The sequence below is a fragment of the Pelophylax lessonae genome (genome assembly GCF_965119305.1).
Source record: "Pelophylax lessonae genome assembly, chromosome: 5".
Classification (NCBI taxonomy): Eukaryota; Metazoa; Chordata; class Amphibia; order Anura; family Ranidae; genus Pelophylax; species Pelophylax lessonae.
This window is the reverse complement of record NC_138772.1, coordinates 288190800-288461464: the sequence shown is the minus strand read 5'-3', so window position 1 is coordinate 288461464 and position 270665 is coordinate 288190800. Positions and strand designations below refer to the sequence as shown.

General features: G+C 42.1%; 1 protein-coding gene across 1 annotated transcript; it reads right to left on the bottom strand.

The window, feature by feature from the left end:
• Positions 1-46900: 46900 nt before the first annotated feature.
• On the bottom strand, positions 46901-265546 carry ANKH (ANKH inorganic pyrophosphate transport regulator). The gene is made up of 12 exons (XM_082258414.1): positions 265383-265546; positions 137602-137818; positions 129169-129287; positions 123286-123369; positions 114739-114909; positions 111067-111201; positions 103766-103858; positions 93548-93643; positions 77061-77190; positions 72792-72915; positions 56261-56360; positions 46901-47727 (listed from the first exon to the last, which is right to left on the bottom strand). Exons 1-12 carry the CDS (start codon positions 265476-265478, stop codon positions 47614-47616), a joined length of 1479 nt encoding a protein of 492 aa, XP_082114540.1. The 5' UTR covers positions 265479-265546; the 3' UTR covers positions 46901-47613.
• Positions 265547-270665: the final 5119 nt, after the last annotated feature.

The window sequence follows — 270665 nt, the reverse complement described above, 5'->3', positions numbered from 1 at the left end:
TTACCCATATATGAAAATTGTAGCTGATCCCGCATAGCTGATGAATTGGAAGCTAATCAAATCATAGGATAGAATTCTCTGTGTATAGGAGTATCAATCAAATATCTTGTGATAGTTGAATTACATAATGGGCTTTATTTATACCACTCAGGCTCATCGCCTGTACACAACAGATTGGCAACACCAGGAGTGACATTCTGCCATTCTTAAGCTGGGCATAGACCGTTTTTTGTTCATTCAACGGGCTAAAAGAAACAAAAAAAAAAAAACATGTTCCTACATCAACACCAGCAAAGTGGATGAAAGACTCTAACCCCTGCAAGGACATTGTATTCCCTGAGTGGCTCCCTCTGCTGTCAGAGTACACTGATCAGCGCCTGCAGCCGCTGATTGACAAAACCAGCATTGTAACTAGAGCTATGTGGGAGATTGGTGGTGTTCTGACTACATAACCCTATCTAACCCCACCGCCTTCAGCCCCTCTTCCCATGCAGGTTTCATTCCCGGGAAACCGTCTTGCCAAGACTTCCAAGAGCAAGCCACCACCTTGTGTGTAGGACAAAGGGCAGTTTAGAGATGTAGTTCTAGGGTGCACCTGCATCAGTAGAAACATAAAACTAAAAGAAGAAAATTCTGGCAAGTGCTCTTGAGGGGAGATTTGGGGTTAAATTTGAATAAAATTGGGACATACAAATGGTGGGTTAGATCAGTGTTTTTCAACCTTCTTTCAGTGAAAGAGCAGATAGAGGACTTTGGTAAAATGAGGATTGTATATAATATAGGGGTACCATCATCCAAGTAATGATTGCAAAAGGTATGAGAGGGAGTCAACTCCCCTAATAGTCTCCACAGGGAAAAAGGGGGTGGACTATCTCAGGTACCAAGGACACGTTACATGACATAAAATTAGTTTTTATTTGTGCAAAAATATAAAAACAAAGTATCCAGATACATTGGGAACCTCTATTTCTATCACCCGAAAAATCCTGAAATATGTCATATATACATATATGTTACACTAATACTTGGTATACTCCAAGATAAATACAGGGGATATAGTGAGTCCTCAGTGAACAAAGTTCCTGGACATGTTTCGTGGAATCCTAAGGCTTCTTCAGGAGGAAGCAAAAATGAATCAAGTCTGAAACAAATATTTATGTTATTAAAGAGACACAACAATATGGCATAATAAACAAAAATTGAGGGGGGGAGGTGCTGATGCTTAACAATGTGAACCTATGAGCGAACCAAGACAGTGGTGCAGCCAACGTTCCCCTACGGCAGACATGGGGACATATATTGGGTTGATGCTGGGTAGCACAAGGATATATATGTATAGTAAAAATGGGCTCATAACCATAGGAAAAAGCAGAAGAGGAGGGGGGAAGAGAAGGGAAGAGTAAAGAACAAGGAGAGAGAGACAGTCAGTGATGATTTGGGAAGCCATGTCATCTGCTGGTAATGGTCCACTGTGTTTTATCAAGTCCAAAGGCAGCACAACCCTCTACCAGGAATCTCTAGAGCACTTCATGCTTCCCTCTGCTGACCAGCTTTATGGCACCTGCCCACACTGCCAAAAGTGGTTTATTAACCTTCCTAGCAGTATTCCCGAGTGTGACTCGGGGTAAGATTTTAGAGCCAAAAGCGGTAACCCCGAGTCACACTCGGGGTAGCGCTAGGAAGATCGCTGCATGCTGGAAGAGGTTTTACTTACCTTTTCTCCGGGATCCAGCGAAGAATGCAGGCGGTGTGCGGCAGTGGAGCTTCCTCCCGATCGTCTGCGAGCCCCGGCTTCCGGCGACGTGACGTCCGCCGGGGGCTGGAACCGGTGGCAAATTTGAATGTAAAACACACTGATACCGTTCAAAATAAAAAAAAAATCACATTACATTGCCCCCCAGTGCCCTTTCCTGCAGTTTTACTGTACTTTATGTAAATATGTGTGTGTATATATATATATATATATATATATATATATATATATATATGTGTGTATATATATATATATATATATATACACACACACATATATATATATATATATATACATATATATATATATATATATACATAATTCTTGTGAATGAGCAGCCCAAACCAACTGTATATATATATATGTATATATATAATAAATGTATACAGTTGGTTTGGGCTGCTCATTCGCAAGAATTACATGCAAAATAATGGTACCGCTTTCAGCACCTAAAATCCAAAAGAATCATACCGCCAGGGAGGTTAATCATGGTATCACTGTGTTTGATTGGCCAGCAAACTCGCCTGACCTAAACCTCATAGAGAATCTGTGGGGTATTGTCAAGAGGAAGATGATAGACACCAGACCCAACAATGCAGATGAGCTGAAGGCTGCTATCAAAGCAACCTGAGCTTCCATAACACCTCAGCAGTGCTACAGGCTGATCATCTCCATGCCATGCCGCATTGATGCAGTAATTCATGCAAAAGGAGCCCCAACCAAGTATTGAGTGCATACTTTACTGCCCATAGACATACTTTACAGTAAGCCCACATTTCTGTGATGCTTCAAATGCCCCCTATAGGTCATCAGTTTAGTGTTACGGAGGAGGACTTATGCTAGAATTTTTGCTCTCACTCCAGCGTGCACAGCAATATGTAACGTGTATTGCAATAAATGTTTTCACAGGCCCCCTAGGCATGCCTTTATGTTCATACATGCGTATATGTGGAGGTGGGGGGGGGCCTCAAAATTTTTTGGGGAAGATTTTATGTGCTTGGTTGTAATATTTTTTTTTTTTTTATACTTAACTTTTTTTTTTTCCATCACATAGGGGACAAAAGACCCCTATGCAATGATTTTTAGGTGATAGGTTGTCTTTATTGAAACATTTATGGTCTCTGTGCTCCACTGAATGTTTTGCAATGCAGATCGATCTATGCTACCCGGGAAAAGTGACAGGTAACTCAGAAGTGGACGTTGCTTTCCAGGACACAGCAAAAAGGGGAGAGGAGGAGACGTGTGTCTGCTCTTCTCCCTCCTCTCTTCCTACTGGCACCCACCATGCTAGTCCCAGGCTCGAAAATGGGCAAGCGGAGCCCTGAATACATGGCAGGGGTGCACGCACTTGAGGGGACATGGATACCATAGGTGTGCATGAGCAATTTGGCGGCAGCTGCGTGAATTCTTTCAACTTGACAGGCAGGAGTCTTACACAATCCCAGTGCCTGCAGCCACCTGATTGTGTGTGAAGCCCCCCGCTGTCAGGTCTGTATGAAGTACGGACCTGGCAGCAAAATAGTTGAGAGCTGCACCGTGGGTGTAAAACACACAAAAGGGTGCCGGCATGATTTTAAAATTTGTGCAGCACAAAAACACATGGTACTTCAGTACCATGCATTTTAGCAGGCACACACAAACGTGCATGTGCTTGTGTGCATGGGGGGTCAATAAGAATTAATGGCACCTACGCGTGTTTGCAAAAGGCAGCACATTTTTTGTGCGGTATGGGAAAATGCGTGATTTTGCACCTGTTACCGCACTGCACGTGGTGCGAACAAGCCCTAAAATGTACTCTGTATACCCCCCTCCCCCTTGGTACAAATCCCCCCATCTCACCTCATAGCACTATCACCCAAATTCACTCCCCCTCCAAGCACAAACTCCCCCCATATCCCTCCCGCCTAGCAAGACCCCCCAAATCCCCCCTCCTAGCATAACCCCCCCAAAAAAACCATCCTAGCATAACCCCCCCATCTGCTCTCAAATCCCCCACCTAGCACTGCCCCCCCCCCACTCCTGTGTACAGAGGAGGCAGAAAGCTCAACCTGTATCTCCCTTCTTCGCTGCTCCTATCTGTACTCCTGCTGGCAAGTACTTAGCAACCACCAATGACATCATTGGTTGGTGGGACACAGTCGAGTGGCCAGCTCCGCTTTCTGTTTTGCCGGTAAGAGTACAGAGAGGAGCAGGGAGAGGTATGGGCTGAGCTCTTTGACTCCTCGGGATACAAGGGTTAATAGTAGGGATAGAGGCCGATATATATGATATAGGCCGATATATCGGTGGCCGATATGCACTTTCCCCGATATATCGGTATCGGCCCCGGAACTGGCCGATATTGCCAATATTTTTGTGATGTCATTCTGCCTTCTTAGGCCGCCTCCCTCGCCTTGGACAGCCTCGTCTGGAGTCGGGACTAGTCTCGCGGGAGTGTATCACAGCCATACACCCACCCACAGCAGCCCGATGCCAGCCAGCCACCCACATCCACAGGCCCTGTACCAGCCAACCACAGGCACTGTACCAGCCAGCCAGCCACCAACAGGCCCTTTACCAGCCACCCACAAGCCCTGTAGCAGCCACTACAGGCACTATACCAGCCAGCACAGGAGCTAACAGAGGATCGCTCAGATAAGGCTGTTGGTGCTGCATCCCTGAGGAATCCTTACAGCACCCCAGGGTGCTGCGACACTCAGGTTGAGAACCGCTGAGTTAGATGTTAGGGGGTTAGCTGCAGTGATGGGGTAAGTGTAAAAGAAAAAATAACAGAAATATAGAGGCTGCCATTGCTTAAATCCATACTACTATTCCAATTGCCTCTGGCCTTAGTACTTTCGGAACAAGTCTATGAACTTCCATTCCCAGAATCATCTCAAACTGATCTCAAACTTAAATACAAGTGGAATGCACCTGAAAGTGTCCATTGGCACAAGCTCAAAGTCTGCCAATGCAGGCAAAAGATTTGCATTTTCATCTGCATGTGTGTAATTATAAAGTATACAAGTGCATACCTCCCCACGAAGGGATGCAGCCTAAGTATCAATGTGCTGCGCATGTCCATTGCTTACGATGTTTTGTGCAGAGCTATCAGGAAAAAATAAGTGGCAGATCGTGTGGCTCAACCTGCCTACCCAAGTCTACTCCTACTTTCCAATTGTCACTTCATCTGCCCTACTACGTTAAGCATTTCAGAGTCCAGCAGTAGTCCCTATATAACATTTTTAATTCCTAATCATACATCACAGGAGTTAATTCTTAGACTATTGGATTATGTTCCACCTCCAGATGATTGGACACTGGCAAATAGCAAAGCTTTACTCAGTCCTACGAAATCCCTCTCAGTCCCAGCATTGCACTCATTTTCCCCTGAGTCTTTCTTCTAAGATTCACAATTGTTTACAAATGTGTTGGGTTGCTGATTATTGGTGCTCTAGAGCAGAGGCAGTTATCCAGATCAGGCTGCTATGGTGCTATACAGGTCCAGGATTGTGGTCTTCCCAGTCCCTAAAGACCCTGCAGGGTAGTCTGACCAGGATTTGGCAAAGATTGAGCAGCGTGCAGCTCTGCTACATGATATGGAAGTTGCCCTTTATGTGGGGGATCCCTAGTGTTGGCTCCCAGCATTAAGGCTAAGGGGAGGCTTTAGGTGCAATCAGCAAATTTCTCCACCACGGCAGAAGCTGCAGGTGTCAGTTGGTGCTGCTAGAGGGTGCCATTGCTTTTCCACACATTACTAGCCAGTCTCTCTTAGGTGCTGGGTGCATGTGCACGCTGCCCAGCCTGGAGCACAGGAAGGCTGGTGGTTCAGTGTGCAGACACAGCCCCCCTCTGCTGTTGGTGCAAGCAAACTGTGCATGTGTGAATGTCACTTTAGGTTTCAGCCCAAGTAGGTGCCAACCAAGTAGGACATACCAGCAGCAGCTCCACTGTTTTAAGCACAGGTCACAATGTGATCAGGAAACCCAGGCCACCAGATGGTGGGATACAAGAAGTCCAACCCTCTTCTTTTGGATTCAGTATTGTGCCCTTAGTGGCCACAGCAGGCAGAATGTCAAAAAATGGTCTAAGTTATACTGCAAGAGCTGTCTTGTCAGTTTTTTCTCCCATCCTTTCAAAGGGTAGAAGAAAAGAAGGGAAGTCTGAGCAAGTGGACTCCCTCCAAAGTTAGATGAATCCTCTGAGGAGGACACTCCAGCCTCAAATGTTTCCCAAACTCAAAAGAATAACAGTGTGTTTCCTCATGATGGTGGTCTGTAAAAATCTGAATGTCACTACTGGAGCACTTATGGCCTAGAAAGACAGGGCTGGGGTCTTGGAACGCACCCAAGCCAGACAAGTATGTTCTGTTGCATCCTCGCACTGAAGAGGATCTGTACAAAGATTCATCTAGGGCCCATCCATACAAAGGTGTTTGTGCCACCTAAGTGATTTGTGCAACTATACACTGCAGCAATTATGAAGGACAGCTTCCACAAAAGTTGGTCCTGGCTGTGGTCCCTGCAGTGGCTTATCTAAGTAAGACCCTTAAAGTGCCAGTGGATGATGTACCATTGTTTAAGTACGCTGTGGACAAGAAAATGTAAGTCTTATTTAAAGGCATTTTACCTGGCAAGAGTGGCCAGGCAACCTGTCATTGCATCTATGAGGGTTTTTCAGGTGTTGCTTGTTTAGGCAAAGTCCATGGGGCTATTAAAACGTAACTATGAGTGCGCATGCGCGCGGCGCCGGAAAGAGTCATGTACTGACGGCGCTCCGCACGACCCACCGGCTTCAGAGCATAAATTCAGCCTTTCTAACATCGGCAGCCGCTCGGCAGTGACACCAACCCGTGGGGGAGAGGAGGATGAACAGGAGGGCCACAGGAACAGGAAAGAAAAAGCACCATACGCCGGCAGCAGCGGCCGGCAAACCGGGCCGGTCTCCCTGTCCATCTTGACAGCCGGCCAAGATGGCTGCGACCCGCGGCTCAGCAGCACGAGGCGGCCCTCCATTGGCTTCACCCCATCTAGCCTCACCGCTCCTGGAGACAGCCACATCACCGTCCCCTGGAGTGGGATACCTCTCGCTGGCACAGGCGCACATGGAGGAGGTGAGAGACCCATTCTCCTCACAGTCGCAGGGAACCAGCTCCCAATCCCCGCTGGCTGCATCCCACCATCTCGCCCCTTCTCAGGCCTCATTCGATGGGGACATGGAGGGGGCCTCCTCACCGGCCTCTTCCCTGGACAGACACATGGCAGACATTGCCGAACTTGCATTGAGCCAGAGCAGCTCCACGGCCCCCCCCCTCCCCCCCAAGCTACATACTCTGGGGACTCGGTCGTCATCGCCCGTTTCTCAGCTCTATTGGAACAAGAGCTGACTAAAGCATGTGCCACCATTACAGCGGGCCTCAGGGGGGACCTCCAGGAGATAGGGGGGTGCCTGGACACCATAGAATCCAAGATGGATGGCACTGTACACAGGGTCAACCAAAATCACAAGCTAATTGTTTCTTTACAAGACCAGCTTGACACTGCTAACTCCAGGATTTAAGATCTGGAAAATCGGTCCCGCAGATACAACTTCCGCATAAGGGGGCTCCCCGAGACAGTGACTGACCTAGAACCGGCTGTCCACACGCTCATGTCCTCTCTTATCCCGGACATCTCTCTGCATCATTTGGAACTGGACCGCTTTCACCGAGCGTTAACAGCCCCACGCTCCGATGGTTTGCCAAGGGATATCATAGTAAAGCCTCACTTCTACCGGATCAAGGAGAAGGTTATGGCGGCAGCCCGCTTTCGCAATGATATCACTCTGTTTGATCACCCCATCCAGCTGTTTGCGGATGTCTCCCAGACCACCATTCAGAAGAGACGTTCGTTCAAACCTTTACTGACACACCTGATCAACCGACAGATCAAATACCGTTGGTCCTACCCATTCAAATTATCTTTTACTTTTAAGGGCAAATCCCATTCTTTTACAACATTCCAGGAAGGAGAAGATGTTCTGCTGGCCTAGGCATCATATCCAGAGACCCCCCACCAGCCAGGTCCCCTCCGGGATCCCAGGGGGAAGCACCTAGGCCATTGTCGCCCTTGTGGTCACAGCCTTCCAGGAGGGGGCCACCAAATCTTACCCCCCGCCATGAACTACACTTTGTCTGCTTTATGGGTGTTGCGCCTAAGCCCCTTTTTTTCCTTTTGTTTTCTCCTGTTTTGGAGGGCCCCTGCCCTAATCCACCCAGTGATCTGAGATTGGTCGGCCGACCTGATCAACTGGGGCCCACTTTTTGCTGTAGACCTCTGAGTCCCAACCTTTGTGGATTTCGTCTGAACAAACGGACATGGACGGTAATGGGACGGTAAATGGGGGTGGGGGGAGGGAAGCTTGGTCGCTCCTGGCCACCGTTGTGGTCTCTGGCGGCTGACCTCGTCTTTGAGCTCCAGCTCTTATCCACCTACTGATAGTTTTTAGCGATTGTTAGTTGCTCTTGTTTATTTGTCTTGGGGGGATAGACACCGTCTACCCCCGTCCATTGCTCTAGCCTTTTTGGGATAAAAAGAAGAGACGTATTTTTCTATCCTTTAATTTTTTTTTTGTTCACTTTTGTGTGTAGCCTCCCCGTAACGGGGTGCTGGACTTCCGCCTGCTCCTTTCTTCCTCCGTGGGTCACATCCCTTTTGTTTGGTGGCTGGCCGGAGGGGAAGGACCATCTGGGGTCCACTGAACTCTGTGTTGGGCCTGATTCGGGCCCTGGGGAGAAGGTTCCAACTTGTTTTTGAAATTGCTTTCTTTTACTTTTTGTTGTTGCTGCCGACAAACGTCGTATCTTCTCATTTCTTTTTTCAGCCTGGATTGAAGCCATTTGTGGGTTGGTCCCGCATGCCACTTACTGCGTCCTTGCCCCTGTCCTCGGATGGTGGGCAACCTCGCACTATCCTACGGGGAGCTGGACCCCACAACCAGCATAAACTGTGTATTACATGTTTTTTAAGAGCGGATCCGCTGCCCTCCCCTCCTCACCCCCAGCGGGTGGTGGGAGGGAGGGCCGGGGATCGTTTTTTCTTCCCTTCTCATGTTTTTTTTCTCCTCTTGCTCTCTGACTTTTCTCTTCTCTCCCCCTTTCTACTAGCGGTGTGTCGGCGTCCTGGTCCAGTCCCCACCTGCCTCGTTGCCAGACCATCTCTAGAGCCGAGTAAACCCGGGGAAACGACTCTCCAGAATATCAGGCGAGTACAACCTACCGAGCCACGATGACACGTCCGTCCGCGAGTAACTTTAAAATTCTCACACACAATGTCCAGGGCCTTAACGCTCCTGTTAAGCGGACAAAAGCCTTCAGTCACTACCACAAGCAGGGTATTGATGTTGTCCTCTTACAAGAGACCCACTTCACCCGCACATCCGCACCTAAACACCTTAGCGCCAAATATCCCACCTGTTACATGTCCAATAGCACTGACAAGAAACGGGGGGTGGCGATTTGCATAGCTAAGAAAGTACCATTTACACCTAAGACGGTAATTAGAGATAAAGAGGGGCGCTACATTATGGTTCACGGTACAATCAACGAACATGAAGTGACTTTTGTCTCTTACTATGCCCCTAACATAGGCCAAATACCCTTCTTCACTGAAATGCTAAATGTGATTATGCCTCATGCATCGGGTCATGTGGTGTTCGGGGGCGACAGCAATGTCCCCTTGGACCAAGTCATGGACAAATCTAACTCTTTACATGCGTCCCTAAAACACGCTCCACGGCAGGGCATCCGGCTGGCCCGTCTGCTGCACTCTGCAGGATTGGTGGATGTGTGGAGAAACGAACACCCGACGATGCGCGACTTTACACACTACTCCCACGCCCATAAAACTTATGCCCGTATCGATCACCTTTTTGAAATGTCGGCAATCCTTCCCTTTGTACTAAAAGCACAGATAATCCCTACCCCGTGGTCGGACCACTCTCCAATGGTGATGACGGTCTCTGACCTGTGGACTAAGCCTTAACCGTCCTCCTGGAGGCTCAACGCCTCCCTGCTTAACGACCCTTCAGTTTCCCAGGAAGTGTCGGACTGTTTGCGCCAATTCTTTGCGGAAAACCCTGTCACGGACACCTCCCCCGCGATAGTCTGGGCGACGATCAGGGGTAAACTAATCCAAATAGCCGCTCGGAAAAAGCGAGAACGGGATGGGGAAATATTACAACAGGAAGGGGTCTTACGTGACCTCTTGAGAGAACAGAAGAGGGCTCCAGAGATAGATATTAGGCACAGAATTGATGCGGCCCGAGTGGCCCTCAATTTCAGCCTGACCACTAAGGTGGAGAGGTCTCTCCGCTGGACGGGTAACCGTTACTATACTTTGGGAGACAAACCCCACACGCTGCTGGCCCGTAAGTTAACTCCAAGGCCTTATTCACCGGCACTTCCTAAACTGAGACTCCGGTCTGGTCTTCGGACACAGAACCCTCAATTAGTGGTAAACGAGTTTTACCACTTTTACTCCAAACTCTACTCACAGCCGCCGCCCCTCCGTCAGCCCCTTTTTGACGATTTTTTTCGAGATATCCCTCTGCCTCGGCTATCCTCCCCCCATGTGCACCTCATGGACAGGGAATTTTCGGACTTAGAGGTACTGGCCGCTATTAAAACCATCCACCCTACTAAAGCGCCTGGCCCCGATGGGTTCTCCGGGCACTATTACAGGAAATTTAGTGAAACCCTAGCCCCTCATCTTTGTTCCTATTTTAACTCTGTTAGGAGGGGTGAGGCTATCCCCAGATATGAAAACAATGCGTTCATTCATGTCATTCCTAAACCGGGCAAGGATCACGGAGACTGCCTTAACTATAGACCGATATCACTCATTAATGTAGACCTCAAAGTAATGGCTAAGGTACTGGCGACCAGGTTGAATTCCTTCCTGGTAGACTACATTCACCCGGATCAATCGGGTTTTGTTCCCGGTAGGCAGGCCCCGGACCAAACCAGGCGCGCACTCAACATTATCTCGGCCCTTCAATCTAACTGGGATGGTATGGGGGATAGGAAAGGCATGCTGTTATCGTTAGATTTACACAAGGCATTCGATTCCCTATCATGGGAATATCTAATGCGGACTCTGGAACATTTTGGCTTTGGGCACCACTTTCTTACCCTTATTCGCACGCTGTATGATAACCCTATAGCGAGGCTGTCTATCAAGGGCTATGGTTCTGACTTCCTAACAATACGCAGGGGCACGCATCAAGGCTGCCCCTTGTCGCCGCTTCTCTTCATTCTGGCCTTGGAGCCGTTGGCCTCTAAGATCCGCCTTAACCCGAATATTCGGGGTATACCGTGTGGGGGCATGGAACACTAGTGTGCCCTCTTCGCGGATAATATCTTAATGTTCGTCTCGAGCCCATTACTATCTCTCCCTAACTTGCTTAAGGTCCTGACAGAGTTTGCATCCCTCTCTGGCCTGCGGGTCAACCCCTCCAAGTCCCAGGCTTTGAATCTGACGTTAGATGCGCCAACACAGTCGGCCATCAAGGCCAATTTCACCTTCGCATGGCAGGAACGGTCGCTACCATATCTGGGGATACATCTTACATCATCCATTGCCACTTTATACACGCACAATTACCCATCTATATACAAACAACTTCGGGAGGACCTCACTCGCTGGTCGGTCAGCCCTCTATCGTGGTTCGGTAGGTTGAATACAGTCAAAATGAACATCTTGCCTAGACTGCTATATTTGTTCTGCACTCTACCTGTGATGCTGCACATGTCGGACCTCAGGGACTTTCAGGGGACACTTATCCGCTTTATATGGGGGGACAAGAGGCCCAGGGTAAATAGACGTACTCTCTTCACCCCGAGGCTTAGGGGTGGACTGGGGGTCCCTGATTTGGTGAAATACTATCACGCGGCTCAACTTGCTCACCTAATTCGCTTCCATTCCCAAACTCCTCACCCCATTTGGATGCGATTGGAATCGGCCCACCTGTCATTTCCGATACATCACGCACTATGTTTGAGGGCCAAGGATAGACCGGGGGTGCTCTGCCCCACTCTGTTCTTCTCCCTGGGCATATGGGATAGACTTTCGAAAAGACACAGTTTTAAATCCCCCCACACGCCTCTGGCTCCTCTGTTGGGCAACCCCTCGTTTCCCCCGGGCCTGTGCCCCTCGGCTTTCGAGTGGTGGACAAACAAAGGCCTCCTTCAACTGGCAGATCTCTGTGATCACCGTGGATTGCTCACCAGGGACCAGCTGGAGGAAAAATACTCCCTCCCGAGCGGTGAATGTTACCGATACACCCAAATTTCTCATTATGTAACCTCCCTAAAAAACAAGATCGACATCACTACCTCCACGCAAATGGAATTTTTATGTCGCATGGTGGATAAGCAAAAGAGTTACATATCCTCGATCTATAACATGTTGCATGATGACGAAACTAAACTACCGTACCTGCTCCTCTGGGAGGAAGATCTAAATGATGATTTAGACCGAGCTGAATGGAATACCCTAGCACAATCTAACTCCAAATCCATCCTCAACACCTCTTTGATAGAGGCCAACTACAAGGTGTTCCTTCGCTGGTACATGGTCCCGGTCAGATTGGCGGCGGCAGTTCGTACTGAGTCCCCCGACTGTTTTCGGGGATGCAGACAAGCGGGCACGGTATTCCACACTTGGTGGACTTGCCCGAAAGTAAGACGCTTCTGGATCCGCACATACAATTTGATCTACTCATTGACGCAAGTCAATTTAGTTAAATCCCCCCAACAAGCCTTATTGGGTGGGCGGATCGAGGGGGAGTCTAAACCCGCTAAGTGCCTTATAGCTTTTATATTTACAGCGGCTAAAATTGCGATAGCCCGCTCCTGGCGCTCGCCGGTTATACCGCTGGAGCTGCTCAAAGCCAAGCTGACGTGGATCATGATAAATGAACGGATGGTGGCGCTGCTTAACGATAAAATGCGCCAGTTTGATAAGACGTGGGACCCTTGGCTCAGATATTTGGCAGGCCCCCATTAAGGGGAAGTGCTATTGGCCCACACGGGAGCTGGGGTGAGCGAGGTGACCTGCTGGGGGTGGACGGACCTGGGCGCGGACGCCCCCCTACCCTCTTGACCCACCGCTACTTCTACCCTTTCTATTTTTGTTTTGCTCCCCCCTTTTTTTTTCCTCTCTTTCTTTCTTTTCCTTCTCTTCTCTCTCCCTGCTTCTTCGTTCTTACTCATTACAGTGCACTGCCGGAAAGCCGGTGCCACCCCTCAGTTTAGGGAGGGGTGCCAGGGCCGGGGGTCTGGGGCCTCCTCCCTCCTTGGGCGCAGCGTGTTCCCTTGTGGGGCGCCGGAGGGGGGGCTCGGGCCCCTGGCCAACCTGGCGGCCGATTCAGGCTGCCATTCTTAGCATTACTATGTTTCTGTTGCATTTTTTCTTTGTTTTTACACCGGCTATATCTGTATCAGTTGTGCCTTGATTTATATTATGGGATGTTATGCTATCCTTGAGATATATGTTTGAGCCTTATGGGCGTAAATTGCACTGTTGTACACTTTGTTTATTTTTTGCAAAACTTTAATAAAAATATTGGAAATTAAAACGTAACTATGGTCAACAAGTACAATCAAATATTAATTTCCAAATCGTATATATCAAATATTTCTAGAATACCCCTATTACTCTGAACAATATTAAAGTGGTAGTACATTTTTTTTTTTTTTTTTTTTTACTTATACCTACAGGTAATTCTATAATAAGGCTTACCTGTAGGTACAGTGAATATCTCCTAAACTTGCACTGTTTGGGAGATATTCACTCTGCATGCGTACCTGTGCCGTCCCTTCAGAGATCTGTGCTGCAGCTATGAGCACTTGAACATGAAAGGAAGACCGGGTGAAAATTGAAGCCCTGTCAGTGGTGACAACAAGCCGCTAGAGAGCTTTGTTCTAAGGCAGGGGTGTCCAAACTACGGCCTTCCAGCTGTTGCGGAACTACATGTCCCATGAGGCATTGTAAATCTCTGACATTCACAGACATAACTAGGCATTGTGGGAATTGTAGTTCCTGAACAACTGGAGGGCCATAGTTTGGACACCCCTGTTCTAAGGTAAGCATTTCATAATGTGATAATATGAGATACATACTAGCACATTATGACATTGTCTTGCAGAGTTAAAAAAAAAGAAAAAGTGCGGTTTAATACTGCTTCAAAGTTTGTAAAGATCCTTTATGAGGATCGCTACACATTGAGTTCCTTGAATTCTGTGAAACATATGCTCTGTTGAAAACAAGTGATGTGTCAGAGTTCACAGAGCCTGCCTTCTGATTTACAGAGGTGATGTGAAGAGGAGTATCAGGAGGTGGAGTTAGTACATGAATCACTGCTTGCAGACAGGAAGGTGCCATGGGATATGTAGTCCTTAGAAATTAAAGGTAAACAGCAGAGGAGAAGCTTCAAAGCATGCAGGGAATCCAGGACATTGTGGAAAGGGATGACTAGCTGATGGGCAACACTCCCACCATTAAAGTCGATTTTTTAAGTAAGCTTATATTGGATTGTCAAAAAATACTAATGCTTGTATTGCTTTTACAATGTTGATGTTATAAAGTGAAAGTAAATGTTGTGACCATAAATTTCTTTACGTCCAGTTCCTCAGCTAGACAGAACTTGAAGCTCAATCCTGAAGTGTTTCTCTTCTCTGTGGGTGGGTTGAGAGATTTTCTCTGACAACTCTGTTGCCTAGGACTTAGGCCAGTTTCCATGAGGTTAGGGTTGTGGCTGAAACTCTGATCAACAGAGCTCCCCTGCAGGAAACAGCTAGGAACAGCTTTGGAAGGCGCACTCTCTAACCTTTTTGAAGCATCAGAAGCCTTCAGAGCAGAAGTAATCAGAGCTTGGGGGCTAAGCATAATACTTCCTTTTGCAAGAAAGTTTGGAGCACCAATAACGCTCAGACAGATAACAAAATTTCCAAATGAAGGGTTCCCCTACTTCTCAGGAAGAAGTGGAGTACAATCCTGCAAAATGTAAATAATAACATTTAACCTATGCAGAAATAATGTATCTGACATCATTTTATAGATTACAAAACACGTGTACTGTAAATAAATGGAGGTATGCTCCCGCCATTACATCTGCTCTAATAAGTGCAACAAGGTAAAAACAACAAGAGTTATACTGTATATCATTAGTCTCAGGATGGTAACCGGGCATCTGGGAGAAACCAAAAATTGAAGGACCTGGTGGAATCACTCGTTGATTTGAAGGATAAGAAAAGGATTTATTATCTATGTCTATTAAAATGTAGCTATTGGCCTTATAGTTTGTTTTATTAAGAATAACAATTACATTTGTAAATCTGGTATTGCTCAAAGAATGTAACTCAGAGAGTAAGACATGTCCAAGTGAGAGTATCTAAATATAAAGTGATGGTACAACACTAAATAAGACTGCGTCTATGTACAGTATGTCCATGTAGTTTCTTGTGGAAAAATTTACCAAAAAGCACACCAGATAAGCAAGTCTTGAAAGATAAGTTTAAAGCCTAACTCCAGGTTTTAGTGAACTTTATTTGCAACATATGCCCAAAAAACATAATCATTGTACACAGTGCATTTGTAGCATATCCAGTCTCTCTGCCCTCTTTCTTGACCCCCCCACCAGTGTACTGTAATTTTCAGCTGTGATTAATCAGAGCCAGCATTACAGTATACTCAGAGAAGAAGTTGACAGCTCTAGCTGTCAAAAAAGCAGTCTGAATCAGTGAGTAAACAATACTGCTCCAGACACAAGTGGGGTGCGCCTGGTGGCCTGAGATATCCCTGATGTCTGAGTTTCAACACGTTGGGGTTAATTTACTAAAACTGAAGAGTGTAAAAGCAGGTGCAGCTCTGCATAGAAACCAATCAGATTATAACTTTAGGTTGTTTAATTAAGCTTTGACAAAAAACCTAGAAGCTAAATGGTTTATATGCTGCACCAGATTTGGCACTCTCCAGTCTTAGTAAATCAACCCCATAGTGTCCAGGGGCTACAAGCTGAAGTTTCTCATCTTTCCTCCTCCACACCTGATCCCATCAAAGGTACATACTGTATCCGACAATAAAAGCTGTCCTGATTTGCTGTACTTGATCTCTGGGGGTCATTGCCCCTGAGCCAGAACCAGAAAGGTTTCACAGTTTCTTTTCCAACGTATTCCTGGTGTCCAAGCCAAAAAGTGATGTGTGGCCCATTCTGGACCCGAAGTACTTAAACAAGTTTATGTTCAAAAGTTCTGTATGAAATCTGTATAGTCAATGATTGCTTCCCTCCATATGATGGCTTTATGGCCTTGATGAACATCAAGGGTGCTGTTCCAATTTTTCCATCTCATCTGCACTATCTTGCAGTGAGGAAACAACATTTTCAGTTTGTGAATCTGCCTTTTGAGATTGTCAAAGCACCACAAGTATTCACAAAAGTGCTTGCCTACATGTTGCTTCTTCTGCAGGTTTGGGGGATGCCTATTCTGGGGTATCTGGAAAATCTGCAGGAGCAATTGATGAACAGCCTCAACTCCAAAGTTCAACTAATGGTGCAAGTCCTACAGGACTTCAACTAGGTTCTCAATCCCAAAAAGCTAACCCTGGAGTCGTTGCACTGCCTGGAGCATCTGGGCCCTAGCACAAGTTTCCCTTGTCTGGGAAAAACTTTGGACCATCTAAAACAAGGTATGTGAGTTACTTTTTCTGGCACGCCCCTCTATCCATTTTGCATGAGGGTGCGGGGGATGAAGATAGCCTCGTTTCAGGCAGTCCCGTATGCTCAGTTTCATTCGAGATTGTTGCTAAACAACATCTTGATAGCATGGCACAAAAATAATTCTTGGATCACTAAATGTATCTATGCACCAAAACCGGTTAACTTTGGATTGGTGGCTATCCAGCCTGCAACTGGAGCTGGGGAAAGGTGTTAAGGATGGACACCAGCCTTTCAGGCTAGGAAGGAGTTCTAGATTAATTGTTAAAAAAAGGATAAGTCCCCAAAAGGTAACCAATATTGCTGTCAGCAGAGACACTCAATAAATATTTACTATATATCTGCTAACCACACATTGTTTCCATCTTGGGGCCTCATTCTTTAGCATTGTTCACTGGATCTGATCAAAGCCTAGCGCAGGCAAGAATCTACAGAAAACCCCAAAGAGCATTGCGTTTAACTGCCAACATTCTGCTTGACCCTAGTATGTATATCCAGCAACCTTATGATTGTTAGTATACGCTTACTACATTTTTTGCTATACTTTCCATTTACATACAAATGAATACTATTCTTAGAAGGATCTCTCTCCTGGCTTTTTATTCCTCTTTTTCTCCTGGTCTCTGCTCAGCTGGAGCACGATTGACTCATTTATGTTCACCGTCAGTTCAGGTAACGTGGCCGTCAGATGCCAATCAGTGTCCTGGAGTTCAGAGCAATTCAGCTTGCCCTTCAGCACCACCCCCTTCCTCATGGATTGCTAGTCAGGATCCAATCTAACAACACCCCGGTGGTTCATTCAAACTTGGGCAGAACTACATGTTCCGGCCTTGTCCATGGTACACATTCCTGATGTGGAAAAATGGCAAATGACCTTCTTAGGCTGACAACTGGATCCCTTCAAGTGGTTCCTCCTCTCTGAAGGACCAAAGGATTGAAATACTTCTAAGGCCACCATTTGACCCTGTTTGGGACAATTCTCTCCCTGTTCTTTTATGCAAGGATGTTTTTCTTGTGGCTGTCACCGCACGATAGGCCACTTCATCACATCGGTGGCATCAGAGCAGTGCAGTGCAGTCCAGTTCAGTGTTTCTTTTCCCCAGCAGAGGAAAGTAAGAGTGTGTCAATAGCGAGGTGCAATGCACCTTTTTTAAAAGCGACCACAAACCAGTCTCTGTACAGGTCTAAGAAAAGTCAATGGGCATCTTTTGTGGAATTAATTTAACACTGCAGTGGAGATTGCAATGGTAAATCAATGGCTTGAGCACGATATGGCCATATGGTGGGACTAAATCCCCATTTTTATTTATGGATTGTCTCCATATTTAATAGTCATTCCTTTGCATGTGTGTGCTATTCTTTTTTAATATACATGTTGCTTGGTCCATAGCTGCACTGGCTTTAGATATACATGTTCAGGGTTTGCTCCCCCATTTTTTTTCTTGTTTATTATGTATTCGGTCTGACCAGACTTCTGAGGTTGAGCATCCCACCCCCCACACACACCTGTACTCTATCAGCGTCCACTATCAAGTAGATAGGAGGAGTCATTTGTAGTGCATTAGCACATCTATACCAGCAAGGAGTGTTGTCTCCAAGGGTTAGAGAGGCTGGACTCACCCCTTTTCTATGGATAGTGTAGGACCCACTGATAATGGGGTACTTTGACGCAGTGGTGGGCTCGAGCACGATATGGCCATATGGTGGGACTAAATCCCCATTTTTATTTATGGATTGTCTCCATATTTAATAGTCATTTCTTTTGCATGTGTGCGCTATTCTTTTTTAATATAAATGGTAAATCAATCTTATTATCATTCAAGGTATCATAGACCTGCGATCCTCATCAGTTTGTACATTTGATGACAGAGTCTTATCCTCCTCCATTTTCTTTATTCAGATCTTTGGCCTAGGGAATTAATATCTTTTTTTACACATTTTTCCCAATGAAGGTAAGCATAGCTAGTTGATGCTTGGAAGTGTGCAGTCACTTTGGCTCTGCTGTTTGTCTTGCCACCACTATAAATTAGAAAAATGTCATCACATCGGAGAAATACATATTAAAGCAGAACTAAACTCAACGATTTAACTGTTTCCCAAAATCGTTATTTTTAAGGTATGCCGTGAATGAAACTGTCACAGTTGCTTGTATTCTCAACCTAACTTTCAAGCCATTAAATGACTGGTGTCATAGCTGATTACATGAGCAACACCATGATAACTGCAGATCAAACAGAGGCTAAGATGGCAGCTTTTTTAGTTGTAATAGGAGGGTTTAGTTCCAATTTAGGTTAGCTACTTTTGTAGGTACTATAAGTTAACATGACCCATATGTACCATTAAACAAAATTCATTTTATCAACAATAAAAAAAAAGTGGCTTAGGCTGTCAATTGCTCAACAGCCTTTGAATTTGCATTACAGTACAAACTAAGGAAGAAGCTTGGAACCTTTGAGGTGCTACTTAGACAAAAATATTTGTTTAAAATAAACATATCTTTTATTAATATATACTGTATATTTCTCAATATTTGATTTTAAAAAAATAGTCTTCTACCAAACACACATATAGTCAATTTGTATGATCATTGTGACAGTTCAAAACCTGCCACTATAGAAATGGATATAGGAATGACACAGAATTTGCACTAATGCAGAGTGCGGTGTGTTTATTGTAATCGGAGAAAACACTGTATTCAGGTTTCTCCAGGTTTTGTAAACCTGAATCAGGACCTGGAGCTTAAAGGCTCCAAAATGTCTTGGGTGGGATGAAGCCTTTAATCCTGCGACCAGGTCTTATTGGAATCCTGCATGAGTGCGCAGGTGTGAATGCTCATTATAAAGCCTGGAACATGCTATTTGTTTTTTTCCTGTTCAAGCCAGCTCCAGTCAGAGCCGCTGTACAAACGATCTGACAGTACAACGAGCCCCCCTAACAGAACACTCCGATCAGTGCTCTCAGCCCTGAGAGCACTGATTGGGAACCGGTCAAGTACTGATTTTCCAGCATGCTTGTCCAACAGAAGCTGATTTACACATGCGCTGAATGTCGGTCGTTTTGTTTTAACCACATATACGGGGCTTAAGCAAGGCTTGATGATAGCTCAAGACTCCCATTCTGAGACAGAGCCTTTGTGTTGAGATAGGTGTGTGCTCAAGCCAGTAGAGACGATACAATTGGGAGATGGGACACCATGTTTTAGAGATTTCTTACCAGCTGGACTGGGAGAGTAAAGATGGCTAATCAAATCTGCGGGACTGGGAGAGCTGAGGCAACTAGTGAGTTCAGGGGACTGGAGGGAGCCTGTAAGTCTTTGAAAAAACAAGGGGAGCCTAGGGTTCTAGGTTCTATAGGCCAGGAGTGGGCCTGTGTAGCATGGTGCTGTAATTACAGCTAAGTGAGCCTGACGAGCTCGTAGTCAGGGAGACCAGAGACGAGAGTAGCGGTGCTGCAGAAGAGAGCCAGGTGGCTTAGTATTTTCTGTTGACTGTTTCATTGTTGGAAAATTCCTGTGTGGGACTTTTTGTTTGAACTTTGCAGTAAAAGCGGGCAAGAAAGTCTTGAACCACATTTTGGATTGGCAGGACTTATTAAAAAAGCATCTATCACTGAGCATACCCCCATTATCACATTATATAACATATATATTACAACAAGTCAAAATAGCTTCCATCTGCATGGTACCCCTTCAAACCCTACATATATCAATGCTAAATTTCTTTGCAGGATTGTAGATAATAATATTTTTATGCACAAGTGGTACTCTTGGTGTGAGTACAATTCTTCACAACAGCTTTCTACAGCCGGATTAATCAGGAAGAAGTGGAGTACAATCCTACAAGAGTAAAATATTAACATTTAACATTTGAAATAATGTATCTGACATAGTTTTATAGATTACAAAACACTTACATGCAGGGCTTTTTTTTCCTCAGAGAATAGGTGCAGGAACTCCCCCCTTCTGAGTCACTTCTTGTCTCCGCCCCCCTACCCACCTCTGAGCAACATCCCTTGGTTCCACCCCCAACCCACCTCCTTAGTACTGCCCCTTTTATAGACTACAGACTAGAGTGGAGACTACAGAGCCAAGTATAACTTTTTGGTGATAAGTAATTTGTATGCAATTTGATAATAAGAAAAGAAGTACAGTAGATTCCCAGCAGCAATAGACCCCCCAGAAACAATGACCCCCACAACAGTAAACCCCAGTAGCAACAACAGATTTCCCAGCATCAGCCCAGCATCAATAGACTCTCCAGTAGCCAGCAACAATAGACCACTCCCTTAACCATCCCAGCAACAATTGACCCTCCCAGCAACATAAGCCCAACCAACAACAATACAAAAGGAAAAAAATGCTGCGCTAGCCAAAAAAAACAAAAATGAAAAGAAGCAATCTATATATGATAAATAGATAAGCTCAACAAACAAGGCAGCCGGCACAACAGAAACCTAATCTGAGAATGCAAAACAAAATAAAGTGCAGCGCCTATAAAACACACATTTGAAGTGATGCAGGCAGCAACTCATTGCATTTAGGCATCTAGACGTGGTGAAGACGACTTGCTGAAATTCAAACTGAGCATCAGAATGGGGAAGAAAGGGGATTTAAGAGACTTTGAACGTGACATGGTTGTTGGTGCCAGATGGGCTGGTCAGAGTATTTCAAAAACTGCTGATCTACTGGGATTTTAATGCACAACCATCTCTAGGGTTTACAGTGAATGGCCTGAAAAAGACACAATATCCAGTGAGCGGCAGTTGTGTGGATGAAAATGCCTTGTTGATGTCAGAGGTTAATGGGCAGACTAGTTTGAGATGATAGAAAGGCAACAGTAACTCAAATAACCACTCGTTACAACCAAGGTATGCAGAATACCATTCCTATTCTTAAGTGCCAAATTATGTACTTTGAGCCCCCAAGGTTTAAATATAGATATGGTCATCAACTGTTTTATATCCAATACCTGATGAGATATTTTTTGGATCTATTATTAAGGTCCTATGCATAGTAGTATATGGTATGTCCTATGTATTGTTACCAATTTCATGATTAACATAGGGGTATATATTAATTTATATATTTTTTATTAATTTGTATTAGATATATAGTTATGGTATCTGTACTTGGTAGATATCATCACATTCCCAGGTATATGAGTTCAATAAAAATCTTTTTAAATATATTTTAACAATTATTTTAGTTTATGCACTGATCGCAATTAGGTCCTGATTGTTCATACTTTTTTACTTTCTAACACTAGCAATTTTATTAATGACCACTAGATGCCCCTGCAATGATAATTATTTATAGTGGTAGTTTTTAACTCTCATTAATTTTTACTATATTACTTCTTACTTTTTAAAAAAAGATTTTTTATATATTTGCATTTAGTTCTTTTAAATAAAGATGTAATAGCACACGTGCATTTCTAGAGCAGGACCATTGAGACTGCCCAAGTGAAACTCATTATCACCGCCGTTACGAAATCTACTTGTCTCCGTGTATAATGGTAAATAATATGGGCGGGACAGGTAGGCGGGGTAAAGGGCTATAAGAGAGATATCGTGCGGCGTGACTTCCAATCTCTGAAGACGTCACTATTGATGACAAAACGCGCAAGATTGGAACACACGTGGTGACGTCACTAGACGTGGTCTGAACGCATGCCGCAACTCGTTGCGTTCCGTCTCTAGCTTTTGGCTCCCGTCATACAAGCGGGGAACCACATGGAATATACCAGTGTTTGGAACTTTTTTTTATTGCACCTGCAATCTAGCCATTTTTGACCTGGGATCGGGCAATAAACTACATACGGAATTGACTATAAGTTTGGTCTCCTTTTTTGTTGTTGCATAGCAAACAAGCTATTGATTCACTGAACAAGGAAGCAGCAGGATGGTTTTCTCGGGGAACGCCTCACCTTGGTCATAGTGACCACACAAGCTTTTTTGATCCCTTTGCTATAAAGCAAGTAAGATCAACTACATCTGGTGAGTTGGCAATCCACCTACCTACCTCACTGACACCTGGGGTGTTTTTCATCTATTATTTCTTCACCCACTGTGAGGGAATTTGGCAGACGGCCTATTTATTTCTCATCTTCTGAATCTTACAGAGCACCTTTTATGTTTATGCACTTTATATAACTAATACGTACTATACTGAGCACTTTATATTTATATGTGTATATACACTTTATATAATTTGTATGGATTTTTTGGATTTTCATCTTTGCACTAATATTGATTCACTTGTATAAATGTGTACTGGTTATAAGTTTTTTAAATATATATCAATTGATCTTATTTTATTTTATTAGTGTTGCAAGCGCTGTGGGAAGTGTGCAATAGGCATGCTAATTTTATTACTTATGCAGAATACCACCCTATAGGACCGTGTGAATTTGGTGCTGGGTTGCTAAGGTATGTGCCACACAGCAAATCAGCAATGCACTGTGCTACTATATGTATAGATATACTCTAAGAATGCTTATTTTCTTGTAAAGGATTACTGTATTGTGTTCATGTACCCTGATGAAGCTATATCTGGGCGAAACAGGTTGACACATGAAGACTCTATGCACAATTGGAAAAACCAAGCAAGAGTTTAACTATTGCTTTCTTGCTTTCCATGTACAGTTGATACATTTAGCACCATGATAACTGTTTTTAGGGAATCTCTTTGTTTTTAATACAATGTACAATAACATTTATGATTTTATACAAGATGTTTTAGCCTATATAATCCAACCTTTTCTAGTTTATTTTTTATCTATACAATAGGGATGTTGGCCTAGAGTGTCACATTATTAATCTATATGTAAGCAGAATACCATCTCTGAATGCACAACACATTGAACCTTGATCAGATGGGCTACAGCAGCAGAAGACCACACTGGGTGCCACTCCTATCAGCTAAGAGCAAGCAACTGAGGCTACAATTCGCACAGGCTCACCAAAATTGGACAAATGAAGATTGGAAAAACATTGCCTGGTCTGATGAGTCTCGATTTCAACTGCAGCATTCTGATGATAGGGTCAGAATTTGGCGTAAACAACATAAAAGTATGGATCCATCCTGTCTTGTATCAACAGTTCAGGATAGTGGTGGTGGTGTAATGGTGTGGGGGATATTTTCTTGGCACACTTTGGGCCCCTTAGTACCAATTGAGCATCATTTAAATGGCACGGCCTTCCTGAGTATTGTTGCTGACCATTTCCATCCCTTTATGACTACAGTGTACCCATCTTCTGATGGCTCCTTCCAGCAGGATAATGCACCATGTCACAAAGCTCAGATTATCTCACCACTGGTTTCTTGAACATGACAATAAGTTTACTATACTCCAATGGCCTCTAAAGTCACCAGCTCTTAATCTAATAGAGCACCTTTGGGAGATTCACATCATGGATGTGCAGCCAACAAATCTGCAGCAACTGCGTGATGCTATCGATGCAATATGGACCAAAATCTCTGAGTAATATTTTCAACACCTTGTTGAATCTTTGCCACAAAGAAATAATGTAGTTCTGAAGCCAAAAGTGGGTCCAACTTGGTACTAACAAGGTGTACCTAATAAAGTGGCCAGTGAGTGTATATCTTTTGTTGTTTTTACTGAACCATATTGCATTGATTGGAGCACAGTGGAGCGTACACCCATTTACAGTATCTCACAAATGTGAGTACACCCCTCACATTTTTGTAAATATTTTATTATATCTTTTCATGTGACTACATTGTAGCAAAGTGTCATTTCTTCAGTGTTAAGTAGTGAGCGTACAGCTTGTCAAATTGTGTAAATTTGCTTTCCCCTCAAAATAACTCAACAAACAGCCATTAATGTCTAAACCGCTGGCAACAAAAATTAGCACACCCCTAAGTGAAAATGTCCAAATTGGGCCCAATTAGCTATTTTCCCTCCCCGATGTCATGTGAGTTGTTAGTGCTACAGTCCCAGGTGTGAATGGGGAGCAGATGTGTTAAATTTGGTGTTATCACTCTCACTCTCTCATACTGGTCACTGGAAGTTCAACATGGCACCTCATGGCAAAGAACTCTCTGAGGATCTGAAAAAAAGAATTGTTGCTCTACATAAAGATGGTCTAGGCCAGTGATTCCCAAACTACGGCCCTGCAGTTGTTCAGGAACTACAATTCCCATCATGCCTAGTCATGTATGTGAATGTCAGAGTTTTACAATGCCTCATGGGATGTGTAGTTCTGCAACAGCTGCAGGGCCGTAGTTTGGGAACCCTTGGTCTAAGCTATAAGATGATTACCAATGCCTTAAAACTGAGCTGCAGCACGGTGGCCAAGACCATACAGTGGTTTAACAGGACAGGTTCCACTCAGAACAGGCTTCACCATGGTCGACCAAAGATGTTGAGTGCACGTGCTCAGCGTCATATCCAGAGGTTGTCTTTGGGAAACAGACGTATGAGTGCTGCCAGCATTGTTACAGAGGTTTAAGCGGTGGGGGGTCAGCCTGTCAGTGCTCAGACCATACGCTGCACACTGCATCAAATTAGTCTGCATGGCTGTTGTCCCAGAAGGAAGCCTCTTCTATAGATGATGCACAAGAAATCCCACAAACAGTTTGCTGAAGACAAGCAGACTAAGGACATGGATTACTGGAACCATGTCCTGTGGTCTGATGAGACCAAGATAAACTTATTTGGTTCAGATGGTGTCAAGCATCTGTGGCGGCAACCAGGAGTACAAAGACAAGTGTGTCTTGCCTACTGTAAAGCATGGTGGTGGGAGTGTCATGGTCTGGGGCTGCATGAGTGCTTCCAGCACTGGGGAGCTACAGTTCATTGAGGGAACCATGAATGCCAACATGTACTGTGACATACTGAAGCAGAGCATAATCCCCTCCCTTCGGAGACTGGGCCGCAGGGCAGAATTCCAACATGATAACGACCCCAAACACACCTCCAAGACAACCACTGCCTTGCTAAAGAAGCTGAGGGTAAAGGGGATGGACTGCCCAAGCATGTCTCCAGACCTAAACCCTATTAAGCATCTATGGGGCATCCTCAAACGGAAGGTGGAGGAACGTAACATCCACCAGCTCCGTGATGTCGTCATGGAGGAGTGGAAGAGGACTCCTGTGGCAACCTGTGAAGCTCTGCTGAACTCCATGCCCAAGAGGGTTAAGGCAGTGCTGGAAAATAATGGTGGCCACACAAAATATTGACACGGCAGGATAATGCGCTCGATTGAGCGGCGATTGGTGATGTGACGTGTCACTCTGACACACCGCATCTCTGATCTCGGTAAAGAGCCTACTGACGTAGGCTTTTTACTATGTGACCAGCAGTGTCCAATCTGCGGCTCTCCTGACAGGGGGGGGGTCTGCACTGGTAATTTAGAGCATTGATTACCAGTGCTGACCCTTGGGGGGGGTGCCACTAGAATCACCAGGGATGCCCACCCATGACCCCAGGGATGCCAACATGGCCACCAGGGCTCAGGGAGCCCGCCAGTGCCCTCCCCATCAGTGCTGCCCACCAGTGCCCATCATTGCCATCTATCAGTGCCGCCCACCAGTGCCAATTATTGCCCACCGGTGCCGCCTATCAGTGCCCCTCAGTGCCACCTATCAGTGCCCATCAGTGCTGCCTATCAGTGCCCATCAGCGCCACCTATCAGTGCCCATCAATGCCACCTATCCATGCCCAGCAGTGCCGCCTATCAGTGCCAACCAATGCTGCATATCAGTGCTACCTATCACTGACACATATCAGTGCCCATCAGTGCTGCCTATCAGTGCCGCATATTAGTGCCAGCCCATCAGTGCCACCCCATTAGTGCCTCCTCATCAGTGCCTGTCAGTGCAGCCTCATCAGTGCTCATCAGTGCAGGAAAAAACGTATCTATTTACAAAATTGTATAACCTAAACAAAAAAACATTTTTTTTTTTTTCAAACTTTTCGGTATTATTTTATTTGTTTAGCAAAAAAGAAAAACCTTGCGGTGATCAAATACCACCAAAAGAAAGCTCTATTTGTAGGAAAAAAAATGACATAAATTTGGTTTAGGTACCATATTGCATGACCACGCAATTGTCATTCAAAATGCAACAGCGCTAAAAGCTGAAAATTGGCCTGGGTAGGAAGGGGGTGAAAGTGCCCTGTATTGAAGTGATTAATGGCAAATTTACACTGTTAGGCAAATTTACACTGTTAGGATCCTTTCACGGGAAATGGACTGCCTGTCTTTTTCCCGGAAGGGGCGTGGTTACCGTATGTCGCGGAGCATCCCAGCGAGGCGGCTGTTGAAGCGAGGCTATGCCGTCTCAGGCGGGGAAGAGCTATGCTACCCGATCCTCCCGCTCCACACGATCAACACGGTCCTCTCGGTCTGCGCACTCTGCTCATCCCAGCGGCACCCCGGCGGTGAAGAAGCAGGGGAAACAGTCACCGCCAAGACCATTACCAACGGGGTCAATAAGAAAGTACCTGGCAGCGGCACCGGAGGCTTCGGGTAAGCACAACTGCCTGTACAAAACAGTGTGTGAGGACACAGTAACAGAGGAAGCTGTGTGTGATCTTGATAATAGTGGGTCCCCCTCTGCACACTCAAGCCTGCATACAAGCGCTAGCATGTCTCCAATTACTTCAAGATCTGGCCCAGAGTTTATGGGAGAGTCAGGTGGGGACACAGGATCACCCAGCAATGTAGAAGTACCAGCTTTTATGAGAGAGTTTAAAAAGGAAATTGCTGGGATGTTCTTCAATATGGAGAAATCAATAAAAAAGGAACTAGGCGCAGTAAGATCGGATCTAACACATATGCTGCATAGGATGGAAGAATCAGAGAAAAGGCATGACGCTCAGGAGGAGGCTATTAGAGATCTACAACACTCCGTGGTGGAGCTGGCCACAATGCACAGAGCCACTATATTTAAAATGGAGGATATCGAAAACAGGAACCCCCGTAATAATTTGCGGTTAAGGGGGGTTCCAGAAAGTGTAAAAGAGGAGGATCTCCTAAGCACAATCCAAAATATCTTGAATAATATTTTGGGGAAACCAGCGGAGGAACCCCTAAGGTTTGACCGGGTCCATAGGATACCCCGCCCGCGTAACCTACCGACAGACTTGGCGAGAGATTTAATATGTCGTATGCATTATTTTGAGGACAAGAATAATATTATGTTGAGATTACGCAATGCTAAGCCAATAGATTTAAATGGAGCCTATATTAATATTTTCCCAGACCTGTCTAAGGGAACATTAGATCGCAGAAGGGCCCTAAAACCCTTATTGGAGGAGCTGAAGGAAAAGGGGGCCACTTATAAATGGGGTTTCCCGGCACGCTTAATTGCGACTAAGGATGGTAAAACACAATCGTTGCGATACCCCAAAGAGTTACAAGCCTTTTGTCAGTCCCTCCAACTAAATTCTATACAGCTACCAGAGTGGAAGGAAGGTTTACCATCTTTTCAGGTTAAAAAAGACATGTCTTGGAAGAAGGCCTCATCAAAGAAAACCTAGTAGGATAAGCAGGATAAGAAGAAGGAAGGATATGCTGTAGCTTTCTTTATTTCCCCCTCCCTACCCCTAATCTTTTTTTTTTTTTTTTTCTGGGGCATGGTGTTTTTTTTTTTCCTTTGTTGCAGAGCTTTTTGAGCTGAAGGAACTGAAAGAAAAGAAAAGGGGTCAGCTAAATTATCCCTTTGTCAATGGAGAAGGGAAGGGAAAAAAGATCAGGACTCCAGAGTACAATTTTTTATTTTTTTTTTTATTTCTTCCCTTTTTTTTTTTTTTGGAGTGGGGCTTGTGGTTTTTCACTCCCTAGGTCCCTTTTTTTTTTTTTCGTTCACCCCCCCCTTTTTTTTTTTAAAGGGATGGCATGCTATAAAAGTCTGTCCTCTCCCACTATGGCGGGTATGCCAGGTGTGCCATAGGTTACATGGGAATTGCCCATTAGGGATAATGACAATAGGCTCAATGAGTTATGAAACTAGCTTATTTATCCATGTGGGGGCCCCTTTTTTTTTTCTCTCAGCAGTTTTCTAGCCCCCCACCTTGATGGGGTTCCCACTTTTTTTTTTTTATTCTCTCAAATTGCTTTAAAGATTGGGTAGTTGATGAGAAAAAATTATGTACAAGATATGTGCAAGATAGTTTTGATGTTTGAAATGAATGGCACAGATGGCACATGCAGCGCATATGAGAGGGGACAGGCGAGATAGTTGGGTGATAAGGGCCAATGCCTCTAGGGTATCTTGCTTGCTCCAGCATGTTCTGGGGCACCACGCCCTGGCCCAGGTGGGGGAGGGTGTCCCGCGATGCCCGCCGCAGGGGCCCACAAGGATTTAGGGGGACTAGTGGTGGCCTTGCGGGCCGCAATCCCCTACTGGGACCAAGGCATGCACATTGGTGCATGGAGGGGAAGAAGGAAGGATGGGTATGTGTGTTGGGTGTTTTTTTTTTTTTTTTTGGCTGTGTATGGGTTTTTGGTATGTTCCCCTGGCGGGGGGTATTCTATATATATTAAAGTTGGGCATCATTTAATGAAGATATGGCCACTTTGAAATTATTGTCATATAATGGTAGGGGATTAAATGTCCCTACTAAACGCCATATGGTTATGAGGGAGCTAAAGAAGCTAGGATGTTCTGTGGCATGCCTGCAGGAAACACATCTCACTCACCAAACCCCGGTTCGCCTGCACTCCCCTTTTTACCCAAAATGGTACTATGGGTTATCAGATAATAATAAGGCCAAAGGAGTGGCTATAGGCTTCGGTAGAGATGTCGCCTTTCAATTAGATGAAATGATAGCAGATGATTCAGGGAGATACTTATTTTTGAGAGGGTCCATTGGTAATTCCATATGTACTTTCGCAAATATCTACTGCCCAAACACACAGCAAATTTAATTTATGTCTAAGACTCTCACTAAATTGTCAATTTTTGCAAAGGGAGTGATTGTGTTGGTAGGGGACTTTAATGTCTCTCTGGATCCTTTGCTAGATACATCACTAGGACGGTCTAGTGTGTCGATTAAAAAATTGACATTTATTAGGAAAAAATTATATGAGCTACAACTAATAGATGTATGGCGTATTATGAACCCTAAAACACGCGATTACTCGTATTTTTCAAAAACACATAATCTTTATTCTAGAATTTACGTAATATTTATTAATCATCATTTTTTGCCATTGGTAAAAGAAGCCTCTATAGGCCAACTCTCAATCTCAGACCACGCACCAGTTCAGATTAAGCTTTTATTTCCATCTTTATCGAAAAAATCATACCAATGGCGACTAAACGATGCGCTGTTGGCAAACCCGGCGGATGTTACTTCTCTTTCACTGGCTTTAAAGCAATATTTTGTTGAAAACTCAAATAAGGGTATTTCCCCCTCTGTACTTTGGGAAGCCCATAAGGCCAAAATTAGGGGGGTTTTGATAGAACTTGGGGCTAGGAGGAAGAAGGAAAGAGGTCAGCAAAAGGAACATCTTATGTTTGAAATCAAGACACTTGAGACTAAGTATAAACTTTCCCTATAGGTTCAACATCAGGAGCAATTGGAAAGAAAAAGGGAGGAGCTTCGTGCCCTCCTAGATCTTGATATTAAGAGGCAGGCACAGAAAATAGCTCGTTTGATTTATGAATGGGGGGATAAGCCTGGAAGGCAACTGGCACGCTACTTACAAGCAAGAAATTCGGCCTCCTCTATATCTAAGATTAAAACATCAATGGGAACTATGGTTCATTCTACCCCGGAGATTGCCAGGGTTTTCCAGGAATATTACGAGGATCTTTACCATGTATAAGGGGGGGTTGTCCCATTTGTCGAAGGAAGCTAAGGGGGACAGGATCAACACATATCTTAAACAGGCTAAATTACCGACTATTCCGCCTGAGTCTCTGCTATCTCTGGAGGAGGATTTGACAGAGATAGAATTCAAAGCAGCTTTAGAATCCATGGAGGGAGGGAAGGTGCCAGGTCCAGACGGTCTATCAGTAAACTATTATAAGACATTTTCTGCCCAAATCCTATCACATCTAACCGTATATGCAAATTCAACATCAAATGGGAGCAAATTACGTGTAGAGACATTAGAGGCACAAATTACGGTCCTGCCAAAGCCAGAGAAAGATCCGTCCCGTAGTTCTAGTTATCGCCCTATCTCTCTGCTGAATGTAGATGTAAAGCTGATGGCGAAGGTCTTAGCTTCACGCCTCCTGCCCTTGATACCCCGATGGGTGGCCTCGGATCAATCTGGCTTTGTGCAGGGTCGTGAGGCCCGGGATAATGTACTGAGATCTATATCCCTGATTCATTATGTAAGACTAAAGTCCCAGCCCACCCTCCTGCTTTCCACGTTTGCTGAGAAGGCGTTTGACAGGGTGGACTGGGACTTTTTAAAAGCAAATCTTCAACATTTTGGGCTAGGGCCCAAGATGATGGAGCGGATATTTTCTCTTTACACCTCCCCAACAGCTAGGGTTAAAATAAATGGTGTCCTGAGTGATAATATTGTTTTGCATAATGGGACTAGGCAGGGGTGTCCCCTCTCACCTATATTGTTTGTAGTTTCTTTAGAACCTTTTTTAGCCACAGTAAGAAATAATATAGATATTAAAGGGATACAGATAGGTGAATATATACATAAATATGCAGCCTATGCAGATGATATTCTTTTTTTTTCTACAAAAAAGTTTTTTTCTTTGCCTAATTTGATCTCTGCATTAAATTAATATGAATAAATCGGAAATAATGAATATCAATCTGCCCCCCTCAGAGATAGCCATAATTAAACCTGCGTTCCCTTTTAGATGGCAAACACAGAGTCTGAGATATTTGGGGATACAGCTTACGCCCAAACTTTCTAAGCTTTTTCGATATAACTACATACCACTAATGAACGGGATCAAGGATCTCCTTCGTCGGTGGGCTACTACCTCACATTCATGGGTGGGGAAGATTAAAGTGATAAAGATGGCAATATTACCTTGAATATTTTTTTTTTTTTTCAGATGGTGCCACTGGGTGTCCCTTCTAATTTTTTTTTTGTTTTACAAGGGCTGCTATCTAAATATATTTGGAAAGGGAAACCCCCCAGGGTCGCGGGGACGACCTTGTACCATACTAAAACAAGAGGAGGCCTGGCCTTACCCCAAATTAAGTTATATTACTATGCAGGAGCTTTATCAAGAATACTAGATTTAGTACAGGGGAATAAGGGAAAACTGTGGGTACAGGTTGAGCCAGAATTAAGTGGGGTAGATATCTCTAGATCCCCGTGGATACCAAATAAATATAGATCCTTTGCCCCTTTGGTTTCATCAATTACTATATCGATGTTATCTATATGGGACTCAATTCATAAGAAACTCAAATGGGTTTTCAATTCTCCACTTATGCCATTATTCGGACATGAGTTGTTTTTGTCGGGCCTTACAGACTCTGGGTTTAAACATTGGTCTTTGGAAGAAGACCATCGTATTGGCCATGTCTATAGGGACGACCATTACCATCTAGGATGGATGTGTGGAGATATGGCCAGCTGGCGAGTTTCTTGAACGCACTCCCCAAACCCATACGGAATGAAACAGATTTCAAACCAGTGGAAGAAATGTTTCAGACTCAACAGCCACTAAAACACGCAATTTCAGTTTTCTATAATATTTTATTAAAATTGTTTTATCCCGTGAAGCCGAATTATTTGGCTAAATGGGAAAAGGATTTGGGGAGTGGACTAACGGAGTGTCAGAGGGTGAGAATCCTCCAGGTGGCCATGTCATCATCACAATCCACTAAAATAGCTGAAGTTAATTATAAACTTTTGTCGAGATGGCACTACACCCCAGCAAAAATACACGCAATGTACCCCACGCGTTCAGCTTTGTGCTGGAGGAAATGTGGACAGGTGGCAACACATGCCCATATTTGGTGGACTTGCCCGGCTATACAAGTGTATTGGGATAAAATACTATTCATTATAAATAAGATAACAAGCTCTGACCTAACACGAGACCCATGGAGAGTTCTTTTTCACTGCACTATGGAACCCCTGAGGGCCTATACACGCTCTATTGTACCACATTTATTAAATGCAGCGAAGGCAGTAATACCTACAAGATGAGGAGAAGTAGACCCTCCTACTCTTAAGGAGTGGTGCTCTAAAGTGGATACTATAGCACTCGTGGAGGACCTTACTTACATTTCAAAAGGACAGATAGATAAAGGAAACAAAATATGGGATGTATGGAATAAATTTAAGGCAGAGGGCAACTTGAATGGTGGTGACAGGGAACACATATTGCTGGAAGGGTACGAGACATGATGATATGATGTGTGGAAACAAAACAAGTAGAAAGTAGAAACTGAAAACTGATAAGTAATACTTTGGGTTAATAACACCCCGCCAGGTGGGGTTTTTTTTTTTTTTTTTGGGTGTTAGGTATTATTTATATGTGGTGTGGGGTGCGCTAAACAACAAATAAATAATGAATATATAACATATATCTATGTGTGAACCAAATCAACAAAAGTAAATATATATAACATATATCAATCTGTGAAGCCAATTAATAATGCAAATCAATTGGTGCATAAACATAAAAGTTCATAAGTGTCCATAAATATTTTGCAGGTGAGTAGAATTGTATTCTATCCGAATAATACGTGTATCCACCACCGAGTGAAATTCATCCTTACCAAACGGAAATAAATAAGGTGCAACTATATTTTCTTGTGCTGAAAAAATATCCAATCTCCTTGTGAACAAACACCACGTGTAAATCACCAAGAATTAGCCTCTTACCAGATGGTAATAGGTATGCACTTGTTCAGTGAAACCACCGCCTTGCTTCCTCTTTAAAATCCTGAAGTGGGATGTAGAACCGCTCTACCTTTCTTTCTCCACTAGATGGCAACGAGTACCAGCAAGAAACACAGCCTCATCCTTCTTTACAAGCTCACAAAACCACCGTGTATTAAAGGAAAAAAAGGGCTAATAGTGTATTACCCTTGAGATTTATTCAAAAAACAGTTGATAATGCACTTACAATTAGATGTCTTGTATTCAGCATAAACATAGGCATACGAATTACTGCAAAGGCTTGCGGCCGGCTGCAGCACGGACCGCAAGTTGTGTGTGACGTGTGCGCCTTCTTATCTGACCGGTTTCTTCCCATAGGACTTCTACTGAGACAGTGAGCTTGTAAAGAAGGATGAGGCTGTGTTTCTTGCTGGTACTCGTTGCCATCTAGTGGAGAAAGAAAGGTAGAGCGGTTCTACATCCCACTTCAGGATTTTAAAGAGGAAGCAAGGCGGTGGTTTCACTGAACAAGTGCATACCTATTACCATCTGGTAAGAGGCTAATTCTTGGTGATTTACACGTGGTGTTTGTTCACAAGGAGATTGGATATTTTTTCAGCACAAGAAAATATAGTTGCACCTTATTTATTTCCGTTTGGTAAGGATGAATTTCACTCGGTGGTGGATACACGTATTATTCGGATAGAATACAATTCTACTCACCTGCAAAATATTTATGGACACTTATGAACTTTTATGTTTATGCACCAATTGATTTGCATTATTAATTGGCTTCACAGATTGATATATGTTATATATATTTACTTTTGTTGATTTGGTTCACACATAGATATATGTTATATATTCATTATTTATTTGTTGTTTAGCGCACCCCACACCACATATACATTTATCTATATTCAAAAGCACTGAATACCGGGAGCAGCTTCAACACACTATCAGCGCACCCATCCCCCCTTACAACATGTTAGGTATTATTTGTTATGTTGAGTTTGATGTGTACTTGTTTTTGTGATGTGTATATACTGAAAAATTAATAAAAAGTTATTAAACAAAAAAAGTTAGGATCCTTTCACACGAGCGATCCAATCAGATCACCTGTCAGTTTTTTAGGCGGATCTGATTGGATTCCCAATGCATTAATATGGGGCAGCAGATGTCAGCGGTGACATGTCCGCTGACACCTGCTGCCATCCGCATCCGTTCCTGTCCATGAAACCCGGACGGATGGACTACTTATCAATATACCCACACCCCATCAAGCGGACTACTTATCATTGTACCCACACCCTACCAAGCGAACTACTTATCAATGTACCCACACCCCACCAAGCATACTACTTATCATTGTACCCACACCCCACCAAGCATACTACTTATCATTGTACCTACACCCCACCAAGCATACTACTTATCATTGTACCCACACCCCCCCAAGCATACTACTTATCATTGTATCCACACCCCACCAAGCATACTACTTATCATTGTACCCACACCCTACCAAGCTTACTACTTATCATTGTACCCACACCCCACCAAGCATACTACTTATCATTGTACCCACACCCCACCAAGCATACTACTTATCATTGTACCCACACCCCACCAAGCGGACTACTTATCATTGTACCCACACCCCACCAAGCATACTACTTATCATTGTACCCACACCCTACCAAGCTTACTACTTATCATTGTACCCACACCCCACCAAGCATACTACTTATCATTGTACCCACACCCCACCATAGAAACATAGAATGTGTCGGCAGATAAGAACCATTTGGCCCATCTAGTCTGCCCAATATATCTGAATCCTATGAATAGTCCCTGGCCCTATCTTGTATGAAGGATAGCCTTATGCCTATCCCATGCATGCTTAAACTCCTTCACTGTATTTGCAGCTACCACTTCTGCAGGAAGGTTATTCCATGCATCCACTACTCTCTCAGTAAAGTAATACTTCCTCATATTACTTTTAAACCTTTGCCCCTCTAATTTAAAACTGTGTCCTCTTGTGGTAGTTTTTCTTCTTTTAAATATGCTCTCCTCCTTTACCGAGTTGATTCCCTTTATGTATTTAAAAGTTTCTATCATATCCCCTCTGTCTCTTCTTTCTTCCAAGCTATACATGTTAAGGTCCTTTAACCTTTCCTGGTAAGTTTTTTCCTGCAATCCATGTACTAGTTTAGTAGCTCTTCTCTAAACTCTCTCTAGAGTATCTATATCCTTCTGGAGATATGGCCTCCAGTACTGCGCACAATACTCCAAGTGAGGTCTCACCAGTGTTCTGTACAGCGGCATAAGCACTTCTCTCTTTCTACTGCTTATACCTCTCCCTATACATCCAAGCATTCTGCTGGCATTTCGTGCTGCTCTATTACATTGTCTTCCCACCTTTAAGTCTTCTGAAATAATTACTCCTAAATGCCTTTCCTCAGATACTGAGGTCAGGACTGTGTCAAATATTCTATATTCTGCCCTTGGGTTTTTACGCCCCAGGTGCATTATCTTGCACTTATCCACATTAAATTTCAGTTGCCAGAGTTCTGACCATTCTTCTAGTTTTCCTAAATCCTTTTCCATTTGGCGTTTCCCTCCAGGAACATCAACCCTGTTACATATCTTTGTGTCATCAGCAAAAAGACAAACCTTACCATCGAGGCTTTTTGCAATATCACTTATGAAGATATTAAACAAAATTGGTCCCAGTACAGATCCCTGAGGTACCCCACTGGTAACATGACCTTGTTCTGAATGTTCTCCATTGACTACAACCCTTTGTTGTCTGTCACTCAGCCACTGCCTAATCCACTCAACAATATGGGAGTCCATGCTCAATGACTGCAGTTTTTTGATAAGTCTTCTATGTGGGACAGTGTCAAAAGCCTTACTAAAATCTAGATATGCAATGTCTACTGCACCTCCACCGTCTATTATTTTAGTCACCCAGTCAAAAAAATCTATAAGATTTGTTTGACATGATCTCCCTGAAGTAAACCCATGTTGTTTTTCATCTTGCAATCCATGGGATTTAAGATGTTCCACAATCCTATCCTTTAATAGGGTTTCCATTAATTTGCCTACTATTGATGTCAGACTCACTGGTCTATAGTTGCTCGATTCCTCCCTACTACCTTGCTTGTGAATGGGCACGACATTTGCCAATTTCCAATCTTCCGGGACGACTCCTGTTACTAATGATTGGTTAAATAAATCTGTTAATGGTTTTGCCAGCTCACCACTAAGCTCTTTTAATAATTTTGGATGTATCTCATCAGGACCCTGTGACTTATTTGTCTTAACTTTAGACAGCAATCTTAGAACGTCTTCCTCTGTAAAGACACATGCATCAACTGATTCATTAGTCATCCTTTCGAGTGGAGGTCCTTCTCCTTCTTTTTCTTCTGTAAAAACTGAACAGAAGTATTCATTAAGGCAGTCGGCTAGCCCTTTATTCTCTTCTACATACCTTCCGTCCTTTGTTTTTAATTTAGTTATTCCTTGTTTTAATTTCCTTTTTTCATTTATATATCTGAAGAATGTCTTATCCCCCTTTTTCATAGACTGAGCTAGTTTTTCTTCTGCCTGCGCTTTAGAAGTTCTTATAACTTGCTTGGCCTCTTTCTGCCTAATCTTGTAGATTTCCTTATCTTCATTGCTCTGGGTTTTTTTATAATTACAAAATGCTAGCTTTTTATTTTTAATGATTTGGGCCACTTCTGCTGAGTACCACAGTGGTCTCTTCCTTTTTTTGCTTTTACTGACAAGTCTAATGCAATTTTCTGTTGCCTTCAATAATGCACCTTTTAAGTAGTCCCATTTCTCCTGGACTCCATGTAATCCGTTCCAGTCTGATAAGGACTCCTTTATGACTAATTTCATTTTTGAAAAGTCTGTTTTTCTAAAATCTAAAACTTTTGTTTTTGTGTGGTGTGACTCTTTCACAGTTCTTATATTAAACCACACTGACTGGTGATCACTAGATCCCAAGGTTTCGCCTACAATGACATCATATACCGAATCCCCATTTGTGAATACCAAATCCAAAATGGCCTCCCTCCGGGTTGGCTCCTCAACCACTTGTTGCAGAGACAACCCCAGTAGGGAATTTAGAATATCTGTACTCCTGGTAGAACTTGCTTTTTTGGTTTTCCAGTTTATATCTGGAAGATTGAAATCTCCCATAATGATAACTTCTCCTTTCATTGTCATTTTAGCTATTTCTTCAACTAGTAGATCTAGTTCTTTAACTTGACCAGGTGGTCTATTTATCACACCTACACGAGTTACTGCATGATTAGCAAACTGCAACGTAACCCAAACTGACTCTATGTTGGCCTCACCAACTTGTATTAGGTTAGATTTAATGCTATCTTTCACATACAGGGCCACTCCTCCTCCTTTCTTGCCTTCTCTGTCTCTTCTGTATAAAGAGTACCCTGGTATGGTTATGTCCCAGTCATTTCTTTCATTAAACCATGTCTCCGTAACAGCCACTAAATCTACATTCTCAGATGCCATTATTGACCCAAGTTCATTGATTTTTTTACCTAAACTGCGAGCATTTGTAGACAGGACTCTGAGCTTATCATTTCTTAACCTCTGTGCTTCTGACCTGTTCTGGCATTGTTTCGGGGGGCAATTGGACTCTTGTATTTCCACTCTTTTGCCCCCCTTCCTAGTTTAAATACTCTTTCGCAAATTCTTGGAGTTGTTCACTAAGTACATTTGTTCCTTTGAAAGAAAGATGCAAACCATCTTTTTTGTACAGTTCCTTTCTATTCCAAGTAGAGCTATCATGAGAAACAAAGCCAAATCCTTGCTCTTGACACCATTTACTAAGCCATACTACTAAGCATACTACTTATCATTGTACCCACACCCCACCAAGCGGACTACTTATCATTGTACCCACACCCCACCAAGCATACTACTTATCATTGTACCCACACCCTACCAAGCTTACTACTTATCATTGTACCCACACCCCACCAAGCATACTACTTATCATTGTACCCACACCCCACCAAGCATACTACTTATCATTGTACCCACACCCCACCAAGCGGACTACTTATCATCAGTAAAAATAGAGTCATCTATGATCCTGCAAAAAAATACAATATTGATATATGTGGATGGAAGACATTTTGTCTTATTGTAATATATATGTCACATTTTCATACAAATCAATTGCACGTGTGTGTTAAATAGAATTTTTTTTGGTTTTGTGAACGTTTTTTATAATAAATATTGAGAATTTATATATTAATAAAATATTTTTTTTTTTTTTTAAGCAAAGGTGTTCATGACTCTAAGTAGCGCCTGAGAAGTCCCAAATGTTTTAAATATAAATTCAGGTTTTTGTTACCTAAAGTTGACCCTTCCCCTCTTTCACTAAAAATCAAACAACATGCAGCTCTGCGTGTTAATATGAAATGATCTTACATTCATTAGTTAAACCACTTTTTATGCTTTTACTTACAATTACTGTTTTTTCACGTCCTGTTTGATTGAGACACTGGTGACGTAACCCTAGCCTTAGAGCTTTATCCTAGGTCGCTCCTGTCACAGGTCCAAGGAGGCAGACCCAGAGTTCCAGAAAGTAAAGGGAGATGGATTCATCTGCCCTTAGTAAAAATTGCCACCATAATTTGTGAGGAAAAGAAAAATAAGGTGTGCAAAGAATAAAAAGCCTGCAATTTTCTATAAGTATCTGAAGATTGCCATTACTTAACAAATCCCTTGGTTGCAATTTTTCTCATGAAAGTGAAGTTCCTCTTTAAGTTAAGGTAACCACTTGACCTCCGGAAAATTTACCCCCCTTCATGACCAGGCCATTTTTTTGGGATACGGCACTGCATTAGTTTAACTGACAATTGCGCGGTCATGCGACACTACTGTACATAAATCAAATTTATTTCCTTTTTTTCCCACAAATAGAGCTTTCTTTTTGCAGTTGTTTATTTTTTTTGCAATAGGAAAAAAAAAACAATATCTTTTACTTTTTGCTATAAAACATATCCAAAAAAAAATGTTAAAAATCTAATTTCTTCATGCATTTAGCCCAATATGTATTGTGTTACATATTTTTGGTAAAACTAATCCCAATAAGCGCATATTGATTGGTTTGCGCAAAAGTTATAGCGTCTACAAACTAAGGGATATAAACTGGAAATTTTATTTATTTATTTTTTCTTCTAGTAATGGCAACGATCATCGACTTAGAATGTCCGCTGCAATATTGCTGTCCTGCTATAACACTAACTGACATTTTGTAGGAACCAGTGACACTGATAGTGATCAGTGCTAAAAATATGCGCTGTCACTGTACTAATGACACTGGCTGGGAAGAGGTTAAACGTCTAGGGCGATCAAGGGGTTAGCCAGTGTTTGTGTACACTGTGTGTGGTGCTTTTACTAAGGGAAGTTATGGTTTTTTTTTCCCCCAGTCATAACAGGGCTCTGCCTTGTTTACATCCTTCTTGTATCTCCGCCTGACAATCGGCGATTGCCAGCGGACATCCGTTGGCCGTCACCTACTGATCAACTTCTGCTGTGACAAATTGCTGCAGCAGAGTGCGTAATCACATATATATTCACGTCAGCAAGCGGTTAAATCAGAGGTTCATACTGCATATGCCTTGCAAGGATTTTGCGATACAAATGTGATACAGTTTCAATACAGTCTACTACATCTTAAAGCGATAGTATACTCCGCTTTTTATCTTTTACCTACAGGTAAGTCTATAAAAAGGCTTACCTGTAGGTAAAATTAATATCTCTTAAACCTGCACGGTTTAGGAGACATTCACCCTGCATGCAGCCGCTGACACCAGTGGGCGCATGCACTCTTTAGGTCCGGCGGACCTTCAGAGCTCCTTGCCGGCCCCCTGCCAGAAAGTGAACTCCCGTGCGCATGCGCGGGAGTGACGTCATCGCGTCTCCGGCCACTCACAGTGCCGAAGCCACCGAATCCAGAAGAGACGCAGAGGGAACATGACAGCTCCCTTAGCGGTGTCCGGGGGACCCTGTGGGGGCTTCGTTCTAAGGTATTTCATAATGTGCTAGTATGCGATGCATACTAGCACATTATGCCATTGTCTTGCAGGGTTTTTTTTTGTACTCAGGGGATACTACCACTTTAACTGTCTGTTTAGATACTAACATTCAATAATAGGCTGAGGTCATGTTGTCTGTGCTCACTGTAGCAGTATAGTTTAGATCTGTTTAGTTCCAAGTCCAAGGATTCTGGGGAAAAAAATTCTGCTCCTATGCATGTCAGAAATTGAAGTAGCATAACAAATGCACACTGGCGACATTCCAGAATAACAACAAATGTTGCTAGAATGAATGAAGCCTAAACTAATCATAGATTACAGTATTTATATTGCAGGAGAGTAGGTGGATTTACTCCTTTTATAATGCAAACATCTACATCTTAAAATCCCTAGGATCAAGAGAATTGATATGTCTCATTATTGTACATATGTAGTTTATTCTTGGCTTTACCTAAATGCACATTACTGTAAAATGATCTCCCTTGCTCACCTCTACTGACAGCAATACATCACAGCACAGCTCTCTTTTAGAACAGCATGTCAGCTACACCATAGGGCAGAGGCTTGTTGTTTGAACAGACATCTATGGCTATAGTTAAAGATTAGGTTACAGATTTTGGATGCAGGACTGCAGTATGACGAAAGAACCTTAAAAACATTTGCTATAGTCATTAAAATAGCTCTGTGGGTTCTATGCAATTTCCAATGCATCATTAGAGTGGCTTGTCATTATAATTGGAACACATTTGCGTTGTGTGTACAGAAGCTGGCGGTGTAATGATCGCTGTAATGTACAAAAAAGACACACTTCACAGCAATGAGTGGTACTGCAGCATTAGGTATGTTGCGGTGCCATTCATTTTGAACCCCTAGAACAGTGATGGCGAACCTTGGTACCCCAGATGTTTTGGAACTACAGTTCCCATGATGCTCAACTACAATGCAGAATGCATGCATATCATGGGAAATGTAGTTCCAAAACATCAGGGGTGCCAAGGTTCGCCATCACTGCCCAAAATGTACACCCATTACAACACACAGGTACTGCAAACAATATATAGAACTGGATTTCAATTATTGTGCATTGAGGTGCCTTACAGTCCAGTTCATTTTGAATGGGTTTCCTAATGCAAAGCGCTTCAAAACACTAAAACGAAAAGGAACGCAGTGCTCATCTCTCAAAAGATATTTTTCTTTTTTTTTAAATAGAGGTTTGCTAGGGCTGCAGTCGCATGACCAAATACCGTAATTAGGAGAAATCAGTCTTAGGACCATGTCACATTGGGCGAGATTTACTAAAATTGGTGCACTCAGAATCTGGCGCAGTTGTGCATAGTAACTAATCTGCTTCTAACTTGCTTTCTATGCAGATCTGCACCAGATTTTAGACTCTCCAATTTTAGTAAATAGCCTCCATTGTCACCAGCATCATAATCATCATTGTGAAATGACACCCTAATAGGTGTTGCTCATTTGGTGGGCAAAACGCTGCAAATCTTGCACACTAGTGAGGGCACAATGGCAAACCAACATCTCACTGGTTCAGCCCCCAAGGAAGCAACACCAAAGCAAGAGGTAAGTGTTTTTGTTTCAATCCTGTCACTGCTGAGCTGTCAACAGCTACAGGATTTTAGCGTGAGGCTTGATAAACTACAACTGGAGGATATGAGAATAAGTAGGAAAACAAATGGCCTCTTTTTCTCATGGTAAGGACAAGCTCCCAATGCAGGCGCCAGTTTTACTTTGGCACCATGGCCAATTGCAGCACTTCTGCTTTATAGGATCTAATGCTGCTAACCCAAGTATGGTCCTGTAGCAAAATTAACTGAAACTTTGTTGAACGTTGGTTAAGCATTTCTTTTAATCTTGCTCATCCATTCTTACATCTCCACTAGTCAGAGGTGTAACTAGGACCTTTAGGGCCTCGGTGCAAGAAATCATAAAAGGCCCCCCATTGTGGCAGAACGCCAGGGCATGGTCGCAAGTGACCCCATGGTGTCAGTAGTTTTTATTTTTTTTACAATTGTATTTTTTACTATTTTGTAGGCGCCCCATTGGGGGGGCTTTGATGAGATAACAGGGCTAAACAGACCTCGGATGTTTCACCTTTGAGACAGAGAAATGAGATTGAGGACACATCCCTTAATCTCCTTCTCTGCAGTCAGACAGGAATAGCTCTGTACACAGCTTCTCATTCATTCACAAACTGAAGCATAGTAAACAGTTTACTATGCCTCAGCTATGATTGAACAGAGTTAGTGATCAGTGCAGATACTAAATCTAATCATTAGGACAAGGAAGGGGCAAGTAAATGACACATATACTGGACCCTTCCCCATTCTCCATCCTGAAAGCATTCCCCACGGCAGCAGGTGGGAGAGGGAACCCAGCAAATGAGGAGGGGATCACACAGGAGCCCAATCACAGAAGGAAGTGGATAGGAGGGGCAACAGGGCAGGATGTAGAGGAATCGATCCCCAGCTGCTGAAAAGCTGCACGAGGAAAATGGAGGGAATTAGTTCCTCTATATGCCGCCCCTCCTATCCAGGTGTACAGGGAAGGGGAGGGGGCCAACGGGCCCCCTGGAACATGGGGCCGGGTCACAATTGCAACCCCTGCATGTACACCACTGCCACAAGTTACTGCATTTCTCTCAGTTCTGTAGGACTGTGTTTGGTAGTTCATTAAGGCTAAGTTCCCACTGATTGGAGGAGCAGTAAAAAAAGACAGTTGACCTTCCTTTTTACTACCCCCTGACTGCCCACCTCCAAATTTAATGTGAGTACACATTTCTGTGGCTGTGATGCCTCATGGTGTGCAAATTAAACTCGGCATGATGAATTTTAAAGGCTGCACTGCCTGTGAAACTCAACAATTGAAGCCAATAAGACCATGCTGAAAACCTTGGCCAAAAGGCAGCAATGCAATTGCAATGTAGTAGTTAAAAAATAAATCTCCACTAGGATGGAAAAAACATTCCCCTGGAAAATAATTAAACAGATGTGCAAGAAGCTGCAGTGTCCCCTCCTAAAGGTCTATAAATCTGAAGTCAACCACAGTCTGAAAAATGTTCCACCACAGATTGCTTTTCAGAGGATGGTAAAGTCTGTAAGTTCACATTTGGAACATATTACCATATTTAGAGTGGAACATGTAACATGTTCCAGCTCCTGCCTCTTCTCCCCCCCCCCCCCCGTGACAGCAGGCAGGAGATCTTTTCCCCACACTTGCTGTTAAAGTTCAAAAACAACATGGCCGTGTGGGATCCTGGCATTGCACCTGCAATCTGCTTATCGCTGGTGCAATGCTTTACGGGCTGCGGTGTAAAAAAATAAATAAATGCACATTTTTTTATCTGCAAAAAGATGCGCATTTATTAATTTTAATATAAAAGGTGAACTTATTCTTTGGGTAAATTAGAGAATCTGACTTTTTTTCCCTATTTTGTAGGGAAATAGGTTCCTACTACCTATAGTTAATGCTTATTTCGCTTAGTAGATTAATGCCCATTGATTAGTCATAGGATTGTACATTCAATGCACCATATACTGTTGGAACAATGTTGATACAGTTGATTGTTAAATCAGTTATGTCATCAAATTAAAAAAAAAAAAAAAAAAAAAGGTAATGCCTAGTTAGCCCAGGTTCACATTGAGGCCGTTTTGAAATTGTGTGAGTTCAGCTGAACTGACAATTTCAAGCTGAGCTGCAGTGTGCATGAGCCCTAAGTCAGATCCTCATCTTAACTGATGTGATTTTGGATCCGAGTCGACATTACAGGAAGATTACCCAGGCATTCCCTGAAGTTGCCTCGAAGTTGCCTGGAAGGCACATTGCTATAATCTTTATGTGGACTATTGACTGAAGGACTTGTGAATAAATGGTTGTGGAACAAAAAATCTGAGTTTCCATTATTTCTTATGGGGAAATTCACTTTGATATACGAGTGCTTTATATTAGAAGTATGCTTCTGGAATGAATTATGCTCGCAATTCAAGGTTTTACTGTATTAGTAAGGAAAGAGAATTAAAAATAAAGATAATTTTACCTAGATATCACTTCTACCCAAGACCACAGGGGCAGGCCACGAAAGTGATTAAGTAGGCCTTTAGCAGAATCTGGTTTTGCTTCTGTCATGGCCTGTTTGGTTCCCCAAACAAATTTATTGGGCACTCAGATCTCCAATATTGTTTTTACATTTTAAATTCCATACGCACCCAACCTTCTATGTATAAAGGTATGAACTTCTTGCATTTGAGCAAGTGAAGTTCGTCATATTCATTACTGTGTAAAAAGTAAATTTAGTTTATTAATCGAAGATGTTTTCCAAAAACAACTATGCATACATGACTATGATAATGTACGATAATAGCATACATTTTAATATTGTAGGCAAGACAAAATATATATATATATTTTTTTCAGTTTAAATATTTTATTTTATTCCCTTTAATTTCTACACAAAATGCATCTCACTCTTGCAGTTGTATGCTCAACTTCCATTCAATAACTGTGTTGTGCAACACATCCAAATACATTATATAACTTTATATTAAAGTTTTAAAAGTAGAACTGTCCAGCCATTTTCCCACACACAGTTTAAATATATTCACAAATATTCAAAAATAATGTGGATTATATTTCTAGTCAAGTACCCAGAAAAAAAAAATATTATTAAAAAAAATACTCCATTTCATCTTCACTGTCCAGAAAGATATTCAGTTTTATACAGCCCAGGGGGAAGTTGGGGCTCCAGCTGAAAGAATAATGTAGCATCATCATGGAGTCAGTGTAGCTAGCATACACATGATATGTGCTGTAAATTAAGCATATTTATACCACACTCTTTTGCTGAGAGATTCATAGTAAAAAATGTATTGCAGTGTCTTCAGAAATATATACAGCTCAACTTGTCATTTTAATATTATTTCTTCTCTCCTAAAGTGCTGAATCCAGACTTATGCAATAAGGCTGCACAAAGAGCAAGAATGTGTGGAGACCCATAACAACCAATCAAACTTACTTATTCATGTATTGACATGGTAGCAGAGCATTGATAGATTTTGCTGATTGATCGTCGGTGTTACAGCACGTAACATGCGGCTCTTCTGCCTTCTCTAATAAAGGCTCAGAAAATGTGTATGTAAAAGACGTAGCAGACAAACATGCAGGACAGCATTACTGACCCCAAAAATAACTTATGGCACTAAATAAATAGTATGATATAGTGTGTAAAAAATAACTTTGACTGGACTTGGAAAGCAAAGTAGATGTAAACCTATATTTGAAATATTTGAAAAAAAAACCTATGCAACAAAATTGACGGTTTTTGGCTGTATCACTAGTTTAGCTCTTTTGTATTTTTAGGGCAGTGACAGTCAAATATGTTTGTGCATAATTAGTGTTTTTGCAGGTTTTTTTGTGCATTTTCAAGAACAATTTTTTTTTGCACTTGTAGAAAGCAAAAAGGATTTAGATGCTATGTTGTAGCCTTTAGAGAAGTGTTTTGGTTCTTATCTAGCCTACTACCCCACTGAAATGGCTATAGCACGTTTCTTGTATGTCATGTGATGCATTATGTTGTTTGTCATGTTTCAGCTTTCATAAAACTCTTTTAAAATATGGACATTGCTTTTAAAAAAAATTAATGTGTTGCTGCTAAAGCACACATGTGATGGATACTAGTTGTTGTTTTTTTTTTTCTTAAAAACATACATTTCTAATTATTTTTTTCTGAATTAAAATACCAATATGCCTGAATATTGACAGAGCAAAAGTCTATGAAAAATAAATCTGATTTCTGGTTGTAAAAAGAATATTTTGCTGGTTGTGAATTCTGTGTGAATTATAACGTAGGCTAGACCTATGCGGTTTTAGATAAACCGTCTATTAATCTAATTGGTAATGCAAGTCAAGTAAAAAACCTTATGGTTAAATAAAAAACTGACACACTTGGGTCACAGCTACGTGTCATTTTTTGATTGTGCTGTGTGCTAAAAGATCTCCCATGTTAAGTAAGCCTGTGATATTGGCCCCATATTGTAGCTGCTGCATGCTAGCAGGCACACAACCAATTAAAGTGATATATATATATATATATATATATCATATTATACTTACCTCTTCTGTGCAGTTGGTTTTGCACAGAGCAGCCCGGATCCTCCTCTTCTTGGATCCCTCCTTGCTGCTCCTGGCTCTTCCCTCCTTCCGAGTGCCCCCACACCAAGCAGCTTGCTATGGGGGTACCCGATCCAAGCTGCAGGTCTGTTTGTCCATTCAGACATGGAACTGTGGACCGGCCCCACCCCCTCTCTCTCCTGATTGGCTGACTGACTTTGATTGACAGCAGCAAGAGCCAATGGCTCCAATCAGGAGGGAAAGTCTCAGACGGCCGAGACACTCATGGACATTGCTGGAAAGAGATGGGGTTCAGATAATTATTAGGAGGTGCTGAGGAGGCTGCTACACACAGAATGTTTTTTATCTTAATGCATAGAATGCATTAAGTTAAAAAACCTTCTGACTTTACAACCCCTTTAAAATGCTGCATTCAGGCTTTAGTATTATTTGGCTACTATGTAACAGGTTCTAGGAGACCACAGTCACAGATGCAGGGAATGATCATGGGCAAGTATGACCACATAGAAGCACAGTAAAACTAACATGTAGCCATGCCCCTACATTTCAATGCAACAGCTGCATTCTTATATAAAGAAAAATTGGCAACTTTTTGCTTATATTCCTATGGTATAAAAGCTCTGAGTAATAAAACACGGTGGTTCGTTTACACTGTAGCCCAATGTAAATCCCTTTTTGACTGCTTCATAATATGTAACAATATGAATATGAGTGAACATGAGAAACACAGAAATTAATTTCTGGTTTTCAACGTAAGGGAAGATAAGAGGCGGGAAGGACGGCAGCTTTGTTAACATTGTTAACAGCAGAGGCAGACGATGATGCTTTGGTTGACAAATGGAAATAATCCAACAGTTCCATGTAGGAAGCATCCAAAGTCTTTCCATATGTAAGTTGATAAAAAAAATATCCATGGATTGTGAAGATAAAGGTGTGATTTCTGTAAAGCACGGAGCCTCTGTCAGGCTCTCTCTCTAAAAAGCATACTTAGTATGCTAAAGCTGGAGCCTTCTGAATCCAAGTGTTCATACAAATAAAATAGAATTTGACTAAAGACCATAAACAGGGAGGGGCTTTGTCTTCTGTTGAACAAAATGTCCCAAATCCTGTTCACTCGTCTTCCTCCCTCATCTCAACAATGTCTGTCAATTCCTCACACTGTGGCATATCAGTCATTGCTGAATCTTCTCCTTCCACTGCAGTATCTGTATCGCTCTTCTTTTTCTAGGATGAAAAATGAAAAATAAGCGGTCTTTTATTTGACTAAAGAAGCTATCTTACCATTCTACAGAATCATTATAAACAAACAATGCAGATTATCTTTTTACCTACTCATCGTCATGTCTGAATAAAAGTTTGTAACAAATGCATGCATTGTACTGAAAAATTATGAAATATCGAAGACTATTAAAAACAAAAAAAAAAAAGGATGTATTGAAGCTTACCGGTTATTAAATGTGGTACCTGCATTTGTTTCATTTTTTCAGGCTTCCTCCTATTTATTTATGCCTAATAATCCTGTGGAAAAAAAAACTTTTTGCCCCTTCTTGGCTACACTCAGTCCCCTACTATATCCTTGAGGGCAGTCAAAATGACTGTATCATCCAGGCTAGACTTCGAATACACGTTTTGTTCATTTCTATTATATGGTAGTTGATGGGATTAGTAATTTACAAAAGAAACTTAAAAAGCATTGTGCTGTCTTTCCAGCTCACAGAAAGAGAGAAGAAAACTGCAAAATCAACAGGAATGTTCTGCACTTGCTGAAAATGATCGACTTGGAAAATGCATAATAATGCAGGCACCACATCTACGAACTGGTAAGTTGCAATATATTATATTTACTTTGAAGGGGAAAAGGGAACAGCCCTTTTAGTTATAAATAAAATATATTTTATATAAAATTCATTGGTAATGAAGCAGATTGTCTAACATCTTGTATTTCTTCTTTTCTGTATGAGACCACCAGTTTCCCACCCCTTCATTTGCAAGATTGCTATCCCAGCCTTTGAAGACCTATTAAGCCAACGAGCCTTGCAAGTGACAAGCCTATGTGAATGACCATCTGCATATCAATGAGTGTCACCAGAGACTCAAATGGGGCTTCAAAGGAATTTAGTTAGCCAGGATGTATAAATTGTAATAGAAAATCCTTAGTCAGCCAGAGCAGCCATTTTTGAAAACAATACTCTGTGACCATGTGACCTCCGAGATCGTATGCCGAACGGAGAGGTATCACCCGGGTGTCACTTATGGCAAGTGGGTGAGAGACGGAGCAGTATCAGGTGGGTGGGAGATGGAGCAGGTGAGAAACAGAGCAGTATTGAGTGGATGCCGAATGGAGCGGTATCACCCGGGTATCACTTACGGCAAGTGGGTGAGAGATACCGATCTGCCAGCAGATATGCTAATATGGAATTGTTTATATCTTTAATTTGTACATATGAGAGTGGCATATTCAATACCATTTGTAAACTGAATTATGCTATGTGACATAATTTTTCCCTTACATGAGCATCACCACCTAATGGTTGGAAGAGGAGAAGACTAGTCTCGGACCCTGACATAGGATGTACAAAATATCGGCCTTTATCGGCCGATACCGTTATGTGATGGCCAAAATATCGGTATCGGCAATGAAAAACCGATATTGGTCGATCCCTATTATAAACCCATATAGCACAGCTCCACTATTTAGTTCTTTTTATCGGTTGAACTTGGCAATGACCTTTTGTCTACTATATTTCTGGTGCAGGGCTGACTATGCTTTCTGTCTGGCACTGAAATTTCCCCGTTGTTATTGGCCCTCCGATATGCCCTTGTCTGTTAGATTTAGGTTGTGATGTTGGAAGTCAGAGCTTTCACCATAGCAAGTTGTCATGCAGTAGGAAGTTCTCACAGTGTCAAGCAAAGAGCAGCTGCTTTTCCACCTCCTCTTCTCTCAGCCCCATGTCAGTTGGCCATAAGTACATGTCTACCAGCCACAGAGAAATGGGGATGAGCCAGAAGGTTCGAGGTCACATGACCATATATGCAATACAACTAACCACCACCAGTGAATGTCTGGAAAAAGTCACATTTACTGTTTATAAAATGTACATCATGCAGCCTCAAGCATAAGAGATAAATGGGCTGCTGGAATCATCCAAACCTTATTGTAATTGCCACTTGTGCACAATCTTGGTCAGGCCACATGAAACTCAGGAGAGATTATGGGGATGATTTACTAAAGGCAAACAGACTGTAAATTGTATGTTTTGTTGCACAGTATACAGATAAAAAATATAAAATGATAATAATATATGTGATAACATAAAATCCTACTATGGTAATAAACGTTTCTGAATAACTTATATAATATATATATATATATATATATATATATATATATATATATATATATATATATATATATATATATATCTTATATTATATAATATATATATATATATCTAATATATATATCTGAATATAAAAAACAATTCCTTTAATACACCTAGTAATTGATTTACTAAAGGCAAATAGACTGTGCTCTCATTTTCCCCAGAGCTTAGTGAATGTGGTGAAGCTTCACTTTTGCAAAGGACAACCAATCAGGTGCAGTTGAAATTAGAAAAAAAAAAAAAAAAAACAACACTTATCCTTGCATGGGATTAGATGCTGGAAATCAGCAGAGATTCACCACATTCACAAAGCTCTGAGAAAAATGAGTGTACAGTCTAAAGTATTTGCCTTTAGTAAATCAACCCCTAGGTGTAATAAAGGATTTTAAATAATCTTAAAATAACAAGATATATACGTTATTCAGAAAGGGCTTTCAATGTAATATTTATTACCATAGTATGATTTTCTGTTATCACATAAGTTATTATAATTGTATAAATTTTATCTGTATACTGTTCAACAAAACATAAAATTTACAACCATATGTCAGGCTGAGGTGATTGATCTTAGAGGATAGATTTTATGTCACTAAATCTATGTTTAGCAATGATAAGTGATAGGGTTTAATCTTAGGGACTTTTAGTAAAAGATACATTTGAAAAGAGGTTAGGAGTTAAGAAGAGTAAAAATAAATGTAATATAAAAATAATGTGTGCCAGATGCCAAATGTAAACTTAACACGTATTCTCTAATTAAAGGGGTTAAATGGTAATTAAGAGATAGGAAGAGTGTTAGGCGATTTGTATATTGTATTTATCCATATAATGAATTATGACTTATGAATGAATAAATGAAAAAAGAAAATGATGGGCAGTACCTGCACATGCATTATTTTAAAATATAGGGTGATAAGTTACATCCAAAATTAGGCATTTCAGTTAGCATAAGTTGAGCATCTTCTTGGATCCTCTGACAATAGTTTTATCTCAACATAAGATATCTATTACCATAGACTCAAATTAGCCAGCTCCTGTTTCCTAAAGTAAGTAACTGCACCTTGAAAAAAAAGCAGCATGGAGACTGAAATAAAATTCTGAGATAAGTAACTATAGCACCAATATACGAACAAAGGTCTGAAAGCAGTGCTCCTCTACTAGCTTGCCTAGTTGTGTAAGTACATGATCATTATCTATTTTTTCAATGTATGTATTTGCTGCAAAATCAGTAACAAAGTAATATTATATATATATATATATATATATATATATATATATATATATATATATATATATACACACACACACACATATACAGTGCTTTGCGAAAGTATTTGGCCCCCTTGAACTTTTCGACCTTTTGCCACATTTCAGGCTTCAAACATAAAGATATAAAACTGTAATTTTTTTTGAAGAATCAACAACAAGTGGGACACAATCATGAAGTGGAATGAAATTTATTGGATATTTCAAACTTTTTTAACAAATAAAAAACTGAAAAATTGGGCGTGCAAAATTATTCAGCCCCCTTAAGTTAATACTTTGTGGCGCCACCTTTTGCTGCGATTACAGCTTTAAGTCGCTTGTGGTATGTCTCTATCAGTTTTGCACATCGAGAAACTTAAATTTTTGCCCATTCCTTCTTGCAAAACAGCTGGAGCTCAGTGAGGTTGGATGGAGAGCGTTTGTGAACAGCAGTTTTCAGTTCTTTCCACAGATTCTTGATTGGATTCAGGTCTGGACTTTGACCATTCTAACACCTGGATATGTTTATTTGTGAACCATTCCATTGTAGATTTTGCTTTATGTTTTGGATCATTGTCTTGTTGGAAGACAAATCTCCGTCCCAGTCTCAGGTCTTTTGCAGACTCCATCAGGTTTTCTTCCAGAATGGTCCTGTATTTGGCTCCATCCATCTTCCCATCAATTTTAACCACCTTCCCTGTCCCTGCTGAAGAAAAGCAGGCCCAAACCATGATGCTGCCACCACCATGTTTGACAGTGGGGATGGTGTGTTCAGGGTGATGAGCTGTGTTGCTTTTACGCCAAACATAACGTTTTGCATTGTTGCCAAAAAGTTTGATTTTGGTTTCATCTGACCAGAGCACCTTCTTCCACATGTTTGGTGCGTCTCCCAGGTGGCTTGTGGCAAACTTTAAACAACACTTTTTATGGATATCTTTAAGAAATGGCTTTCTTCTTGCCACTCTTCCATAAAGGCCAGATTTGTGCAGTATACGACTGATTGTTGTCCTATGGACAGAGTCTCTCACCTCAGCTGTCGATCTCTGCAGTTCATCCAGAGTGATCATGGGGCTCTTGGCTGCATCTCTGATCAGTCTTCTCCTTGTATGAGCTGAAAGTTTAGAGGGACGGCCAGGTCTTCGTAGATTTGCAGTGGTCTGATACTCCTTCCATTTCATTATTATCGCTTGCACAGTGCTCCTTGGGATGTTTAAAGCTTGGGAAATCTTTTTGTATCCAAATCCGGCTTTAAACTTCTCCCCAACAGTATCTCGGACCTGCCTGGTGTGTTCCTTGTTCTTCATGATGCTCTCTGCGCTTTAAACGGACCTCTGAGACTATCACAGTGCAGGTGCATTTATACGGAGACTTGATCACACACAGGTGGATTCTATTTATCATCATTAGTCATTTAGGTCAACATTGGATCATTCAGAGATCCTCACTGAACTTCTGAAAAGAGTTTGCTGCACTGAAAGTAAAGGGGCTGAATAATTTTGCACGCCCAATTTTTCAGTTTTTTATTTGTTAAAAAAGTTTGAAATATCCAAAACATTTCGTTCCACTTCATGATTGTGTCCCACTTGTTGCTGATTCTTCACAAAAAATTACAGTTTTATATCTTTGTGTTTGAAGCCTGAAATGTGGCAAAAGGTCGCAAAGTTCAAGGGGGCCGAATACTTTCGCAAGGCACTGTATATATTCTTTGTTAGTGTTCATTTTTTTTATATAACATGGAGAAGTTAGAGTCTCTGTCAAACTCTGCAGTAGAAGTTAATATTGCCACACCCACAATGCAAAGCATCACACCAGAGGCATGTGTAGAGCTCTATCAGGCTGCATTGTTGCTATTCCAGTGGGTGGCTGGGGCAAGGTAAAACCATAGCCCAGCCACCGGTTTTTAGTGCCCCCTGGCTGCCAGTGTGAAACAGCTCTCAGGCTATAATAGCACCTGTGCATGCCTATTACCATGGAGACACCCAATGTACATACATTTTGAGGAGTATCCTATTATTCTTTAATAGGCCCCAATGCAGGTCATTGTAGTAAACTATGCAACTGACCCGGCATTAACCTCCCTGGCGGTAATCCCGAGCGTGACTCGGGGTGGATTTTTTAGTCCAGGATCGGTATCCCCGAGTCACGCTCGGGGTAGATGTGCAGAGAGCGCAGCGGTGTCTCTTACCTTCTCCTGGCGATCCAGCGTTAATCTCTCATTGCTGTGACCGCCAGCCGAGAGTCCCGCCGCTCGTCCGTCGGTGTGATGACTTCCTAGTTCCGTTCCCTGCAGCAGCAATGCTGCATGGGAGCGGAACTAGGGAGGGAAGTTCAAAACGTTGCACAAAACACAAACACATAACACATTTTTTATATATATATATATATATATATATATATATATATATATATATATATATATATGCATATACAGTGGGTACGAAAAGTATTCAGACCCCCTTAAATTTTTCACTCTTTGTTATATTGCAGCCATTTGCTAAAATCATTTAGGTTCATTCTTCTTCCTCATGAATATACACATAGCACCCCATACTGACAGAAAAACACAGAATTGTTGACATTGTTGCAGATTTATTAAAAAAGAAAAACTGAAATATCACATGGTCCTAAGTATTCAGACCCTTTGCTCAGTATTTAGTAGAAGCCCCCTTTTGATCTAATACAGCCAGGAGTCTTTTTGGGAAAGATGCAACAAGTCTTTCACACCTGGATTTGGGGATCCTCTGCCATTCCTCCTTGCAGATCCTCTCCAGTTCTGTCAGGTTGGATGGTAAACGTTGGTGGACAGCCATTTTTAGGTCTCTCCAGAGATGCTCAATTGGGTTTAAGTCAGGGCTCTGGCTGGGCCATTCAAGAACAGTCACGGAGTTGTTGTGAAGCCACTCCTTCGTTATTTTAGCTGTGTGCTTAGGGTCATTGTCTTGTTGGAAGGTAAACCTTCGGCCCAGTCTGAGGTCCAGAGCACTCTGGAGAAGGTTTTTGTCCAGGATATCCCTGTACTTGGCCGCATTCATCTTTCCCTCGATTGCAACCAGTCGTCCTGTCCCTGCAGCTGAAAAACACCCCCACAGCATGATGCTGCCACCACCATGCTTCACTGTTGGGACTGTATTGGACAGGTGATGAGCAGTGCCTGGTTTTCTCCACACATACCGCTTAGAATTAAGGCCAAAAAGTTCTATTTTGGTCTCATCAGACCAGAGAATCTTATTTCTCACCATCTTGGAGTCCTTCAGGTGTTTTTTAGCAAACTCCATGCGGGCTTTCATGTGTCTTACACTGAGGAGAGGCTTCCGTTGGGCCACTCTGCCATAAAGCCCCGACTGGTGGAGGGCTGCAGTGATGGTTGACTTTCTACAACTTTCTCCCATCTCCTGACTGCATCTCTGGAGCTCAGCCACAGTGATCTTTGGGTTCTTCTTTACCTCTCTTACCAAGGCTCTTCTCCCCCGATAGCTCAGTTTGGCCGGACGGCCAGCTCTAGGAAGGGTTCTGGTCGTCCCAAACGTCTTCCATTTGAGGATTATGGAGGCCACTGTGCTCTTAGGAACCTTAAGTGCAGCAGAAATCTTTTTGTAACCTTGGCCAGATCTGTGCCTTGCCACAAGTCTGTCTCTGAGCTCTTCAGGCAGTTCCTTTGACCTCATGATTCTCATTTGCTCTGACATGCATTGTGATCTGGAAGGTCTTATATAGACAGGTGTGTGGCTTTCCTAATCAAGTCCAATCAGTATAATCAAACACAGCTGGACTCAAATGAAGGTGTAGAACCATCTCAAGGATGATCAGAAGAAATGGAAAGCACCTGAGTTAAATATATGAGTGTCACAGCAAAGGGTCTGAATACTTAGGACCATGTGATATTTCAGTTTTTCTTTTTTAATAAATCTGCAACAATGTCAACAATTCTGTGTTTTTCCGTCAATATGGGGAGCTGTGTGTACATTCATGAGGAAGAAGAATGAACTTAAATGATTTTAGCAAATGGCTGCAATATAACAAAGAGTGAAAAATTTAAGGGGGTCTGAATACTTTTCGTACCCACTGTATATATATATATATATATATATATATATATATATATATATATATATATATATATATATATATATATATGTGTGTATATATGTATATATATATATATATATATATGCACACACACACACATATATATATATATATATATATATATATATATATATATATATATATATATATATAAATACCTATACACACACGTATATATATATAAAATTATATTATTGATTCAATTATAATTCATGCGTTATATATTATATATATATATATATATATATATATATATATATATATATATACATACACACACACACACATATATATATATATATATAATATATAACGCATGAATTATAATCTAATCAATAATATAATTTTATTATATAATAAAATTATATTATTGATTCGATTATAATTCATGCGTTTGTGTTTCAAATTTATCACATCTGGGATGTCTACTAGACTCTTCTTTGGTCAGGTTTAAGTCAGTAATTACTAAGAATTGTAGGCCTATTATACATAACGCCAAATTTCCATGAAAAAAATTGTACCGCTTTTGGTATATAATTCCTGACATAATCATACCGCCAGGGAGGTTAAAGATGTTATGCTTACCTGCTCTGTGCAATCGTATTGCACAGAGCGGTGCCTTACCTCTGTTTTGAAAGTTCCCCGCTAAAGCTCTCCTCTCTTCCTTCCTGCAGTGCCCCTCAACAAGCTGGCTGCTAAGGGGGCGCTTGTGTACATGCGTTTCCAAACCTGCATCCATAGAGAAACACAATGCAGCCCGGCCATGTTCCCCACTCCCTTCTCACAGGATCTGACTGACAGCAGCTGGAGCCTATAACTCCTGATGCTCTCAGTGTCTCCTGTTAGATTAGGATAAGAGAGCATAGGATTGTCTAAATGAATAATATGGGTATTTTAAAGTACCTCAGGGTGACTGCACTTCAGCAATCTTTGTTACCTTAGAACTAAATTAGGGCAGGTCAGGTTCCCTTTGATTATAATTCACAGTAACACACCGTACGCCTAAAAAACACACCCTGAGATAATCCAGTGATGTTTTCTTTTACCTGTTTTCGATATACGTAAATAGATGCAATAGCAACCATGGTGGACTCTCCTACAAAGCCAGCGAGGAGGGATCCTACACCTAATGTGGCTCCATGAACCCTGTGTACAAGAAATAAAGATGAATTACATAAACACACAAGAATATACCTCCACTGTGTGCAACTAGCAGATGACCATTAAACAATGAACAATAATAACATCTACAGTATTTTAAAGAGGAGGGAAAAGATCATACTTTCAAGCCTAATTATCTAGTAAAATACACATGAAAATGGTTAGGTTTCTGTAAATCTGGCATTACAGTTTATGCAAATGTTATTTTATACAAAAAAAACTTCAGTCTTTTTGTAAAATAATATTAACAGTGCATCCAGAAAGTATTCACAGAATTTGACTTTTTCTACATGTTGTTATGTTACAGCCTTATTCCAAAATGAATTAAATTCATTATTTTGTTATGTGCCTTTTACTGAGGAGTGACTTCCATCTGGGCACTCTACCATACAGGTCTGATTGGTGGAGTGCTGCAGAGAAGGTTGTTATTCTGGAAGGTTCTCTTCTCTCCACAGAGAAATGCTGGAGCTCTGTCAGAGTGACCATCGGTTACTTGCTCACTTCCCTGACTAAGGCCCTACTCCCTTGACAGCTCAGTTTGGCAGCCCGCTCTATTAAGAGTCCTGATGGCTCCAAATGTCTTCCATTTACGGATGATGGAGGCCACTGTGCTCATTGGGACCTTCTTTTCTGTGCCGTTCCCCTGATCTGTGCCTCAATACAATCCTGTCTCCTGTCTTGGGAGGTCTACATACAATTCCTTGGACTTTATGGCTTAGTTTGTGCTCTGACATGCACTGTTAACTGTGTGACCCTATATAGACAGTTGAGTGCTTTTACAAATCATGTCCAATCAACTGAATTTACCACAGGTGGACTCCAAGCAATTTTTTAGAAACATCTCAATGATCAGGATGCTTATGTACATGGGATTTTTTTCCTTTTTTATTTTTAATTAATTTGCAAAGATTTCAAACAAACTTCTTTCATGTTGTCATTCTGGGGTATGGTTTGTAGAATTCTGAGGAAAATAATAAATTTAATCTATTTTGGAATAAGGCTGTAACATAACAAAATGTGGAAAAAGTGAAGCGCGATGAATACTTTTCGGATGCACTTTACTCAAAGTGTAAGTTCACCTTTGCAGAAAATCTGTAGGGTGACCTTACACTGGACCCCCTCCCCATCCCCCCAGTCCCGCTGTACTGTAGTCCCGCGATCCTGCTCTGTCAGTGACTGGGATGCTGCTTCACCAGTCCGGGGATTTGAAATCCCTGGGGCTTATGCCCCATACACACGTGCAGATTATCTGCAGACTTTTGTCTGCAGACTTACCAAAACCATATAATATGAGGTCAAACCTAAACACTTTCAATTTGTATGCAATCCGGCAGGCCCTTGCACTACATAGAAAAGGTAAGTCTGCAGACAAAAGTCTGCAGATAATCTGCACGTGTGTATGGGGCATTAATCTCCTTTCCATACCTCTCAGCGTGTATGAACAAGAGACATTCTATATGGTCAGCACCGTCACATGGACAGCGCTGCCCAATCAGGACCTAACCTGTCCTGTCAGCACTGTGAGGAGAGAAAGCCAGGAGGATTTCAAATCCCGGGATCAGTGAAGTGGCGTTCTGGTCCCTGACAGAGCAGAATCGCAGAACTACATTACAGCGAGATTGGGGGAGGGAGAGGGGATCCAGTTAGGGTTGCCACCTCATCCCTTTAATCCAGGACACACATTAATTACACAGGTTCTGTGGCTGATTACGAGGGTAATTAAACTCACTTGGTGCCTTATGTGCATTATATCAGCCTCTCCTGTCCCACCGGGAGACCCGGGCATCCTACCTTCACCGGGTCTCCATTTCTTTGAATTTGGCGCCGCCGAGTACCCGGAAGTGATGTCATGACAGGACATCAGTTCCAGGTACTGGCGGCGTCGAATTCAAAAACTTACAGCATTTAAAACAGCCAAACTTGGCGTTTTGAATGCTTTTAAGTGCAGAGGAGGGGTTTGGGGTCTTTTAGACCCCCAGATCCCTCCACCACAGTACCTGTAGACATTAAAAAAAAATTATTTTTTTTCAATGTTCGCAAATATTGGCCAATATCGGCCGATACCGATATCCGATGACCAAAAAATCGGCATCGGCGGTAAAAAAACGATATCGGTCGATTACTATTACAAACGTCTTTATATATAGACCTACACTTTGGACAAATTCACACCTTATGGGTTGAACTGCACTGAGTAGTTATGCCCAATGCTAGTCAAGGCAATTTACCTTGAGTCCTATTAGTTTAATTCCCACCACTGCAATGCAGGACGTGCTACTTTTTAAACTTTTTTTTAGTTTAGCACAGCATTTATAACACACTACACCGCATGCAGATGAATTAAATTTATTTTTTTGGCATTTTAATAAAGTTGGAACAAAAAATAAACAATGTGATGCAATATTAAAGTGCATCTGCATTGCTACCTTCATAGCATGGTGTGAATGAGTCCTTATAGAAACTCTTACATACTGCATACACATACAGTTAAACATAAGTGAACACATACTGTATACACACATATTGTACATGATCACACACATGGATGGATGAACTTTAAAGTGCAATAACTAAAGCCGGCCATACATGGATCAAAATTTTGGCAGTTCAGCAGGGACCAGACGAGATTCAATCCATGTATGGGCAGGCTGATGTACCCAAGTCGATTCATTGATCATCTTGGGTACAACCAGCCTGGTGGATTTTTTTACATGCAATTACTGCTAGCAGCTATAGCTGCTGGGATTTTCTTTCCTTCCACTCATGGGTGAAAGGAAAGAATATTAAATTATCTATGGGCTAACACATTTCAGCTTTTACTACTCTTCCAATTTCAAAAATTCATTAACTAGGAGGAAGTCACTCATCAAACACAACATAAAAGTTCACAAAACACATGGTTGCATGTTCTACCAAACATTTCAGTTCAAATAAGCAAGTGTTCTATTCACTGTGTTCTCTATTAAACAAGCTTCAGTGTTCCCTGAACAATAGTCATTGTTTAGTGACCACAAAGTTTACATTGAAAGAGTTCATTTTAAACTAAATGCAGTATGGAAATTCACAGAGAAATTAACCCTTATCTATTGGCAAGCGTCAATTTTTGGCATTTCTTTTTTGCTTTTAAAGTGATTGTAAGGTCTCATTTTTTTCCTATAAAAATAACAAACATGTCATACTTACCTGCTCTGTTGCAGTGGATTTGCACAGAGCAGCCCGGATCCTCCTCTTCTCGGGTCCCTCTTCTGCTCTCCTGGCCCCTCTCTCCTGTTCAGTGCCCCCACAGCAAGTAACTTACTATGGGGGCACCCTAGCTGGGTCAATGCTCCCTGTGTCCATTTAGACACAGAGCCCTGACCCGGCCCCACCCCATCTCTCTCCCGATTGGCTAGCTGACCTTGACTGACAGCAGTGGCAGCCAATGGCACCGCTGCTGTCTCTCAGCCAATCAGGAGGGAGAATTTCAGACGGCTGAGACACTTGTGGACATCGCTGGACAGAGAGGGACCTCAGGTAAGTTAAGGTGGCCGAGGGGGGCTGCTGCACACAGAAGGTTTTTTTATCTTAAAGCATTAAGATTAAAAACCTTATGACGTTACAACTCCTTTAAGCAAATGCAAAAAAAGAAAAAATCAGCAGAAGAGTTTATGTACTAAAGCAGAGGCCTCCAAACTTCTTTGATCCTTTAGCTTTCAGTGTGATAGCCCCCCCCCCCCACATTAGAGTTCCTATTTACATTAGGATCCCCACCAGAGCCCCAACCTTACATCACGGCCTCCATCAGATTACCCCCTTATATGAGGGTCCCCCCTTAAATCTGGGCCACCATCAGGATCCCCCCCCCACATCAGGATCTCTATCAAGGCCCCTATTTACATCAGGGTCCCCATCACAGTTTCCTATTACATCAGGGTCCTAATCGCCCCCCCCCCCCCTGCCTTACATCAATATCCCCATCAGAGCCTCCACTTACATCAGGATCCCCATCAGAGTCAGCCCTAACATCAGGGTGCCCATCAGAGTCCCCCTTTCCACTGTAAGGTTTGTAGAGTAGCTGAAGCAGCAGGGCAGGAGTCAGGACACCAGTGAGGAGAAGCTTAGACCATAAACATCCTCTAGTGACCTGAATCCTTACTCTGTGCACTTTGAGAACATGCCCCTGACCCTACTTGGGGGCCAGCTGAAATCCTGTAGCAGGCTGGATGTGGCCCGTGGGATGTAGTTTGGAGACCCCTGTACTAAAGTATCACATGTACATTTTAACAATACACCTATTCCCACATGCTATGCATTTAAACATTTATCAACATTTGCTTGTGGCTCAATACTTTTTCTGTTTATTTACTAGTTTGTTTTCCACTATAGAGAACTACCGATATAAATTTAAGATAATGCATGGTCAGTAGATTGTGCCCACCAGCCCCCTCACAGTTAATTGAGAACTACAAGCTGTCTGCCGCAGTGGAAGATGGGACTTGTAGTTCATTCACAGAACTCTGTTAAAGAATGGCACAGCTGTGTAAGCGGAACCTCTCACAGCAGCACTGTTTTTAAGTTGTGACAGCTGGTGCAGGGAGAGGATCCCCTGCAAGCTGTCACAGTAGGGGATCGGGGGTTGTGAGGCTGCTGCATTAGTAAATGTTACCCCCTCGATATGGGTGTAACATGCAACATGTTATTAAAGCTGAACTTATTCTTTAAAAGTTAGTTCACAGAAACAGAAAAGGATTGCCCAAACCATTTTTTTCCAAGTTTTTGAGAAAACTGAAAAGCCATACCTCCCAGACCAGACCATACCTCCTAACTTGGACAACTCTGACATGGGAAAGAGGGACATCTTTTAGCGCAATGTATTTAGGCAATGGACACACCTCTGCCATGCCCTGTTATGCAGACCATTAAGAATGTTCATGCCAAAAATAATTGCTTATACCCAAAAAATTATTTTTACCATTACTTTTGATTTACACTAACTTTTAAAACCAAACAAGCTAATTAAGCGATAGAGTGAATGTTTAATGTAGAATAATACTTTTATTTATGAAAATGTACTATTCAATTACTAAATGTACATCAGACCAAAAAGAGAGACAATGGAGGGACAGAGGAATTTTGCTCCAAAAGTTCCTCCAAATGAAGGGCAGCTGTAAGGCATGCCAGCGTCCTTCAGCCTGACTGGGTGAGAACCCTGGGTGACAAATCCTTTTTTCACTGTGACGTGGTACCGTACTGTCACTGTACTTATTTATAGTTTAATTAACTCATGTTGAGTAGAGCTGGAGCGTGGTATAAACTAAAGGAAAACTTTCAGTGAGTACACAGTTTGAATTATATAGTTTTAAGAGTTCTTTTTCCGAACAACATCAACCAATAGTATCCAATCACATGTCATCTTGTCCTTGGCTAACTCTAGCAATCTTACTCTAGCAGAGCAACTCCTATTTGGCTACACTTCAAGTGGAACTCCCGAAAAACAGCCTAACACACAGTTGAAATACTGCACGTAAATATATATCTACTGTTCTACCTGCCAAAAAGGGTTCGTAATTCTGTTCAAACCAGTCTTGTAAACTCACTCACTTCTGCCACACTACACGATAAGGAGGATCTCTCTCAGTTACTGGTTTAGCTTTATACTTCCTAAATCACTTCCCTGTTTAATGGACAAAGCTGATTATGTTGATTCACTGTCCAAGCAGACTAGAGCAAAGCTAAACCAACAAATAGGATAGCTAAATAAAATTACAAATTCTTCGGCAGGTAAAATGGTATTTCAACTCTGTATTTAAAAGTTTAACTGAACGTTCTCTTTAAAGTGGAACTTTAGTCAGAGAAAATTAAGTCATGGTGGCCCCATTTGCAGGTATAGCTTAGTAAAACATTTAAAAAAAAAGTGCCTATTCTGTGTAAAATCCAGTAATATGCAGTCTCACCCTGCTCGGCACATGCTCAGTTGCTCTCTATTTTTAGGCACAGCCGAATATGTAGAGGCAGAACTGCTGACATTCTTAAAGTGGAACTTTAGTCAGAAAATTAGGTCCTGCTAGATCACTTCAGGCTGGCCCCTTTTGCAGGTATAACTATGTAAAACATTAAAAATAAGTGCTTATTCTGTTTAAAATCCAGTTATACATTGTCTCACCCTGCTCTGAGCATGCTCAGTTGCTCTCTCTATATTTAACCACTTTACCACCGGAGGATTTTGCTGTCTTCCGTCCAGACCACTTTTTGTGCTTCGGCACTGTGCGATTTTAACTGACAATTGTGCGGTCATGCAATGTGGTACCCAAACAAAATTTACGTCCTTTTTTTCCCACAAACAGAGCTTTCTTTTGGTGGTATTTGATCACCTCTGCGCTTTTTATTTTTTGCGATATTAATAAAAAAAGAGCGAAAATTTTGCAAAAAAATGACATTTTCAACTTTGTCTTTTACAAAATATCCAATATACTCAATTTATGTCATTTTTTTGGCCAAAATATATTTAGCTACATGTCTTTGACAAAAAAAAATTCAATGAGCGTATTTTTATAGGTTTGCGCAAAAGTTATAGCGTCTACAAACTATGGTGTAAATACTGAAATTTTACGCAACTTTAATTTCTGACTGCCTATCTCAATTCATGAAGTGCTAAAATGGCAGGGCAGTACAAGACCCCCCCAAATTACCACTTTTTGGAAAGTAGACATCCTAAGGAATGTTCTGAGAGGCATGTTGAGCTCATTGAATATTTAATTTTTTTGTCACAGGTGTTTGAAAAATGACTAAAAAAAAAAAAAATTTTTTTTTTAACACAAAGTTGTCACTAAAAGATAAATTTCTCACACATGCCATGGGTATATGTGTAATTACACCCCAAAATATATTCTGCTGCTTCTCCTGAGTACAGGGATACCACATATGTGAGACTTTTTGGGAGCCTAGCTGTGTACGGGACCCCGAAAATCAATCTCCATCTTTAGGTTTTCTAATGGCGTAAATTTTTGATTTTACTCCTCACTACCCATCACAGTTTCGGAGGCCCTGAAATTTCAAGATAGCACAAAACCCCCCAAATGACCCCATTTTGCAAAGTAGACACCCCAAGCTATTTGCTGAGAGGCATGGTGCGTCCATGGAATATTTTATATTTTGCCACAAGTTCCGGGAAATATATTATTATTATTTTTTTTTTTGTTTTTTTACACAAAGTTGTCACTAAATGATATATTGCTCACACATGCCATGGGTATATGTGAAATGACACCCTAAAATACATTCTGCTGCTTCTCCTGAGTACAGAGATACCACATGTGTGAGACTTTTTTGCAGTCTAGCCGAGTACAGGTCCTCGAAAGCCAACCCCCACTTTCAGGCTTTCCAAGGGCGTAAATTGTTGATTTCACTCCTGACTACCTATCACAGTTTCGGAGGCCATGAAATGCCAAGACAGCACAACCCCCCCCCCCAAATGACCCCTTTTCGGAAAGTAGACACCCTAAACTATTTGCAGAGAGGCATGTTGAGTGTTTTGCAGATCTCACTTTTTGTCACAAAGTTTTGGAAATTGAAAAAAAGAGGAAAAAAAATGCATTTTCCTGTTTTTTCTTCATTTTCCAAAAAAAATGAGAGATGCAAAATACTCACCATGCCTCTCAGCAAATAGATTGGAGTGTCTACTTTGCAAAATGGGGTCATTTGGGGGGGTTTTGTGCCATCTTGGCGTTTCATGGCCTTCAAAAGTGTGATAGGTAGTAAGGAGTGAGATCAACAATTTACGCCCTTAGAAAGCCTGAAGGTGGGGAGTGGATTTCCGGGTCCTGTACGTGGCTAGACTGCAAAAAAGTCTCACACATGGGGTATCCTTGTACTCAGGAGAAGCAGCAGAATGTATTTTGGGGTGTCATTTCACATATACCCATGGCATGTGTGAGCATTATATCATTTACTGACAACTTTGTGTAAAAAAAAAAAAAAAAAAAAAAAATAATAATAATTTTCCTGAAACTTGTGGCAAAATATAAAATATTCCATGGACTCATCATGCCTCTCATCTAATAGCTTGGAGTGTCTACTTTGCAAAATGGGGTCATTTGGGGGGGTTTTGTGCCATTTTGGCATTTCATGGCCTTCAAAAGTGTGATAGGTAGTAAGGAGTGAGATCAACAATTTACGCCCTTAGAAAGCCTGAAGGTGGGGAGTGGTTTTCCGGGTCCTGTACGCGGCTAGACTGCAAAAAAGTCTCACACATGGGGTATCCTTGTACTCAGGAGAAGCAGCAGAATGTATTTTGGGGTGTCATGTCACATATACCCATGGCATGTGTGAGCATTATATCATTTACTGACAACTTTGTGTAAAAAAAAAAAAAAAAAAATAATAATTTTCCTGAAACTTGTGGCAAAATATAAAATATTCCATGGACTCATCATGCCTCTCATCTAATAGCTTGGAGTGTCTACTTTGCAAAATGGGGTCATTTGGGGGGGTTTTGTGCCATTTTGGCATTTCATGGCCTTCAAAAGTGTGATAGGTAGTAAGGAGTGAGATCAACAATTTACGCCCTTAGAAAGCCAGAAGGTGCGGATTGGTTTTCCGGGTCCTGTATGCGGCTAGACTGACAAAAAGTCTCACACATGGGGTATCCCTGTACTCAGGAGAAGCAGCAGAATGTATTTTGGGGTGTCATTTCACATATACCCATGGCATGCGTGAGCAATATATTATTTAGTGACAACTTTGTGTAAAAAAACAAAAAAAAAAAAACAAATTGTCATTTTCCTGAAACTTAGGGCAAAATATAAAATACTCCATGGACTCAATATGCCTCTCAGCAAATAGCTTTGGGTGTCTACTTTCCAAAAAGGGGTCATTTGGGGGGTGTTTGAACAGTCCTGGCATTTTATGCTCAATTTTAGCAACACATCACCCACTCTTCTAACCACTTGAAAACCAAGCCTTTTCTGTGAGTTTTTGTTTACATGAAAAAATATTTTTTCTTCACAAGAAAATTACTTTGAACCCCCAAACATTATATATTTTTTTAAAGCAGAGGCCCTACAGAACAAAATGGTGGATGTTGCAATTTTTTTTGTTACACGGTATTTGCGCACACATTTTTCAAACGCAATTTTTGCGTAAAAAAACACTTTTTTTATATTTAATGCAAAAATACACTATATAATTCCAAATTGTTTGGTAAAATTTAAAAGATGATCTTATGCCGAGTTCATAGACACCTAACATGACATACTTTAAAAATTGCGCACGCCCGTGCCGCGGCAACAAACTACGTACGGTTTTAAAAGCCTTTAAAAGTCTTTACAGGTTACCACTTTGGACTTACAGAGGAGGTCTACCGCAAGAATTACTGCCCTCGACCTGGTGTTTGCGGCGATACCTCACATGCATGCTGAAATTGCGGTTTACATATGACAGTAGACCAACGCTTGTGCTCGCATTTGCGCGCAAGCACGGGGGGACAGGGAGGCTTGATTTTTTTTTTTTTCTTTTTTTTTTTTAATTTGCTTTCTTATGTTATTTTGACACCTTTTCTTTCATTTTTTTTTTCTTTAATCATTTTTGTTATCACGGTGAATTTAAATTTCCTCTATGATAGCAATCTGTAGTGACAGGTACTCTTTTTAAAAAAAATTGGGGTCTTTTAGACTCTAGATCTTTCCTCTGACCTTAACGCATCTGACCATACCAAAATTGGTGTGATAAAATACTTTCCCAATTTCCCAATGGCGCTGTTTATTTCTGGCGAAACTGAAGTCATGAAATGCTTGTAGCCTCCGGCATCTTAGGCCATAGAGATGATTGGAGACATTCTCATCTCCAATCAGCTCTATGGTTAGATAATTGAACCACCAGCTGCACTCTCGGGTTAACCGGTGGGACAGGAGAGCCCGAGAAAAACCGTGGAAGGTAACGGAAGGCGGCAGGAGGGGGGGGGAGTCCCCTCCCACTGCATGTAAAAGCAGTCTAGCGGCCAATTATCCGCTAGGATTGCTTTTACATGTAAGCCGACCGCTTGCTGTAAAAAACGATACCAAGATGATGCCTAAATCTGCAGGCATCATCCTGGTATAACCACTCAAAGTCCAGCAACGTACCAGTACATTGCTGGTCTTTGTTTGGCATATAGGTTTTGTTTTTTTTCATGCAGCCTGTGGGCTGGACGAAAAAAAAGAGAACCTATCAGAAATCAGCACAGGAATAATGCGTAGTATTACTCATCATTAACCGCCCAAACAACCACCCACTGAATTTAATGATGGGTATACACGACACTATCCACGTATACCAAAATAGGATTTTAACTGCAGTGCTGAAATCAGAAAATCACCACAGCTGCTATCAGCAAAGGTATCCATATATGCTGAGCGCAAACACTGTTTGTGTCAGAATATATAAAATCAATGCGTGGTAGCCGACGAGTACCTGCAAGAGAAACAGGTCACAAAAGAATGAAAAAAAAAAGTACATTAAAAAAAGTACATTAGGAAGAGTAGGACATATAAAATGACTGACACAACAAAAATTTTTGGATTCTCATCATTAACCGCCCAAACAACCACCCACTGAATTTAATGATGGGTATACACGGCGCTATCCACGTATACCAAAATAAGATTTTAACTGCAGTGCTGAAATCAGAAAATCACCACAGCTGCTATCAGCAAAGGTATCCATATATGCTGAGCGCAAACACTGTTTGTGTCAGAATATATAAAATCAATGCGTGGTAGCCGACAAGTACCTGCAAGAGAAACAGGTCACAAAAGAATGAAAAACATACAAAGGACATTAAAAGTACATAGGAAGTGCAGAAGAACATAAAAAATGACTGAGACGACAACTATTTTTGGCTTTTATGTTTTTTTTTTTTTTTCTTCAAACGTCGAGTTCCAGGTTCCAGGTTCGGGTCTCTCAAAATGACGATAGCCATCGAACATCTTTTGAGACCCTGTGTAAATGTGCCCTAAACTGTGCCGTGCTGTACCCTACGCTAATAATCCACTAGTGTGTGGTAGCGACGGAAACAGTCACCGTGGCAAAGACCAGGTCGGTCAGGACAGTCGGGACAATAATTCCGGGTGTCACGCCTAAATCCGCGCTTGCTGCAGACACGGCATCTTTTTTGGGGGTATCGTTTGGTAGGGGTACTCGGGAGGTATTGCGGAAAATGCCTCTCATGCAGCCGCCTCACTGCATCTGGTTGGGGAATTGGGGCAGGAGCACCAGCTGAATACAGAAGGGCTCTGATTATCTCTTCTTGGAATTGAAAGAAGGATAATGTTCCAGCAGACGCTTTGTATAAGACAAAAGCGTTGTAAACAGCCAATTGAAATAGGTATACAGACACTTTTTTGTACCAGCGTCTGGCCTTACGGGCAATTAACTACGGTCCCATCATCTGGTCGTTGAAGTCCACCCCTCCCATTTTACGGTTATAGTCGTGGACACAGAGGGGTTTCTCAACAACAACACCGGTGACCGTAGTAATTTGGACTGCCGTGTCTGGGTGAATGGAGGACAGCACGTAAACGTTTCTTTTGTCCCTCCACTTCACTGCAAGCAATTCATCGCACCTCAAGCAGGCTCTCTCCCCCGAGCTCAGTGGGGCATTCACTAGCCGTTGGGGGAAGCCCCGGCGATTAGATCGCACGGTGCCACAAGCGCCAATTTGCAATTGATAGAGGTGTCTAAAAAGTGGCACGCTTGAATAGAAATTGTCCACGTACAAGTGGTACCCCTTTCCGAATAAGGGTGACACCAAGTCCCAAACTATCTTGCCGCTGCTCCCTATGTAGCCTGGGCAGTCGGGGGGCTCCACAGTGCTATCTTTTCCCTCATAGACACGGAAATTAACTGTATAGCCTGTGGCCCTGTCACAAAGCTTATACAACTTGACCCCGTATCTGGCACGCTTGCTGGGGAGGTACTGTTTGATAGCAAGGCGACCAGTAAACTTAATCAGGGACTCGTCAACGCAGACATCTTGTTGGGGGGTAAACAAGGCTGCGAACCGCTGATTGAAGTGGTCTATGAGGGGCCGAATTTTGTGGAGCCGATCATATTCAGGGTCTCCCCGAGGACGACAGAGTTCATTGTCGTTGAAATGCATGAACCGAAATATTTGTTCGTATCGAGTCCTGGACATAGCAGCAGAGAACACGTACATTTGATGAATTGCGTCAGTGGACCAATATAACCGCAATTCATTCTTTCTTGTAATGCCCGTGTTGAAGGAAAGGCCCAGATAGGTTTTAAACTCCTGAATCGTAATAGGATTCCAGGCGAATGGTCTGGCAAGGGGTGAATTTGGGTTGGCGGCGATGAATTGTTGAGCGTACAAATTTGATTGGTCCACAATAGATCTGAAAAGATCTTTAGTGAAAAACAGCTCAAAAAAGTTTATGGGATTAAAACCAGCTGTTTCCACTTGGATTCCGGGTTGGGCGGTGAATGGGGGAAGTACTGGCGCTGTGGAATCTGTGGGCTGCCAATTAGGATATGCCAGCGCTTCAGGGAGGACACTATGGGCTCTACGGGCCTGTCTTCGGATACGCGGTGGCTGCGGGCCACTACTCGTGCTAGCCACCGCACCAGCTTCAACTGCACTCAGGTGACTCGCCACGTCACCAGGTGATACTGCAGCGCTGGTTGAAGGTCCAGGATGTACTAGGCCGCTCGTGCTTGCCAGTTCACGAGAAGTGTGAGCGGCACTAGTACTGGCACTCTGCTGCATACGAGAAACCCCCAGTTCTTGCAAGTCAACAACTCCAGAATGGGGTCGGGTACGCCTGACCCTAGCAGGGACCCCTCTGTCGGAGCTATCTGTCAGGGAGCCGCTGCTGTCATCTGGTTCGTATATTGACCCTGATTCTGCCGGTGAGGCTTCCCCATCGCTCTCACTTGACATGGTCATTATACTGTATATAGCATCATCACTGAACGAACGTTTTGTCATTTTGGTAGCTAAATTTACTCGTACAGTGATGCGACTACTAGGTAATAAAAGCACCTGGTTGTCGAGGACTATTTGGTCGCTACAAAGAAAAACTGCTAGTGCTAACAGAGATCAGGCCTGACTCTGCTAACGCAGCGGTTTTGTGTGATGTGTTTTTTGGAAGTGTCAGTAATCTATTGATTACTACACTTGCCTGGGTAAGGTGGTCTGGGCAAGGGGGCTAAACGCAGGTGCTAGCAGGAATCAGTGCTGATTGTGCAAACACTGCGTTTGGGGAACACTAAATTATGAGGACGCTAGTATATTTCTGATCAGATCAGATATTGATCTGTTCAAACACTATACTAGTAACGGTGGTGTGTGTGTGTTAGTGTACTTGACTCTAACTGACGCTAAGTAACGGTGGTGTAGTGGGACCCTGACGCTAACTAGCTAGCCTAAGTTGTGTCACCCGTGACGCTAATACAGTGATCGGTAATCACTGTATATAGTGAACACTGTGACAGGGAAGTGAAGGGGTTAAACTGGGGGAGATCAAGGGGTTAAACCTTTATAGAGGATAGATGGCGGGTGGCCTAAACCTATTCGGGCCTAGCGCAAGCGCAAATTAGGGTCACAAGTGACACTAAATACAGTGATCAGTAGTTATCTGATATACTGTATATATTAGTGCACTGTTTTATATGGAGTGAAGGGGTTAACTGGGGAAGATCAAGGGGTTAAAAGTTTTTTAGGGGATAGGTGGCGGGTGCCCTAACCCTGTCTGGGCTTAGCGCAAGCGCAAATTAGGGTCGCTAGTGACACTAAATACAGTGATCAGTATTTACCTATATACTGTATTTAGTGCACAGAGTAATAGGTAGTGAAGGGGTTAACTGGGGCTGATCAAGGGGTAAAAACTTTATTAGGGGATAGGTGGCGGGTACCCTAACCCTATTTGGGCCTAACGCAGGCGCAAACTACGCTCACAAGTGACACTTATACAGTGATCAGTAAAATATCTGTATACCACTGTATATAGTGTTCACTGTGAGGGGTTTTGGGGGTGATCAGGGGGTGATCAGAGGTGATGAAGGGGTTAAATGTACCTATGTGAGGTGTGTCAGTGTAGTGTTGGTGGAACTCACGTTTTTACTGTGTCTCTGTCTCTCTCCTGGAACCGAAAGGACTCCAGGAGGGACAGTGACATCACTTCCCCTGTCTGTGTTTACATTACACAGACAGGGGACAGATTGCCATTGGTGGGGACCGATCTACAGACACTGACCAAAAATCATTGGTCAGTATCTGATGATTGATCGGTTCCCTACCGAATGCGCTCGGTATCGGGACCCACGGCGCGCGGGAGCGCGCTCTGGGAGCCGGGACGCGCATGACGTTAATACTACGTGGCTGGACGGGATCGTGCCGCCCTGCCGCAGTAGTATTACCGCACGTGGTCGGCAAGTGGTTAAGCACTGTGTCGAAAATACAGAGGCCAATCTGCTGAAAGCCATAAAGCAGAACTAAACGACTCATAGAATTATGGTGAGGGTGGAGGTTCCTCTGCTCACAACAATGTAAATATACCTTCCAAATAGGATGACATACTTTAGGGAAAGGAGCCCTACTTGCAATAAGAAGCATGATTCAGGGATGATTCTCTCCCTTAGGACCTCGGCCTTAACAGCCATGCCGTTAAAGCATAGCGACTGAGAAGTGGGGTGGTAGATAAGATCTCACGGCAGAACATTTGGTTGGTCCAGAAGAGGCCAAGAAGGTTCTGCTAGCATGTGAAAATGTCTGAGAACCAAGTCCATCTTGGCCAGCTTGGAGCCACCAAAATCACTGTAGCCCTTTCTACCTTGATCCTGCAACAGGTATGTTAGAAACTAAAGCAGCGGTAATGCATAGATACGTTGGAATTGATCCCACATAGTCATCAGTACATCTACTATCAATGCTTGAGAATCTCTTGTTCTGGCAGTAAAACTGTCCAGTTTTTTGTTGAACGTAGATGCCAGGAGAACCACTTCTACAGTCCCCCAACAATAACTTTGCCTGCCAGTTTTCTCAGGCTTTAAAGCAAACTCATTTTTACTGCAATAACATTGTTCTACACTACAAAACAGAAAGCATAACGTACTATTTCTGGTGCCAGCTCTTTGGTACGGTGGCCCGGTAGAAGGTCTCTAATATTTGTTGTCAGGATCATAGAGCATTTTTATGACACATCAAGCTTGAAAAGGATGTAAAGGTTGTATGGTTCCTATATAAATATATTAACCTCTGAGCTATACTGTGGTGCCTTGTGCTGAAGCTTTCTTTGTTGTTTGTTAACTGTCGCCGGATGTTCAGGCTGTCTTAAATGTTTATGTGGTCTTTTGCTTTTGTACTGTTTTAAAAAACAGCAATAAAAAGAATTTAAAAAAAAAAAACAGAAAGCATAGCATGTGATGAGCAGATCTGAACTTGTGAATTTATCAGACAGCACAGAAAACACATGTAATGGCACCAAATACTGCCTAGCTGTTTAAAGGTTTGTGCATTGTGAATACATTATAAGAGAATCATATAATAGATTATCAGTGGCCATCTTCAAAACTTTGTTGTGGCTTTGTGTGTACCTTATTTACCTGAAGATATATTGCTGAATGATGTAGATTTTTTAGTAACTGCTCTGTGAACAGATGGCTACAGTAGGAATATACAACTACAGCATAAGTAATTTACATTATTCTTTTCCCAAACCAAATGTATACACACACTAATCACACTGTGGCTAAATACAGGGGATCATTCACATGGGGCAGACTCTGCCAACAGATCTGCCTATTCAGTGGGGAATCTGTCCACTGATACCCGCTGAGCAGGCAGATGACAGGTCCGTGTCCACTCTGCTTATGCACAACTGACACGGACACAGCTCACTTTCCTCTATGGGTGGTCAGATGTAAACGGACAACCTTTCCATTTATATATGTCTGTCATCCGACCTGCCAAGCGGATGAGGAACAGATTCCCCATACGTCTGTTTTTAGTGGACAGGATCGGATGTTGACATCCACTGCTCCATAGAGAGTAATTGATGGTCCAATCGGGTCAGCCTAAGAAACTGACAAGCAGACCCAATCAACCCACCCAAGTGAAAGGGGCCTAAATCTTACTATATGTATGTAAATTCAAAGCACATATGCAACATTATATAATAAAAAAGATATTTTCAGAAGCTGGGGAAGAGTTGTAATCCTGCAAACTGATCTGTAAGTCCAAAATGTAAAGAATACAACATCAGGCCGCAATCCTTAAAGGCTAAACATTAACTTTGTAATATACCGTGTAACTGGTGAAAGGTTACTGAATTATATAGGAATCTCATAATACAAATTCTATGAATGTATCTAGTAATTAGGTGTTATGTGAAACCTAGTACAAAAGGTCAACCTTTTCCATCCTGTTGTGTTAAAAAGAAAACCTACCCCATGTAAGGCAAGATAATAAGACTAGAGATTAGAACGATAATTCTTAAAATAGAGCTGGGTGCCAGGACAAACGTCTTCTTCAGTGTCATTAGCCAGCCAGTTAAGTGGGCCCGCACAGTAACTGTATAAATTAAAAAAGAGCAAAATTGTTTGTTAACAGCATACAATTTAAGATTTAGATTGGCTAGTTCAGAAAAATAAAATGTATGTATAGACAAATAAGGAAAAGCACCTTAATAGACTCATACAACTTCAATGCATAGACTCTAACAGACATATTTAGACTCTAACAGATATGTAAATATATAACAATATATATATATAACAATATATATACACATATATAACAATATATATAACAAAAAAAAAATATATATATATATATATAAAACAATATATATAACAATATATATATATATATATATATATATATATACACATCCCCAGTGCATCCCAAAATAATTAATCATCAGCATACTATATTCAAAAAGTTAACCAGCTCGCCTATTTGTATTTTCATTTATTGGGACCTGTAAGGGCTTCCCCTTAAATGATGGTCCGAAGCATCCAAAGAGATCAACATGTTATATGATGGAGCTATTGTTTAAATGCGCATAATATACAGTAAATTCAAACCTAAAGGCCAAACCTCGCTGGAAAGTATCTGAGCTTTAGTCTTCAGTCACTACACACATCAGTATGTAGACACAGCAGATGTACTTTATGTACCAACCAAATAAGTGCCCTTACATTATATAATGTTTCACACTCAGGTGGTATCACATAAAACCTGCCAAAATGTGTCCCACATGGGGAGTCTTACTTTGGAACCTGGCAGGCACACCTTGTTGGTATTCGCCAACTGGCCTTCATCCAGTCATAACACCATAAATAGACACTGGCAGTCAAACACTAATCCAGCTACAGCCTAAACCTCTGTCATTATACCCGTCAATAGCTCTAACTCTGTAATTAAAGACCAATCATAAATGTTTGAGTCCTAGAAGAAGGTTGCCAGAATACGCCTTTCCCCTCTACAATATAGTAAGCATCAGGGGGCACTAGCAGTACCAAATCCTAGATTGTACTTTGTGGCCTCCCAACTCCAACATCTAGGGGGATGGTGAATCCCAGATGCTTCTGATCCGAACAGGCAGATCTGCTCCCTGATAAACTACATTATACAGCATTGTGTTACCTAGAGGCTAGCTTCCCTGCCTTATTAGGCTCAGAGCCTATGATACTCCTCTTCAAAAAGCTTTGAGCATTCATTAGGGGAAGCTTAAAGCTGTCGGGTTTTCTTCTGGAAACCCCTATATGGCGCAATCCCACTTATGCAGAATTAGATGAATTGGGGGACTTTTAAACATGGGAGATGCTGGGTGTTTGGTATATGTCTCAACTATTCCATCATGATGTAAAAAAATAGTTTTCAGAGCTACAGTCAGAATTTGAGATATCCCGAAATCAGTATTACAAATATCTGCAACTATGACACGCACTGCAGGCTCAATAGCAGCACTCTTACCTAGTGTTGTCTAAACACCCACTCCTAAATACTGTATTCACTGAACCTAGCAAAAAAGGAATGATCTTGCTAATTTACTCCACTCTGACAACATCAATACAAGACTCAACCACCTTACCATGCAGGCGAGGTTGGGAAAGGGACTTGGGTGGTATTGATGATGAGACATGGGAGACGTGCCTACAATCCATTCCACCCATCTCGGTCTCGCCTTCACATAAACTATACCAACTTTTCTATTGCACAGGGCATATTGGACTTCATTGCAGCTTTATCATTGGGGGAGAAGAGACTCGCCTATATGTCTGAAATGTTGTGGCAAAGAAGGAACGCTTACACACTTGATGTTGCGATGTCCTAAACTCTTCCAATACTGGAGGGGAGTGACTGATACCATCTCTAGAGTATATATGATCCAGGTCCCACTGGACCCCATAGTATGTGTATTGGGAGTAATGCACGAAGAGCTTTTTCCCACCTCCGGTGAATATCGCTGTGAAACGACTGCTATACCTTGCCAGAAAACAAATAGCCAAACTTTGGCTGTCCTCAAACATCCCCTCTATGAAACATTGGATAGAACAGGTTAATAAGACACCTATCTGTAATTTGGCAGGTATGGCTGGACACCCCTGGGATAGCCCTGGCTCAGTTGATCATGCAAAGACTATTTCAAGTCTGAGTATGTCACACCTAACAGTCCTCCTATTTGGAGGAAGGTAAGGAGGTATGTCTTCTAATAAGTTATCATATGTGAATGATTTTAAACTTAGTAAATTATGTTATTGTGCAAGGTGTTCGGAGGATTCTTGTCTGCTTGGGATAGTATAATCCATTGTGCATTGGCCCGTTGGCCCTTCTCATTAAAAAAAAAAAGAGAGATACCAATTCTACTGCTGTTAAATTCTGGTGCCAAGATGTACTCCCACACTGGGTACTGTATATATTCTACTACTCTTGTATACCCATCTATTGCAGAACTTGGATCTAGTGGGTGAAGTGTTTCTTCTGCTTTTGTAAGCACTTTAGTTTTCTTTTATATTATGGTTGCCCCTTGCTATATGTGTAACCATTTGTTGTATATTTTGTTCTTTGGCACAATAAACATTTCTTCTGATTTATTAAATGTTTGAGTTCTTCAGTACATAGTATGTATAGATAAAACTTTTTCTGTTCTGGATAGAGTGGAAGAGCTAAAACTCATGTAGGGTATTTTTTTTGCTGAGCACCATTGGTGAACATTCCCTTCACTTCCAGTGAAAACGCAACAGGAAGTTAGAGGAAATCTTCCAAAGTGAGGGAAATTCCCCTTTAGTTGTTCTAGGAATAAATGTACCCATTGGAAAATACCCCCTTACATCTTTCTAGTACTGAATATATACATGTTGGAGGTGAAAAAAGTTAAATTTACAGTGTATGTAATACTCTGATTTGCCCCCTTTTGGTTTGTTAAAGGTGAAAAAAGTTAAATTTACAGTGTATGTAATACTCTGATTTGCTCCCTTTTGGTTTGTTAAATGTACCATTTCAGGCATCTTGGTATTTTGTTATGTATATGTGTTCAATAAATGCAAAAAATAACTGTTAGTGCTGATAGAAATTCAGTTATACCTTCCACACTCTACTGGTGCTGCATTCTTATCATTCAGCAGTATTATTAGTCCTCCCAGTTCTCTTTGAGGACTACAGAAAATATCTCCACATAATGCCCATAATGCAAATTCTAATAATAAAATGTATAATCTTTTAAATTTTATTTTATAATAATCTGAATATGATCAGCTTGGTGTACGTAATTTCATCAAAAGTGATACGTTTGTACAAAACCTTGTTTCTATGTACAATTTGTAATGCAACATGTAAATGGGGTCAGTCATATTGCCCTGTAACATACACCATCTCTGCTTTTAGCTTTGTAAAAAATGTTACATGCAAGTCCATTGAGCATTCCTTGTCTGGCTCATATTTTATCTCAACAGTTCTTCAGCAGAAGTCGGAGTGATTGTGATGAATAGCAGAGTTCACTAAAATGGAAATTCTACAAATGTCTTTATTTATTATATTAAAGGCAAATGTGAATTGCTTTAAAAGGAATGTGCCCTTGCTAACTTGTTTTTGAATGTGCAGATCCCAGGATATGTGATATGAATGTCCAGGTCAGTAAATCAGTAAGTAGTGAAAGATGGATACCATCAAAGCCCCTGAGTATGTGTCTTTAAAAACAACTCACAACCCAGTTTATTTTACTTTATAGGTAAACATTACAGTAGTCTGAAATAGGGACAAGACCCAAGTTACCAGTTTGAAAGAGATCAAGTACTAACTGCCTGTTATAAACAGATCAGGAAGTCAATGGCTTAAATATATACAGGTTTCTCCAAAAAGGTCCCCAAACTAGGTTACCGTAGAACTAAAATCTCCCATCCTTTGCAGCCCAAAAAGTTGCCATCCTAGCCTCTGTTTGATGTGCAGTTACCATGGTGCTAGACTTTTAATTGGCTATGACACCAGCCATTTGTTGGCTTTACAGTTTGGGTGATAACTAAGCACACCAGTAACTGTAACAGTTATTGGGAAACAGTTCAGTCGGTGGGTTTAGTTCTGCTTCGAGTACTACATGCATTGTTAACACTTTAGGCACCTTGCCCTTAATGTGGCCTTTAGCAGTTACAATATGCATGGTTAGATTGACAACACGGCTGAATTTTTTGGTGACAACAAGCTGTTGTAATACTTGCCTGGTACAGGGAAGAAGGAAAATATCCTCAAAGGGATAACACACAGCTCTGCAAAGGCAAAATCTACTCCAATGATATCCACTAGGATCTTCTCTGATACATTTGGAGTCCAGAACATCACAAAGCACAGCTGCGGAGACAATTAGGACATGTGAAGAAAATAATTTTTTGTGACTTACTAAAAGAAGGACGAATGTGAAGAAAAATTTTTTTTGTGACTTACTAAAAGAAGGACGAATGTTCTAACTTAAACACCGACTTTTCACCAGTACACATAGCCTGCTTATTTTATTTTAAGAAACTACTAGAAAACAATTTAGCTTTTTAGGAAAGCTACTGTTTTAACTGTCTGCTATTAACATAAATAATGTCTAAGTTTACCCATAAGTTTACCCCTAAAAAAAAAAAAGAAAAAAAAAAAAAAACACAACACAAGGGACACTATGAAAATGAAGGATGGGCCAGGTTTCATTCATACAAGCTGCAGTAAAAGTTTCTTCTATGAATGGAAGAGGGGGACAGAAAGGGCAGGTATAGTCAGGCAATCTTGATGAGAGCCTGTCACAGCTCCCTTAGTTCTATTAACCCCTGCCACATCGGAAGATTATGGCAAGGGGAAGATTGGTGGGATCTGGTCGGGTAGGGTGGTTGGATGCAATGAAGGAGGATGACATTGGCAAAAGGAGGGCAGAGCAGCACAAGGGACACATCTCACTAAATATAAGTAATGTCCCTTTTGTTGATTTTATTTTTTTGTTTCAGGTAAGCTTAGGCTTTAAATGTATGTGGGCATTGCACTAATGATGGCTTTAGTTGTGTCCTTATGTTAGTCAGGTAATGTGCAGGTAACATCACATGTACAGCAGGTATGGGCCAGTTATACCTAAATAAACTGGGATGCAGGCTTGGTTGCAAGCTAATACCTCTGCAATCTAGTTCAAGTTCAGGAGAGAGTCCTAAACCATGCAATATTATTTATTTATAATTGTAATTTCTTTTAATTTATACCAGTCTCTGTATTATGGAAGCTCTTTTGTATTATGGCAATAGCAAAAAAGGTCTTTGGTAGGGTTAAAGCTCTTGTTTAAATTCAAGTTATTATTACGTTTTTTTCAAAATAGTATCAAGATTACAAAATCCAAACAGGTGATTACAGAGAAAAATTAACAGTGCATGAAAATGTTCAGTACAGTAAAAAAGAATCTCAGTTAAACATACAAAAAAATATCTCTAATGGCTATTATCAGGTGTTCTCTTACCTGTGAATTGAAACCTAATAATCCAGAGTAAAATTAGAGTAATCTTTTGTTAAAGGGTAGCCTGGAAGGGCAATCTCTGACCATCTCTTCACAGTCTCTGACCATCTCTTGTATCATGTCTACAGTCTCTGACCATCTCTTGTATCATGTCCACAGTCTCTGACCATCTTTTGTATCATGTCCACAGTCTCTGACCATCTCTTGTATCATGTCCACAGTCTCTGACCATCTCTTGTATCATGTCCACAGTCTCTGACCATCTCTTGTATCATGTCCACAGTCTCTGACCATCTCTTGTATCAGGTCCTAATCTCTGACCATCTCTTGTATCAGGTCCTCAGTCTGACCATCTCTTGTATAATGCCTGCATTCTCTGACCATCTCTTGAATTATGTCCTCAGTCTCTGACCATCTCTTGTATCATGCCCGCAGTCTTTGACCGTCTCCTATAATATACTCCCAGTCTCTGACTATCTCATGTTTTATGTACACAGTCTCCGTATTTCTCCTGTATCATCTAAGACAAATTTCGATGCTGTAGCACCTTTTTCCTGTGCTCAGAGATAGGGCCCCATTTAAAACCTATTCAAAGGTGTTGTTCCACAGAACTCACACTTGGCTTCCCAAATGGCCAATGCCCTTTAAGACTGGGGGTGTCTGTAGGCACTAACATCAAAAAACAAACATAGAGCGCATCTGTCTAGCGCATTATCCTCAATAATAGGCTTTGAAGAAGCCCCAGAGGCTCTGAAGAAGGGGGCTAAGCCTCGAAACGCGTTAGCCATTATCTATTGAGTACATTGTATTTGTCAACGTGATACAGACTGTTCCAGATAATTGGATTTGATGTGCCTTTTTAAACTTTTGTTTGTGAGTTTATGCACTTACACTTAATAAAGCCTATTTGAGGATAATGCGCTAGGCCAGTGCGCCCTAGGTTTGTTTTTTTATTTTTATCTCCTACATCATGCCCTGTATCATGCCTGCAGTCACTGAGTGACCATCTCTTCTATCATATCCTCAGTCTCTAACCATTTCTTGTATTATGTCCTTAGTCTCTCACCATCTCTTGTATTATGTCCTCAGTCTCTGACCATCTATTGTAATATGTCCGCAGTCTCTGACCATCTCTTGTATCATGTCCACAGTCTCTGACCATCTCTTGTAGCATGTCCTTAGTCTCTGACCATCTCCTGTATCATGTCCTTAGTCTCTGACCATCTCTTATATCATGACCTTAGTCTCTGACCATCTCTTATATCATGTCCCCAGTCTCTGACCATCTCCTGTATCATACTCGCAGTCTCTGACCATCTCCTGTATCATGCCCGCAGTCTCTGACCATCTCTTGTATCATGCCTGCAGTCCCTGTCCATCTCTTGTATCATGTCCCCAGTCTCTGACCATCTCCTGTATCATACTCGCAGTCTCTCACCATCTTCTGTATCATGTCCTCAGTCTCTGACCATCTCTTGTATCTTGTCCTTAGTCTCTAACAATCTCCTGTATTATGTTCCCAGTCTCTAATCATCTCCTGTATCATGTCCCCAGTCTCTAACCATCTCCTGTATTATGTCCTCAGTCTCTAACCATCTCTTGCATAATGTCTGCAGTCTCTGACCGTCTGCTGTATCATATCCTCAGTCTCTAACCATCTCTTGTAGTATGTCTGCAATCTCTTTCCTAAAACTAAACACATTGCTAATAGTTTTAGTGGGGGCTCTAACAGACTCTCTAATGGACACCAAGAGTGCCTCTGTTAGAGAGACCCTCCTCCAGGTCCCATTAGAGTACCCTGCTTCTTTTCCTGAAAGTTTTTTATTGTTAAGAGATTGTAGGAGGATCTTAGGGTAACGAAAACTCCTTAGAGGAGCATCTCTGTGTTTCAGTCATTGCCATAGAAACATTTGTAAAGGGGAGAAGTTAGTAAGATGATCACGGTTATGTGGGGGTGCCAGAAATACTTCTGCACATAGGCATCTGTGACCTTAGGATCAGCCCTGTCTTGCACACAGGATGCCTAAAAATGTCACATTTTTAGGCATTTAGGTATCTGTCTTTATTGATTCAAATTCAGCTCATTGTTTTTAACCACTTTAAGACTGGAAGATTTTCCCCCTTAATGACCAGGCCCTATTTTGCGATTCGGCACTGCGTTACTTTAACAGACAATTGCACGGTCATGCGACGCTGTGCCCAAACACAATTTGCGTCCTTTTTTCCCCACAAATAGAGCTTTCTTTTGGTGGTATTTGATCACCTGTGCAATTATTATTTTTTGCGCTATAAACAAAAAAAGAGTGACAATTTTGAAAAAAAAAAAAAAAAAAAAACAATATTTTTCACATTCTGCTACATGATATTCTCAAAAAAAAAAAAAAAAAAAAAATGTAAAAGTCAAAATTTTTTAACATTTTAGGCCAATTTGTTTTCTGCTACATATTTTTGGTAAAAAGGTAAAAAAAAAAAAAAAAAAAAAAAAAAAAAAAATCGCAATAAGCGTATTTTGATTGGTTTGCACAAAAGTTATTGGGTCTACTAACTACAGGAAAGATTTATGTCATTTTTATTGTTTTTTTTTTTACAAGTAATGGCGGCGATCTGCGACTTTTTGCAGGACTGCGACATTGCAGCGGACAGATCGGACCCCTGACTGACATTTTTGACACTTTTGGGGGTACCAGTGACATTACACAGTAATCAATGCTAACAATATTCACTATGTAACAATATGTTACTGTAATAATGCCATTGGCAGGGAAGGGGTTGGGCTTGTGAAATGATCACAGAGACGTTCGATCCTATATAGCAGGATCACATGGTCTCTGATCATTGCAGGGAGAAAGACGGACGGCCGTGTTTACATCAGCCGACTGTCCTTCTCTATCAGCGGGGAGAGATCGCCGGTGTTAGGCGGCAATCGGAGCTGCCTGACACACGTGCCAGCTTCCCCGCTGACGAGCAGAGGCGCCACGCGCTCGCCCCCTAGTTGCCTGCGTGCAACAGACGTAGAGCTACGTCGGTTTGCCCAGAAGCGGCTGGTCGTAAAGTGGTTAATAAGTCTATACACACAGGCGCGTAAAACCTGCATTGTCTATAGATCAGTTAAAAAAAAAAATCTGTCTTGCTGGTCAGTATTTTACACAAATACGCACGTATATGTGAAATATGTGCATATGCATGCAAATACACACTGTGACAGTGAGAGGCTCTGATACTGTGAGAATATAGGAAAATGTAGGGTAAATGTGACGTTCCAACCTAGTGTTTCTGGTCAGAGAAAGCTGTGTTTTTGGCTTTCTCTCGATTCTGTAGTTATGGATTGGAACATTCAAATCTGTGTCTGGGTGTTGCTAGACTCCTGCAAGCTGTCTGAGTATACAGTTGTGCAGGGCCATTATATACTCAGATCTGAGGATAGCTCAGAGCTTCCAGTTTGGAGACCACTCCCAGTGTGTGAGACGAAAGGGGTCAGAGGGCGCCAGCCAGAAGCCAGGAGACAGCAGGTTTCGTTCCAATACTCAGGTGAGTCAGAAGAACCTTAATCAGTAGGCCAGTGGTGGGCCGTACAGCAGGGTGCTTGAGGCACACACATGCAGCTACCAGCGACTGTACACTTGGCTTCTCCTGAATGCTTCAGCCTTGCAGCCCTTTCAAGACCAGGGTGATCTGGGATCACTGTAATCAAAAGACAACCACAAGGGCGCACCGGCCGAGCGCATTATCCTCCACAAAAGGCTTTATTGAATATAGGAAATAATTTAAATAAATTCACAAACAAGCTCTTGGTAAATGTATATCACAATACTGAGTTGCCACCAGTGTCAGAAACGGAAGATGTACCGTCCTCAGTAGCTTGAAATGGCTTCCGCGTTTCGAGGCTTAGCCTCTTCCTGAGAGCCAAGATTTCGTTTGTGAGTGTTTTATTCCTATATTCAATAAAGCCTTTTATGGAGGATAATGCGCTAGGCTGCTGTAACTAAAGGCTAGAGAGCTAAGTGTCTAAGAGAGCTGGACAACACAGTGAGCTTATGAACCAGGTGACTCGACATTTTCCAGTGTTTGTATTCTGCTGAAGCTGAAGAAGATCTCATAATTTATGTTGGACTGTTGTTTTGCTTTCTACTGTTTTAATAAATGTGGGTTACCAGGACCTTAACTATAGTTCCTGCCTGCTGTGGATTCACTGTATAATGCTGTGGATTTACTACGCATCTACCATGAGAGCTAACTACCCTAGGTCTCAATGCATACGCCAGCTTCCCTTAAGCACAAGTGTTAAGCGCATGCCGTGTGCAAGTACCCTAAAAGTGGCTTCTGTGTTGTAAGTTGCAGATCCTGAGCTTACATAAACTGACCCTTGCAGATCTTTAGCATACAAACTTGCATTTAATTTTCCTTATCTGAACTATTTATGCAAAAGACAAAACCCCAGCCCTACCTGGGTCAAGGGTCATATGTAAACAGTTTTCTAAAAATCCTTACGGGCAATTAAAAGATGCAGAACAGTAGTTGTGCATAGTAAAGATCTTGCTTGTCTGACTAGAGGAACAGGACAAAAATGTGCTGCAGCAATACAAACTCCGGTCGAATGTTGCCTCGTAGACATTCATTTAAATCTCTGCAAACTATCATGTTATGCAAGTCTATCTTTGCATACATTTGCATGTCTTGCCGCAATATCAACCATCCACCTGCCATCTACAGTAATTTGTTCTAACATAATCATCAAAGCTTCTGCAGCTGAAGAATAGTCAATTGATTTTTGCAACGCTGGACACTTTGCCGAAAGTTGAATATCAGGGTAAACAGCTAAATACACAGCAGAAATATAGGCATAAAGTGCATCTGGAAAGTATCCACAGCGCTTCACGTTTTTCACATTTTGTTATGTTACAGCCTTATTCCAAAATGGATACAATTAATTATTTTCCTCAAAATTCTACAAACACTACCCCATAATGACAACGTGAAATGAGTATGTTTGAAATCTTTAAAATAAAAAATGAAAAAAATCCCATGTACATAAAGAGTCACAGCCTTTGCTCCAAACTTTCTGAAGAACCTTTGGCACCAATTACAGTCTCAAGTCATTTTGGGTATGATGCTAAAAGCTTGGCACACCTATTTTTGGGCAGTTTCTCCCTTTCTTCTTTGCAGGACCTCTCAAGCTCCTTCAGGTTGTATGGGAGCGTTTGTGCACAGCCATTTTCATATCTCTTCAGAGATGATCCATGTTCAAGTCTGGGCTCTGGGTGGGCCACTCGAGGATATTCACATAGTTGTAAAGAAGGAAAATGGATGGGCCAAGGGGACTTTTAAAGGGATACTGTCATCAAGACAAATAGCAGAAAATCCACATATATGTAAAAATACACAAATTTTATTGATACAAAACCAAAAATAAAGAAGAAAAACATTAAAAGTAACTATTATCGTGTTGATAAAACACCAATAATATTACAGCATACAGAGCAATTGGGCAGTACATACAATATACAGGCTTAGGAGAGCCAGATATCCACGGAGGGTGGGTGTAGATCACGCTGTCCACTGCAGACCTATGCCAGAGATGGTATGACTGGTGGGTCTGGTGTGATGGACCTGGGTGTCTAAACCCAAACCCAGCCCGACATGTTTCGCGGGTGACCGCTTCCTCAGGGGCAAATAACGTGGGTATGTATATCAACAATGCTACTAGAATTATTAAGAGAAAGCAAAGTCAGTGCATATCTATTTGGGAGACATATCACATAATAAATCTCATAATGGTAGGTCAGAACAGAGGTAAGCGCCAACTAACATATAACCCACCTGTATAGCCGGTTCTAAAACAACTGGAGACCTAGGGGATCACGACTGGGACTAGTACCCCCCCCCCGGCGGACATGGGAGCAGTCCACACCAAATAGGGGTCCAAATCAAAACGTTTAAGGTGACTGTATTCTAGATAATGAGAAGTATATAATCAAAATTGGATAATTGCATACATGCTTGTATATGTCAGCTCCATAGTAGGAGGAGAACTTACCAAATACAGTATACTTGTATATGTCCCCTGTAGTATCTCATGACAGGGCTAAGGGGTGGCTGCTGGAGTAGCCAGGACTGGTGAACGGAAGATTAGGTCGATATCAGGACCAACAAGCCTTATGTCCATAAGGAGACAGAAAAACGCAGTATTGAAATGTTTGGTTAGAACCAATGCGTGAACGCTAAAGAAAGAAAGTGGAAAGAAGGATAGACCCATCTCAGTAATTTGAGAATAGCATATGAACACCACGTGCTGTAAGTAAGCCAAGAACTATACCAAAGATCCAAAATCAGGTGCACGCATCACCAAAAGTAAGTGAATAAAACCAAAAAGTGAGGGTGAAATGATCGCAAAAAACGTGGAGTGTAGCAATGGTGAACATAGAAGAATGAAGGTGTGAAGAGATCAGGACGGCAAAAAGCAGACCCATAAAGTGGATGACAAGAGCCCAGGCGTCTCAAAGAGTGATAGTGTTTGAATCATAAGCAGCGGAGAATCCAATGAGAAGAACAGCAAAATAGAGCCATGTGCTATATTTACCTAACACTCCTCGCAGTCCGGTATCCCGTAGCCGAGTGAGTGTCTCAGTGGGGATGGCGCCTATAGGAGGAACCGCTCCACCCCAAACACAGCTGGGTCGGTAATCAGCCGGCCACGTAATAGCTGTGTTCGGGGCAGACGCTCCGAATGCGCTTGTACACAAGCCGGCTCATCGAGATGCGCCGGATGTGACGTACTGCGCATAGCCAGTGGGTGTGTCTGCGGCGCCGACGCAGACGAATCACCGGATGTCCAGTGACTGTCAGCAGTGTCGGTACCCAGACACTACACCATGGCTCAGGGACACATATTGAGTGTGTACCCAGACGGGCGTCACATGCCCGCCATGGGGAACATCCAGCAGGATCCTCCCATCCGTGGATGGTGATGGAAATTGGTCCGGGTTGCTGAACAAGGGATAACCAGGGGAGATGAATGCCAAATGGCGCTATACCTCTGTGACCATAACCAACAGATAATTGATATACAATAAATAAATATACATACAAGATTTTACATGTATACATCAGATCATATTATTACTGACAACATATGAGCAAAACAACATAGTTATCATAAACATTAATTCAAATGATAAGGGGTTTCAGACAATTGCATAACATTCTGGGAGAAGCTGCTTCCCAGGTATGGAGCCTGATAATTCCCATGGTGGGAATCAAGCTCTTGAATATCATAGGATAATGGATCAATTGGAGGAACAGGGTGGGGACAGAAGGAAAAGGGAAGATAAAAGGGGGGGGGGGAAGGTGGAGGGAAAAAATCAAAATCAATGTCGAAATCAAAAGAGAAGATGATGGACACATCATCACCAATCTCTATAGGAAGCCAAGTGCAGGCAATATGCTACTGCATGCATCTAGTTTACATCCTGAACCCCTAAAGAATAGTATCCCCTACGCACAATATCTGCGAACTCGTCGCAATTGTACATTAGACGCAGACTTTTTGGCAGAATCTAAAAAATTACGGGATAGACTCCTACAGCGAGGATATTCCCGTAAGATTCTGCGAAAAGCCTTCAACCGAGCGCAAGCTCAATCTAGAGCTGACTTGCTATATCCTAAAAAAACACATGAGAATACTGGAATCCTGCTGGATGTTCCCCATGGCGGGCATGTGACGCCCGTCTGGGTACACACTCAATATGTGTCCCTGAGCCATGGTGTAGTGTCTGGGTACCGACACTGCTGACAGTCACTGGACATCCGGTGATTCGTCTGCGTCGGCGCCGCAGACACACCCACTGGCTATGCGCAGTACGTCACATCCGGCGCATCTCGATGAGCCGGCTTGTGTACAAGCGCATTCGGAGCGTCTGCCCCGAACACAGCTATTACGTGGCCGGCTGATTACCGACCCAGCTGTGTTTGGGGTGGAGCGGTTCCTCATATAGGCGCCATCCCCACTGAGACACTCACTCGGCTACGGGATACCGGACTGCGAGGAGTGTTAGGTAAATATAGCACATGGCTCTATTTTGCTGTTCTTCTCATTGGATTCTCCGCTGCTTATGATTCAAACACTATCACTCTTTGAGACGCCTGGGCTCTTGTCATCCACTTTATGGGTCTGCTTTCTGCCGTCCTGATCTCTTCACACCTTCATTCTTCTATGTTCACCATTGCTACACTCCACGTTTTTTGCGATCATTTCACCCTCACTTTTTGGTTTTATTCACTTACTTTTGGTGATGCGTGCACCTGATTTTGGATCTTTGGTATAGTTCTTGGCTTACTTACAGCACGTGGTGTTCATATGCTATTCTCAAATTACTGAGATGGGTCTATCCTTCTTTCCACTTGCTTTCTTTAGCGTTCACGCATTGGTTCTAACCAAACATTTCAATACTGCGTTTTTCTGTCTCCTTATGGACATAAGGCTTGTTGGTCCTGATATCGACCTAATCTTCCGTTCACCAGTCCTGGCTACTCCAGCAGCCACCCCTTAGCCCTGTCATGAGATACTACAGGGGACATATACAAGTATACTGTATTTGGTAAGTTCTCCTCCTACTATGGAGCTGACATATACAAGCATGTATGCAATTATCCAATTTTGATTATATACTTCTCATTATCTAGAATACAGTCACCTTAAACGTTTTGATTTGGACCCCTATTTGGTGTGGACTGCTCCCATGTCCGCCGGGGGGGTACTAGTCCCAGTCGTGATCCCCTAGGTCTCCAGTTGTTTTAGAACCGGCTATACAGGTGGGTTATATGTTAGTTGGCGCTTACCTCTGTTCTGACCTACCATTATGAGATTTATTATGTGATATGTCTCCCAAATAGATATGCACTGACTTTGCTTTCTCTTAATAATTCTAGTAGCATTGTTGATATACATACCCACGTTATTTGCCCCTGAGGAAGCGGTCACCCGCGAAACATGTCGGGCTGGGTTTGGGTTTAGACACCCAGGTCCATCACACCAGACCCACCAGTCATACCATCTCTGGCATAGGTCTGCAGTGGACAGCGTGATCTACACCCACCCTCCGTGGATATCTGGCTCTCCTAAGCCTGTATATTGTATGTACTGCCCAATTGCTCTGTATGCTGTAATATTATTGGTGTTTTATCAACACGATAATAGTTACTTTTAATGTTTTTCTTCTTTATTTTTGGTTTTGTATCAATAAAATTTGTGTATTTTTACATATATGTGGATTTTCTGCTATTTGTCTTGATGACAGTATCCCTTTAAAAGTCCCCTTGGCCCATCCATTTTCCTTCTTTACATTTAATTGGGACGTGGATACTTGTACTTTTTTACAAATCCTCTTGTTGGCTAGCTGTCCCCTTTGTCTATACTATTCACATAGTTGTCCCATAGCCACTCCTTTGTTATTTTGGCTGTGTGCTTAGGGTCATTGTCCTGTTGGAAGATGAACCTTCGCCTCAGTCTTAGGTCCAGAGGGTTCTGGAGCAGGTTTTCAACAAGGATGTCTTTGTACAATGCTGCATTCATCTTTTCCTTGATCCTGACTAGTCTCCCAGTTCCTGCCGCTGAAAAACATCCCCACAGCATGATTCTGCCACCACCATGCTTCACTGTAGGGATGGTACTGGCCAGGTGATGAGCGGTGCCTGGTTTCCTTCAGACATGATGTTTGCCATTCAGGCCAAAGAGTTTAATCTTTGTTTGACCGGAGAATTTGGTTTCTCATGGTCTGAGAGTCCTTCAGGTGCCTTTTGGCAAACTCTAGTTGAGCTGTCATGTGCCTTTTACTGAGGAGTGGCTTCCCTCTGGCCACTCTACTATACAGGTCTGATTGGTGGAGTGCTGCAGAGCTGGTTGTTCTTCTGAAAAGTTCTCCTCTCTCCACAGAGAAATGCTGGAGCTCTGTCAGAGTGACTGTCAGGTTCTTGGTCACCTCCCTGACTAAGGCCCTTCTTCCCTGATCGCACAATTGGCTGGGTGGCCCGCCCTAGGAAGAGTCCTGGAGGCTCCGAAGTTCTTCCATTTACAGATGATTGAGGCCACTGTGCTATTTGGGACCTTCAATGCTGTAGAAATTTTTCTGTACCCTTCCCCAGATCTGTGCCCCCATATAATCCTCCCTCGGAGGTCTACAGACAAGTCCTTGGACTTCATGGCTTGTACCATCTTGGGATATTAGAAAAGCGCCATGACACCCCCCACTTTCATGTCTTGGTTTGTGCTCTGACTGTTAACTGTGGGACCTTAAATACACAGGTGTGTGCCTTTCCAAATCACATCCAATCAACTGAATTTAGCACAGGTGGACTCCAAACAAGTTGTAGAAACATCTCCAAGGATGATCAGTGGAAACAGGACACACCTGAGCTCAATTTTGAGTGTCATGGCAAAGGCTGTTAATACTTATGTACATGTGATTTTTTTCATTTTTTATTTTTAATAAATTTGCAAAGATTTCAAACAAACTTCTTTCACTTTGTCATTATGGGGGGTATTGTTTGTAGAATTTTGAGGAAAATAATCCATTTAATCCATTTTGAAATAAGGCTGTAAAATAACAAAATGTGGAAAAAGTGAAGCGCTTTGAATACTTTCCGGATGCACTGTATAATTTAATGGGAAAGGTTTTACTTGCAAAAGGATATGCAGTTCTGTGCAACCAGCCTTGTGATGCACATAACCCTTCTGTCAGACAGCAGAGCCAGATCCATAAAGCTGAATTTCAGTCTTACCTTCTGCCTTGCACAGTTGCAATGTCTCCTCTCCTGTAATGAAATAGCTTACTCTGATTTCACTGCACACTGTGAGCTTCACACTATGTCCATTAGACACTGCAGCAAGTCAGATAGAGCCAATCTGTTTTCCTGGCTGGAGGGCATACTGCTTAGCTTGACTGTCCCTGGCACACCCCTTTCATCCATTTCATTTACTGGATTTGAGATCTTTCAATCAAGGTCGTTAGCATTACATGTGATCATTACCTATGGCACTCTGCAAGCAAATGCAGCCTGCCTAGAAATATCTACTCCTCCAGATGGACATCCACCTATTAATGCATTTTGATATTTGAATAACTCATCCCTAGAGGAAGCCGAGTGCCAGCCCATCAACCAGGATCTTCCTGCATTGCAGAAACCTAGTGAGGATGTCACTGGGTCTATAATAAAGTATGCAATGAAAACGAAGGGTGTTATTTAAACATGTCATTAGCATGTTAATGAAGGAGGAGCCATAAAAAGCAAAATATGAGCAGATTTAACTTCAACTTTAAAGCACACTTTTCACTAAAATGGGTACTTCTCTTTTTTATTCCTAGGCACAGTTGACATAGGCAACACCTACACCCTAGACCTCTGGGAAGACAAGGTCACCTGAACCCAAAGGAAGACATGAAAGTAGATTCAACTATTACATGTGGAGATTTGCCTTCAGCTTTGTGTACACATAACTTCATCTGTAATGGTGGGTGTGAGATCTGGGCAGCATGCCATTGGGGTGGGGTAGGGTAGTGGGTGCAGGCTTCAGAATGAAGAAACCCATTTGCAATGATGCACAGTTAACATTTGCCACAGAGACAAACAACTCATTTCTGTAGAATCAGTTGCTGGTAAGGAGTTTTTTGCAAAGCTCATTAGAACCCAGCAAATAACAGTAGAAGTATCTAATTGTTCCAGCTAGTGCAAGGTCGCCTTTAACCTTCAGTTCAGCAGCACCACAGCTTGTTCAAGAATGTGGTACAAGGATGAGTCATACTAGTGCTTGCCTCCCTCAGTGATGGCCAACCTTGGCACCCCAGATGTTTTTGAACTACATTTCCCATGATGCTCATGCACTCTGCAGTGAAATTGAGCATCATGGGAAATATAGTTCCAAAACATATGGGGAGCGAAGGTTGGCCATCACTGCACTGATACAATGCAGGGGATTACAGAAAACTAATATAAAAAAAAAACAGTAAAAATACATGTGATTTTTCTTTTAAATTTGGGTGGAACTGAACATTATTTTTAAAAAATGCTGATAAGTAGGCTTTGTATGACAGAAGAGAATCTATATATACTAATACAGCTCAGTCTATAGTCTTGGCATGATTCTGTTCTGGGAAAAAGACCTCACCCTACTATATGAAAAACAAATCTTTTTTTCTGCCTGTATTGCAATTGGATATTTTCCCTCATTTTCTTTTTGGGTATTTCATCTGAGCAAAACAGAGAGGACATCTCTCTAATGGACTCCTCTACAGAAGCAAAACCCTTCTGAGTCATAAGAAAACAGTAACAATTAACAATATGTTTTGGTAGGTAAAAACTGGATTTTTGTCTTACTGTAAAATCCTTTTCTCTGAGGTTCACTGACGGACACAGCTTCATGTCTTCTAGACCCTGGGGCTTATGCTGCTCAAGGGTCTAGAACACATGTGTCAAACACAAGGCCCGCGGGCCGAATCCGGCCCTCCAGTCCCTTTCATGTGCCCCTCACACCTCTCCTAGAGCTGCTTTAGAGCTCCAGCTCTTCTTTGGGCCTCCTCCAGACCCTACACTTTCTGCTTCCCAGCTCTGCCCCCAGCAGCAACACAAGGTAAGGGGATGCACTTTGATGTAAGGGAGGGTGGGGGGGGGGACTCTTGACATCTGATGTAAGGGGGTGGGATACTCTCGATATATAGTATTACAAATCCAACCGGCCCTTTGAAGTCAATCATAATGCTGATATGGCTCTCGATGAAGTTGGGTTTGACACCCCTGGACTAGAAGACATGGAGCTGTGTCCGTCAGTGAACGAAAGAGAAATCATACATGAGCAACATATTTAATTATATCAATGATACATTATCCCAAGTACAGCTCATCTAGCATATAGACGAAGGAGATGGTGGCACATCCAGCGTTAAAAATCCATGTTTATTGAAAGAAAATTAAAAGTATGGATGAGACATGCACATATAGCTCTTAGGAAAGACAGCAAACGCGTTTCACACTTCTGTGCTTGATCATTGCAGCTCACCTAGAGTTGGCCACAGACATCAACCTCACATTGACTTTTAGTAAATCAAACACTCTGGGTGTGCTGGGGTTCCTTCCCAGTAATAGTGGTGTATGGGGGAAGCTGTGCACAGAAAGTCTCAGCACTTTGGGAATAAAGAGTTATTGGGCAAGATTTTCTAAATTGGGGCTATCAGAGGCTGAATTAGATAGACAACGGAAATGACAAAGGATATCTGTTATAGGAAAAATCCAATTGTGTACAAAAAAAATCATGACCAACAGCATATCTGTCCCATTATTTGATGTGAAGTATACAGCCCTAGTCTACAAGCATCATCTATGCAATTACTGTAACCCCTCTTATAATGCAGTTAGATACTGTATGACCTAGGAAAAGCTACAAAACACAAAGCATTTATAGGGTATTAAGCACGGGCAAAAAAAAAAAAAAAAACATTGCTGGGCAAGCATGACTAATTCCCAGCAATGGGCAGCTAGTGTTCTTCCCTAGTTACATTCAGCCTCACCTGACTCTCGTTCCACTTCCATGCCACTGTGACAGTGAGTAACAAAACAAAACAGGGGTTGTCAGGGTCAGTAGGTGCTGACTCCAGCAGACCTTATCAGCAGTTCTTCCACAGTGATTCAGCAAGCCTGCTCTGCTCACATACAAAGCAGTACACAGAATCTGCAGCCATGATGAGTATGATGCAGGCAGGCTAAGATCATTGTTTTCCCACAACACGTCCAAATAACAGGCGTGAGCAAACATAGCAGCACTTTATATTTAATAAAATAGGGTCAGATCTTGGTTTTTGTGTCCACTGAACAATCATACACACTTGTAAGCTAGCAAGTATGTTTTTAGATACAGCGGTGACTACAAATGAATCATCTGTTGAGATGTAGCACTTTCTGGAATGGGCAAGAGCTTTTGATTGCCTGTCTTGTAGATTTTACCAGAGTTGTATAAAGTACTCGAAACCCATACTTGAGTAAAAGTACAAGTGCTCGATCAAAAAGTGACTTGAGTAGAAGTACTAAAGTATTCACATTTTTTGTACTTAAGTACTGCAAGTAGTTTTTAAATTTTTCTACTCAAGTACTGAAAGTAAAAGTACAAGTACTGTGTTATGTAGTTATTAAAGAAAGAAGTCAAAAGTTTGAACATTATTTTGTTTTTTATTATTTCAAATGCAGCTTTTATTTATACATACAGTAGCATTTATTTTCGTATGCGCTGATAATACATGTTTTGAACTTCATGAAACCTGCCATCTACTGTTCTGGCAGTGGTAATTTTTATAATAGTAACGAGTAACTATGCAGCACAAAAAAAAAAATATCAGAGTAGAAGTATTGAAATCATCGAAAAAATGTAGTGAAGTAAAAGTGGAAGTAGGAGAAAAAAATTCTACTCTAGGAAAGTACAGTAGTGAAGTAGTTCTACTTAGTTACTATACATCTCTGGATTTTACCTACCTTGCGATCTATAATCTCTATAGAGAAACGTACTGTATGTAAAATGTCTTTGTTAAGGCAGCCATGCACGCATCAAAATTTGGCAGGTTCACCAGAGACTGGCTGAATTTCGATCCATGTATGGACATGCTGGTTGTACAGAAAGCGATCTACTAATTGCCTTCTGTACAACGAGCCTGTTGGGTTTCTCCCGAATGATCAGTGCTGCCAGCCATAGCCGGCAACACTGATCAGTGTGTTTGATGGCAGGGAAGCCTCCCTGCCGTCAGAACACAATAACGCAGTGGGAGGTATTCCCACATCCACAATGAATGTCTGCACTGGGAATCAGGTCTTTTTTTTCAACCCCCTGCATTATTGTATGGCCAGTTTAACTGTCTATCTATAGTAGACAGTAATGCCTTGCTTACTGTTTATCCAAGAAAACAACCTCTGTTTCTTGAGGAAATATATCTGATTTTCACTTGATCTGGTATTTGCACAAATTGTGGACAAGAGATGCAGTGATATGAAGACCATATATAGACATATTTATGTCTGTCCTTTATAAATATCTGAACTCCACGTCATTAAACAGAAACAAGTGCTATCTGATTTACCATTATCCATTTTCACTGCAGAAAATCATATTTAACCATCAAAATAAAAAAAAAGTTGTGATATAATCTTCTATTTTTCAATACAAGCAAAATTGCTAACTAAATTGTATAATTGTCTACATACCGTTAAGGAAAGAGCCATACAGAAGAAGGTGAAGTTCTTAATGTGGGTTTTTGTCACCGTACTGCAACTGTTTCCCATTTTAATGCTAGGATTAGTCTAGAAAAGACAAATTGAACAACTTTAGTTTTCTTTGTTGCTAGGACATGCCAAACATCAGTAATCTATAACATAGGATCCTTTGAGGAAGTTTAAAGTATATTTCCACTTTTATAGTCAGAATTGAGACAATCCCACTACACAGTGGGTATAGAAAAGAATCACTCCCTTTATAATAATCACGCTTCGTTTCTTTGCAGCCTGAAATAAAGACAGACACAGTTTTTGTTTTATCCAGCTGTATATACTCAGTGCAACATCCAAGTGAAGTATATAACACCAACATGTCAGAAAAAAAAAATTAAAAACAGAATGACTGAGTTGAGAAAAGGATCACCCCCTTATGTCAGTATATTGTTCAACCACCTTTTGCTTTAATTAAAGCCTTTAGTCTGTTGGGATATGTATTTTTGCACATCTAGACTTTGCAGCACAGGTACATCTAAAAAAATGTGAATATTATCAAAAAGTAAATTTTTTTTCAGTAATTCAATTCAAAAAGTGAAACTCATATTATATAGATTCATTGTACGCAGAATGATATATTTCAATCATTTCTTTCTTTTTATTTTGATGATTATGGCTTAAAGTCTTGTGAAAACCCAAAATTAAGTGTCTCAAAAAATTAGAATATTGTGAAAAAGTTCAATATTGTAGACTCAAAGGTTGATATACTAAAGAGAAATAGACTGCACTTTGCAAAGTCCAGTTGCACCCTGCAAGTTCAGTTGCTCCAGAGCTTGATAAATGAGGTAAAGCTTTACTTTGCAAAGAATACCCAATTACATGCAACGAAAATGAAAAAAAACAAAACAAAAACAGCATTTTTGCTTGCACATGATTGGATAATGGAACTCTGCAGAGCTTCTGCCTATTTACTAAGCTCTGGAGCAACTGCCCTGTGCAATGTGCATAGTCTATTTGCCTTTAGTAAATCAACCCCATGGTGTTGCACTCTAATCGGCTAATTAACTCAAAACACCTGTAAAGGTTTCCTGAGCTTTTGAATGGTCTCTTAGAATGGTTCAGTAGGTTACGCAACCAGACTGCTGACTTGACAGTTGTCCAGAAGACAATCACTGACACCCTCCACAAGTGCCATAAAGTATTTGCTAAAGAAGCTGGCTGTTCACAGAGTGCTGTATCCAAGCATATTAATGGAAAGTTGAGTGGAAGGAAAAAGTGTAGTAGAAAAAGGTGCAAAAGCAACAGGGATAACCGCCTTGGGAGGACTGTGAAGCAAAGCCTATTCAAGAATTTGGGGGCGATTCACAAGGAATGGACTACGGCTGTTGTCAGTGCTTCAAGAGCCACCACAAACAGAGATGTATCCAGGACTGTCACATTCCTTGTGTTAAGCCACTCTTGAACCAGAGAGAACATCATAAGCGTCTAATCCAATAATAAGGCTTTGGACCAATGAGCAACAGCCCAGTCCTTTTTCTTCTTAGCCCAGATAAAAGTAAATTTTTCATTTCATTTGGAAATCAATGCAATTTGTAGGCATTTCTGGACAGTCTTACAGTGTCTCTGTCTCCACACAGACTGGGGACTCACTAAATATACAATGCAGGGGGCAAGCTTCTAATTATTTAACCCTTAGTTAGGACACACAGTGTTCAAATCTAGTTTACAACTGACGACTGAGATCTGCCAGCACACACACAGATAGGCATTATTATGGTACACATTAAAGCCTAAGTTTACTTTTAAAGAAAAAACAGAAAGTTGGGTATAACTTACCTTCAATGTGATGTTTCCCTTGTGCCTGGTTTAGCACACATCTTTCTCCCCTGATGCACCCCCCCCCCCCCCCCGCACCATAAACTTTTGATGTAGCGGGGATTGAAAAAAGGGAGCAGTGATTATGCCCACCATTTCTGCTCACCTTCTCTATTTATAAAAGCCAGTACTACGGGTTATATAAATGAAACGTGATCTATGAATGGAGGAGCCTCCCACCTGTCAATCATCCTCCATTCATAGATCATGTTATATTCATATAAGCTATAGTATGGCTTCTATTAATGGAGGACCTGGGAAGAAAAAGTGGGCATAGTCCGGCTCTCTTGATAAGTGCCTGTCACGGGGTCCCTTAGTTCTATTAACCCTTACTGCACTGGGAGATTATGGCATGGGAGGGAATCAGAGGAAGTAGAGTTCTGCTACACCAGGACACAGTAGCACAATGGACACATCACATTATAGATTACCTGTATTCCTTTTGCTGTTTATTTTTTTTTTTTTTTAATTTTAGGTAAACTTAGACTTTTACTTCCTAACAACCCTGCATTCAACAAAGAAATTCAGATTAGGAGTAAAATGCAGAAGCAGGTAAAAAGCTAAGCAGAAATGTTAAAATATTTTTTAAAAGGTATTCTATGTACAAACCCGATTCCAAAAAAGTTGGGACACTGTACAAATTGTGAATACAAACAGAATGTAATGATGTGGAAGTTTCAAATCTCAATATTTTATTCAGAATACAACATAGATGACATATCAAATGTTTAAACTGAGAAAATTTATAATTTTAAAGGGAACAATAAGTTGATTTTAAATTTCATGGCATCTACACATCTCAAAAAAGTTGGGACAAGGCCATGTTTACCACTGTGTGGCATCCCCTCTTCTTTTTATAACAGTCTGCAAACATCTGGGGGCTGAGGAGACAAGTTGCTCAAGTTTAGGAATAGGAATGTTGTCCCATTCTTGTCTAATACAGGCTTCTAGTTGCTCAACTGTCTTAGGTCTTCTTTGTCGCATCTTCCTCTTTATGATGCACCAAATGTTTTCTATGGGTGAAAGATCTGGACTGCAGGCTGGCCATTTCAGTACCCGGATCCTTCTTCTATGCAGCCATGATGTTGTAATTGATGCAGTATGTGATCTGGCATTGTCATGTTGGAAAATGCAAGGTCTTCCCTGAAAGAGACGACGTCTGGATGGGAGCATATGTTGTTCTAGAACTTGGATATACCTTTCAGCATTGATGGTGCCTTTCCAGATGTGTAAGCTGTCCATGCCACACGCACTCATGCAACCCCATACCATCAGAGATGCAGGCTTCTGAACTGAGTGCTGAAAACAACTTGGGTTGTCCTTGTCTTCTTTAGTCCGGATGACATGGCGTCCCCGTTTTCCAAAAATAACTTCAAATTTGGATTCGTCTGACCACAGAACAGTTTTCCACTTTGCCACAGTCCATTTTAAATGAGCCTTGGCCCAGAGAAAATGCCTGCGCTTCTGGATCATGTTTAGATATGGCTTCTTTTTTGGCCTATCGAGTTGTAGACGGCAACAACGAATGGCACGGTGGATTGTGTTCTCCAACAATGTTTTCTGGAAGTATTCCTGAGCCCATGTTGTGATTTCCATTACAGTAGCATTCCTGTATGTGATGCAGGGCCCGAAGATCACCGCCATCCAGTATGGTTTTCCGGCCTTGACCCTTACGCACAGAGATTGTTCCAGATTCTCTGAATCTTTGGATGCTATTATGCACTGTAGATGATGATAACTTCAAACTCTTTGCAATTTTTCTCTGAGAAACTCCTTTCTGATTTTGCTCCACTATTTATCGTTGCAGCATTGGGGGAATTGGTGATCCTCTGCCCATCTTCTGAGAGACACTGCCACTCTGAGAGGCTCATTTTATACCCAATCTTGTTGCCAATTGACCTAAAAATTAGCAAATTGGTCCTCCAGCTGTTCCTTATATGTACATTTAACTTTTCCAGCCTCTTATTGCTGCCTGTCCCAACTTTTTTGGAATGTGTAGCTCTCATGAAATCCAAAATGAGCCAATATTTGACATGACATTTCAAAATGTCTCACTTTCAACATTTGATATGTTATCTATATTATATTGTGAATAAAATATAAGTTTATGAGATTTGTAAATTAGTCCATTCCTTTTTTACTCACAATTTGTACAGTGTCCCAACTTTTTTGGAATTGGGTTTGTAAATAAGAATATGTAACAAATATAAAACATGTGTTATCCGAATTCGAGAGCAAAAGTGAAAATACACTTTAAAGTGGTTGTAAACCCCTAGGCCCCTTTTACACTGTAGAGTCCGTCGGCGGACTCCGTTTTTCTCAGCGGGGGATCAATCCGCCGATCCCCCGCTGAGCAGGGGGATGGCAGCTCTGTCTCCGCACTAAGTGCGGAGACAGAGCTGTCAGGTCCCTGCTGTTCTCTATGGGGGAATCTGATGAGAACGGACCGTTTGTCTGTTCTCATCCGATCCGCTGGACGGATGGAAAATAGGGTTTCCTATTTTCCTAAAACGGACAGGCGGATCTGAACGGTCTGCCTTTGTGAAAGGGGCCTTACATATACCCAGTCAAGTGACTAGTCTCAAGGGATACACAGAGACTAAACAAATCTTGCTACATATGCTGTACATGTTTATCTGCTGTCCTATCTCTTCTATAGCCTTTCAAAGTGCAGATTTTTTTGCAGCTTGTCTGAGCTTTTAGATACTAGGGGGTGGGGAACTAAAATTATACCCTGCAGAGCATAGTGAGAAGAGCTCTAAGCCTCCATTCACATCAGGCCGATTTGACATGTAAAAACACATGTCAAATCTGAGCCTATTTCTGGCAACGGCCCTGTCCGAATCAGTGTGACGCCGGCTTTGCGGCGCCGCACCGATTCCCAAAAGTAGTTTCTGCACTACTTTTGGCGACTTGGGGGCTGGTTTCAATAGACATATGTGCAGAAAGCCGCACAGATGTCTGTCAAATTGCCCCCAAAGTTGGACTGACATGCGGGTTTAGCGATTTCAGACCCGCATTCAGTGTGAACCTAGACTAAGAGCTGACTAGAGGGAGGGACCACACCACCTCCACGCAGCACATAGGAACAGAGCTGAGGCTTCAATCACATGCGTGTTTGCTGGAGCTCACTCCCATGCCACTTTTCTCTTGGTGTCAGAAAAACCTGACAAAATGGCTCATACAGATAGCAGGGGAACGAGGCTGCCGGCAGAAATGACACTAAGTGCTCTGGATAGAGACAAGCACACTATAGAGGGATATGCTTTGTTCATATTTCATGTCACAGGTTTACAACCACTTGAAAAGTTGCTGTTCTCAGCATTACTTTGCATGTTTGAAATTTTAAAACACTTTGTTAAAACTTTTCAGACTTCACTGTGTGCATGTTTGTTCCAGGACAGACAACCAGGATCAAGATAACAGTCCAGATTTTTTCCCTTTAAAATCAATCCATGAAGGCAGCTGCCTTATTTCTATCCTCACAGGTTCATTTTAATTGTGGACGTTCCTGGAGGGTTGCTAAAGGACCATTCAGATGTATAACAGCCCATAAATACAATACAAATAGAAGATAAGGTGGTATGGAAGAACTTTTACAAGAATTCTTTTCACCCACCCATTGTAACTTACTGGTTAATCACCAAGGGTCATCCTATAAAACACAAAAAATCTGAGAAACCCTTTGAAACTGAAGGACATCTGGAGAACAGTAAATTGTTGTGTGACAAATACACCTACGTTTGACACACATAAACTTTCTCTGGTAAATATGTATGCTGAGTGCTTGCAATACGTGTATTATGACATATCACCGATTTTTGTTCTATTTTACAATGATATGTACAGTTTTATTGTTGCCTTCCAATCCCTGCCATATTCTTTGTTTTCATTCTTCCTTGTCTCCTCTTAAAAAAAATGAATTTTCACCATTAAAGCTGAATTTTAACTTTTTTTCTCTCTACTGCTTTAGTGAGATAACTTACCTGTAATCTTCACTGCAGGGGTGCCCCATCCTCTTTCTAGCAATGACCTTCTGGTGCTGTAGGGGTTAATAGTTTTAGGCTCCTGGCTGAGCCTCTGTGAAAAAAGCTCCCAATGAGGACCCTCCTGTCCCTCCTTCCTTGAAAAAGGTGCTTTGATTGCTTTAACTGCCTGTATCCTGATCTGTGAATGAGGGAGATGATCCTGTGACTCAAGAGGCTCTCCCCCATTTGTGTTACAGGCAATAAAGGCAATCAATTAACTTTTCTTAATGGAGGAGGAAGGAGGGGGTGGGTCCTCATTAAGAGCTTTTCTACAGCAGCTTAGACCGGCTCCTGAATCTACTGACCCCTTGCGCACCAGAAAATCATCAATGGGAAGAAGAAGGGGCAGCCCAGCAGTGGAGATTTTTCCAGGATCCAACTGCCTTACATCTCTATTTTCTGTAGATAAAAAGTATGAATTTTATACTATAAAATGTTCTGTTTGAAATGACACTAAAATTATAATTCTGGTAATGTTTGCAAAGCTATTTACAAATGAATAAAGGCTTTCATTTTCAATGTCGCGTTTGTTTTTTTAATGTGAAACTAAAAGAAATAAAAAAAATAAAAAAATATAGTTGGAAAAATAAAAAAGCAATTAAAAAGCAACTGAAAATTGGCAGAAAAATAATAGCTATGGGGAAAGGGGGAAAGAGGGGTTAGTTATTAGGGTAGGGTTGATTAACCTCCTTAGCGGTATTCCCGAGTGTGGCTCGGGGTGGAATTTCAGTGCCATTAGCGGTAACCCCAAGCCACACTCGGGGTACCGCCAGGGAGCATCGCTGGATCCTGGTAGAGGGTACTTACCTTGTCCCCGGGATCCCGCGATGTGTCCCTGCAGCATACAGTGGCCGGATCTTCCGCCCGATGCTGTGAGCCCCAGGCTTCCGTCTCCTGCGATGTGACGCTCGCAGGGGAGTGGAACCGGCGGCAAATTTGAAAAGTAAAACACACAAACACACTGATATATTGTAATCCTATTGGATTACATTACAAAATAAAATAAATCGACATTAGTTTGCCCCCCAGTGCCCTTTCCTAAAGTTTTACTGTACTTTTTATATAAATATATATATATATATAGACAGGTATATCTATATGTATATATATATGTATACACAAACACACATATATATATATATATATATATATATATATATATAATATATGTACACGTATATATATATATATATATATATACACACACACATATATATACTTTAACTTATTTATAGTTATTTATTATATTATAATTTATGATTTTGTGTTTCAAACTTTATCATACCCGAGATGTTATAAGAAGAATGCACAGTAAAAAAAAATCATATGTAAATAGTTGGTTTGGGCTGCTCGTCCTTAAGAATTACTAGCAAAATAATTGTACCACTTTCAGCACCTAAAATCTGAAACAATCATACTGCCAGGGAGGTTAAGGTAAGCTAAAATTAAATAAGGGGGTTAAATAGGAATGAATTAAAAAAAAAAAAAAACTTTAACTGACATCATATGCAAATCGAAGGTCATCCCTTTGATCTGCAGATTAAGCCCTAGTTCAGACTGGTGCGGCTTTGAAAACGCGCTACTTCAGTGCGATTTGAAAGCTGCAGATCAGTGCGATTTGCACCGCCGATTTCATTGAGGCTTGCAACTTCATTTAACAGAAGTCTATGCAAGTCACAATAAAATTAAGAAAAAGTAGTGCAGGAACCTTTTTCATAGTCGCTACAACATGAGTGAGCTATATGAATGGTTCCATTGCCGGCAATGGGGTGCAACTTTTCATGCGATTTGAAACCAATGACAAATCACACCGGCGTGAATGAAGGCTAATGGAACAAAGTAAATTTAAAAATAACAACATTGTTACTTTGTGTATCTCTGAATCTGACTGAACAATGTTTATAAACATTTTGTTAAAAAGTCTGTTTTTTTTGCCAGCATCTGCTAAAAGTTCACGCTGGCATTAAAAGAAGGCATTTGAAGGACTTTAAAAAGGCCCCTCAAACGCCTATGCAAATTATACAATAGACAACACACAGTGCTGTTCACACTGTCAAAGCATGAAGTGTTAGCCCTAAGAGTCGGTTCCAACCGGGAATAACACAGGAACATACTGAGCATTCCTGTGCCGTTCTGTGCGGTGTGATTACATCCTCATTAAATAGGCTGAATTGTTGACTGCATCAAAAATAATACATGCACCACTTTTAAAAACTCTCTGTAACTGTATTGCATGGTACCTCTGTACTATGCAATACAGTGTGGGAAAACACACTGTGTTAACCTAATATTGACACCTGCTGCAGATCACAACTGCTGTGCATTTTTAACACGGTGTGGGAAACATGCATAGAACACGTTTCTCACACCAAGTTTTTTTTTTAATGGGCACGAATAGTTGCAAAAATAATGCTGGCAAATGCAAGGAGTCAACGTCAGCATGCACAGGGAGTACTACACACGCATTGTGTACGTTGATCAACATTTCTGGGTGTGTTGCACACCCCATGTCAACAACTGGGTAAAATTCATACTCTGACTAAAAAGACCAGTCCTTTCAAAACCATAAAATTCCAACTAGACATCGGTAATTATTCACCTAATAGCTATGTATATCTTTCAAGGACTCCAACATAAATATATTTCTACAACAGTCCTTCTTCTTATCACTTTTGTCTCCATAAAGAGGAGGGAAGTTTCAGGAAAAAAAACTTCAAATTTTAATAAAGAACTTTGAAGAAAAATAAGGGTCAAAGCCCATCAATGCAGCCTCACCATTGCCCATCAATGCAGCCTCACCATTGCCCATCAATGCAGCCTGATCAGTGCCCACCTACAGCCTCACCATTGCCAATTATTGCAGCCTTATTAGTGCCAATCTGCAGCCTCACCATTGCCCATCATTGCAGCCTGATTAGTGCCAATCTGCAGCCTCACCATTGCCCATCATTGCAGCCTGATCAGTGCCCATCTGCAGCCTCACCGTTGCAGCCTGATCAGTGCCCATCTGCAGCCTCACCATTGCAGCCTGATCAGTGCCCATCTGCAGCCTCACCATTGCAACCTGATCTGTGCCCATTTGGCAGTGCCACTGTTATACAAAGTCCCGCCTCCTGGACCAGCTCCTATGATAGACAGCAGACGTCCCGGCATTGGACCATTGTGCTGTCTATCATAGAAGCCAGTCCAGGAGGCTGGACTTCATATAACAGTGGCCACCGGGTAAATGGGAGATCCCCGAAAATAAGACTGGGAAAGCAAGATATTTAGTAATGTCTGTTTACAGTTTGCTAAGGCTCCTAGTAGATATAAAATGCAAACAGGGATTCAACTCACCAACATTTCTTAAAAACTGAAAGATCAATTTTGGCTGTGCTTAACTTTTAAATATTAGTTATGATAGGTTGGTGTTGTTTGACTTATAACTAATATGATAAACATTTGTGCTGATTTATTGTAAAGTAGTTTCTGGATTTGTATATCTTTCTTTGAATAGTTATATTTTAAATTCTTTTTTTATTTTATTGAAGTAAAGAGCATACATAGTACAAAAAGAACAAAGCGGTAAGGGCATATAACAAAGCCCTCAAAAATGATCAAGTACAAAAGTGATACACATGTAATCAGCATAATGCATGTAAGGAGCAACAAGAGATCACAGGCAAACCCAAAAAATGTTACGCAGTATCATGGCGTGAAAACAGAGGACCAGTGGGAATACCAGGTGAATGTGGGCCTATTGGAGGGGTTCGCAGGGTAGAGCACCCTTCCACTTGGTGAGAACCGGAACAAGAGGGTTATCTAGGAGATAGTCTAGTGGTTCCCCCAAACCCGACACCCCTTAAAGGGATCTGTCTGTGTCAAGGAGTGGGGGATCCACAGCATAAAAGCGGGGGTCCGGTACGTACATCTCTGAACGTGGGCGCCATAGCTGTTGTCGGTGGGGGCAGAGCCACCACCGAGTGCGAAATGGAGAACCCTGAGTAATATATTGGGAGGCATAATAGGGAGGGAATGAGTAAGGGAGGAGTGAGGGAGGAGGGCGGGGAAGGAGACGGGTAGGGTAAATAAGGGGAACACCAAAGGAGGAAGAGAAGGGTGACGCGTAGATAGAGGCAGTACACTCTGGCATAAGACAAGCATCAAAAAAGTTAGATGAATAGTTATATTTTAAATTGAATCATAATCATCTTTTTCTCAAACAAGTTATAGTATGAACTTGAGTCCGGAAAATTCCATGCAAATTAAATGTTCTGCAATAGAAGAGTTAAAAAGTTAAAGTAGAAATAAAACTGTGAAAATATTATTTTACCTTGTCAAATGCAGGATAAACAGCTCGGATCTCTGTTAGCCATCCATATGGCATGTGTCCAACAGGGTAGGTAGCTGTAAGAATGGCCACTGCCTGTGAACAGAGGACATGTACACCATTAATACAGGCCAGTCTACAAGAGAAGAGGTTACGTCGCTGACATTTGCATTTAAAATACAGTATGTATTGTTCTCTATTGTCATATCTCTTATCACACTCACAATGAGAAACTGAAATATTGCTAGAGTCCTGACACAAAGATCTTGTTAAAAGAATGCCCGGATTGCAGAAGCAGATATTCTTTCGCACAGGATATGAAAAGTAACCTTTATTCTAAGGTGACATTAAAATTGGTTGTTTATTTACAATCTTTGTTCCTTTCCTAATACGATTCAGTGCATTTCAGATCATATTTCACACCTCATTTTATGCAATAGTTTTGTCTAAGTGAAATACTGAAAGGACTAGCAGTTTGTCTTTTGGATTGAAAATGTAATATATAAATATATCTGGAACAATAAATAACTAACAGCAAACATTTATGAGAAATAGTCATCTCCAGCAAAAAGATATACAAAGGACAGCAAGAGACTGTTTATTGTAAAAACAAATATATTACACTTACCCCTTACTGTCCTTTACATGGATATTTTCTGAAGCACTTCTATAAATATTTTTTTCCTAAAGGAAATTTATATTGGTTTGGTACTTATCAGGACTGATTTACTAAGGGCAAATAGGCTGTTCACTTTGCAAAGGAATTTGCCCCAGTAAGTAAATGAGGTAAACCTCTGCTGACTTCCATCATCCAATCATGTACAAAATATGTTGTTTTTTTTCCCCTTGCATGTGACTGGTGATTCTTTCCTAATTGAACTTTCATCACATTTGCTAAGCCCTGGGAAAAATTAATTTGCAAAGTGTAACTTCTTTTTGCAAAGTAAAAAGCCTATTTATCTTTAGTAAATCAACCCCATTGTCTTAATTTTGGCCAGGCTGAAGAACACATGAATTAGAATCTTTGTTTTCTCAAGACTTAAGCTGATGTAAAAGCATGATGTTTACAGAGCTCAATGACTCAAGGTGATTTCTACACACACACACACACTTCTCCTTCTCCTTCTATAGGGTTCATCATAAGGCTTCAATGAGAGTTTGCCTACCTTAAATTACAAAACTACTGATTTAGATAACCATAGTGCTCGGGGAATCATTTGCCATATAATAAACGTTTATTGTTAAAGCAAAAATGGTTTATATGTCAAAATATATTGATCCAAACCAATATCCCTTTAATGTAATCTAGAGATGTGCAATATCTTTAGGTCCAATGTAGTATGTCGGCAAGTACCTCGGATATCTGTGATCATCTCTACCTCATATATTAGATATCACGGTGGTGACACCGATTAGAATTGGCAGCAGTTCCATTTTTTGGTACTTATTGTATTGCTCATTAGTTTATCATCTACCTTAGGTAGCGCATTGGTTCTCCCCTATACATTTGTGATCATAGGAAGCCTTTGGATTCAACACACACACTACACAAAGGGTCTCAGCATCTGCCCAACATGGCCATTGGAAACATTCAAACTGGGCTGGCAAATGGTGGTGGGGACACTTAGCTCCAGCACATCAGGCAGAAATTGAAAACCTCTGTTTCATATGAAATGCCCCCATGAGGGAGAGATAAGTTGCAGATAGACCCCCCACTCTTAAGATTCTAATAGGTATTGTAAGGCTTCTGGAAGAGGCTGAGGTTTTTTTGTCACAAGACCAGTGTTCCTGAAAGGGAGCCCTCTAGTCCCCCCCCCCCTTCAACCTGATTGCAATGGACATATGGCTTGTATCATATTGGGAGGGAACTCTTGCTAGGGAAATACCACCAGCCTGTATGGACTACTATCTTTCATATCTTTCAGGAGGGTAGGTGATTTGTTTGTTAGAAACATAAAGAGAAGCGAAAAGGGCAACTTAGCAGATTCAAACCCAGATAAAAGAATGTGGACCTGAACTGAACAGAATACCAGAAAAGTGGATACCTCACTATTTTAGACAAGCAAGTAAAGTGCTTGTAGACCAATTTCAAAACAAGCTTATTTCTGGTAAATAAATAATTCCAAAAATCATAATAAAAAAAGAAATAAACAACTTACAACATATAGTAAAGGGTCTGTCATAATGCCATCTAAGGTTGATTTTCTATAATGGTAGTATGTATAACCTAGCAAATCTACAATGGAATATCCAAGTACGGGATCAAGAATTGAAAAATCCAAAATAATATATAAAGGAAGTTCAGTCAACTTCGTACATTTCTGCACAATATTCAAAAAAAAAAATCTCATAACTGTACATATCCTAAAGTATCCACAAAGTAAAGGCACATAACTGCCTTAGTAGACATGAACTGCATGAAATGTCCCAAAATACAAATTGTACACACATCATGCCTGCTCTGCTGACTTCCATTATCCAATCATGTGCAAGCAAAAATGCTGTCATTTTCATTTTCCTTGCACATGACAGGGTATTCATTGCAAAGTGAAACTTCAGTAAATTCTAAAGCTAATTCCCTTGAAAGGGTAACAGCCTATTTGCCTTTACTAAATTACCCAATGTTCTACAGATTCTTCAGAGCCTCTTCTCTATGGACGAACACTGCCTACTTCCATTCACATACTCTGTCCATTAAAAAGAAATTTGGGATTTAAAAAAAAAATGAGCTTACATACTCACCAAGGTAGATGCAGCATATTTGTCCCTTGCTGCCTTTAAGCCGAGGACTACATGATCAAAGAGTGCTCAATGCTCAGTTCTCAGTCTACTGGCTGTTCAGGAGTGGGTGGCTCAGGTTCTCAGCGGCATGCTGAAAGGCTGAACCAGCTACTGGACAGGTCAGGCATCTGGGTGGATCCCCACATTAAAGTCCAGATCTCTTCAGAGCCTGGACCAGCTGAGTGACATCAGCTGACAGATCACAGGAGTGCACTCCTGTGACCCACAGGAGAAGTTGGGCCAAAAGAGCTTTGGGCCTACTGTACTTCTTTAATGCTAAACTACGATCCACACAATTGCCATGTGCTTCCTTCTTAGCTACATACAGTACTCACTGCTTACCCTGCCTCACCATAGGCGTGCGCACGGGGTGTGCCGGGTGTGCCTGGGCACACCCTAATCACCCTGTGTCTGTTAGTGTAGGGCCGGCTGCCTCCCGAGATCTCCATCTTTGGCACTGAGGGTAGTGAGATACTCGGTGGAGAGGCGGCTGTGCTGTTGGTTCCAGCAGACAGTGAGGCTTGCCGCCATCTGTGCAACACTGTCAGGTAATGTTACTGCTTGCAGGGAGAAAGACAAGCTGTCAAAACTCAGCGGTGATGTCGGGGATGGGCGGGACCGAACAGCTATCAAACACCAGCCAATGGGATGGGGTCTGGGCGGCTGCTTCATTTACGTGGCTCCGCCCCTTTCTTAAGCAGCCCAATCATTGGCTGGTGTTTGACAGCTGCTTGATCCGCCCACCCCGACATCACCGCTAAGTTTTGACAGCTGGTCTTTCTCCCTGCAAGCAGCTACATGACAGTGACTGTGTCACACACACAGTGGGGTACTAATAGGGGGGCGCACTGGGGGGTATCAGCCAGCGTCCTCTGAGAGATCCTGTATGGCAGTGTGAAGGCAGCTGCAGTGGCAGCTCCTTCAATCCGTGCTGCAAGCGGGGGGCGGAGACGCGGCGGGATGAAGGGGGCGGAGCCGCGGTGGGAAGAAAGGGGCGGAGCCTCGGCGGGAATGAGGGGGCGGAGCCTCGACGGGAAGAAGGGGGCGGGGCCTCAGCGGGAAGAAGGTGAGTGCCCATTGCCCAAGTGTGTGTGCTCTGTGTTGGATTGGAGGAGGATGGGGAAGCTGCATATAGAGGAATTCATCCTTCCCTATCCTTCCTGCAGCTGCTGAATAACTGATTCTCCTCCTCTCCCTCCTGCAGGAAGAATGGTGAAAGATCAATTCCTTTATATGCAGCTGCCCCATCCCCCTCCTATACAACTTCCTTTGCTGGCCCCCCAGTGCTCTCTTAATCCCCCCCTCAGTGCTCTTAACCCCCCCCAGTGCACTAGACCCCCTGTTCTTTAGCCCCCCCCATGCTCTTCAGCTGCCCACAGTGCTTTTTATCTCCCTCCCCCCTATGCTCCCTGTCCCCCCCCAGTGCTCTCCACCCCCCTGATTTTCCCTGCCCGCCCTCCAAGTGCTCCCTGTCCCCCCCAGTGCTCTCCACCCCCCTGGTTTTCCCTGCTCGCCCCCCCAGTGCTCTCCACCCCCTGCACCTTCCAACCCCCCTACAATGCTTTGCAAACCCCCTCTTAATTCTCTCCTGTCCCCCCTGCCCACCGTGCCCTTCACCTCCTCCAGTGCTCTCTGCTTCCCCTGTGCTCTCCGGCCCCCCTAGTGCTCTTCTATCTTCTATCATGTCCTCAGTCTCTGAGCATCTTCTGTATCACGTCCGTAGTCTCTGACCATCTCCTGTATCATGTCTGCAGTCTCTGACCATCTCCTGTATCGTGTCTGCAGTCTCTGACCATCTCCTGTATCATGTCTACAGTCTCTGACCATCTCCTGTAGTATGTCTGCAGTCTCTGACCATCTATTGTATCACGTCTGCAGTCTCTGACCATCTATTGTATCATGTCTGCAGTCTTTGACCATCTATTGTATCACGTCTGCAGTCTCTGACCATCTATTGTATCATGTCTGCAGTCTCTGACCATCTCCTGTATCACGCCTGCAGTCTCTGACCATCTCCTGTATCATGTCTGCAGTCTCTGACCATCTCATGCCAAGGTTCGCCATCACTGCTCTATATATATATATATATATATATATATATATATATATATATATATATATATACACGCATGTGTGTTTGAGCTTTGGGGTGCACACCCTAATGCAATAGGCTGCGCACGCCTATGTGCCTCACCTTATCTATTTTTCCCTGCCATCCAACACCATGAACTCAATATGACACTAACAGTTCTTTCCTCCTCATCCCTAAAGTTCATTTTTTTTTTTGCTCTTATTTTTTTGGCCCAAATCCTTAATGTCTCCATTTGTTTCATTCCTTAATCCTGTTCCTCTTTGTAATTTCTCTTATTATTTTTTGACTCCTTTTATCCCTGTCTCCACTCTTTCATTCTCATAATCCATGCTTTTCTGTGTTCCTCTCATCATCTGGCCCCACTGTCATCCTCCTTTGCTGCCTATTAAGTGGACCACTTTAGGAGTCCCTTAGAACCTTTACCCGTTTGCTAAAATGTTTTTAGTGGGTATTGACAGGGTCCCAGCTGTTCACAATTCTCACAATGAATGTACCCACAGGACTTACTATGTAATTTTATCAACAGAGTAGTATTCAGTTTTGGGTAGAATTTTCCACTCTTCTGTCCTTTAAGCTGGATACACACTATACAACTTTTGTTGTCAGATTTCCTTTAGATTTACCTTTTCTATGTAGTGCAAGGGCCTGCCTGACTGCATACAAATTGAAAGTGTTGAGGTTTGACCTCATATTATATGGTTTTGGTAAGTCTGAAGGAAAAAGTCTAAAGAAAATTGTATAGTGTGTATGGCCCATTCGTTTCACAATTGACTAATAAAAATGGTTCACTGAATTGGTTAAAATTAGTTATGCTAACATAGCAACCTTTGTTAAATTACTGTCAGAATTTGAGGTACACTGCAGGACTCATTCATACATAGGATGCATTCATACTGTACTTGTGAATGCACCATGTTGGTGACTACATGCGAAAACCCCAGGGGGGTTCCTGCAACTAGCTGCTATTAGGTAGCCCCATTGAAAGCAATTCTTTCATGCTGCAATCAACTATTGCAGACAGATTAAAAACTTAAACTAATTGCATTTAAAATAGATTTAAAATGATTGCAAATGTTCATTTTCTAAATTAAAATAATAAACATGCTATTGGAATATGTGTAGTGCTAACAAAAAGGTGATATCTATAAACACTGAGTGTTGAACAAAAAATTATATAGTGCATAAATAATAATGATACATAAATATAATTTGATATATATGTGTCCAACATAAATAGTGACAATAAAAAATAATGTCCAAAAGATGTGTGAAATCCGCAAATGTGTGCACTACACATTTGCGGATTTAACACATCTTTTGGACATTATTTTTTATTGTCACTATTTATGTTGGACACTTATATATATCACATTATATTTGTGTATCATTATTATTTATGCACTATATAATTTTTTGTTCAACACTCAGTGTTTATAGATATCACCTTTTTGTTAGCGCTACACATATTCCAATTTCTGTATCGTTTGGGATTTTTTCTATGAGTCCTATGTGTGCTGCTTTCTTTTTTGATCACTATATATCAAATTTATACTAATCACATTTAGCGCGGAAATCTTTACAACTAATAAACATGCTATACTTACCTCTTCTATGCAATGGTATTGCACAGAAAGGCCCCTTTCCTGCACTTTTAGGGTCCTCTGCCAGCGCTCTCAGCTCTTCCTCCTTTCCGAGTGACCCCATAGCAAGCCGCTTGCTATAGGGGAACTTGTGCGGGCTCGATCCCGAGCCGGGCTGTGTGCGTCGATAGACACTGGCTCCTGCTGCTTCCTCTGAGTCCTGGGAAGTGCTCTTGGGCACAGCGCTGAATTGAGATAGGACTCGGGTAGGTATTTTGGGGGAAGCTGATCATGGAAGGTTTTTTTACCTCAATGCAGAGAATGCAGGGACAGTATAAAACCCTATGCTTTAACAACCTCCTAATTTTCTTTTTGTAATGAATATATAACTGCATTAAATATTGTTTTTATGTCTGGTCTTCATCTCTAAAATGTAAAGAATTTATATTCAAAAGGTATTTTATAATTTGGTACAGTAAATCTGTCAATTTATCAATTTTGAGGTTATAGTGTTACATGGTCATCTAAGACAATGCTGCAACTAAAAAGCTTGGTAAAGTGAAAATCATTTAGAGTACTAGCAGCTGTAAGAATGCATGGAAGGCACATAATATACCCCATTATTATTATATTATATTATAGTATTATATTATTATATATATATTATATTATATATATATATATATATATATATATATATATACACATATTATAATATATTATATATATTATATATATAGTATTATATTAAATGTTATAAAAGAAAAATAATTTGGTAATATACACGTATAACAGTCTGGGTGACACAGCATAGCACAGGTATTGATTAAAAGTTGTGACTCCTGACCTACCTCTGTGGCTGCAGCACTTCCACCTAGGTCACGCGAGACAAAGAGGTTAACAATGGGTCTGCTGATTCGCTGAGTGGCTAATATTAGAGCTAACGGCCACCAGAAACTCAGCATCTTTCTTATTGTGGCTTCTCCCTATACAGTGAAAGAGAGTCTATTAGTACAATGAACAGACTACTGAGAAGCTTAATGCTGAATAGATTTTTCTCGTTTTCCTGATCTTTTTATATTTTGCAATGTTAAAGCTCTACAACTGACATAAACAGAAAATTACAAAGGGAAAACATACCTAATAAAAAACAGTGTACATGTTTAGTGCAGCTGCTGGAGCAGATTTGTGCTGTCACAGAACAGATGTGAGTTAAATAGTGTAGACTCATCTCTACGTGACTCAGATACCAATATGTACATGTAAAAGCCTGTCAGGATTTCATAAAAGCTGCTGCTGAAATGGCTTTAACTGTGCAAGCAAAATGAAGCATGCCTGTAATGAACTTTACTAATATCCCATTTTCTTCAGAGATTCCTTACAATGACATTAATAACAGCAGACAATCTAATAATTCATACATATTTAGAAAGTGTTTATGTATTGTTTAAATAAATATGCAAATAAAGATGTATAAATTTAGATAGGTAATCAGGCTGAAAAAAGACACAAGTCAATCTAGTTAAATTAATAGAGAAAAAAATGAATTGAAAAACCTCCATAAACAGAATCCTGTACCTACAGTTTATCCAGAAGGCAAAAAACCCCTTAAAGTATGATCCAATTTTCTCCTCCGAAGAAAAAAATTCCTTCCTGACCCCCTAAGGCAATTGGATATTTCCTGAGTCAACATACTTCGCTGTTAATACTTATAAATGGTAATAGCTAGTTATATTCTGTGTACGCATTAAATCATCTAAACAACTAGAGATTAACAGACAGTATTAAATTATTGGTACCATTTGAGAGCTTTTTTTATTGTTAACTGAAATGGTTTCTTAACCAAAACTTTTGTTTTGCTAGAGAAGAGAGCAGTTATAACCTTTTTTATTGCTGCCTATTGACCATTTTGAGAGATTTACGTTAACTAGTCCCAGTGGCAGTCCTGCCAGTGGGACAGGTATTAAGGCAAAATCTTTCTAACAGGGACACAAAAAAGTAGGGGGGGGGGGGGTCAGACCGCCTGTATGTTTTATATTGCTATGTGTGACCCTGCTAGAGATTTCCACTTACTTCCCATGCCAGCTACACTTTTGTCAACAGAGCAGAAAATAGGGAGGCATTTTATCCATGAGGCCATAGACAACAATATAAAAGAGACAGAGGATCTAATCCTTCTATGTACTTATTTTCAATCAACAGACTTTCAAAATACCATTATAACAGCAGATTTGTTTTCATAAGAGTCTTCCTCTTACTGTGCTCACTGCTTGCCAGCTCCCCTACCTAGCTCAGCTCAGTGCTGTTCATTTACCCCCTTCCCTATAGCTGCCATTTACCCCTTCCTGATGGCCATACGCATATATGCCTCAATGAAAAGGGACTTCTTCCGTGGAGCCACATAAATGCGCTGCTGTGTTTGTACTGAGAGCACGCTGCTAATGATAGGGAAGCAGAAGGCCTGATCCCCTGATCGCTGTGATAGCCTCTAAATGGCTAACACAGTGACCAGTCGCTGTATAGCCTGCTCCTGTGTTTTCTCCTCTATAATGGAGAAAAAAAGATATATTGTATCTTTTTCTCTTTGCTAGAGGAGAAAAATGTAAACAAAGAAGTGTGTTTAAAGAAATAAAGAAAAAATGCTAGATCAGGGATAGGTCAGTGTTAGGCTGGCCATTCACAAAGAAAATTCCTTTCCTGCAACCACCACAACAGACAGTGTTGATGCAGGAAATCCTCCTGCCAGGCTATTGTCTTGGGAGAAGACAGTAACTATTGCTAGCGGCTATAGCAGCCTCTAGCAATAAGAAGATGGATGGAGCTGGGATGGGTGGGGGGGGGGATAGAGTTGGAATGGGTTAAGTGGGGGATGGATAGAGCTAGGATGGGTGAAGGACAGAGCTGGGATGAGTGAAGGGGGGGACGGAACTGGGATGGGTGAGGGGAGATGGATGGAGTGGAATGGGTGAGGGGGGGATGTATGGAGCTGAAAAGGTTGAGGGGGGATGGACGGACCTGGGATGGGTGAGGGGGGGGGATGGACGGAGCTGGGATGGGTGAGGATGGGATGGACAGAGCTGGGATGGGTGGATCGAGCTGGGATGGGTGAGGGGGGGGGTAATGAACGGAGCTGGGATGGGTGAGGGGGTTGGACAGAGCTGCAATAGGTGAGGTGGGATGGATGGAGCTGAGATGGGTGTGGAGGGGAGGATAAAGCTGGGATGGATGGAGCTGGGTTGGGTGAGGGAGGAAGAATGGAGCTGGGATGGATGAGAGGGCTGGAAGGATGGAGCTGGGATGGGTGAGGGGACTGGAAGGATGGAGCTGGAATGGGTGAGGGGGACTGGATGGAGCTGGGATGGGTGAGGGGGAAGGATGGAGCTGGGATGGGTGTGGGAGATGGATGGAGCTTGGATGGGTGAGAGGGGGATGAATGGAGCTTGGATGGGTGTGGGGGAGATTGATGGAGCTGGGATGGGTGAGAGGGGGATGGGTGGAGCTTGGATGGGTGTGGGGGAGATTGATGGAGCTGGGATGGGTGTTGGGAGATGGCTGGAGCTGGGATGGGTGTGGGAAGATGGATGGAGCTAGAATGGGTGTGGGGAGATGGATGGAGCTGGGATGGGTGAGGGGGGAAGGATGGAGCTGGGAGGGATCAGGGGATGGATGGAGCTGAGATGAGATCAAGGAATGGATGGAGCCGAGATGAGAGCGGGGGGGAGGATGGAGCCGAGATGAGATCAGGGAACGGATGGAGCCGGGATGGGATCAGGGAATGGATAGAGTTGGGATGGGATCAGGGGATGGAGCCGGGATTGAATCAAGGTGGTGGAGTGACCAGGGATTGGATCGGGGTGGTGAATGGAGCCGGTATGGAATTTGGGCGGTGGATAGAGCCCGGGATGAGATTGGGGGGAATAGATGGAGCTTTCCCTTGCATTCTGTACATAACACACTCCTGCCCCCTGCATTCTGTACATTACATACTACTGCACTATATACAAAATACTGTATATTATATACTTCTCACCAAAGTCTTCATTGTCTCAACAGTTGCTGGTTGTTTTGCAGTCCCTGACTATTTTAATAAAGTTCTTCTTTAAGGTAAGCTCAGACAAAGCAATCAAAGCATATTTTATAGGTACAAGGAAGCCTGGGTTCTGTTTAACTAACTCCCTTAGCCCCTTCCCACTGCTAAGTGATTGGCCACGGCCACATTTTGGTCTTATCCATCCTCCAGTGTCCCTCAATCTGAAGTTCAAATGTTAGGAGGTATGCATTAGAGTGAATCCTGTTGATCATAGCACTGTGTCTGTGACCCTTTTGCAGATTATCCCTCACATTCTCTCTGGTGAAACTGATGGCAGCAGGACAGTAATAAGGGGATCTCTCTAATGGAGCACCACATAGCATTAAAAAAAAAACACAGGCCTTTTAATTTTTCCACCTACTAAAAACTAATTTTAAAACGAAAACTAGCATTTTTAATACCCCATAAATGCTTCTTATTATTTCAAGCTTACCCCGAGTTCTGGTCCACTTCTATCAGGTATCTTGTCATGTATATTCTTGTAATATCCTAAACATAATGTTGTGCAGCGCACAAGTGCTCCAATGTATAAGGAGAGTATTGGAATTAGAAGAGGCTCCCGGCATTCCAAGTGACTGTGGAGCAGAATGGCAACAAACACAACCTACAAAGCAAAAAAAAAAAATGATTAATAATTAATGCATACAAACAAGCATGCCGAGATTATATCATATACAGTACCTGTCATGAGGCCAGATATTAATAATTTAAAGAAAGATTCAGTTCATTCATTCATATTATTTGACAAATGCACTGTCTGAAAAATACTTTGCTTACTACACTCACATACAGAAATATTTATATTTCTCAAAAAATATTGTTTTTTTTTTTTTTCAGAATTGTCGCTCTTTTTATAGCGCAAAAAGGAAAAATTGCGGAGGTGATCAAATACCACCAAAAGAAAGCTCTATTTGTGGGAACAAAAGGACATCAATTTTATTTGAGTACAGCTTCGCACAACCTCGCAATTGTCAGATAAATTAACGCAGTGCCTGACAACTTAGCTTGTATGAGATCTGGAACTCTTTATTGAACAAACTCACACAGAATATATACCACACTGGAGGACATCCCCTTCCTGATCATATTACCCTAACAATACAAACTGCACACAGGAATATATTTACCATATCTAAACATTGTTTTTTTTTTTTTAATTTAGGTGTATAGGTACAAAACATAGCCTTTGGGCATTCCCCAGCTAATATATAAAATATAGAACTACTAATAACACCTCCTATTATAGAACCCCCCCCCCCCCCAAAAAAAAAAAAAAAAAAAGAGAGAAAGAAACAACACACCTTCCTTACACCTCATTCTCCTATAAAATCACTTCAAGGGTTGATGAATTATAAGGAGATTCCTGTTCCCTCTCAACCATCAGGATAATGTATCCCGAGAATATTAACTCGTGTTTAGAATCCTACCTGAACAAATGTAATGTGAGTCCCTGCAGTGGAATAAATGTGTTCATGTCATAAACTAAACTTTATCAGGGGGGAATGAATTCAGTCTGTGGACTCCTGATCATCTGTTGTACACTCCAAATCTGTCCACAAGTGCCAGGCCTTCTCAAATTTCCTAGGGCAACCCCAGGACAAATAAGTAGCTTTGTACAACCTTATTGATTAAACGCTTCCAGAAGGGCAGATTAGCGGATGTGTCTAATTTCCACTTGAGCACTATCGCCTTCCTGGCATAAAATAATAAGATACCCAGGAGAGTACGCATCGCCCTACTAACAGCCAGAGAGTCAACTAACCCCAGGAGGCAAACACCAACTTTTACAGGGACCTGTATAGTAGTTAGGGTAGATATAAACTGGGTCACTTCCTGCCAGTAGCTACTAATCTGAAGGCACTCCCAAAATATATGGGCAAATCCAGCAAGGTCACTAGAGCATCTCCAACAGCAAGAAGAGGAATTAGGGTATATACGGTGTAGTCGTTGTGGTGTAAAATAAATTCTGTGCCCTATTTTAAATTGGATCAGCCGGTCTTTAGTTGATATTAGTGCTTGAAATGGGCTGTCCCAGAGATCTTCCCAGCTTTCATTGTCCAAGTCCTGCTCCTCCGAACGCCACGCAGTTAGCCGGGCATCTAGTCCCACATGAACCGAGGGAAGTAGTGACTTGTAGATCACAGAAAGTGTTTTTTTGAGAGCACCATCCTGGAGGAGAACCTCCAAACATTCAGCTCTAATCTAAACAAGGAGGACTCAAATTGTGCTGCATAGGAGTGTCAGAGTTGCAGGAATCGGAAGAAGAACGCATTAGGCAGTTTAAATTTATCTTTCAAACTATCAAACATAAATAGTGCACTCCCATCACAAATAACGGAAAGGTATCTGATTCCTTTAGCAGCCCTAAGGTCGGCGTCTGGTAAGGAATGAAATTCTGGTAGCATGGGATTTAACCACCTAAACATTAAGTTAATTAAACTGACCACCTGGACAATCAGGGATCCCATTCCAGGCCAGACTTGCCAGCATCACTCGTACAATATACATTATCCTTAGTATAAACACAGAACACCTTAACCACTTAAGCCCCGGAGGATTTGGCTGCTAAACGACCAGGGGGTATTTTGCGATTCGGCACTGCGTGACTTTAATGGACAATTGCGCGGTCGTGCAATGCTGTACCTAAACGAATTTGACGTCCTTTTTTTCCCTCAAACAGAGCTTTCTTTTGGTGGTATTTGATCACCTGTGCGATTTTTTGATCACGCGCTATAAACAAAAAAAGAGCGTCAATTTTGCAAAAATAACAATATTTTTCACATTTTTTTATATGAAATTCCCCAAAAAAAAAATTTAAAAATCAAAATCTTTTAACATTTTCGGCCAATTTGTTTTATGCTACATATGTTTGGTAAAAAAAATCGCAAAAAGCGTATTTTTATTGGTTTGCGCAAAAGTTATCGCGTTTACTAACAAAGGGAAAGATTTATGTCATTTTTGTTGTTTTTTTTTTAACGCGTAATGGCGGCGATCTGCGATTTTTTTTGCGGTACTGCGACATTGCGGCGGACAGATCGGACCCTTGACTGAAATTTTTGACACTTTTGGGGTTACCAGTGACATTTCTACAGTAATCAGTGCTATACATATGCACTGTTACTGTAAAAATACACTGGCAGTGAAGGGGTTAACTTTTTTTGAAAGGGAGAGGCTATGTGTGTCCCTAGGGGCGTGCTTTCTACTGTGATTGGCTGTGGCTTCAGATGTATGAACAGTGATCAACGGTTCTACATAGTAGAACCGTATGATCATCCTTCATACACAGGGGAGAATGACAGGCAGCTTGTTTACACAAGCCGCATGACTTTCTCCCTCTCCCCCGACGATCGACGAATGACCGGCGGACATCGGGTCCGCCGGTCGCATGCGCGGGGGGGTCCGTGACCGCGGGCGCGCGCTCGCTCCCCAGAGCCTCACAGGCTAGCGACGTAGACTACGTCGCTCTGCCTGTGAGGGGCTGACTGCCGCAGTAAATATACTGTGAGCAGTCGGCAAGCGGTTAATAAACAGATAATAGCAGGAGACCCCAGTAGCAGACTGTCCGGTTCCTACCTACAATAGTCTATGATGCAAAGATCATACAATGTTCCATCATTCTGATACAGCGGGATAATGTATCATAGATTTCTTGAGGGTTATTGTGGATAAATATTACTGTCCCATTTGAAGTCATCGAAACCATATTCTCACCTGTGACCTGCAGACAGTCTGGCCAGGGTGAGCGCTCTTTGGCTGGCCTGGCTGGTGGCACGGGTGTCCCTGTTGTCTGTCCACTCCAGCAGTGTTGCGGGCACAGGGTGAGGCAAGGAGTAAGTTCCGGTCACGGTGCTGTGGTGGCTGTGGTTCTGCCTCCTTCCCTCGCCTGCCCTCCCCATAGCCTGTCAGTAGCCAGTCCGTGCGGTCGGCAATCGCAGCTGAGGGATGTAGTCCCTCGCCTGGCTGGGAGGAGGGAGAGTTGCCGGCTGGGTGGGTGAGCGAAGTGGTCCAACTCCGGAGCCCAAAGGGGGCTCTTCAATTAGGCAAATTAGACAGCCTCAAGGCCCTTGTAAATGCTAGGCCTAAGGCGACCGCCTAATTTGCCTAATTGAATCTGTGGCCTCTCTCAAAGTGCAGCCTGGGTCCAATGGACCCAGCGGGAACCATGGTAGGGCCAACCCTGCATACTTGTCCCAAGCTACTATAGCCCCTAAACTGCATTAACAAAATGCAGAGTGGTTGCTATAAATAACAGAGACCCTTAAATTCAATTTTGAAAAAGCTGTTCCTGCTTGAAGTTGTCAATGGGTGTTGCTGGTCAAAAGCCACCTACGGCATTTTCCACCTGGCGATTTACTTACATGGTGGAATTTGAGTACCATATCCAAAAACTAGGATCCCACAGTGAATTTCAAAAACAAACTAGAAGAATTTGACTTTAAATATAGTTTCATGAGACGATACACGGCTAGTAAACACACAGAAAAAATAAATAAAAGCCTCAAAATTTTGTTACCAAAGATAAAAAATGGAGGGAAAAAAAACCATAGGTATAATAATAAAATGTATACAAGATATAGAGATTATAGTGCCTAGACAAATTGCTAGTCTGTCAACAAGTTTTGCAAGAGCCACTTTCTCAGGACAGAGGAGTCAATCTTCAAGGTGTTAAAATACAACTCTACAAAGTGAATATACAGTATATAGATTTCAAACACATGTAACGAAATAAACACAGTATACTCAAAAAGACATGAATTCCCAAAAAGAAAACATGTCTGTACTATTTAAAAAAAAAAAAAACATGTACTTATCAAAATGCACTGACAGATTAGCAATTTACCTAGGTGTTATAATCTCTACCACTTGTATACATTTTATCATTATACAAAAGTTTTTTTTTTCATGCTGATTTTTTATTTTTGGTAATAAGATATTATTGTTTTTATTTATGTATTTACTAGTCATGTTTTTCTCCCGAAAGCTATAATTAAAGTTCCATTCTTCTAGTTTGTTTTTGGAATTTTCCACCTGCTCTCATGGTTTAATCTCCCTGGCGGTCTGATTATGTCAGTATTTTTGAATTTCAAAGTGGTACATTGTTTTGCATGGAAATCTGTTGTTTTATATTGTAGGCCTGTAATTCTTAGGAATAACTCAACTTAACTTAAATCTGTCCAAACAAGAGTCTAGTAGACATCCCGATAAAGTTTAAAACACAAAATCATAAATTATAATAATAATAATACATTTTATTTAATAATGTAATCAAACCAAAAATACTGAATTCATCCAAACAAGGGTACAATATTACTTATCACTGTAATACTAGACACAGCATATTGGTTTAGTAAACATCCCGGGTATGAAAAATTTTGAAACATGGGACTGCACAAAGTCCGACGTCACAATCAGGACAATGGAACCTGGTTTCCATTCTGATTTTCCTTCCATTGTGATCTCGCTTTAAGCAACAAACCACGCACATCCTTGTAGGTGCTGAGTTTTTCTTGGTTGGTGGGATGTAGTCCATGAAATGACGACCAGTCAGGCATTCCTGGTTGACAATGCCAACAGCACATTGTCCAGCTCTATTCACAGCCATTGATGGTGTTTGGTGGTTCATAAAGATACGTTCGGCAACTTTCAAAATGAAGTCAGAATGAATCAAAGGCTTGTCACTTTTTCTTTAGCAGAATGTAGGCATTCCTCAAGCATTGCTCGAGAAGATGTATGAAGATCTTCTTGTAGTACTTCTTTTGCGGTTTCCTCATTGCTGGGTACAATGTTATTGATTGGTCGGCTCTGTCGACACCTCCCATGGTGTTATTGTAGGCTATCACTACTTGTGGCTTCATGATTTCTTTCCCACCTTTCGTGCGTACCATAACAGTGGAGGTACTTACTAGCCACATCTTTCTTGTCATCACAGTGGCATCATTTTGCCTTTCTGCCAGGCAACTATTTCTCCAGTCTTCAGCTTCTTATTGCCAAACATTGGCGGCATATTGTACCGGTTAGCCCTAACAGTTTCATAAGCATCTGTTTTGTTTTGTAGAAGAAACTCAAAGTTCGGACATATAAAAGTTGTCGGTTGTTACGCAAAAGCCCTGATTTAGCAATGGCTCAATGAGTGAAAGAATGGAAGATGTTGCCATTCCATAGTTCCCGTAGTTTGGATTGAATTTTGCTCCTTTTCCAGTGTATATGACTGAATTCCAAATGTAGCCAGTTTACGATTCGCATAGCATGTATGATTTTATGCCAAATCATGCCCTCTTTGATGCAATGTATTGTACCCAGCTGAGCTTTCCCTTGTAGGCCATTAGACTTTCATCTATGCTGATATCTCTTTCTGGCACATAGCTCCGTTGGATTTGAGATACTTTCCAAATTTTCTTTAGTTTTGGTGCAGGATGAGTAGTTTCATCAAATTCTTTGTTGCTTTTGAAGTGTAAATATTTCATGATCAGGGAAAATCTGTACTCTGACATGACCGTTCCAGAGAACGGAGTGGCAAGTAATGTATTAGTTGTCCAATACCACTTCTGTGGGGGTTTCCCTACCACTCCCTGAAGTATTAATAGGCCCTCAAATTTCCAAATGTCCTGTTTGGTCACTGGTTCCCACTTTCTGCTTCTTAAAAACTTCTGATGCAGAGTAGCTAATTGTTGCACTTTGTAAAGGTTTGTCTCAGTAACTATTTTTTCAATAACCTCATCGGTCAGAAATAATTGTAAGTATGCCAAGGGGTTGTCATGTTCAACGTCTACTTTAATACCAGGTGCCCCAGTAAATGGGAATCTTGGGGGTGCTGCCTGATCTGTACCACAGTCAATAGAGCACCAAGTTCCCCACATCACTGAGCTCAGTCGCAGAATCGTTGCTGTTGTCACTCTCAGTGTCTGATGACGAATTTCCCCACGAATCACAAGCGCTCAATTCTTCAAGTAATTCCAATTCCCTATCCCTGTTTTCTAGCTGGTCTAAAATCGCATTTGACCTAAAGGAACGCTTTTTGGACGCCATGGACGTTCTCAGGTTTCCAGGCAGAAAGAACAGTAATAGTGCAGGCAGGGCACTGGACAAAGCACTAGGGACAAAACTGAGGTGAAATGGTTTCACACAGTAATGTAATCTTAACAGATTACAATGTATTACAATGTGTATGTGTCTTGTGATGTTTATTTTTTTTTAATTTCCCGTTGAGTTCCGCCCCCCTGCGTCGTGGCACTCGCATGGAAGGGAACCCGGAAGACGGATGCCGGCATCGGCCGAAGGACACAGCGGGAGGACATCAGGGGATTGCAGGGACAAGGTAAGTATCACTACAGGGTAATCCCGAGTGTGGCTCGGGGTTACCGCTTTTGGTACTGAAAATTAACCCCGAGCCACACTCGGGATTACTGCTAGGGAGGTTAAAGTGTAAAGGTTCCACAAACTTGTTAACCCAGTTCTCACTAATTTATAATACATGTCAGAATACAGAGAATTTGGCACAAATGTGCAACTGAAATGAAATGCAAGGATACCCATAGTCAGTGATTTTAGCCAGACTGGGTGACAGTAGGTTGATGCCTCCAATGTTTCCAGTTGTCAATGAAAAGTGTTGGTGCAGGAGGTTTTAGAACATGATACTGTATATCTGGATAACTTTGTGGTATATGCTATTAGACAGGGCTTTTATCTTTAAAAGCTTAATTGAGTAGGGGTGGGGGTGGGGGGGGGGGGGTGGCTGTAAAAAGCAGCACTCAGACAGTTGCTAGCTTACCAAAACAGAGAACAATAGTCATTGGAACTTTGGAACTGACCAGTTTCATCTGCCTGCAGCTGGCCAGCAGGATTGGTAGCTCCTAACATACATGGCCTTAGGCTCCATTCACAAAGCTAACGCACCAGGATAAACATTCTTACGACAGCTATTTTCATCCAATGTCCAAAGGGATTGAAAACGCTAATCACGTGGCTGAAAATAAAGATCCTTATCAAAAGATTTGTGGTTTGAGTCTACAGTCATCCAATCCAGCTTTAAATGCAAACTATTATCTCATGTCTATAGTTTCCATTAGGGCTGATTAACATACACTTGTCCTAATAGCTACATTCTAGTTCAGCTGCATATTTGTACCTTTACTCATATTGCCCTTTACACTAAGTAAATGAATTAGTAAAAATGGGTCATAACGCAATAAAATAAATTATTAGAATTTAGTTTGTAAAGAAAGTGTTAAGCCTCTAGGAATGCAATATCAGTTTTTATTATACTATATATGCGGAAACGATTTTACTTTATCTAATCTCTTAAAAAAAAACTTTAGTGCAATTACTTAAAGAAGAATTCCGTTCTATGCTTTAAATGCATAAGATTTTGAAATCGATGAGTCGTTGAAATAACCTACTACTAACTAAAGCAACAGAATATTATCATAGCACCCATGAAATGTGTTTGCAATTGATTCTTACACTACCTTCATATGGCAGTAGATATGGGAGAGTATCCAGAGCCCTGTGTTGCTGTATCAGTTCCAACAGAAGGTAGGTGGGTAGGGTGATAGGGGAAACAATTAAAACTAATGGCTTAGCCTAGTTTGAACACTGCAATTAGGAAGGTTCTGAAGACACAGAGATATTGTAGCAGGTAAAGCGTCTTGCTTTTTCTTACTGTGTTATCCTATTTTGTATATAACTGCCTTTAGTCAGTCCTTAGGCTCTTTCTGCTAACTCATACAGGGAAAGAAAGATGGAATTAATGTTCTAAAGAAAAGTTTGTTTTGAGGTCATTACTGTACCTCAACTTATAAACCATTTCCACATTGAATATTCAAGTAATATTTAAAGTAGGGCACACCACTGGCTTAAACATGTGTTCATAGTCTTATCACAATCAACAACCCTGTAAGATGAGTGGAGGAACATTTTTCAATCCATAGTAACTAGGTGCACCACTATGGGACTAGTTCTAATTACTGAAGTAAATGTTTACCTGTGCTATGACATCAGAGATAGAGGCACATCCAACCAGAAAGCTGTACTTGTGTTTCAGTAAAATGCCAGCATGTGTCCAGGCCTATAAAAAAATGACAAGCTGATTATTAAATAATGGGTTAAGATAGTTGGGAAAAATCAAATTACTTAAGCCCCGTACACATGGGCCGAATGTCAGACGGCATTATCCAGTTCAATATAAACCGTCCGACATTCGGCCCGTGTGTACTGCAGCCGGTCCAAGAGAACATAATAGAAAAGCAACAGAGATCCCTGTAATAACACTGGATTGTTGGTACAGCGGCTCCGACCTGAGCTGTCAGGTTTTTTTTCTTTCATTCAGCCCGCTGGATTGAACGAAAAAAAAAAAAAAAAATAGCAGTGTGTACTAGGCTTTAGATTTGCATAAATATTTTGAGACCTCAATATTTTGCCAAAAACGCGCTATACCTTCGCATGATCATTCTGTAAATATGTGCAAATATATACTAATACACTTTCTGTACCTACGGAGCTATTCCCAGGTCTTTAGTTTGCAAATTAGCTCAATGAGCAAAACTAACAGTTAGCTGCTGGTATATAAGTCATTGCTTCCTTCTTAGGAGATAAAGGAAGGGCAATATACAAATTCCTGTAGAGCCAGTATCTCTAGTATTTTGTACTTTAAGCTGGGTATACAGCTTGAGTCCCACTGTCCCCCTGAATACAACAGCCTCATGGGTGAGATCCAAGGGAGGACTGGGCCAGGGGGGCAATTGCCCCCTGGGCCGCTCTGATTCTTCGTAAAAAGGCTGCACCACTTCTGCCATAGACATGCCTAAAGGATTCCTGGTGAAAAGAAATATAGAGTCCCTGCCGCTGACCTACTGAGCATGGATGGTGTAAACTGTGTCTGAGCAGAGGCCGGTTCCATGCCCCACTGGGGACTCTTCTGCCCCGGCCAGCCCTAACCGAGCTGCCCCAGCTCCCTCCAACCTCCCCCTGCTGGCCAGGTCGGGAACCCGGATTCAGCCAGTAAGAAGAGAGTATCTGAAGTAGGGCTTCGGCTTGGAATGGGGGTCAGGAGGAGGATTGGGAGAATGGGAGGGGAGGTGAGGAAAGTGGGAGGGGGGCCGAGTTGCTGCACCATGGGCCTCTGGTTTGTACTTGCCCCCTGGGCAAAAAGTTGCCAGTCTGCCCCTGGTGAGATCCCAGCACAAACATCGCTTGTGTTGGTATGGCGATCTGTCAGGGATTTTTTTTTGTTTAACCCGCCGAGAACCCAGGTTTATTGGTATATCAGATCATATGCTTGTTATATTCAAAGGGCCATTCAGTGGCTAAAGGAAGCCATTCTTAATCCAAAATTCCAGACAAGCACTTACGAATGTTCATATAAAGTGTAATGTCACTGCACTTAATGTATAGGATCCAAAGAATTTCCACTGTACCACAATATATTGTAAGTCTTTACAATAGTTTATTGTAAACTCAAGCAGCCATTCTTTATGTCAATCCATATGATTAAAAGCACACCATATCCGCATACATGCATGATGTGCCAAAGCATTTAAAAGAAGCCCATTATGTGCAAATGGCTTCCAAAAAAGCACTGCTTACTCAGCTCAAGAGTCAAGAAGATGGCATGCCAGTCCTGAGATGGAAAGGAAAACAGCAGCTCATATTCAAAATGGTGGTAATGCAGGGGCGCAGATGGCAAGTCGGGACGAAGGAGAGATGTCACTGTAACACCAAAGCAAAGTATTCGGTTGTTTACCGGAGCAGCGGCAGACCGGATGTGATGTCATCCACCAGAAAGAGGAGCCGCTGGCTGGAAATGAATGGGGCTGGAATGCAAGCTCAGCTGGAGTGGCAAGTGGGCTAGGCTATTGTCATGGCAATGAGTTTTAGTGCTACAGCAGCATCATCGCCGTTCAGTTTTGGAGTACTAGCTGCTGTTTTCCTTTCTATCTCAGGACCGGCAAACCACCATCTTCACTCTTGAGCTGAGTAAGCAGTGCTTTGGATGCCATTTGCACATAATAGGCTTCTTTTAAATGCTTTGATACATCATGTATGTATGCGGTCATGGTGTGTTTTTAATTGTATGCATTCACAAAAAGAATGGTTGCTTGAGTTTACAATAAACTAATGTATGGACTTACAATATAAACAGTGCCTTGAAAAAGTATTCATACCCCTTGAAATTTTCCACATTTTGTCATGTTACAACCAAATATAAATGTATTTTATTGGAATTTAGATCCTTATGAGCCATACACACTATAAGATTTTCTGAAGACTTTTTCCTTTAGACTTACCAATACCATATAATATGAGGTCAAACCTAAACACTTTCAATTTGTATGCAATCAGGCAGGCCCTTGCACTACATAGAAAAGGTAGATCTGAAGGAAATCTAACCACAACAGTTGGATAGTGTGTATCCAGCTTTAGATGTGATGGTTGCTTTAAGTTTTGTTGTTTTAGTCATTTTTTTCCTTTCCTTTATTTTCCATGTGATATAGCCAGTAAAGGGCCATACACACTATAAGATTTTCTGAAGACTTTTTCCTTCAGATTTACCTTTTCTATGTAGTTCAAGGGCCTGCCAAATTGCATACAAATTGAAAGTGTTTAGGTTTGACCTCATATTATATGGTTTTGGTAAATCTAAAAAAGTCTTCAGAAAATCTTATAGTGTGTATGGCCCATAGCACTTGCTTGTTTAGGGTGGCTCTTCTATCTATATAGGAGCAACGGAGACACCCTTGGACAGCACCATTATTCAGGGATAGTAATTTTAGATGAACTAGTAGATTTAAATGGACTTTACATAAGTGACAAACAAATTTAAGCCTAACTTTAGTTACTTTTTAAGAATTTATAGAGACAGATTTTTTATCTTATCTTTTCTTTGGGCCTTTTATGATAAAGGTTTTACCTAAATGAATAAAAGCTGACTATTTAAAGCACCTCTGTCAGTGTTACATAGTTTGTCTCAACCCTTAAATTGACACTTTTTTTTTAGACAGCTTGGTCTGGTAAAGAAAGTTGAAAAATAACAGGCTAACTAGCTGGCTCACAAGCTTAAAATAAAGGAAAAGGGAAACTGCCGAAGCCACCACATTTAGGAATTTACCTAAATGTCCTTCCAACCCTTAGGAGGATATTTCTTTTATGGATGACACATATGGCTGCCTTTCCCTCATTTAATAGATAGTATTACATTGGGGAAGATTTGGTATTTATTAAGCATGAGTCTTGTGATAATTGCAAGATATACACACCTGGATTAGAGTGATGCACGAGGCATATGGTATGTGAAAGCCATAGATTTGGATTTCGGTGATGTACCCTATGGCTGCATTACAGCCTGTATAGAGCTTAATCAGTACATGTCAGATATTTTTATGACATTTCCATCATCCTAAGGGTCTTTTCACATGGGTTTTCCGTCTGGCGCACTCTGTTTTGCTCAGCAGGATAGATCCGCCGATCCCCGCTGAGCAGGAGGATGACAGGTCCGTCCCCGCTTACTTTGCAGAGACAGACCTGTCAGATCCCCGATCTCCTCTATGGGAGATCAGATGAAAACGGCCTGCCCGTCCTACCCGATCCTCCAGACGGATGGAAAATAGGGTTTCCATCCCTCTGGATTTCACGGACAGGATTGGATCGGATAGCAGAGGGTGTCAGTGGAGATGTCACCACTGACATCCGCTGCTCTAAAGGGGTACATGGAAAATCCGATCAGGTCTGGCTGAAAAACAGACAGGCGGACCTGATTGGAAAGCCTATGTGAAAGGGGCCCTAGGCACATCTGAAGCTAAATAATTTGACAGTTATTTCAGAGCAATTTACGGACTGATTTTGCAGAACTTTATTGATGTCCTGCATTGGCCTTTATACTTCAATGACTTGTTTGAACATATATGCAGCTGCTAACGTATAGATATTATCAAAATGACTTGTAATTGATTAAGACTGACTGATGACTGACTGAATGATATAAGATCTATGGCTAAAATATCCAGTCTAAGAACAAAGTTATATTTCAGAGTACTTTATTTACTTGTTTTATTTTTTATACAGTACACAAAGATTCCTTTCATTAATTCATTATATTTTGGAGCGGACACCTCTTTGCACAGTGGTTTATCTGTGCTTTGAGGACTGAACTGCACTTTTATACCTTTGTGACTTTGTGATCTAAACAAGTGTACAGCTTCTATAACAGTGTCAATTTGCTGTCCCCTAAAAAGGATTCAAAACACAGCCATTAATATCTAAACAGCAGGCAACAAAAGTGAGTACACCCCTAAGTGGAAATCTCCAAATTGGGCCCAAGGTGTCAATATTTTGTGTGGCCACCATTATTTTCCAGCACTGCCTTAATTCTCTTGGGCATGGAGTTCACCAGAGCTTCACAGGTTGCCACTGGAGTTCTCTTCCACTCCTCCACGACAACATCACGGAGCTGGTGGATGTTAAAGACCTTGGGCTCCTCCACCTTCTGTTTGAGTATGCCCCAAAGATGCTGAATAGGGTTTAGGTCTGCAGACATGCTTGGTCAGTCCACCACCTTTACCCTCAGCTGCTTTAGCAAGGCAGCAGTCATCTTGGAGCTGTGTTTGGGGTTGTTATCATGTTGGAATACTGCCCTGTGGCGAAGTCTCCGAAGGGAGGGGATCATGCTCTGCTTCAGTTTGTCACAGGGCATGTTGGCTTTCATAGTTCCCTCAATGAATTGTAGCTCTTCAGTTCTGGCAGCACTCATGCAGCCCCAGACCATGACACACCCACCACTATGCTTGACTGTAGGCATGACACACTTGTCTTTGTACTCCTCATCTGGTTGCTGCCACACACGCTTAATACCATCTGAACCAAATAGGTTTATCTTGGTCTCTTCAGACCACAGGACATGGTCTTGGCCACCGTGCTTCAGCTCAGTTTCAGGGTCTTGGCAATCTTCTTATAGCCTAGGTCAGTGATGGCGAATTTTGGCACACCAGATGTTTTGGAACTACATTTTCCAATATGCTCAAGTATACTGCAGAGTGCATGAGCATCATAGGAAATGTAGTTCCAAAAAATATGGGGTGCCAAGGTTTGCCATCACTGGCCTAAGTCATCTTTAGGTAGAGCAACAATTATTTTTTTCAGATCTTCAGAGAGTTCTTTGCCAGGAGATGCCATGTTGAACTTCCAGGGACCAGTATGAGAGAGTGAGAGCGATAAAACCAAATTTAACACAGCTGCTCCCCATTCACACCTGGGACCTTGTAACACTAACGAGTGACATGACACTGGGAGAGGGAAAATTGCTAACATGGCCCAATTTGGACATTTTCCCTTAGAGGTGTACTCATATTTGTTGCCAGCAGTTCAGACAATAATGACTGTGTGTTGGGTTATTTTGAGGGGACAGAAAATTTACACTGTTATACAGCTGTACACTCACTACTTTACATTGTAGAAGTGTGCCATTTCTTCAGTGTGGTCACATGAAAAGGTATAATAAAATATTTTTAAAAATGTGAGGGTAGTACTCAATTATTGAGATACTGTATATATGTATATGTATATATATATATATATATATATATATATATATATATATATATTTATATATTGGCCATTTAGCCTACTAAAAATTATTTGAAAATTAAAATGTTATCATTATGGTTGTGACGCCTAGAGATTTTTCACACAAGGTCCCATATCAAAATGAAAACTAGGTTTCTTCCTCAATATTTTTAAATTATTTTCAGAATCATTAGAAATACCTAACAAACTATGTAACAAACTATACTTGTCATACCTAAATTAAACTCTAACATCACTAAATATGGCTGGCAGAAAATGTACATAAATTACAAGGGCCACATGTACTCACCATGGCATCCATAAAAGGGAAAGCTGCCAAATAAAGAAAAGCTTTCCGTGTTTTACTTCCCACTGATTCATCTACATGGTGAAGCTTGTTGATAATATAATATCCCATGTCACTATATGCTGTGAAAACATTACCAAAAACATTATTATGAATGACAGCGTGCAGGTAGTTAGGTCAGGTGCCTGAATATGCAGTGTGTGTAGTTGTGCAACAGATTAATGGCATTCTTTAGCAGGTAATATATTATTGGTATGACATAAGTGCACGTAAATAAAACAGCTAAACCACTTGCCCTCTGGAAGATTTTATCTCCTTCATGACCAGGGCATTTTTTTTGCTATTCAGCACTGCGCTACTTGTAATTGGGCGGTCATGCAACACTGCAAGTCACAAACACAAATAGACCTTTCTTTTGGTGGTATTTGATCACCACTGTTTTGATCATTTTTTGCTATGTAAAGTTTGAAAAAATATATATATTTTCTGTTATAAAACATATCCAGAAAAAAAAATCGAATTTCTTCATATATTTTGGCTAAAATGTATTTTGAAAACTATGGTTAACAGTATATATTTGAAAATTCAATTCAATTCAAAAATAAATTTAAATCAATCCTGTTGTATCGACTCATTACTTGAGGCCCAAAAATGCCAGAACAGTACAAATATCCCCCAAATTACCCCCCTTTTTTTTTCTTCAAATGACCCCTTTTTGGAAAGTAGACAGTCTAAGGTACACTATATTACCAAAAGTATTGGGACGCCTGCCATTTCACGCACATGAACTTTAACGGCATGCCAGTCTTAGTCTGTAGGGTTCAATATTGAGTTAGCCCACCCTTTGCAAGCTATAACAGCTTTAACTTGTCTGTAAAGGCTGTCCACAAGCGTTAGGAGTGTGTATACGGGAATGTTTGACCATTCTTCTAGAAGCACATCTGTTAGGTTAGGCACTGATGTGGTTGAGGAGGCCCGGCTCACAGTCTGCCCTCTAACTCATTCCAAACTACACTGGTCCAAATCTTTTGATGGAGGGGAGATTATGGTGTGGGGTTGTTTTTTAGGGGTTAGGCTTGGCCCCTTAGTTCCAATGAAGGGAACTCTTAAGGCGTCAGCATACCAAGACATTTTGGACAATTTCATGCTCCCAACTTTGTGTGCACAGTTTGGGGTTGGCCATTCCTGTTCCAACATGACCAGTGCACAAAGAAAAGTCCATAAAGACATGGATGAGAGAATTTAGGGTGGAGAAACTTGACTGGCCTTCACAGAGTCCTGACCTCAGCCCAGTAGAACCCCCTTGGTTTGAATTAGAGTGCAGACTGCGAGCCAGGCCTTCTCTCCAACATCAGTGCCTTACCTCACAAATGCGCTTCTGGAAGAATGATCAAACATTCCCATAGACACACTCCTAAACCATGTGGACAGCCTTCCCAGAAGAGTTGAAGCTGTTATAGCTGCAAAGGGTGGGCCAACTCAATATTGAACCCTATGGACTAAGACTGGGATGCCATTAAAGGTCGTGTGCGTGTAAAGGCAGGTGTCCCAATACCTTTGGTGATATAGTGTATGTCATTCGGCCACTAGATGGAGTTAAGTATCATTGGAAACAGGGATGAGCTTGGGCGTGTTCGAGTACGTACATGCCCGATTCCGCCAGGAAGCCGACATTGCACTCTGCTAATCACAGGCAGTGAGACATTTCCCGATCCGCAGCTGCACAGATCGGGAAATGTCTCCTAAACCTTGTGGACAGCCTTCCCAGAAGAGTTGAAGCTGTTATAGCTGCAAAGGGTGGGCCAACTAAATTTTTAACCCTACAGACTAAGACTGGGATGCCACTAAAGTTCATGTGCGTATATAGGCAGGCTTCCTACTACTTTTGGTAATATAGTGTATTTAGTAAGAGGAATGACAATTTTTTTAAGTTTTAATTTTTTCTCACAAATTTTTGAAAAATTAAGAAAATAAATAAAATCTGTTGTTTTCTTCATATTTTTTTTTTCATCCATATACGTGATGATCACTGTATAAGCAATAGTTTCCGCTGTCATTAATGGGTTTCCCATTCATGAACAGCTTACCTATGGTTGTGAGCTATGATTGACTACAGCTTATCACATGGTACAGGTAGCCAAGTACCATATGATTGCTGGGGGCAAATCAGGCCCCATTCACACCTCAGCATTTTGAAGCTCCAAAACGCTGAAGGAGAAAAAAATTAATTATTCTCTATGGAAAAGGGTTCACACCTCCACTCCAAGTCGTCTGAAGCCAAACGCATGAAGCTCCAAAAATTTCTGGAGATTTTTTTGTAGCCTAAATTAAGCAGATTTGTCTGTTTTTATTCACACAGAATTAAATGGAAATGCCTGATTTGTCACAATGAAATGCCTGGTTTGTGCAAATGAAAAAAAGAAATAGTAATAATACATGAATAAATAAATGTATATAAAATAAATAACTAAAAATAATCTTAAAAAATAATAAATAAAATACATGAATAATATGTAGTAATAAATAAATAAATAATTAAGCCTTAACCTTATAAAAATGACATAAATTATTATGATTATTATTATTAATAATAACATAAGAATAAATACCCAAACAAAGAAATAATAATAATAATATTATAAATAATAATAGTTGAATATTGTAATTATTATTTATATTATTTCTTTTGTGTTAGGGTGTCTATTTATTATTGTATTATTTATTTATGTATTTATTTATTTTTTAGGGTTAGGGGTTAAGGTTAGGGGTTCATTTATTTATTATTACATAGTATTAATTTATTGTATTTATTTATTATTTATAGTTATTTGTGTATTTATTTTATATTTATTTATTTAATCATATCTTATTATTAGCAGTGGTATTAGTAGTAGTAAAAACACTGTAACCCTAACCAAAAAATAATAACAATAAGACAATAAATAAAACATTAACCCCTAACCCAAAGCCCAACCTAGCCTTTAATCTAACTCCGTACTCTATCAAAAAAATTATAAGAAATTAATTAATGAATAAATAGGGCGATCACATGATACACAGTGACCGAGTACCGCGTTCCTAGCCCAGAAGAGGCAGACTCGCGTATATATATATATATATCTATATAAGTGACTGTGCCCGTAGTTGCTTCACTGCTATAGTAAATGTACTGTGGTGGGGTGGCAAGTGGTTAAGGGAAGCAAAGCAAAACTTATAAGGAAATTCACAGCAAACACTGCAAATATGCCATAGTTTTGCAGATAGCAGTATAATCAGTTGATGATTAGAAACCCAAAGACACAAAATAATATTTTAAAATAACTAAATAAAATCGAATAATAATTAGAAACCTTGTAATTTTTTTTTTATATTTGTATCTCGATTGGAGAAATTTACTTTCTTCACCTTCCTGATAACCACTGTCACTTAGACTGAAATGAGGAAAAATCCAACATTTTGAGTTGTCAGTAGAATAGTAATAGAAGAGAAATCTTTCAAGAGAGGCAACTGCTCTGGTGACAAATTTCTAAAAGGGGATTTACCTACCACCTTTGGAGATATTTACTCTTACTTCCTTTTGGTTCTACTAAGAAGCAGAGTTGTATAAAGTACTCGAAACCCATACTTGAGTAAAAGTACAAGTGCTCGAACAAAAAGTGACTTGAGTAGAAGTGGAAGTGCTCGATCAAAAAGTGACTTGAGTAGAAGTACTAAAGTATTCAACATTTTTTGTACTTAAGTATTGCAAGTAGTTTTTTTAAAAATTTTGCTACTCAAGTACTGAAAGTAAAAGTACCAGTAGTTTTGAAAAAAAAATTGCTACTCAAGTACTGAAAGTAAAAGTACAAGTACTGTGTTATGTAGTTATTAAAGAAAGAAGTCAAAAGTTTGAACATCATATTGTTTTTTATTATTTCAAATGCAGCTTTTATTTATACATACAGTAGCTTTTATTTTCGTATGCCCTGATAATACACGTTTTGAGCTTCATGAAACCTGCCATCTACTGTTCTGGCAGTGGTAATTTTTATAATTGTAACGAGTAACTATGCAGCACAAAAAAAAAATATTGGAGTAGAAGTATTGAAATCATTGAAAAAATGTAGTGATGTAAAAGTGGAAGTAGGAGAAAAAAATTCTACTCCAGGAAAGTACAGATACTGCCTTTCGGTACTTAAGTTCAGTAGTGAAGTAGTTCTACTTAGTTACTATACATCTCTGCTAAGAAGGCAAAATAATCGCAACAGGACAAACACAATTTAGACAGGAGTTTTAACTATTTCATATTCCAAAATGAAAAAAGTTTGGGCTATATACTATAAATATAGACAGACTTGTGTTTTAGGTTTGCAGGTACTTTAACGGTTACCATATATTGAGAGATGGTCCCTGAAAATGAAAGAAGGAATGAGTGGAAATGTCCTCAATAAGACTTCAATGGAAACCTCTAATATCAACATGAATACAAAGCGAAGAATTTCAAGAGCTGGGGGCTAAAGAGAGAGCGCACGACATAAGTACTGCACTTCAATTTAACCACTTCAGCTTTCACACCTGTTTATTCTCTATGGACCAGAACAGTTTTTTTTTCTGCTATGGACCTGTTTATTTCACATTAACTTAACAAAAAAGTAACATATTTTTTTTGTAATATTAGTAGAAAAAAAATGAAAAAAAGAACAGCGGTAGAAACAGCAAGAGTAGCAGTGGGTCATCAGGTCATCATTTATTGTGATTGAAATTGGATCTACCTTACTAAGTTATGTGATTGACGATGGACGTGTGATTTTTCTTTAACTATTCCACTTTTCATAGTACACTACCTATGGTCCTTTGTCATTACTTAAGATAACAAAGTAACACATACATTTTTTTTTTATGGACAAACAATGCTTTCTTTTCATATCACTATCTTGAAAAAAAAATATATTTCTCTTTCATTCATTGATGTACACAGCTCTTCATCTTGTTGACCGTAGGGTTATACTGCCCCCTACAGGAGTAGGACACTAGGCAGAGAAAAAGCTTGAACACGCCTATGGGGCAGTCCCTTGGGGTATACTCCCACTTCCTGCTATAGGTATTCAGTTTTTTTCTATCTAGTCAAGAGTATGGACCTAGTTCCTTGCTGGGATCTCTGGTCCTGGCAATTTTTTTCTTTTTACAAGGAATTTCTTCCTCTTTTTATTATATTTTTCCTGTGAGAGCCACAATCAAGTGCTGGACTGGGCAACAAACTGGATAATATAGATCCTTAGGGTCCCCATAGTCTGGCCAGGCCGCAACTCCGGGCTAGGTCGGCCGTAACATAGCTCCAATTGGACGGGGGCTGGCCTGCGAGTTAAATGTCTCGCGAGGGAGCATACGAACTGGCTTCAGCCTGAGTCGCAGTGTTTCCTCCTGGCCGACAGCACCCACATTACGATAGAGCGGTGTCCTGCCTGGAGCAGTGCCCACTCTGTTCCTGATGTGGTAAGCTGTCCCCCCACTACCCCTGGAGGATTTTCGGGTGGACGTGGGCCCCTCCCTGGGATGGTCGTTCCCCTGGGTTCCCATTCTTCCCCCCAGCCCCTCTAAAATTTCCGTCACTGTGGGTCTTTCCAAAGTGGCAAGGCTGTTCCTCTTTCTGCTTACCTTGACAACATTGTCACAAAATGCAGTGGTTGCTAAGCATTTTTTCTTGCGGTATCCTTATGAGGATTAACTGTGTTACAGGTGGACGGTTCCATCTGTAGTGGATTCGCCGGTTTCCAGGTCAAATTGAGCTACCTTCATTTCGGTTGCAGAGTCCCCGGCTCTTACTGGTCTGGCTAATAAGAGGGCAGAGGCTCTGGCCCACCATGTGTGGCTGTGGCTGGTTTAGCGATTAGGCCGGTAATTACTATTGCCCTGGTGTCACAAACTCTGACCGAGTGGGCTAAGCTTTTACGCCAGGACCTGGAGGAGAAGCAGCTCCCCCCTGCCTTGGTGGAGCTGGCGGATCAGTTGGTCCAAGGGCTACAGTTTGTCTGTGACTCCTCTTTGGATGCCGCCCCCCTGCTTTCTAGACTATCTGTCTCAGCAGTGGTCCTGCGGCACATTATCTGGTTGAAATGCTGGTCTGCGGACCAGCCTTCTAAGAAGGCCATATCTGATCTTCCATTCGTGGGGGATCGCTTGTTTGGAGCTTCCTTGGATGACATCATCAACGGCCTCAAAGGGGGAAGGAGTACTCTTCTTTCTCAGGCTTCCAGTGGTAAAGAGTTCCGTCACAGACAGGGACCCTCCTTTTCGGCTCACAAGTGACTTTTTTGCCCCTCATGGTCTCAACTCAAGACAAAGGATCCAAGCGCTTTCGGGCCTCCATTGGGGGTTCCAAAAAGTCTACCAGTGCTAACAGACCTGCGGACAAAAATTCCTCCGCATGAAGGGGCGCTCTCACCCATATCTGTGGTGGGGGGGACGTCTTCGCTGCTTTCCGGACCTGTGGACCTCCCTGATCCAGGACAAGTGGGTTCACAAAGTCATTCACTCTGGCTACAAGATCAAGTTTCGATTTGTCCTCACAGATGGACCTCACAAGGTGCTGGCTGCTTCTGCTGCGACTATTTCTGGATGGATCAGATAGACTGTGGTTCAGGCTTACTCTATTAAGGGTCAGGTTCCTCTTTTCCCTGTCAAGGCACACTCTACTCGGGCGCTGAGTGCCTCCTGGGCCTTCCATCATCAGGTGTCATGGATTCAGGTTTGCAAGCGGCTACCTGTTGTCTGTACACACATTCACAAAGTTTTATAAAGTGCATGTGTTGGCATCTGCGGATGCTTCTTTTGGCCGCAAAATTTTGCAGGCTGCTGTTTAGAGAACTTGTCCTCTTTGAGGGTGTTTTTTTCAGGTGAGCTCCAGTTGTTGACAGTTGAGCTCCAAGTTATCTTGTTGGCTATGTTTAGCCTTGGGGAAGTTTGTTTTTACTGCAGTTCCCACCGCCCATGTTTGACACTGCTTTGGGATGTCCCTACGGTCAAGAAGATGAAGAGCTGTGTCCGTCAATGAGCGAAAGAGAAAATAGGATTTTTGTCTTACTGTAAAATCCATTTCTCTGATGTTCATTGATGGACACAGCACCCGCCCCTCTATGGAGTTGGGTTTTTTTCCTTCTGCCACTGCTTGTTACAAAACTGAATACCTATAGCAGGAAGTGGGAGTTTACCAACAGGGAATGCCCCATAGGCGTGTTCAAGCTTTTTCTCAGCCTAGTGTCTTACTCCTGATGAGCATTAGCAAGATGGTTACCGCTCATCTCTATGCCCTTGGAGGACTGGAGAAACGGCATGAGGTCACTTCCGGTTCTCGGGCCATGTAAACATGCTTTTTTTTTCTCAAAGCAAAAGATAATTTATTTTTTTTTTTTTTAAATCTTTTGCTTTTAATGGTAATGACGAGATTTTGGGTCTTTAAGACCCAAAACAGAGACCTGTTTGACCTGCTGTACTGGCCAGGGAAACACTGCATTGAAACTTGAAATGAGCAAATCCTTGTCGCTTCTGGCTTTCATTCGCCACAAAGGAGATGGGGGAACGGCTGCTCCTCCATCTCCTCTGTGCCCAGATAAAAAATGATTGCTTACAGTGGTCTCCGGCTCCCCAGTGGAACGGTACCTTAGAAAGACGGTGGATGGGGGACCTTTTCTGAGCACAGTACAATCTGATTGCTGGCCCAAAAAAAATGATACCAAGATCCTGCTATAACCATTTATTTTCCAGGCCGTACATATACGGCCTCTAGGCTAAAGCAGTTACATTTTTTTTTTTTTTACTTGTCAGGTTGCTTTAACTCATCTGTTTGACCTGCAGATGAATGAAACCGAATAGACAGAAAAGTAACAATGTTGCTTTGTATATCTTTATTCTGGTGTTTGACAGCAGCAGCTGCTAGAGCTGCTGTATTCACTGGACAACTCACAGATTTGATTTTAAGAGCCAGGAATCGCCAGCAGGTGGAAGGGGGGCGCACAGCAGCAGAGCAGAAGGACTGGATGTGCTGCTGGGTACTTTGATTAGGTTTTTGGGTGTGTGTAGCACATTATCTTGTGTTGAAACCTTAGCGGGATCTGTCTAATAAGTCACCCCTGCGACTCATTCTCATTCACGCTTGTACAGTATATAAATTTCAGTTTAAGATATTAAACACCTTAAACAACATTTGTACAACAGTCAGTAAGGAAAAAGAGGAAATGAGAAAAGGGGCCAATAGTTTTACCTTTGGGTTGTTTCTGAAAATTAAAATTATGCACACAACATATTTTCACAAAATATTTGGAAAAATTGTATTTTTAGCCCTGTGCAAACTACTTTTTTTCCTTTTACATAATAATAGATATTTTTTTAAAAAAATCACACATGCACTAATATTTGTTTTCATTTATAATATTCTAAATATAGCAGAAAAAAGATATATACCTATTAGTGTGTGAAAGACCGCTGCCACAATACCGGCTACAACCATACACAGTACGGCTTTCATTCGGTCCCTTTTACTGTTCACAAATACCAGTCCCACATTCTTGAAGTCGCTCATGGGACCGGTGAAAAACTTCATCAGGGAGTATGCCAGACCGTAGCTGGCAAGCATCTCGATGGCATCTTCTTTAACAGCAGCTATACCCCGGTTTAAGGCCTGTGGATGAATATAAACAAAGTAACGCAGTTAGAATAAAATACATGCTGTTTTGTCAGTCATGAGAATCTCTAGATACAATACAAATCCTTGATAACAATAATAATAATTATAATAATAATTTTAGGGAAATGCATGCAGAAAAAATTCTAAACTGATACGGTGACCTGCAGACAATAGGCGTAATGCATCTCTAAAGTCTAGTACACACTATCAGGTTTTTTTCATTCAACCCAAAGGGTTTTCAGCTCAGGTCAGAGCCACTGTACTAACGATCCAACGTTAGTACAGCAATCTCTCATGCTGAGCAATTGTGTTCTGTCAGAGGGACACCCCCCCTCCAGAACATTCCGCTCAGCGCTCTCAGCGTGATTGGGAGCCGGACAAGCTGCCATACACACCACCTGGTTCAATAAAAAACGGCCGATGTTGCCCGACATTCGGCCTGTGTGTACTAGGCTTTGCACACCAGAATAAGGATACTTTAAAAAAAAAAAAAGTAGATAAATGAATAAATATTCAGCACTGAACTCACACTGAAGAGTACCTAAATAGGGATCAGACAATAAAAAGATCAACCACATGGCTAAAAAAAGGTCCTTATCCTTGTCTTAAAGATTTGTTAATTGAGACTCATGGCTTACTATAGTATGCTTTCCAACTGGGTAGTTATAAACCTTTGTTTAGTAAAAAAGAATAAATATAATGATTTTCCTTCCCAGGCTACCTGACCAATTGCCATTGTTTCTTCACAAGATTATGCTTCACTTCAATTGCTTGATTAAAGCAATGATATAGATTATCAGTGGGACCCAGCAGAAAGTAAAAACTAATGGGAATCGTCATTGTTTTATCCACACTAGCATTGTATTTGGATTGTCAATCCTCACATAATAAAAGATTTCAAGTCATATCCTGCTTATATATTGATGCACATGGATAGAAAGCGTGCTCTGCCCTTTTATATTTCTACTATACAACTACTTGCAAGGCATTTCAATTTAACTACATAATAAAGATATTGTATCTACAAGAGAAGTAACGGATAGTAAACCAAACAGTACAATGTATGACTAGTAAGACTAAAATCTGTAGTCACTTTAAAGTGAACCAGTTAAACAAGAAGAAAAACCCGAGTACAATAATTACTTTACAAGGTAAAAATGAGAGGCATTTAAACATTTACAGCAACTCGGGTCTAACAGCAATCCCACAATGCATTAGTTCCTCAAAGTAGTATTAAAAATTCACAATGGTATACCAGAATTCACCGTTCAGAGAACTTCATAACATCATAAACATTGAGTACCTAAGATGAATGCCTAATGTGTTCTAATTTTACAAGCATTAAGAAAAATATGTCTGGAAAAAGACCCAAAGGCACCACTTCCCAATTTAGAAACACTAGGAAAACTCGACCACCCATAGAAAAAGGGGAGGGGGGAGAAATTGGTTTGGGTATTTTTTAGGTGCCAATAATCAAGTAGATCAATTAAAATATACAAAATGTATTAATGAATTTGTTTAACAATGAGAAAACAAAAACAAAAAACAATTAGAAGTAGGAAAACACATTATTAACCACTTTACGACCGGCGCACGACGATCTACGTCGGCACTCAGCCCCGGCCAGGCAAACTGACGTAGGCCTACGTCAGCACAATTTGCCGGCCCTGTGCGCGCTCCCGCGCGTCCCCGCCGCCGATGATGACTCGATTGGGTTCAGAACCGATCAGTCATCAGGTCCAGGCCAATCATTTTTGGTCTGGACCTGTTGATCGGTCCTGCCCAATCAGATCATCCTCTAAGCCTGTGAAATGTAAACACAGGCTTAGAGGAGATGTGCCCTCCCCCCACAACGGTCTTTTCGGATCCAGCGTGAGAGGAGAGCACATCTTACTGTGAGTACTGCACCAAGCACACCCACACACAGTTAGATAGGCACATTTCACCCCCGATCGCCCCCCCAATTAACCCCTACAGCACCTGACACAACACACACTATATACAGCATATAGCATATACCTATATACCTGTATAAGTGTGATTTGTGAACAGGTGTAGCCCTTGCGACCCCCCCTTTTCCACTCAAATTACCCCCCACCCCCCCCTAATAAAGATTTAACCCACTGATCCCCCCTGAACCCCCCCTGATCACCGCCGTTAACCCCTACACCCTCTGTCACATCAGCACTAATACAAACGCAATATACGGTGTTATTGTATTTTTGTATTAGTGTCATTGTGATCAGAATTAGCGCAGGCGACTAAGTTTCTGTCCCAAGAAGGTTTAGGGTCCCCGCCACCCGCCCAATAAAGATTTAAGCCCCTGACCCCCCCCTGATCACCCCTACACCCCCTGCCATAACACACACCGTATACAGTATATAGCATTTTGCTATATACCCGTATAAGTGTGATTTGTGGTCAGGTCTAGCGCTTGCGACCCCCCTTTTTCCACTTGAATTACCCGCCACCCCCCCCTAATAAAGATTTAAGCCCCTGATCCCACCTGATCCCCCCCTGATCACCGCTAGTTAACCCCTACACCCTCTGTCACATCAGCACTAATACAAACGTAATATACTGTGTTTTTGTATTTTTGTATTAGTGTCATTGTGATCAGAATTAGCGCAGGCGACTAAGTTTGTGTCCCAAGCAGGTTTAGGGTCCCCCCCACCCGCCCAATAAAGATTTAATCCCCTGATCCCCTCCTGATCACCCCTACACCCCCTGCCACAACGCACACTGTATACAGTATATAGCATTTTCTATATACCCGTATAAGTGTGACTTGTGACCAGGTTTAGCGCTTGCCACCGTTCCTTTTATCCTTAGGATACCCGCCAGTCCCTTCCAATAAAGATTTAAACCCCTGATCCCCCCCTGATCACATCCCGTTAACCCCTACACCCTCTGTCACATTAGCACTAATACACACATAATATACTGTTTTTACTGTATTTTGTATTGGTGTCATTGTGACTTGAGGTTGCGCTAGCTAGCTAGTTTCTTTCCCAAAGGAGGTTTAGGGTCCCCGCCACCCCCCCCCAGATCCCCAGCGCATAGTTTAGAAGTAACCCCTTGATTGCCACACACGCACGCACGCACGCACGCACGCACCTACACTTCCATTTCTAGTATAGTGTTTGAACAGATCAATATCTGATCTGATCAGAACTATACTAGCGCCCCCATAGTTTAGGGTTCCCAAAACGCGGTGTTTGCACGATCAGTACTGATTCCGGCCAGCACCTGCGTTTAACCCTTTCACCCAGGCAAGTGTAGTAATCAATAGATTACTGTCACTTGCAAAAAAACACAAGACACAAAACCGCTGTGTTAGCAGAGTCAGGCCTGATCCCTGCTAGCATTAGCAGTTTTTTTTGTAGCGCTTGAAATAGTCTTCGACAACCAGGTGCTTTTATTACCTGTGAGTCGCATCACTGTACGAGTAAATTTAGTTGCCAAAATGACCAAACGTTCGTACAGGGATGAAGAGCTTCTCAGTTATATGCTGACCGAGTCATCTGATAGCGAAGGGGAAGCTACAATGACCGAATTAGTGTCAGTATATGAACCTGATGACGGCAGCGGCTCCCTGACAGATAGCTCCGACGACAGATGGGTCCCTGTTAGACCCAGGCGTACCCGACCCCATTCTGAAGTTGTTGTGATGCAGGAATCGCAGGGTGCTCGTATGGAGCAGAGTGTGGGTACTAGTGCCGCTCATCCTTCTGGCGACCTGGCAAGCGCCAGCGGCCTAGTACAACCTGGACCTAGTACAACCAGCACTGCAGTAAGACCTGGTGACGTGGCGAGTCCCCTAAGTGCAGTTGAAGCTGGTGCGGTGGCTAGCACAAGTAGTGGCCCGCAGCCACCGCGTATTCGAAGACAGGCCCGTAGAGCCCATAGTGCCCTCCCTGATGCGCTGGCATTTCCTAATTGGCAACCCACCGATACTACAGCGCCAGTACTTCCCCCATTCACCGCCCAACCTGGAATCCACGTGGAGACAGCTGGTTTTACGCCCCTGAACTTTTTTGAGCTGTTCTTCACGGAAGATCTTTACAGATCTATTGTGGATCAATCAAATTTGTATGCACAACAGTTCATCGCCGCCAACCCAAATTCACACCTTGCCAGACAATTCGGCTGGAAACCTATAACGGTTTCCGAATTTAAGATCTTTCTGGGCCTTTCCCTCCACATGGGCATAACTAAACAGAGTGAATTGCGGCTATATTGGTCCACTAGCCCAATTCACCATATGCGCATGTACTCTGCCTCTATGTCCAGGACGAGATACGAGCAAATTCTGCGATTTATGCATTTCAGCGACAATGAACTCTGTCGTCCTCGGGGAGACCCTGCATACGATCGGCTCCACAAAATTCGGCCCCTCATAGACCACTTCAATCAGCGGTTTGCAGCCTTGTTTACCCCCGAACAAGTTGTCTGCGTTGACGAGTCCCTGATTAAATTTACTGGCCGCCTTGCTATGAAACAGTACCTCCCCAGCAAGCGTGCCAAGTACGGGGTCAAACTGTATAAATTGTGTGACAGGGCCACAGGCTATACAGTTAGTTTCCGGGTCTATGAGGGAAAAGATAGCTGTGTGGAGCCCCCCAACTGCCCAGACTACATAGGGAGCAGCGGTAAGATCGTTTGGGACTTGGTGTCACCCTTATCCGGAAAGGGGTACCATTTGTACGTGGACAACTTTTATACAAGCGTGCCACTATTTAGTCACCTTCTTGATTTACAAATTGGCGCATGTGGCACCGTGCGACCTAATCGCCGGGGCTTCCCCCAACGGCTTGTAGATTCCCGTCTTAGTCGGGGGGCGAGAGCCTGCTTGAAAACGGACAAATTACTTGCGGTGAAGTGGAAGGATACACGGGATGTTTATGTTCTGTCCTCCCTTCACCCAGACACGACGATCCAAATTCCTACGGCAACTGGCGTTATGGAGAAACCCCTCTGTGTCCACGAATATAACCTTAACATGGGAGGGGTGGACCTTAACGACCAGCTTTTGGCGCCGTATTTAGTTGCCCGTAAAGCCAGACGCTGGTACAAAAAAGTGTCTGTTTACCTATACCAATTGGCTATGCTGAACGCCTTTGTCCTATACAGGGCGTCAGGACGAACTGGATCTTTCCGGGAATTCCAGGAAGAGATCATCCTTGCCTACCTGTACCCAGGAGGCATGCCTGCCCAACTTCCCCTTCCAGATGCAGTGAGCCGGCTGCATGAGAGGCATTTTTCACATGTCCTCCCGAGTACCCCTACCCAAAGATGGCCCCAAAGAAGATGTCGTGTCTGTAGCAAGAGCGGATTTAGGCGTGACACCCGTTATTATTGTCCCAAATGTCCTGACCAACCTGGTCTCTGCATCGGGGAATGTTTCGAGCGCTACCATACACTAGTGGATTATTAGCGTAGGGTACAGCACGACACAGTGTAGGGCACATAAACACAGGGTCTCGAAGGATGTTGGATGTCCATCGACATTTTGAGAGACCCAAGCTGGAAGAGAAGATCGCAGATGATCGCAGTCCCTCCCAAATCAAGAAGTAAAGGAACAGTTAGAAAGAAAAATAAAAGGATCCAAAAACTGTTGTGGTGTCAGTAATTTTATATGTCCTTCTACTCCTTCCTACTATACTTTTTTTCAATGTCCTTTGTTTGTTTTTTCATTCTTTTGTGACCTGTTTCTCTTGCAGGTCCCTCGTCGGCTACCACGCATTGATTTTATATATTCTGACACAAACAGCGTTTGCGCTCAGCATATATGGATACCTTTGCTGATAGCAGCTGTGGTGATTTTCTGATTTCAGCACTGCAGTTAAAATCCTATTTTGATATACGTGGATAGCGCCGTGTATACCCATCATTAAATTCAGTGGGTGGTTGTTTGGGCGGTTAATGATGAAAATCCAAAAACTGTTGTTGTCAGTCATTTTATATGTCCTTCTACTCCTTCCTACTATACTTTTTTTCAATGTCCTTTGTTTGTTTTTTCATTCTTTTGTGACCTGTTTCTCTTGCAGGTCCCTCGTCGGCTACCACGCATTGATTTTATATATTCTGACACAAACAGCGTTTGCGCTCAGCATATATGGATACCTTTGCTGATAGCAGCTGTGGTGATTTTCTGATTTCAGCACTGCAGTTAAAATCCTATTTTGGTATACGTGGATAGCGCCGTGTATACCCATCATTAAATTCAGTGGGTGGTTGTTTGGGCGGTTAATGATGAAAATCCAAAAACTGTTGTTGTCAGTCATTTTATATGTCCTTCTACTCCTTCCTACTATACTTTTTTTCAATGTCCTTTGTTTGTTTTTTCATTCTTTTGTGACCTGTTTCTCTTGCAGGTCCCTCGTCGGCTACCACGCATTGATTTTATATATTCTGACACAAACAGCGTTTGCGCTCAGCATATATGGATACCTTTGCTGATAGCAGCTGTGGTGATTTTCTGATTTCAGCACTGCAGTTAAAATCCTATTTTGGTATACGTGGATAGTGTCGTGTATACCCATCATTAAATTCAGTGGGTGGTTGTTTGGGCGGTTAATGATGAGTAATACTACGCATTATTCCTGTGCTGATTTCTGATAGGTTCTCTTTTTTTCCGTTCAGCCCACAGGCTGCATGAAAAAAAAAAAAACCTATATGCCAAACAAGGACCAGCAATGTACTGGTACGTTGCTGGACTTTGAGTGGTTATACCAGGATGATGCCTGCAGATTTAGGCATCATCTTGGTATCGTTTTTTACAGCCAGCGGTCGGCTTACATGTAAAAGCAATTCTAGCAGGTAATTGGCCGCTAGACTGCTTTTACATGCAGTGGGAGGGGCCTCCCCCCCCCCCACCGCCGCCTTCCGCAGCCTTCCATGGTTTTTCTCTGGCTCTCCTGTCCCACCGGTTAACCCGAGAGTGCAGCCGGTGGTTCAATTATCTAACCATAGAGCTAATTGGAGATGAGAATGGCTCCAATCATCTCTATGGCCTAAGATGCCGGAGGCTACGAGCATTTTATGACTTCTGTTTCGCCAGAAATAAACAGGGCCATTGGGAAATTGGGAAAGTATTTTATCACACCAATTTTGGTGTGGTCAGATGCGTTAAGGTCAGAGGAGAGATCTAGAGTCTAAAAGACCCCAATTTTTTTTAAAAAGAGTACCTGTCACTACAGATTGCTATCATAGGGGATATTTAAATTCACTATGATAACAATAAAAATGATTTAAAAAAAAAAAAATTAAAGGAAAGGTGTCAAAATAACATAAAAAAGCAAAAGAAAAAAAAAAAAAAAAAAAAAAAATTGAGCCCCCCCCCTTACCCCCGGTGCTTGCGCGCAATGGCGCACGCAAGCGGTGGTCTAGTGTCATATGTAAACCACAATTGCAGCATGCATGTGAGGTATCGCCGCGATCGCCAGATCGAGTGCAGTAATTCTTGCAGTAGACCTCCTCTGTAAGTCTAAAGTGGTAACCTGTAGAGACTTTTAAAGGTTTTCAAAAATGTACATACGTTTTTGTCGCTGCGCAGGCATGCGCAATTTTTAAAGCATGTCATGTTAGGTGTCTATGAACTCGGCATAAGATCATCTTTTAAATTTTACCAAAAAAATTGGAATTATATAGTGTATTTGTGCAATAAATTAAAAAAAAATGTATTTTTTTCGCAAAAATTGCGTTTGGAAAATCTGTGCGCAAATACCGTGTGACAAAAAAATTTGCAACATCCACCATTTTATTCTATAGGGCCTCTGCTTTAAAAAAATATATAATGTTTGGGGGTTCAAAGTAATTTTCTAGTAAAAAAAAAATATTTTTTCATGTAAACAAAAAGGCACAGAAAAGGCTTGGTTTTCAAGTGGTTAGAAGAGTGGGTGATGTGTGGATAAGATTGAGTATAAAATGCCGGAACTGTTCAAACACCCCCCTAATGACCCCTTTTTGAAAAGTAGACACCCAAAGCTTTTTTCTGAGAGGCATGGTGAGTCCATGGAGTATTTTATATTTTGCCACAAGTTTCGGGAAAATTATTATTTTTTTTTTTTTTGTTGTTTTTTTACAGAAAGTTGTCACTAAATGATATATTGCTCATGCATGCCATGGGAATATGTGAAATGACACCCCAAAATACATTTTTTTGCTTCTCCTGAGTACAGGGATACCACATGTGTGAGACTTTTTGGGAGCCTAGCTGTGTACGCGCCCCCGAAAACCAATCCACATCTTCAGGTTTTCTAATGGCGTAAATTGCTGATTTTACCCCTGACTACCTGTCACAGTTTCAGAGGCCCTGAAATTTCAAGATGGCACAAAACCCCCCCAAATGACCCCATTTTGCAAAGTAGACACTCCAAGCTACTGGCTGAGAAGTATGGTGAGTCCATGGAATAGTTTATATTTTGCCACAAGTTTCGAGGAAAAAAATTTTTTTTATTTTTTTTTATTTTTTTACACAAAGTTGTCAGTAAATGATATATTGCTCACACAGGCCATGGGTATATGTGAAATGACACCCCAAAATACATTCTGCTGCTTCTCCTGAGTACAATGATACCCCATGTGTGAGACTTTTTGCCAGTCTAGCCGCGTACAGGACCCGGAAAACCAATGCGCACCTTTAGGCTTTCTAAGGGCGTAAATTGTTGATCTCACTCCTTACTACCTATCACAGTTTTGAAGTCCATAAAAAGCCAAGATTGCACAAACCCCCCCCAAATTACCCCATTTTGCAAAGTAGACACTCCAATCTATTTGCTGAGAGGCATGGTGAGTATTTTGCAGCTCTAATTTTTTTTGGAAAATGAAGAAAAAACAGGAAAATGCATTTTTTTTCCTCTTTTTTCAATTTCCAAAACTTTGTGACAAAAAGTGAGATCTGCAAAACACTCAACATGCCTCTCTGCAAATAGCTCAGGGTGTCTACTTTCCGAAAAGGGGTCATTTGGGGGGGGGTTGTGCTGTCTTGGCATTTCATGGCCTCCAAAACTGTGATAGGTAGTCAGGAGTGAAATCAACAATTTACGCCCTTGGAAAGCCTGAAGGCGATGATTGGTTTTCGGGGTCCTGTACTCGGCTAGACTGCAAAAAAGTCTCACACATGGGGTATCCCTATACTCAGGAGAAGCAGCAGAATGTATTTTGGGGTGTCAGTTCACATATACCCATGGCATGTGTGAGCAATATATCATTTACTGACAACTTTGTGTAAAAAAAAAAAAAAAATATATATATATATATATTTCCCGGAACTTGTGGCAAAATATAAAATATTCCATGGACTCACCATGCCTCTCAGCAAATAGCTTGGGGTGTCTACTTTCCAAAATGGGGTCATTTGGGGGGGTTTTGTGCTATCTTGGAATTTTAGGGCCTCCGAAACTGTGATAGGTAGTCAGGAGTGAAATCAACAATTTACGCCCTTGGAAAGCCTGAAAGTGGGGACTGGTTTTCGGGGACCTGTACTCGGCTAGACTGCAAAAAAGTCTCACACATGGGGTATCCCTGTACTCAGGAGAAGCAGCAGAATGTATTTTGGGGTGTCATTTCACATATACCCATGGCATGTGTGAGCAATATTTCATTTACTGACAACTTTGTGAAAAAAAAAAAAAATATATATATATATATATATTTCCCGGAACTTGTGGCAAAATATAAAATATTCCATGGACTCACCATGCCTCTCAGCAAATAGCTTGGGGTGTCTACTTTCCAAAATGGGGTCATTTGGGGGGGTTTTGTGCTATCTTGGAATTTTAGGGCCTCCGAAACTGTGATAGGTAGTCAGGAGTGAAATCAACAATTTACGCCCTTGGAAAGCCTGAAAGCGGGGACTGGTTTTCGGGGACCTGTACTCGGCTAGACTGCAAAAAAGTCTCACACATGGGGTATCCCTGTACTCAGGAGAAGCAGCAGAATGTATTTTGGGGTGTCATTTCACATATACCCATGGCATGTGTGAGCAATATTTCATTTACTGACAACTTTGTGAAAAAAAAAAAAAAATATATATATATATATGTATTTCCCGGAACTTGTGGCAGAATATAAAATATTCCATGGACTCACCATGCCTCTCAGCAAATAGCTTGGGGTGTCTACTTTCCAAAATGGGGTCATTTGGGGGGGGTTTGTGCTATCTTGGAATTTTAGGGCCTCCGAAACTGTGACAGGTAGTGCAGAGGTGACATGCACAATTTACGCCATTAGAAAACCTGGGAGTGTTGATTGGTTTTCGCGGTCCTGTACACAGCTAGGCTCCCAAAAAGTCTCACACATGGGGCATCCCCATACTCAGGAGAAGTGGCAGAATGTATTTTGGGGTGTAATTCCACATATACCCATGTCATGTGTGAGAATTTTATCTTTTAGTGACAACGTTGTGTAAAAAAAAAAAATAAAAAAAAAAAATAGTAATATTCCCAAAACTTGTGGTAAAATATAAAATATTCCATGGACTCACCATGCCTCTTAGCAAACAGCTTGGGGTGTCTACTTTCCAAAATGGGGTCATTTGGGGGGGTTTTGTGGTATCTTGACATTTCAGGGCCTCCTAAACCGTTAGAGGTAGTGAGAAAATGCAATGAAAAATGTACGCCCTTTGAAATTCTGATGGTGGGGATTTGTTTTTGTGGTCCCGTACACAGCTAGGCTCCCAAAAAGTCCCACATATGTGGTATCCCTGTACTCAGGAGAAGCAGCAGAATATATTTTGGGGTGTAATTACACATATACCCATGGCATGTGTGAGCAATATATCATTTCAATGACAACTTTGTGTAAAAAAAAAAAAAAAAAAATTTTTAGTCATTTTTCAAACACCTGTGACAAAAAAATGAAATATTCAATGAGCTCAACATGCCTCTCAGAACATTCCTTAGGATGTCTACTTTCCAAAAAGTGGTAGTTTGGGGGGGTTTTGTACTGCCCTGCCATTTTAGCACTTCATGAAATGAGATAGGCAGTCAAAAATTAAAGCTGCGTAAATTTCTGTATTTACACCATAGTTTGTAGACGCTATAACTTTTGCGCAAACCAATAAAAATACGCTCATTGAATTTTTTTTTGTCAAAGACATGTAGCTAAATATATTTTGGCCAAAAAAAAATACATAAATTGAGTATATTGGATATTTTTTAAAAGACAAAGTTGAAAATGTCATTTTTTTGCAAAATTTTCGCTCTTTTTTTATTAATATCGCAAAAAATAAAAAGCGCAGAGGTGATCAAATACCACCAAAAGAAAGCTCTGTTTGTGGGAAAAAAAGGACGTAAATTTCGTTTGGGTACCACATTGCATGACCGCACAATTGTCAGTTAAAGTCACGCAGTGCCGAGTCGTAAAATACCCCCTGGTCGGAATGGGGGTAAAATCTTCCGGGGCTTAAGTGGTTAAAATCAGATTTCTTAATTACAATTGATTTTAATAACGTGTGTTTTCCTACTCCTAATTATTTTTCGTTTTTGTTTTCTCATTTTTAAACAAATTCATTAATACATTTTGTATATTTTAATTGATCTACTTGATTATTGGCACCTAAAAAATCCCCAAACCAATTTCTCCCCCCCCCCCCTTTTTCTTAGGGTGATTGAGTTTTCCTAGTGGTCTAATTTTCTTAGACTGGAAGATCCGCTTACAACACAGTTGTAGATTAGCTGGTGGCATTTACTTAACCTGCACAAGAGCAGGGACGGACAAATATGAATGAAACATTTAGCAGCCAGTCAGTCACATGTTCCAAGTTTAAATCTTTGAAGAGGGACAGTAGAAGGAGAATACAGACATTCTTTACTGCCCCAAATCCCAGTTTTACCAGAAAAGCCAGTTTCCAAACCCTCGTTAGAAAAAAAAAATCAGCAAGCATTTACAAAGTGGCTACAAAGCCTGTAGCATCTGTTTGTTTTATTGAGCCCCTAAAGTACCATCTTGATAGGAGTGCTAGCTGTAGCTTTAAAGCAGTATTAAATCCAAAGCCAAAAATGTAATATATTGCAGCTAATAGCGCTTTTCCACTGCATGGAACCGAACGGTTCGGCTTGCTTTTGTGCTTTTCCACTGCTGGTACCGCATGGTACGGTGTAGGAACGGTTCGGTACGGTACGGTACGGAGGCGTTTTTCCACTGCATGGAACCGAACGGTACAGCTCTCAAAAACAGTACCACCTCGATTGTGGTTCCAAGAGGTACCATACCCGGTACCACATCCCACAATCCTTTGCATGCAGTCACTACTAGCCACTGATTGGTCAGAGAATCGTTGTTATCCCACCCACTTAACTTTAGTACTACTTTAGTGGAAAAGCAAACCATACCGTACCGTACCGAACCGTTCCAACACCGTACCATGCGGTACCAGCAAAGGAAAAGCAAACCGGGCCAAGCAGGGCCAAGCAGGGCCGAGTAGAGCCGAGCCGGTACTTGCAGTGGAAAAGTGCCATTAGCAATCCTTAGATGTGGTGGCCACCACATCTAATAACTGGTAAGCTGCAATATATTACATTTTTGAATAAGGCTCCATGTACACAGGACGCTGGAAATGGCCGTTTAGGAGCAGTTGGGCATTTTTTTCAGAAGCCCCTGAACCTATCTACATTTTATCTTATCTGTCCATGTACACCAGGTCGTTTACAGTCATTTGCAGGCAGTTGCGTTCAGGGACTGTTTTTAGAACGCAATTATTTGCGTTCGAACGTGTGTTTCGCGGCGTTTCAAACGCACAAACGCGTCCAAACGCGTCTGAACGCGTCCGAACGCATCTGAACGCGATGACCCGCGTTTAGCGTTCGCGTTTTTCCATTTTAAAGGGGAATAATTTTTATGACCTCTAGGAACGCTTCTAAACGCAAATGCCCGCAAACGCTGCTAAACGCCCGCTAAACGCGGGTACAAACGCGACTGAACGGACGTTTCAAACGTCCTAAAAATTCCAGCATTCAAAGGGACTTTTAACAACGTCCCATGTACATGGAGCCTTACACTCAAACTACACACAAGTCACCAAACATCCCCAGATATCTACAATGGGTGAATCCACACAATCCAGACCAGTGGTTCTCAGCCAGGGTTCTGTAGAACCCTAGGAGTCCTCCAGAGGTTGCTAGCGGTTCCTTGAGCAATGAGCAATTTCTGCCTCTCAGATAAGTTCCCCTGACACCATTGATCTTTTTAGCTATTTGGAAGAAGGCAATTCTTTCCAATGTTCACAAGTGTAAGGAGCATTCAACTCACTGACTCCCAAACGAATGCATCATGAGATATAAATATAGTCACTTTTAGCAGGGGTTCCCCGAGACCTGAAAATGATTTCAAGGGTTCCTCCACATTTAAAAGGTTGAGAAAGGCTGCTCTAGACCAAATCCTGGTTCATGCAAAATGACATGCTCACCATAGGTTCCGATTTACCCAAACCAGCTCTGGGTTTTCTGAGCAGGCAATTTAATATATATGTTTCTACATTACAGCTCTGTAAAAAAGTGATACAATACATTTCCACATCCTCTACATGCAGTTTTTATTCAGACATCCAATGAATACACAGCAAGGGATAGAAGTCAGCCAGAAATTATACAGTGTAATAGCTGACTGTAAAGTCTAGACAAAACGCTTTCACAAAAGAAAAAAATGATTGATTTTATTCTTTGTCTGTGGTGTGCCTGTCAACTGTATGAAATAGAGGATGTACATCTGGCTGATCTTTTCATCGCATGTCATTTTTCAATACAAGAAAAATAATTATAGCACTCAAAATTACAAAGGCTTGAATGTAATACAGAATCCAAGCCGTTGCTATATATGGGTTTTGTTTCTGAGTCTTCTGAATTATACGTATTTTTACAGATAATCAACTACTTATCGATATTCCCTGCTGATATCTTCCTGTTAATATTCACACATATTATACTGAATTTTTGTGTTGTGAGTATTGGACATTTTAAGTTTTTCAAGACAAAAATAATATATATTTCATGTATAATTAACATTATAGGTCCTTCTTCATATTAGAATGGTAAAAATACCATAAAATATCCATACATTTTTAAAATAGCTCCATATTTCAGTTACATAACCATATCACAAGTATTCTAATAATGCATTTTAGATCCATAGCAACCATATCCTAGTAATTTATCAATGGAAAAGATGACAAAGCAGAGGACATTAAAGTGGACCAACCACCTACTGCTGTAAAAAAAAAAAAAAAAACATTAATAAAACGACATGTGGTCTCTGAAAACAAATTCAGGATTTTCCAAAGTAAAGAAAGAAAAATAAAGCTCTTGCAGGATATTTTCCCTTTATCGGAAGCTAAATTTCAGCAAAATGGTAGTGAGGTCAGTATTCCCACATTGGAAGATTTCCCCTTACCTCCTGTTCTGGTGACCACTGTAAAATGTTGTATATACCATTACTTACAACGGAAGTACAGCCTAATACCTTAAATTCTCCCCTGCAATCATTAATGTGAGCGGAGTTCAGCCTTAGGTGTCAACATGGAAAAATTCCAGATTTTCTACATGAATTCTGAATTTGCAGTGCTGTCACATGACTTCAATTCCACTTCCTGCTGAGTCCAAGAGAAGCAAGTAGGTGTGGTTACTGAAAGCTAGTGACATCACTTCCAGGGAGGGGCACTATTCCTGTGTAGCCAGTGGTCGTATACAGGACGGGAGGAGCTGATCATAGGTTCCCGCCCAGTGTTCTCTCATCAGCAATCGTACATCCTAATTCATGAGGGAATTAAGGAATAATTCACATGGGGGGGGGGGGGCACATATACAGTATAGCTGTACTGAGGAGGGCCACACATACAGTATAGCTGTGCTGAGGAGGGCCACATATACAGTATAGCTGTGCTGAGGAGGGCCACATATACAGTATAGCTGTGCTGAGGAGGGCCACATATACAGTATAGCTGTGCTGGGGTGGGGGGGCACATATACAGTGTAGCTGTGCTGGGGGGGGGGACAGTATAGCTGTGCTGTGGGGGGTAAGGGCCACATATATAGTATAGCTGTGCTGGGGAGGGGGGAGGGCACATAAACAGTATAGCTATGCTGGAGGGGAGGGGCACATATACAGTATAGCTGTGCTGGGAGGGGAACATATACAGTATAGCTGTGCTGGAGGGGAGGGGCACATATACAGTATAGCTGTGCTGGGAGGGGAGGAGCATATAAACAGTATAGCTATGCTGGAGGGGAGGGGCACATACACAGTATAGCTGTGCTAGAGGGGCACATATACAGTATAGCTGTGCTGGGGGGAGGGGCAAATATACAGTATAGCTGTGCTGGAGGGGAGGGGCACATATACAGTATAGCTGTGCTGGGGGGAGGGGCACATATACAGTATAGCTGTGCTGGAGGGGAGGGGCACATATACAGTATAGCTGTGCTGGAGGGGAGGGGCACATATACAGTATAGCTGTGCTGGGAGGGGCACATATACAGTATAGCTGTGCTGGGAGGGGAGGGGCACATATACAGTATAGCTGTGCTGGGAGGGGAGGGGCACATAAACAGTATAGCTATGCTGGAGGGGAGGGGCACATACACAGTATAGCTGTGCTGGAGGGGCACATATACAGTATAGCTGTGCTGGAGGGGAGGGGCACATAAACAGTATAGCTGTGCTTGGGAGGGAGGGAGGGCCACATATAGAGTATAGCTGTGCTGGGCTTTGAATGAAGACTCCCATAGGAGAAGAGTGCTGGACATAGGGGGAACTGTCAGTGTATCTGGAAGTGCTGGGAGGTCTCAGCTCACAGTCTACAATGATCATAGTAAAGGCAACCACACTAAGTCTACGTTTCAACTAGTGCAACTAATCAATGACACCCATCCCCATCTATGCGACTTTGAAAATTAGCGTGACTTGTCATGCGACTTTGGACATGCAAGGTCGCATGAAAAGTCACAGACCACTGATTTCAATGGCACTTATTCCCATGTATGTGATCAAAAAATCGCACAGGTGATCAAATACCACCAAAAGAAAGCTCTGTTTGTGGGAAAAAAAAGGACGTCAAATTCGTTTAGGTACAGCGTCGCACGACCGCGCAATTGTCCGTTAAAGTCACGCAGTGCCGAATCGCAAAATACCCCCTGGTCTTTTAGCAGGAAAATCCTCCGGGGCTTAAGTGGTTAAAAAACCAGCAAACTTGAAAAGGTACCTGCACTACTCTGATGCAACTTTTGAAGAGACTTCAATCCAGAGAGTGTAAAGTTGGATCAAAGTCGCAACAAAGTCACACTCTAAATCAGAACAGTGGAAATGTAGACTAAAGCTCCGTTTCCACTAGTGTGACTTGTCATGCGACTTTGGGCACACAAAGTCGCATGAAAAGTCACAGCCCATTGATTTCATTTGGCATCCATTCCCCCCTATGCGACTTTGAAAATCAGTGACTTTGAAAAGGTGCCTGCACTACTTTGATGCAACTTCTGATGCGACTTTGATCCAGAGAGTATCAAGTTGGATCAAATTTGCATCAAAGTCGCACTCTAAGTCGCAATAGTGGAAACGTAGACTAATGATTGCTAATAACAAAGCTAGTGGAAGTGATGGTATCCCAGCTGAGTAATTTAAAATTCTAAAAGACAATGCTGTAAAAGAGCTGCACTCAATATGCCAACAAATTTGGAAAACTCAACAATGGCCACAGGACTGGAAGACGTCTGTTTACATTCCAATACCAAAGAACGACAGCGCCAAAAAATGTTCAAACTACCGTATGATCGCACTCATCTCACACATTAGCAAGGTTATACTGAAAATTCTACAAGCTAGGCTTCAGCAGCATGTGAACCAAAAGCTACCACATGTACAAGCTGGATTTCGAAGAGGAAGAGGGAGAGGGACTAGAGATCAAATTGCCAACATTCGCTAGATGATGGAGAAAGTAGAGGAGTTCCAGAAGAAAGTCTGCTTCTGCTTCATTGACCACAGTAAAGCCTTCCATTGTGTGGATAACAAGATGTGGCAAATACTGAAAGAAATGGGAATACCAGACTAGGGATAGACCGATTATTGGCAAGGCCAATATATCGGCAGCCGATATGCACTTTCCCTGATATATCGTTATCGGCCCCAGAACTGGCCGATATTGCCAATATTTTTGTGACGTCATTCTGCCTTCTTAGGCCATCTCCCTTGCCTTGGACTGCCTCGTCTGGAGTCAAGACTAGTCTTGCGAGAGTGTATCACAGCCATACACTCACCCACAGCAGTCCGGTGCCAGCCAGCCACTCACATCCACAGGCCCTGTACCAGCCATCCAGCCACAGGCACTGAACCAGCGAGCCAGCCAGCCACCCACAGGCCCTGTACCAGCCATCCACCCACAGGCCCTGTACCTGCCAGCCACAGGCACTGTACCAGCCAGCCACCCACCCACAGGCCCTGTACCAGCCAGCCACAGCCCCTGTGCCAGCCACCCACCCACCACAAGGTGCCAGCCAGCCAGCCACCCACCACAGGATGCCAGACAGCCAGCCACCCACTTACCACAATGGTGCCAGAAAGACAGCCCCCCACAGACAGGGTGCCAGGCAGCCAGCCACCCACAGGCCCTGTACCAGCCAGTCACCCAAAGGCCCTGTACCAGACAACCACGCACAGCCCCAGCACCCACCTACCACAGGGTGCCAGCCAGCCAGCTACCCACCACAGGGTGCCAGCCAGCCAGCCACCCACCACAGGGTGCCAGCCAGCCAGCCACCCACCACAGGGTGCCAGCAAGCCAGCCATTAAGCATTAAACAAAAATGAACATATTCAGTACCAGATTTGTGCCAAAAATTATCTTTATTTTTTAAAACTTTAAATGTACAAAATATCGGCCGATACCTTTACATTGTGACCAGAATATCGGTATCGGCCCTGAAAAAAACATATCGGTCTATCCCTATACCAGACCTCATCTGTCTTCTGAAAAACCTGTATGCAAGCCAAGAAGCAAGAGTTAGAACAGGACATGGAACAACTGACTGGTTCAAAATTGAGAAAGGAGTGCAGCAAGGATGTACATTTTATTGTCACCCTACAAATATAACCTTTATGCAGAGTACATCATGCGAAATGCCAGGATCAACGAATCACAACACGGGAATTAAGATCGCAGGGAGAAATATCAACAACCTGAGATATGCAGACGATACCACACTAATGGCAGAAAGTGAAGAACTAAAAGAGTCTCTTAATGAAGGTGAATGAGGAGAGCGTAAATCTGGCCTGAAATTGAACATTAAGAAAACTAAGAAGCTTTTTAATGTATGAATGTTACATTTGGTTTATTTAGCAACTGCATACAAAAGAAAGACTGATGAAACAATAGCATTTTGACATCATCAATCACATCTTATAAAACATGATGCCTTATCATTTCCAATGGCAGAAAGTAAAAAAAATATAAAAGTAACATCAGTGCAACCAGAATGTAATAATAAACCAACCAGCATTTTAACAAGTTGAACCAAATCTGTCTGAGCTTGTAGCATCACATCTGTCAATGTTTCTGTCTGGGTACGACACAGAAGTTGTCACTGATGTACTGATTAGGTTTACATTTTGTCATGTTAGACTGAAAGACTGACTAATTTAATGCTTATTTTAGGCAGATGGCATTTCGGAGATGGAAGCCTATGACAAGAATGCAAGATAAAAAAGTAATGCACTTATATGAAGAGTTTGCTATGTCTCATTATATCTGGAAAAGTCAAGGACATGTCTTGGGAATAAAAGTTACTACACTGTAAGATGTAACACATTGGCAGTAACAATTCTAGAAATTATAACATACTGTACTGTAAATACAGAGTTTAATATATCACATCTTAAATTGAAAATATTTACTTATTGTAAGTTGCCAAACAGCAAAGTGATTGTTTTATCTCTGTTTGTACTGAACAAGGCCTTTTATAGGTTCCTTTCACATGGGGCGTACTCTGCCAGGAGCCCGCCTGCTCAGCGGGGAATCTGTCCGCTGATCCCTCTTGAGCAGGCGGCTGGCTGGGCCGTGTCCAGTCGGTTGTCGGAAGCATCATACTAACAAGCTGACAATCAGCCGATCGGACGTTGGCCGAAAATTCACGGCCAACAATCGTTGCCTGTGTACGAGCCATTAGTGTTGAGCCCTGGTACATGAGGCTCTGGTGTTTAGGTGTGGTTGGAAGTAGAGCTGCAGGATAAATCATTACAAAAAAATTGTGATCTCGATTCGACCCCCCTTCACGATCTTAATCCAGCATTTCCAGGATTCATACAGTGCAGAGCCGTTCTCTGCTCAACCACAGCTGTCAAAAAAAAAAAAAAAAAAAAGAGCCTCTGGCAAATGTTTATCAACATTGCTAAGTGCTGAGAATCAACTATAAGCAAAGTATAATTTTGTTCTTTTAGATCAAAGAGATGAACTTTGGTCTGTAAATGAGGTCAGTTTAACAGCTTAAAGACTAAGCCTTTTTCTGACACATGTTGCTTACAAGTTAAAATCTGTATTTTTTGCTAGAAAAATGACTTAGAACCCCTAAACATTAAATATATATATGTGTATATATATATATATATATATATATATATATATATATATATATATATATATATATATATACATATACATATATATTTTAGCAGACACTCTAGAGCAGTGGTGGCAAACCTTGGCACCCCAGATGTTTTGGAACTACATTTCCCATGATGCTCAACTACACTGCAGAGCACAGGAGCATCATGGGAAATGTAGTCCTAAAACATCTGGGGTGCCAAGGTTCGCCATCACTGCTCTAGAGAATAAAATGGCGGTCGTTGCCATTTTTTATGTCACACTGTATTTGCGCAGCGGTCTTTCAAGCGCAATTTTTTGGGGAAAAATACAGTTTAATAAATTTAAAAAAAGAAACGGTAAAGTTAGCCCAATTTTTTTGTCTAATGTGAAAGATGATGTTACGCCGAGAATTGTGATCTTTATTCTAAGCAAAAAAATTGTGATTCTCATTTTATCCAGACTCGTGCAGCTCTAGTTGGAAGGTACACATTGCCAGCATCCTGTTAAACTCTATGGCAGGCTGAAAGTTGCTGTGGTAGGATAGTACACTAAGTGGCAGTAACATTTTGGGCAGTATGTGCCCAGGGACAAATGCCTGGATTGCAAGCAGTATGGCCCTAAATGTTCCTATCACTTAACAGTTTTTAGCTTCACATGGAGCTTAAAGTGGAATTAAACTGTATCTGAGCACCACAAACTGGTGTCTCAATGCTTTATTATCACTTTGAAAAACACCCCCTTAGCATTTCTAGCCACGACCATCATGAGTAAGAGCAGATAGATCATGTAGCATTTACTTCCTGGAATCTATGTGCCTTTTTCTTAGGCATGCAGGCAGGGGGCGTGCTTAGCTAAGCCCCTCCTTCAGATGAAAAAAATGCCCATGAAGACTTCTGGGATATATGACAAGCCGTCAAAGCCAGTGACTGTAAAGCAGGATGGAAGATTGGTCCTTGGGACAGCAGATCCTCCCTGAGAGGAAGCTTCCGAGGATCGTCCGCGACCAGCCGCACCACATCGGCATACAAAGCCCGGTCCAGGCCAGTCCGGAGCCACTAAGATGACCGGAATCCCTTCTGCCTCGATCCTGTGTAGAAGTCATGGCAGAAGCTTGAGAGGAGGGAAAGCGTAAATCAGACAATACTGACGCCACGGGGGCCGCCAGTGCATCTGCGGCGCCCGCCAGAGGATCCTGTGACCGAGCCACAAACCTCTGCACCTTTCTGTGGAGCCGAGACGCTTTCTGTGGACCGCTCCTTCCCCACAGTGGCCGAATCAGATTCAGGATCTGAGGAGACAAATGAGGCAGGGAAAGGCGGGGGGGGGGGGGCTTTTTCCTAGCCCATTCCCCAAAAACCACCTTCACCTGGGACACAAAGGACTCCAGGACCGCTGTCAGTGCATCGATGGAAGGTTGGGGCCTGGAGGGCCCGCAGTCTAAGAGGAGATAAGGTGGAGAATGTGCTCCAAGGACTCCATGAATCAATAGGGGGTGCCCCCCCCCAAAAAAAGGTGTAAAAACACTGCTAAGGGACACCCCCACCACTCCGGCAGCACTCAGCTGAGAGGGAAAGGACCCCACCAGACTCATCACCCAGAAGAAACCAGGCACCGCAGCCACTAGGATAATCTGCACTTCACGTGTGGCGATCAGGAAATGAAAAGATCAAGGAGTCAGTACCAGAGGATGAGGAGGGGCTCCCACCACCGAAATCGCCACCCAGAGGGCTCCACTGTCATGGCAAACCACCGCAAAATGGCCACCAGACTACACAAACATGGCCGCCGTGCAATAAGCACCCAGGCTACAAGAAAATGGCAGCCCAAGGAGGGATCCCTAGGCCTCAGAAAAATGGCAAAGGCAGGAAGGGGGGCCCTGGCAGGAGCCCCCACCCGCCGTTGCACCCCCGCCCCCATCGCCTTTACGACACCCTGTCCCCACCCCAGGCAGTGGACCAGGCCACCCACAGCCCCAGTGAAGGGGGGTGCGTATGGGGGCGAGATGGCCCACAAGGACCACCAGACCGGGAAGGAGGGGAACCCAGGGGTCCGACCATCCCATTGAGGGGCCCACGTCCACCCCAAAACCCTCCAGGGAGAGAGGGGGGCAGTTACTTACCATACCAGGAACCAGGCAGGCAACGCTTCAGACAGAACCTTCTCTCTACCAAAATATTAGGGCTGTCGGCCAGGAGGAGACTCGGTCGTATGCGTTTAACTCGCAGGCCAGCCCCCGTCCAGTAGGGGCTATGTGACGGCCAACCCAGCGCGGAGCTGAGGTCTGCTCAGCACTCGCTGGCATGACTGGGGTGACCACTGGATCTAGATTATCCTGCCCGTCGCCCAGTCCGGCAGTTGATTATAGATCTCACAGGAAAAAAAACAGGAGAAAAAAAATCTATCTTAAAAGAAAAAATTGCCAGGAACAGAGATCCCAGCAAGGAAATAGGTCCTTACTCCTGACTAGGCAGACAAAAACTGAGTACCTACAGCAGAGAGAGGGAGTATACCCCCTGGGTCTGCCCATAGGTGTAGCCAAACTTTTTCTGCCTACTGTCCTACGCCTATAGGGGGCAGTATAACCCAATATTTAAGAAGATCAGGAGCTGTGTCCGTTAATTAACAAAAGAGAAACTGTGTTTTTACTCTCTAATGGACATAAGCAAGCAGGTAACCATTGCAGTGTGAGTGTAGCCCCAATGCAAGGGAGAATTTCTAAATTCAGCGGTTATGGTTTAATACAGGTAATACCTTCAAAGAGAAAGCCGCTCCAGGTGAGCACATTAGCCATTCATCCACAGCATAGCCAGGGTTTAGGTGAAGGTGCTAGCACAGCTCATCCGCAAATACACAATCAAAATAAATTTGGAATTTGCTGCAACACTTCACCTTTATTGATCCTTCATGCAAAAGACATCACAGTGCGGGATACAGTAAGAGTTGACGCGTTTCTTGCTGTGGCTAGCACCTACTCATAAACTAATATCAATAATCGTTTACTCACTTACTCATAAAAAAAATTGCTTACTCACTTACTCATTATCTCATACCAATAAACGCTTATTCACTTACTCATTATCTCATACCAATAAACGCTTATTCACTTACTCATTATCTCATACCAATAAACGCTTATTCACTTACTCATAACCTCATAACAATAATCGCTTACTCATAACCTCATAAAGTACCAGTATTCGCTTACTCATAACCTCATACCAATAATCGATTACACGTTTACTCATAACCTCATACCAATAATCGATTACTCACTTACTCATAACCTCATAACAATAATCGATTACTCATAACCTCATAAAGTACCAGTATTCGCTTACTCGGTAACTCATAACCTCATACCAATAATCGATTACTCGCTTATTCATAACCTCATACCAGTAATCACGGTATGAGGTTGTGAGTAAGCAATAAACGCGTCAACTTTTACTGTGCCCTACTGTCTGTGATGTCTTTTGCATGAAGGATCAATAAAGCTGAAATATTGCAGCGAATGCCGGATTCATTTCGATTGTGTATCTGCAGCTGGTGATATGTTATTTAACTATAATTTGACAATAAAAGAAAGTACATAGTTTTATTTTATTAAACAGACCTTTAGAACAAAGGTAGTTGGGGATCTATGCTTTCATAAGCAAGAAACAAGAAATACAGTATATAGATAGATATCTGATATTTTATATAATGGAATGAAAGGACAGCGAGCATATCGCTGTAGGTGCTTTATCCCCATACCAAGAGCACTGTCCTTACAGACAATACATAAAAATCCATTAGAAATACTGCTGTCCAGATCTCCAATTCTGCTCTCTACAAGCAGTGATCTGTGAATCGCAATGCTCACATCTATTTAGGAAGTACCAATCACCAGCTTCAAGCCTATAGTTATTACATTACAGTAAGGCTTTCTTTGAATGCCATTCTGGGTGAAAAGAGACCCTTGCATTCTCCACTGAGCCGCTCTATTATGTGTCCTTCCATTCAGAGCATAAAGAACGCACACATACAGAGCTCCTGAGCTGGGAGGGTGCCAGCTGAGACCAAATACCAGCTCACAGATCATGGACAAGTTCCATGTCCTCAGCTCAGATCCATTTCACCCGGAGATGGTACAATTACTCTACTAGTGGAGGTGGCGGAATATACCTGCTCAGTAGTGAAAATGTTATTATCATTGCTTCTTTAGTTTAGGGGCATCGTGGCCCAGTAAAATCCACTATTGTTTACTTCTTACAGCAAGAATTTATATTCTCATTTTCTTTTTTTTTTTTAATGACTGACCTTGGGTGACAATAGTAAGAAGAATACACACTGTTATCACACATATATCATTTGTGTTTGTGTATAAACGTCATACAAAATTTCACTGTGCACTAGATTTTTACTCTCCACACCTTGTTCTGTATACGTGACTGAAAAAATGATCGGTATGTAAAAGATTTTATAGGTTGAGAGAACTAAGGATTCCCACGGGCAGCCAGGGGTGGTAAAAGTAGGTGATTGAGTCTCAGTTTTATTAAACGCCCCACAGCCAACCTAAACTTAAGCTGGATACACACTATACAATTATCTTTAGATTTTTTTTCCTTTAGATTTACCAAAACTATATAATATTCAATTTGAATGTAATCAGGCAGGCACTTGCACTACATAGTTGAAGGTAAATCTAAAGTAAATTGAACAACCAAAGTTGTATAGTGTGTATCCAGTTTAAGGCATGCAGTTGCTCAGGGTTGTAAACATGCCATGGCTGAGATGCTTGGCATCGTGGCCGTAGGAAGAAAATGAAATGTTTTGATGCTTTTAGCAGGCAGTACCTTGGACTTCAACTAGAGCACCTGAAAATGTGCAGCATTTTAGTGCGTTTTTCAAACATTTGTGCACCTAACAACCTAGAAACCTCAGGTCTGTGAACAACACGTGGAAACTTTCATCTACCTGGAGAAGGCCAGCTAGAACCTCTACGACCCCAGCGATGCCTAGAGGGCCTGGGAAGAAATTGACATAACTAACATGGTACAAGGTGTCACGCAGAAGCAGTTGGGCAGCCCTACAACTGCCCTTGTGGATTTTTGGGGGGCCCCACGTCTTTCTATTTTTATGGCGTGCCCCCCCAAAACAAATCCATACCAGACCCGTATCCAAGCATGCAGGCCAAAAAAAGTGGGGGTTAGTGTGGGGTCCCTTCAAAATCCATTCCATACTTAAAGGGTCTGGTATTAATTGGGGGAGGGGTTACCCCCACACTGTTTTTTTTTTTTTTTTGCCGACTCTTTTGTGTACATTCTGCTGTCAGCGGGCGCTGGCTTCTTAACAACCAACAGAAATTGCAGACAAAAATGCATTCCAGTGAGTTTTTAAAGCTATTGCCATGTTCCAGTACAGTTCCAATGCAGCATGTTCTTCTTTTGTTGACTGCACTGGAACGCACTGCATTGTTGTGAACTCTGCCATCATAATCCATGTTGACTACTGTCCATGCGTTTTTGATGCATCTTAAAAACATACTGGACTGCATGTGGTGTGAACCGGCCCTGAGTAAACCTAAAGAAACATGGAAATGGTAACCAGTTCAGTACTTCTACTATTTGTTCTCCCAGGCCAGTAAGACCATTAAAAGATACTTTAAAGTGTTTGTTACCCCCACTTTTATTATTCCTGATATGTGCCTGCTGTACCATGTTCTTATATGAAAGGTCTCCTGTTCTCTTTGTCTTGCTTCCTTTATGTGAAATCCCTGGTGTTCCTTCCAGCCCTGCTTTCTATAAACTGACAGGAGAGCACAACATGGTCAGTTCTCTAGCTATTCTGTGAACTCAGCCTGCTCTCCTCCAATGATGAGACTTGTCCCGACATGCCTCCGCTGAACAGCCATTTACTAGGAAGCTCAGTGTGCTGCTGCTTCTCCTCCCCCAGCTCTCATGCAGCTGAGAACAGAGGGAATGTGATCATTTGCAAAAAAGAGGAAATGTTTTTTTTTTTATATCTATACACAAATGTTTTGCCTTTCATTTCTGTTTTAGTGCCGGTTAACACTGGGGCGACCTGTGAGGCGACCTGGTCGCCTCACAGGTCGCCGCAGGTCGCCTCCCATAGGGAAGCTGCGGACCCGTTCTAATAGGAGCGACACAAGTCGCTCCGACCTAGAAAAAGGGTCTGGAGCTTCTTTGGGGCGACCAGGAGGCGACCGCCATAGACATCAATGTTATGAAGTCCGTGGCGGCCGCTCCGAGGTCGCGGCGCGCTGCTTGCACCGCGATCTCGGAGGTCGCCCCTGCAAGTAGCGTCGCGGTAATGTGAACCGGCGCTTAGGCCCCTTTCACACTGTCCGCTCCATCGGTGGACTCCGTTTTTCTCAGTGGGGGATCGAGCCGCCAATCCCCCGCTGAGCAGGCGGATGGCAGAGCGGAGACAGAGCTGTCATGCTGTCCTCTATGGGGGAATCGTATGAGAACGGACCGCCTGTCCGTTCTCATCCAATCCCATCCGATCCGCCAGACAGATGGAAAATAGGGTTTCCATCCGTCCAGATTTGATGGACAGGATGGGATCGGATGTCAGCGGACATGTCTCAGCTGACATCCACTGCCCCATAGAGATGCATGGGGCATCCATTCAGATCCGCCTAAAAAACTGAGAGTTTTTTAAAAAAACAGCATGTGTGAAAGGGGCCTTAAACTTAGTAGGTTGTTTTACAAGGTGATGGTTTACAATCACTTTAACTTTTTAAAATAAAGGTTAGTTGACTGGTATTACAGTGTAAATGTTTAATTCTATACGTTTAGTAAGCACTTTAAATGGTAAGGTCCTTGAGATGCAGGACTAACATAACTACTGTAACCATTTGACCTCCGGAAGATCCCCCCTTCATGACCAAGCTATTTTTTTTCAATATGGCACTGCGTTATTTTAACTGACAATTGCGCGGTCATGCAATATTATACCTGAATACAATTTATGACATTTTTTCCCCCATAGAGCTTTCTTTTGGTGGTATTTGATCATCACTGACTTTAGTTTTTGCACTATAAACAAAAAAAACCTGACAATTTTGAAAAGAAAAACCCAAAAAGAGTATATTGATTGGTTTGCACAAGCGTTATAGTGTCTACAAGCTATGGGATGTATAGTAGAATTTTTAATAATTTTTTTAAAACTAGTAATGGCAGCGATCAGCAACTTATAGCAGGACTGCCACAGAACGGCCGCCCTGTAGCAGTAAATCTGCTATAGGGTGGTCAATTATTAATACACTTGCAAAACTTTGCAAAATGCTAACTAAAGGCATTTTTTTTTCAGTTTTGGATAGAGTGGAGAGGGATTAGAACACTTGTCAGTTTTATTTGCTGTCTGTGCCCCCATTAAGGAGATTTACCCTCTATATTTGTCCTGTTTACCATTATCATTGAAAGTGAAAGTAAAATAAAATCCCAAATATTGGGTTTTCCCCAGAAAAGTAATAGAGAGGAAATGGGGACACTAGTTCTGGTGACTAGGGTTCCCCAAGGAATTCCCTTAATTTGCAGATATTTCCTTTCACTTCCTATTTGGCTATGGGACAGGAAGTGAAGGGAAATCTCCACAATGGTACACAGATGGTCAAAAAAAAATTTGACAAGGGTTATAATTAGTGATTGACCTATATTGTTTTTTTATTGTCGATACTGATATTTTGGCCAATGCATATTGGTATTGGCCGATATAGGCCAATATTTTCGTACATTTTTTTTTTGACAGGTACTCTTGTGGAGGGATCTGGGGGTCTAAAAGACCCCAAACCCCTCCTCTGCACTTAAAAGCATTCAAAATGCCAAGTTTGGCTGTTTTGAATGCTGTAATTTTTTTGAAGCAGAGTACCCGGAAGTAATGTCATAACATCACTTCCGGGTTTTTACATGGAGACCCAATCAGAGCCGAATGTGGCTGTGATCGGGTCTTCTCTTCGGCGGCTGTGCAGGCTGGTTGCCCCGGTCTCCCAGTGTCATTACCGCTCCTTGTAATGACAGCCAAGCGGCTTCTCAGCCGCATCGGTTGTCAATACAAGTTAGCCGACCGTCGGCTTTGGACACCAGTATCGGGATGATGCCTCTAGCTGCAGGCATCAATCCGGTACATGCACTTTCCCGAAATATCGGCAATATCGGTAACCTCCGGGGCCTATTCCGATACTTCGGGGAAAGTGCATATTGGTCCTCGATATATCGGCTTTGCCGATAATCGGTCGATCCCTAGTTACAATCCACCCTTTTTCTATCGAAAATGAAAAAAAAAAAGAATAGACTATAGTTCTGCTTTAATAATGTCAATACTACAAAACACAAGAATTCGTACAATAAAAATGAAATGCAAAGAATATCTAACAGAAGGAATATTTGAAATAATATTGTTTAATATTTTCTAAAATTCAGATGTGAATGTTTGCTAAAATGACAGCTGCTGTCATAATAAATAATACTGTAATTTACCAAATGCATTATTACTCTGACAAGTCATTATTTAATTGCATGTTATGGTTATCAATTTAAAAAAAAAAAAAAAAAAATACCCAAAATGGTGGTACCATTAAATGAGTGATTTCTCCAAAGCCAAAATCATGCTGGAATTGTTAAATGATTCTTTTTATTAGCTGGGGATGTGTATAGGCTATATCACGTACAGGATAGGAGTTTACAAGAGTTTTTCATTCCTGCAATGCTGCCAAGCAAGAAAATCTTGTTCTACCTGCCCCCTCCCCTATAAAAAAAACGGCGCTGCTGGGACCAATTTATTTTACATTTCACAAATCCACATTTTTGGATTAAAAATGACTTAAACCCCCAAAACATTATATATTTTCTAAAAGCAAAATATCAGTAGAAAATGATGGTAGATGCGATTTTTCTATGTTCGATATTTGCACAGCTGTTTATCAAAATTGTATCTTCAGTACAAAATACACTAAAATGGATTTCAGTGCGCACAATCACAATAACAATTGTGTTTGTGTGCACTAATGTGTAGCAGTAAAAGGGTTCAGATCACTTACTACAGACTTCCACACTTGGGCCATGATCACCCCCTTACTGGCAATATTGGCATGAAAAGCTCACAGGTCTAAAGTTGCTGTCTGGCAAGGATGTCTGCTAATGATAACAACGTGTTAAAACATTTAAATGGTATGTTCTGAGCATGTGCTTCACAGTCCTGCCTGCAAAATAAACGGACGCATGTCCAGACTCTAAAAAAAGCTTTCAAAGGAAAACATTCCGATCACCTCTTTTCTCATAAGCACGAGATATGTTCTGCAAAGAATTTAAGGGGCTGATTTATAAAAATTCCAAAGCTATTCCTTCAATGAAACACAAATGTAAATAGGCTATATCCTGTGCTGTCTGAATGTAAATACCGTATTTTCCAGCGTATAAGGCGACTTGGGCGTATAAGACGACCCCCCTAATTTTCAAGTTAAAACATAGGTTTTGGGCTATACTCGCCATATAAGACTACCCCCCTTTCCGAAGCAACACCATTGAAAAACATCAGATTTTTCATAGATCTCCAAGGTACCCCAAGTACTGTAATACATGTAGTCTCTCATAATATCTCCAAGGTACCCTAAGTATTACCAGTAGATGTAATCTCAAGACGCTGGCTGTGGGGGAATCCTGTACCGGTATACCGTACGTACCGTAGCTTCGGCTACATATAGTGTACCGCGCTGAGCCAATCACAGTGAGCGATGTATTCTATTATTGAATACAAAGCCTGCTCGGATTGGCAGTCAGAGAGGCGGGCTGATGTTACTCCGCCAATCCGAGCAGGCTTTGCATTCAATAGTAGAATACATCACTCTCCCTGATTGGCTCAGCGCGGTACACTGTATGTAGCCGAAGCTACGGTACATACGGTACCCCGGTACAGGATTCCCACACAGCCAGCGTCTTGAGAGATTACATCTACCGTTAATACTTATACTTAGGTTACTTTGGAAATATTATACTCGGCGCATAAGACAACCCCCCATTTTTGGGGGATTTTTTTGAGGTTCAAAAGTAGTCTTATACGCCGGAAAATACAGTAATTGATTTAATCACAAAATACACTATATTACAAAAAGTATTGGGACACCTGCCTTTACACATACATGCACTTTATTGGCATCCCAGTCTTAGTCCGTAGGGATCAATATTGAGTTGGCCCACCGTTTTCAGCTATAACAGCTTCAACTCTTCTGGGAAGGCTGTCCACAAGGTTTAGAAGTGTGTCTATGGGAACGTTTTACCATTCTTCCAGAAGCACATTTGTGAGATCGGGCACTGATGTTGCAAAGCAATAAAGACCATAAAGACGTGCATGAGAGAGCTAGTGGTGGAGGAACTTAACTGGTCTGCACAGACTCCTGACCTCAACCCAATAGAACACCTATGGGATGAATTAAAGTGCATTAGAGTGCCTGACCTCATAAATGCGCTTCTGGAAGAATGGTCAAATATTCCCATAGACACACTCCTAAATCTTGTGGACAGCCTTCCCAGAAGAGTTGAAGCTGTTATTGCTGCAAATGGTGGGCCAACTCAATATTGAACCCTACAGAGTAAGACTGGGATGCCATTAAAGTTCATGTACGTGTAAAGGCAGGTGTCCCAATACCTTTGGTGATATAGTGAATGTCATTCAACCACTAGATGGAGTTAAGTATCATAGGAAACAGGGGGGCTATGGGGGCACCCGAGCTGAGCCTCTGCTCTGTGTGTTAATTCAGACACAGAGCCATGGCTCGGCCCCACCCCCTCTCTCTCCTCATTGGCTCACTGGTTTTGATGGACAGCAGCGGGAGCCAATAGCGCTCACTGCTGTGTCTCAGCCAATCAGATGGGAAAGTCTTGAGCAGCCGTGTCGAGATGGGGTTCAGGTAGGTATTAGGGGGGCTGAGGGGGGGGGGGTGGCTGCACACAGAAGGTTTTTTATCCTAATGCAAAAAAATGCATAAAAAACAGTCTGCCTTTACAACCACTTTAAATGAATAGGTTCGGCGATTTCTGCTGAGTCAAGATTTGCTTTAGGGAAAGAAGACATGCCAAAGGTATGCTTGAACTTATCCTAGAACATACTGCTCATTTACACAGCACAAACAGATTGCTGACTGCTAATTTTGCTGTCAGGCACAATATTTCACTATGCAGATTCATACCATGCCGTTGTTAGATGATTTCATTGATAATTCTATCATTACTGGGTTAGAGAGTACATTTTTTTACAGAGTTAATCTACATTTACTGTTGCAACAGTCATGAGCTTTTTTTTAACCACTTGAGATCCTGGACATTCCAGACATATCAAAGAGTGCAATTTGTTAAAGAATATCTACATCTTTAAACAAATCCCCAGCCAGAGCTCAGATCATGTCAATATATGCTTCTTACAGCAATGCTTGCCTGGTGGCATTCACAGCATTTACTGCCTTCCCTTAAAGTGTCATTAAACCGACATCATAAAAAACTATCAATAAATACTATATTACATGCTGTTCATATTCACTCAGTTACTATGTAAGTCATTTTCTGTATTCTATAAAAAACCTGGTTGATCCTGCTGCTCTCCATCTTCACCTTCTGTTCATGTCCCAGATTCAGCTAGGGATTTTGCAGCTGTGGTGGAAACTCTGCACATGCTCAGTTTCCAGTGAGTTTCTATGCTGAGCATTTCCTCCCTATCACATCTGAGCAGCCCATGTGGGTATATACACAGTGGTAAATAACAGCCCATTCCCTCCCTCCTCGAACATGCCCACCAACCAACTAAAAAAAATGGGTTCGGGATATTACAAGTAGAACAATGGAGGCTTCACCTCCCTCCTATTCTAAGTCACAGGCTGGAGTGGCCCGACACAGCATGTGACTGGCAAAAAATTGCCTACACCACATTATTGTCAAAAACGAATAACGACTTGATTTCAAAAATATATTTGTATGGCAATTTAAAACAGTTTATTGATATTAATTATTTATTTTTACTCTGTATTCTAAAGGCTTTTTTTTTTTATTTTTTCCTCCTGCTTTTGTTTTCCTGCAGACAGGCAGGGAAAGATCTGGGTCATGTGACTGCTGTATGTCGATTAGATAAAGGTAATTAGATGTTTTTTTTAATTGAAATCAATACAGTGCTATTATCCCATACAGAAATAGAAGGGTCAATGTAACTTAAACAGTGTGTGTTTAGTATCACTTGGGACATGGCCATTGGAACTCAACTATATCTGATCACCACATATTTAAAATGCTATTTAATTTGTTTTTATTATTCAAAGCAATCTCACCCATCCATCCAGCCAAGGCCAGAAACCAGGAAGCAACAGAATAAATGAAAAAAAAAAAGTGAAAATACAATAGGTAGGCAGGTAGGTATAAGGAGGAGCTGGGCGAGATTTTGCAGCACTGAAGGTTTTTCACCTTAATGCATAGAAAGTAGTGATCGACCGATATCGGATTTTCGTTGCTGATACCGATATTTTGGCCATTGAATATCGGTATCGGCCGATATTGGCTAATATTTTTGTACATCTAAAAAAAAATTTTTTTTTTTAAATTTTTACACATGACAGGTACTGTTGTGGAGGGATCTAGGGGTCTAAAAGACCCCAAACCCCTCCTCTGCACTTAAAAGCTTTCAAAACAGCCAAGTTTGACTGTTTTAAATGCTGTCATTTTTTTTAATTTAGCGACGAGTACCCAGAAGTGATGTCATGACATCGCTTCCGGGTTTTTACATGGAGACCCGATCAGAGCTGAATGCGGCTTTGATCGGGTCTTCTCTTCGGCGGCCATGCAGGTAGGATGCCCGGGTCTCCCCATGGGACAGAGAGACCCGGGCGAGCCGTGGAAAGCGGCAGGAGGGGGGGGACGTCCCCTCCCGCTCCTTGTAATGACAGCCAAGTGTTGGCTATGGACACCAGTACCGGGGTGATGCCTCTAGCTGTAGACATCACTCCGATACAGCACTTTCCCGAAATATCGGCAATATCAGTAACCTCAGGGGCCAAATCCGATATATTTGGGAAAGTGCAGATCGTCCCTCGATATATTGGCTTTGCTAATCGGTCGATCCCTAATAAAAAGCCTTAAGGTTAAAACCTTAAGGCTTTAGAACCACTTTAAGTCTCTTTAGTAGTTGTTCTCTGTCCTGAGCCCAGTGCATACACTTGGCTATATGTACAAAAAGCAGCACTAAAAGAGAAAAAGGCTATTCCAGCCCTGGGCAGGCTATCCAGAGAAAAATGCACTTAAACTGAAACTTGACTCCCAATAGAGAGTTACTTCCATTTAACCCCTCCCATGAAATAGGAAAAGCCGTTTTTTTCCCCCTTTTTGTGTTTATTTATTTTTTTAGTATATTCGGTTCAGCCTCGCTCCCCTCCCCCAATCTGGTATTGATGCAGATGGGGGAATCCTCCCCGCTGAGCTGTTGTATTCTGACAGCGGAGAGGCTTCCCTGCCATCAGAATACACTGATCAGGGCTGCTGGCTTTAATCTGCAGCACTGATCGAGCAGCAAAAACCCAAAAGGGTGGTTGTACAGAAGTCGATTTACTGGGCAATACATGGATTAAAAATAGTACGATCCCTGCTGAATTGATCAAATATTGATTTATGTATGGCTGACTTTAGCCTCTGTTGCTCATTTGATCTGATATGACACCAGCTATTTGATGGTTTGACTTTTTGGTTAAAGTGGAGTTCCACCTTCATTTTATACTTACCTCCATCTTCTCGCTCCGGGTCACCTGAAAAAGAAATGGATAATCACATTTTTTTTTTTTTTTTACTTACCTCGCAGCGAAGAAAATATACTTACTTTACTTCCTTCTTCCTCCTTCCTCGGCCGCGGCCCGTCGTCACTTCCTGGCTCTGCAATGATTCCTGGGAGCTGAACGTCATAGCTCCCAGGAATCATTGCGCCTGCACCGGCCCCGACGTCAGTTCCGGGCAACGCACGTCATCCCCTTCTAAACAGCTTCTGGGCATGCCCAGAAGCTGTGGAGGGATGACGCGCGCGACCCGGAAGTGACGGCGGGGCCGGCGCAGGGCATCGTGGGACCGAAGAAGGCGGAAGAGGACGCTGAAGAGGATCTCGCTGGCTTCAAGCTGCCCACACCTGAGATGGCAGCGCTGGACAAGACGTTTTCAAGGTAAGTATTTGTCCTAACAGGTAAGTGCAACCCGGGACAGATCAGAGGCTAGCCATTGTGGAATGCACTAGCCCTGACTGTCCCGGGGGTATTTTTAAAAAAAAAAAAAATTCCAGGGTGGAACTCCGCTTTAAGAACACGGACATGCCTTGAATGTAACTGTTTTAGGAAACTGTTAAATCAACAGGATTAGTTTCTACTTAGATTTTTCCCAAAACAGTTACATTCAAGGAATGCTGTGAATGATGACTGTCGCAGTTGCCTGCGCTCCCAACCAAACTTTCAAGCTTTTAAATGAACTAATGTAATAACAATAACCAGCGTTCAGGGAGCAAAACAGACTGCACAATATAATGTGTGAGTGTCAATGCACTACACAAAGATTAGTCCTTTAGGAAGTCCATGGGGAGGAAAATGTGTAGATGGATAACCGCACTGCTGGGATGGCCGCCAGCTCTGGAGAGAGCTAGAAGGAACTCTGTAGGCAGATAAGGATAGAGAAAGTGAGCAGCACCATCTGAGTGTGGTAAAACCATTTATTAGTACACACAGTAATAGTGACTCACAGGAGGATTGTAGAGATGCACCAAGAAGTAATGTTGTTCATCCGCCCTGTGGATGTAGAGTGGCGTGTAGGTGTGCAGCTTCAGGTCCCCAGCTGTGTCGGTGGGTTCCCGCACTCCCTGGATCTCCGGAGCTTCCGTCTCACTTGATGTCGTCACTAGTGATCGACCGATATCGGTTTTTCGTTGCCGATACCGATATTTTGATAAATGCATATCGGTATCGGCCATTTAAAAACATTTTATTTTTTTTATTTTTCTTCTTTGACAGGTACTCTTGTGGAGGGATCTGGGGGTCTAAAAGACCCCAAAACCCTCCTCTGCACTTAAAAGCAATGCTGTCATTTTTTGAATCTGGCACCAGTACCCGGAAGTGATGTCATGACATCACTTCCGGGTTTTTGCAGAGACCCGATCAGAGCCGAATGTGGCTTTGATTGGGTCTTTGGCGAGCGTCCAGGAGGGACCCGGGTGAGCCAGCCCCATCGGTTGTCATTACAAGACAGCCGACCATCGGCTATTGGCATCACTCAGGTACAAGCACTTTCCCGAAATATCGGCAATATCGGTCACCTTGGTGGCCGATTCCGATATATCGGGGAAAGTGCAGATCGGCCCTCAATATATCGGCTTTGCCGATAATCGGTCAATCCCTAGTTCAGAGCATGCGTGCTCCTTCATCAGGCATGCCTGAAGCTGCACACCTACACGCACGCCACTCTACGTCCACAGAGTGGATGAACAACATTACTTCTTGGTGCATCTCTACAATCCTCCTGTGAGTCACTATTACGGTGTGTACTAATAAATCGTTTTACCACACTCAGATGGCACTGCTCGCTTTCTCTATCCTCAAATGAACGAATGTCCCCATTGGAAGATTTCCCCCTCTATTCCTGTTCTGGTGACAACCAGAAATTTCGGATTTTCTTTCACTACCACGCTTGGTGATAATGGTAAATAGAGAGGGTGAATACCCCCTAAATGGGGCAAATACAGCAAGAAAAACTGACAGGTTTTCTAATCCCTCCCCAGTTCATTCAACACTGAAAAAAAAATGTTGCCTTTAGGTATACTTTAACTGTGGCAGAGAAAAGTAGACGAAGCAGGTCTGGGAGGGTTATGTGCATTTCAGGATTAGCAAGAAAGAAATACAATCCTATTGAAGGCAAAACAGCTCCTATATATTTTTCAACTGTAAAAAGGGATGAGTAATCCATTTAAGCAGCACATTTAAATCAAAGCCCCAATGCCGCCATTCTATGAACATGTTATGGAACAGTGAGAAGAGTGCCGTCCCTGCATCAGCCTGGGAATCTCTGAGAGATGCATATATACTGTGTATATATATATATATATATATATATACACAGTATCTCACAAAAGTGAGTACACCCCTATCATATTTGTAAATATTTTAGTAAATCTTTTCATGTGACAACACTGAAGAAATTACACTTTTCTACAATGTAAAGTAGTGAGTGTACAGCTTGTATAACAGTGTAAATTTGCTGTCCCCTCAAAATAAATCATAACACAGCCAATAATGTCTAAACCGCTGGCAACAAAAGTGAGTACACCCCTAAGTGTAAATGTCCAAATTGGGCCCAATTAGCCATTTTCCATCCCCTGTGTCATGTGACTCGTTAGTGTTACAAGGTTTCAGGTGCGAATGGGGAACAGGTGTGTTACATTTGGTGTTATCGCTCTCACTCTCTCATACTGGTCACTGAACATGGCACCTAATGACAAAGAACTCTCTGAGGATCTGAAAAAAAAGCATTGTTGCTCTACATAAAGGTGGCCTAGGCTATAAGATGATTGCCAAGACCCTGAAACTGAGCTGCAGCACGGTGGCCAAGACTATACTGCGGTTTAACAGGACAGGTTCCACTCAGAACAGGCCTCGCCATGGTCGACCAAAGAAGTTGAGTGCATGTGCTCAGCATCATATCCAGAGGTTGTCTTTGGGAAATAGACGTATGAGTGCTGCCAGCATTGCTGCAGAGGTTTAAGAGGTGGGGGGGTCAGCCTATCAGTGCTCAGACCATACGTCACACACTGCATCAAATTGATCTGCATGGCTGTCACCTCAGAAGGAAGCCTCTTCTAAAGATGATGCACAAGAAAGCATGCAATCAGTTTGCTAAAGAGATGCAAACTAAGGACATGGAACCATGTGGTCTGATGAGACCAAGATAGACTTACTTGGTTCAGATGGTGTCAAGCGTGTGTGGCGGCTATCAGGTGAGGAGTACAAAGACAAGTGTGTCTTGTACAGTCAAGCATGGTGGTGGGAGTGTCATGGCCTGAGGCAGCATGCTGCCGGCACTGGGGAGCTACAGTTCATTGAGGGAACCATGAATGCCAACATGTACTGTGACATACTGAAGCAGAGCATGATCCCCTCCCTTCAGAGACTGGGCCGCAGGGCAGTATTTCAACATGATAACGACCCCAAACACACCTCCAAGATGACCACTGCCTTTCTAAAGAAGCTGAGGGTAAAGGTGATGGACTGGCCAAGCATGTCTCCAGACCTAAACCCTATTGAGCACCTGTGGGGCATTCTCAAATGGAAGGTGGAGGAGCGCAAGGTCTCTAACATCCATCAGCTCTGTGATGTTGTCATGGAGGAGTGGAAGAGGACTCCAATGGCAACCTGTGAAGCTCTGGTGAACTCCGTGCCCAAGAGGATTAATGCATTGCTGGAAAATAATGGTGGCCACACAAAATATTGACACTTTTGGGCAAATTTAGACATTTTTACCCCAGGGGTGTACTCACTTTTGTTGCCAGCGGTTTAGACATTAATGTTGAGTTATTTTGAGGGGACAGCAAATTTACACTGTTATACAAGCTGTACACTCACTACTTTACATTGTAGCAAAGTGTTCTTCAGTGTTGTCACATGAAAAGATATAATAAAATATTTACAGTTAGGGGTGTACTCACTTTTTGTGAGATAGTATATATATATATATACAGTATGTACAGTATGTATTCTATATCCACCTGACTGTTGTTCTAGAAATCTATGGGGCCTCCTACACACCACACATTACTCTTTCCTCCATTTTGCTTTTCTGCTGTTTTCAATACACTAAGTTAAGATACATTTGCTTGAGAGGCTTAACTACTAAACTGAGCACGTTGTCCGTGAAGACATTCTAAAATCGTCCCCTTTGCACTTTAACAAGTTTCTGCTAACAGGCATTTTAATCACTCCAGCAAAAAAACATGTGTGACTACTATGGAAAGAAACAGGCTAAAACTGGTTGTTTTTTGTTAAAGCCTGCTAACCCCCAGTAAAAGGACCCATACCGCTTGTCTCCAGATCGCCTTCACAAAGAGATAAGGTCTGCTGTGAATTATTTATTGGCTCACAGAAAAGGAAAAAAGGAAATATTGATTTGCAGTATGCTGGCAGAATTTATTTGTTACAGGGTTTATGCAAGAAAAGTGTAAGAAAAAGGTGCTAGGTGTAATCATAGCAGAATGCTTTTTGATTCTGTACCACATACCTTTTCATACAGAAAACTAAATAACAGTTCTTTTAGTGTTTAAAGGCATAGGTCACCAAAAAAACTGCCCGTACAGGTAAGGGATGACTCTGGATAACCCTCCTTTTCTGGGGTTCCCTGCTGGCGCTTCTCCTCCTGCCAAGGCTAAGCTTGCTCACTATGAGGGCACTCGTGCAGGCTCATTCCTGAGCCACGCTCTGTGTGTGCACTGACACACAGGGCGCAGCTAGGCCCTGACCCCACTCCATCTTCAATGGATGTGATTGACAGCTACACCACTGCTGCCTCTCTATCCAGTGAGGAGAGAGAGAGCTGAGAGATTCACTGCCCTCAGGCACAGCGATGGATTGAGATCAGGCTTGGGTAAGTATAAGGGGGGACGGGGAGCTGCACAGAGAGGGTTTTTTTTTTTACCTTAATGCATTAAAGTGATACTAAAGTCTCATTTTTTTTTTTTTGTTAAAAATAACAAACATATTATATTTACCTGCTCTGTGCAGTGGTTTTGCACAGAGCAGCCCAGTCCCCCCTCTTCTCGGGTCCCTCACTGGTGCTCTTGGCTCCTTCCTCCTCCCTCCTGTTGAGTGTCTCCACAGCAAGCAGCGTGCTATGGGTGGCACCCGAGCTGAGCTGCAGCTCCCTGTGTCCATTTAGACACAGAACCATGGCCCGGCCCTGGCCTGCCCCCTTTCTCTCTTCATTGGCTCACTGACGTTGATTGACAGCAGTGGGAGCCAATGATGTTGCGCTGCTGTCTCAGCCAACAAGTAGGGGAGTCCCATGCAGCCAAGTCTCTCGTGCAATATCGCTAGATCTAGATGGACCTCAGCTAAGTATTGGGAGGGGAAGGGCTGCTGCACACAGAAGGCTTTTTATCTTAATGCATAGAATGCATTAAGATAAAAAAATCTTCTGCCTTTACAACCACCTTGAGGTAAAAAAAAAACTTTTTCCCTTTAGAACCATTTTAACACACTTGTCCTAGGGTGACAACATTCTCTCACTGTGGTGCATCTTTACTCATATTCATTCAAATTCCTGAAACCTGATACCTTTGCAGTGCGATTTGAGCCCATACAAAATGAATGGGCTCAAATTGCACTGCAAAATTTTGCATATGATTGGAACAAGAATGCGGGCAATGGGTTAGTATCCAGGATCACCCTTATACATAAATTAACTAAATAAATAAATGACACCACACCTTTCTTTTGTTGGAATAAAAATTCTTTAGGCCGCGGCCATTTATTATTTGCAATAAAACATAAATAAATAAATAATTTAAAATATAACAATATCTGAAATACTGTAAGCCACCCGATCACCAAGATCCGGGTGCCATTAAAATGATACATCATCAAAACTTTATCCATAACATATAAACATAATGTCCCCCTTTGCAAAACAAAGGTGACCCTCAAATAATAAATTTAGCCGCGACATCCAAGGGAGGGGGGGGGGGGGGGAAGCTGAAGTTCTCTTCTTGTCCTCACAGAGATGACTGAATGAAAAAGGCGGCAGCGAGCCCCTTAAATAGCCCAATACTGAGCCAGAATCAACTGGTTTAAGGCTCTGGACCTACTAATTTGAGCGGGAAGATAACTGTTCCACAAAATCTCCCCAGATACAGGGCTAATATTTGGGCGGGAAAAACCCCGCAGTTCAAAAAAACTCCCTAGTTACAGCCCTATAATGAGCGGGAAAATGAACACAGGAGGGCCGGGTCAAAAGTTCATATGACCTCAGTAACCCATACCTACTTTAACCTAACCTAGCACCTACTAATAATTCCTCAATAGGCCTAACTTAATTTTATATTAACTGCCCTGTTAACTAACCCATGGGGAAAATAAAGGCATAAAATATGCCCATTTTCCTTACATGGGTTAGTATCCAGGATCACCCTTATACATAAATTAACTAAATAAATAAATGACACCACACCTTTCTTTTGTTGGAATAAAAATTCTTTAGGCCGCGGCCATTTATTATTTGCAATAAAACATAAATAAATAAATAATTTAAAATATAACAATATCTGAAATACTGTAAGCCACCCGATCACCAAGATCCGGGTGCCATTAAAATGATACATCATCAAAACTTTATCCAAAAGACAGGAGGGAATTAATTCCCTCCTGTCAACCCCCACACCGCGGCCTTTTCAATACAAGTGCCTAAGTTGGTATTGAAAATATCCAAACCGATTTCTGAAAGGTGGGTGTCATCTGACCTGTATAAACTATTAACCCAACCCTCTAATTCTAGGTGACGGAAAGAAAAGAAACCCATCTGAGGTAAAAACTTCTCAACTGCTTTATTAACGCGCTTTCTTATTTTCTCAAGCGGCTTAAGGTGTTTGAACTTATGCCATGCTAGTCTCGGGACAATTTCGGAAAAAACCACTAAAATGCTGGGGAAGTGCAACTTTATTAACTGAAAATCATCCCTGATCCTAAATATCAAGTCCAAAGTCCTATCCTTACCTATGTCGTTGCCCCCGAGATGGACGATGAGTACATCCGGGGGGCAATTAAACTGTAACAACCTAAAAATTGCGAAACGAAACTCGGACCATTTCATCCCTCTTTTGCTAAACCAAAATACTTTAAATTTTGTGATATCCAGACCCAGGTTCTCCTTGTAAGATCTGCCTTCAGCTCTCAGTCTCGCCCAGTGTACAAAGGAATGCCCCAGGATCCAAATCACCCGCTGTTGACCTAAAAAGATTATGAAAACGGATTAGGACGAATGTAAGATATGTAAGCATTCGATTTCCATCTACCTATACCTTTAAGTACCTCACCTTTCAAACCTAATCTAGCCGCCTCAGTGGCAGCCCCTATCCTAAACGAATGGGATGACAACTTTTCTTGCTCTAGACCCAGCTTGTGCAAACATTTATTAAACACACTGTTGAACTGGTATCTGGACAATGGTTTACCAGACATATGTACAAAGAATAGCTTACTATCCCACGGCCTGACCCGTTGAAACCTTTTTAGCAGTAATACAGGGCAAACTTTGGAGCCTACAAAACTGTTTAGATGAACCCATTTGCCTATACCTAGTTGGTCCGTTTTAGAATAACGGATAAAGAGATGTGCTTTGTGCTCCGAAACAATCAGGTCGGAAGCAAACAAACCAGCATCTTTAAATCTACCATCTGGGATCAATTCGGATATACGCAGAGCTGCAAAAAACATTAGACTAAATGCAGCCTGAAACAAAACTGCCTCAAATTCTGAATAACAGACAACATTGCAAACGGAACAAAGCTGTTCCAGCAGCTCCAAAGTAACCGGCTTTCTAAGGTCCTTGCCTCGGTTACTTTTCCTGTAACCTTTAAGAGCTTGCTTAACTGAAAAATAAGACGTGCATGGTGGCAAGTCCCTAAGTCTGTTAAAAAATGATATCCCCGCCAATATTCTATTGGCATGTGACCAAGACATCCGTTTCAGGAAAAGAGAATTAAGAAATAGTAAAACTGAATCTTCTGAAATTTGACTTGGCTCCAAATTATGTTCGTGCAGAAAAGACACCCACATGACCCAAGCCGACTTATATCCAGCTAGGGTGGATGGGGCCAAAGACTTGTCAATATTATAGTTGATAAGCTCTAGACCAGGTCCCATAAATGTTGTGGGTAAGGAAAGCCCGAACGATCCGCCTCTGGGTAAATGCTGAAAAACTTCTCTACCTGCAGGCGAGACAGAGAATCTGCCATGGAGTTGTCCTTACCAGGGATGTACTTTGCTTTTAACCAAATATTCAGTTGCAAACATTTAAAAACTAGAAATCGCAGCAATTTTATTACCGGCAGAGATTTTGCTGACAGACAATTTATGGCGAACATGACGCCTTTATTGTCTGTGCTAATTAACAAACGCTTATTCCTATAATGATGACCCCATATCTCCAGTGCCACCAAAATAGGAAAGAGCTCAATCAGCACACTGTTCCTCGTGTAACCCATGGAAATCCATCTCCTGCACCAGTTATCCGCACACCAGTGGGACCTCCAGATTGCCGCGAATCCCACGGAACCCGCCGAATCCGTGTATAAGCAAAAATCGGAATCTAGAATAAAATCTTCTTGCCAGATTGATTTACCGTTGAATCCTATTAAAAATTGTGTCCACACCAACATGTCTTCACGTATTTCATGAGACAACCTGACATGCGCTGACGGCGATTTTAGTCCCGAAATTGCAAGATACAGTTTTCTAGAAAAAAGTTTACCTAAAGGAATGATTCTCGAGGCGAAAGCCAATAAACCTAATAACGATTGCATTTCCTTTAGGCAAACCTTGCGTTTGCGGATCACTGTCAGTAGTAGTCTAGTTAGTTTTGTGACCTTTTCTTCTGGGAGACTAAATTCCATTAAAACTGAATCTATCGTTATCCCTAAAAATTCAATACGAGTGGATGGCAAAGATGTCTTTTCCTGAGCCAAGGGGACCCCAAAACTTCTGCAAATGTCTTGAAAAGTATTCAGCAGAAACAGACAGTCCTGTGACCCACCTGAACCCAGGAAAAGAAAATCGTCCAAATAGTGAATAGTGTTCCTCAAACCTGACTTCTGGTCAACCACCCATTCTAAAAATGACGAAAAACACTCGAAATAAAAGCAGGACAGCGAGCATCCCATTGGTAAACATCTGTCAAAGTAAAATAAATTCTCAAAGAAAAAACCTAAAGAGTTAAAACATTTCGGGTGAACTGGTAAAAGCCGGAAAGCTGACTTGATATCGGCTTTAGCCATCAAAACTCCTTTACCTAAACGCCTAAGCTTAACTAACGCATCTTCAAATGAAGAGTACTGAACCGTTGCCCATTCATCCTCTATTTGATCATTCAACGATCCTCCCTGCGGATAGGACAGGTGATGAATGAGCCTATAAGAATTAGGCTCCTTTTTCTGCACTATCCCCAGGGGGGAGAGCCGAAAATTCTCAAAAGGAGGAGAGGTAAATGGGCCCATAAATCTACCCAAACTGATTTCTTTGTTAATTTTGTCTAAGACTACTTCTTTTAAACCACTAACCGATTTTAGATTCTTCACAAAAGCACACCCTTGACCTTCGAAGGAGGGGAGCGAAAAACCTTCACTGAAACCCTCAAACAACAGGTCAGCCTTCAACTTGTCGGGGTACTGTTGAAGCCAGGTTGACATGCTTCTGAGATTCACTGGGGTTGAAGCTTTTGGGAATACCGGCAGCTGATTGATTCGTTGCCTGCATCCTCTTAAAACATTTGGCGATTGGATGCGCCCCCGAACAGAAGGCGCATTCATGTTTGTAACGACATGAGCCGGGCCATCGGCATTGTGACTCGTTAAAATTAAAACAAACTCCTTTTTTAAAGCTAGTGGACGTTTGTTGTGATTGTTGTGTGTAATTTGATCTAGTAAGAAATGGCTTCTGGGGAAGGAAAAGGTCCAACCACAGACTAACATCCTTAACGCCCCATTTAAGATTAGGTTGTACAGCTAACTTCTGTCTAAAAGCTACGTCATAGCTGTACCACGCTGTTCCGCCAAAGTGTTTATAGGCTTCTAGGATGATGTCCATATGTTGGAACAGCCCCAAGCTCTTGTTAGGAAATCTCTCGCAAACAACTGCAGAGTAAATAAAAAATGCTTGAAGCCAGTTGTTAAAAGACTTTGTAACTGGCCTTTTTCTATCCTCTTCTTCTTTCTTATCCGACTTGGAGAAGAACTCCCTGGAAGATGGCAATAAGGAAAGGATATCAATAAAGGCTCCTTGCCAAATTTTATCTTTCATGGATTCCGATAAATGAAAGCCTAAGGACGAGACTTCACATGTTAAAGGTTCCTTTAAAGCCACCTCAGGCAAATTTTGTTCCCGAGCCAACCTAAAAGAGTTGACATTTCTGTCACTATTTGTGGTGCATTGTCCAGGGACCGAACCAGGGTGTGATTCCCTATTCATGCCTTCTCTAACCTCGCCACAAGGTGGCAACCATACTTCACTAGCATTGTGGCTAAGCCTTTGATCATCTCTTTCCATCAGGGATCTAAAATCAGAAAAGAATTTCCCAAATAAGCTAAACATGTCATCTTTAACCGGCCGTCTTCCAGACTCACCGCTAAGAAAATCTGAGTCCCCGGCGTTGCCGCATCCATGCTCCCGCTCCGCTCCACCTGTGGGAAAAAAGATCTGCCTCTGTGCAGACAGGTTACCGCTTCTCTCACCTGTCACCCTGTCGGGCTGACTTGTGGATGAGTGCCCTCTGACCTCTTCGGCCGCTTGCGTCCCCGCCGGCCGTCCTGCTGCCGCCGCTGCCTCCGCTCTTGAAGCCTCCGATGCTGCTGCCTTTGCCGCTGTCGCCGACCCGCTACTCTTCTGCCGACTCGCTGACCGCTGTTCCTTCTGCTGCCCGGGGTTCCTGTGGGGAGAAGAAGGGGGAGAAAATCTTCGCCGGGGCGTCCTCTTCCGTTTCCCGGAGACCGCGTCACAACCGGAGGTGACGGAACTTCCGCGGCTGCGCATTGACGAATGCGACCGCTCCTCCTCATCCGGCTCCGGTGACGCCATCACTCCTCCGCCGGACTCCTCCACGCTCTGAAGACAACTCCCGGCCTCCGCCGCTCCGCTGACGATGGGTCTTCTCGTCCCGACATCTGCTGGCTGGCCGACCGATTCTTCCAACGGCAGGTCCAGGCACCGACGGATCCAATCCTCGCCTCCCGCGCCGCCGGCCCGCTCTATGAGACGTCTCATCAGGCTCATCTTCAGATCACGGTAAGAGTCTTCAGTCTTCACTGTACAACAGCCAATAACTTCTCAAGTTGATAGCTGCACACAGGAGACTTGAACCCGTCGACCTGTCTTCCGAGAAGCCGGGGAAAAAATGCTGAGGGGAAGCTGAAGTTCTCTTCTTGTCCTCACAGAGATGACTGAATGAAAAAGGCGGCAGCGAGCCCCTTAAATAGCCCAATACTGAGCCAGAATCAACTGGTTTAAGGCTCTGGACCTACTAATTTGAGCGGGAAGATAACTGTTCCACAAAATCTCCCCAGATACAGGGCTAATATTTGGGCGGGAAAAACCCCGCAGTTCAAAAAAACTCCCTAGTTACAGCCCTATAATGAGCGGGAAAATGAACACAGGAGGGCCGGGTCAAAAGTTCATATGACCTCAGTAACCCATACCTACTTTAACCTAACCTAGCACCTACTAATAATTCCTCAATAGGCCTAACTTAATTTTATATTAACTGCCCTGTTAACTAACCCATGGGGAAAATAAAGGCATAAAATATGCCCATTTTCCTTACATTCCTGTCCGAATCAGATGCAGTTTCCCCACTGCTCCTGCATGAACCCAGGCTTGTCAGAGTGACTTCAGCTTGGGTTCACACAGGAGCGGTGAGGGAAACTGCATGCGATTTGGAGAGGAATAGCATTGCATTCTTGTTTGAATCGCATGCAATTCTTTGCAGTGCAATTTGAGCTCATTAATTTTGTATGGGCTCCAATAGCATCACAAAGGTATCGGTAATCAGTATTGCTGTGTACTTGAGCACAAGTATCGGTACTCGTACCCACCGAAAAAGGAACAATATCTGTGCAACCCTAGTTAGGACTATAGAACACCCCTGCATCGCCTTATTTTTATAACATACTGTAGGTAGAAGTGTTCTGTAGTCCAAATAGAACTTTGAACAAAGCTAGCTGATAACAGTCAAAACAGAGAGCATATAATGTCATCAGTTCACTAGATTTTTGTCATGATCAATAAGTTTTTTTTTTTTTGCATTCATTGAGCAGCTATTACAAAAATATTTGAAAATTATAAAATAAAAGACCAAAAGGAAGCACATTCATTGCTAGGGTTTACATACTCTTTGGGGGTCTATGTATAAAAATGTGCTTTTTTTGTTTTGTGAACATCTCAGCATTTGCAAAAGTTATGAATAATACCCATACTGATTTTTTAACATTCTTTATTTTGAACAGGTCACATCACACCCAGCAATTATACAGTATCCACCGGCAAGGGAATGTTCACAACAAATAGAAGCAATATTAAGTACAGTACAAACAATTATTACTAGATGGTACAAACATATAATCTGAGGTTCATACTGGCTGTTTATAATGTCAAACATATAACAGTGATTTCAAATAATGGGAAGTGTTAAATGTTTCAGAAAAAGAGAACATCAAAAAATATCCTTATGGCACTTTCCACTGCAAGTACCGGCTCGGCTCTACTCGGCCCGGTTTGCTTTTCCACTGCTGGTACCGCATGGTACGGTGTTGGAACGGTTCGGTACGGTACGGTATGGTTTGCTTTTCCACTAAAGTAGTACTAAAGTTAAGTGGGTGGGATAACAACGGGGTGGGTGGGATTCTCTGATCAATCAGTGGTTAGTAGTGACTGCATGCAAAGGATGTGGGATATGGTACCGGGTATGGTACCTCTTGGAACCACAATCGAGTAGGTACTGTTTTTGAGAGCCGTACCGTTGGGTTCCATGCAGTGGAAAAGCACCGCCGTACCGTACCGTACCGTACCGAACCGTTCCTACACTATACCATGCGGTACCAGCAGTGGAAAAGCACAAAAGCGAGCCGAACCGTTCGGTTCCATGCAGTGGAAAAGCGCCTTTAGATACCTCAGAATTAAGTCCAGGAAAAGTTAAAGGATGAAGTGAGTAGGAACATGGCCGCTATGCTGAGGGAAAATATCCCATGGAGAAGGGAGCAAGAGAAGAAGAAGAGCATTCTGTACCATCTGATGATAATCTGGTAAGATATTTCTTGCTATTTATTGCTGATCGAGGTCTTTTGAGCAAAGACTAGAATTATATTTTGTTGATCATCTGAGAAAGTCATACCTAGATCATCTTCCTATTTGAGAATGAATCTTGAATCCTCCTGTGAATGAGCCTCCAATAAAGGAGTTATAAAGTCAAAAGGTTTTTTTATCTTAATGCATTCTTTGCATTAAGATGAAGTGAGTTGTCCAGTTACATACATCGAAAGGGGCCGAGTCAACCTCAAGCGAACTGTGTTTGAGCATAACGCAGCACATTATGCATGAAGTTCAATCGATTCAATTGAATTGTTTTTCTGGGTCAGTAGACAGCAGAAAAAGGGGGGAAGGCACATTTTTGTCTCTAGATATGATATTTATTTTCTGAGAAGTATTATCCTGAGCTTCCCTGACTCCTACCAGGTCTGGAGAGATAATTCTTTGTAGGATCTGGCTGAGCTGATTGGCTAAAAATTCTTTGAGAATATAGAAAATGGACCTATAACTGGCACACTGTAAGGATTCTTATCCATTTTCGGTATTACAGAAAATTTGGCCCCTAGTAATGTCTGAATGCATGGCATGGCTTTTCAGAATGGTATGAAACTCCTCCAGGAAAAAAGGACAGAGCTGTGGTAGAATAAATTAGTAATAGAGCATCGTGAGGCCATCCGGACCTGTGGCTTTGCTGCGTGGAGTATAGGCAGCGGCTGTCAGCAGTTCCTCTTGATTGGTGGGCTTATTAAAAGGGTTTATTAAAATTTTCATGTTCTACTGTAGTGAGGATGGGCAGGGCTGCAGTTGACAAGTTAATGTCGTCAAGATTACAATTTGTTGGGGAATTTGGAGCTCCAGAGTTGTTTGTACAGGTTGGTTTAGTAAAACAGGAACATTTTGAGGATTTACTTTGTTGTGTGCAATTCGGAGCCTGTAGGTGAGATAATTGCCCAAATATAAGTACATGATGAGCGTGTGCAAAGGGCATGAGCCAGAGCTCATTGTTGCGTAGGTAGATGTTTAGTTTTAAAGAGAGAAAGGTTACGCAAACCTTCCCGAAGCTCTGCAATTACTGGGGCAAAGCTCTAGTGCTCTTATGGTGAGCACCAAGCATTTTAATTTTCGAGATGAGCTTCTTGGTCTCTTACTCCCTCAATTTCTTAAACCTGTACCCATGTTTTATTAGTTCACCCCGAATGTAGCATTTATGAGAGGCCCAAACTGTGAGCAGGTTGTTCACTGACTTTTTATTTGGTCCAAAAAAGATGCTCAACTCCTTTGTTAGATCAGCATAGACGTCTGGGTTTTGTAGAAGAGGTTAATTGACCAGCCAGCTAGTAGTCTTATGGGGTAATAAAGATGGCTACAGCTCAATGTTCACTGGGGTATTATAGCACAAGACCAGAGCGGCTTCAAAAAAGGTATGTATAGCGATTTCTTCTTTATAGGTTAGTCTTAGCTCATGGATGCCTGTAGATTTAGAGATTTTAGTGTTAGGGTAGACGTCCCTGCAGTTTAGTTTGACTGAACACCCATTTGTTCTCCAGACCTCCGGAACAAGGGACGAACCTGCAGCTAATCCCTAGAAAGAACAGGAATCATCATACACTTTGTACGCCGTGCGTGTGCACAGTGAGGTCTCCCTCATAATATTCTCTAGTCAGGTGGAATGTTCTTAACCTATAGTGTTAAGCTATTTAACTATTTTCTCTAAGCCCCCGTTCACACTGAGGCGACCTGTCAGGCGACCTGGTCGCCTGACAGGTCACTGTAGGTCGCCTGGCATAGAGAAGCTGTGGACCCGTTCTAATAGGAGCGACACAAGTCGTTTCGACTTAGAAAAAGGGTCCGGAGCTTCTTTGGGGTGACCCGGAGCGACCTGCATAGACTTCAATGTTATGAAGTCCGTGCCGGCCACTCCGAGGTCACGGTGCGAGCAGCGCGCCGCGACCTGTGAGGTCGCCCCGGGAAGTAGCGTTGCCCCAGTGTGAATGGGGCCTTAGGATCAAATGTTAGGGAATATTACAATTGACCTGCGAAAGGCAACAAATGCAACATTTCATACATATTAGAAACATTCTGGGTGTTATGGGTGACTTTCACACGAATGATGAGACATTCGCAAAGCAAATATTTTACACATATTTGAGCTGACTGCTTTGATTGTACAATGTGTTAGAAGATTTTCCTATTTATTTGAAAAGCAAAGTCTTTTGATACATCCAGAGTAGTCTTTGTGGTAAAACTGCCTAATTACAAATAAAAACCCTCCAAAAGCACTAGATGCAATGATGATGGGTCCAGCAATCCAGTGCAGGGGAGAGTGGAACTTGTTAGGATTAATACTGCATATGGTGCAGCAGAATTCAAGAGGTACATCTCCCCGAGTCCCCGAGCACTTAAAACTCTCCTTAACGGGAATCCTTGTCACTTCTTGGTACATTTGCCCCCATTAAGGATTTTGCGAAGGAACACAGCTAGAGGAGACAAATGTTATGCCTTCTGTGGCATCACAGGATACTCTAGCTATTGCTGAACTCTATCTTTACTTTTAGTCTTGCAGTTGTGCAGGTTCTTTTCCAGTGCGGAAAGTACTTACTCTGATTTGACTGAACACTATGAGCTTCTCACAATGTACTCTAGAAGCGGCAGAATAATAGGGCCCACCTCTTTTTAACATCATTTACTTCTTCCTACCCTGCCTCCCTGGCCAACACCTTCTATTCATTGGATTTGATCTTGATTCATTTTTCAATCTTGAAGGCTCGGCAATACATATGTGTGTTACCTAGGGCAGTTGTCATGCCTAGGAATGCCCACTCAATCAAACTGACACCCAATAACACCCAATAATGATAATTCATAAAACCTATTAGAAGCCAGCTCACTGCATGGATCAGGGTTAAGGGCTCATAAGGCTGGCCATTCACAAGTGAATGAATTGAATCCCTCCCACTGAACTATTGTAATTTGACAGCGTGGGGATTTCCCCTGACATCAGAATACACTCATCAGTACTGCCAGCTATAGCCAGTGACACTATACACAAATCAATAGATTGACTTGTGTACAACCAGCCTACCCATACATAGATCGAAATTTACAGTAGCTGGCCCCTGCTGAACTGGCCAAATTTAATCCATGTATGGCCAGTTTAAGAGGACTACTGAGACAAGGTTCTGGGAATGTTTTCTTTGTATAGCATTCCTTGCTGGTCCCTCCCAATAGCCATGAACTGTCTGCATTGTATAAAGAAGCACAGAAACCTAGTGATGATGTCACCAAGTCTAAAATAGGGGCCCAGTGACATCACATACCAAGAGTGTGAATTTTTGTAATACCTTCCTACATGTGTTTTCGATGGGCAGCAGAAGATACACAAAACATACTGGGCACTGGAAGTACAGAAAAGCATGGATCCAAGGAGATGCTTAGTGTAATGCTACACCAGCCTGGAAGTGGGGCCATACAACTCTTTTAACCTAAAGTGAACCTATCCTCAAGCTATGCATACTAATGTATTTATACATTCTAAACAAGCAGTAAAAGCACTTAAAACACCCTCATTTACCTCTGGCATTTCCACCTAGCAGCACTAGGGTCATCGGTTCAAATCCAAACCATGGCACTACCTGCCTGGAGTTTGCATGTTCTCTGTGTGCCTGTGTGGGTTTGCTCCTGGTACTGTGGTTTCCTCCCACACTCCAAAGACATGTTGGTAGGTTATTTGGTACCTGTCTAAACTGTACCTACTGTAGTATGTGTACTGTATGTATGAGTATGAGTTACTTGGACTGTAAGCTACTTGAGGGCAGGGACTGATGTGAATGTACAATATACTGTATATGCGTAAAGTGCCTTGTAAATTGACAGCTCTATATAAGTACCAGTAATAAATCGGGGCTTCTGCACACAGGCAGATGATCCCTTTCAATGTAAATGCCGCCATCTTTTTTCCACCTAGGTGCAGCATATAGCCTCCCATAGACCTCAGTGATTATGCGCTGCTGTAAGTTTTCTACTTTTTGCATAGGCACATTCATTCACGTCTGTGAAAAGGTTTACACTGCCCGGCCAGGGAAGAGATGCCTTGTGCAATAGATCTTATGATATATAGCAGGAAAATCTTGACATCCTGCCAGCTTTCTAATGCAAGATCACTGTAGGTGTTTCTAAAGTGGTTCTAAAGGCAGAAAGTTTTTTACCTTCATGCATGCATGCAAACCTTCTGTGTGCAGCAGACCCCCCCATACTTAACTGAGCGCCATTTTCTCCCTTTTTTCATTGGCTGCGGTCACTCAGTCAGTGAGCCAATGAGGAGAGAGAGGGGGTGGGGCCGAGCTGTGGCTCTGTGTGTGAATGGACACGCAGAGCAGCGGCTTGGGAGTAAGCCTGTTTGGGTGCCCCCAGAGCAAGCAGCTTGCTCTGGGGGCACTCTGCAGGAAGGTGTGGCCAGAAGCGCCAGCGGGAGACCTGAGAAAATGCCTTTAATATCACTTAAGCTATTAGATAATGAGTAAAACACAATTTTTGGGCTTGTTCTCACAGACTACCAAGGGGCGGTAAAAGCAGGTGCAATTTTACCGACCTGCAGCTGCTCAGGGCAGTATACATGCCGTGTCCACAATGCTTTGCAACAAAAATTAAACCCCACTGTATTTAGCGAGTAATACTGCTGCTGAAGACAACACATTCAAGTGAATAGGGGTGCAATGCATGCTTTTTAGGGTTAAAATGTGTGGTGAGGAGGTGACTTATCGCCTCCCAGCCCCCTATGGACTGCTCTTTGAAACACAAAAAGAAATGAAGAGGCAGCACTGTCTATGTGCAGAGCTGCAAATGGTTTCTGTTTCAATCAGCTTGTTCTTCTTGTCACACGTTGTAAGGTCATATCTGCGACAACAGAATCAGCAAATCCCCCGGCAGGTTCAGCAGTATTCCCAATAACTAGGTCACGCATTTAACAGCAGTTGGTTACTTTTCACATTAACAGTTTTCTGGCAGATTTGGATTCAATTCACAATGGACATCTGAGCCACTGTATTTTTTCTAATTGACAGGGCACATGATTTTAAAATAACAATTGTACAGCATTTGTCTTAAAGGAAACCTGCACTTAGAGAATAAGGTAGGCTGTCATCGATGACCATTGCCATCAGCAGATTACACCTGCCTAGTGAGAAAACACCCCCTAGCATTTCTGGTTGTGGCCATCTTGTGTAAGGGCAGATGATTTATGTAGCATTTACTTGGTTACATCCCAGGTTAGTCACCCTTTGATCCTATCGAAATATCAGAAATCCAATGATATGCATTGTGATGCTACTTTTGCAGGAGCCACTTGGTAGATTAAGTTCTCTGTTCTCTTGCCTTGACTCTTTGAACAACCTCAGCCCCTCTGACACACCTAGTTAGACTGGCCATATATTAATCTTTTTTTTTTTTTTTATTCAACCAGCAGGCTGAACGAAAAAAAAAAAAAAAAATATATATCTAATTGCCCCATCCACACACTTGCTGTACATGGGGGAATGACTCCCGCTGTGCAATTGTGTTTTCATTGCCTCCTGCACTAATCGTTTGGGAAAAATCAAACAGGCTGGTTATACAGAAGTCAAACGGTAGATTGACTTCTGTACAACCAGCCTGCCCATACAGTGGGGAAAAAAAATATTTGGTCCCTTGCCATGGCGATTTTGGCTCTAAGGAAAAGGGTCCTCCCTCGAAACGCGTAAGTCACATCAGGTTTTGAGGACGCCATCATGCTATTCAGCAGTAGAGAAGTATCTTGGAAGCGAGCGGTGCCCATTTCCTATATGCTTGTTCATATGCTATGTTTGTGAGTATATTGTACGCTACCTTTCTTTGATTTTAATAAACTTTTAAGTGGTAATGCACAAGGTCTGTGTGCCCTTCTCTTATTGTTTTCTTGTAGTGCCTTTTGGATACCCTTGGTCCTGAGGGGGGCAGCAAGACCACTTCATTTGTGTCATAAAACCGCCTAGAAGATTCACCTTCCCGCATACCACTCGAGCGCAGGAGAGATATTGTTGTGTATAAAAGACACCTGTCCACAGAATCTCTTTTTCTCATTCAAACCTCACAATCATGGGCAAGACCAATGAGGTGTCAAAGGACGTCAGGGACAAGATTGTAGACCTGCACAATGCTGAAATGGACTACAAGACCATCAGCAAGAAGCTTGGTGAGAAGGAGCCAACTGTTGGAGGGATAATTCGCAAATGGAAGAACTACAAAATAACCATCAACCGCCCTCAGTCTGCAAGATTTCGCCTAATGGCGTAAGGATGATCATGAGAAAAGTTAGGGATCAGCTCAGAACTACACGTGAGGTGCCTGTAAATGATTTCAAAGGAAGTTGGCACCACAGTCACCAAACAAACCATTGGTAACACAATACGCTGCCATGGATTGAAATCCTGCGACGCACGCAAGGCCCCCCTCCTTAAAAAAGGCAGATGTACAGGCCGGTCTGCAGTTTGCCAATAAACATGAAAATAATTCAGAGAAGGATTGGGAGAAATTGCTGTGGTCAGAGACCAAAATTGAGCTTTTTGGCTTTAACTCAACAGGCAGTGTTTGCAGGAAGAAAAATGCTGACTATGACCCTAAGAACACTATCCCTACAGTCAAGCATGGAGGTGGAAACATTAAGCTTTGGGGCTGTTTCTCTGCTAAAGGTATAGACCGACTTTACCGCATTGAGGGGCCAATGGACAGGGCCATGCATTATAAAATATTGGATGAGAACCTTCTTCCCTCAGCCAGAACACTGAGGATGGGTTGTGGATGGGTCTTCCAGCGTGACAATGACCCAAAATATGCTTCTAAGACAGCAAAGGAGTGGCTCAAGAAGAAGCACTTTAAGGTCATGGAGTGGCCTAGCCAGTCTCCAGACCTTAATCATATAGAAAATTAATGGAGGGAGCTAAAACTTCGAGTTGGCAAGCAACAGCCAAGAAACCTTAAGGGTTTAGAGAAGATCTGTAAAGAAGAGTGGACCAAAAATCCTCCTGCGATGTGTGCAAACCTGGTAACAAACTACAAGAAAAGTCTTACCTCTGTGCTTGCCAACAAGAGTTTTTCCAAAAGTACTAAGTCATGTTTTGCTTGGGGATCAAATACTTATTTTATTTACTGAGCTGCAACTCAATTTATAACAAATGTATCATGTGTTTTTTTTCTGGATTTTTGGTTGATATTCTGTCTCTATCATTTAAAATACACCTATGATAAAAATGACATACCCTTCATTTCTTTGTGTGTAATGAGGAAATAGAGAATGAAAGTGACTGTAAAGGCTTCCTTTTGAAAAAAAAAATATAATAAACATGTTGTAATTACCTGCTCTGTGCAATGGTAGTGCACAGAGCGACCTTTGTCCTCCTATTCTGGGGGGCCCCCTAGGAAGCCACTTCCTATGGAGGCGCACCTGCAGGCTTGCTCCTGAGCTGGGCTGTGTGAGTCTATAGACACACACAGCACAGCTAACCCGCACCCCCTATCCTTCCTCACAGGATTGAATTGATTCTGTGCCTGTGTGAAGAGGAAGAGAGAGCAGCTCTGGTTGCAGACGGGAACTGGATCGATTTAGGACCCAGGTAAGTATATAGGAAGGTGAGGGAGCGATATACTTACAAAGACATTTTTTTTTTACCTTAATGTAGGGAACACATTAACCGGTTGCCGACCGCCGCAAGTACATATACTGCGGCGGTCATCCCCGGCCAGGCAAAGTGACGTACCGGTACATCACTAGCCTGGGAGCCAATAGCGGGCGGGCGCGCGCCGTCGGAGGCGCGCTCCCGCCTCGGCTCGTTCTCGGACACCTCCGTGCGTGTGACCCGATGTCCGCCGGTCACTCGCGATCGTCCGCTGTGAAGGGAGAAAGGCAGGCGGCTAGTGTAAACAAAGCCGCCTGTCATTCTTCCCTGTGTAAAAGCACTAATCTAACGGTCCTGCTATGTAGGACCGATGATCTGTGCTGTTACACACACACAGCCACATCCCTGCACAGTAAGAAGCACGCCCCTAGGGACACACATAGTCACTGCATCTCTAATAAAGTTAACCCCTTCCCTACCAGTGTAATTTTTACAGTAACAGTGCATATGTATAGCACTGATTACTGCAGTAATGTCACTGGTACCCCCAAAAGTGTCAAAAATGTCAGTCAAGGGTCCGATCTGTCCGCCGCAATGTCGCAGTCCCGCAAAAAAAATCGCAGATCGCCGCCATTACTCGTTAAAAAAAACAACAAAAATGACAAAAATCTTTCCCTTAGTTAGTAAACGCAATAACTTTTGCGCAAACCAATCAAAATACGCTTATTGTGATTTTTTTTTTTACCAAACATAGGTAGCAGAAAACAAATTGGCCAAAAATGTAAAAAAATTTAGATTTTAGACATTTTTTTTCGGGAATTTCATATAAAAAAATGTGAAAAATATTGTTATTTTTGCAAAATTGTCGCTCTTTTTTTGATTATAGCGCATGATCAAAAAATCGCACAGGTGATCAAATACCACCAAAAGAAAGCTCTGTTTGTGGGAAAAAAAAAGGACATCAAATTTGTTTAGGTACAGGGTCGCACGACCGCGCAATTGTCCGTTAAAGTCACGCAGTGCCGAATCGCAAAATACCCCCTGGTCAGAAATGGGGTAAAATCTTTCGGGGCTTAAGTGGTTAAGGTATAAAATGTATTGGCTTTAGAACCACTTTAATTTAATCACAACCTACTAGACAGCGTAATCACTAGAATAAAATGAACCTAGAAACCTACAAAATCAACAATGAGCAGCAGCATTTGGGAATTAGTGAAAGCAATAAAAATGAATACTGCAATAATTCCTCTGTAAACATTATGGTATAACCACTTTGGAGTACACTCTATATAGGAATACCTACAAAATAACAAAGACTCCCTAAAGAGGTACCTCTTACAATGGACAATAGGCACAGTTCCTGTGAAGCAGCTATTTAGGTGAGCAGTCCTTAGTACAAGTTCTTCAGCCAGCTAGTGTTGGGGCCCAGTTCTTACAGTGGTGCACATAAGAACAGTCTCAGTGAAGTCTGCATGTAGTTGGTAAGGTTTCTAGTTAGATTTTCATTCCCTAACTACTCAGTCTCTGCTAGTAGCGACAATGGCAGAAATGCCCTCTCACTGGTCCCAGCGCTACAGCAACAATGTTCCCACTGTTCAGATGTCAGCTCACATCTGGATCTGCCTGGAGGGACATAGCTGAACAGACCTCTGGCTCCCATCTCAGGCCGCAGGCTCGTAACAGGTTGCTGTGCACTCTTGAGTTGTGATGTGCACTCTTCCCCAGGTCTTCTCACAGTGAGAGGAAGTCACTTGGTATCCAGCCTGGGAAAATAAAGCTCTGTCTCCTTATACCCGGCTCTCCTTGGGAATTGTAGTCTAATAATCCCTCAGCTGTCATAGCGGAGTTTCTTGAGCTCCTTCTGATGTCAGCTTCCCCTGGTGGTTGGAGGCGAGGTAGTGTTAACCCATTCAGCCTGAAGTCCATTGAGAACACAGAATCGTTCTCTGCCTCTAGCCGGGCACCTGGCTACACATTGTGCAGTACTTGTAAATGTTTGTTGTACAGCAGTAGTGATTGGGCACCAATAAACAGATAAAACTGATCATTAGGCTTAGCTGGATGCAGAAAGGCAGTGAGTAGTATATACTTTAGCCAATATCCTGCCAAGCTATACAAACAATTGGCAGATGTGATCTGAAAGCCATGGATATCCATCTATCCTGCTGTAAAACGTCATACTTTCAGACCCCTGCACTTGGCAAGTGTCAGAACTGCATGTCAGAAATCTGTAAAATGACAATAAGCCATGATTATAGTGGAGATTTGACTATACCACACATATGAAGAGCAGGGACCAAGTGATTGCTTTGGATAATGCGTAAAAATGCTATTTTTGCTTTCTGCAGAGCCATGTTGTTTTAATTTTAAGAATATAATCTTCATGTCTTATTAAGGAAATATGGTCCTTGTTCACATACAACAATCTTGGGGTTTGTGTATGTAGGCTTTGTTTGCATCTGAGCTGCTCTTTTTTTCCCCATGTCAATGTGAATGAAAAAAGCAAATCAAAGCAGCCTGATGAACCTATCTATGGTGGACCATAAACTATACAATTTGATTGTACAATCACTTTAGATCTACCATCAACTATTAACTATACCGATGCCTGATTTGATTCTTATTGAATAGATTGTTCGGGAAGAAGTATTTTCTGTACAGAGACAGCTAGCAATGGACCAGTGGATTCATCACATCTCCATTTTAGTAAGGAAATATTGGTTCCAGTAAAAGTCAATCACCAACAGACTACACATAGAAAGTGAATGTCACTTTCCCAGTTTACCATGAAGTGGGCTAACACAGCTTCATCTGTGACAATGTTCTGTAAATTCATAAATATAGCAATAATAAGAAAACAAGCCATATATTCCCAAAGCCAAAAATGTAGACTTCAACAGACTACATACAGTAATAGCATAGGGTTGCTTTGCTTATGAGAGTTTCTATATACTGCAAATTGTAGGATGCCTTCACCAGCTAAGTGCATAACTTTTATAAGGTTTTTTTTAATGAAGGCCATAGGTCTATAAAGGAAAGTCTGGTATATCTGTGCATGCGTCTTCCCACATCTACAGAATAAGAAATGTGTGGAAAAGCTCATTTTGCACAGGATGGTAGCTAGACCTTGATGAATCACAGAATACGGCTCAGGGTCACAGGCTACCAGAAGACAGGCCTAATTATGATGAAAAGCCGCAGACTGTGATAGGGGATTGTGGAGAAAAAACAATTATCTTAGAATGTGGTACATATACAAGGACGAAGCCTGCAAGAAAAAGTAATGATCCAAGTTCCTGCAAAAACTCATTAAAATACCCAGACAGTGCATCCTACAATATAGTGCAACTACATAAGCCAATGTTTGTATAAGTGTATACCTTTGTATAATATGCATACGTGTAAAAAAGTACAAACATACACAATGAAAGAGACAGACTGTAGATATGGAAGAACACAACATACCAGCTATGCATAAAGAGTAATCCTGGACGCTTACAAAGACTGGTATGTGATAAGTTTTATCAATAAGTGATGACTTCCCCACTTAGCGCCGGTTCACACTAGCGCAACACTACTTTCAGGGGCGACCTCCGAGATCGCGGTGCGATCATAACATTGAAGTCTATGGCGGTCGCCTCCTGGTCGCCCCAAAGAAGCTCCGGACCCTTTTTCTAGGTCGGAGCGACTTGTGTCGCTCCCTATTAGAACGGGTCCGCAGCTTCCCTATGGGAGGCGACCTGTGAGGCGACCAGGTCGCCTCACAGGTCGCCCTAGTGTGAACCAAAGCTAAAAGTGGGAGTAAACTCCCATGCATGACTTTTACCAATAGGTAAGCCTATAGTAAGCCTTACCTATAGTTACAATAAATATCTCCTGGCCAAAGGGCCTGCTGTGGTATTACACTATGGCACTTTGCACTTATCCCCTTTCATTTCCCCCTTTTTTATGTGTGTTTGTCATGTTTGTCACTTTGGCACAGTATGCTTTGTTTCCTAGCACGATTAGCAGGTTGTAGGTCCTTGGGCCTGCCCTAAAAGTCTTAAGCCTCGTACACACGCGTCGAAAATCGGCAGGGAATTTTCGTCCGACAACCGATCTGCCGATTTTCGGCTTGTAAGTATGATGCTTCCGACAACCGACTCTGACTTTTCGGCTGAAAAAAATCTGGTGTGCAGGCTATAAAATTTTTGTCCGCCGTCAAAACACGTCCGATTTTCATGCAGTCAGTACATATTTTGACAGGGAAAAATCTAATGAGCAAGACTGGGCATGCTCAGAGAAGAAAGAACACAAAGAAAGCAAACCAACACGACATCAATTCTGAAGTAGAATTTTGTCGGGCGAGAAAATTCGTGTGCAGTCTAGGCATATTCCAACCAACAAAACACCACTCTGGACAAAAGACGGACGATTGGTCGGCCAATAATCGTTGCGTGTGTACGAGGGGGTGGACATGGCCTTCTGGCTTGGTTTGCCCTCTCTCATGGGGTCCTTCTTCAGGAGTGCCCCATCCAGTACTTGGGTTTAACGGTTTCGGCAATCCTTCCAGAGAACAAGGCCCGCCTGGTTTCAGCTAGGTGCTGGGGTACTCACTGGCACCCCAGGAGATCAGGGCAAGGGTCCTTTCTCTTTGGAGGAGGACCATGCATACATCCTGTGCACTTTTTTGTGTGCTCACTTTGTGTGTGCACTTTTTTTGCACCGGGTATTAGTTTAAGTGTGTTTTGCACACCACAGGCTTTAGAAAAAAATACAGTAAATATCTCCTAAACGTGCACCAGGTGATATTTACTTTTGATGCAGCCGGTGCTGTCACCGGTGCATGCGCTCTAAAGGAAATGGAATACCCTGCCGTTTAGAGTCCTGTGCCGTGAACGCATGTGTGGGAGTGACGTTTTTGCTGCTCTGGCCACACACAGCAGGAGTACGCGAACCCAGAGGGAATACCGACTGAAGATGGAATTGACTTCAGCTGTGACAGCCTCGTACACACGCAACGATTGTTGGCCGACCGATCGGCCGTCTTTTGTCCAGTGTTGTTGTGTTGGTTGAAATGTGCTCTAGACTGCACACTAATTTTCTCGGCCAACAAAAACCAACTTCAGAAGTGATGTCATGTGCTGGTTAACTTTCCGTGTGTTCTTCTCTGAGCATGCCCAGTCTTGCTCATCTGATTTTTGTCTGCCGAAATCTGTACTGACTGACGGAAAATCGGCCGTTGTGTTGACGGCCAACAAAAATTTTATAGCATGCACACCAGATTTTGTTCGGTCGAAAAGTTAGAGTCGGTTGTCGGAAGCATCATACTAACAAGCCGACAATCGGCCGATCGGACGTTGGCCGAAAATTCACGGCCAACAATTGTTGCGTGTGTACGAGGCTTTAGCCTATGTCCATGTAGACACGGGCGTTTAGTGGTAGTGGCTTTTACCTGCATTAAAAAAAAGCCCACCACCAGTGCATCTAGGAGCTGTGACAGAAAAATGCTTGACATTTCATAAGGCTCCCAACATGTTTTGAAAATCAACATAATCTTCATCAGAGGACAATAGTGAAGGTGCTTTCATCATCAGTGTATCAAGTACAGAGTGTTAATAAAAGAATTTGCCTTGGAGGACCCCAAAGTCCATAATAGTCTGGCTCTAATCCCACAAGGAGCTGAGATGGAGTGCCACAGCAGGCCAACACCCATAGAATGGTCATAATTATATACATCTTGCAGTAGACAACCAAAAGCAAAGGGAGGCCACCATAGAAAGTTTGTTAAAGTCTGCTATTAGAGCGTAGACATCATGGGTCCTGGACATGGACAGATAGTACTGTCTCTGATCGAGGAAAGTTTTCCAACAGTCTCCTTCCACAGAAATCGATCAAATGATCAAACTCTGTTGAGCGGGGACAGTCACACACTAATCGAAATGTGCCTGGTTCTTGCTGAGCTGACCAAATTTCAATCTGTCTATGGCAAGCTTGTGAACTTCGTTTGATCGGTTGTTTTTAGAACATTTCGATTTGATTTTTTAACCGTTATTGGGGACTAATCAACCATCATTTCCCAAGAAAAGGAAACGATTATGGACTTTTTCCTGTTTCTTACCTGAACAAAAAATTTTACAAAATTATACTCATTCTAATGAGTTAAAGTATAAGCCAGAAGTAGAAATTGTGTTGTCAATCACAAACATTCCTTTATTTTATATTTGGTATATATGGTATATGGTAGGCTCACAGGCATAAACATTATATCACTTCCATGCATTCTGAAATCAAATGATTAAATTCAAACAACTGACATGTCATTCAAAAAACATTTTTAAGGGTTTTGTAAAATTTGTTGAGTTGTTGATGGTACTATCACATGTTCTTGTAGGGAGCAGACAAGCTCAGACACTATTTGGAAGTGCATTTGGGAATACAGAGAGGAGTAAAAACTGCTACAGGTATGTGCAGGCAGTTCCAGCTAGTAGTTTTTTTTCTACTAAGGGTCCTTTCACACGGGCGGGTCCGTATGTCTGATTTTGATCCCATCCGTTTGCGGATGAAAAACGGACATAATGTATGTCAATGGGATTGCGGATGTCAGGGAATGACCATCCACTGACATCCATTTTGCGTCCTTTCCGTTCAGTTCCATTTTTTGAGATGGAAGAGAACCCTATTTTTCTTCCGTTTAAAAAACGGAACGGACACAAAAATGGATGTCAGCGGTGTCATTAGCGTACGGCATGACTTCCAATCTCTGAAGACGGCACTAATGATGACGAAACGCGCAAGATTGGAAGCAGCACAGTGGTGTAGTGGTTAGCACTTTCACCTAGCAGCAAGAGGGTCGCTGGTTCGAATCCCAACCACGACACTACCTGCCTGGAGTTTGCATGTTCTCCCTGTGCCTGCGTGGGTTTCCTCCGGGTACTCTGGTTTCCTCCCACACTCCAAAGACATGCTGGTAGGTTAATTGGATCCTGTATAAAATTGGCCCTACTATGTATGTATGAATGTGAGTTAGGGACCTTAGATTGTACGCTTAGATTGTACGTATATGTAAAGCGATGCGTAAATTGACAGCGCTATATAAGTACCTGAAATAAATAAATAAATAAAATTTGCTGACATCCGCAATCCCATCGAAATACATTATGTCCGTTTTTCATCCGCAAACAGATGGGATGAAAAAAGGACACACAGAACAGACCCTCCAAAAGTGAATCTGTATCAGTTTAAAAAAAAAAAAAAATTCACTGAACGGAACAAAAATGCCCGTGTGAAAGGACCCTTAATGACTTTTTAAAGTGGGGTTAAACTCTTCAGCAAAACTTTATTACATTGAAATCTATATTAGTAAGGCTATTGATCGCTGCCTGTTCCACTTTACTTACTTTTGTAATCTTCTCACAATCCGTCCTGCAAAGTTTCAATACGTCACCGGCGCATGCGCAGTTTGTCATTAAATTCACGGCACGCTATGTGTGCCGTTTCCCTAACAACAGCTAGGGAAGCTCGCGATACGATTCCTTCCCCCTCAGCTTCCTGGTTCTCCCCTTGTGATTGTGAGACGTCACACAAGGGGGAGTGAACCAGGGCATCTCATAGACATCCATATGGGCAAGCATAGTAAGGGCGATTGAGAAAGAGGCTTGGATAGCACGCAAACGCGCATGCTCGAGGTTTCGGCAGGAGAGATGAGGAAGATGCTTGAGGTTTTGACAGGGGAGACATACGTCAATACTAAAGATGGCGCAGCAGATTCCGGGAAGACAATTTTTTAAATAAAACTAAAAAAAGGTAATTAAGAAGCGTTTTTACTAACATTACAATGTGCACTGAATGGTAATACTTTGTTTTACGACAATATAAAAAAAGAGAAAAATAAAGCAGAGTTTACTTCCTCTTTAAGTGATTCACTTTAACCTTTTTGTTGCCAGAGCCCTTTTTGCATTTTTAACACCCATGTTTAAAAAAACATTTTAGGCTTGAAGATTACATAAGACCCCCAAACATTATATATTTTCTGAAACCTTAAAACGGTGTTTCTCACTTTTTCATTTTCAGTCAAGATATAGGCATGGCACAGGTGATGGAATAGGCATGGCACAGATGGTACAGGCATGGCACAGGTGATGGTACAGGGCAGCTTTGAACTCAGAATTTTTTTTTTAAAAAATCAAATGATATCTCACCAGTGCCCATGAATGCATCCTCATCAGCAGTGTCCATATATGCAGCCTCACCAGCAGTGTCCATATATGCAGCCTCACCAGCAGTGTCCATATATGCAGCCTCAATATATGCAGCCCATCAGCAGTGTCCATATATGCAGCCTCACCAGCAGTGTCCATATATGCAGTGTCCATATATGCAGCCCATCAGCAGTGTCCATATATGCAGCCTCAATATATGCAGCCTCGCAAACGCAGTGTCCAAATATGCAGCCTCGCAAGCGCCATTGGAACTGTCCGAATAGGTTTTAAAAAAGGGCGGGAAGCAGCGCCGAGAACAGAAGGGGCGGGCCGGGCCGAGGAGAAGGAAGGACGAGCTGTCATAAGAGCAGAAGGTGGCGGGCCGGGCCGAGGAGAAGGGAGAACGAGCGAGCGCAGTCATCGGAAGTCCCGCCTCCTCTGCCGAGACGTGTGACGTCTGTCATAGGCGGGACTTCCGATGACTGCGCTCGCTCGTTCTCCCTTCTCCTCGGCCTGGCCCGCCCCCTTCTGCTCTAATGACAGCTAGTCCTTCCTTCTCCTCGGCCTGGCCCGCCCCCTTCTGCTCTAATGACAGCTAGTCCTTCCTTCTCCTCGGCCCGGCCCGCCCCCTTCTGCTCTAATGGCAGCTCGTCGTTCCTTCTCCTCTGTCCCTTCTGCTCTCGGCAATGTTTCCTGGCACTTTTTTTTTTTAATATCGGCGTATAACACGCACTGCTGCTTTTTCCTCCGTTTTTTAGGAGGAAAAAGTGCGTGTTATATGCCGATAAATACGGTACATTTGAAAATATGTGGGATATGCTTTGTTCATATTTCATGCTTGCGGTTAACAACCACTTTAAAGTCAACCAGTTGTGCCACATGCATCCTAATCTACTACTGTAGATGAAATCTGAATGATGGTAGATATCTTAGGTAAAGCTGAATTCTTCTATAAATCTACACAATAAACAACATTTTCAGACTTTTTTACTCTGAAGTTGTTCCTTGCAAAAACAATTCACGTGCCAACTGTCATTACTTTACTGTAGCTTGGAACACAAGAGTAAATACTTGGCAAACACATGTCAAAATATTAGTTGTACCCACCATTAAGAGCTATTGAGTAAAAAAAATGCTATTAAAAAGTGAATAAATAAAACAAGCCTCATTTAGAGTCGGTTCACACTGGGGCGACACGACTCCTTACTACTTTGGGGGGCGACATGTGCATTACCATGCACCACGACTTTGGCGTGACTTGCAGGGACTTCACATAATGGAAGTCTATGCAAGTCGCTCTGAGGTCGCCCCGAAGTAGTACAGGACCCTTTTTCTAAGTCGGAGCGACTTGTGTCGCTCCTATTAGAACGGGTCCTGTAGCGGTCAATGGACCGCGAGGGAGCGCGACTTGTCAGGCTGACAAGTCGCCTGACAAGTCGCGGCAATGTGAACCGGCTCTTACAGGCACATCGTTTATTTTATTAGCAAATCTGTAACTTGGGTATATTTTATATATAGTATCATTAAGGTGTGTGCCCTACGCCTTTTAATAAGAATATTAGAATGTCAAATAATATATGACTTACTTATACGCTCTGGTGCCACAAGCTTTGTGAACGGGGCTGCAGAGATAATGCTAAGGTAATTACTTCTATACTGGTTGGCAAAACCAGTTTGTATGCCTGCCAGCAAACATATTTCAGCAACTTGCGGGCCACCTGCAGAGGTTCACATGCAGCTAGCTTCTTTCTCATAAGCAAGATAAGGCTTTTTGTGAGTCTGAATGTGTGTTCTTTTACTATTGTTCTGTAAGTTCCAGAAAGCTGTGATTATAATTATTTATTATATTATTATCCAGGATTTATATAGCACCAACAGTTTGTGCAGCACTTTACAAAATGAAGGCAGACATTACAGTTACAATACAATTTGGTACAAGAGGAATCAGAGGGACCTGCTTGTTAGAGCTTACAATCTAAGAGAGAGGGTCAAGTGACACAAAAAGTAATAACTGTGGGGGATGAGCTGATGGAGAAAGTAAAAGCACAGTGTATTAGAAGCAGGATAGGCTTCTTTATGGAGAAGGGTTTTCAGGGATCATCTATGGATGGATAGATTAGGAGATAGTTGGACAGACTGGGGTAGGGAGTTCCAAAGGATGGGGGAAGCTCAGGAGAAGTCCTGAAGGCTAGCATTGGAGGAGGTAACAAGGGAGCTAGAGTAGGAGGTTTTGGGAGAACCAAAGAGAGCGGGTTGGTTGATATTATGAGACTGGGCTGGTGATGTAGCAGAGTTGTGGATGGCTTTGAAAGTTGTTGTTGGTACTTTTTGGAATTGTGTTGGAATTTTTATTCGTTGAGTGAGCAGAAGCCAGTGGAGGGATTGGCAGAGAGGGGAACTAGACACATGATGGTTAGTAAAGTGGAGTCTGGCAGCAACATTCATGATGGACTGAAGGGGGTGATAGCCTATGTAAAGGTAATCCAATGAGGAGAGAGTTGCAGTAGTCAAGGTGAGAGATGACCAGGGAGTAAATTAGAACCTTAGTGGTGTCAATGGTTAAAAAGGGGTTTATTCTGGAGATGTTGTAGAGGTTGAGATGGCATGATTTGGACAGGGATTGGATGTGGACCTGAAAGGACAGTTAAGAGTCTGGGTTACCCCTAAGCACCCTGGCATGTGGGGGCAGACTGATGATTATGCCATTGATCTTGACAAAGAAGTCAGGGGAAAGGGCCTGTGGGGGAGGAAATATTATGAGTTTGGTTTTGGATAGATTGAGTTTGAGGAAGTGGTGTGACATCCAGTCAGATATGCCTGTTAGTAAATCAGTGATGCGTGAGGAAACTGATGGAGTGAGCTGAGGGTTAGAAAGATAGATTTGGGTCTCATCAGCATAGAAATGGTATTGGAAGCCATGGGAGGCAATCAGCTGACTCAGGGAGGAGGTCTAGATCGAGAATAGGGGACCTTAGGGGGACCCAATGGCAGTGCTGGGACAAGGTCATCCAGTGGCCAGGGCAAGGATGCCAAACTGCGCCCCCTCTTCCCCTAGGGTTAGGGTCAAGGCGCCCCCCCATCCCTGCAATAAACCATTGCACCCAGGGCAACCACCCCTCCTGCCCACCCCTTGTCCCGGCCCTGCCCAACGGTAAGAGGAATAGGAGAAAAGGAAGTAGGTGCTGTAATAAGCAGAGACAGCAGTGGGAAATTCACATTTTGTCCAGGTCTGGTTTATACAGATCTTTGACAGATAAGAGGAGAAGATCCCAGGAGCCGCACATGAGAACAAGACCTGCAACCAATGCATTTCACTATCCCCATGAGTAAGCTCCAGTGGGCGGAGTGAAACACTTGGGGGGTGGCCTGGTGGGGGTCCAGGTTGAGACAGCTACTTGTCTACACGCAGCAGGTCTTGTTCTTACGTGCGGCTCCTGGGATCTTCTGCACTTATCTGTCATTATCTGAAGCGTGGGCGGGTTCCTTCCCAGCCAGCAGGCACAGGACTACACTTCCTAGCAGCCTGAGCAGCTCACACACATACCATGGCTTATACAGATCTATGTTCAACTTTGTTCAGCTTACAACAAAAAAGTGCAATAAACAGCCATTAGAAGCTGGAATTGTTAGAAAAAAAAAAAACATTTGTAAAGCTTCCAAATGAGCTTCACAGCTGGATCATTAAATATTAATTTTCAAAATGACAGCTAACAACTCTTCTTGTATGCAAGTTGTATACGGGTATTCTTGTTCAAAGGTTCCATTACAATTCCACTGACATCCTCTCAGCCTCTCTCGCCTGTCTCTGTTTCCATAGCAATTAAATCAGTAGATTGTGTGCTGCAAAATACTTCTCCTGTTAATCCCAACATAAATTAAGACAAATAAACTTTTCCATTATTACTTAACAGGGAGTGTTTGTCAATTTTGTATCGAAATGTATTAAATGTATACTTATAAATGATAAATGAATACAGTGAAATAAAACAACTGGGATCCAAGTAGCCAATGGACCTAAACACACACGGTTTACATTGTCCCTTCTGTTACTGTATATGGATGATGGCACTGTAATTATTTTAATTAAAAATAAATCTAAATACCTTTCTAATAATTGATATACAGCTGTCACATGACCCAGATCTTTCCCAGCCTGTCTGCAGGGAAAAATAAGCAGGGAGAGCTTCTAGTTCTCTGCTTCTGGTCACATGTTAAAAAAAAAAAAAAATTTGGGATACAGAGTAAACACAAAAAAAAATAATATCAATACACTTTTTAAAACTGTCATACAAATATATTTTTGAAATCAAATCTTTATTGTTTTGTGGCAATAACATGGTGTGGGCGGATTTCTGCCAGTCACAGGCTCCAGCCTATGTTTTAGAATAAGAGGGAGGTGAAGCCACCATTAATATACATGTAATATCCCGCCCCCTATTATGTTTAGTTGGTTAGTGGGCATGGAGGAGAAGACAGTGAGGGGGCTGTCATTTACCACTGTATATACACCCATATGCATGACTTTATAGTCACATGGGCTGCTCAGATGTGATAGGGAAGAAATGCTCAGCATAGCAAATTACTGAAAACTGAGCATGTGCAGAGTTGCCACCACAGCTGCAAAATCCTTAGCTGAATTGGGGGCATGAACAGACGGTGGAGATAGAGAGCAGCAGGATCAATCAGGTTTCTTGCAGAAAACTAATCTCATAGTGATTGAGTGAGTATGAACAGCATGCAATACACCATTTATTGATAGCTTTTCATGATGTGGGTTTAGTGACACTTTAAAGCATAACTTCACCCTAAAGAGGAAGATCTGCTTCATGCCCTCCCTCCACCCCCTCTTCTGTTTTTACAGCCTGACTCAGGAGCAAACCCTGAAGTGACTTCCTATGGCGGCGCATGTAGAAGGGGAGGAGCCTAGAGTGCTGGGGGGAGACCCCAGAAGAGGAGGATTGGGGTCACTTTGTGCAATACCATTGCACAGAGCAGGGAAATATGACATGTTTTCTTTACAAAGCCTTTACAAGCACTTTATAATATAAAGAATATATATAATATTGCAAAGCACAGAAAAATAACTGTTGATCTGCCAGAAATGTAGTGAGCATCTAACTTTATGTAGTGTGCTTCTGCTGAACTGAAAGTCCAAGCAATGTTCTCAGTTATGGGTGCAGGGGAAGGAATCTGAATGCTGGATTTAGCTTAACAAAAATGGCAGCTGACACCCAAAAGATTTAGCTTTTTAATTGCCGTCGGTGTAGGCACTTGTTCCAGGATCATGCTGATTTAGTCTCCATGCACACTGGCTTAAAAACTGCTGCTTCTACGGGAGTTTTGTGTTCTGCCTGTAGAAGCAGCTCAATGTTATCCTATGTCTATGCACATTAGGACAAATACAGGCATATTTGAACCACTTTACGACCAGCCGCCGCAGATGTACTGCGGCAGTCTGGCTCGTACAGGCAAATCGCCGTACATGCACAGCGCTCGCTTGGGAGGAGCTAGGGGGCGATCACGCGCCACCGGAGGCGCGCTACCGCCCCCGCTTGGCAGCGGGGAAGCCAGTGCGGGTGTGAGGCGCCCGCGATCTCCCACCGCTGACAGAGAAGGACGGACGGCTGATGTAAACACAGCTGTCCGTAGTTCTCCCTGAAGTGATCACAGATGTCATGTGATCCTGCTATATAGGATCATATGTCTCTGTGATGACTTCACAAGCCACGCCCCCCCACATTTAGAATCACGCCCCTAGGGTCACATTTAACCCCTTCATCACCAACAGGGTTAACCCCTTCCCTGCCAGTGTCATTTTTACAGTAACAGTGCATATGTATAGCACTGATTACTGTAGTAATGTCACTGGTACCCCCAATAAAAATTAACCCCTTCCCTGCCAGTGTCATTTTTACAGTAACAGTGCATATGTATAGCACTAATTACTGTAGTAATGTCACTGGTACCCCCAAAAGTTTCAAAAATGTCAGTCAAGGGTCCTATCTGTCCACCGCAATGTCGCAGTCCCGCAAAAAAAAAAATCGCAGATCGCCGCCATTACTCGTAAAAAAAAAAAAACACCAAAAATGACAGAAATCTTTCCCTTAGTTAGTAAACGCAATAACTTTTGCGCAAACCAATCAAAATACGCTTATTGCGATTTTTTTTACCAAGAATATGTAGCAGAAAACAAATTGGCCTAAAATGATAAAAAAATTTGATTTTTACATTTTTTTGGGGGGGGGATTTCATATAAAAAATTTGAAAAATATTGTTATTTTTTTCAAAATTGTTTATAGCGCAAAAAGTAAAAATCGCACAGGTGATCAAATACCACCAAAAGAAAGCTCTATTTGTAGGAAAAAAAGGAAATAAATTTAATTTGGGTACAGCATTGCACGACCGCGCAATTGTCCGTTAAAGTAACGCAGTGCCGAAGCGCAAAATATGGCCTGGTCAGGAATGGGGTAAAACCTTCCAGTCATAAAGCGGTTAAAGATACGCTCATTGAGAATTTTTTTTGTCAAAGACATGTAGCTAAATACATTTTGACCTAAATATATGACAAAAATGTAATATATTGGATTTTTTTTAACTGTCAAAGTAGAAAAATATTGTTATTTTTTCAAAATTGACACTTTTTTAATTAATATCGCAAAAAATGAAAATTGCACAGGTGATCAAATACCACCAAAAGAAAGCTCTGTTTGTGGGAAAAAAAGGACGTAAATTTCATTTGGGTACGGCGTTGCATGACTGCGCAATTGTCAGTTAAAGTCGCACAGTGCAGAATCGCAAAAAGTGGCCTGGACGTAAGACAGCAAAATCCTCCGGTGGTAAAGTGGTTAAAGCAAAACTAAACCCACTGATTTAACAGTTTCCCTAAATAGATTCATTCACAGATGCCAGTGTGCTTATGTCTGCTCTCACCTGAACTGTTAATCCATCAAACGGCTAGTGTCAAACCTGATCACATGTGCAACAACATGGCAACTACAGATCAAACAGAAGCTAGGATGGCAGCTTCCTTGGCTGCAAAGCATCTGTGACTAATGGCAGAGTTAAAGTGGGCACAGCCATACTGAGGCCTGTGAAACTGGACTGGGCCAAAGCTGTGACTCTCAATTCTTATTTGAGGATGACCAAGAGGCCTATGAATGTCTGTACTGATGAAGCAAATCGAAAATGACATAAATGCTCAAACTCCTAAATGTCATTGCGGAGTATTTTTGACTCGGTATGTAGGGCTGCAGAAAAAATTGGCCAGATGGCACCTAAAAATAAAATAAAAGTGCATGCAGCACCAGTGCTCTTTGTTGGGCCTGTAACAGCCCAATATGGCGACCAAATGAAAAAAGATCAGAGAGAATTTTTGAAAGGTAATAGGATGTAAGGTAAAAAATACTTGTGTAATAAATACCACATATAGACTGTTTTGCAAGAGGATTCATTCTTTCTGAGGTTAAAGTAGCTGTAAAGGCACAAGGTTTTTTACCTTCATAAATTCTATGCAATTAGGTAAAACCCCCCCCCCCCCCCCCCTCAATACTTACCTGAGCACCTCTCGATCCATCGATGTCCATGAGAGCCTTGCCTCTTTGGGGATTCACACTCCTGATTGGCTTTTGGCAGCATTTGGAGCCATTGGCTCCCATTGCTGTCAATCACAGCCAGTGAACCAATCAAGAGACAGAGGGGGGCAGGACTGAGCCGCGGCTCTGCGTGTGAATGGACACACAGAGCGCGTCGGAAGCGCGTCAGCTTGGGTGCCCCCCCACAGCAAGGAATAAGCCAGGAGCACCAGTGTAGGACCCGAAAAGAGGAGGATGTTTGTTATTTTAAAATAAAAAAAGAAAACAAGGCTTTAATATCGCTTTATGGCAAAGGCAATTTAAGTCTTTTTTTCAAAAAAATGACTGCCTGCTGTAAGGAAGTCGTGCCTGGTGACTCACGTGTTTTTTATTGTATTTGCTGTGCAATCAAATCCCATTAACATACATAAAGATGTCAACAAGCACATAGCTAATGTCGCATGAAAAAATGATTCAATGCGTCCAAACTAGGATTTACTACCATCCCAGATGTAGACATGTTGTGGTTATTTGCTTTCATCATGTTCTGTTTAAAGAGCTTAATTTATAAGGAAACAATTAAGTTCACTTACCAAGGATTCAGCTGTTTTATGTTACATGTTAAAATTAAACTTTAGTTCATACTGCTTACCAAAATGACCTTGGCACCATTACTACTCATAAAATGCTGGCTAACTCTCAAATGCATTTTTCAAAAAGAAGTGCATTTCAGAAGAAGAATGTCCTTATAGTAGAACTTTAAGAAAAATTTTTCTTTTTTTTTTTCATTTTGGATAAAGTAAGGAAAGGTTATAACCTCTGTTGGGTATTTGTTTTGCCATCTGTACCCCATTAGGGAGATTCAACTTTACTTCCTGTCCCAAAGCCAAAACAGGAAGTGAGAGGAAATCCCCACAAAGTAAGGGACTCCCTTGGTGACCCCCAGGCCACCAGAACTGGTGTTCCCATTGGACGGTTTTCTCCCTTTTTACTTTTCTGGGGACAACCACAAATGTGGGTTTTACTTTCACTTTCAATGATGATCGTAAACAGGACAAATAATCCCTCTTCACTCTATCCAAAATTAAAGAAAAAAAGTTTTGCCTTTAGTTATACTTTAGGATTATGAATGCAAAAGAGAAGTATGGGGTTGGGAAAAGAAAAACATTTATACTTAGGTGGGAGCAGCATCGATCTGTCCACCGCTGATCTCTGAGCAGTTAGGTGACGGTCAGTCGGTGGCTATCTGCTCTGCCCCTCCAGCGATCACTGGAGCGCTGGGCCGTGGAGGGGACGGGAGCGACTGTCTCCCAGTGGCTTGCTGAGAGGCTGAGCCAGCTGCCGACCCAGGCACCTGGGTGGGTCCCAAATGTAAAGTAGGGATTGATCTAGCACCTGGGCCGGCTGAGTGACATCTGCCAACAGTGGACTTTAGCCCATTATTGTGATGTTGTGATTGGCCCACAGCTATCACATGGTGCAGGGTGCTGTGACTGGCCAGGAACCATGTGATCACTGGTGAAATGTACAAAAAAGTCAGCGCTACAGGTAAAAAAAAATCTTACAGGCAGTGCAAATTTCATGGAGCCCACATGGACATTGCTTCAACCTTGAACAACCCAAATGGACCACTGTAGGACATAGCCAACTGGACCACCAATGTTTACACTGAAGCCTTGTTGCCCTCTTCAGTTTGGGGAAAACCAAAACTGAAAGCAAAGAAAGGAAGAAAGCTCACCAGCCTAGTGCATTAGCTTATAACTTCTTTAATACAACCAGAAGCACAACCATTTGGTTAGGTGCAGCTGGCACATGCCCCTCGAAACAAGTCAGCTGCACCCTACCCGATGGTTGTGCATCTGGGGGTTAATTTATGTATAGAACACCTGTGACATTTCTCCTTTTGTGAGTATAATGTTTGCATTTTAACATTTATGAAAGAAGTTATACAGTAATGCACAAGGCTGGTGCGCCTTCTTCCTCTGTTTGCTATGTGATCACTGGTGACCAATCACAGATCACTGTAATTGTACTTTAATTGTTTATAGTAGTAAACAATTATGTCATGAATGGATTGCATTCTTGACTCTTGCTTACTACATGACATGTGACCGCACATACAGTAGATCATGTGGTATCTAGGCCGCTCACAGTGGCCCATTATCGATCACCGCAATCTGCTGTATCCAGTGGACATAGTGGTTGCAGAGCATGCTGCTGCGTGCCCCAGGAGAAGAGTACAGTGCATGTGTGCGCCGAGACGTACGGGTACGTTACAGTGAAATATACATACATACATACTTTAACTTATTTATAGTTATTTATTATATTATAATTTATGATTTTGTGTTTCAAACTTTATCATACCCGAGATGTTATAAAGAAGATCGCACAGTAAAAAAAAAATCATATGTAAATAGTTGGTTTGGGCTGCTCGTACCACTTTCAGCACCTAAAATCGGAAAGAATCATACCGCCAGGGAGGTTAACCACTTGCCGACCAGTCCCGCTGACTGTACTGCGGCAAAGTGGCTCGTTATCGTCTGGCGACGTAGACCTACGTCACCAGACATTCCCCTCTCTCGGCGGCGCTTGCTCCCGCTGTATTCAATTACAGCGGAAGTCGGGCCAGGGGAGGAGCGGTGGTGATCACCGCTGCTCTTCCCCGATCGTCGGGGATCTAGTGTGGAGATCCGCCAGCTTGTCTAAACAAAGCGGGCAGATCTCCTAAGTGACAGGCAGGGTCAGATTGCAGGGTTCAGCATAGCTGAACCTGCGATCTGTCCCTGTGTCACTCAGTCACCTCCCCCCACACACGTTAGTAAGCACCAGGCATACATTAACCCCTCCCTCTCCAATAAAAATTTACCCCTTCCCTGCCAGTGTCACTTTTACAGTAACAGTGCATATGTATAGCACTGATTACTGTAGTAATGTCACTGGTACCCAGAAATCTTTCCCTTAGTTAACTTTTGCGCAAACCAATCAAAATACGCTTATTGCGATTTTTTTTACCAAAAATATGTAGCAGAAAACAAATTGGCCTAAAATGATAAAAAATTTTGTTTTTTAAATTTTTTGGGGGGGGGAATTTCATATAAAAAAAATGTGAAAAATATTGTTGTTTTTTCAAAATTGTCGCTCTTTGTTTATAGCGCAAAAAGTAAAAATCGCACAGGTGATCAAATACCACCAAAAGAAAGCTCTATTTGTGGGAAAATAAAGGACATAAATTTAATTTGGGTGTAGCGTTGCACGACCACGCAATTGCCTGTTAAAGTAAAGCTGTGCCGAATCACAAAATATGGCCTGGTCAGGAATGGGGTAAAACCTTCCGGTCATAAAGCGGATAAAAATACGCTCATTGAGAATTTTTTTGTCCAAGACATGTAGCTAAATACATTTTGGCCTAAATATATGACAAAAATTGAATGTATTGGATATTTTTTAACTGTCAAAGTAGAAAAATATTGTTATTTTTTAAAAATTGTCACATTTTTGAATTAATATCGCAAAAATGAAAATCGCACAGGTGATCAAATACCACCAAAAGAAAGCTCTGTTTGTGGGAAAAAAAGGATGTAAATTTTGTTTGGGTGCGGCGTTGCATGACCGCGCAATTGTCAGTTAAAGTCGCACAGTGCCGAATCGCAAAAAGTGGCCTGGACGTAGGACAGCAAAGTGGTAAAGTGGTTAAAGAAAGCTGCATAAAAATATTGTGAACTTAAAAATGATATTACTGTTTTAAAAGGAAGATGGGATTTTAGTGGTTGGGATCAGATCTACTGTAACTAGCCTTGTGTATTCTAACAAGTTTAAAAGGGAGTCAATTTTTATGAAATGATGTTTTGTGTATCTCCAGCTTGCAAACATGGATATTACTCAGTTTCTCCTTGTAAGGAAACACACACGTAGAACACCTTGATACAGAGCCAGGGAAATATACTGAGATGTAGCTACAGATCTGAAACAGAGGTTTGATTTTGGATTTGCCAAAACAAGCCTCGGATTTCTAACCACTGGAAAGAGATGCTCCATTCTGCTTCAACCTGTTCATCTTCTTTACACTGAATCAGCCTTGCTTACTGTTTCCAGCAAATATATAACAACTTTATAAGCCTCTTCCATGTTATAGATCTAAAAACGACAAGCTACTTCAATGACGAATAAACAAAGAAGACAAGTAAAGATCTAAGAAGGCCACACTGGAGGGTAGAGCTCATGGAAAATGTCTCAAGGCCAGACACCCTTCTCTGTTCCCTCACAAGGAAAAAAACATGATTAATATATCTGAAGTGAGTCAAAGGGAATTCACTTTGGTACTGTTGTAGTTGTCCCATTACACATTATTTTTCACAGGAACTACTTGTTCAGGAAAAATGACAAAATATTTCAAAGAAATTGTTGAAAAAAGACACTTAAAAACAGGATTATTTTGGTCATAGCATACCTAAAATGCTAGGCCAATGCAGCAGGAAAAGGGAACCAGCAATTTGTGTTTCTTCTAAAAGAGGCTTATTTAATTTAACCAGTTGCCAACCCCCCCCCCCCCCCCCACGCAAATTTACTGCGGCAGGCAGCTCGGCTGCACATAATCACGTAGATCTACGTAATTATGTGCACGCGGTCTTGGCGGCACGTGCCCACCCCTGGAGCCGCGCTCCCACTGTGATTAGACACAGCGGGAGCCAGACCGCAGAAAGAGCAAGCTCGATCGTTGCCGGCCTCCCGTGATCTTCACAGAAACTGACAGGAGGGCCGCCTGTCTATGTAAACAAAGCAGGCGGCTCTTCTGTCAGACAGGCACACTAAGATTGTGTGTTTCAGCTAAGCTGCCTATCCCAGAGCCCCCCCCCCCCCCCACAGTTAGTAAGCACATTTAGGCATACATTTAATCCTTTTATCACCCCCAGTATTAACCCCTTCCCTGCCAGTGTAATTTTTTACAGCAACAGTGGATATTATTTAGCACTGATCACTGTAATAATGTCACTGGTCCCCAAAAAGTGTCACTTAAGCCTCGTACACACGCACCGATTGTTGGCCGACCGATCTGCCGTCTTTTGTCCAGTGTTGTTGTGTTGGTTGAAATGTGCTCTAGACTACATGCGAATTTTGTCGGCCAACAACAACCAACTGCAGAAGTGATGTCATGTTCTGGTTTACTTTTCGTGTGTTTTTTCTTCTCTGAGCATGCCCAGTCTTGCTCATCACATTTTTGTCTGCCGAAATCTGTACTGACTGAGGAACAATCGGCCGTTCTGGTGATGGCCAACAAAAACTTTATAGCATGCACACCAGATTTTGTTCGGCCGAAAAGTCGCAGTCGGTTGTCGGAAGCATCATACTAACAAGCCGACAATCGGCCGATCGGACGTTGGCCGAAAATTCACGGCCAACAATCGGTGCGTGTGTACGAGGCTTTGGTGTCAGATTTTGTCAGCCACAATGTCACAGTCCCGCTAAAAATCGCTGATTAAAGATCGCTAAATTAATAATAACAAAAAAAGTCCACAAATCTATCCCAGAGTTTGTCATTGCAATAACTTTTGTGTAAACCAATTAAAACACGGTTATTGGGATTTTTTTTTAAAAAAAATATGTAGCAGAATAAAAATTGGCCTAAACTGATAAAAAAAATAGATTTTTTTTTTTTTTTTTTTATTGGGAATTTTTTATGACAGAAAGTAAAAAATATTGTGCTTTTTTCAAAATCGTCGCTCCTTTTTTGTTTATAGCGCAAAATCCAAAAATGCAGAGGTGATCAAATACCACCAAAAGAAAGCTCTATTTGTGGGAAAAAAAAGGAGATCGATTGTATTTGGGTACCGGGTCACACGACCGCCCAATTGTTAGTTAAAGTAACGCAGTGCCGAATCGCAAAAATGGCCTGGTCATTAAGAGGGAAAAAACAGGTATAGCGATTTTTTACATAATTACATAAGTCCAGGTTGAAACTCCAAGCTATACCAAAACGATCAAGTTTTATATTACACCAACTTTTTTTTTTTTTATGAACCCTTATTTAATGACATGTTAATTCATGTTCCATTGATGTTACTAAACTTTGCATAAGTGATTGTTAGTAGGCATGTCCAGCAACCTGACGCTTCCTGATTAACAGAGACTGTGTTTATTTTTGAACTGCAAGAATGTGCGTAGCCTTGGGCTAGGACCTGTAGAAGCATGTGCAATGACAGCATTAATCACAGAAGCTGTGCAGTCACTCTGAAGATTTATAAATAGTTATGAATGAGTAGCTAGGTTATAGACAGGGAAATGAGGCCTAACAACTAGGAAGAGGTGTCCAAAAACACACTCAAAGCCAAGGTCGGGTCAGAGTTCTGTATTGATTAGAACAACTACTGTATTAGCTAAGAAAATGTATTTTGTCTGCTTTTTTTCTTAGTGCTTATATTTTTGCACTACTGAAGTCCAATAAATGATGCTAGACACAAGTTTCAAAAATATAATTTACATTACCTTTAAAGTGCACCTGTGCCAAGACTATACATATCCCTAACAATAACGGAAAGAGAAAATCTCCATGACTAAGCCCCATGAGTGGGACGAAGACACGACAAAGTCACTTCACAGAGCAGGTAAGTATGACATGTTGGTTGTTTAGAAAAAAAAAAAAAAAAATCAAACTTCACCATCACTTTAAACAGCAAGCACTGTGGAAAAATATTTTAAAACAAAAGGCACCAAAGACACAGTACGGCCCCTTTCACACGGGCGATCAGTTTTTCAGGCGGACCTGATAGGATGCTCCATGCAACCCTATGGGGCAGCGGGTGTCAGTGGAGATATCTCCGCTGACACCCGCTGCTATCCGATCCGATCCTGTCCGTGAGATTCGGACAAATGGAATCCCTATTTTCCATCCGTCTAGAGGATCGGATCGGATGGCATCGGATGAGAACGAACAGGCAGTCCGTTCTCATCCGATCTCCCCATAGAGGACAGCGGGGTTCTGACAGCTCCGTCTCTGCACACAGCGGGGATCGGTGGATTGATTCCCCGCTGAGCAGAACGGAATCTGTCGGGCTGTGCTCCTGTGTGAAAGGGGCCTACCTCTGTGATTTTCTCTCAGAGTAGGGACTTGGCAGTCTGCCAGCTTTCCAATGTAAACAAACAGCTGTTGGAAACCAACTGAAACTAGGCATTAGAGTTTCTGCTGTGAATTTTTAGAACTGATTACTCTGCAGTATCTTCAGCTACAGAGGTCAAAGATTAAGAATGTGTAAAAATGTAATTGTCCATAATCTGGGCACAGATGCAATTTAAAGGAATTAGACAAATAGCTGTCTGGTACTCCCCTAAAGCCCCGTACACACAAGAAGAATTTCGGCCGGGAAATTTCATCCGACGACCGATCTGCCGATTTTCGGCTTGTTAGTATGGTGCCATCGACAGCCGACTCCGACTTTTCGGCTGACAAAATCCTGATGTGCAGGCTATAAAATTTTTGTCCTCCGTAATACAACGTCCGATTTTCGTCTCATTAGTACAGATTTCGATGGGGAAAAAATCTTATGAGCAAGACTAGGCATGCTCAGAGATGAAAGAACACAAAGAAAGCAAACCAACACATGACATCACTTCTGAAGTAGAATTCTGTCATGCAGGAAAATTTGTGTGCAGTCTAGGCACATTCCAACCAACAGACACCACTCTGGACAAAAGACGGACAACCGGTCGGCGGAAATTCATTATGTGTGTACGAGGCTTAAGGCCTCATGCACACTGCAGCTGATAAACTCCCCTCTATGTTATCCTCTGTGTCTACATGGACATTTTTTTAAGTTAATGAGCAGGGGAGATTATGGGCTGTTGTCTGAATGCTCTAAAATTGCAAGAGCACTTTTTATGAACACAAAAAAGCTGAAAAACGTGCATTGACACTTTTATCAGCATTCAGCATTTTTTTACATTGCAGAGCTGAATGTAAGTTGGTGCAATTTTACAAAAACACTGATGTGGAAAACGAGCATAAACGCGATTAAAAAACTCTGTTAAAAGAGCGTTTTTAAAGCAGCAGTTTCCTGCCAGAAATTCAACGTCCAGAAAGACTTTTTTGAACGTCATGTGTACATGGAGCCTTAAACTATTATAATACCATTTGGCTGCATCCTCCACCTGTCTCTGCTGTACGTTGCATGGAGGAATGCTCTCACACTGTTGTTGTCCAGCGCGGTTGTCTTGTCCCTAAGCCTAGATTTGTAAACTGCAAAAGCATTGACAATGGAAAATTTCAAAATGAATTAGTACTGTCTAGCAGTACAAAAGGAGTTTAAGCCCCGGTTCACACTACTGCGTGTGCGGGGTTCGCATGTCATGTCGGAGCGCACTGCTCCGACATGACATGCGATCAGCTGTGCGGTGCGAGTTTAGCCATACAGTTTGTATGGCTAAATTCGCATCGCACCCGCACAAAACACGCACAGGAGGCATTTTTGCTGCCGCATCAGGATCGGATCGCACAGCGGTTCACACTTGTGCGATCCGATCCTGTGCGAACTGCACGATCGCACTGCGATATGCGATCAAACTGGGGGTGTCGTTAAGATTACATTGACACCCCCAGCGGATCGCATATGGCAGTGTGAACTGCCTGGGGTGCGTGTGCGATGCGGGAACAGGCTGCGAATTCGCAGCCTTCCCGCATCGCATCAGTGTGAACCGGCACTTACTGGAAAATTCAAGATAAACAGGCCGTAATAATGAAAAAAGTAGAATTAAATAGATTCCTAAAATAGTAAAGAATGAAAAGTAATAACAGTATTTAGTAACAATGCATCTCCTTGGGTAAGGATAGTATTGACCTTCAGACTGGGTTAAGACAACCTTGACCTAATAGAACAGTATATATAATTTTCAGGCCAAGTGATGCTTGCATATTTATTTCCTTTTGGAACAGGCATACATGAATAATACGCTCCCTCCTGCCTGGAGACAACTTATTGCAGCGTCTCCGTTTAGGCAAAGTCACACACTTGGTTCTCAGACACTGCTTTTTTTAACCCCTTCCTAAAACCCTGAATGCAAATAAACATCCTCCCGAGAAGTGCCCAGTGGTGGGAAGACATTAAAAAATTATATTTACCCCCTTTTTTAAATTTCAGCAAAGGAGGTCCTCATTTATTTAAGGTGCTTACTCTTCTTTAAATATGTTCCTTTTCATCTGTGTCTGGCTGGTTCCAAACTGCTGCCTCAACACTCCTGTTTGCTGGCGTTTACCTTACCTAGCAGCAGGGCTTTCTTTCAGCTAGAACTTGGTGGACCTCAGTTCCACCACCTTTGGCTCAGGCCCTCTGCTCCCTGCTCATCCCTATCACTTGTAAACACAGAGGTCTGGCTTCTGTATTTACAAGTGACAGCTTGTCTCGCAATGGCTTCCATATATCTGATCTTCTGATTGGCTCTCACTGAGTGCAGGATGAAGACAAGGGAGATGCAGGTGCAGAAGGGATGCGGACACTCCTACTGGATGATCTCCCTGCAAGCGAGAGAGGCAGAGCCACCCACAGTGTGCGGAGAGGTACTAGAGAAGACGGGTAAAATTGAGATGTGGATGGGGGATGCAGAGGTAAGCAGCTGTGGAAGAAGGCTGAGCTCTGCACTCTATGTGTAGCACACCATTGAACTCTGCACTCTGTAGTGCACTCCCGAACTCTGCACATGGAGCACCCCTAAACTCTGCACTCTGTGTATAACCCCACCAAACTCTGAACTCCTGTGAATAATGCCACTTTAAGACCCTCCCACTGTTATTGAAATTTGACCATACCCACTATTTGATGCAGTTTGGAAGGTGTATGTGTCGGGGGAGGGGGTTTTGGTTGAGTTCCTGCACCTATTTTCTGAGAAAAAAAGTCCTGCCTAGCAGGCAGCAAAGTAGACACTGGTGCTTTGTGCGTTCCCAGCCGGGACCTGAGCTAAGCTGTGTGTGCTCAGGCAAGCCGAATCCCTGCTCCTTTATCCTCCCACCTAACAGCAATTTGACAGACAGCTGCAGCAGCTTATTGTTCCCCTACACTCAGTAACCTCTTCTATAACATAATAAGTTTGGGGAAGTGACAGAGATCATCTTGGAGCTGACGATGATAAGCATGGACCCTAGGTAAGTATGTAGGTTGGTGCAGTCTACTTTCTTCACTGCACGTGGTGCTCTTTCGCAGCGGCACTGTTGTTGGAGAGGAAGTCAAGGGGAATAGGGTTCCCCTATGGTTTATGGGGTTACTGTGGAAGATAGAGTGCCTTGCGAAAGTATTCGGCCCCCTTGAACTTTGTGACCTTTTGCCACATTTCAGGCTTCAAACATAAAGATATGAAACTGTAATTTTTTCTTTTTGAAGAATCAACAACAAGTGGGACACAATCATGAAGTGGAACGAAATGTATTGGATATTTCAAACTTTTTTAACAAATAAAAAACAGAAAAATTGGGCGTACAAAATTATTCAGCCCCCTTAAGTTAATACTTTGTAGCGATTACAGCTGTAAGTCGCTTGGGGTATGTCTCTATCAGTTTTGCACATCGAGAGACTGAAATTTTTGCCCATTCCTCCTTGCAAAACAGCTCGAGCTCAGTGAGGTTGGATGGAGAGCGTTTGTGAACAGCAGTTTTCAGTTCTTTCCACAGATTCTCGATTGGATTCAGGTCTGGACTCTGACTTGGCCATTCTAACACCTGGATATGTTTATTTGTGAACCATTCCATTGTAGATTTTGCTTTATGTTTTGGATCATTGTCTTGTTGGAAGACAAATCTCCGTCCCAGTCTCAGGTCTTTTGCAGACTCCATCAGGTTTTCTTCCAGAATGGTCCTGTATTTGGCTCCATCCATCTTCCCATCAATTTTAACCATCTTCCCTGTCCCTGCTGAAGAAAAGCAGGCCCAAACCATGATGCTGCCACCACCATGTTTGACAGTGGGGATAGTGTGTTCAGGGTGATGAGCTGTGTTGCTTTTACGCCAAACATAACGTTTTGAATTGTTGCCAAAAAGTTTGATTTTGGTTTCATCTGACCAGAGCACCTTCTTCCATATGTTTGGTGTGTCTCCCAGGTGGCTTGTGGCAAACTTTAAACGACACTTTTTATGGATATCTTTAAGAAATGGCTTTCTTCTTGCCACTCTTCCATAAAGACCAGATTTGTGCAGTATACGACTGATTGTTGTCCTATGACAGAGTCTCCCACCTCAGCTGTAGATCTCTGCAGTTCATCCAGAGTGATCATGGGCCTCTTGGCTGCATCTCTGATCAGTCTTCTCCTTGTATGAGCTGAAAGTTTAGAGGGACGGCCAGGTCTTCGTAGATTTGCAGTGGTCTGATACTCCTTCCATTTCAATATTATCGCTTGCACAGTGCTCCTTAGGAAAGCTTGGGAAATCTTTTTGTATCCAAATCCGGCTTTAAACTTCTCCAAAGCAGTATCTCAGACCTGCCTGGTGTGTTCCTTGTTCTTCATGATGCTCTTTGCGCTTTAAACAGACCTCCGAGACTATCACAGTGCAGGTGCATTTATATGGAGACTTGATTACACTCAGGTGGATTCTATTTATCATCATTAGTCATTTAGTTCAACATTGGATCATTCAGAGATCCTCACTGAACTTCTGGAGAGAGTTTGCTGCACTGAAAGTAAAGGGGCTGAATAATTTTGCACGCCCAATTTTCAGTTTTTTATTTGTTAACAAAGTTTGAAATATCCAATAAATTTCGTTCCACTTCATGATTGTGTCCCACTTGTTGTTGATTCTTCACAAAAAATTACAGTTTTGTATCTTTATGTTTGAAGCCTGAAATGTGGCAAAAGGTCGCAAAGTTCAAGGGGGCCGAATACTTTCGCAAGGCACTGTATATGCGGGTTGCACAATGCTGTGGGAGGAGCTAGAGCCTTCATCCCTTAACCAATACTAGTGGTTAAAAAAAAAAATAATCAGTAAACTATCTCTCAGATCGGTAAAAATAAAATGCATTTATGGTCAGTATTTTCTGCGTGTACACATAAATACAGGCGTAACTCACACCTGTCCTGTATTATTTATCATTCTGGGATCTAGAAGAATTTTTATGTACATATACATGTGTAAACATGCACACTTTATGGACCGTATTAACGTTTTTTGGGCAGGAACTTTCTGCCAGGTAGATCTGATGTTAATACTGGAAGAGTTAACTTTTTTAAGTGGGAAAGATATATCATACTTTTTAAAACAAGCATACTAAAAAATACTCTGCAGTACTAAATATCCATTTATTAGACTACATAAATGATTGTGAAAGTGAATAGGAGAAAGCCAGAACAAAATAATTCACTTTGTCTTTCAGCACAGCGCAATTTCAGCAGCTGTGTGCACACAGTGAGATGTAGATAAGGACTGAGTAGTGTTCGATTTCAAGACTTAATATAGAAGAAGAAGGTCATTTACCAGGGCAGTGACTTTCTATTGTCTGTTGTCAGCCATATTCTTTCAAGTTGTGCCCTTAACCACTTCTGGACCGGAAGGTTTTCCCCCTTCCTGACCAGGCCATATTTTTTAGATTCGGCACTGCGTTATTTTAAGGGACAATTGCACGGTCGTGCGACGCTGTACACAAATAAAATTGATGTCCTTTTTCCCCCACAAATATAGCTTTCTTTTGAAGGTATTTGGTCACCTGTGCAATTTTTATTGTTTGCGCTATAAACAAAAAAAGAGCGACAATTCTGAAAAAACAACAATATTTTTCACATTCTGCTATATAACATTCCCAAAAAAAAAAAATTACAAAATCAAAAATTTTTTAACATTTTAGGCCAATTTGTTGTCTGCTACATATTTTGGTAAAAAAAAAATCACAATAAGCGTATTTTGATTGGTTTGCGCAAAAGTTATCGTGTCTACTAACTATGGGAAAGATTAATGTCATTTTTATTGCTTTTTTTTTTTTTTTTACTAGCAATGACGGCGATCTGCGATTTTTAGCAGGACTGCGGCATTGCGGCAGACAGATCGGACCCCTAACTGACGTTTTTGATACTTTTGGGGGGACCAGTGACATTACTACAGTAATCAGTGCTAAAAATATGCACTGTTACTGTAATAATGACACTGGCAGGGAAGGGGTTAACCCAGGGGCGATCAAAGGGTTAAATGTGTACCTAGGGGCGTTTTTCTAACTGTATGGGGGTTGGGCTTGTGAAATGATCACAGAGCTCCTGTGATCCTATATAGCAGGATCACAGGAGCTCTGTGATCATTTCAGAGAGAACGGTCAGCTGTGTTTACAACAGCTGACCGTTCTTCTCTCCCAGCGGGGAGCGATTGAGGGGGGCAGGTCGGCTACGTGCATCTCCCGTGCATCAGAGTCCCCGTTGCTGAGTAGGGACGGGAGCACACCGTTGGCGCCGCACGCTCGCCCCCTAGCTACAGGCGCGTGACCGACGTATACCTATAGCAGTTTGCACAGGAGAGCCAGCGGGCGGTATGAAAGCTGTTAACTCATGTTTATTAAAGCAAGTAGGCAAAACCATTTTTTTCTTTTTAGATAGAGTAAGGAAGGGTTATAACCCCTGTCAGTTTTTTTTTTCTATTTGTGTCCCGTTGGGGAGATTTGCCTTCATTCTGTCCCATAGTTAAAATAGAAACTTAGAGGAATTCCCTGCAAACTAAGGGAATTAATTGGGGATGCCCAGGCCACCGGCCACCAGGACTATGGGGAAATTGTCCAATGTCGCCACTGGAAGATTTCCCCTCTACTACTTTTCTGGGGATGACCCAAAATTTAGGATTTTCTTTTAGTTCCACTTTCAATGATAATGGTAAAAATGACAAATAGAGAGTGGGAATCTCCCTAATGGGGGCATAGGCAGCAATAAAAGCCTGACAGGTGTTATAACCCCCCTCCACTCTATCAAAAAAAAAAAAAAAAAAGTTTTGCCTTTACTTATACTTTAACTTGACTCTTTTTGTCTAACCTCCATTGAGTGGCTACTGGAATGTAAAGTGGCAGCTGCCGTTCTGGCTCCCAGCCACATTGAACCAGTTTCTATTACAGAAAACCCTTGCGCCTCTTCTTAGCTTATTCGCAAACAAGGTCCTGTGGTGACCCTGCGTTGGTACTTTGTGAACGGCTTAGGAGAGGAAGCAGGGTAATCACAACACCACAACAATTTTCTGTAATAGAGACTGCACCAATGCAGCTAGGAGACGGAAGTACGACAAATATTAATCACTCCAGCAGTCACTCTATATACAAAACTATTCAAATTAAGAAGTTTAGGTTTCAATACATTTAATTTAATAAAAGTTCCATTAAACTTCCCTAAAGTTACAGAATCGATTAAGACTAAAAAATGTATAACCAATTATTTATAAAAATCATTCTTTACCTGTTGCCGCCTATGTAACACATACAGTGCATCCGGAAAGTATTCACAGCACTTCACTTTTTCCATAATTTGTTATGTTACACCCTTCTGGATTAAATTATTTATTTTCCTCAAAATTCTACAAACAATACCCGATAAGACTCGGTTCACACTGGGGCGGCACGACTCTGTACTACTTCGGGGGCGACTTGTGCATTCCCATGCACCACGACTTCGGAGCGACTTGCAAGGACTTCACATAATGGAAGTCTATACAAGTCGCTCCGAGGTCGCCCCAAAGTAGCACAGGACCCTTTTTCTAAGTCGGAGCGACTTGTGTCGCTCCTATTAGAACGGGTCCTGTGCTAATCAGTGGACCGCGAGGGAGCGCGACTTGTCAGGCTGACAAGTCGCCTGACAAGTTGCGCTGGTGTGAATGGAGTCTAATGACAACATTAAAGAAGTTTGTTTGAAATCTTTTCAAATGTATTAAAATTTTAAAAAGCACATGCATATAAGTAATCACAGCCTTTGTCATGACACTCAAAATTCAGCTTAGGTGCATCCTGCTTCCTCTGATCATCCTTGAGATGTTTCTACAACTTGTTTGGAGTCCACCTGTGGTAAATTCAGTTATCTGGACATGATTTGGAAAGGCACACACCTGTCTATATAAGGTCCCACAGTTAACAGTGCATGTCAGAGCACAAACCAAGCCATGAAGTCCAAGGAATTGTCTGTAGACCTCAGAGACAAGATTGTATCGAGGTACAGATTTGGGGAAGGGTGCAGCATTGAAGGTCCCCAATGAGCATCATCCATAAATAGAAGAAGTTTGGAACCACCAGGACTTTTCCTAGAGCGGGCCACCCGGCCACAAAATTTAATAAATTTGCAAAGATTTGAAGCAAATTTCTTTCACATTGTCATTATGGGGTATTGTTTGTGGAATTTTGAGAAAAATAATGAATTTAATCCATTTTGGAATAAGGCTGTACCATAACAAAATGTGTGAAGCGCTGTGAATACTTCCGGATGCACTGTATGTGAGGAAGCAAAAGAGTGGGTTTTAAAGCCTGCATGCAGCACATACTGTATGTCTCATCAGGGCCATCTTACCAAATGGGCATGCTGGGCAGTCGCCCGGGGGCCCCACTTGCCCAGGGGGCCCCACCTGCCCAGCAACCCAGCCCCAGCCCCAGCCAAGCATTAGTCCCGATTCCTGTGTGCATCCCACCACCGAACTTAGCAGGAGGCAAGCGCCTGTCTTCCCTGTGCTGCTGTAAGGCCCCTGGGGCCATGGAAAGGAGCCCACAACTGCAGGAATGCCTGTCCGCCTCCACGGTAACAGGCACACACAGGACAGTAGAGTCTGACTCCCGTCCGTGTGTGTGTTCACCGGACCCAGCTGCCGAACTTGGAAGCTGTCATTAGCCTGGCACTGCTGTACCAATAAATATCGCCTTATCGATAATTTGCATTATCGTGGGTGATTGTGTGTAGGCGGGGCCCCAGTGCACTGCTTTGCCCGGGGGCCTTTAATGCTCTTAAGATGGCACTGTGTCTCATTGGGTGGCTGATGTTTCTGGTGATGAGAGCACAGTTACTGCACACTCTCAGCACAGAGACCTAGCTGTCAAAGACAACTCCCAGTCCCCATTAAGGATTGGATCGGTAGCGGGCAGGACAGGCTCCCGATCATGTGACTATTGTGACAGCCAATCACAGTGGTCAAATGATCTTTTCTACTTCCTGACCCCTTCCACCCTTGGCGTTCAGAACCTTTTTAATACCTTTTGATATACATGCTAGCTGAACTCTGCAAACCACTATAAATACAAGGCCTACCAGCTGGACTATGGCCCCAAAAACAAGGTTACACATGGACAACATGATATTTAATACTTAAAAAAACTGGCTTAATGCTTCTACTAGTGATGCGCAAATCTGAAGAAATTTGGTTTGACCTTGATATGTCAAGTTTAAAAAAAACTACAACGAATTCAGTGAACTTTATATTCTAATAGATGAGATACAGTCCATTTGCAGATTGTCCAGATCGCACTGGTTTCGCTGCATCAATTCCAGTTTCCTGATTATTTTCTGTACTGTTATTTCAATATTGTCCTACAATACAAAAACATAAAAAAATGAGTAGAACTTCTGGCACAGCAGCTAGCCAAGAAACCCTTTGGAAAGCAAATGTAGGTCCTAAAGATGAAGATCGGTGGGAGCTTAATGTAACTGTGCAGCAAAAGGCATTTCATAATGCTCAGGCACAACCACTCAAACCTATATATATATATATATATATATATATATATATATATATATAGATATAGATATAGATATGTGACAACACAAAGAGAGACACACAAAGCAACATGTGTACTTGAATCCAAGTCCCACAGTAGCTTAAACTTGTCTACGGATGCAGAGAAGCTTCTAGAACCTGTTACATCAGCCTCCGTCAGGCACCATACAACATTCAAGAGTGCAGACAGTTAAAAACATCTACGAAGCACCTAATTTTGTTGTTTACATGAAGAAAGCCATGCAGTTTGTTAATTAATAAAGTATGTTCAAAATCTTTATCTTTGATAGTATTAATTTTTTGCCTAGCTGCTTGTGTAGCTTAGAAAGTCTTATCTTAGCTGGACAAACAGCTTCTTCCTGTTCTTCACCAAAAACAATTTGATAAGCTGTCTTTCACTTCCTGAAAAGGTTGTCCGTCTTTCTTATACAGACATGCCTAGACCTGCCCAGCCTCACCCCCATCCCTTTTATCCTTCACCATAATCTCCTCCTGTCTTTATAGGCTAGCTTAGACAGACATGCCTAGACCTGCCCAGCCCCACCTCCATCCCTCCTATCCTTCCCCATGATCTCCTCCTGTCTTCATAGGCTAGAAGCTTCTCCAGAGAGAGAAAGGAGGGCGAGGTCACTTGACTTGAGCAATATATGAAAGAAATTATGTACAAAAGGAACATTTTTGAAAGTTTAGAGAGATACAGATCAATTTCTATTTCTCATTACATGTAAGTAATGAGTTTTAGGCCCCGTTTCCACTAGTGCAACTTGTCATGCAACTTTGGATACACAAAGTCGCATGACAAGTCACAGCCCATTGATTTCAAATGGCACCTGCTCCCATCTATGTGACTTTGAAAATCAGCGACTTTGAAAAGGTGCCTGCACTACTTTGATGCGACTTTGTTCCAGAGAGTGTAAAGTTGGATCAAAGCTGCCCTCAAAATCCCACTTTAAATTGCACTTATGAGTTGCACTAGTGGTAACGTAGCCACTAGGCTAGAGTGTGACTTTGGAGTGCGACTGACTGCAGCTTTGATCCTTTGATTTTCAAAGTTGCACAGATGTGAACGGGTGCCGTTGAAATCAATGAGCTGTGACTTGTCATGTGACTTTGTGTGTCCAAAGTCACACTAGTAGAAACTGAGCTTTAGTCAACGTTTCCACTTTTGCGATTTAGAGTGTGACTTTGATTTAACTTTACACTCTGAATCAACGTTGCATCAAAAGTTGCATCAAAGTTGTGCAGGTACCTTTTCAAAGTCACTTATTTTCAAAGTTGCAAAAATGGGAATGGGTGCCATTGAAATCAATGGGCTGTGACTTGTCATGTGACTTTGTGTGTCCAATTTCCTGTATACACCCACTGGCTACACAGGAACAGCGCCCCTCCCTGGAAGTGATGTCACTAGCATTTAGTAACCACACCCACTTGCTGCTCTTGGACTCAGCAGGAAGAGGGATCGAAGTCATGTGACAGCACTGAAAAATGCAAAATCATGGTAGAAAAACTGAGACTTTTTCATTTTGATACATAAGGCTGAACTATGAATTAATGATTGCAGAGGAGAATTTAAGGTATTAGGCTTTGAGTTTAGTGATTTTTTTCAGCACCATGGACAGTACTTACATAGACCAAAAAGTGTTCTTGAAATCTTCATTCTTAGTAGTGTGTGCACATATCTCATGTATAGTAGTTTAATGATTATGGGTATTCAATATAACTCCGTTCATTGAGAGTCATCCAACTCTTGCATCGCTTTCTCTTCACTTACAAAACAGAAAGCGTAATAAGATTATTTTTTTCTTGGAAAGCATTGATTTGTATTTCATCTTTTCAAATTGTCTTCCATATGTACATCATTTTCTTTTGGTAAACCACAAGCGAGAGCAGGTATCCCCAATAAAAATGCAATTTTTTAAAGGTTGAGGGGAAAGAGAGAATATTTGTTTTTGGGTGTAGATTCCAGGCTTTGACAGATCTGAACATACTTTTCAGAAGTCAACTTAAGGTGATTGTAAAGTTAATATTTTTTTTTTTTTAAATAACAAACATGTTATACTTACCTGCTCTGTGCAATGATTTTGTACAGAGCAGTCCAATCCTTCTCTTCTGGGGTCCCCCACCGGAACTCTGAGCTCCTCCTTTTCTCCATGCGCCACCACAGGAAGCGGCTTCCTATTGTGGCACACATGAGGGCTCGATTCTAAGCCATGCTCCATGTGTCCAATGCACTCATAATGCCGATTCCGAGCCATGTCCTGTGTGTCCAATGACACACACAATGCTGATTTCGAGCCATGTCCTGTGTGTCCAATGACACACACAATGCCGATTCCGAGCCATGTCCTGTGTGTCCAATGACACACACACAATGCAGATTCTGAGCCATGTCCTGTATGTCCAATGACACACACAATGCTGATTTCGAGCCATGTCCTGTGTGTCCAATGACACACACACAATGCAGATTCTAAACCATGTCCTGTGTGTCCAATGACACACACAATGCTGATTTCGAGCCATGTCCTGTGTGTCCAATGACACACACAATGCCGATTCCGAGCCATGTCCTGTGTGTCCAATGACACTCACAATGCCGATTCCGAGCCATGTCCTGTGTGTCCAATGACACGCACAATGCCGATTCCGAGCCATGTCCTGTGTGTCCAATGACACTCACAATGCCGATTCCGAGCCATGTCCTGTGTGTCCAATGACACACACACAATTCAGATTCCGAGCCATGTCCTGTGTGTCCAATGACACACACAATGCTGATTTCGAGCCATGTCTTGTGTGTCCAATGACACACACAATGCCGATTCCGAGCCATGTCCTGTGTGTCCAATGACAAGCACAATGCTGATTTCGAGCCATGTCTTGTGTGTCCAATGACACACACAATGCCGATTCCGAGCCATGTCCTGTGTGTCCAATGACAAGCACAATGCTGATTCCGAGCTATGTCCTGTGTATCCAATGACACTCACAATGCCGATTCCGAGCCATGTCCTGTGTGTCCAATGACACTCACAATGCTGATTCCGAGCTATGTCCTGTGTGTCCAATGACACACACAATGCCGATTCCGAGCCATGTCTTGTGTGTCCAATGACACTCACAATGCTAATTCCGAGCCATGTTCTGTGTGTCCAATGACACACACAATGCCGATTCCGAGCCATGTCCTGTGTGTCCAATGACACTCACAATGCCGATTCCGAGCCATGTCCTGTGTGTCCAATGACACGCACAATGCCGATTCCGAGCCATGTCCTGTGTGTCCAATGACACTCACAATGCCGATTCCGAGCCATGTCCTGTGTGTCCAATGACACACACACAATGCAGATTCCGAGCCATGTCCTGTGTGTCCAATGACACACACAATGCTGATTTCGAGCCATGTCTTGTGTGTCCAATGACACACACAATGCCGATTCCGAGCCATGTCCTGTGTGTCCAATGACAAGCACAATGCTGATTTCGAGCCATGTCTTGTGTGTCCAATGACACACACAATGCCGATTCCGAGCCATGTCCTGTGTGTCCAATGACAAGCACAATGCTGATTCCGAGCTATGTCCTGTGTATCCAATGACACTCACAATGCCGATTCCGAGCCATGTCCTGTGTGTCCAATGACACTCACAATGCTGATTCCGAGCTATGTCCTGTGTGTCCAATGACACACACAATGCCGATTCCGAGCCATGTCTTGTGTGTCCAATGACACTCACAATGCTAATTCCGAGCCATGTTCTGTGTGTCCAATGACACACACAATGCCGATTCCGAGCCATGTCCTGTGTGTCCAATGACACTCACAATGCTGATTCCGAGCCATGTCCTGTGTGTCCAATGACACACACAATGCAGATTCCGAGCCATGTCCTGTGTGTCCAATGACACACACAATTTCCATTCTGAGCCATGTCCTGTGTGTCTAATGACAAACACACAGTGCTCCATCACTGTGAGAGAGGCCCTTGCTTTGGGGCACATCTCTTTATCGAGATCGGGCTCAGGTAATATTTGGAGGACTGGGGGAGAGCTAACAATAGAAGGTTTTTTACTTTAATGCAGAGGATTCATTAACCACTTGCCGACTGCCGTCAGTAGATTTACTGGGGCAGTCAGCCCCTCACAGGCAAAGTGACGTTAATTTACGTCACTAGCCTGTGAGGCTTTCGGGAGCGAGCGCGCGCCGCCGGGAGAGGGAGAAAGGCAGGCAGCTTGTGTAAACAAGCTGCCTGTCAGTTCTCCCTGTGTAGAAACACTGATCATACGGTTCTACTATGTAGGACCGTTGATCAGTGTAACTACAGCTCAACAGACAGCCAATCACAGTTAGAATCACGCCCCTAGGGACACACACAGCCCCTCCCTCTCAAATGAAGTTAACCCCTTCACTGCCAGTGTATTTTTAGAGTAACAGTGCATATATATATAGCACTGATTACTGTAGAAATGTCACTGGTAACCCCAAAAATGTCAAAAATGTCAGTCAAGGGTCCGGTCTGTCCGCCCCAATGTCGTAGTACCGCAAAAAAAAAAAAATCGCAGATCGCCGCCATTACGCGTTAAAAAAAAAACAACAAAAATGACAAAAATCTTTCCCTTTGTTAGTAAACACAATAACTTTTGCGCAAACCAATCAAAATATGTTTTTGCGATTTTTTTTACCAAACATATGTAGCATAAAACAAATTGGCCGAAAATGTTAAAAAATTTTGATTTTTACTTTTTTTTTGGGGGGAATTTCATATAAAAAAATGTGAAAAATATTGTTATTTTTGCAAAATTGTCGCTCTTTTTTTGTTTATAGCGCGTGATCAAAAAATTGCACAGGTGATCAAATACCACCAAAAGAGAGCTCTGTTTGTCGGAAAAAAAGGACGTCAAATTCGTTTAGGTACAGCGTCACACGACGGCGAAATTGTCCGTTAAAGTCACGCAGTGCCGAATCGCAAAATACCCCCTGGTCTTTTAGCAGCCAAATCCACCGGGGCTTAAGTGGTTAAGGTAAAAAAAAAACCCTTAGCCTTTACAATCACATTAATCATTTCTACTAGAGAGCAGGGAAAAGGTAAAATAAACTCCTAGCTGCTATAGGCAGGCAGGAGTTCGCTTACATGCCAGCGCTGCCGGCACTGGTGCCAGTAGGTACGTTAATAGCAGCAAAAGGGTTAAATACAATCTATAAAATCTTTCAGGTGAGGTCAACAGTATGCCGTTTCCCCGTGGCCACAATTGTACGAGCACAGCAGCCTATGCATTTGAAAGCAGAAATTGCAAGGAAAAGGTCCCTGCGCTTTTTCCAAAAATCAAAGCTGCAGAGAAACCGCATGGAAAAACGTGCTGCAGTTTACAGTGCATGCGGGTGCCATTAAGAATTATCTGCACCACTGTGCAACTGCTAACAGCATGTTTTTTATGCAGGTGCAGTCCTGAACCCACATAAAGTGTGAACCTAGCCTAAAAAAAGAGTTAGGCCCCTTACACACAGGGCGGCCTCCATTAGAGTCCCCCTGCTCAGCGGGGAATCTGTCCAATGATCCCCACTGAGCAGGTGGATGGTTTGTCTGTGTCCACTCTACTCATGCAGAGAGGACACATATGCACCCTGCTCTCCTCTATGGGCGGTCGGATGTAAATGGACCTCCTGTCCGTTAACACTCAACTGCCATTCAATCTGATCTACTAGAGGAATGGGGAACAGATCCGCTGACACTCCCCGCTCCATAGAGGAGACTGGGGGGTCTGCCTGAAAAACTGATCGGTGGATCTGATCGGACCGCCTGTGTGAAGTATCTTTATTTAGTGCAACACAGTTACATTTCAAAAGACATTTTCAATATTTTTTTTAAATCTCCAACTTTTATTAAAATAAAAAATGGTTATCCTAAGGCCCTTTTACACTTGTGCAACTTGTCCTGAGATTTGGGACTGCAAAGTCGCATGACAAGTCGTTCGCCATGATTTCCAATGAGTACCGTTCACATCTGTACGACTTCAAGTCACAACCACTTCAAAGTAGTTCCTGCACTACTGTTGCTGCACTACTTTTGCCCAATTTTAACGCGTTTTGAGGTCCAAAGACATAGGCATTGCTTCAAGTCCAGTGAAAATTGCGGCAACACAATCGCGGCAAAATCACGCGACTTTTAAGACGCACAAGTGTGAAAGGGGCCTTTGTTCCTTGTTCAGGAAACTTCCTCCTATAAGATGGCTAAGTTTTGTCTCCCAGCTGAGATACCACATGGTCACCTTGTCACGGGCCCTTCCAGTAGAGACTACAAGCAGTGGCAAAACTAATTTCTCAGACATGTTCTGCCTTTATCATCATTAGGACACCCACCCAATGAAATTACATGAAACCACCACTGAAATGCCTGTATGATGTACCCATGATGTGGGTACACAAAGGCCAGAAGAGATAAGTAGAAATGAGATGCAAAGAAAGGAGGAAAAAACAGGTGAAAACAATAGGTTTCTGAAAGAAAAAACATGGTGAATTTTTATAGCAAGTTCCAGATGCACAAATCTTTTAAGATGATTTAATACTGATTACAAATCATGCACATTGCTAAATATCGACTATTTAAATGGAAACTCAGAAAAAAATTGGCCCACTTGAAAATTCAAATGAAATCAATTACTGAATAACTATAACTCTCTCTTATAGAAGCATGTTATACAGTGTAAGGATGCATATGCAGTTGGTGAGCAGAGCCTGCCCTGCCAACAGCCATAATTATTGAAGCCATGGTTTCAGCTTACATGCTGCAACCCACTGAACTAGATCTTTAATTAAAGACAACTGCAAGTGAGCTCCTAACACAAGCTAGTATTAGATGGAACACTGAAGATTAATTAAAAAGTGCCATTTGCCCATGCTTCAATGCATTAGAATTAGGAGCTTTCAACAACCACATCCTATTTGTCAGGTTCCCGAAGCAATAAACAGTGAAAACATTCTGCGTCAACATTTTCCAGCTAAAAAAAGCAAGAAATTATTATTATTATTTTTTTTTTTTTACATAAATAGCCCGTGCATGAGAGTTATGTACAAAACAGTGCGGAAAAATATCTTCCCAATTTTTATTTTGTATATAATCAGACGTAGAGAACAGGGGCCAGACTGAAGCCATATTGGTCCTTATTTTCAATGAACACTGCCACTGCGAGTGATTGTTGATTATGACATCATTTAAACAAGTGTTACATTTTTAACTCCCTCCTCCCAGTGAGCATATATTCAAGTTCCCTTCAGTTCCCTGCCCTAGAAATTTATGTAAGCTTTATTATGACATGTCAGAGGTTACACTGGGCTGTATACTATAAAATGCTGGGTATTTTTGTCCACTGCTGAATGCGGGGGCGGGGTGGGGGGGGGGCTGGGGGTTACCAGAGTGAAGGTTAAGTATATGTCGCTGGGGAGGGAGGAATTTAAAGTGAAATTTCACTTCCAGGAACTACTTTTCTTCCTTGCATTCCTCCCATCTATGTAATGTCAAAACAACATTTAACAAAAAAATTGACTATGGCCCTGACCCATGCCACTATTCTCACCTAGGATAAAATGGGGTGTTTCTGCTCCTTCAGCCTCCTGGGATATCCCTGACACATATCCCAAGAGGCTGCAGGAGCAGGGTCTCAGAGCAGCCAGTGGACAGAGCTGCCTGAACCTGGAAGAGACAGCCGATCTCCCAATGATGTCACAGACGCTGGAGGCGAGGGACGCCTGCTGTTGTACTCGAGAAGCTGATCGCAGCAGGACAATGCTACATTCACTAGGCAGGTATGTGAATCCTGGACATTCTAACAGGTAAAGGGGGAGAAAATGGGGGAAGGGAATGGGAAAGTGGGATACCCCCTCATTATGAAGAAAATGTATCTTAGGATTTGAGGGACTTGGTAGACCACAGTTCGCAGGCAAACTGGGTGCCAGTCTTGGGTTTGGCTTTAGGCGTTTAAACCTAGAAGTAACAAAAGGGACTTTTCTTTGATTCTGAGGAGGGATGAGTTTTTTAAAGCTTAGCACTAGTATTCTTCTGCTAATATCCTTGATGATGGTGTCCAAGGCAGCTCCAAAGAGACGCCGTTCCTCGAATGGCGGCGCTTTTGCATGCTTATCTTGCAGCCCAACACTTCAACCACAGATTCCTTCTCATGATCAGACAGAAGACCTATCACGGAAAGACCTCTAACAACCTGTCCTTGCAGTAGAGGACACTAGAAAAATGGCACCTCACCAAGCTCCAAAGTCTCCATTCGAATCTGTAATATCAGGTGACAGGCCAAAGAATAGCCTGTCCACACTCCATTTGAAGTACTCAAAAAAGAAACGGCCCCACTCCAATGATGTCACTCTAGCATACAACTTTATTCAGCCAGACAGAACATCCTGCAGTCCCCATCTAAGGACCTCCCCTAGCTAATATATTTCATACTTATGGACTTAATCGTAGAAATTGAGAACTCTAAGATTAAGCATGAAAGGGTGGAAAGAGTGGGTCCTTTGGCAGGGACTGCAGCGTGTTCTGTGAACAAAGATGGATGAAAAAGTGGTATCCTCAGAGAGAGGCTATTTGTTCCCTTCTGTCCAGATGGTAGTTTAAAGCTGCAGACATGAGACTCGGAAGCTCTATGTCGGTGCTTGGCAGCTTTACCCTATGATGTCTGAACTGAAGTGTCTGGATACAATTACAACATTTTTTTTTCTTAAACTTTTCTTATAAAGCTTTGTCACCTTTCACCATCCAATAGGAAATCAGTCATTGGTACTGTTCCAAAATGTGGGAATCTTTTTTGTACAGTTACAAATTTATAAATGTACTAAGCAAGCGCACACCTCCACGTCAGAGGGGTGAACTTCAACACTAAACTATTCACTTCAATAAAAAATAATAAAAATAGCAAGTTTATATGTAAAACAGGTGCTAATTTTAATTTTAACTTAAATAAAGAATTTTACATATAATTTACTTTCTTCTATGAATTTGATATTTTCTTTATTTTTTCTTTTTTAATAAAACAGTGGATGCGGAAAGTAATCATCGTAGGATTTTTGTAACAGTCAAGCGAAACTCCAGGTAAACATCTAAATACACATAAAATACAAATACAAGAGATGGACCTGCCAAAGAATTTCAATTCCTGTCCATTCATTGGATGATATCACATATGGCACAGCCACGTGAATGATACCACATACGGTGAAGGAATACAGTGATGACCTCTCTCCACCTCTCAGCCTGCTGACTTGACAGTAAAAGAGCAGCAGAAGCCTGAAAAGGTCATCCCTCTTCTCACTCTGCTTTCTTCTCATATCAGTATGTTCCTTGCCAGTACATTTGCATGCAGCACACCTTATTGGTTCCCAGTGATTCCCTTCCCTCTCCCAGAGTCCTAAACAGTGGATTGACAGTGGATGATAGCAAGCCAAAATCAGTTATTTACACTAGTTGCATTTAACTATTTATTAACCTTCTTAGCGGTATTCCCGAGCGTGGCTCGGGGTTAAATTTCAGAGCCAAAGACGGTAACCCCGAGGCACACTCGGGGTACCGCCAGAAGCATCACTGGATCCTGAAAGCGGGGTTACTTACCTTGTCACCGGGATCCAGTGATGTTTTCCCGGCGGTGTCTGGCAGCAGTTCTTCCTCCCAATTCTCTCTGTGCCCCGGCTTCCGTGTCCTGCGACGTGACGTTCGCAGGGGGGTGGAACCGGCGGCAAATACAAATGTAAAATATAATGTATATATACAGTATATATATATATATATATATATATATATATATATATATATATATACATACATACATACTTTAACTTATTTATAGTTTTGTATTATATTATTTTTGATTTTGTGTTTCAAACTTTATCATACCCGAGATGTTATAAAAAAGAACGCACAGTAAAAAAAAATCATATGTAAATAGTTGGTTTGGGCTGCTCATTCTTAAGAATTACATACAAAATAATGGTACCGCTTTCAGCACCTAAAATCCGAAAGAATCATACCGCCAGGGAGGTTAATGAATACAGAGCTGCATTGTTTTGTGTCTTTTATATCTGTCTGGAGTTCAGGGTTAAAAAAAAGGCATTCAGAATGATATTTTAGTGATAATTTCATATTCAGCATTATTAATGTTTAGGTTATTTCCTTTTAACTTATCAGGGTTGACTTACTAGGGGGAAATATACTGTTTCCCTTGCAAGTGAAGTTGCACTTTATAATAGAAGTTTCACTTTGCAAGGAAACTTACTCCAGTACTTAGTAAATGAGGTGTAAGTGATGTCCATCATCCAATAATATGCAAGCAAAAATATTGATTTATTTTTCTTTAACCACTTGCCGCCCATTAACAGTGAATTTACTGTTAGCAGGCGGCACAGCCAAGCTAAACAACGTATCGGTACATCGCTCAGCATATGCACCCCCCCCCCCCCCCCGGGTCCCGCTGTGAGCGGCCGGGGTATCATGAGATCGCTATGTAGATAAAGTGTTGCCTACTTCATTTTTATTGCTGATAAATATCTCACAGATGTGATTGCAGCTTTCTATTGATTGATGTTGACACAAGCCCAGTCATTTTTTGTTCTCTATGTGATCATTATGACTAATCATGCCAATGGTGCCGCTGCTGTGTCTCAGCCAATTAGGAGAGAGAGTCCTGGGCCACTGAGGCACTTGTGGATATCACTGGATAGAGAGGGGGCTCAGGTAAGTATTAGGGGGGCTGCTGAATACATAATGCTTTTTATCTTTATGCATAGAATGCATGAAGATAAAAAAACCTTCTGACTTTGCAACCCCTTTAAGGTAAAAAAAAAACCTTTTACCTTTGCAACCACTTTAATACTTAATTAATTGACTGTACAGTATATACCTAATACTTGTTGAATATGCTCCTCATTTTAACAGATGCAACTATTAAACTATAGAGAGCTTCATTATAATTAAAATCAAAGATAATTATCTTCCTAATTATACTTCAGTTTTTGGCAAGCTTCAAACGAAATTGCATGTCATCAAGCATTTCTGAATATAAATAAGAATATGAATATAACCATTCATGTATAAAAACAGAATGTCATTTACTGTATTAAATCTAATATAGCACTAAATGTCCACAGAAATACAAAAATGTGAAGCAGAAAGTTGCATATGTTCTGTGCTATGATCTGGAGCTTAAAAAGTGGTCATTGTCACCTAGTCAAAAAAGCACCAAAAATATATACGGTGGAAAATCCAACCATGCTAATTACTCTAACAATACCCTCTTCTTGGTAAAGTATGGTGATGGTAGCATCATGTTTTGGGGGATGCTTTTTATTGGCAGGGACTAGGAAACAAGTAAGGACTGCAGCAAGATACACAGTACCAAACACAGAGTAGGTAAACCTGTTTCAGTCTGTCAGAGATGTGAGATTGGGTTTTAAGGGGCTGTTTACACCTGAACGCAGTGCCTGCGCGTTTCCTGCTCCGTGTTCAAAATGCACTGGATGTGCAATCTGCTGTAGTTGTCAATGCATTCCTAATGACATGCCAAATGCAGATCGCAAACACAGTTGGCACCGAATCGCATGGTATTACACTACAATGTGATCCGGTTGAGATGTGTTTTTAAAAAGCACTACTATTGGTGCGATTCAGTGAGATTTCTGTCTATATTCCATCACATACTTTTCTGGAACAGGGCTCATCAGTAGTGAATGCTGCAGCAACTAACAGCTGCACACTGCACATCGCATATCAATCACATATTTTCCAGCACACCATGGATCTTCTTCTTTTCTGATGTGATCTCTCCGCAATAAAAGCTTTTGGCAACATTTAAAGATCCATGATGTGCTGGCAAATATGTGCATTGACCAGTGAGATTTCTGCCCATTCAAATTAATGGGTTGATAATCGCACCGCACTAAATCACACAGGAACACGACCACATTCCTGTGTGATTCAGGTGTAATGGGCCATACACATTATACAATTGTCTTTAGATTTTTTCATTTAGATTTACCAAAACCATATAATATGAGGTAAAATCTAAACACTTTCAATTTGTATGCAATCAGGTAGGCCCTTGCACTACATAGTTGAAGGTAAATGTAAAGGAAATCTAACAACAAAAGTTGAGTAGTGTGTATCCAGCTTAAGCTTGCCCTAAATGAGATTAATCTTTTAGACCCTGTTCATACCTGAGCATATTTCAGCTCATAAAACGCTCATCTCTGAAGTCACAAAACGCCCAACAAGCAGAATCTCATTAATTTCAATGGCCCCTGTTCACATTTGAGCGTTTTGTCGCCTGAAGCTCATAAAAGTACATGAGCTTCTTTTTTGGCAGATTACAAACGATTTTGTTAGATGTTAATGACTGCCTCCAAACACCTGCAAAAAAACGCCTGAAAAAGGCCAGAAAAAAATGCCTTAAAAAAAGCCAAAAAAAAAAACTCCTGGAAAAAGCCCCCAAAAAAAATGCCTGAAAAAAGCCCCAAAAAAAAAGCCTTAAAATTATATGCTCAGATGTGAATGGAGCCTTAGCAGGACAATGACCCCAAATACACAGCCCACACTACACTGTAGTGGATTTGATTTAAATCAAGTCAATTTAAATCATGATTTAGGTCATGATTTAAATCACTAGTAAAAAGGCTTGATTTCAATCAACTTAATTTAAATCATCATTTTTAAAGAGCAACTGTCATCTCTATCCTGCAGTGGCTCCTCCTCTGATCCACTGTTGACTTACCGACAGTCCCATTCACTTTAATAGGACGAATGGTGATGCAGCAGTGACACAACAAGGTGAGGGACTTGGTGGCAGCAGGTGAGTGGATGCCCGCTGACAGGTGCTGCCATGATGGATCTTAAATGACAGGTGCTCTTTAAAGTGTAAGGACTCATTCTTGCTGGTAGTTAGTGTAAAATTGCATGAATGCATCAATGAAGTTCATGTTATCTCAGCGTGCAGAGTTTGGATTCATTGAATGAGTTTACCAAAAATGTATATATTGCAGAATATACAGCCTCATGCTACAAAACTAAATTATATTTCATGCTGAATAAACTATATTATTGATGTATATTAAATAGAAAAAGATTTTTAGATTTATTTTAATAAACTGCATTTGGAGTAAAAATCTATTTGATAAAAATAAAAGAAATCTGATTTAAATTAAAAAAAAAGTCATTTTTTTTTTTAAATCGATTTTTATCCACCCTGATCTGTGGCAAGGCTTGAATGTTTCTGTTTACCAATGACAAATAATAGCAAAAAAAGGTTGTAATCAGCTAAAAAAGAAGCTCATGTACTTTATTGAGCTTCAGGCATTTTGCTCCAGAAACACTCACATGTGAACAGGGGCCATTGAAATAATGGGATTTTGCTTGTTGGGCGTTTTGAGACTTCAAAGATGAGCGTTTTACGAGCTCAAAAACGGTCAGGTGTGAACAGGGCCTAAGTCTGCTGTTTTTCATCAAAGCAAGCTGTCTGGCAGATGTCGCAGTTAGGGGGTCGAAACAAACCATTCAACTTTGACAGAGGTGTTTACTTTATTTATTTATGTAAAACCTTTAGAGCCCGTTCACACTGGGGCGACCTGTCAGGCGACCTGGTCGCCTGACAGGTCGCCTTCCATAGAGAAGCTGCGGACCCGTTCTAATAGGAGCGACACAAGTCGCTCCGACTTAGAAAAAGAGTCCGGAGCTTCTTTGGGGCGACCCGGAGCGACCTGCATAGACTTCAATGTTATGAAGTCTGTGCCGGCCGCTCCGAGGTCGCGGTGCGAGCAGCGCGCTGCGACTTCACAGGTAGCCCCAGGAAGTAGCGTCGCCCCAGTGTGAACGGGGTCTTAGACTCCATTCACACTAGCAGGACTTGTCAGGCGACTTGTGTGCCCTCAAGTCGCCCCAAATCGCTTGTCATAACAAATGCAATGTAAATGAATGAGAGCCGTCTTAATTGGCACTACTGAAGTCGCTCCGACTTCAGAAAAGGGTCCTGTACTACTTTGAGACGACTTGTATCCGACTTGTGTCAATAGACTTCAATGGGAGTCGCCTCCAAGTAGGATCCTTATCTTAATTGAAGCAACTTGTTATCAGACTTTCCAGGAAGAAGAAAGAGATTAGCCAGGCATTCCCCACATTGCAGCCATGTCTATATGGTATATATATATTCCATTATCTCTGCTTGGTCTGTGTGAGTGGCACTGGTGGACACAGATAAGTGGCACTGGTGGACACTGATTTGTGGCACTGATACATGGCACTGGTGGACACTGATTTGTGGCACTGATACGTGGCACTGGTGGACACTGATTTGTGGCACTGATACGTGGCACTGGTGGACACTGATTCGTGGCACTGATACGTGGCACTGATACGTGGCACTGGTGGACACTGATACGTGGCACTGATTCGTGGCACTGATACATGGCACTGATATGTGGCACTGGTGGACACTGATTCGTGCCACTGATATGTGGCACTGATACATGGCACTGGTGGACACTGATTCGTGGCACTGATACGTGGCACTGATACATGGCACTGGTGGACACTGATTCGTGGCACTGATATGTGGCACTGGTGGACACTGATTCGTGGCACTGATACGTGGCACTGGTGGACACTGATACATGGCACTGATACATGGCACTGGTGGACACTGATACGTGGCACTGATACGTGGCACTGATGAACACTGATTCGTGGCACTGGTGGGCAGTGGCACTGGTGGACACATACGTGGCACTGGCGGGCAGTGGCACTGGTGGACACTGATACGTGGCACTGGTGGGCAGTGGCACTGGGGGACACATACGTGGCACTGGTGGGCAGTGGCACTGGTGGACACTGATACGGGGCACTGGTGGGCAATGAGGAAATGAGTAAAAAAAAACAGAAAAGGGGAGTTAGGTCACAACACATCATATTCTGATTGGCCAAATACAAAGTCGTCTGTCATATAAGTCGTGCAAAATAATTCACAAGTCGCGCTGAAGTCGCAGTAAAGTCGCGGTAAAAAGTCGCTCCGACATGGGGCAACTTATGGTCGCGGCAGTGTGAACCGGCTCTTATCCAGAGTGACAGCGCTGCTGTCCAAAGGTGTCTCTGTTACTCCTTCATTCAGAGCGTAGGCACTCTAATGCAGGAGGAGTTTTACTGGCCAGATCATCTGGTGAACACAGAGGGGAAAAGCCAAAGAAAAGAAAACTAATATAACCACCACATCTAATGATTGGCAAAATGCAAAATATTATTATATTTTTGGTTTTGGATTTAATACCACTTTAACACTGGGGGTTGAATGCATATGCAGTCAAAAAACATCTGCTTTTTGGTTTCGTTTCTTACTTGTTTGCCACATTCAAATCTACAAGGATTTTGCCTGCAAAGCTGCAGAGCGCAGATTGAACCACAAAAGGAAGCACTCCGACTCCCAAATTTTATGTATCTCTCTATATCTAAAGTACCTACCTCATCCCGATCTACAGACCTTGAAATCCCAGAGTTCATTTTTAAACTTTAGATTGTAACAATATCAACTATGGAACACTGAGTGAATAATTCTGCCAATCCATGTGTGTGTAGTAACTTTGAAATGCCTGCCACCAAGGGAATTGTACATAGTAACTCAGATGTGGTGACAGGCTCCTTGGAAATAAAGGTATCTCAGCTATGTGATATAAAGCTCTCATTCTCTTACGGCCATAATTTTCATTCACTACAGGCACAACATGTGGGTGGAAAACTAAACCAGCACTTCTTGAAGCTGGTATAAATATATGTTTATGGAAACTTATAGGAAGCGTTAGTGCATAAGGCAGGCCATACCTAAGCCTAAAAACAACATACACTGTTAGAAATTTGTTCGCTTTAAAAAAAAATGTACAACCTGCTCCTTCGAATGTTGTCATCACTGAGGTTGAAAACAAACGTGGTTTTGACCCCACTAATAATTAGGAAAATTAACTAATTATCTTAGGACCTTCTTTTCCCATTCCCCTAGATCCAGATGTTAATAATTGAGAAAGTCCATCTGCAAATTTGCCACACCTGGGATGTGAGCGGTGTACAGGGCCAAGAGAGAATCATCTCAGCTTTCTTTAGAATGGTGCAACCTCTCCTTGCTGTAGGCCATGGCTGTGGAATTTTTCAATTAGATTTTCATTAGGTGTCCTCACAATAGAATCCAGTGTAGAAGGGACAACCAAATCCCTACAAGTTCCAGAATGTTGAAAGGAAGCTGGCCTTCCTATAAAGACCAAATCCACAGCACAAAAAGGGCGTCCAGGACTACTCCCTAGACAGGCTGTCATTTGTCATGAAATCCCTCCACAACTGTAAAGCAAAGGGCTCTCTAACTCCAGAGATGGCTTTGAAATCTATGTTGCTAGAGAGAGGCTGGCCTTGGGGGGTGGGGGGCACACCCTGAGACTAGAGGGCAAGGGCATGAAAAGGAGGTGAATGAAGTATGTTCCACGACAGGAAGATTATGGATAGGGCTATTTCTACCATCAGGCCTGGGTACTCCAATATGTGAAATGAGTCGAGCAATGACTTCCTCAGACTGAGGGACCCCCTAAAGCTCAGCAGGATCTGTATGGTCTGTTCGATGCTGGCTAATAGAAACAAGGGTGGCTGGTCCTATAACAGGAGATCATCTAGATACCCTACAACAGTGTTTCTCAACCCCGGACCTCAGGGCACACTACTAGACCAGATTTTAAGCACCGATAGTGTTAATGAAACAGAAATATGGGAATGTGCAGGTAAGCATCCTGAGGCCAGAAAATTCCTTGAGGGCCGGTTCACACTCTTGCGAGTACGGCGATCGCATGTAATTCGGAGCCCAATGCTCCTTCATTACATGCGATCGGATGTACGGATGCAAATTCAGCCATACACTTTGTATGGTTGAATTCGCACTGTATCCGCACCAAACACGCACATGACCCTTTTTTCCAGCCGCATTAGGATTGGATCGCACAGTGATTCACACGATCCGAACTGTCAGATCGCACTGCGATATGCAATCAAACTGGGGGTGTCGTTAACATTTAATTGACACCCCCTGCATATCGCATATGGCAGTGTGAACTGCCAGATGTGCGTTTGCGATGCGGGAACAGGCTGCAAATTCGCAGCCTTCCCGCATCGCACAAGTGTGAACCGGGACTTAGAAAGAGAGAGGAAATGTTCAACCAGGCCTTTTCCATGAACCAATAGGAACAAGTTAAGAACAAGTTGAGAGTCTCCAGATCCAGAAAGGGCAAGACTCCCCTGTTCAGTTGAGAACTATAAAGAAGTTTGAGCCTTGAAAGTGCCCTACTGCTAGTAAAGAAGTAATGACCCCTTGAGACAAGAGCTACTGGACAGCAGCCAGTCAGTCAATCTGCCCCATCCCCACTCTATCCAAAACTATTAAAAAGTCCTAAATAAACAAAGTATAGCGCTATATATATATATATATATATATATATATATATATATATATATATATATATATATATATAGGGTGTGCATATGATTTAAACATAATTGAATGAATCGAAAACTGAAATTAAAAATCTGTGAATAAAAATAAAGTCTATAAGAAGAAATTCCCAGAAAAAAATTGTGCTCATAAGGAAAATCCAGAGATCGCAACAGTGACTACCACAGTAAATTCACACTAGAGGCTTACCAGAGATCCGGCGATCCCCCTTGCTCAGGGTGATTAATACATACTTAATTGGACCTTAGATCCAGTCGCTTTAGCTCAGATGTCATCGCACATGGCTCCAAACAATATGCATGCAGGTATGGTGAGCAAATCCAGGAAGTTGCTTCAGCAAAACCTCGTGCATGCTCAGGAAGCAGGGTATATGTAAAACATAAAGTTCCACATAGCGCAATACTGTGCAACTACATTTAAAATGGCATTAACATGCTTAAACATATCTTATATCTCAGTTTCCAAAGATGGCCAAACATCGGTCGAGCAAGCGCAGTAGTGTGCGTATGTAGCTCCACCCTAAAAAGTCTTGGCTGGGATTAGGGTTATAGGGAATCTGTTTCGAGTAGTAAAACTGAACCCATTCACAAATCCACTGCATTGAATTAGCATGCATTCTTTGAAGTTGATTTACTTGAGGAGCTTAGCTCAAGAACCTGTGTTGAATGATCTGTCCTGACCTAAAGGAGTCTACCCCAGATGAATACATTTCCCTATTCTGCAGCAATATTTACATCTTTCAAGGAAAATCTCTGCGCTTGTGAGCATTTACAGTAGATCCCCCATAGGGTTCAAGGGAACCATCTCCCAAGGCTGGAGACACTAAGCAGAAAGCCCCATCAAGTTATGCAATTGCGGGAACGCAGCACAAATAATTTTGTTTCCTCAAAGAATGCACACTTTGCATTAGCCTGCAGACACAGGGTACTTTAGGTCAGGAGGGCAAAAAAGGGTAAATACAATTTTTTGAATCACTTGTTGATCAGAAAATATTTTTTTTTACAGTTAAACCCTGTACATGACTATTTAAAATGCACACAATGCCAAGTGAACACTCTACAACAGGCATGTCCAACCTGCGGCCCGGACCCGCAGGCAATGTGGCTCACTGCCCTCTGACAATTTTTTTTCATGCTGGGGAGGAAGGAAGTCGAGTCGGGGGCACGGCCACAGAGGCTGCCTCAGAGGGGATCATCCACTAGTTGTGTTAAATTAGTGCTGGGGGTGGGCATTAGCACGGGAAGGGCAAAGCAGCGTTTTATTACTTATATACCTTAACTATAGTATATATTTTATATGTGACCCGAGAAAATTTCTCTACACTCAATGTGGCCCAGAGAAGCCAAAAGGTTGGACACCAATGCTCTACAACATTCTACTCCTCTAGTAAATCAACCCCATTAGCTAATAAATATGTATGCCCATCACAGCATTTTCAAAAATGGTGTTCTGCTTTGTGACACACTCCTTTTGTTATATTGTTATCACTCTTTGGCTACTTTAGGAGTGACCAAGTTGGTTTTTTAAGATCAGTTTATCCAAGTCTGGTGTTACAGACCTAGGTAAATTCCAGCAGGTAAAATCACTCAGCAGCTTCTCATACAACTTATGAAATCTAGCAAGAAGACTTCTCAACTTGTGTATATTGGTCCTTCCACCTGCAGCAACTATTACAAAGTCTCTGCACAAACAGTAAAATAAAGGTGTTGGGAACTGGATCTCTTAGTAGGTGTTCTCAGTAAGGGCTTAAAGCGGTATTAAACCCAAAAGCAAACATTATGTTGCAGCTTACCAATTCTTAGATGTAATTACTGTATCTTTCTTCTAATTTCATCTGGTGATCGAGCTAGCAAGTCTGCTGTTTTTCAAAAGAAAACCATTCTGTGTGCCAAGGGACTGTCCACTCTGACCATAGGAACAAAGATCCAAAACGTATGCAGCTGACAATACTAACTGAACCTTGCTGGTGGGGACTAGGAGTACTGGGTAATGTAGTGACACAGCTAAACATCACATTACAGCGCTGCTGACCACTGAAGGGGAAGAAAGCGTAATAAAAGAAAACTGATGCAGCCACCACCGCCTAATGATTGGTAAGCTGCAATATATTACATTTTCGGTTTTGGGTTTAATATCTGTCAGGTGTATTGGGGGTGATTAAATAACTAATAGAAAAAAATGGATTTAAAAAGCCATGTATATTCCATCTTATGCATATAAGATTGTGAACAGCATAGCTTCCATCTTGTTTCAAGGTGAATGAAAGTTCATATATGATCATTTGCAAAATGTCTCTTACAAGAAAGAGTAGAATTTCAACAGAGGTCTTTGTATTTCTTTTAAGATCGTAAATAAGGTGTACATAGACATCTCTTCAGATAAGACATAATGGTAGTGTCAGCCTGTCTGTAAGTATTTAACAATGGACAATGGCTCAGTATACTCCATCAGACATTTAAAATAAATATAAGTGTTAAAGATGCATTATATCGTATGTAAGAAAACATGAGTAATAATTATATGTATATGTATACATATATATTTAGGAATGTTATATCACATTTTGGTTTATATTCTTACAGTAGAAATCTTACTTAGAATACTTTTCTATTAAGTGTATGGACATGTGTAAGTGTAACTAATTACCTCACTTTATGTAAGTTTGTGTTTAAGTGTTTAAGATATCATAAATCCTACAAGCCAGACCGCTATAGATCTTCCAATCCTAGCCTAAATGTCTGACAGCATATGGCATGGTCAAATAATTAATGGATCTTCACTAGCCAGACAGGTCAAAGATCATCAGATAAGGATTTGTTCTAATTATTTTAAATACAAAATCTAATGAATGGTACAATACAGCTCCCTTTGGACACACTAATAAATGCAGTCTTGGGATAATTTAGTATTTCCAATGTAAAAATATTATATTGTATTAAATAATATAATTATTGAAATGGCATTACTTGCCAAGATGAATGATGGAGATTAGATGGACATTTATGTATGTACTGAGAGTATGGACAAAGTTTTATGTTGTGTTTTATAGTTAATCTTGAACAGCTAGCAGCCATCTTAAGTGTGGTAAATATTCCTTGCTATGTTATTTGATATTATTCAATTGTTTATTTCCTTCCTTATATGTTTTATATTGCATATTTAAGGGTAATCAGATTACAATCCCAGCCGTATAAACCATAGTAGATTTTTCTCTAAAAAGCTGAGTTTTGTTTTTATACATTTTTATTAATATCAGATTTAGTGCATTATTTGCAATTTTAGTCTTCCGTTTTGCATGGCTTATTCTCGCTCCATCTGCAGTGGAATGACTTTCGGCTGTGTGATTCGCAGACAATTGTGGTCTGTTTATATAGAATACTTACCTATGGTTTATGCTATACCTGGAGAAATGGTAATCTTGCTTTCACTTTCACTATTGAGCTAAACATCACATTGCATTGATTGTTTGAAGTTAGTATTTTATGTAAAGTTGTTTCTTTGTGTCATTTCCTTTTGATCATTTATTGTGAATACATGTCTTGTGAATAAATATTTTTATATATTCCATACTGTAGACTGTACTCACTGAGATTGGTATATGCTTTTAAAAAGAAATTAATCAATTAAAAAGAATTCGCTACATATTGATTTGTGGAAATAAGTGGAGATTCTCCTTCCTCACAGATCTTTGCTTATTGACATAAATAAACACTGTTATATTCAGAGCAGTATAAATATCCTGACATAATGGAGGCACAGCGAGATATATTATTAAATATTCTTACATATCGCTTTAAGCATTATAAAAGGAATGATTCTCCTTGGACAGCTCCCCAAGCAGTGGTGGGTTGGCTGAAAGTTTGACTGTATACTTGAGTAAGGACTGGGTACGCTAGCCGAAAAAGTGCTAAAATTATAAAGTTCAGATGTAACGGAACCGTGACCCACACTGTGTTTTCCAGCTTCCATCAGTATACGGCTTACTTCAGTCTTGAACATAGATATCAGATTTCCCAGCCGCCCCCCCCCCCCCCCATACAAAGCTAGCAGACAACATAGCTTGTTCTGGAACCTTCCCCTTTACTGGACAGCCACACAGTTTATATACAGCATGGACATCCCCCTCCTGATCAAATTACCCCATCAGGTCAGGTGCCTGATTACATTATCATATGCAGATGAAATTGTATACAGAAATTAGCCTGAACTATTTATCTAGCCATCTGGACAGAAACAATATGTGAGTTATGTGAGTTCATTCACAATTAGCAATGGGACAGACAGGCTTAACATAATCCACATCACACCTCAATACACAGACAATAGGAAAATACCTCCAGTGACAGACTGTCCGTCTCTGACACTGAAGAACATGGAACAGAGGCTAATGTGATAAGCTCTTTCAATGAACATTCAGAATCAAACAGTCCAGGAACAGTCCTCACACACTTCTCGAGACACATGGCTGACAAACATCACTGTTCCACTTGAAACAGTCCAAACCACCTTCCCAGTGTCCAATAAGTATTTGTCTTTCACTGCCAGTGACGGTGAGTACCGTCACACCAGATTTAATTCTTTCAGACTCGCTTGTCATACAAAGCCAACAGGTGTTTGTGATTCAAAGTGTCCGTTTTCATCAGGGATGGAACTGTTGACTAAATTGGGTTCTGGACTGATAAGATTGGAGGAATCCTGATGGGTGTCAGTATGGAAGCAGCTAATCCAGATTCTAAAGTGATCATACTGATACTCCTTGAGCTGCTTCCAAGTTTATTAAACCCTTTGAACCCCAGAAATGTGCTGACTTTATACTGCTTTGGGAGCTTTTCTCCTTGTACACCCAATCTGCGCAAGGAGTGTGATACCATGATACCACAGCTAAAATATAAATTTTACAGGGTATGACTGATTTTAGTAGAAGCACTTCTTAAAGTGATTGTAAAGTGTCCTTTTTTTTGAAATAACAATTATGTGGTACTTACCTCATCTGTACAGTGGTTTTGCACAGGAATGCCCAGATCCTCCTCTTCTCGGGTCCCTGACTGGAGCTCCTGCCCCCCCCCCCCCCCCCGACCTGTTGAGTGCCCCTACAGCAAGCAGCTTGGTATGGGGCACCCGAACCGAGCTGCAGCTCCCTGTGTCAATTCAGACATGGAGCCATCGTTCGACCTCGCCCCCTTTCTCTCCTGATTGGCTAACTGACTTTGATTGACAGCAGGGGTAGCTAATGGCGCCAATCCAGAGGGAGAGTCCTGGACAGCCAAGAGACTTGTGGACATCGCTAGATAGAGATGGGGCACAGATAAGCATTTGGGGGTGCTGGAGCAGCTGCTACACACTGAAGGCTTTTTATCTTAATGCATAGAATGCATTAGGATAAAAAAAAAAAAAAAAAAAAAAAAAGCTTCTGCCTTTACAACTTCTTTAATTACTCAGTATTACTCAGTTTAAAGCAAAGTTGCAATGACAGGGTAAACTAAATAGCACATTTTCTGTACCCCTTTAATCCCTTAATAATAAAGTACCAACATATTATATGGGACTGTACATTCAAACTTTCTATTAAAAAACAGTTTTTTACAAAAAGAACAAGCTAATAGTACAAGCAGAGCAATAATGATTCTAGCACAGTTAAATAACTGCTCCAACATATGTGTAATCAGCATAATTAAGCTAGGATTTTCATACTGTTTCATCAGGAGAACTTGCACAAAAAGATCCATTAACTATATTTCTAATAAGGCTAAAAAAGCAGGCTGTAGAATGCACTTAATCTGCTTATGTTGAATAAATGTGCTCATTTTTTGTTATCACAGATAAAGCATCCCTTTCAGGGAGGAAAATAAGGCTATACAGCCAAAACGAATAGCTGGTCTAAGAACCATTTCACACCACATGCAATGCAGTGGTCTTTTTCTGCATCAAGACACATGGAAAGTAGGTTATATGGGTTCCAATGCCATAGTTCACATCAGCGTAGTGTTCCAGCGTGTTTCAGTGGCAGAAAAAAAGTACAACATGCTGCTTTTTCCTGCACTGTACTGGAACTTGGTAAAAGACTTCAAAAATGCACTGGAAATGCATAAAAAAACAGGAAAAAAGAAGAAAAAAAGAATCTAGAATGCATCCGGAAGCGCATCAAGAACGCAACAAAAACGCACCAGCACACATAAAAACGTGCATTCAAAAACGCATCCGAATCTGATCTGGAGGACATTTTGTGGTCTGAAGGGGCACCAACATTTATCATTTTCTTGATGCTCTTTTTAGCTACCTCAGGTCTGCATATGGAATGTTTCACACGGGCTTCAGTTTGTATAAGGGTAGTGTGAAAAGCAAACTTTAACATAGCGTTTACAGAGCTTTCAGCAAGCTTTATTGAAACTTCTAAAGTACCATTCAACTTAACAGTTTGTAAATGTTGGACAAAAATCTTAATTGGAGTGTTGATTGCCATTTAAATCAAGCTGCTAAAAGGCTTCAGCAGACTTTCAACAAGTGCTGAGGCCCGCTAGCTTCTTATTTAAAGTGGCTAACACATTACAATAATTCTAACTTCGACTCCATTATACTTGAATTTTTCCATTCTCTATAATTCTTTTTTTTATATTTTGGTTCAGTTCTCCCTGGGAGGGGGGAGGGGGGGGGATATGGTTGGAGGGAATACTTACCTGCCCTGTGCAAGGAAATTGAGCAAAGCAGCCCCTTACCTCCACTTCTGGAGTCCCCCCTGGTGCTGTCTACTCTTCCTCTTCTAAGTGTGCCCCCATAGCAAGCCATGTGGCTTCCAGGACTATTGGCCAATATGATATATATTAAAGAGGTTGTAAACCTTCTCTTATAACTTGTACCTATTGGTAAGCATTTAATAAGGCTTACCTATAGGTACTGTAAATATCTCCTAAACTTGCACCGTTTAGGAGATATTTACTTTAAATGCAGCCGATGACGTCATCGGCGCATGCGTTCTGAAGGAACGGCCACTCTGTGCCGTTCCTTCAGAGCTCTGTGCCGTGAACGGCGGCTCCCGCGCGCATGCGATGTCATCTCGTCTCCGGCTAATCAGATGCCCGGAGGACGCAGACCAGGAAGTAGGACAGCTGAAGATGTCGGCCGTGTCACTGCTGAGCGGGCGGCACTGCGGGGGCTTCGTTCTAAGGTAAGTATTTACTTGCGATGCATACTAGCTCATTATGCCTTTATCTTACAGGGTTTTTTTTTTTGGGGGGGGGGTCCAAACTCTTTAACCACTTGCCGACCGCCGCACGACTATCTACGTCGGCGGTCAGCCCCTCACAGGCAAAGTGACGTAGGGCTACGTCACTAGCTTGTGAGGGTCTAGGGAGCGAGCGCGCGCCCCCGGAGGCGCGCTCCCGCTCCCGAGTGGTCACGGACCCCCCCCGCGCGTGTGACCGGCGGACCCGATCGCCGCCGGCCACTCTGCGATCGGCGGGGGAGAGGGAGAAAGTCAGGCAGCTTGTGTAAACAAGCTGCCTGTCATTCTCCTCGCTGTATGAGAGCTGATCACATGGATCTACTATGTAGATCCGTTGATCACTCTGCATACAGCTGAAGCCCCAGCCAATCACAGTTAGAATCACGCCCCTAGGGACACACACAGCCCCTCCCTCTCAAATAAAGTTAACCCCTTCACTACCAGTGTATTTTTACAGTAACAGTGCATATGTATAGCACTGATTACTGTAGAAATGTCACTGGTAACCCCAAAAGTGTCAGAAATGTCAGTCAAGGGTCCGATCTGTCCGCCACAATGTCGCAGTACCGCAAAAAAAATCGCAGATCGCCGCCATTACGCGTTAAAAAAAAAAACAACAAAAATGACAAAAATATTTCCCTTTGTTAGTAAACGCAATAACTTTTGCGCAAACCAATCAAAATACGCTTTTTGCGATTTTTTTTACCAAACATAGGTAGCATAAAACAAATTGGCCGAAAATTTTAAAAAATTTTGATTTTTACATTTTTTTTGGGGGGAATTTCATATAAAAAAAAGGGAAAAATATTGCTATTTTTGCAAAATGGACGCTCTTTTTTTGTTTATAGCGCGTGATCAAAAAATCGCACAGGTGATCAAATACCGCCAAAAGAAAGCTCTGTTTGTGGGAAAAAAAGGACGCCAAATTCGTTTAGGTACAGCGTCGCACGACCGCGCAATTCTCCGTTAAAGTCACGCAGTGCCGAATCGCAAAATACCCCCTGGTCGGAATGGGGGTAAAATCTTCCGGGGCTTAAGTGGTTAAGCAGAACCATTGTAACTGGAATTCTTCTTGTAAGGCAGTACTGGTCTAAGGCCAGCCATACACGGTGAACATTTCTTTCCTGCAACTCGTGGTTGCAGGCAAGTAATTTGCACGATTTCCCATCAACACACACAGTGCTAACAGGGGAATACCTCCTGCAGGGCCATTGTCTTTTCCAGGCGGGAGGGCATGGGTGGGCTGGGAAAGCCTTCTGTGCTGGAAGAAGATAGTAATTATCGATACTGTGATAATCGGATGCGAATCAGGCAGGCTGGTTGAACCCAAGTTAATCGAACAATCAATGTGGTACATTCAGCTTGACCATTAACGGTTCAAATCTCAGCCGGCTCCTGCTGAACCATGTATGGCAGGCATTAGTCAATAAAAATTGCAGGGAGTGCAATACAGATTGTAGAAACCCATACAAACCCTTTATTATTCAAGCCAGACAACATCTTATTGGTTGCAGCGGGTACTGCATGTTGTCTGGTATTTGCATAGTTTGAGCTGTCATTATTGTGTGCAGTTTCTGGATACATAAACTGTTGGCAGCGCACATCAGACACTCTATGAATTATGTGACCTACATAACTTTACTCTATTGTAATATGTATCAATCTTATCAACAGGTACACAGAATTTCTTGGGAAATACCTTTTACTTCCAAGTAGCAGATTTTACTAGACTAGAAGATATATGTAATCTCTGTTTACTTACATTGGTTTGTTCAATGAAGCAGAACAGAGAAGAGTGACAATGTACCATGTGCACTAATCCATCACAGCCCTTCAGGTATAAGACTACTGATATCAGATCAATGAAAAATGCATTCCCTTTGTTGTGGGTTAATGGAGGGTGAACATTGTTCTTTCCCATTCAGAAAGAAACTAAAAAGTAATTACCGTATATTTCTACATTATCATGTAATATATGCTGCATTTAAAATGTATCTAAAGCTTAATACCAGTGTCGGGACAAGGTCATCTGGTGCCCAGGGCGAAGATTGCAAACTGTGCCCCCACCCTCGCCCCCAGGGTATAAAGAAAAAGTCAGTGTCATTTCAAAACCAATATTTCCCATAGATGCCAATGTTAAAAACAAGGAGCAGTGCCATGTCAAGCTGACCAAGATTTCCTATAGATGCCAATGTTAGACAGGGAGCAGTGCCATGCCAAGCTGTCCAAGATTTTCCATAGACGCCAATGTTAGACAGGGAGCAGTGCCATGTCAAGCTGACTAAGATTTCCCATAGACGCCAATGTTAAAAACTGGCAGCAGTGCTATGTCAAGTTGACCAAGATTTCCTATAGACGCCAATGTTAAAAACTGGGAGTAGTGCCATGCCAAGCCGACCAAGCTGTGTCCGTCCTCGTGAACAGTGCCGGTCCTAGCAAGCAAGAGGGTCATCAAGGCGGGCGGGGAGAGAGGAGGCGGGCAGGGAATTCGGAGAACTGAATGCAGCCTGACAGGAATCTTCACTGAGTGAAGCACAATGCCGGACGTTGATCCGGCACTGACTTCATCCCCAGGAGCCTCTCATGGGGCCCCCCCACTGGTCCCGGGCACTCAGTCAGATGGGTCAGTCCGCCCCTAGTATAAACTAACACACCAGGCGGGCGGGTGAGTGGCCGCTAATGGCTGCCTGTAACGAAGTGAGCCCTTCACTTCCCTGTCAGTGGAGATACCCACCCGGTGTGTTCGTAGTCACACGCACTTCACCTGTGCTGCACTGCGCCCCCCTTCCTCTACTAAATGGTGCCGCCCAGGGCACCTGTCCCTTCCGCCCCCCCCCCCCCCCCGTACCGGCTCTGCTTAAAACCTCTTTTTCTGTTTTTGATTTGATAATTTTGGGTTGTCACCACATCAATAACAGAGAGTAAATAATTTAATGGGGACACTTGTTTTAGTGGCTTATGTCTAAAAAGGGATGTCTTTCGTTTTGGAGAGATTTCCTCTAACATCCTGTTGTCTCTGCAAACCAACCAAAACGCCACCAAATACAGTACAGATGACAAAAAAAAAAAACATTTTGTTCTTAGATGCATTATTACTTTCTGTGACTGGTGATAATAATCAGCAGGACAAATAGAAAGTGTAAATATCCCGGAACAAAGACAACAATATAAATCTGGAAGGGGTTATATTCCCTCACTGCTCTTTCGGAAAAAAAAAAAAAACAAGTCCCTTCCTCTATCCAAAATATTAAATAAAAAGGTTGTGCCATTTACTACACTTTAACCCTTGCAGTTTTTTTCCCCCAGGAATGCAGCTATACTTTTTTTTTTATTAATACATACATGCATTTACCAGTGTTTTTTTTTATATATTTGTAATATATATTATCCACTTGCCCACCGGAAAGGTTTTAGTCCCTTTATGACCTGGGCAATGAAATTGATATCATTTTTTTCACATAAAAAGAGCTTTCTTTTGGTGACTTTTGATCACCACCGGGTTTTTTATTATTTAACCACTTGCCCTCTGGAAGATTTACCCCCCCCCCCCCCCTTCATGACCAGGCCATTTTTTGCGATAAGGCACTACTTAACTTTAACTGCGCGGTCAAGTGACACTGTACCCAAATAAAATGTATGTTCTTTTTTTCTACCAATAAAGCTTTTTTTTGTTGGTATTTGATCACCTCTGCGGTTTTTATTTTTTGCTCTGTAAACAAAAAAGTACTGACAATTTCAAAAAAATATATATTTTTAACTTTCTGCTATAAAACACATCCAAAAAAACATTTTTAAAAATCTTTATCAATTTAGGCCAATATGTATTCTGCTACATATTTTTGGTAAAAAAATCCCAATAAGTTTATATTGATTGGTTTGCCCAAAAGTTATAGTGTCTACAAACTATGGAATATTTTTATTTATTTACTTTTTTTACTAGTAATGGCGGTGATCAGCAACTTATAGCAGGACAGTGATATTGCAGGGGACAGTCGGATACTAACACTTTTTGGGGACCAATGATACTAATACAGTGGTCAGTGCCAAAACATTTACACTATTACTGTACTAATGACACTGGCTGGGTAGGGGTTAACATCAGGGGCGATCAAGGGGATTACTGTGCGCCTGTGTTCCTATGTACTATGGGAGGTGCTTTCACTAGGGGAAGACATGGATCCTTGTCGCTGCTTTGCAGGAACACAGGATCCATGCCTTCCCTACTGACAAAACAGGGATCTGGCTTGTTTACATAGGCAGGCTGCTGTTCACCCTCTGTACTGAAGGATCGGTGGGTACCGGTGGACATCGAGTCCGCGGAGCCCGCCAATCAGCTCACGCTGTGATGATGCATGTGGTGATATATCATCAAAGCGGGAGCGGGCCGCCAGTGGCGCGCATGCGAGGCCCCAGACCCGGAATTGCAGGATCACATACTAGGTACGTGATCCTGCGCAGTAGTGCCACTTTGCCACCGTATATGTAAGTTATACGGTCGGCAACTGGATAAATGAAAAAAGACCAAACATTTAAACAAAACAATAAAAAAAAAAAAAAAACATTTTTTACTTTCTGCTATAAAACATAGCCAATAAAATTTGTACGTTTTGAGTTTAGCCCAATATGTATTACGTCATATGTCCTTGGTAAAAAAATGTTTTCCAATAAGTGTATATTATTTGGTTTGCATTAAAGTTATAGTGTCTTTAAACTATGGTATATACAGTATACTGGATTTTTTTTTAATTTCATACTTTTAATGGTGGTGACTAACGACCTGCGATAGTGTGGCCGGCAATCTGGCACTAGCTGACATTGGCTGGGGAGTACACTAACTGACTAACTGGCTAACATCAATAGTGGCACTAATACAGTGATAAGTGCTTATACTATACACTGTTAATGTACTTTAAACTGTAGTTTATTCATTTACAGATCCCTGTGAGTGAATGAATGACGTGACTCTATGGGCGAAGTGCTGCACAGCCACGACAATTTCAAAATGTGAAAAACTATAGCCCACTGTCAGATGCAGGGTAAGTAGGGGGAAGGATGCTGCATAGTAGCATGTTACAGGTTATAACTTATATATGGGTTTAACATGTTGCTAATAGTAAATCTATAATTTAATGCACTCTCTGCATTAAGGTAAAAAACACCCCACTAACTGTACAAAGCCCCCCCCCGCCTCGGATTCAGCTAATCACAGATCAGGGTAAAGAAGGGAGAAGAAGAAAGAGGATAACCAGCTTGTGTTAAATGGACATCAGCACTGATAATCAGGGCACTGATTACCAGTGTCCTGAATATCAGTGCCTTTCCCCCAGTGCCCACCAGTGCTGCCAATCAGTAACCACTAGTGCTGCCAATCAGTGATCATCCGTGCTACCTATCAGTGCCCATCAGTGCTGCCAATCAGTGCCCATCAGTGCTGCCAACCAGTGCCTCCTCATCAGTGTCACCTATCAGTGCTGCCTATCAGTGCCACCACTTCTCAGTGGCCTTCAGTGCCTCCTATCAGTGCCACCTTTCAGTCCTTCTCAGTGCCACCTATCAGTGCAGCCTCATCAGTGCCCACCAGTGCTGCCTCATTAGTGCCAATCAGTGCCACCTATCAGTTTCCATCAGTGCAGCCTCATCAGTGCACATCAGTGAAGGAGTAAAATTACCTGCTTGCAAAATTTTATACCAAACTATGAAAAAAGTTTTTTTTTTTTGTTGTCTTTTTTCATTTGTTTAGCAAAAAGTAAAAAACCCAGTGCTGATTAAATACCACCCAAAAGAAAGTTCAATTTGTGTGAAAAAAATGATAAAAATGTCATATGGGTACAGTGTAGCATGACCTTGCAATTGTCATTCAAAGTGTGACAGCACAGAAAGCTAAAAAATTGGCCTGGGCAGGAAGGGGGTGAAAGTTCCCAGTAGGCAAGTGGTTAAATAACACCATGACTTGTGTGGTGTACGCAGGGCTGCTGTTAGAATTCACGGGGCCCCGTACAGCCTACTTTGCACACCCCCTCCCCCCGTATATATCAAGACATTATTTTCACTAAAAATACACAAAAATCATTATTAGCGGACACAAACCTAACAGAGAACCCACCCGTGTAAATTAGCCCTTTGTATTTGTTTTTTACTTTAAAAAAGTTCTAATTTTTTTTTTAAATGTTAAAAATGTTTACAATTATTTTATTTTACAATTTTTTAAAATGTGTTATTACAATGTTTAATTATTATTATTATTATTTTTTACAATTTGTTATTTTTTTTACAGGAAAGGGAAGCCTGCAGCGCTGTGGGGGGAGAAGCAATTACAGGAACGATGCCCTGTGTCTGTTTCTCTCCCCGCAGCAGCTGAAAGCTGGCAGGAAGGGGAGAAACTGTCTTTCAGCTGCTGCAGAGAGCCGCACAGGGCTTCCCTCTGTAATTGCCCCTCTGCCTGACCGCACTGATTCCCCGTGCTGTTGGGGCCCCCCTGTGCACCTGGGCCCCCTACAGGAGGACCGGTGGTCCCCCCATATCAGCGGCCCTGGGTGTACGACTAATGCATCTAATATAATATTAAAAATGGTAATATTCATAAAAGTAATAAACAGATTATAATATGGAGATTCATTAATGTGAGTGTCAATGTATGAACGCTATATTCCCATGGCAACCATATACAGTAATTAGTCAATAAGGGTTTTAATACCGGTAAAACATCATGTGCTATATACATTAAAGGTCAAAACATTTAGAAAACAGAATGCACCATTAATCACTTTGTTGTCACAGTTTCACTAATCGTCCAATACTGTATGACAATACAAAGGCATATTCACACATTGGCCTTGGCTGACAACGAAAATGTACAGATAAACATGGCATGTTGAGTATTAACCACGAAAATTAACATATTGTTTTTTTTTTTCACAAGTACTTAAAGCTACGATAGCTGATAAAGTGTTGTCATACTACTGGCTCTCACGATTGCAGTAAATCTGAAACTAAAAATACTATTTTCAACACCTTAGTCAATGAAGGGAAAGGTTACATATCTTTTATAGCCAGAGTAAGATTTACATAATACGGAATTGCATAACCAGTCAGGGCAAAGAGTGCGTTTTTAATGACTGTGCATGGGAGATTATACTGCTTATTATCTGTCAAAGGCTTGGGACACTGGGGAGTTCATGTGATGAGGGTACAAGGCCTCAAAGGCTTGGGACACTGGGGAGTTTATGTGATGAGGGTAGAAGGTCTCAAAGGCTTGGGACACTGGGGAGTTCATGTAATGAGGGTACAAGGCCTCACAGGCTTGGGACACTGGGGAGTTCATGTGATGAGGGTACAAGGCCTCACAGGCTTGGGACACTGGGGAGTTCATGTGATGAGGGTACAAGGCCTCAAAGGCTTGGGACACTGGGGAGTTCATGTGATGAGGGTACAAGGCCTCACAGGCTTGGGACACTGGGGGGTTCATGTGATGAGGGTACAAGGCTTCAAAGGCTTGGGACACTGGGGAGTTCATGTGATGAGGGTACAAGGCCTCACAGGCTTGGGACACTGGGGGGTTCATGTGATGAGGGTACAAGGCCTCAAAGGCTTGGGACACTGGGGAGTTCATGTGATGAGGGTACAAGGCCTCAAAGGCTTGGGACACTGGGGAGTTCATGTGATGAGGGTACAAGGCCTCACAGGCTTGGGACACTGGGGAGTTCATGTGATGAGGGTACAAGGCCTCACAGACTTGGGACACTGGGGAGTTCATGTGATGAGGGTACAAGGCCTCAAAGGCTTGGGACACTGGGGAGTTCATGTGATGAGGGTACAAGGCCTCAAAGGCTTGGGACACTGGGGAGTTCATGTGATGAGGGTACAAGGCCTCAAAGGCTTGGGACACTGGGGAGTTCATGCGATGAGGGTACAAGGCCTCAAAGACTTGGGACACTGGGGAGTTCATGCGATGAAAGTACAAGGCCTCATAAGGCTTGGGACACTGGGGAGTTTATGTGATGAGGGTACAAGGCCTCAAAGGCTTGGGACACTGGGGAGTTCATGTGATGAGGGTAGAAGGCCTCAAAGGCTTGGGACACTGGGGAGTTCATGCGATGAGGGTACAAGGCCTCAAAGACTTGGGACACTGGGGAGTTCATGCGATGAAAGTACAAGGCCTCACAGGCTTGGGACACTGGGGAGTTTATGTGATGAGGGTACAAGGCCTCAAAGGCTTGGGACACTGGGGAGTTCATGTGATGAGGGTACAAGGCCTCAAAGGCTTGGGACACTGGGGAGTTCATGCGATGAGGGTACAAGGCCTCAAAGACTTGGGACACTGGGGAGTTCATGCGATGAAAGTACAAGGCCTCACAGGCTTGGGACACTGGGGAGTTTATGTGATGAGGGTACAAGGCCTCAAAGGCTTGGGACACTGGGGAGTTCATGTGATGAGGGTAGAAGGCCTCACAGGCTTGGGACACTGGGGAGTTCATGCGATGAGGGTACAAGGCCTCAAAGGCTTGGGACACTGGGGAGTTCATATGATGAGAGTACAAGGCCTCAAAGGCTTGGGACACTAGAGAGTTCATGTGATGAGGGTAGAAGGCCTCAAAGGCTTGGGACACTGAGGACTTCATATGATGAGGGTACAAGGCCTCAAAGCCAAGGCGCATGCTTATTAGCCGTTGCTGTATGTAGTTAGGTCACAGATATGTGGCTTTTAGTTGTGGAAATCCAAGGCCATTATTTATAACGATTTGGCTTTTTCTCTTGCAGAACTTTGCCAGTAATTTCCAAAATAATTTGATCATTTCACTCATTGTAATCTAGTGTTTTTAGTTAATTAAAGATAGCCTTGTATCAGCATTACTTCTGTTAGGGCTTGATAAGGGCTCATTTACACAAACGTAGAAAATGCCTCATTTAGATGCATACAGCATATAGTATTGTACGCATTTAAATGTAGAATCAATGGGGCCACACACACAGCCTACAAACGAAAATGTGCATCCAAGGTCATTTTTATCTGCAGATTTTAAGCATGTACACATGTAAACGTATGTTATAACGCATGCAAATAAATGCTTAAAGTCACCAGAACACATTTAAACATGATTACTTTAGGTGTGTATTTTATGCAGGATCTTTGAATAGCTCTGCCAGCAAAAACCAGTGCTCCATGCAGAAAATATGCATATGCCCATGTGAATCAGTCTAACTTGCGCTACCCTTCTGGCAAGCGATATGTGGGGGTGTCTGACAGGTGGCTGAGAGGCAATATGTTGCCTCCTCACCTCTTTTTTAACCCTGTAAAGCTCATACCACAAGGCCGACACGACCCCATTTACCTGAATATGTGACACTTGGCGACAGTACTGCCCACCAACCACTACAGGTAGAAAAATTGTTGCCATCGGTTGTGCATGTGTACAACCCCCTCCAGCAAGCATGTTAGATCAAAACAATGGCTCAACCACCTGTTTTTACAGCTACCCCCCCCCCCCCCAAAAGCAAGTTTGTGCTTCCCCTTTATTTCTCCATAGTAGTTGTCCTGCATCCATGGTAAACGCAAGTTATATACATGGCAGATGCATAGCACATAACATGTGTGCACTAGTATTTTTTTTTCTCCAATTCTTACAAAAATTAACAAACAAAAAATGCATGTGCCTTCTGCCCAAGAAATACAAACATAAATATTAGATGGTAACCCTATGACTGGAGGACCTTAACTATTTTTTTAAAACCATGGTTTTTGAAGGAGCAGTCATTTTAATAATGCATGAAACAATAAAAATGAAAAAATCCTTTAAATATAGTGCCTGGGTGGTCCTCTTAGTCTGCCTGTAAAGTGGCACATCTGTAACATGTATAGAACATGCTGCAGCAAAAATGAAATTTAAAAAAAACGACATGCTCCCCCCCCCCCCAAAAAAAAAAAAATAAAAAACCATACCAGACCCTTATCTGAGCAAACAGCCTGGCAGACCAGAAAAGGGCAATGAAAAGCGAGTGCCACTCCCCCACCTGAACCATACCAGGCCACATGTCCTCAACATGGCGGGTGCTTTTGGGCAGGGGGAGAAAGCATGCTTTGCTGCATATACAGACTGATTTTACTGTTGTGGGTTTAATAACACTTTAAGGGCACATTCATATTGATTTATTTCAGTGGCTGGCAGGATCACTTTAAATACTTTTTTCACTTTGTAGTATTCATTGCAGTTACAACATAAACACAATAATTCCAATTAAGGTCCTGTTCACAGTAGTTGCATTGGGACTGTGTTGGGCAACCTTGCTTAAAGCAGTCTCAATGCAAGTCTAGGCAAAAACCTTGCTATCTATCATGCCAATTCACACCGCCATGTTGCAGTTGCAGTGGTGTGCACTTAAAAAAAGGAGTGAAGACTTCCTCCACATTGCAAAACACTGAGGCTAATAGAACATAATGAAATGTCACTTTGTGACATTTCAATAAAGTTTGTAAAAAAAAAAAAAAGTAAACAGTGTAATAAGTCAGAATCTACGCATCAGCACTGTACCTCCCACCAGCGGCCACTTGTTTAGAGAAGTTTGTGCTATGAATGAGCCCTAAATGACCAAAATCTGAACAAGGTAACTAGGACAGAAAAGTTGTTAAGGATATACAGTATAAACATTTTTTATTTTATGCAATTAAAAAAGACAAATAATTATCTGTAATAAGCTGTGTTGCTCCTATTGTACAGGAAAAGTGCTTATACCTAATCTAGGGTTCTAGTTATCAGTGTTTCCTACCAAGATTAACCACTTCTGGACCGGAAGGTTTTACCCCCTTAATGACCAGGCCATTTTTTGCGATATGGCACTGTGTTACTTTAACTGACCGACTTTAACTAAAATTGATGTCACCGCAGAGATGATCAAATACCACCAAAAGAAAGCTCTTTCTTTTGGTTGGTATTTGATCATCTCTGCGGTTTTTATTTTTTGTGCTAAAAACAAAAAAAGACTGACAATTCTGAAAAAAAGAAAAACAATATGTTTACTTTCTGCTATAAAACATATCCAATAAAAAAAAAGTAAAAAATCTCAACTGTTCATCAATTTGGGCCAATATGTATTCTGTTACATATATTTGGTAAAAAAAAAATCTCAATAAGCATACATTGATTGGTTTGCGCAAAAGTTATTCCGTCTACAAACAATGGGATATTTTTAGGGTACTTTTATTTATTTTTTATTTTTTTTAATAGCAATGGCCGTGATCAGTGATTTTTAGTGGGACTGTGACAATGCGGTGGACAAATCGGACACCTAACTGACACTTTTTTTGGGAACCAGTGACAATAGTACAGTAATCAGTGCTAAAAAATATGCACTGTTACTGTACTAATGACCATGGCAGGGAATGGGGTTAACACCAGGGGCGATCAAAGGGTTAAAGTGTGTCCCTAGGGGATGCTTTCTAACTGTGTGGGGGATGGACTCACTGGATGAACACTGAATGCTTAGCAGGAACAGAAGATTACTGTGTTCATCCCTGACAGAAGGGCGGTCTGCCTTGTTTACATCGGCAGACCGCTGTTCTACCTCTCTTGGGAGCGGGATTGGCTCCCCCTGTGGCCAACCAGTGAGCACACCCCCTGCTGGCTATTGCGCGAAGCAATGTGCAGGTACGTCGTTTCGCACAATACAGCCAACCTGCCGCCGTATATATGCTGTGGCTGCTCAGGAAGTAGTTAAAGATTGCCATAAATTATACAATTTTCCTGTTCAATTTCCTTTAGATTTACCTTCAACTATGTGGTGCAAGAGCCTGTCTTTTTGCATACAGCTTGAAAGTGTTTAGGTTTAACCTCATATTTTATGGCCAGCTTTACACAACTTTTACCCAAGATTCATACATTCATCCAATTAAAGAACTGGTTTAGCACTTCTGCCGTTCAGCACTTGGGTAATTGGTTTAAATCCTGGAAAGGACTCTTATCTGTGTGGATTTGGAATGTTATCTCTGGGCTTGCACCAGTTTCCTCCCACACTCCAAAAACATGCTGGTAGGTAAATTGGCCCTAAGATGGTAAGATTGTAAGCTGCTTAAAGCAGAGTTCCACCCTGGAATTTTTTTTTTTTTTTAAAAATACCCCCGGGACAGTCAGGGCTAGTGCATTCCACAATGGCTAGCCTCTGATCTGTCCCGGGTTGCACTTACCTGTTAGGACAAATACTTACCTTGAAAACGTCTTGTCCAGCGCTGCCATCTCAGGTGTGGGCAGCTTGAAGCCAGCGAGATCCTCTTCAGCGTCCTCTTCCGCCTTCTTCGGTCCCACGATGCCCTGCGCCGGCCCCGCCGTCACTTCCGGGTCGCGCGCGTCATCCCTCCACAGCTTCTGGGCATGCCCAGAAGCTGTTTAGAAGGGGATGACGTGCGCGGCCCGGAACTGACGTCGGGGCCGGTGCAGGCGCAATGATTCCTGGGAGCTCCCAGGAATCATTGCAGAGCCAGGAAGTGACGACGGGCCGCGGCCGAGGAAGGAGGAAGAAGGAAGTAAGGTAAGTATATTTTCTTGGCTACGAGGTAAGTAAAAAAAAAATAAAAATGCGATTAGCCATTTCTTTTTCAGGTGACCCGGAGCGAGAAGAGGGAGGTAAGTATAAAATGAGGGTGGAACTCCACTTTAAGGGTAGAGACTGATATGTATGTAAATTGTTGGTGCAATAAAATTACATTGAATTCTATAGGGAAATTGTGCAACTCTTGGGAGAAAACACTTATAAGTAGGCCCCCTAGTGTTCAAAACTAAATAATAATTAGTTATACTCGGTATCAGGAAAAAAGGTGAAACAAATTTCATCTGTTTGTAAACAAGATAAAATCCAACAACACATCTGTTTGTAAACAAGATAAAATCCAACAACACGAGCCCCTTTCACAAGGGTAGTGTGGTCAGGTCTGTCTGTAGGTTTGTGATTGGAAGCTCCATGTATGTCTATGGGCAGGTATATGTAAACGGACATGTGACCATTTTCCACCACCTACCTTCAAGAGCATCCAGGTTCGTGCCTGTGTCCTTTTCCATTTTACCAAACCTAAATGTGACAGATCGGAGGTAGTTTGATGTAAACGGATGTAAGTTTGTTTACAACCGGGGGGGGCATAGATATTATATGAGTCCTGAACGCTCCGGTTATTTAATTAGGCTGAACACTGAACAGACATGGATGTTACACGAGTGATATCCACTCTGTTCTGCTTCAATTCAGCCTGGAATCTCTTTATGGATTCTCTAATAAAAGGACCAGACGGATCCTGCGTGAAAGGGGCCATGTGAAGTTTGTCATAAAAAGTAATAATATGCTGCAGAAATAGAACAGATGCAGACTTTTTATTGATCACTTAAAAGGAAATGATTATATAAATATATATATATATATCTATATATATATATATATATATATATATATATATCTATATATATATATATATATATATATATATATATATATAAATCTATATATATATATATCCATCTATCTATATATCTGTATATGTATATATATATATATATATATATATATATATATATATCCATCTATCTATATATCTGTATATATATATATATATAAAAATTTCCTTCTATATGTATATATTCATCTCCATATATATAGTCTATATATCTGTATATCCTTCCACAGCCACTATCTAAGAGCATAGAGAATGCTCACATGCTCAGAGGCACTTTCATCCCAGGCTGACCTCCATCTCTGACGCTAAGCACCTCTGGGATCAGGCTCTGCTCTGTTTAACGCTCACAAATAATCATCCTCAGACAAATCAATGACGTAAGAAAAGCTTCCCATACATTAATGAGTCTATATGGACCAGGCCAGCTTCAGCACCAACATAACAATGGTGACATGCTGAAAACCATTACACGTGTCCTTCATTGCAGAACATTGTGGAATCTGTCTTTCAAAAACAAAAACACTTCACCCAGTATTAATGGTTTCTAATCCAAGGGATCAATAACAGAATAAATGTCACCAGGGCATGCTGTTTACACTGAGTGTCAGCCGGAGCACACATACTGGACATGGACACATTTACACACATAGACTTTACCTGGGTTTATATATACAGCAGTCTATATCACACACATGGGATACTTATATTATGTAATACATATGTTTATAAATACTCATCACACACGGGGTAATTAGATAGATAGATAGATAGATAGATAGATAGATAGATAGATAGATAGATAGATAGATAGATAGATAGATAGATAGATAGATAGATAGATAGATAGATAGATAGATAGATAGATAGATATAGAAATTGTATAGAACTAGATAGATAGATATTAATAGAAATTGTACAGCGATAGATAGATAGATAGATAGATAGATAGATAGATAGATAGATAGATAGATAGATAGATAGATAGATAGATAGATAGATAGATAGATAGAGAAATTGTATAGAACTAGATAGATAGATAGATTTTAATAGAAATTGTACAGCGATAGATAGATAGATAGATAGATAGATAGATAGATAGATAGATAGATAGATAGATAGATAGATATAATAGAAATTGTACAGCGATAGATAGATAGATAGATAGATAGATAGATAGATAGATAGATAGATAGATAGATAGATAGATAGATAGAGAAATTGTATAGAACTAGATAGATAGATAGATTTTAATAGAAATTGTACAGCGATAGATAGATAGATAGATAGATAGATAGATAGATAGATAGATAGATAGATAGATAGATAGATAGATAGATAGATAGATTTAATAGAAATTGTACAGTGATAGATAGATAGATAGATAGATAGATAGATAGATAGATAGATAGATAGATAGATAGATAGATAGATAGATAGAGAAATTGTATAGAACTAGATAGATAGATAGATTTTAATAGAAATTGTACAGCGATAGATAGATAGATAGATAGATAGATAGATAGATAGATAGATAGATAGATAGATAGATAGATAGATAGATAGATAGATATAATAGAAATTGTACAGCGATAGATAGATAGATAGATAGATAGATAGATAGATAGATAGATAGATAGATAGATAGATAGATAGATAGATAGATAGATAGATATTAATAGAAATTGTATAGCAATAGATAGATAGATAATGATATGGAAATAGAAAGATGGATAGATAATTTGATGGAGAAGGATAGGATGATAGGATAAGATGATAGATAGATAGATAGATAGATAGATAGATAGATAGATAGATAGATAGATAGATAGATAGATAGATAGATAGATAGATAGATAGATTTAATAGAAATTGTACAGAGATAGATAGATAGATAGATAGATATAGAAATTGTATAGAACTAGATAGATAGATAGATTTTAATAGAAATTGTACAGCGATAGATAGATAGATAGATAGATAGATAGATAGATAGATAGATAGATAGATAGATAGATAGATAGATAGATAGATATTAATAGAAATTGTATAGCAATAGATAGATAGATAATGATATGGAAATAGAAAGATGGATAGATAATTTGATGGAGAAGGATAGGATGATAGGATAAGATGATAGATAGATAGATAGATAGATAGATAGATAGATAGATAGATAGATAGATAGATAGATAGATAGATAGATAGATAGGTAGATAGATAGATAGATAGATAGATAGATAGATGATAGATAGATAGATAGATAGATAGATAGATAGATAGATAGATAGATAGATAGATAGATAGGTAGATAGATAGATAGATAGATAGATAGATAGATAGATAGATTAGATAGATAGATAGATAGATAGATAGATAGATAGATAGATAGATAGATAGATAGATAGATAGATAGATAGATAGGTAGATAGATAGATAGATAGATAGATAGATAGATAGATGATAGATAGATAGATAGATAGATAGATAGATAGATAGATAGATAGATAGGTAGATAGATAGATAGATAGATAGATAGATAGATAGATAGATTAGATAGATAGATAGATAGATAGATAGATAGATAGATAGATAGATAGATAGATAGATAGATAGATAGATAGATAGATAGATATAGAATTAGATAGATAGATGATATGGAGATAGATAGACAGACAGACAGACATGGATAGTATGTATGTGTGTAGGTGGGTGTCCCCTCACCTGCTCCCCGAAGTCGATAGCAATGTTGGTGATCCCCAGAGGTACGAGGAATCTGATGAGCGGCCAGTAAGGGGTGAGTGCGGGGAATTTCACCATAATAATGATGAGAAGGTTGATGATGACGATGATAATCGGTTCTTGAACACATACACATTAGCTGTAGGACGAAGACAATGCTCAGCAGTAGCAGCAGCACACCCTGAGCGGCCGGTGACAACCTGTACAAGGATAACGGTCCGCATGTGGACGGACGTCTATGAAGAAATGGAAAAGATCAGGACCATCCCTGCCCTCCCACACAGCGATGATCTGCAGCCAGGAGGAGGAGGAGGAGGAGGAGGAGAAGGAGGCACGACACAAATATCTGCTGACAGATCTTTCATCACCACAGGGCAGGAGAAGAAGGAAAAGCCAAGCGGCGTGTCAATAGAAGGCAGCCTTGGTGTGAGTGTGTAAGAGAGGCACAATGTGTGCGGCGGGTGTGACAGCAGTACGGTGCATTATCAGAAGGTGACTACTGTATGACCGGGATCCTCTCCTCCCCCCTCTACAACAGCATGACAATGAAAGGGGGAGGACGCAGCTACATCCTGAGCTCAGGAGGGACATCGTGTGGCCGTATGAGTGAACAACACCTAAACGGCTTCTAGCATGCTCTGCTGGGATGGCAGGGAATCTGGTGCCTGGAAAAGAGATTGTACACCTCATTAACACTCATTATACTATAACAGCATACTTAATCACTTCACCTCTGGAAGGTTTTATCCCCGTTATGACCAGGGCGTTTTTTGCTATTCGCCACTGCGCTACTTTGCAATTGCTTGGTCAATGCAACACTGCAAATGAATTTTTTTAATAATTTTCTTCACACAAATAGAGCTTTCTTTTGGTGGTATTTAATAACTGATGGGTTTTTCATTTTTTGCTATATAAACAAAAAATACTGAATATTTAAAAAAAAAATATGTTTTTCTTCTTTTCATTTCTTGATCTTTTCAAATAAGTAATCTTTCTTCCTACATTTCGGCCAAAATGTATTCTGCTAAAATTCTTTGGTAAAAATCAACCAAGTCAGTGTATATTATTTAGTCTGTAGGAAACCTATAGAGTCCACAAACTATGGGATGTATCTAAAAATGTATCAATCCTGATATACTTACAACCTCTCTCATTTCTTGAGGCCTAAGAATGCCCGGAAGTACAAATATCCCCCAAATCAGGTATGAGAGACATGGCGAGTTTTCTAAAGCTGTCATTATTTGTCACAGTTTGTTGGAAAATTAAGAAGGGAAATAAAATGTGTTTTTTTTAACACATCCATCGACTGGTCAGAGGCCCGATCGAAACCAGATACGGCTTGAGTCAGGTCTCCGATGAAGTAACCTGGAAGCGATGTCACAACGTCACATCAGGTTTATTCGGCTGCCAATGGTGCCGATTTTAAAAAAAAATGACACAGATTTTGGCGTTTTGAATACCTTTAAGTGCAAAGGATGGATTTTGGGTCTTTGAGACCCCAGACCCCCCCCCCCCCCCAAAGAGTACCTGTCACTGCCTATTACTGTCACAAGGGATGTTTTTTTAAAAAAAAAAAGTTTTCTTAGTTTCTGTCAGTAGATTTTGTAAAAAAACAATTTTTCTCCTTCACTGGTATGCGCTGATGAGGCTGCACTGATGGGCACTGATAGGCTGCACTGATAGGCACTGATGAGGTGGCACTGATGGGCACTGATGAGGCAGCACTGAAGGGCTCTGATTAGGTGGCACTGATGAGGAGGCACTAATATGATGCACTGATGCAGTGGCGTAGCGTGGGGGGTGCAGCCGGTCATCTCGCACCGGGCGCAACATTTAGGGGGGCGCAAAATGATTCCCTTGCCATCCCGAGGGTCTGTGCTGCAGCTTGTTGCCTCCCCCAGACCCCTCCACCTCCGGTGAGGCATTAGGGCATTCCTCTCAGCGGCACCCTATTCCAGCTCCCCCTGCCCCAGGGCTCCTTTGGTCCAGTCTGTCCCTCTGGCGCGGGCTGTGAAACAGCGGAGGGGGAGGGGCAGTGCTCGGAGCAGTTATGGCCATGGGAGAGGTCAGAGGTGCATTCGCTGCTAGCTGACCTCCCGGAGGCAGGGATACCAACGAGTGGCTGGATGGTGGGGGCTCCTACAATACTGCCCGCCCGCTGCTGGGGAGAGCTGTGATCAAATGGACGATGAGGCAGTAGAGAGGTAAGGAGAATGATGGATCCACCATCTGCATCGTACTGTGTGTGGAGGATGGGGGGTGAGTAGTGCAGGAAGTAGGTGTGTAAGGTATGTCAGTGTATGGGGCAGGTAGGTCAGTGTATGGGGCAGGTAGGTCAGTGTATGGGGCAGTGTATGGGTCAGGTAGGTTAGTGTATGGGTCAGGTAGGTTAGTGTAGGGGTCAGGTAGGTTAGTGTAGGGGTCAGGTAGGTTAGTTTAGGGGTCAGGTAGGTTAGTGTAGGGGTCAGGTAGGTTAGTGTAGGGGTCAGGTAGGTTAGTGTAGGGGTCAGGTAGGTTAGTGTATGGGTCAGGTAGGTTAGTGTATGGGTCAGGTAGGTTAGTGTAGGGGTCAGGTAGGCTAGTGTAGGGGTCAGGTAGGTTAGTGTAGGTGCCAGGTAGGCTAGTGTAGGGGTCAGGTAGGTTAGTGTATGGGTCAGGTAGGTTAGTGTAGGGGTCAGGTAGGTTAGTGTACAGTATGGGTCAGTGTAGGGGTCAGGTAGGTTAGTGTAGGTGCCAGGTAGGCTAGTGTAGGGGTCAGGTAGGTTAGTGTAGGTGCCAGGTAGGCTAGTGTAGGGGTCAGGTAGGTTAGTGTATGGGTCAGGTAGGTTAGTGTAGGGGTCAGGTAGGTTAGTGTAGGGGTCAGGTAGGTTAGTGTAGGGGTCAGGTAGGTTAGTGTAGGGGTCAGGTAGGTTAGTGTAGGGGTCAGGTAGGTTAGTGTATGGGTCAGGTAGGTTAGTGTAGGGGTCAGGTAGGTTAGTGTAGGGGTCAGGTAGGTTAGTGTACAGTATGGGTCAGTGTAGGGGTCAGGTAGGTTAGTGTAGGTGCCAGGTAGGTTAGTGTAGGGGTCAGGTAGGTTAGTGTAGGTAGGTCAGTGTAGGGGGTCAGGTAGGTTAGTGTAGGAGTCAGTGTAGGTAAGTCAGCGTAGATACGTTAGTGTAGGGGGCAGGTAGGTTAGTGTATGGGTCAGTGTAGGGGTCAGGTAGGTTAGTGTAGGGGTCAGGTAGGTTAGTTTAGGGGTCAGATAGGTTAGTGTAGGGGTCAGGTAGGTTAGTTTAGGGGTCAGGTAGGTTAGTGTAGTGGTCATTTTAAGCATCAGGTAGGTTGGTGTAAGGGTCAGGTAGGTCAGTGTAGGTAGGTCAGTGTAGGGGGTCAGGTAGGTTAGTGTAGGAGTCAGTGTACGTAAGTCAGCGTAGATACGTTAGTGTAGGGTTCAGGTAGGTTAGTGTAGGGGTCAGTGTAGGTAGGTTAGTGTAGGTAGGTCAGTGTATGGGTCAGGTAGGTCAGCGCAGGGGTCAGGAATGTCAGTGTAGGAGTCAAGTAGGTCAGAACTACTATACTACTGGAAGGGAGTGCTAATCCCCGGGTTAGGGGGCGCAAATGACTTACCTTGCCCCGGGTGCTGACAACCCACGCTACGCCACTGCACTGATGGGTGGCACTGATATGCACTGATAGGTGGCACTGATGGGCACGGACGGGTGGCACTGATGGGCTCTGATAGACAGCTCCGATGGGTACTGATAGGCAGCACAGATGAGCAGGCACTGATGGCTTTGACTGGTATCATGAATAGGCACTGATTGGGGTCACTGATGGGCACTGATTGGGGTCACTGATGGGCAATGATTGGTGTCACTGATGTGCACTGTTTGGTGTCATTGATGGGCACTGCTCTGGCTTTATTGTAATCAGGGCACTGATAATCAGTGCCCTGATTACTTGTCCTTGACTCCCCATTGAGGAGGAGCCACTGATCAGCTCTCTTCGCCACACACTCTGACAGTGTGAGGCAAGGAGCGACATAAACAGCACCTCCGTATTTACATGTGACCAGCAGTGACCAGCTTTGATTAACCCAGGCTAAAGTGGAATTAAACTATTTTTTTTAAACCGCTGACAGGCAGGGTTTTTATGACAGAAGAAACCCTAGTGGCCTCCCCTGTCATAAATGGTTCTCCCGGCCTGTCAGCTATAATGTAAATTGAGTCACACATGCGCAGCCAAGAGTACATTTATGGCATCACTCTGCGGGTGAGTAAGTTACTCTAGTGCGCATGCACGGGAGTGACATCTTCAAGGCCTGGACATTCAAGTGGCCAAACAGAGTGAACCTGAAAGGGCAATGGATGCCTGTGGATGGATGTGTTAGTGCTGACAGCGCAGAACTGGAGGGGATTGTTTGGCAGGTAAGTCTGCCATAATGTGCTAATATTCAGTGCATTATGGCGTGATACTCCTGGGGGCCCATTTAAAGAGGAGCTCCAACCAAATAGGAAAGCTCTGCTTGTTTGCTTCCTTTCTCCCTCTGCTACCTCATTTGGCACCCTTCGGGAGGAAGGGAGGACCTGTCAAAACCAGGTACCTTCTCCCACTCCCGAGTAAGATCGCCGCAATCGTTGTGTGGCGAGCTATGACATTTCCGGCCCCTCCTTCCCCCGCCACACCTTCTGGGAGGCACACAGGTCCCAGAAGACAGCGGGACCATTCAATGCAGTAGGAAACACGCTGTGAAACCACAAGGCTTCACTTCCTGTTTCCCTTAGTGAAGATGCCGGCGCCTGCACCAGGAGCCAATGGACAGATCGGCTTGGGTGCCGACATTGTGGGATCCCTGGAAAGGTAAGTACACTTATTTTAAAAGTCAGCAGCTACAGCTTTTGAAAACGTCACAGGAAGTGACGAAACGCGTCAAGGTTGTGGAATGCACGTCAGCACGCTACGCACCACGTGGAACGCAAGCTAGAACACTCCGCTCGCCACTCTGCTAGGAGGTGTTTGTAAGCGGTTTCTTTGCCTGCAAACTTGGAGTTTGAGTCTTTCTTCGCTCCGATTTTTATGAATATTTGATGAATAAACTTTTAAAATGATAATACACTATCTGGAGCCTTTCTTTTAACCCCATATCCTGAGGATCGAGATCGGGTAAGGAGGAACCTAACCTGTATCCCACCAGGATCATCCACAAAGGGGATCCCCAATCCGGCCTGAACTGCCTCCAAGCGCTGTAGGTCCTAGTGCTATACAGCACATAGGACCCAACCATTC

Coding starts and splice junctions, on each gene's coding strand:
- ANKH (XM_082258414.1), bottom strand. CDS start 265,478: ATGGTGAAATTCCCCGCACTCACCCCTTACTGGCCGCTCATCAGATTC. Junction 93,644..103,765: donor TTTATCCTGCATTTGACAAG/GTAAAATAATAT, acceptor TGTCTTTTCTAG/ACTAATCCTAGCATTAAAAT. Junction 47,728..56,260: donor TTTACGTATATCGAAAACAG/GTAAAAGAAAAC, acceptor TTTTCATCCTAG/AAAAAGAAGAGCGATACAGA.